Consider the following 259,584-nt stretch of genomic DNA (forward strand, 5'->3'; position numbering starts at 1 on the left):
CCAAGGGCCAGTGCAGTCCCCTTCCCTTGAACCTCACTTTTGCCACTCTTTCATCAGTCCCCCTGCAGCAACAGTGATTAACTCAGGGAGGTGGGGGTACCCCAGGGTCAGTCAGGGAGCTGAGAGGAGGAGGAAAAAGGCAGCACCTCTGCCTGCCATGGAGCCAGAGATGGCTCATCATGGGCAGAGGCTGTGCCTGTGTGCCATGGGACAGTGACAGGCAGAGGCAGGGGGCTGTGTGTCACTGCTGGCACAGCACAGCACTGCTTTGGGACAAGGCACCCACATTGCCCCATGGAGCGGCCAGGATCCCTGCCCAGGGTGAGTCCCCCCAGTGAGACCATTCACCCACAGAAAAACAGACCAAGAAGTTTCTGTGAACACCATCTCCCCATTCCTCCATCAGCTGCATCACAGCTCCTCACAACCCTTAACGATACTGGCTGTAACTACCAAAAGGCTTTTTGGGTTTCCTCTGATAAGGATTTTCCTTTCCCAAGCACAGATGATGGCTCAGCTGCAGCAGAGGCCCCTCGTTCCACTCAGGCTATGGGCAGCTCCTGCCTGGAGCAGGAGCAGCTGTGCCTGTGCTGCAGCAGCCTTCACCAAAAGGAAATTGCCAACCCCAGAAAACTGCTCCCCTAATTACAGTGTTGGATCATGGAGAAAACCACATAAATGATTCACACAGTGCTCCCAAGCTGCAGCCGCGTAAATGAGAGAGATTTCCAAATGCTACTGAGCCACGCTCACTGGTATCAGGATGGAAATGCAGAAACTTTCATCATAAAGAGGCAAGAAGGAAAATTCCTGCCGTTAAACGCATCTCTGCAAACCAAGGAGACCTGGGAGGTCTATCCCCTATAGATCTTTACAGAAGGGTTGTTAAAACTCCTCGGGGAATTCTCATAGGAGGGAGCAGGCAGATAGCAGGGGAACTATAGAAATGCATCTGCTTGTTATTTCAGAGGGACGTGGGGATGGAGCCTCTGCTGGCAAGCAGAGGATGAAAAGGAGAAGGCAAGAGGACTCGGGGCCAGCAGAAAGGGATGGCTGGTGGCAGGGAAGAGAGTTAAAAGTGTCCCATTGTTAGGGAAGTTTGCTCTCCTTCAGACCATCCCGCTCCCAGGGACACCCGCCGCCTTTTGAAGTGCAACCTTAGGCGGTTCCTTGTCACCCATTGGAGCAGGAGCTTTTTTATCACATTAAGTCATTGGGTAGCAAATGAATGGGGGGTTTTGACTATTCACAACTTCACCTTATAAATATCAGGGTTGGAGGTTCCTGCAGCTTTGCTCCATCCCCATAGCTCACCTTGGGAAGGAGTGGAGGGAGGTGGCCCTGCTTGTGCAGAGACCTGCGGTGTGGAGAGCTACGGAGCAGCCAAAGGGATCCAACCCCACTGCTTGTGACAGCCATGAAGAGAAGCACCCTCCTCATCCTCTCCATCACAGGGGTCTACAGTGCCATTCTCCACACAGCAGCATGGTAGGGTCCAACTCGGTGGAAAGGGCATTTTTTAGAGATGCTCTTCAGCCTGTGGTAAGGTGATTTATTTTATTTTCTTTGTTTCAGGTCTGTGAATAACTTTCTGATGACAGGACCTAAGGTAATTAACATATGGACTGTCAGGAATTTAAATGGAGTGATTTTGTATTGCAAATGGGAAATAGTACTTTCCAAGGAACCAGACTTCCCAGAGCATATCGGCTCCAAGTCCTGCCAAGTACCGAGGGAAAGGACTCACAACCTGCTTATGCCTGTTTTCACTGATAAGTGCTAAAACAGGGTGGATTTTAACCCCGCTGTTTCCCGTGCCAGGCTTACCTGACGTACTCCAGCAGCGTGGCGGCCGGGGCACACAGCGGGATGGAGGAGTGCAAGTTCCAGTTCGGGTGGGAGCGCTGGAACTGCCCCGAGAGCGCCCTGCAGCTCTCCACCCACAACCGGCTCCGCAGCGGTGAGTGCACCCTCACCTGCGGCACCGCTCCCTGCCCGGGATGCTCCGGTGCCAGCTGGGATGTGCTCTGGAGAGAGCTGGTGCTGCCGATTAACTGGCTGATGGAAAAGGGCCTTCCTGTCCCAAAAATCACTGTTGTTTTTCCTGTATCTGCATTAACTGGTGTCATAAATAGCACTAACGTTTTCCTAGGGATCCCAGGCTCAGTGTTTCTTGCAGTGCTGCTCCATGGGTCTGCTCCTACCCCTTTGTGTGCAGCATTCCGGGGAGTGCAGTGCCAGAGACACCCGAGCTTCCAGTGGGGAGAAGTGCAGGAGAGGCAAAGGGGGAAACCAGAGATGTGCACTAAGAAACTGCCTTCATAAGAAAGCTGTGAATATATTTCAATATTATCTATTTCAGTGGGCAGAAGCCTCCTTTCACCCAGAGCAGCATCTCTATTTGAATCTCTTCAGAAAGCAAAAAAGGACTACACTAGGAGTGTGAGTGCAGACAGCTGTTAGCACAGGTTCAAAGGATCAATGACCATTTTCTCTAGCAGACAAGATCAAAGCACAACATACCCCCAGGCAGGGAAGGACAGAGATGAACCGACTGCCAGGTGAAAGGAGAAATAACTCACCTTGGCCAGAGCAGGACTATGGAATTTCCTTAAAATCCTACCCCTGGAAAGAAGTTCTGTTCCCTGTATGGACACCTGCATAATATGACAGCAAATTGCTGTACCCTGTGACACTGAAGCCTGAAAAGATCCAGTCCTGAGCATTTTCCATCATTTCTGTAGCACCTTACCTTTTGCACAGAGCGTGTGGGTATTTACTCCTTGCACCTTCGCAGCACAGGAGATCTTCATTCCTGATAATCTGGGACTGATGTCTATATTTGCATGTGGCAGCTTTTTTCCCTCCTCTCCCCCAGCTACCCGGGAAACCTCCTTTGTGCACGCCATCAGCTCGGCCGGGGTCATGTACACCCTCACCAGGAACTGCAGCCTGGGAGACTTCGAGAGCTGCGGCTGCGACGACTCCAGGAACGGCCGCGTCGGTGAGTGACCGTCCCAGGACGGACTGACCCTGTCCCTGTCCCCACACACAGCCCCTCAGACTTCAGGGCAGGATTTGGGGCAGGTCGGTGCTTAATCCTGTGCCTGTCCTGCAGGCGGCCGAGGCTGGGTCTGGGGAGGATGCAGTGACAACGTGGAGTTTGGGGAGAAGGTTTCCAAGCTCTTTGTGGACGCCTTGGAAACAGGACACGATACCCGCGCGCTGATTAACCTGCACAACAATGAAGTTGGGAGACTTGTAAGTAATAATAATAGTAATAATAATTATAATGTCTATATTGAAAACAAGATCTAGGCTGTCCAGGTGCCCATTTTCAGGCCCCTGTGAAAATCCAGGCCCAGCAGTGGTTGCATGGGGGAGAAAAACACAGCCAGAATCTGGCCTTGAACCTCAACACAGGGAATCACAGCAAGAGTTGTTCCCTCTTCCAGCTTCTGCAGCTTTGTAATGCAGTTAACTGCTAGCACACACCACTTACTCAGAAATGCATGGGATTTGTACTCACCTCTAGGCTTGTCTGGTCTGTAAAACAAAGCCAGAACCACCTTCCTTACTTTCTTGCAATATGCATTTCCAAGTTCTTTGGCCAGGAAGCCAGGTGTGAGCTGGCCCTTCTCACAAGCCAGCCAGACTCACCCCCACTCCTGCCTGGGCCATGGAAGCTCTCAGCATCTTGCCAAACCTCCTTGTCTGTAAAAACAAGGATGACAACACTTAACATACCTATCTCATAGGGTGTGTCAAGGCTTAATCTCACATAGATACCAGCGATTGGGACCTTATAAATACCAGAGGAAGATAGGCAGATAATATCTGTGAAGTGCTTGGCCTGGAGGAGATGCAGAGAGGTTGGGTATGATTATTCCGAAGCAGTTTCACACATTTTGAATGAAACCTCTGAAAGGGAGTTGAGTTGATGCTGGTGTGTGGCATGAGAAGGGCATGACCTGACAAAGGCACTTTTTTCCTGGCCTGGATTCTCCTGGAAGGGCTGGGGACAATAGCTTGTGCCCACTTAGCTGAGGAACAGATGTTTTCCTGGAACTAAGAGCGTCAGCTCGTGGAAGGACCTGAAGTCATGCCAAGCACGAGCCACTTTAGATGCAATGTCCCCAAATTGCAAGTGCTGTAGAGCCTGATTTTGAGATTTCCTAATTTCTTCACCTCATCCCACCAAGGCGGTGAAAGACACAATGAAGAGAGCCTGCAAGTGCCACGGGGTGTCGGGCAGCTGCAGCATCCAGACCTGCTGGCTGCAGCTCGCCGAGTTCCGCGAGATCGGCAACTACCTGAAGATCAAATACGACCAAGCCCACAAGCTGGAGATGGACAAGAGGCGCATGAGAGCCGGCAACAGCGCCGACAGCCGCGGGGCCACGGCAGAGACCTTCCACCACATCCACGCCACGGAGCTCGTCTTCCTGGAGGACTCCCCTGACTACTGCACGAGGAACGCCAGCCTGGGCCACCACGGCACCGAGGGCCGCGAGTGCCTGCAGACCGGCAAGAACCTCTCGCAGTGGGAGAAGAGGAGCTGCCGGCGGCTCTGCACCGAGTGCGGCCTGCGCGTGGAGGAGCGGAGGACGGAGGTGGTGGCCAGCTGCAACTGCAAGTTCCACTGGTGCTGCACGGTGCGCTGCGAGCAGTGCCGGATGCTGGTGGCCAAGCACTTCTGCACCCGCCGCGACTCCGCCGCCCCCAACCACATCAGGCAGAGGAACAGGGGCCACAGGAGATAGGGGACGCTTTGGTGTCCTCACGCTGGGGAAGGACGTCCTGAGGTCCGGAGGGTTGAGCGTGCACCGTGTGAGGTGGTGGGGTCTCCCGGCTGGATGCGGTGGGATTAGGAAGCACAAGGCGCGGGCGCTGAGGGACCATGGCCCATCTTGCTTCCATGCTTTTTCCTCAACATTTACCAGTAGCTTCTTTCTTCTCGGGAGTCACTTTATCTGTGTGTTGGACAGAGGGAGGAATTTCATGGCTTATGTGGGCTCAACCCCTTGTGCCCTTGCCAGCGGGTCTGCCAGTGCCAGCAGTGGGGCTCCAGCCCCCAGCCAGAGAGGTGGGAACAGGTGCTGTGGCCAAAAGCGGGTCCAGCCGGGTGATCCCATCCCTGCAGCCTCAGGTCCTGGCCATTGGTGCACAGCAGCTGCCTGGCAGCATTTCTGGAGGAAGACTTATGCACTTTGTGATGTGAGAGGAGGTATGACAGTGTCATGGTGTGTATTACTACAGCTGCAGCCTTCTGAGGGCTTTGAAAAGTTTACAGCCAGTGTTTACATATTTCCCTCCCCACATTTTTTTTCTCCTCCTTTTTGAATTTTGTATTTTGGCACAAGAAGCCTCGCCCCAAAAAGATATTAGCTTCATGTATTTGTACTGGATAAAATTAAGCAGTTTACAGTTCCTTTTTTTTTTTTTTTTTTTTTTTTTTTTAATTAGCAGATAAGAATTCAGAATTCTTTATACCTAATGTTGTTTATTAATAAATTGTATTATTGCTTAGCACAATCTGTTTTCACTATATATTTTGAAGGTATCCTTTAAGAGTTAGATTTTTGGACTGTATTTTGCAATAAACCACAATGAAAACAATTGGCTTTTTCCTTTCTGGCTTCCTAGCAGTATGACCTTAGGTGCAAAATTGTTCCTTTCTGTGTAAAACCCAGCACTTCCACGAATTTCCTCATCATTAATCCAAAAGCCACCGAGGGCAATGAGTTTGTTCTCCTGGATCTCAGTAAGTTGGCTCCAGCCTCCAGTCCCCGGAGGGTTGGCTTTCGTACCTATCGCCGTCATCTCGCCCTTTCCTAGTGCTGAGTATGCAGACACAGCCTGGCTAAAGCCGATTCTGAAGCTCCCCAAGTCTCTTTAATTTGCCTCGACCCGACATCCCCCAGACAATGCGGGGCTGCCCCGCTTTGATGTGGAAAGCGTCACCATCGGCACTCACTGCAAATTTCTTGGAGGCACGAGAGGAACCCTTTGAACTAGAGCAGGAGAGAAAACTTGGGGACAGTTGTGAATGTGTCTGCTGGTTCCCTGCTGCTCCGGGTGCCAACAGCCCCGACCCGGTCGGGGAGGGCAGGAGGGGACAGCGCTGGCTGCTGCTGTGCCAGGGCAGCTCCTGCTCCTTGGAGTCAGAGCTGCCAGGGCTGTGCCATCACCCACGCCCACGACGCAGGGCAAGGATGCTCAACCAAGTTTGCTCTCCAGCCAGGGCAGGAGGAGGAGAGACAAGTGTAAAAATCACCCTACAGCTCTGCCAGCACATTACACCCACGCTACAAATGCTCCAATGCTATTTTATCCAGGTCTCCCTATGGCTCCCTGTGCAAACACAGCCTCGGCACACACGAGAGCCAGATCAGGGAGCTCAGCTTGCAAAACACACATTTGGGAAGCACAGCTGACTTCCATGCATTTATTTTATGCAAAGTGGATTTTATTAAAGCTGGAAGGGTGACACCATCAGTTAGGGGGGCTATGCTGCCTTGAGGATAGCTATTTCTAGTAACTTACCCTACCAAATCAAAATACCCCAAGATTTTTGCACAGTGTTGTCACAAAAGCAGTTGCAACTCCCAAAAATTTAGGCTGAACTGGGAGTGATTAAAACAGACAAGCAAAGCTGCTCGTGCATCTCAAGCACTGGTTGACTTGTCTGCACAAATATTACCCCCAGGCTCTCTTTCTGTATTGGTTTGGACTGTGCTCCAGAACCCCAGCAGCTGCAGGCACGGGGTACCACCAAAATCCCACAAAATGAGATTATTCAGAGCACAGGACAATCCCTATTGATGTGCTCTCAGAGGAGGGAAACTATTTCACCAGGATAACTCCCAAGCACACATAAAAGCCCTCCTGCTGTATACCAGCAGCAGGTTAATAGAGCACACAGGTAAATCCCAGGAGATGAGGGCTCCCAGTGAGCAGGAATGGGCGGGACATGCTGTGTGTCATTTTCTCTGCAGCATCTTTCCAAACTAACATTAACACAGAAAATAAGAAGCAACAGGTTTGTAGGTGGCAACAGCACCAGACCAGATCTCTGTCCCACAAAGGCTCCATCCCAGGGAAATGGGGCTGGAGAGGGAAGCAGAGATACCACTGCAGAAACCAATCCTTCTCCCACTGAGCCCTCCCATTCCCACCGACTCAGCAGTCATACCCACCCCATTGTATTTAAATGCTGGAGATGAACTGTCCTTCCTTAAATTTGTCATCAAAGAATATTTCTGGTTCCTAGACTCTCTAAGGCAACGAGCAAATCACACCCAAAAGCCAGAGATCAAATGCAAACTGAAGCAAACTCAAGGGAAAGTTACACACCATCCCATGACACAGATTTCCTTTCTCTTTTTGTACCTTGCAGAGACAACACCAAGACTGAACAAATACAAAAATCAGCTCTGTGGCTTAGAGTGGCACCTTGCCAGAGATATTACAGTCCTGGAGAAGCTGAAGCTTCCTTATCCTCCCCCTTGTTGCTTGGATACAACAGTCATCAATTCTCACTACATTCACTACAAAACAATAGAAATTCAGGATCATCTTAATCCATCACAGCACTGTCAGGGAGCCCTGTCACCCCTGCCTGCTGCTGTGGTTTCTGCAATAACCCTCACAAATGCCATGGGGCACAGGGTAACAAACTCTGAGGATGCCACAGGACTGAGCTCATCATTTCAGCTGTGATTTCACCTGGGCAGCGTTTTTACCCCTGCAGAGCAGCTTTCAAAGTAAACACGAGCACACACAGCAGAGCCCAGTCCTGTCACTGGCTGCTCTGTAAAGGCTCCTTCTCCCACCAGAGCCAAAGAGCTCTTGCAGGGACTGGTGATGCCTTCAAACCTGCACGTGTTTGCTTATGATCACACAAAGTCAGCTCCAATCTGGGCCACTGATCCCAATCACCTGTAACTCACTGCACACCTGGAGGAAGGGGTGGGCTTGAGGAGGAACTTGGGCTAAAGCCTTGAAGAGGAACCTGAGCACTGTCCCACAGATCCTAAGTACAATGAAAAGCCAAAAATCTTAATTTGGGCCAGGTGCTGCATGAACTCAATGCAAAATCTTGCTGCCTGTCCCTCAAGAGCTGTCAGCACTGCTTCTCCCCTGGAGCAGGGGCACTTTAGGCAGGGCTGTGGAGCCACTTGGATAGTTCTGGAGCAGCATCTTCATGTTTGACCAGGCACTGACATGGATAGAGCATCTTCTGTGATAAGAAATCTGTGGAACAGCTGTGGAATCAGCTCAGAATCACCACTGCCTTTCTGGAGGTTTAACACCAGTGTCCCAGCCGTGTATCTGTGCCTTTATTGTGGGAGAGGGATGGTTTACAATGCATTTTCAGTGAGAAAAGGAAACATACTCCAAGTTATGAAATAATATATGCCAGCTATAGCTTTACCACAGATCAGGGCAGGTTTATGTCAGAGGTGCCTGCTCAACTAACACAGGGTCAGAAGGTCAGTGTTGGGGTGCTCATACCATGATAACAGCCCAGGCTAAGCCCACAAGCTTTCCCAGCCCTTCCCATCTAACCCAGGACTATCCCTGTCCCTGTTTCACCAGCTGCCTCTTGGCCATGCTGTGCTGCTGTCCAGGTGTCCATCCCAGCACCCTCACCAGGGACAGCAACCCCCAGTTTTCTTCTGGTTTCTCCTTCCCAGCAGGTGGAAATGCCTGCACAGCCTCACTCCCCTTCGGGCAGGAGCCTGGACATGACTCAGGTGGCCTTGGCTGGGGTCACCTCCTTCGGTGCACGCAGGAAGGTGAAGTTTGGGGTGCAGGTGCCAGCCTGTACCAATGGGGACAGACAGCACCTCCCCAGGGCTGCCCAGCACACAGAGCCAGCCTGGGGCTGTGCTTGTGCGGGGGCTCAGGATGTCACCTGGTACAGGGGCTGGATCTGTGCTGTTTCCTTTGCTCCCCCTCCCAGAAGAGAGTGCAGGGATGGCTCTGGCAGGGAATTCACACCATCATTGCCACCGTGTGCCCCTGCAGCCCCTCCCAGCAGGCTGGCAGGGACACTTCTGCTCAGAGATTGAGGCACCTGCCCCAGGCTCTCCCCTCAACGGGTCACACTGCTGCACAGTGACCATCAGCAAGCAGAGAATCAAATTTATTAATACACAAAGTGCACGTTCTGCAGATGATTTTGCAAAGCAGTCTGGAGGTGGATGGATTTTGGCCTGGCACTGCTCCCTCCTGCCCTGGTCCCACACCAGCTGGGAGCTGTTCCCTCCCCCAAAGCCCCACCAGCATCCCTCTTTTCCCCCAGCCTGCTTCCCTTCAGCTGTTAAACTCCATGCCTGCTGGATTACCTTTAAATTATGCCCCCAGTGCCCTTTCATGGATTATAATTCTGTATGAGATGTTTGTGCTGTATCCTCCCCCAGTATTAAAGTGTCAGGAGTGTATCCCCAGGCCATCCATCTTCAACACTTCCGCAAGGGCTTGGCAATTCTCTGACATGAATATTATGGCTCTCCATGCAGAGCCTCCATCACTCAAGCTGACAAGTGTTAGAATCTCCTCTCTTGAGCAGGGTAAGTGACCTTTTCATATGCAGCGTAGATTCCCGGTCACGCTGCATCTGGTGCAGGGAAACCAGCGAGTCTTTAAAAAGTCTTGAAAAACAAGTCACAGGTCCTTTTCCACTTGCAAAGCCAACCCTTAGCAGGAAAAAGTTAAAGGGCCTGAATCAGCCCCTGGTTACCTGCTGCTAGTGCCAGTCCCAGAGAGGAGGATGAAAAAGCATCCATTCCATGCCTTCTGTGGGATTTATCAGCAGGAATTTTCAGGGAAAGATGGAGGATTTGGGTGTCTGGCTTGTTGGAGTATACAGGAAAGATTTTTGTGACCAATTAGTGACTTTAGTGACTTGGAAACCTCAACTCTAGCTTTCAACAATATATTTTTAAGTGAGATTCTTGAAGTTAGATCCCTAAACCCCACCAGCATGATTTTCAAAGCTGCTGAACTCCTGGGCTTCCCACAGTTGTGTGCAGGAGCTTCCCTCTAGCTGTGCCTAGGGAGAAGCTGAGGGAGAAAACAACCTTTAAAGCTCTTTTCCAGCTCTGACTTCCCAGCTGTGCTGCCCTGGGGACACTCCAGTCCATGTTACCGACAGAGAGTGAATGCCCTGGAGCTGAACTGTGTGGTGATTCAAGTTAAATCCCTCCTACAAAATTCACACGTTACCCCAAGCCTTTGGCTAAAGGGGTGCCTAATTTTTTTTTCTTCTCCAGAGGGCAAAGGGACTTTCAGAGCACCTTTGCCACCTTTCCCTTACAGAGGGACTGGTGCTGGCTCACTGCCAGCACAGAGCAACGAAAACTTGTTAACACCTTTTCGGCTCCCTCTTAATAAAGTCAAGCCAATTAACAGCTTCACTATTTACAAAACAAATCCTCTTTGCAACACCTGAGAAAAAGAGTTACAAGTGTTTCCCAAACATTTCTCCGCTGGGGAGGACACCGACAATAACTGTCTGCCGGGATGAGCTGCATCTGCTTTCCCTGGCTGGAGAGTCCACGCTTCCCATGGAATGCTGCATATTCAGTAGCAATTCATGCTGCACTTCCAGCCAGGAGTCCTGATCAGGCACAGCTCTACTGGGAAAGGTTCCAAAGGTTCCAAGGAGAAAGAGGTGTACAGGGAGCCAGGGTGTCAATTTCTTGCCCACTTGCTGGTCCATATTTCTGGTATGGCCTCATGGTACAAGAGGTGGGCACAGAGCAGGTTGGTCCCCTCCAAAAATGCCCCCAGGGGTGGCTGGGAGAGAGTTGGTAATGTACAGTGTATTTACACCTCTGCAGGGGGATTCACAAGCTCCCCCACCTCTTTTTCTGGTTCCCTGCTCTCTCCTAGGATACAATCCACTTTGCAAATCACTGCTGGCTTACAGTGCACTAAATTCCCCCTTTTCAAACAAGCCCCAAGGAGCTGAGCCATATAACAGAAGATTGACGGATTAGAGAAAATCAGAAAAATGTAATTTGCAATGTACTTTCAAAATTAATTCCTTTCTTCCTTCCTTCCTTCTCTTTTGCTCTCCTATCCCGTTTCCCTTTTACCAAGCACACAGAGTGGCTCATATTTTATGAACAAGAAGGATGAGGTAGTGCTCCCTAATTAAACGATTATTTATCTGTAGAGATGGCTGCTGGGACAGCTTCACACAAGAGCTCTCCCAGACAAAGTGGAACTGGTCCAAACACTTCTGGAGATTAGAAAAGACCCTTTTAAAGTGTGCATCAGGACCCACACTCATTCCTCCCAGAGGGTCCAAAACACAGAGAGGAAAGGAGAGGGAGTTGGTGGTAACTCTAAGTGAAGTAAGGAGAAGAGACTGATGGCCACAGCTAAGAAATGTTCACCACATGCAGTCAGGATGCAAAGATGGGTTGCAATCATGTGGGACAGAATGAGTCAGAGCCAGAAAATGAAAGAGACTAAGTCTAAATCTGTCATAGAACAGGATAGCAGAGCTGTACAAGCAGCAGGACATGATGGGAAATAGACATGGACATCTCTAATAGTATTTTAGCTATTCTTTTTCTTTCTCTCTCTACTCTTTCTTCAGTGTCCCATGCAATATTAATTGAAGCCCCTTGTGGGCACGGCCAGGAGAGAATGGCTCGTCAGGGGACATGTGAGCACAGAGCCTGGACAGTAAAGGGCCCTTCATTTCCTCCTCTGATGCTTTCAACAGCACATGGGATGCCATAAAAGATGGTAATGACGAGGTCAGTAGAAAGACTGTAAAACAGTGGGGAGAGGCACAAGGGTTACCTCACTTGGGCTCAAACTCAGGCCATGCATGGGCTGAGTTTGCTGGTTGTAAGCTCTGCTTGGGACCGTGGCTGCACTGCCTGTCCCATGCGGCCTGGCTGCCAGCACTCAAACTGGGCTCTGACGAGGTACCTGGTCTGAAGTGTTGGATTGTGATGTCAGTGGGACTCTCTTTATTGACTCAGATCAAGCCTGGACATATTTCTTATTCGTACATTTCTTCTCAATTCCACAGGCTTTTCTAACTCTCAGAGCTGTGGCTCCTGGCCTGACACTTCTAGGGGATCATCCATCAAGAGCAGAGTCAGCAGTTTTAAAGGCAGTAATTTCTGTTTCTCTCCCTTTTGCCCAGTGCCTTGAAGCTAAACCTCTTCTGGCCCAGTTCTTCATTCCCACTCCTGCCAGGCAGACTTCTGCTGGCCAGCTGCCATCAGTTGTGATAGGGACAAGGCACCTCCTCCCTAAGTGGATTTTGAAGCCAATGAGCAGGAGAATAATTAAATTAACTCAGTCCCAAATACCTCCCGAGGTGCCAAGCATTCCCAGCATTACAGCTGCACCACAGGTGTCGGGAGAGCAGGTAATTCCAGTCAGGGGCAGGCTGCAGATGTGGCTGCTGGGGACATCTCTGCTGGCACAGGAGCACCAGCCAGTCCTGGACAGGAGCGCTGGGAAGAGATTCTCAGGATGGCTTTGCTCAAGCCAGCTTGAGTCCAGGAGTAAGACAATATATTTATGCTTTGATGTGCTTAAGTTAATAAGATTTATCCCAGGGCAAACACAGTTGTGCTTCTCAGCCTGGACTACTTCACTCTCCTATTTCTTGCTTGTCCCATGGGCTTTCCCCCACAGGGTGTGAGTGCTGTCATCTCAGGCCTCAGCCTCTGTTTTACCAAGCAACCTGCTGTTTGAATTCCCTGAGAAGCTTCTGTATGCTTTTGACTGCAGCACATTGATTTTTTTCTCTTATCTACTACAAGCCATGAGACTTGAATCTGGAATTCAGGAATGATCAGGTCACAGCCTGCACTCAGCTCCAACCCCAAGGTGTGCATGGGGAGCCTGGCCCAGCTCTGGCCAGGGTGGAGGCAGGGCAGAGGACATCCCCACTGCAGAGCTTTATCTCACCCATCACCAGAGAGCTCACAAATCACTGTCCAGTGCCTTTCAAGCAGTTGGGAGCACTAAATTGTACCTCTTGCATCCAGACACCATCCAATCTCCCAGGACCAGGCCAGGTACATTGATAAGGAGATAGTGTAAATGGTCAAACAGGATGGAGCCAAAATTCACTATTTCCTGTGCTTTAACTTAGCAAGTGCCATATCAACAGGGAAGTCTCTTGGATTATCTCCCATTCCAAAGGGGGCTGTTGTGGCCAAGACCTGCCACTGTACTGCTTCAGTGTAGAGGATTTCTGGTTTCATGTTACACTAAGTGCAGAGTGCTCTGTACATTTTCAGCACGCATTTAATTACAACTATGATCCAATAAATATTTGGGAAGAGTAACAAACAGTGCTACAAAGAGAACAGAGTGGCAGTCAGCTCCTTCCAACTCCTCAGAGTTTTAAAACCCAGATGGTCTCCAGGGCACTTCCACTCTCTCTGTCCTGTGCAGAAGACAAAATTAATTTCCACATCATCCTGATTAGTTCAGTATCATATAAACTATCCTGCCTCCTAACCAAGCTAACCACTAACAAACCCCTGCAACTCATTCCCTTGGCTGTAAGCAGACACTGACCTCACCCCAGGGAACTATTTTCCTGGAGATGACTTTGGGCACTAAATATGCAGCTACATCTTGGTAGGTTATTAAATCCACATGTGAAAATAAACTCAACTATCATCTCATGCATGTGGTTTAGCTTCATTTTAAGAAGATATAAATGTACTAGAGCACCCCATTAAAGCAATTTATATGTCTTGCTTTATTTTCCCAGACAGGACATGTCTTCCTTGGAGATTACTGGCTTTTGGGAAAACATATCAACTAAGGAGTCGTGGAATAACAGATTTGACCTTCAGGTGCTACTCCTTGAACAAACACAACCCTGACCTGCATTTTGAAGGATGGGTGACTTTTTTGCACAGGCCCCTTCAACTTCAAGCCATTTCTTTTCAAAGGCACATGGTGACATCAAGGCCCAGAAGCTGGAAAAATGAAAGCAGAAAGCAGCAAAGCTCTGCTGAGATAAGCTCCATGAGCACTCGAGTGCCAGAGACAGGCAGAGAGCAAGGGGACATTCCCTGCTCACCCACAGCACCAGTGTGCAGCTCCCTCTGTGAGGGACCAAACACAAAGCCTCATTTTCTGAGACCAGGGTAGCCACTTCCCTGCTGCCTGAAAGACATGAACACTCGAGACCGCTAAATAAATGAAACCAGAAAAGATAATTAGGGATAAAACAGCCAAAACCCTTTAAAAAAGGTTTGGATGTGCTAGTCATCCTTCTTAATTCCAGCTGTGCCCCTGTCACCATGGACATATTGGCTTTCACCCTGCTCCTCAAAGGTTTGACTGCTAATCCACCCACCAGTCCTTGAGGAATACACCCCCTGGAGACATCACCTGTGTTAGAATAGTCCTCACTTCCCAACAACAGTGCTTTATGGCCCTGGCTGCCTCTGCTATGGCATGTTTTCCATTGCAAGTCTCACTGTGACAAATTAGAAACTACTTAAAAACACTCCTTCCGCATTAATCATGTAAGAGGAACAAAATACTTTGTGCCAACATTCTGACACTTGCCCTGGAGAGCCCTTTTCTCCTGGAGAGTGGAGCCCATTGGTTTGCCAGAGCAAGATAATCAAAGCACAATCATCACATCAAGCTTGGACATCTCAAGGAGGGATGTATAAGAGAAGGTTGTAAGAAAAGAAGCAAATTTATGCTGCCTGCAGTGATGAAGACAAATGTATTGATTGGACCTGAAGGGATGTAAGAGAAAAGGTTTATTTTCTGTAGAGCAAACCATTAGAACTAAGAAGGTCCCATTTCTTCTCTCATCCCCCAGAGCCTTACTAGCTTAGCTGAATGGGTTAATTGTGACTCATCTTTTTATTTCTTCCAAAGAAAAGATCCAAAAAGTTACTGCATTCCCCTTGGATATCTGCACCTCCTGCTGTGGCCTGAACTTAAGACACTAGAGGAGCTGCAATATTAGCTGCACTGGAATGTTTTGGTTTTCCCTTGCAAAACAGCCCCATCTCTCCAAGTGTGAATGTGCTTCAGTTACCTAAATATACTTGAGAGGGGCAAAAAGAAATGAAATTTCCATTTTTTTAATACTTAACTGAAGAATTCCCATTGTTGTTGAAAGCAAACAGAAAAGGGCATGCCTCAACATGTTCCCCTGGCACTATGGACCAAGGGAAGAAAAAACTTTTAGAAGAAATTATTTTTTCTATAAAAAAAGAAGCAAATTCTCATCAGCAACTTGTCACCTCTAGACCACTGTAGAAACCCTACAGCCTCCATGAGCAGAAACACTGTAATTGTGCACATGTGGGCACTTATAAAACATACTGTATTTTTTGAAAACTCCCCTGGCACCAAATACAGCTATTTCACATCCAGGGGGGGGTTGGCACACACAAATGGTGAAAATTATTCTGCATTTAAACTTTCTCAACCTTAAAAGAAAACCTGTAGCAGAACTGTAAATTAATACTAGGTGACAATGAAACTATTAATTTTCATTGGAACTGGATAGATAGATAAATAAAGATCCAATTTCTTGTCAGTACAAGGGAATGAAAACAAAAGCTGCCAGTTTATACTGTCAGGATGTTACAATCTCAGGTCATACCCAAATTAATATAATCTGTCAGAATTCACCTCAGTAGAATTATACCAGATGATAGGACCCAAGGACATGACCAAACATCATCTTCTGCAGCAAATCTCTAAAAGCACACATAAAATAGTTCAACTTAAAAATATACTTTACCTTACACCTTTTCCCTCATGTCAGCTGATGAAAGTCACATCAACTGTTTGTACCTAGAAAGAAACCCACCAGCTGGAGCAGAATAAAAATAGCTACAAATTTTAGTGGTCTGTCACAGAGCCTTTGCTCTCTGTGCCCAGGCCAATCCTCCTGAGTCCTCTGAGCTAAGAGGAGATCAGTCAGAGTATCTGAAAGGTGGATGTCCTGCTTTAGGGAAACATTTCATTTCTGTGTTGTTGGAGCAGAGGAAGACAGAGCAGAGGATCACACATGTCATCACCTGGCCTTTTCTCTACCTGCTCTGTTGCACAGCTCTAAGCAAATAGAGCTGTGTCAGCAAATACCGTGTGATTTCCCCTTGGATCATCACCTTTGGTGGCTGTAGACAACAATACAGAACAGAAAACAAAAGAAAACAGATGGAGGTACAACGGGGGCAGAGGAGCACAGATCCTCCCAGGCACAGACTCATCTGTGCCCTGGAGAAGAATTACTCCCACCTAGGTGTTGTGCTCAAACCTCTAATTCCATACACAACTTCACAGCTCTGCCAGCTCTGCTTGTTTCCACTCCCAGAGATGAAAGAAAACTGACCACTAATTTTTGATGACTGCTTTATGAAGTCCAGAAGTGATTAACAGACTTGCAACAGCATTACTACAGTTATAGAGCTATGTTCATTAAAACCTCATACCACAGAGAGAAACCCCCTCCACATATTCAGGTAGAAAAGCCTCCAAAGAAATGATTCAACACGCCAGATGCCAAGTGATCCAAGCACCAAACCACTGGCAGACCTTGAGAACACAGGTGTTAAACTCCCCATTCCTACCTCCAAGTAGGCACTTTCACAAAGCACATGCAGTAACCATCTGCTCATGCATTTGCTCCTATTTTCCATGATTCTGTGATTCTAGATGCTCCTGCTGCTCCAAGGGAGGACCCAAGGAGTCTTTTCACATCTCCATTCCTTACCTTTACACCTGTGTACTGTACATCATTGCCCATCCATTGAGGAGAGACATTATAAAGAAACCAGGTATCATTATTAAAACCATGTTTATGGATGACTTCAAATTGTTCATTCCAGGAATCCCAAATAATCTTAAAAAGGAACATTTTGCAGAGAGACAGAACAACTGGTTAAGATATATCATGTCTGCTTTGTGCCGTGATGGGTAATGACTAATTAATACCAATAATAATGCTAAGTTTGGAGAGTGCCTCAGCACTGGGTCAGCACTCTGGTAAGGCAATGTTTTATTGCAGCTCATTAAAGGAGAAAAAAAAAGCAATAAAAGGCTTAAGAACCATCACAGATCCTGATTATATGAAGCTAATAAACAGTATGATAAACTATGATTTACATGAATAAGAAAAGGAATGGACATTTCATTTCCTATGCCTTTGTTGCTCCCATTCAGTTGCACTGATGGGGCTATGTGGGGAAGCCCCACAGAGCCTGTTTACAAGAGAACTTTGCAAAACAAAGACAGTCACGGTCAAAACTTTGCTGGAAAATTCAGTATATTTACATGGAAGAGCTGGGAAGAAAAGAAGTATTCTGAAATAGCCTCGTGGGATAGTTGAGTTGGAAGTGGTAACTAGCAGGGAAGGATCTCATGGCTATCTAGATATGTGGTGGCCACAGAAAAAGCATCTGGTTTTCAAACAGAGGCTTGATCAAACTTTCTTCATCCAGGCAAAAATACCATTGCACAACTCCCTGAGCAAAATGGCAACTGCCGAAGTGTTCTGCATGAAGGGAACAGCATTGTCCAAGTCTGGCTCCTGAGAAATCAGGCTCAAGCTCTTTGCTTTCCATAAATGTGGAAAATGTGCCATGCCAACACTTGAAAATACATTTCAGATGCACATACACCATCTGAGGCAGCTCCTAGAAACAATCCCATTTTTCCTCTTTCTTATAACTAACAGAATGGAATTGCTCTGGATTTACAACGAAGGCACCTAAAAGCACAGTTGAAACCACTGTTTTTAAGAAGACCTTGCTATGCCATAACTTTTCACAGTTCAGTTGCTAAATTACACATTATAAAAATAAGTAAGTGCAATTGAGAGACTGTGTTAATCTCAGAAGTTTAAACACTGCTCTGTAATGACTGCTTTATAGTGGCCCATAGTAAAGTGCTTTATGGGGCGTGCAGGAGATTTGTCCGCACGCGTCCGTTAAACACTCCTGGGAATTTTCTCACACAGAGAGACCAGGCCTGGCACAAAACTAAACATGGACAAAACACTGCCTCATTCACACGGCACCAGGAATGCCACCCAGTAAGAAAACACTTTACAACACCTAAGAGAGATAAGAACCACCAGCCAGCATAGCAATAAGATGTTGCTTTTGAAAAAGCAGAATTTCCTAACCTGACAATCCGTGCAGATTCTGGAAGCATGACAAAAACACAACTGTCCCCTAGCAAGGAGATGAGAACTTTGATTATAAAGAGCATTGATTATAAAGAGATGATAAAGAAGCATGGGTGTTTTGTAGAGTAGTTTACTAAAGCCAGGAGAATTTAGAGTCAAATTAGGTTCTTGTACATAAAAATTCCCTGGAACTTCGGGTGAGTTCACACATGATTACTCGCTCAGGCAGTCTGCAGCTGACAGACTGCACCCAACTGCCTTTTCTCTCTGGCCAAACAGGATCCATCCAGGTTGACTCTGATTCCAAGTGAAAAGACTTTTCAAGAAATTAAACATGATGGTAACAAAGTTGCAGACATGGTACCAGAGGTGTGTTTTGGTTTTATTTTTTTAATAATCATCCTTCAGAATAACACCACGGCTAAGCAAGATGGGGTTCTCAGGGGTTCTCAAGGGACAAAACTTGATGCCACACTAGACAAGTAGAAGTACAACCAGCAAGGCACTGCATGAAGATCTTTGTGAGACAGCATTGCCTCCCTCAGCCCTAAAACACTCACAAGCACTGGAGTGAATTCTCAATCCTTCAGTGTTACCATTATTAGAGTATCATTCACCCACTTGTCTGCAAACTGCCTTCTTCTCCCACCAACTGCTCCGTCTCACAACAATACCTCATTTCTGGCTCAGAAGACCAACAAAAAGCTCTCCCCTGAGCTTTGGCAGTGTCCCCATGATCACTTGGCAGGAGGCAGCATGACAATGATTTGACAGGCATCCCCCCAAGGAGACTGCACACATCAGTCACGCTGCTGACACACTCCACACCCGGAGGAGCTCATCCACACCAGGGGTGGTTTCCAGGTGCAGGCAGCTGCTCTTGATGGACCATCCTAAAGCAGCAGGTTTTCCTGTTTCACTAACAGCAGAACCAGAAGTACCTCTTTGCTGTGATGGTGCTGGTGACACTGCCACACTCGGCTTGAGTAAAGCAAAACAGCTTTGCTTTGAGTAGAGAAGACTGAAGTCCAATGACAAAGCTACTAAAAGGAAATAGCACTGCAAAAACAATTGCAAGTTGTTGCAATGATGATCTTTTCATGATGTGCAAAAAGTCTTTCCAACAAAAAAAAAAAAAATTCTCTTCTGATTTTGTTTTTTTAAAGGAAACTGAAGAACCACAACATTTTCAGAGGATGAGCTGTTGTTGGGTACCACCAAAAATAGCCAACATTTACTATGCAGAACACAAATCATCTTGATCTGAATACTCTGATTGAATGAAAGAACACTGACCCTCATCAACTGTTGTTTAAAGGATGGTCAGGATGAATAGCTTAAATGAAGGAATAAACACAAATCTTCTTTTCCTACATGAGAAAAGCAGAGGTTTGCAAATCTCCATGAAACAATCTTAAATCTCCTGAATGACAGCCACAAGCTCTGGCCAGTGACTCATTTCTGAAGCTTGACACGCTGGAATGCTCTGACAGATACAGGCAATGGGAAACTGCCTTTGATTGAGGCTTCTGCCATCTTTAAAGTATGTCCAAGGTTCCTGGCAGTTTAACTGTTCCTGAAGATAATAAATCCCTTGTGAGACAGGAAGGCTGAACAATCACATACTCAAGACTAGCTCAATCTGTATAGCTCCAAGAACAACTTCCAGTGCAGGTGATAGCAAGCACATGATAAGCCAAGTTCCAGGAGGAACTCTGTTGAAAAAACAGAATTATGGGAAACAGACTGAACTGCTCATTTTATGGACATAGCTCTATTCCAGCACTCAGGCAGTAAAACTGAAATGAACTCCCTCAAAGTTAAAAATGCCCAATAGAACTCAAGAGGCAAGGTAATTATTTTGACTTGACAGAGGGAGAGGACAGGTCAGTTGTTCCCACAGAGAATATCTCACCTTGCTGACATCAAATGGAAACACATCTTTCAGTTAATCTGGGTGTTTTTTCCCAAAGCTACATTTTCTGTGCTACGGATTTATAACCCAGGCCAAGCCTGTACCACTCTGGGCTAAATAAAAAACCTAAAGTTCATAAGAAATGTAGCAGCACATGCCCCCACAGCCTCTCTTGTGGTGTCACAGCTCCCCCATGGGATCAGGCTGCTCAACCACTTCACATTCCCGGGACTGACCCTCTGCCCACATCCCACTTATTAACGCAGGTTCCTCAGGATCTCAGCTGTGACATCTCCTGGATCAATACTTGTCTTATGTGCAGGGAGTCAGGATGGCACCCACAGGATAAAGGCAACTTCTCTCCACCTTTTTCTTAAGAAAATGGAAGCAAACACGAGTCAGCACTTGAAGGTGTTATCTCCAACATTAGAGAATAATTCCATGATAGATGAGCACCAGAATGACACAGTCTATATTGTGTGGGTGATAAAGGTGACATTTGCAACACCGGCTGCCTTTGTCCTTTCTCCCACCCCCTGGGTAAGGACCCACCTATTCTCATCCAACACAAAACAGCTCTGGCACAAAAGCAAAACTGAAAACTCCAGCAGGAACATCAAGGATATATTTATTGTCAAACAGTAGCACATCAAAATAAGCAGGCAAATGTCATAGTAACTAACAAAATACACGGGAATGCTTTGTGAATTCACTGGATTTTAGTTTCAGGCATCTTTAGAAAATGTATTTATTTGGCTGACAGGAAACCACAAAGCACAACTGTCCTGTACACAACCGTCCACAAAGCACAACCCCCACATATGGGGAAATAATTATAGGCAAAATAAACTGGTTTTAAACAGATCTGTTTACTGTATTTCTAACCACCTCATACTTTTGTTCTTCATTATTTGAGGGTTTGAGCTTTCTTTTTTTTCCTTATCTTGGCAGTCCCAAGATTTTTAGGTCTTGGTACTGTAGGGACCAGTTTCTAAATGTTTATTATCTGGGCTGGCAATAGTGGTTTGTTCCACTGAGAGGATAAACAATTCACGTCAACGAAGTTTGGTGTTACAGAAAAATGACTTATGTTTCTCATAATTACTCTAATTGGGGAAGCAAGTTTTTTCATGAAACAAATGATGAAATTGCTTGTTTGTTTAGTATTAGTCAAGCATATTCTTATTTCAGAGTTATGAAAATTACGCTGTTTTCTTCATTACAGCCAGTCAAACCATAAGATACAAAGCTTGAAGTTAACAGCATAAGTACAGCTCTTTGAAGAAAATTAAAATGCCCCACATCCCCAAAAAACAGTTTAGTTACTTCATAAAAGGCAATAGCATGGGATTAACCCATTGCATGTGGAAGAGCACTCCCGTGAAATTCTTCAATAGAACACATGAAAGTTTGAGGAAAACAACAGAAATTTGTGTACCTTTAGGAGCAGGAGAACACAGAAAACACTCTTAAGGTGAGCTGTTCCAATTAAGCACCTTTATTGCAAACAAATTTTGGAAGACAACCTTAGTCCTTGACTAAAATGCATCTTCTTGTTATTTATAGTCCTTGAGCCTTTTGCCACCAAGATGGGAAAGGTGCATTGAATGTACCTTCAAATGAGTCCTTCAAATTACATTCTGACAAAATACATCACACTTAAGTGAACCATCTTCGAGGACAACCTTAGCTGGGTGATGTAATCAGCAATTAAAATTCCAAAGTTGCTAAGATGCCTCCAGTAATTGTTTTCTACATTATATCCAAGTACCTCCCTTCGTAACTGAATTTATGCTAAAAAATTGCTGAAACACAACCCTTGGCTTCGCAAAGCACAGACCAGGTGGATTTCATTTGGGAATCCACACTGCTGTAAATGATTTTGCTCTCCCATGCAGCCAAACTAAGAAAAATGTGGACAACAGCAGTAAGTCACACCCACTGAGAACATTGTCTTTTTCTAATCACCCAATGACATAAAGTTATTGTATAATTCTACATTCACTTTGTCAGTAGAGGAGGTATTAGAACCACTACATCCTGGTTAAGTGAAGGGTTATTTATCCCATGAGGACACAAGCAATTATGACAAATGCATTTACTTTAGATAGTATTGGTTATACAGTGAAAGGACACACCAAAAATGACAATGCACATCTGTAACTTGGAATGTGTGAGATGGTTTCCACCAAGCTCTCACCGTCGACGCTCTTACTGAGAGATGCGATATTGTAGCTTAGGTTTATTAGGATTGTGTTCAATTAGCCAGTCAGCAAGCCAAATCTGTGAACAAAAAAACAAAATCCAAACATTTTCAGCCTTCTGTTACTTTCTATTAAGTTCATAGGAGAATATTATAAAAGCATTATTATATATAAAAGCATTATTTGAAACCTCTGTTACAGATACTCTCCTACTGTGTTGCAAAATTAAGCCCTTTCAGAAAGAAATGGACATGCAGATGACCTGTTTTTTAAAAATGTTCTGTTAAATCTTCACAGCTTATACTGCTTTTGAACAATGCACAATGACCTTTAGAAGACAACTTGTCCTGGCAATGTTTATCTTTGTGAAAGTATAAGACCATTTGAGCCATACTTCAATAATTCAGCCAGTTCTGTTTTGGAATGCTGCTGCACAACATGCATGAAACTGCTTAATGAAATATTACTGCTGACAACACTTAGAGATAGTTCATCCAGCAATCATTCATTAAGAGTGCCAGCCTTCTGCACTGATATCACCCTGCAGTACCTAAAACCTATAACCTAAAACCCCAACATGGTTACTTTTTGAAATTAATATTTTAAGCTTTCCAGCATTTTGTACTTAAATGAGAATGTGGGAGGAGGAATGCCTTAAGTCCGAATTCCATGTGCCAATCTGGGCCTGGCCTTAGGCAAATTAAACTTTTGCCTCGATTTCTCCACTTGTAAAGCAAGTTTTTAACACATCCTTATTTACTTCACAAGGCTGTTGACGACTGGTTTCTGGAATGCCGAGAACAACAAATTTCATACCACACTGTGAAGAGCTGACAGAACAGCAGACAGGGAAGGTAAGCAACACTCTGCTTTTACTACCAAGTATAAAAGGTTTGCAAAGGGAGAGCCAAGCAGAGCACTAGGACAGGTAAAGCAACAAGAGCACAGTAGTAAGAACCCAAGACAGAAATGGAAAACAAACAAACAAAATATCCAAAACACAAAACCTCTTAAGAAAATTACTTTAGAAAAAATCAAATCAAATCATGTGAACCAAATAAATGTATCCTGTATTACTTAAGGAACTGGCTGAGACAACCTCTGTGCTGACAGCAAGTATTTCTGAGACACTTTCTGAAGCCATCTGCAAAAGGAGAGGAAAGAAGAAAAGGACACTGGAAAAAAATCATTCCAACAGTCTCCCTGTAAGCCACCTAGCAGAAAACAAACTGAAAAGCAACATGCAATATCTATTTCTGAAGCAGTATCAAATCAACATTATTTTCCTTCTGACATTATGAACAACAAAGAAGGAGCAAACAATGTTTTTAGCAAAGCTACTGACACTGCTTCATACAGCTCTTACAAGCAAGGAAGGAAAGCATTGTCTTGATGAAGTTACTGATACCTCATAATTGACTAGAAAATTGTGCTAAGAATGCAGATTAACTGGAAGCCAAAACAATGAGTTAGAAAGATGGGACATGCAACAAAAAAAAAAATCAGTATTTAATATAGTAAAGAGAAGACTGAAGGGAAAGAAAATGCAAATATGCAATAGGTTGCTGCAAAAAAAAAAAAAAAAAGACATTGTCTCCAATGTCTTTTGGGATAGTAAAAGGGAAAAAAAAGGTAATGGGGTTTAAATTGGAGCCAGGAGATTTAGGCTATCTTTTAGTGAAAGCTTTTAACAAGTATAATTAAGCACTGAAACAGACTGCCTGGGGAGACTGTAGATTCTCCATCATTTGGAGTGCTAAACCACAGGCCAGACATACATTTGTTAGAAATAGATACAATTGGTTTGGCCTTCGGGCAAAGGAATGGACTTCATCTCTGTTTTCTAGATTTCTATGGTAACAGTGCTAGACATACAGATAAAGTACAGATAAACAAGTTACAAAGCTGGAACAATCAAAGTACATTAAATGTGGCCTCATGTATATCACACAGTTCATAGGAACACCCCAAGTGATTATTAAGGCTTTTTTTTTTTCTGAAAAGTATCCTTTAGAAAAATGCAATGGTGATTATAAATGTAGTAATGATGTAAAATCCACAACTGCCAGCAACTTGCACAGATTAATTATCTGCGTGCTTAAAGAAGTACTGGTGTGAATGACTGGAACTTTAAGAAGATACATTAACCACGTTTTTCCAGGTAAGAAAACTGATTTTGTTTAGGCACTTAAAACACACCCTTGTGTCATCTCTAACAAACAAATCAACTTCTTGAAACCAAATGTTAGAGTAGCTCATCAGCTGACAGCTAAAACAGCACAGCTCTCCACTAACAGAGTAGCTCTGCTATAAACAGGGACTTTACTAACAGCAAGTGACAGCATGCCAGAGCTGCCAGCAGTGCTGGACACTGCACATACCATGGGGTCTGCTGGCTTCTCTTTGCACAGGGCAGTGAGCCCTGCCAGCAGCGTGGGCTTCACATACAGGTTCAGGTAATCCCGAGCTCTTTGTCCAGTGGGAACTGGCTCCAAGATTGCTGCAAGGAGGAACCACAGGTGTTAGAAAGCAGTCTCTAGAGTGATTAAACCCAACATTCTTTCAAAGTTTGTTTATGTGTGAGCTGCTCTTTTCCTTAGTAAGTTAATAATACATCATGGGTTTTATAGCTTCTCCCACAACAAACTGCAAAGAAACTCCCTAAACTTCTTTACTATGTCCCTGAGGTAATTTTACTAATGATAGTCTATTATGAAAAGGGAGGAAGTCAGATCATCTGGGGAAAACCTGAATCCTTGAAGATGCATTTGGGGCAGAAGAGAAACAGTATATTCCATGTTTAGCACTTTCTTCTTCCAGTTAGTTTCTGAAGACCCTAAAATCTCACCTTTAGTCTTGCTCTGTTTGTCAGGGTGAGAAGAGACATGGTTTATACAATGGGCAAGATTTGTAAGGAACTGCAACATCTTTTATTAAACTCACTGATACAGCTGACAAAAAGTATCCGTAGACACCTTTTTCTAGCAGTTTCACTTGCATCTTTCTGTCAAAGAGCAAATCCTGCTACATTACAAACCAGAGATGCTCTTGCAGCCTTTCCAGGTTCTAAGACCCTTTTCTCTGGCACTTAACTTTGGAATTGCACTGTCATGTGAGCATCCAGCTGCTTTTGAATAGTAATTACTCAGCCTGAATCCAAGAAAAGAGTCAGTCTTCTCAAGTCAACCAAGGCTGACTGTGCCAGAAACACTTGCTGGAGAGTAATAGCTTCCTATTTCTTCTCATTTACCAGCTTTGACTGCTCCAGCTCCCAGAGCAGAGTTTGAAAAGTGTAAGCAATCTCTGTAAATACACTGGCTCTTCAGACAGATTTTTGGTAAGCCTTTCATAGCGGAAAATGTCAGCTATAAAGCAAACAAACCCAACCTCTCCTAAATCAGTTGTATCTGGAGTCAGGGCAGGACAGGGAAGAACTCCATTCTCCCCAGGACTGGCAGTGAACCAACTGCTGTGCCATTTTACCTTCTGGAAAGATGAATCGAATTTCCTTCTCTGCTGAGGAGATGCTGAGACTGCCGTGGAGCCCATTCCTCAGCTCATCAGTCCCATAGAGTGCTCTTAAGCTGAAAACAAGGGAAATAACTGCTTGGAGGGCAACTGCAAATCCCTTCCAAGTCTCTGCAGCCTGAGAGCACAGAAAAGCAATAGATATGGACTAATTAACAAGACATTGGCTTGTTTTGTTTTAAACATAAGAAGTAGCTACATAAAACTTTATGTTCATAGACTCAGCATTCCCCATGAAATAGGTGAACTTTGTGTACTAAAAAACAGTGGTGAAAAGCTGTTGCACAAACTGAAGAGGTAAGAAGCGTGTGTCTGTACTGTACAAACAAACAAACAAACAAACAAACAAAATAGGAATTCTGGTCTCAATTTAAAGAATGACAAAGTCCTACTGACTTGCCCGAGGCCAGTTCAGTGAGTTACCTGTGAGGGTGAGTTATCCTAGCTCTTAGGCTGTTGGATGGTCCCAGCAATTCCTTCCAGTATGAGACTGCACAATTTCTAGCAAGAACCATAGCAACTATAGGACCAGAACTCATATAGGCTGTTAAATTAGGAAAAAACACTTTTCCAAATTGTTCTGCGTAGAAGTTGCTACATTGCTCTGGGCTTAACTGGAGCTTCCGTTTCTATAAAGCATAGAAAACAAAAAAAATTAAAATTGCTTGCTGCATTGAAACAGGTTAGAGCATTAAAGGCAGGATAGAGTCCTCTCCTGCAGTCATAACTTCAAGTGCAGAACACAGAGTAACTTTTGAAATTCCTCTGATGCACCCAGATAGGATCCTCTTCTAGATTGAGAGTAACAAAGAGCAAAAGTTATCCAATTAAGGAAACAGCCCATTTGAGTAAGATGTGATTTTAGCCCAGGCAAACTACAGCAATTTCTAACTGCCAGATGACAGAGCACTGTACAGAAAAAGTGAAGAGCACTACAAGGGCAGGATTTTATTACTCAGCTGCTACAGCATAATGTTCTACTTTTAAACAAGTTTCTCTCCAGCCCACACTGTTAATTACGCAATTGTTCTATTTTTCCTTCAGTGCTTTGTGACTCTCGCAATAGCTGCCTAGCCTGCAGGTGGCCAGGATCAGGACAACTTTGGGAAGTTATCAGTAACCACAGTCAAGAAAAAATTTTGAAGTGCATTCTTCGAGCTCAAACTTGTATAACACGAGAGTTCCATATACTCAGAGTCCTAATAACTTTGCTCCCAAAAGTCACTGCAGACATCAGAAGACTCTACTAACATATTGCAATTAAATAAATAAATAATCTATTTTGCCTCATCTTCTGATACGTATTGAATCAACAGAAACATGGAATGGTTCACATTGAAAGGTGTCTTAAAAATCATCATGTTTCTAACCCCCTACCACAGACTGGAACACCTTCCACTAGACTAGGTTGCTCAAACCCCAAACCTGGCCTTGAACACTTCCAGGGATGGGGCTGCCACAGCTGCTCTAGGCAGCCTGCGCCAGGGCCTCACCACCCTCATGGTGAAGACTTTCTTCCCAAAATCCCATCTAAGCCTGCCCTCTGGCAGTAGGAAACCATTCTCCCTTGTCCCGCCACTCCAGGCCTTGTCCAAAGTCCCTCTCCAGTTCTCTGGAGCCCCTTCAGGCACTGGAAGGGGCTCTCGGGTCTCCCTGGTGCCTTTTCTTCCACAGGTGAACAAGTGCAGCTCTCCCAGCCTGCCTCCGGAGCAGGGGGGCTCCAGCCCAGGGAGCATCCTCATGACCGCTTCTGGAGTCGCTCCAAGAGATCCATAAGTAAATTAATACAAATAATAAATACAAATAAATAAAACAACCAGAAAGGTTAGGGAGGAAGTGAACGAAACAAAACAAGACAAGACATTGCAGGGCAGGAGGGGGAGGGGCCTCCGCCGCCCACAGGCGCGAGGGCGCAGCGCCCCCCAGCGGCCGCCCGGCCGAGGATTTTCAATATCCATCCGCTCATTTCAATACTCATCATCTATTTACTGTAAAAACAATGGAAACAAAAAATTAATTAGGCTGCAACTGGCCAGCTATCGAATTCAATTAATTCTGTAATATCCACTTGCACACCGCACAAAATCTTGTGATATCTGAATGACACACTCTTCAAAGAGTTGCCTTGGAAAGTTCACACATCTGCTCCATACATTTGCTAAATCTGAGTTTATTAATAAAATCTGTGTTTTCCTGTGGTCAGGAAATAGTCTGCTCTGTTCCATCCCATGCACCAAAAAGCATCTCCTTACAGAATCTGGCAGCAAAGTTTAATGGCATGAAGAACATGAATCAATTTTTGGACACACAAGCTTTTAGTTACTGGCTTGATTGCTAGAAGTTAAATATTTTCCTGACTGGAAAATATTCTTTTCTACTACTACTAGTAGTACTTTCTCTGGAGCACAGCCTATTACCTGAATGATTTGGAATCCTGATCGGAGAATGAGATCCTCTATTTCTTCTTCTTTACCAATGACATCTGGTTTGATGATAGCCAGAGTTCTTTCCACATAAATCTGAGGTTCAGGCATTAAGACCTCCATCCTGGCTTCTAAACTGGAATTCACTTGCCCCTTTCGAACTGCAATGACACCAGTAGATGACATTTGGAATTTGTCTACTGCACAGTCACCTACGGTGACACTCACCATGTACCCCAGGAACAGAGAGGGTCACACCCACCTCACAAAATCAATGAGATGTTCTTTACACTTGTTTGCACTCTGTAGTTTACATTCCCATTTTCAATGTGGTGGCATTTTGTGGAAAATAAGGCCAAAATTTAATGCTGTTATTCACTAAGTTGGACAATGAATGAGGAGAGAGAGGCATTATCACCCATTCTGATGTGGGCTCCCTGTGCTCCCACACCCTCCATCCACCATGGGCTCCTTCAAACCCCAAATCTGTATCCTCAAACGAGGACTGTGGGTGGGACTAATGACTTGGAGCTGGTCCACCGTAAGTCTCAGGGTAATTTCTCAATGGTTATTTAATTCCTGTATTTATGGGCTCCAGAAAACGTGCCAGTTTCCTGACTGAGCAGATGCACTGGCAAGCTGAGAGAACAGAATTGTGTTGTGAGTGGTGGAACCAGTGAGGGCGTTTCTGACAGACCTGTGTCCATTTGTAACCTTTTCATCACGGAATGGTTTGGGTCGGGAGGGACCCTAAAGACCATGTCCACCCTGCAGTGGCCAGGGCCACCTTCCACTATCCCAGGCTGCTCCAAGCCCCATCCAACCTGGCCTTGAACACTTCCAGGGACGCAGCAGCCACAGCCTCACTGGACAGCTTGTGCCAGGGCCTCACCACCCTCACAGCCAAGAACTGCTTCCCACAGCGTCCCATCTAACCCTGCCCTTTGTCAGTGCGAAGCCATTCCCCTTTTTCCTGCCTCTCCCTGCCCTTGTCTCAAGTCCCTCTCCATCTCTTTTGGAGCCCCTTTAGGCACTGGGAAGGTGTCCATGGAACCTTCTCTTCTCCAGGCTAAACACCCTCAGCTCTCTTAACCTTTCAGAGAGAATTGCGAGCGCAGGATGCTGCGGGGGATCCTGACGGAGCCTCAGAGAACGGCACACGATGGCACCCGCAGCCCTTCCCTCGCCGCTGCACGCCGTGTCCGCACGCTCCCAGCCCTGGCTCTCTCCATCCGCCCTGGACCAGACCCAGACACGCAGACCCTGCCTGGCTGCAAAAACCTGCTCCCTGCTGCAAAGTCTGCTTGTAACCCCCCAAATCCACCTGCCTTGGGGCCGGCCAGGCTTTGCTATGCCGGCCTCCGGGACTCCGCCGGACCCGCCGCCGTTGCCGGGCGATGGCGGGGCCGGCCCCGGGCACAAGATGGCGCCCGCGGGCCTCGGCGGGGCGGGACGAAGATGGCGGCCGGGAGCGGCGCGGTGATGGCGGCGGAGGAGGAGCGGGCCTTGGGGAGCGGGCCTTACGGTCCGGGACCGCCGCGGGCTCCGCGCACACAACGGGGGACCGCGCCTGCCCCGGCATGGGCTCCGAGTGTGGTGCGGGAGTAAAGGGCGGAGTGGCGTCATCTCCGGGGCTCCTCAAGAATCTCATTCCTCCCTGACAATAAAAGCCTTATGTCGGTTTCACCTCACGCTCACAACTGCTGAGGGAGCCACACGCTCACAGCAAACGCTCACGAACCGACGTAGCGCGATTAATAAATTGGCGGGGGAAAAAAAAAAATAAAGGAAAAGACAGCAGGCGTTTCCAGGTCATTTATCAGTGTTTGTGGGGAGGTTTCCTGTGGACGCGCCTGAGCAGCGGCGGCGCGGCGGGAGCTCCCGGCACAGCCGGAGCGCTGCCCCGGAGCACAGCTCTCTAATGGTGCTTCTCAGCACTGCGAGGCGATTACAGCGGCCACCCGTGCCTCTTCACGCTTAGGAACAGGAAACCTTCACCGTGTTGTGCATTAAACCGTCATGAGCTGGGCATTAAGCAGAGCTGGGGAGCCGCATTCTCGGGGGTTTTTCCCCAAATTTTACCCCCGTGCTGCCAATGCGTTTTCTCCCTACACGTCCCCTATTTCTCCGGCTCTCTGGCAGGAATTGGCTGTCCAGCAGCCACTGCCCAGCCAACATGACCCATAGTGGCCGGGCAGCCGAGGCGGGGGTGCCCCGGTGTCACCTCCCGTCCTTGTTTACCGGCGCTCCCGCATGGAGCCGGGCCAGCTGGCCCCGCGCTATCGGGGCGTGGGCCGGTGAACGGCCCCGATAACGCCGGCGCTGGCTCCGCCGCCCTGCTCCCCGCTCTCCTCGCCCTGCTCCCCGCTCTACTCGCCCTGCTCCCCGCTCTCCTCGCCGTGTTCTCATACAGCTCTGGGATCCGAGGTGCTGGAACACCTGCGGCTCGCGGCTGAGTTCAGCCAAAACTGGACATCGCACTAAAAAAACCCTTGAGGTGACACAGACAAAGGGACAGAGAGAAAACACAGGTGTGCAGGCTTTAAATTTTAATGGTATCAGACTGAAAGTAGAGGCAAAGGAAAAAAGACAAAAAATCCCCTAGGATTTGGAGACAGAGGTGCTGACACCTATGTGCCCTGGTTAGGTGAGGAAATAGCAAACTTACAGCAGAAGCTGGTTTTAGTGTAAGAAAAACCCATTTTGCCTTAATCTTTTTCATGAGTAATGTGAATAATATAAATATAGAAACAAGAAATAAAAATATGCAGGTATTTCCTTGCAACCAACTTGAAATATATTTAAAAACCAAAGACTGACATTGTTATTCATAACCTTAAAAAATAAGGGCCCCAAGTGCACAAGACAAATTCAGATACAGGCTTTCCTTCACCAACACGGGTACGTGGCATTTGTTTCTTTAACCTTATCCAATATTTCATTTGAAGGCATTGTAAACACTGCAACTTCACAGAGATAATGGATAAACATGTTTTATTTTTTTAAGAAATGCTGATAGAAAGAGTCCACCAGTTTTTTTAGTTTAGTTCAGAGTTAATTCAGGAAGTCATATATTTTCAAAGTCAATGAGCACAAGTCTGACAGCCCTTGCTTAAATTTAGCAGTTCAAAGGCTTCCTCTGCCTGCATGAACACTTCAGAATTATTATTACATAAGTAATGTTGAATTTAATATCCGTGTTTCAGTGTTAACGTGAATCTCTCGCAGTTTCTTTACTGTGTGCACTTTTTTTCCAGCCACCCAAAGCGCCTTCCAGCGCAGCCCGAGGCTGCAGTTTGGGAGCAGGGCCCTGCACAGCTCCCTGCCCACCAGGGCTCCTCGGGCTGTGTCACAATTCCTCCCGCTCGCTGTTTCCAGAAGCATTTCTGGAGGGCGGAGATGGTCTAATTTTAGTACGGGGAGAATCCTCCTCTCTCCAATGAGCGAGCGGCTGCATCTGGAGCTGCAGCCAATTACCCGGGTTTCCTCCTGCTGCACTTCCCACGATGGTCTAATAATGCAGAAGCACAAATTTAAAGTGGCCCCATACGTTAAGAGAAAATAACATTATGTGCTCCCTAACAAAGCCGTTCAACAGTAGTAGAATCTCAAAGGTTTCTTCTAAAGCCTTGGATTGCATAAACCTGACCTTAAAATAATGTGTTAATATCATCATGTTTATTGTCTTTACAGAGCTTGAAATAATATTTCTGATAACTAAAAGGCTGCTCTGAAGCATCTTCTGTAACTTCTGTAGGCCAGAGATGTGCTTTCAGGAAAAGAAACAAAACAAAAAAGGAAAATTTTAATTACAATGCAATGAACCACTGTGGTTCTGAACACTTCTCAGGGCATAGCCTGGCTGCTGTATCTTATCTGTTAAGCGGTTTAACAAGCCTTAGTTGTCTCACTTATTTTTAGCTGGCATGGAATATACCACCAAAAGATTGTGCCTGCAGGTGCATTTACATCCCAGCAACACCAGATAAGTAACATTTTAAAGAAAAATATTATTTCAGAGCTTTGTCCTCTGATAGCGCAAGAAAGTGCAAAAACGTCTTGCAGACTGTTAAAAAGGAAAGAAAAACAGAATTATGAAAATAAGTGAAGAAAAGCTAAAGAAGTAATAGAAGTAATACCATCTAGTAAAACTGATTAAAAATGAAGCTTGCACATCTTTTAGCTTTGTTTGCATTTTGACGTTAAGTAGAGAAAAATGTGTTTGCTCCAGTAGCAATGTTCTAACTATACACTTACCAGACATAAAACTTTCATCCACCATGGGCTCTCTTTCCTTTTTTTCTTTTCATGATGAACTGTCATACCTACCCACAGCACCAGCTTACCTTCACTGCCTGCTCCACCCATGCATGCTCTTGCAGTGTGCAGAGTGACGGAAATCCTGTGATCAAGGCAACTTCCTCTCCCACATGCCTGCTCTCTCCTCCATTTCTGCCTTCTCAAACTAAACAATTCTCCTTCTGCAGCTCATCTGAATGCTTGTAATCCCAGTGAGGTTTTCATGGCTGCTGCTTAACCCTTGTCAAGCCTTCCTGTCTGTTTTCCTCTACTTGTTATCTCACCATTTTCTGTAAAGATAAAAGTGATAAAATATTCTCTTCATGCTTCCTCTGTCTACAAGTCTCTAAAGTGGCAGTAACAAAAAGCTTATCAACATGTCTTCTGTAACTCCATCACTTGCCCTGATAACTTCACCCCATTTCATTTCCTGATCTTCCCAACACTCACTTCTTCATTTGTTCACAGCTTTAGTCATTCAGTCTGCTCTGATTCCTAGCACCCACAGAGATTTGTTTGTCTCTTTGACCATAAAAAAAAAAAGCGCCTTTGATATAAGTGCCTCTTGTCACCTCACAGATTCTTCCAGTCACATCTCTGTCTCTTGTTGGGATCTACCCTAAATCCCCTTCAAACTTGGTTTTGCTTCCTTTTATCTGAAAATTTCTCTGTCCATCTTAAACCAATCTCTTGTTTTAGTCACACTTAGCATATCTAGCTCATGTCTCAGCTTAGTTTTTGCAGTTTTTCTCATTTTCACTTCTCCAGTCAGTGTTTCATCTTGGCTTGTCAGTCCCTTCTTCCCTTGTGTTTCTTTCACTTTTCTGCAGGAGCATTGGTGAGCACTGTCCTTGACTCTCCTCCCTTCCCTCCAAGCTCAAAGCTCAACATCCCAATGTACCTTTTGTTTCACTCTGTGAAGACATCTCCTGTTTCCTGACAGCCCTGCAACTGAATTCCACAACTGCCCTTGCAGACAAACACCTTCCTGCTTTATCCCACCCGATTGCTCAGGATGAGCTCCTGTTGAACACCTGTAGAGGTTGGGGCTGACAATTTATTTCCTCCTCATCTATATACAGACATTCTATGTAAATACTGCATCTAGATAGCAGGCTTTCACCTAAACTTTAGAGCAGAAACGCTTGCATGTGTTTGCTGCTTCATTGTTCTACACAATGTTTAACGTAATGCTTGCTTGGATTATCCCTGAGGCCACCAAGCTCAGAGATAAGTAGTTGCTGTGATCCTACCACAATGAAGAAATGAATGTATGAATAAACCAATAAAAATCTTTTATCTAACAAATTAAAAGAGGCAATAAGGCTTTTTTAAGATATATTGTCAATGCCTACTTAAAGACATCTTCTATTCATCTTAATTCCATGTAGCATAAAGAATCATTTTTTGCCATACTTATTTTGAGCCATTACATTCAGTCCCATCATTAAAATATATGGGATCAATTGTATAGTTGTTATTATTATTAATAAAATGTATTTACTTATGCTGTGCATAAGGACTAACTCAGACATTTCCTATAATGTAGTATTTGGTATAGAGCAGGCAGTCTGTGACTTGAGATGCTTACAATCAACTTAGACAAGACAGGCATAGAATGTGGAAAATAGAGAAATTACAGCAAGTTTTAAGGCGCTGGATGACGTTGTTTTTCTTTTTTTTTTTTTCTTTTTTAGAAGATACAAAAATCAACAGAAGGGAAATAATAAGGAAATGGAGGATGACCAAGAAAAAGGAGGAGGTAATAAATATCAGTATGGGACACTCAAATGAACAGACAGCAAGGGCAGGGCTTGGCATAAACTGCAAATTTGATAGAACAGCAGAGTTAGACCCAAGATCAGAAGGCCTATATGCAAGTAAAATTCAGTGGAATTTCAGTCAACACCATGAGTAAACATAGCAATTACAAGATTAAAAAATGGCAAGCAATGATAGTTTTTTTTTTCTCAGCAGTAAATGTGTAAATATAGGGAGAATTACCTCCCAAGAAGGTACCTGTGTACTTTTCTTTGATTAACCACAGGCTTTGAGTGGGGAGTGAAAAGCAAGACCAAAACCCAAGTCACAGCCCAGAGGAATTCTTTAAAATTACCTGTGGCATGATGGGGCCTGGTGGGACAAAAAATAATCACAACAACCCATATTCTCAAATTTCTCAGTCCTTGATGTCTAGATGTGTAAAGAATGACTTTGTTAGTTGGGCCAGCCACAGTTCTCAAACCAGGCTGCTTAGACAGTCTACAGCCACATGGTTATCCTGCTCTTGGATATGGGACACAAAAGGTTTAATCAAACAGCCATCAACATGGGGAACTGGGAATCACAGAGAGCCCTGCCAGCTGGGGCCTGCTGCTTGGAATTGCCAGGGTGGGAGATTGAGAGGGACCTGACCAGGAGAAATGGGCAGTTGGAAAGGAGCACAGCTTTAAAGAAAGCACTGTTAGTCAGAAACAGGAAAACACTTGACAAAGTGCCAGTGGTAGGGAAGGATGGGACAGGTTCAGCAAAGCAAAAAATAGAACTGGAGAAATAAAAAGAGAAGAGAAAGGAAAGGGAAATGTATGTACAAGTCCTAATGAGATGACATTCACGTTCTTGGCAAGACTTGATGAAATACAAAGCAGATGTTATGGCCAGTGAGTCTTGCAAGAAAATGAAGCTATAAATATATAGTCCAGAGCATTTAGGTTATGTCCATTCGCTGAGCCTGACAGACCCATGCAAAGTGCTGCAAATTCATTTTACTCTCAGGTTCTGGTCTGTAAACTTGTAACCTCAGCAGAGATGCATTTCTGCAGTCACCTGCCACAGCTGCATGCACAAAAGGCTGCAAAAAGAAGGTGGACAGGGAACCAGGGCAGTGGCATTCACCACTTCAGCCATGCAAGCCTCAGCGTGGCCTTGGCTCCCTGTGACTTAAACAAAGGTGTGGTATTTTCCCACTAGGCAGGCTATCAGCACAGGGTAAGGGAATGCACTTAGCTGACAGACAGATGGCTGTAATCACAAACCACATATTTTCGGTACAGACCAGAGAGGTTTAAAATCTAAGCCAAAGCTGCTTGAAAAATCACAAGAAGCCCCCTTGCTGGATGTGGGGTAAGCTCCTCTGACATGGTATAAATTATGATATATTATAAAAAATTATTTGCTTCTAACATTCTATTAAAAGTTCAATACAAGAAAACAATATAAAAATATATTCTCATAAAGATGAGCATCTCTATCAGCCAACATCTACAAGCTGTCCTGAGGACATTACAACTTTCAAGTGTACTGGCTTTGCTCTCTGTACTATCTTTACTGCCCTGACTTCATAGAACGTTTTTTACAAAGCTCAGCCTAAAGGTGTGGTTGAGAGTTTGTATAGCATACCCTACCCTGTCAGTAGCCTGTGCTGAGACAGGCATCCCTAAAGATGAATTCTGATCTACTGTATTTAGGATAAAAACTGTTCTAAAAGCAGCTCAGCTGAAGGACAGTTCATTATCCAGACCAGATCCCAGACCAGGTCATTTAAAATGTTTCTCCACTGTTTGTACTCACAAATGGCTGTGAGCACTCCTGAGTTTTAACAGCAGATTAAAGTTGAACCACAAGCCATATTTGACAGAGGGTGGAGCATTAACGTGTGCACTCATTACTGCAGTAAGTTAGGTAATAATTGTTCCTTTTTGCCCACAAGCAAAGGACTTAACTTTCAGTTTTATTTAGAGAGGTGTGAGCTTTACCTGTACATCTAGGGGGCAAAATCTGCCCCTTTGGCATGGACAAATAGGACATTAGGAGCTGTATACCGTACACGTCTGGTTCCAGGGAGCAGTTCTCTTCTGGGCTTCCCTCCCACAACTTTGCCAACAAGGCTGACATATCCTTGGGCAAAAGGAATTAAGGCCCGGGCACGTGCTCAGCGCTCCAAGCCCCGAGTTATGTAATATCCAAATCTAAGTTTAAAAACAACAAACTCTGGCCCCTCTCGGTTGCAAAACCAGCAGAGCTGGAAACATTAAGCAAACCTCTCGTCCTGGAGTAACTGACTCAGCGCCCGTAACGCACCTCGAGCTAAACCAGGGCGGCACTCGAAGGAAAACACAGCGCTCCAGCCCAGCCGGACGCTCCCGTGCAGGACCCGCGGGCCCGGCTCCGCCGCGGCCGAACCACGGACCGCGTTGGGAGCGCGGCCCCGATCCCGATCCCGATCCCGATCCCGGCCCCGATCCCGATCCCGATCCCGATCCCGATCCCGGCCCCGATCCCGCCCGGGGCTGCCCGACCCCGCCGGCAGCTCCCGGTCCCGCCTCGCCCGCCTCTCCCCGCGTGGTCCCGCCCACCCCGGCAGGGCAGCCAGCAGCGAGAGCAGACTCCCCTGAGTGACAGGCGGCGACGCCCAACCAGGACGCGCCTTGTTGCGGTGTGGCGCAGGCTCCGGCGGTATAAAGGCGGCCACGCGTCGCGGGCGCGGGCCCGAGTACGTGTCTGAGGGGGAGGCGGCGGTGGCGGCGGTGCGGAGCAGCCGCGGGGAGCGGGATCGGCTCCAGCACCAGTGCCGGGGCAGTTTTAATTAGACTTCGGTCAGCCCGGGTTTTATCGGGAGCGGATTTTAAAAGTGAGTACGAGCGGGATGGCGGCGGGAAGGGGGAGGGGTGTGATCGGACCGGATCAGACCGGCCCGGCCGGGGAGGAGCCGCCGCGCTGACCCGCGCTCGTCTCTCGCAGGCGTCTCTCGTCCCTCTGCCTCTGCGGACGGGGCACCATGTCGGAAGCAGAGCAGCAGCTAGCGGCCGGCGCCACCCAGAACGGGCACGAAGCTGCCGAGAGCGCTGGGGAGCAGCAGGCCGAGACCGGCGGGGCCGCTGCGGCGGCGGGAGCGGCAGGAGCAGCGGGAGCGGCGGCGGCGGCGGGAGCCGGCCCAGCGGCGGGAACAGCGGGCACGGCCGCCAGCCAGAATGGGGCCGAGGGCGACCAGATCAACGCCAGCAAGAACGAGGAGGACGCGGGGTAAGCGCGGACGCCATGTGCGGAGCGCCGGGCCCGGCGCGGCCCTGCGGCGGCAGCGCCCCCGGCCCCGCTCGGGCCGGCAGGGAGGGCGGCGGGAGCGGCCCCGCCGAGCCGGGGCCCTGCAGCACCAGCGCTTCCTTTGTTCTGGCGCTGCCTTTTGTTGGCGCCATGTGGCGGCTGGGGGAGGGGCGCCGAGCGGGGCTGTTGCCCTCTCCCGCTGTAAAATGGAAGGGGATTTACCTCTCCCGCGTTTTCTTCATCCTTTCCCTCTTCAGCGAAAGGGGCGGATGGAAGGAGTTGCTTTCTGATGGGGAGGGGGGCTGGCTGAAACTTTGCGGGGATCGCACGGCCCATCGCCACTGGCGTCGATGTAAATGTGAATGTTTTGTGTAAAGCACATAAAAAATAATCCTGGCCTTGGAAGGCAGCGGGGTTAACCTAAGTATTTTTTTAAGGGAAGTGAAGGGAAAATCAGCACGATTGAGATAATGCGCGGTGTGTTTGAATCGGTAAGAGCTATTTTGGTGTGCTACTTTGCAGCATTGTCAGAAAATGCCTTAAGTTTTGCAAGGGATTTCTGGAGGAGTCAGTGTAGTTTCTCTGTGCTGTGGTAGCGTAATCCTTGTGTATATAAGAGGAATTTCTTTCATATTATTGTTGGTCTGTTCGTAAACACACGTAATTGACACGAAGATTACGTGGTTATTTCTCGGTTATTTTCTTTGTTATTAGAAAATAACAAAGAAACATTTTCTTTGTTATTAGGCTACCCCATGTATTTAATTGGAACTCCCTTTGTTACTGCTGGGCTCTGAACCAGAGGGTCAGATCCCTTAGGTTAAACAGAGGGCTGAAGCCAGTGTAATAGATTTTTGACTATAAAGGAGCGAGTAACACTTGCACAAGCTTCCCACCAGCTGGAGCCGGATGTACTCTTTGCAGACACTAGAAGGATTGTGAACTAGGCCTTTTAGCTCTGTACGAATTTTTCTTTACTGTTTTTAGTATTTTATGCTGAAAAACGGTGATAGTATTTTCCTTTCATGAACAAGCTTCAGACCCAAATCGGTGTGAAATGAAACTTCTTAGAAAAGCACTTATTCAGAGGGATTGACCTATGTGAAGAATGTAGTGCTGTCCAAGGCACTGATTTTACAGTGTTTTATTAGGAGCTAAAATAAGCTTCAATTTAGCTGCACAAATACACTCAAGAGGGAAAATGACTGCCTATTAAGGGTGCAGTTGTCCTGCTTATGTGGCATCTGAGGGAAAAGCCAAATACAGCGATTTTGGTCTTGGCTTCAAAGGTTCAAAAGTTCTAAATATTGTGTTATTTAAATTAGGTATCAGTTTTACCAGTTACAAAACAAAGCACTGTAAATTGCAAAGTGTGCTGTGGTACAAGGTGAGTTTAGCATGTGGCAATGCCATGAAGTGGCCAAAACTGCCTCCAGACAAATTCCTGTCATCCCCCAATCTCTTGATCGTTCTCTAAGTGGTTCTCTAAGTGTGGTCAGCGATGACAGGGTGTGCTGTGGAAAGCCTGTCAGGTTAGAGCAGCCGCAGTCAGCTGTTGGGATGGGAAAGAATCCCCCAAGCCCCTTTCTTTGACCTATTATTGGAAGGCTGGATAAACTTCGATCCTCCAAGGCTCTGCTGTAATGGCTGCAGGAAGCACCCGCTGTATTTGAACCCGGTGCTTCCTGCTGCACTCAGCAAGAGTGCACAGCGTGGTCTGCTGAAAAAACTTGACTTCAGCTGATAGAAGGGTATGATTTCACCCAGTTCAAGAAAAAAAGGGAAAAACCCACATAAGGTTTCCCCTACCCCGTTTCCTCTTGAATGTAAATAGATGCCAATTATTACAAAGTTAGACAAACTCCAAAAGCCAATTTTATTTAAGTATAGTTTAATTTCTGAAGTGCTGCTACCTTCTAGTGCCAATCTAGGTTGCCTCCAAACAAGAGTAATAACTTAAACTGCTTCAGTCTATAGTTAGATAAAAAGGCTCAAATGCTTTTAAAAGCTGAGTTTGTTACCTTGGAAACTATGAAAATAGAAAATGCAGCCATGTTATTAATGTTTTTGTTTGAAGTGAAGCATTTGAAAAATGCCTTCTTGCCTGCTATCACTGTTTTGTTTGTTAGCTTCACTTCTGTACTGTGCCTTGAATTAAGTGCTTTGAGCTAGATATCCTCCTTCAGAGGGTATTTTGTATGGGAAAGTGGGCAGGGAAGAACTGTATCTGCCTACTTGGAATTAAAGACTGAGAATGGAGAGACTCCTGTAGTACTGATGAAGACAGAGCTAGACTCAGTAACTAAGCAGGAAGAAGTGCACAACATAGTAGTTAAGGCAGGTCCAAAGTCCCATCTGTTGTATGTGACTGTTATTGGAGGTCACAGATGCCTGGACTAAAATTTTTACAGCTGTTTAACCAAAACCTAAGAGAGCTCAAATACTTTGCCTTTTGATACCTTATTCTTTGCTGAATGCTTTCAGAGTAGTAGGAATGATCCTAAGTTCTTTGCAAGAACTGAGTTGGCAGTACTTGACAATCAATACTGCTTTCTTGCAAATGATGGAATACTTTTGTTAAGAACATAAGTTACTGGCAAGGACTATTTCAGGCTATTCTTACTTTTTTTTATATCACCTAAACAATGGCAGGGTGCATTGTGGCCTTCCCTCAAAAAGAGAGGGGGAGAAGCCCACCCTTGTGCACTCCCGTAATATCAGCAGCTTTTGATAAGATGCAGGTGTTGCACTTGGAACAGACAGTCCTGTTCTGACAATGCTGCTGAGGTGTGTACCACTGAGCATCTTACTGTGCTTTTCTCTAGTGCTTCCTGAATCTGAATAGCTCTTCTCTCCTTGAAATTTCAGGAAGATGTTTGTTGGTGGCCTCAGTTGGGATACAAGCAAAAAAGACTTGAAAGATTACTTCACCAAATTTGGTGAGGTAACCGACTGTACGATAAAGATGGACCCTAACACAGGAAGATCCAGAGGCTTTGGATTTATTCTCTTCAAAGAACCCGGGAGTGTTGAAAAGGTGAATTTAAGCTAAATATTTTTGATACTTAACTTCTAGGGGAAACTTTTCAGCTTGAGTTAATCATACCAAACTGTCTTTTAGGTTCTGGAACAGAAAGAACACAGACTAGATGGACGACTAATTGATCCCAAGAAGGCCATGGCAATGAAAAAGGATCCAGTGAAGAAAATATTTGTTGGTGGGCTAAACCCAGAAGCTACAGAAGAGAAAATCAGGGAATACTTTGGAGAGTTTGGAGAGGTGTGTAATGGTATCTTAGTAAACTCTGAAAGTATAGTCTCCAGTTGCTGTTCAGTTTATTAATAATTTGCAAGTTTCAAAGTAAGTGAACTTCAGATGTATCAAGCCTTCTGTAACATCCAGAAGTTTCCCAACTTGAGAGCAAAGGTGGCACTTACTGCACTAGGTGCTTCCATTGCTAGTTAGAGACCCTTGTCTTAAACTCAAAGCATTTTAGCTGATGTTAAAACCAGTTTGAAGAGTTGTAAAATGGAAATCTTTGATCTGAAAGCCACTGTTAGCATAGAAAGGCTTGCAACTTTGGTGTTCCATAAAATGCATAAAAAGAAAATTTGCAGTTTTGCTGCCCCAATTTCTGTGCATTTAACTGTTCATCTAAAACATGAATCTGAAAATAGTATTTCACATCTTCAGATTGAAGCAATTGAACTGCCAATGGATCCAAAGACCAACAAAAGGAGGGGATTTGTGTTCATCACTTTCAAGGAAGAGGATCCAGTGAAGAAGGTTTTGGAGAAGAAGTTCCATAACGTCAGCGGAAGCAAGGTAGAAATTCTGACTTGCAACTCTTAGTCCAAGGATAATACCTGTACATCTATAACCTGAAAAGGCTTTTGTAGACCTCTTGTGTCAAAGTACCAACTTTACAATAAGGACAGCTTAAAGTTTACCATAGCGGTCGGTGTTTTGCCCTAAGTTCTGTCACAGGGGCTACCAAAGCTCTTTGACCGTACTTAAGGCTTTCATTGCTCTATTTTAGAGCCTTTTGTATATTAAGTATCTAATTGCATTCATTAAATGCATGTGGAGAAATTGGCTTGTGTATCAGTGTAAGCCATTCCAGCAGGTAAATGCCTATTTTCAGCACTTGAATAAATGAAAGCCTTGCAGATGCTTAACTTTGCAAGCATCTGGCTGAAACTGGCTCTGTCTGCTGGGGGGAAGCTTCTGCTTTCTTCTCTCTGAAGCTCCTTTCTGCAGCCCCCCCTGTTCCCCAAACCTTGCCATGTAAACCCACTACAAGGATCCAGGGAGTGAATGTACACTTAGGGAAGCTCGTGTTTGGTCAGCTAGTTATGGGAGCTACTCGTAAGGGTGGTGTGAGGTGCTCTGACCAGCTGACTGCTCATCTGAGGGAATAGCTAATGGAGACAGGCTCATGGAGCAACAAATGTAGAGAGACTGGAGGCAAATGAGGTGTCCTTGTTCTCTTGCTCTGAGGCCAGTGCTGACCACATAACTTCAGAGCCTTATTACACTGGGTCGTACTGTCTGACACTGACTTGGATTGCATTTCATTTAAGGCTGGTCTTGACACAATCCAGAACAAACTTTGGCAAACCTAATGCAGTGGGAAAGACAGTGGTTAGCAGTGAAGTTTGTTTTCAGGAGAGATGAATGCCTAAATGCCAAGAGAGCTGAGAAACTTCTGTATCATATCTATGACTTGTTTTTGCGTTATAGCCATAGATAATAAAAAGCAGATTACCTTAAAGGTCCTGTGGTAAAGGACTCCAAGCCAGGCTTACTCAGGTGCTGTTGTTCCTTTTGCAGCATAGTGGCTTTAATCTTGGACTGTGCACAGATCCAGGAACCTGGCGAATGGCTGACAGCTTGAACTGCAGCCTGGGAACCTGTCTTGGAAATGTCAGTTCTGGTTGGTTTTACCTGTCAGTATTTGATAAATGGTGATTTCAGGTGTTGCTAGGGGTATGGTACAGTCCATCCACATACACAGTGTGTAGGGTGTACAGTGGCTGCCAGGAAAACTCGTTCTGGTGCATTTCTCAGAATCCTGTTCATTCAGTGCAGGTCAGGTGAAGCAGTCTGATAGCAGCAGCCTTGTCCTGGAGGTTGTGCCAGGTGAGAGGGCAGCCTTGTGTCTCCTACAGGAGAGATGGCCTCGGCACCTCTTTCATGGTGAAACTGATGGTAGGGACTAGGCAGGATAAAATGCCCTGAAAGCAGCGGCCTCTTGGAAAGGCTGACAGTGACTTACCTTTGCCCAGGTGGCATAATAAATCAGATGTCCCTGGATATGCATTAGTGCTGCTCACCTGACCAGGAGCACAGCAAGTACACCTCCTTTGCCTCCAGAGGAACCTCTGGCTTCTCCAGGTGCTCACGTGGGGCAATGCTGCTCTGAGACACTTTACATACTCTTCCTTTTTTTTTTTTTTTTTTTATTTGCAGTGTGAGATTAAGGTAGCACAGCCAAAAGAAGTGTACCAGCAGCAACAGTTCAGTAGTGGTGGAGGAAGAGGTAGCTATGGAGGAAGAGGCAGAGGTGGAAGAGGCGGCGGTAAGTACTACACACACTACTTTAGTATGGACACATTCTAAATAAGTTGTGTGTACTAAAATGGGATTTTGTGGATGGTTTTCCCTTCTATAGCTCAAAGTCAAAATTGGAATCAAGGTTATGGCAATTACTGGAACCAGGGTTATGGGAATCAAGGATACGGCTATCAGCAAGGTTATGGTGGCTATGGAGGCTATGATTATTCAGGATATGGGTATTATGGATATGGACCAGGCTATGATTACAGTAAGTAAAGAGAACTGTATTGGGTATAAGCAAGCATAACTAATTAGCAGTTTAATGCATTTGTTCTCTTGTTCATAGGTCAAGGCAGTGCAAATTATGGGAAGACACCAAGACGTGGTGGTCATCAGAATAACTACAAGCCATATTGATCAAACTTATTCAGGTATGCAGTGGCATGGTCTCTTTTGGAAAATGACTGCATAGGTTTTGTATACAATGCTGTAGATGGATACTTCAGTTCTGTACCAAATTTAACTTTACAATAAATTTCTATGGCCTGTTTAATGTGCATCTTACTTGGAAGAGCTCCCTGGAAATGTTTTACATGTTTAATACTTACCAATAACTAGTTGTCTAGACAGTGTGGTGTGTAATTTTCAGCATTGCTGAAAATATTAATTAATGATTTTATTAATAGGTTAAACTGAAACTGATTTTGAGGGTCTGCTTAAAGCTGCAGCTCTGCATCTAGGGACTGCCTCTTGGAGTTAACTATGGACTCTGCATTACTCCAGTTGTACAGAATGAGATGCATCTTAGGGAACCAGTGTCACTTTCCACCTTTTTATTTTGTATTGTTTTTGTGTCATACATTTCCTGTAATGGAAGTGTTAATTTTAATGTACTTTTTGGTACCTTTTTGGAATCTAATGTATTGTAAGGTATTTTACATGTGTTCTGATTCACCATGACATGGATATGGAAGCTATCCTAGCTTTTGAAATAAAAAAGGCGTAATCTAGTGTCTTGTGCCATTCTTCAGCTCATGTGTTAGTAAAACACCAGTATCCTGTTCCCAGAACTTAGTTCATGGCAGTACTTGATAGATTGAGTTGTGCTTAAATGTTTTTAATCTTAAAACTAGAAGGCCGTGTTGGTAGTTGTGCTCACTTGCAGTTAAGTGGCAGCTAAAACCTGCTGTCATTTCTGCCTGGAGGTTGTGGAGGACAGCTCAGGTGAGAAGCCCCAGCTGTGGTGGGGCTGTGCTGGTGACATTGGTGGCTCTGCTCTAGGCAAGCACAGAGGCTCAGTAACTTGTAGTGGTGTCTGCTTTGGGCTCTGCTAGGAGGAGCCAGAGCTGTAGGGTCCATGTAGGGCTTGGGAGTCTGGACAGCATTGAAGGAGCCAGCCAAGAGGTGTGCAAAAAGCGGCCTGCACTTCCTCCATATTTCACTGTATTGAGTCTGAGACTTGTCTGCAAGTTGTTAATAGACTGTATATACCTGCCTTGAAAGGCAGGTTGGACAGACATTAAATTACCAATGCAAAGTCTGAATTTTTGCAGCCTTTTTGTACAACAGAAAAGGCTAAAAGAACTTCCACTGCACTTGTGGGTGGAAAAAACATCTCTTTGTCTAGAGATGAGTGACCAGCTAGTAATACTCTCCATTTTTGACTTTACTGTTAGTTTACTGCTATTTTAAGGCAGTAACTGTCATGTGATTTGCCTGTCTTGTTGCAGAATATAAGTAACAAGCTCTGCCGTACAAAGTAAACTTTTAATCTTTGTTGCAGTGATCAATTCAGTATCAATCTTCTTTTAAAGCTAAAATCTGGCAATATTTTTTCTTATAACAAATTTTCTTTGAACAAGGAACACCTGGAAGTGGAATCAAACCAAGTAACTTAAGACAAAAAACAAAGACGTGTTACTAGTGACCTTTCCAGTTTTTTTTACCAAGGGATGCAGCTATTTCTGCATGGAATATAATCTGCTGCTCCCTGCTGGTTGTCTTTGAAAAGAAAAACTTGCTTGTAAGTTTAGAAGTCTGTAAAGACTCTTCTGGTGTTAGGTGGAAGTTTTTTTTTTTTTAAAAATCAGGTTTTAAATCTTATATTGACAACTCTACAGCTGGACCATGTAACCTCCAGCCCAACTTGCAAATAAAAAAACAGCAGATCACTGAAACAAATGAATACAGTATTTAGAAGTATTACTGTCTCAAGATTTAAAATTTAAATACTTTATTACATACTTCAAATTTTTTTTTTCTGTGAAATAAGGGGTAGCAGAATATTTTTCTAGCAAGCACTTGGCTCTCCAGTGGGAAAATTGCATGATACCAGGACCATTGTGCTGCAGTCCTTCTGGCTAGTAGTGTCCTAGCAAGAGTTTGTCAGCTGGTGTTATTGTGGTGGTTCTTGTAAGTAGGTGCTCAGGTAATGCTTCCTTAACAGGTGATGTGGCCTTAGGCAGAAACTGAGGATACTGGTACTTAAATGCAGAGCTGGCTTTTTCCCTTTCTTCTTTGCATGAAAAGTTTGTGATACAAAGAACTGCCTGGTGAAAGTAAAGGCTTGTGCACAAGGTTGTTGCTTATGGCTGTAAACTACTCGTAATTTACTAATCCTACTTGGATATTTCTACAGGACAGACTATGTTTGTAAGAAGTGGTTTGGGAGCCATGGCCCTCAGCTGTCTGTCCTTCATGTGTTTGATGTTAGGAATTTGGAACTGAAGTTTTTGACTTAACCTGGTGGCTTGAGAGAGTGTGTGTTGAATATAGTGCTACTTAGGGACCTTGTTCTGACACTGGCTGCTGAAACTCATCAGAGTCCTGGGAAGGACTGGGTGTACTGGCACCTGGAATGGTGTTTGCATAGGTAGCTGAAGACTTGAAAATACCAGAACAGCCACTGGCTCATCCTAATTTGAAAAAGTCATAACCTGAAAGGGCATAAATTTAGAAAATGTATTTTGTAGTGGCCATTAGAAAAATCCTCCTTTATAATCAGTTTTAAATAAAAGCCAATTCCACACTGCCAGAGTTGAGACAAGCTCTTGTAAAATTTATTTCTCCTAGAGCTTTTACTAAAAACAAGATAAATGAAATCAGAAAAATCAAAGGTGACTTATCTGGTCTAAGACATGCTAGGATGAAGATTAAATGTGCATTATTATAGCAGAATAATGTTTCTTAGTAGTAGATCTTGAACATTGTTTGAAACCTATGGAAAGAAAATAATGTTATGGGTTTTTTTGTAATTTCTTTTAATGATACTTTTACTTCATTGCCTCATTTTCGCTTACATTATATGTAAGTGTCTTACTAGTACTGTACTTAGTAAGAGGCTTTTTACTTTCTTGGTTTCCTGTAGAAAATAAAGGCATTTTTCTTGCTTAGTTTAGATCACAGATAAGTACATTAAGTCATTAGGCCTCTAATTTGCACTGGCACTGTTAAGTAATCTTTCTGTTCCTAAGAATAAGTAGTATAAACAGCTGTATGTCTTTCCATTAACTTGCTAAATAAAATATTAACACATTTTTCTTGTGCCTGCTATACTAATATACACTGAACTAAAAACATTTCTCCTTAGCTCAGGGCCATAGCACTGTGAATCTCATGGTGGTTGAGGCCACTAATTACACTGCTCACAATGACCATGTTAGGTGCATTCCTGCCCAGCTATCCAGAGTTCATCTAAACAGCTGGTTGTCTCCTTAGAGTAGTTTGAAGAAGTACTAAGTGTACCAAAGGATGTTGTTACCAAGGTGGTAACTGTAAGTGTACACTGTGCTCATGAGTGTGCAGCAAAACTGAGTTGCAGCTAGATGTTCTCTTGGCAACCTACTGAGGGACCTCAACAGATGAAGAGATAACAAGACTATGAAGACTTAACAAGACCAGTCTTACTCTGATACCCACAAACTTTGTGTCTAGGGGTAAATGGATCCTGAAGCATGAGATGCCAGCTGTGAACCTGAAATGACACTTATGGGGAGATCTGCTGAGAAGTGGTTATGCAGCTGGACCAGCTTCTGGCTGGAGCCTGAAGGCACTGAGCAGCAAGCAGAAAAGCTCTGTGTGGATGTGCAGTCATTTGCATGCTCTAGAGACAGGCATGTCTGGGACATGTTGGCCCTTGCTTACAACAAGTGATGCACACACTGTTGCTGGGAGTGTCAGACTGATGGAAGGCAGTTGTGAATGCTGGATATGTGGTCCATGCTTGGAGATCCCCAGAAATTCCTGCAACCTTTGAGTAAAAGCATCTCTGAGGAAGCTTTATTCTGACAGTGCTTGTGAAATTATGTTTAGCAACCTTGGCTTTTAAATGGTTCTGGGTAACTATAGGGAATACCTGCTCAGGTGGACCAAATAGGTGTTTCCTGTTGGTTCAGACATTCTTTTTCCATATCTGGAGAGAGAATAAACAACAACTTTAAAAAGCCATGACTTAGTGTAAAAAAGTCACAAACTTTCTTAATGCTAAGTGTGTAGAAGTTGTATAAAAAGCTAAGTGGCAAAGTACATAGATTATGGCTTTCAGGAACATGTGGGCCTCTTTTACAAGTTGTGCTTGTTCAGATAAGCTAAACACTCAAACCTCAGCCAGAGAAAAGCTGTTCTAAGAGACATGTGCATCTGTAGAGGAAGTAGCTTTGTTGGGGAACTTCAGCACAGAATAACTGAGAAGGGAAGGCTGTGTGCTCAGCATTTACCATCTTGGCTCCATTTTAGCATTATCTGAAAATCAAGCTCAGCAGGTCAGCATTGTCTTCAAGAAAGTTCAGCAACCACCCACTATTTTTAAGGGTTTTGATAATTTTTTTACCTGTTAGTATTTTGTCAATTGTCTCCACAACAAATTTTGCATCCTCCATATTAAAACACATTGGGGGCTTGAATTTCAGCACATTTTTTCCTGGCCCATCTGTACTCAATAGAATATATTTTTCCTTAAGTCTGGAAAGAGCAAGAACAAAGAATTACATTTACCTCTGCATGTAGCTCAGAAAAACTTCCAACACCAGCCTGCAGGCTGTCACACAGTGCCTTCCTACACCGACTGCTGTCAGTTTTGGCCAGTTGATTGTATTTTAGCTTGCCGCACCCCTCCCATTGAGAAACTCCATGATTGTACCTCTGTATTAAATCCTCTGCTTCTGCTGTGGCTGGAGTCCTTTCTCCTTGGTCTTTGATTAAGTCCACTCCAATGAATAAGCCACAACCTCTGTAACAGAAATAAAAACAGTTAGTCTGTCAGAGTCAGTGTCAGAGGAAGGAACTAAAAGTGAACTAAAAATGAGATTTTTTTTAAGACCAGGCCATCACTGCATGAGAATTACCTGATGTTTGGCTACTGGTAGAAGAAGGTTTTGCTGTTGTGAAAAAATGTAGTAATACAGACTTCTGTCTGCTCACACGGGCATAGCAGGACAGGATGTTAAGCCTGTTTTCCATCTAGCTCATCACTTCTGTACCATGTGCACTTCAGCTTTGAGTTAAAACAGGAAAGTGAACTCCTTTAGCAGCTAATAAATTGATAAAACAGTACTGGCCCAGAGTGGCAAAGTATGTGAGACTGCTGATAAGCTCAAGTTTGTTTTACTTGATTGTACAGGAGGCTCTTTATTTTTGCTGAAAACACAAAATTTAATTAATTTCTCAAAACAACATCTGTTGGATTGCCTGAACCAAAGAGAAAGCAACTAAAAATGTAAATAAGGCACTGATACCTGACATCACCGATGATGGGATGCTTGATTTGCAGCTCCTTGAGTGTCTTCATCAAGAAGTTGCCTACCTCTGTGGCATGAGCCTGAAGGTGTTCCTTTTCAATTACATCTAACACAGCTAATCCAATGGCACATGAAACAGGGTTCCCACCAAACTGAGCCCAGGAAAGGAATACAGAGAACCATGGGAAGAAAGATGAAATCATGTCACTGGAAGTGCAACTTCAGTGATACAAGTAGCATATTATTACTTTTATCAGATGGAGCAAAAAACATAGACTCACAGACTAGAAACACAGATAAAAATAGTATAGTAACACAGTTCCTCTTTAGTTACTATGTGGAAAATACTAATAAAAACACAGCATGAGTATCTAATTTTAATCCTTAGACTCCTTTACAGAAGTGGGCAACTGTTTACTTACTGTATTAAAATACTCTACTCCAGTGGCCGCAAATGCTTCTGCAATTTCTTTTGTTGTTGCTACACAAGCAAGTGGGTGCCCATTTCCTATTGGTTTCCCCATAGTGACAATATCAGGTATAAAATCTTCTCCCTGAAGCTGGAATGCCCAAAAGTGCTTGCCAACCCTGCCAAAGCCAACTTGAATTTCATCAGCAATAAATACACCTCCTGCCTTGTGCACATGCCTGTAACATAACAGATTGGATTGTCTCTTAAAAGGAAAGAGAACATAGAATTTACTGTTCAGGAACATGCAGAAAGTGTTACTTTGCAAACTTTGAGGAAACAAATGAATACAAGCCTATATTGTATACTGTGTATTTATAAGCAGATCTTTGCCATATACAAAGTTCACATTCTAACATGAAGGCGTGGGTAATTTCCTACCTATGAAGCTCTATGCTACAGCAGGCAGAGAATTATCTATTTACCAAATACGTTAAGTTATGACCACTTACTCTGCAACCTTCTGAAAATATCCTGCTGGGGGAATGATTTGACCACCCACACTTGGTAGAGATTCAACAAAAAATGCAGCAATCTGAAACAGAACATAAAATGTTTGAAAACAATACAGAAAGTTGTGGAGCAAGCTCTTTGTCCTTGTTTTACCTTTCTGCCTCTCTCATGTGCATGCTCAATAATATTTTTTACTTCATCAGCATAGGCTGTTACTGAGTCTTCATGGTCTTCTCTATAAAGTCCTCTGTATGTGTCTGGAACAGGAGCCTATGCAAAAGAACAGTATCCTATATTCAATATATCATAAAAACAACTTCACTCAATTGACAAGTAATTGGTAGATATAGGCTGAAGTACATACCACGTGGACCCATTCCTTTTGTCCTTCTAGATTTCTGAATTTATATGGGCTTATGTCAATCAAAGATGTCAGATGTCCATGGTAAGCACTTAAAAAACAATTGGCAGAACTAAACAGTAATTTTCTCAGTATCAAGAGTTTTTTAGTATTAGCATTCCAAATAGTAAAAAGTAGCCAGCTGCTGCTATCACCTGGTAGGAAATTCAGTAACTTAAGCTGAGAACAGCTCTGCAGTTTCTTTTCTATCAATAAGCTCAGTGCTACTTGGATTTTTTTTTTAAATAAGGGATGCAGAGGGACAGGAAATAGCACTGGTTTGCCTGCACCAGTGACTGGAATCACAGCAGGGAACACCTGAGCAGTACAAGATTGCAGAACAATGGGAAGGGCCTATTTCTGAATATCCTCCAACAATGGAGTTTCCAGTGACTGTAGGCATCCTGTTCTAGTATTTGACTCCCTTCATGGCAAAAGACTTTTTTTACTATGTCTCATCAAAATATTCCTCAGGTTTGAACTTATATCTGAGGTATTTTTTCCTGTCACCATGTATCTTCACACCTGGCAGCCATCGTTTTTTGCTCCTTCCCATGAGACAGTGGTAGTTGCAGTGAGATCTATCTGGCTGTCTCTTGCTGCTGAACAAACCCAGCACCTCTCACTGCTATGACTCCTTTCCCATTGTGGCAGGCCACTGCTAGTCTCCTTCCAGTGTGTCAACAGCTGTCAACTACTGGAGAGCCCAACCACAGCTCTCAAGGCTGGGCTGGCAAATACTGAACAAAGGGAAAAAAATACTTCCCTCAGCTTCCTGGTTACAGTCTTTCTACTACAGGAGGATTTCAGAAATGCTCTGACCATGGGCCAAAACTGAGCCTTGTACCCCCAAACTGCCAATGTACTCACTGGTCTAAAACGATAACATCCTCATGTTTTGTGTACTGCCGTGCCAATCTCAGGGCAAGGTCGTTGGCTTCAGATCTACAGTGGAAAAATTCAGTAATTGTTTCATTGTGGATATCCTGAATTTTGAAATCTAACCTCCCTTGCACTGCTCTTTGTGTCTGCAGAGAACAGACAGAACTTGATGCATGTTGTGCACAAATTCTTTAGTAATCAGCACTCACTAGGTAGGACTGTTCACCAGAACAGAATCCATCTTAAAAAGCCACAGTACAGGAACTTCTTCAGAAACAATCTGGCTTTTTTTTTTCTTCCATATGAAGTTTCCTTAAGAATATGTCCCAGTCCCCCCCTCCCCCCCCACCAAGAGAAGCAATGCATTCCTAAATTTAATTTTGAGAATAACTGTCAAATCAGAAGGCAAATCAGACAAGAAAATAATACAGCAAGTATTTACATTACTGGTTTGTGGTCCAAGTTCTTACAAATAGAATAAAACTCTTCTTAAATAAAGAGTTAACTAAACTAAACTAAACTAAACTAGTTTAGTTCCCAGGTAGAGAGCTTGCAGAACCAAACCCATTGTCCTGGTTTTTGTCAGTATCTGGTCATCCACACCAGACTGAAACTGGTTGTTGATAAGAAAGTGTGTACTTGTCTGTATATACCTAGTAAAGCCTCAACATCAATTCTAATGTACCAAACTTACCCAGAATTCAAAAAATAGAAGATGCATAATTTCTCAGGTAGTGTTTTTGAAAGTCTCTCTGCATAATCAACCAAGTTATCATGAAGGTAACGAGAATTTGTATTTAACAACTGATTCTGTTCATGGGCTGCCTTTACTATATCAGGGTGACAGTGTCCAACTGCAAGAGAATGTGGAGAGTGGTTTGAGAGTTCTTCTTATTACCCATGGTGTTCATTCATATGCCAGCTTAACACTAATATTTCTCTAATAGTACACAGATATTATTAGTAGGGCCTTAATAATGGTACATCTTGTAAAAATATTTTTGTGCTCCTCAAAAAGTTTGAAGCTGCCTTCTACTGTATTCAAGGTTTGTAGTTAGTACTGGAAATTGATATGCTAAAACAAATAGTGTCTGATTTGATGCTTGGATTTAGGCATTTACACAGTTCAGGAGTTTGGGAAGGTGCAGGTAAGCTTTACTATCAAAGAATTAGTAGCCCTGGTAGGGGTTAAGTTAGAGAGATTTCAAATCCTGTAAGAAAGCAGCAGTCACTTAATTATACACAATTAAGGCACCACACTGAGCAGTGGTTCTGTGACTGTACACTTAACAGTCACTTTTACAAAAACAACAAAATGTCACTTGTTCATTTTACAGTGAGGTGCTTTATTTGAGTTTCCATGGGAAAAAAATCCGTGTTTTAGACATATTTCTAGGAAGACAGGACAGGAAGCAAGTCTGGAAAGCACATTCACACACCCAAATTCAAAAACACTGTAATTCCCCAAACTACACACTCAAGAAAGTTTCCTTCCACTTTTCCAATTAAACACTCCCTCCCCCAGCACAGTGCAACCACAGTAAAAGTACTGATTGTTCTTTGTTCTGCTTAAAAAAACACAGCATCAGATAACATCCAACACCATTACTTCAGCTTACCGTGAGCAACATTGTTTATGCAGTCAAGGTACTGTCTCCCATTCTCATCATACATATACTGGCCTTTTGCCTTCATGATCTTCACTGGATCATTAGGAAAAAACAGCTTGCAAGAAGAGCTATGACAAGCATCAGAAAGCAAAATAAATCTTAGTGAGTTTAGTTTATCCTACTGGTAAAAGGCATTTCTCCTGTTTGCTGGCACAGTCATCCTGCTTTTGGCCCCTAAACCAAAGGCCTTGTACTCAAATTTTCTTAGATTAACAGAAAAAAAACCTGAAAATCCTACTCTAGGGTCTAGCCACAGCAGTAGGACTCGCCTCTATAGTTTCATCCTGTCTTAACTGCAATTCCTTACTGTCTGTGCTATCTGCCCTTTTTGTTCTTCTGTCTCTTACCTTGTGCTATGTTCTTTCTATTCTTACTATGTTCTTGCTATTCCTGCCAACATCCTGATTTTCCAGATAGTTTGCTGCAGGTGACTGTTAAAGCTTCACTAATCATAGCTGGAACACCGAGTGATTTTATAAGGCTGGGTTTACTTAAGTGCATTTGTTTTGTTTCACTTTTTAAATGAATTGCCAAACAAGTAAAATGGAAGCACATCTGCCTAAGTAGGAGTTGCAGAGATTTGAGACTGAAGGGCAATGCCAAACTTCCCTACTTCATTTAGTAAAAGATGGCTTACACAGAAATAATTTGACAATAAATACAAAACCATTGTCAAAAGGATGACAAAGGACAATGGTGAAGTAAGAAAGTGCTTCATTATCCATACCCAACTGGTATCTTACAGTTGGGGGTTTGTAAGCGTCTCCTAACTGTTCAAAAGATGCTAAGAAAGTGCTTGCAGAGGCTGGGTCTTTGTTGCCAGTGGCAGGGCAAATCAGAAAAAGATTTAATGCCCAGTGTAGTATTTTTCAGGTGTATGTAACTGGCATAATTCTAATTTCAGCATTTACTTTCAGCCCAACTTTTGTATTCATACAACACATAAAAATAGCCTTGGATTTGAATATATATGATATGAAAATATGCCCACAGTTGAATAAAAGAGTTGTGTTGCCATACTTGCTGATGGTCTATAGAATTAAGACTTTCTTTAGGCTGGTTGAAACACCACCGGAAATGGAAAGTTTAGAAATGAGTCTTGTCCCTCATTCTGTCAAAAAGAGCAGACCTTTGTTGTTAATTCCATCACGGTTTTGGTACAATTAGTTTCCTGAAAGATGGTCTGTAATAGAGCGAGAACCTCGCCTGGCCCCAGCCCGGCCTCCAGCCCCAGCCGTGCCTCCGCCGGGCTCGCAGAAAACGCTTTCTAAGCAGTTTAGACTCTAAACAGGCGCACTCGGTATCATACGGGTTTTACAGTGCACTTTCGTAATCCCCCTCGTTAAGACAGGCTAATTCCTGTTAATTACAGCAGCGCACCGGGCTGTGCGGGCGCGGCGCTCCGGCGCTGCCGCTGCTTTCAGCCCGGGCGCGATGGCGCTGCCGCCGGGCGGGGCCCGCGCCTCGGCCCCGGCCCCGGTCCCGTCCGGCCGCAGCGCCCGCCCGCCCGCCTGCCCCGGCCCCGGCCCCGGCCCCGCGCCCGCAGCACTCACCCGACGAGCTGCCGCCGCAGGGCCAGGGTCTGCTGCCGGGAGCGCGGCTGTGCCGCCCGCATGGCCAGCGAGCCGCCCGCGGGGCCGCGCGGGCCGGCGGGGGGAAGGGAGGGAGGGAGGGAGGGAAGGAGCGGCCGCCTCCCGCGGGGCCGGGCCGGAGGAGAGGGGCGGGGAGGGGCGGGGAGGGGCGGCAGCGGCGCAGGGACGCGGGCACTGCCCGGGTCCTGCGTGCGCCGGGAGCGGGCAGGCGCTCACCCGGGGACCCGGCGGCGCGGCGCGGCGCTTCGCTCGCAGGCAGCAGTGGGGACAGGCTGCGGCCCCTGGGGCCCGGCAGGGCTGCTGGCAGCTCACCCTTAAAGCACACGCCCCCAGGGATTTACCCTGCTCGGGTTCACCCAGCCCCGCATCCCACTCACCTCGGAGGGAGGAACAGGCTCTTCAGGAACGTTAGTACAGCTATAACACTCTTCATTTGAAATACACATTGAGGAAGTTTCTTTTACAGTTGAAAATAATTTGAGCAGGTAGCCAGGGTGGTAGAACTGAAATAATTCTTCCACATACTTCATTGTTAAAGCAGAAGTAAGCCCAGCCTTTTACGTGTTCTACCCCTGTGTTTGGTTGGTGGCAGACAGGTAGGCACCTGACTGACTCCTTCAGAGCCAATCCTAAAGCAGGTAATAGTTAAGATTAAAAGAGGAAATGCTGTCAATCAGATTAGAATGATCTTTCTTTCATTCCTGTTTGACTGGAATTACCTAAAGAAAAGTAGGAAAAAGAACCAGACAGGAGATTCTGTGATACTTCGAGTTGTGCTACCACAGGTGTTGTATTCCATAACCAAGTTAATCAGCTTTTCCAACTTGATTCTAGAAAATGACACGTTTTTCCTTCTAAATATATGCTCACATTCTTTTGGTTTAAACTTAACAAACAGCTTTTAAAAACTCTAGAAAAATGGAACAGATAATTTAAAAACTACACTTGGCAGATTTTGCTCACTAGCGATAGCCACCATTAATTATTTCTAGTTGCAATTAATGAACACAGGAGCAGTTTAAATTTTGTGCAATATGGAGAATGCAAAACCAAATTGCTATGTACTTAAAGTTAGATTGAACTTAGTCTAACTACATTGTTTCATAAAGGTCAGGTTTTAAGTAACAAAAGACAGTGGAGAAAAAGTTAATAATGGCTGTTAATCTTTATTTGAACTCTTGTCTGGTTAAGATATTTACTAGCTATTTATAATAACAACCTGAACATTTACAATTTTGAAAGTTTACTCTTGGTTACAAATGCAGAGTTCATTATACATATTCACACAATTGTAAAAGTAATCTGTACAGAGAGACCATTTTTAAAATCTAGTCTTTGCTTTTATTAAAAAAAGCACAAGAAAAAAGTTTTTTTAGGTCTCAAGGTAATGTATTGTCCATTACAGCTTTAAACTAGAAATACATGATGTAGTACTAATTAATACCATTTTAACATGTTAAAACAATGGATAAGAAATACTGTTATTAATGCCTTCATTTTTAAAGTAGTTGTTCCCCAAAGAAGAGTAAATAGAATACTTTTCGTGGCACATACATGATCAAAAGTCACAAAAAGTTTGCAAATGGAGATGTTAAGTACATTTTCTGTAATTTTAATATCTATATATTTCTTTTCAAAGGTCATATACAGAGATTTAGCCAGTTTTGTATAAATTACCATGTAAATACATTCAAAACTCATTTTTGGCAAGCTGCAAACACACAAACAGCCCTTTCTCCTCTGAACAGCCTTTCTGGAGTGGTGCAACCACTCACATAAATAAGGGACACTTGCATAACGTGGTAGAGGATTAAGCTCTATTGACATAATTTCAAAACAAATATGGGCAGATAAGGCACATGTTGGATGTATTTTTCTAAACTGTATACAGATTTGAGATACCAGCAGGTACAGTTTCTCAAATGCTTGTGTACACACTAGTTTTGTGTCATTTCTATGTCCAAAGTCATGTAATGCAGAAAAGCAGGGGGCTTTCAGTTTTGACTGGTATTTGGGCTGAACATTCTTCATATTCAGTATTTTTGATTGTTTTTAAGATAGCAGAAAAAGAAAATCAAACTGAAACTCAAAAAGCTGTTCTGAAATTGTTTATAAAACTGCAGTCTATGAAACAAACCAGCAAACACAACAGGCTCCAGCTCTCATTTGCACTGATGGCAGCTTAGGACCTTTCCTGCTAAATGTACAAATTCTGTGGATATCATGGGTGCTTTTGCTTTGCAAAACCTGATTGTAATTTTTTTAAGTAATTGCAGAAATACAAGTTTGATAAGCACTCACCTACACTTAATAAATTCCTGTAAAATGAACTTTTAAAATACATTGTTTAACAGTATAATAAAAAGCAGTAGATGGTTTCAGTGTCATTTACAGACACTTGGGTCTCCTCCCTTTTAAGTTTCTGTTCATTTATATCTAAGTTATGTAAGGAACCACACAAGTGAGCTGACACAGAAGTGAGGTGACTGTTCCATGAAACTACACTTAAGGCAACTTCTAGCAGAACTTAACAAAATAGGAATGAATTAAACAATGTCCTAAGTCATAGGAAAACCACAAATGTTCCTAATGTGTTTCTTACTCCACTCTCTTGTCAATAATTCAGCTTCTTATGCATGGAAAACTCGTGTTTCCCAGCCTTCCTGTGGTTTCCCCCAGGCTCTCTACAGTAGTATACAATAATATAATCTATTGAGTCCTTCCTCCATTGATATCTAAGTGACAGATTTTCAGCACTTACTTTAGCTGCTGGTTACACAACAGTCACACATCTCCTGTGTTGTGCCATCTAATGGGACACAAGCACATGGCAAAGTTGCAGTAGTTCACCTGGGGATATGAAGGTACTAAAAGCAATTTTTAGCTTACAAATATAAATTATCACCAGGGAAAATAAAGTTTAGGAAGTGTGTTTTACTTACTTCAGTCTAACAGATTCTCCCAAGTGGAGCTCTGGAGTATTTCTAACTGAACTAATTACAACCAGGTCCAGTGCAGTGCCGGGGACACGTTTAAAAGGCAGGTGACTCCAGTAAGTGACACTGAGACTGGACTAACTAGAGTGACCAAATGTTTATCTCTGCCCCTTCCATTTTATTAAAAAAAAAAAATAAAACACTATTGCAAAGGGTTAAGAAATATGCTTACATAAACTCTGTCCTGTAAAGTTGCCAGGTTCAGTGTGTGCCACAGTGATTGCCTTGGCAAGTTAGAGTGTCACAGGCCTTTTGAAATTATCCATATATGTAACTTCTCACTTGAAAATCTCCTGGTTAAACCTCTGCAAGGCTGGCTGTGCTGCTCAGATGTCAGCCTGTCCTGAACAGGTAAAAACCACGAGTTTCAAATTAAACAAAGCAATACTGAGGTTCTTTCCACCTCTGGACACTCCTTCCTCTGCTAAAGCACATTGGAACCAAACTCACTGATTTAACTCAGCCACATACCTGCACTATTTGTATATTAAATTTGTATATCTTAATCATTTGTAGTTATTAATATTTTGCATATCTTAGAGAGAAACCCATTGCCTACAAAGGAAATAATTCAGAGCTTCCATGCTTAAAATTTTAAAAATAGAAATGTGTCAGGAAATCTAATATAGGTAGATTATATGTGCATAACGCTGTAAATTATCTGGGCAACAGAGGGACTGAAAAAACATGAAAATACAATTGTATTTCCCAAGAAAGAAATACCAGACTTGGAAAAAAATTAAAGTTTCTATCCATGCACTCCTGGTTTCACAAGTGTCTATTCAAACTGTAGAGTTACACAAAAGTCATGTGTGCTGTACATTAAGAGACAATATCACAGCACAAAATTTGCATAAAATTTGCTTCTGTTTAAAAAAGTCTCCTCTAGAGGGCAGCATTGAACCAGCATGCGCCTTCCTAATGCACGTATTTTATCGACAGGCATGGGGAGTTACGAGGATGAGAAAGCTGGAAACTTTATGGCATCTTAATAGTTTAATTAATTTTTATTACTTATTTTAATCAGTGCATTTAATTGTGCATTACAAAGTGTGAGTTCTTGCATTCTTGTCCAAGACCTGCTATATTTGGCTGAGTGTAAAACCAAAACTTTACCCAGAGTAGTGGTTACTATAAAAATCTTAAAACCACAGGTGTCATTTTCCATGGATTACTTTGCATCATTGCATGGGATGTCTTAAACTGCTAAAACCTCCCACATGTTTTGCTGGTTTGCTTAAGGATTTCAAATGCTAAATTTATGAAATTACAGAAGACAAAAGCTCATCTAAGTATTTCATGTATTGGTTTCCTAAAAAGAAAACACATCAAAAAGTCTCTAACCATTAAAAGAAACATTCTTATTTTTAAATACACAGGAGAAAAATCCATACAGAAATTAATTCATCACCATTATATATACAGGAAGTGTCAGAAGCAGTGCATACAGAAGAGGCGACTCCCCAGGGGAATAAAACAAAGCACGTGGCAATATCTTGATTATGATGTTTTTAAACTAAAATACTGATGAATTGACACTTGGGAACAGTTCCAGTTTGGGGTCAGATCAGGATTTCTCTGCCACTTGTTTTGTAATCTAAAGAAATATTCCTGAATTCACTGGCCAAGCCATGACTGAGCTGCAAAACTCTAAATTAATCTCATTTGTCACCATCAGAACAGGCCAAATTATTGGGTTCATGCTCTGGCAAGGTTCCTCTCAAGCTGTCATCTGTGGAGTTACACACACGGGGGTTTTTTGCCTTATTCCCTTCTTCCCCAAATCCATCCTCCCCAGAAGCTTTAGGGCGCACTCCCATCCTCACAGTTGGGTGCAGCATCAGCACTCCTGGAGCACCAGCACTGACACAACCACAGCCAGCAGCAGCTCCAGCCTCAGTCACGGAATGCACTTGCTGTGAGTCACGGCAAGGCAGCCCTGCCTGCAGAGCTGCGTGGCTGGAAAACCTTTTAGGGGTCTCAAGAGAGTTCTTGTGCCCTTATGGTTCAGTTTGGGAGCTTTGATTCCAAAACCCACTGGGCTCCAGTGTGTTAAGAGAGAGGATGGTGGTGGTGACTGGAAAGATGGTCATTAGCTACAGTTTGAAATGGAACAAGCCTTACAGAAAACTGTGTGTCCTCTGTGCCTGGGCAGCAGCAGACATGGTTGGCTTAACCTCATGGAAAGCACCGTGCTTTCACAGGCACTTAAATTAGAGCCAGGAATTTTGTTTTGTCAACTAAGAAACAAAAATATATTTGTCTGAGTTTCAGGCTCCCCCAATATCAGTAACCCAGAATGTCTATTGATGAATTTATGAAGTTACACCAAATATTTTAGTGATCAAGAAAAATCAGTGGCTCAGTCTCAGCCTGACCCGCATTTTGTAAGCATTAGCAGCCTCTCTGACAATCATCTTCATTGCTGCTGACATATAGTGGTAACATTCAGCTGCTTTTTGGAATTGCTGCAAAGCAGTCTCAGATTCTTTCAAACCAAAGGGGAAAACAAAAGAAGATATTTCCTGGGGGAAAAAAGCTCCCTAAGCTTTGTGAAAGGCTGAGATCATGACTGAGTTTTGAGCAAGACTGCCAGTACTACCTAGAAGTAAAATTTATCTTCGTGAGCTATTCACAAAGTATTCAGAAAGACTCACATAAACATTTTCATATGGAAGGAGAAAATAATCAACTGATCTGGCATGAATTTGCAGAGCAAAGCACATCTTTTCAACTGACTGCAGTAAGATCATGACTGCTCTGGATTTAACAACTGCTCTTCTAAATATGTTGGTGTGTAAGGCACATGGAAGTTTAAACAGATTTCTTCTTAGACTCTGTGAAATCAGTACAAAACCCAATAGTTTCTCTAATAAAGTCTGTTGATCTGAATGTTATGATTGATAATCACAGAATGGCTGGGCTTGGAACAGTCTTTAAAGGTCATCGAGGTCCAGCTCTGTGCCGTGGGCAGGGACCAGGGACACTGTCAGAGTCTAAAGGCCAAGTGCACCAATCTGAGCTGAGGACTTGAGGTGCCAGTGCCAGCCCTGCTGGGGCATCACTCCCTGCTCTCCACAGAGCTCTGCTCCTTCGGTGACGAGGGGGTGGTAGAGTGGATGTACCACCCCCAAGGAGTGGGGAGAGATCCAGGAGACCTACTGGTTCCTCACAGGAGTTCCTCATAGCCAAACTGGCAACAGTGTGCAGCAGGATCCGTACCTGCCAGCATTCCTGATGGGACTGGCAGCAGCAGGAGTCCAGAGAAGCCACTGCACGTGAGCAGTGAGTCCAATGTCCTGAACATTCCTGACTGGCTGCACGTGCATAGATGATCTTTGTACATGCAGAACCAAGGGCCTTTTCCTGGGAATTTCCCAAGAGGATCACAAAAAGGTTTGGTAGCTGAGCTGTAGCACTGGTGGGGGTGGATACAGCTGCACTCCCGTGCTGGAATGGTAATTCCAGCCTTCCTCCACTACAAATAAATGGCTTTGGGTGCTGTGGCAGCAGAGGCTCTGTGCTGGGAGGGGGACGGTGGCCTTGCAGAGGGGTGAGAGGGTAAAGCACTATTCTGGTATTCTGTATCAATGTTTTGCAGGCCTGGCAGTGGTCACAGTTGATGCCTACAAGCACTGGATATTCCACAAGTTGAAGACGGAATACTGACTTGTTTACCTGAAGATAATAGGACTTCGGGGTATTTCCTCAGAGAAAATATAAATTTTAATATAATTTCATAAGCTTTGGAGGTTAGCTTGTCTTGTAGCTTCAGTGATATCAAACTTCTTCAAGTAGGAGCTAGATAGAAAGCTGTTTAGTTTTTGCCAGCATATGTAAAACAAGACTTTTCTATCTGCATTGTAGATTGTTTGTGGACACTTCCAGATTCTTGTGCTTTCTGCAGTCATTCTGGGGACTGAACTCTCATTGATATTGAAAGAAGTTCCATGAACACAACATGTGCAGGAATTTGAGTGTAGAAACCCACAATGTGGTTTGGAATAGTGAACTGCTTTTAGTTTGGAGATGACTGGGGGAGATGGGAAGAACAACTGTACATTAAGGGAACAAATACAGATCTTCCTGGTGACATCAATGAGAGATTTGCCTTCAACCTTTCACAGAAATTTTTTTAGCTTTAATTTGGGATATTAAAGGGGTTTTTCAAAAGCACTAAAGGCCAATGGAAGCTTGTTAACTGCTCCATATGCCTTTAAAAACCCCTGCACCAAAACTGATAGGCGAGAACATGAAATGGAAGTAAATAAAATGCATTTTCATTGCTGTTTTGAGTTACATAATTGTTGTTTCTTGATTTGTTAGTTGATCTGAATTTAAGATGGATTTAATCTGTATGGTGACCAAGGAAATGGTGAGTAACTGGTAGAGATGCCAAGTACAGCCACAAAGCCAGTGGTGTGTAGGTGTGGCCCCTGAGCAGCCAACCAGGTAACAAATGCACTGCCTACAGCCCTGAGGCTGTGTCACCTCTCCTGAGCTTGGTGGCCATTCCAGTACTGACCAGCGCAGGGCACAGGCTCGCCCTGACTCCTGGGATAACTCAAGGACACCCAGAGCCTGGTCACAGATGAGAACTCACAGACACCAGGCATCACCCTACCTGTGTGGAGCACAGAGCACATTCCCACTGTTGTTCACAATATTGGAGCAAGACCTCCAGCACTAGGTCAGCTTGGACAGGGCAGGGTGCACCTGGACGGTCACATCCCTCTCTCAGGCCCTCTCTGGCAGTAGCTGCAGTGAGAGTGGCAATAAAGCAAGAGTCTTAACAGAGTTTTGGGTCTACTCAGTGCACCTAATCTGCCTCCCTTCTGTATTCTCTAAGACCAAGGCCACAGAGAGCCATAATACCGTGTTTGATACTACAGCCAGGCTCCTGATTTCACTTAAAACTCCTGCACAGAGCCCAGCAACTCGTATTGAGCAGAGTATTTCCTCCAGACATGATCTGTTAAAAGGGCATAAAGGTGATAGCAATTATATCACTGATCTGGTTAGGGTTAACCAGTTCTACCAATAAAAATCCACAGCTTACTGTTTTGAGTTTGTGTGGCTTCAACTTCTACCCATTGGATGCGTATTTGTATATCTTTCTCTGTGCAGTTAAAAAAAAATGTTAATACAAAGTATCTCCTCCCTGTAAAGGAATCTGGTTGCTTCTTGATCTTCATTGTAAGCTGAACAGACTCGGCTGTAAGCCATCTTCTTCCTCTTTGAAATATTTTTTATGGCTCTCTGCTGCACAATTGCTGTTTTTTCAACATCTTAAAAAATGTTGAACTGTGGAATAATTTGCAATTTTAATTGATCCCACAGTGGTATACACAGATATCAAAATAATAATGATTTTATCCATTACCCTGCTCTGCATGGGATGTGCCTGAGAAGAGATAATTTAACAAAAGAGACTGAAAAGGTGAAGAAAAATAAGAGGAGAGTGCAGAGTTACTTTGCAGTTAAAGCCATGTAAACCAAGAAGAAATAAAAAGCAAATGAACCCCACAAACCAAGTCAATTAAGTACTCCAAACTCCCAATTTCTGGGAACCCCAAGAGCAACATTATGAGCTCTGTTTTTTAAGCAAGGACTTGAGGAAAGCCTTCCCTGTCCTGCAGCTCCCGGCACTGAAAGTATTGCCAGGTTTTTCTGTTTTGAAATTCTGCAGCAGAGGCTTCCTGGGGAACTTGTGTTCCACAGTAACAAAGTGCTGGCACATCTTCAGGCTCAGACCCCAGAACAGGACCCAGAGGTGCTTCCTCTTGAGGAAAAAGGTTTCTCTTGATTGTAGAGGAAATGACCACAGGCAGTCACGGTTGTTCAGTTTAGCCCCAAAATTGCTGTTTCCATCACACCCACAGCATGTAGTGATGGATGGAGCTCAGCTTTGTTTCCTCTGCAAGTTGCAAATCCTTCTCCTGTTTGACCAGACAGCAGACAGCAGCTTCTTTCATTTTTAAGGCTGCATCCTTCTTTTCTTTGTTTTCAGCCAGGTTTTTTCTCCCTTTTAATGTGCATGTATAATGTAGATATGAAGTTGAGAGCCAAATTAGGACAGAGGTTTTGCCCTCCTTTCATGCAGTAAGGCACACGAGGCTGGCTCAGTACTGTTAGTTCACACTGCAGCATGAGCAGGGAACACTGTTCATCCTCAGCTACTGTCATCAGTATCTTTAGCAAATCCTGGTGTTACCATGCAATGGTATGGGTTTGGGAGCTTTACATTATTTTCCAAGTCCATAAATGTCAGAATCCAGTATAAAAAAAGGTCAATATATTACTGTCAAAAGTTTTTTTTTTTCCTTTTTTTATACAAAAATTAAAGAGATCAAAATATATCACATTATTTACATATTGTGCTTCATGCTTAGTGATCACTGAAAGAGAACACACAAACAAACATTTTAATCAGAGAAATGCTCACTTCATTACACTTACTAACCTTACTGTTAATACTATAAGGATTGGCATTCCGATTTCTTTTAATATTAATGGTACATCCAAACAAATTACACAGAATTAAAGCCTTTGATATACCAAGGGTGTGCTCACATTCTGACTGAGGGTTTGCAATCAGTTAGTGACATGCTGTTAACTCCAGCTGTGTCCACATACCACATGTTTACAGCTGGGTTTGTAATTCCACTCAGCTTCAGTGTCAAACTCTTGTTGGAGAATCAGGATTCTCTTACAAGTCTGGGTCAAATCCTCATTTTACAGGAGGACATGTCTCTCCTCATTCTCCCAGGCTGCCAGTAGCACTTCCAAGCTCTGGGTGCATGAGATGCTACAAATTACCTGACCACTGCACCCAGGGTGCTGATCAGAGCACGGAGGCAGTGCAGTGGTTGTGAGTTATAATTACAATGGCAGAAGAGTCTTTGTTAGAAAAGAAATGTTTGGAACTCTGCAACAAAGAGACATTGTTAACTTCTCAGCTGGGAGGGTATGGACTGAGTAAGGCACATGAGCACATGGTGCAGCCTTCCCATGGGTGGTTCCTAAGCTTCCTTGGCCAGGATAAAAGCCCGAGCAGGCCTGTAAAAAGGCATTCTGCTGACAGTGTTAACAATGATTTGTCATGCTTAGCAAGTTTTTGGTGTTCCCAGCACCAGACTAGACCTGGAGGGAACAAGACCTGAAGCTGCTGGAATCCTGCTCTCCCAAGGTATCGTTATACCATGTCTGCTGTTGCTTAAAGCAAGTGCAGCAGTGCAAACAATCACCATGCAGGGAGCAAAATTACTCAGGACCTGTTCAGGGATATACAATTATTAATGTTACTGTACCTTATGCCAACATCCTGCTACTGGCAGTCCGTCTGGTCCCTGCAAAATTGAATTTACAGATTCAGTTTCCCTGACAGTGACTTAAGTGTCAGACCCAAAAACCTGAAGCTCATTTGTCACAATGAAAGTTTTAGCAGCACAGTTAATTACAATACAAAACCCATTTACTGTATATGCACAAAAATGAATATGCAGGCAATGAAATCCATATGTCACACACAACACAAAATTAAATACACCTCAGGGTAAACAAAAAAAATGGAAATCTACACTTCTTTTTTCCTTTAAATGAAGAAAACATGTACAAATAGATTAGAAATCACAGTCCATTAACTTCATGATCTGCTTTATAAGGTAGTGTATTTTGCAATCAGGCATATATATATGGAAAGCATGATGTGGGAATGTATTTTTTGTTAAAATGTGCTTTTCTGCTTGGAGAAGGTGATGTAGGTATTTTTTTTTTTCCTAGATGGTATCCTAATTGTGTTAAATTTGATCCAGCCGTACTTAGTTTCTTTAAGAAATCTTGAGTTGCTGAACTCAGAGAATAGAATGAGTTGTGGACTATGCAAAGGGAGTGAAAATATTTGTCTTGTTCCATGGGAGATACAAGAAACATACAAAAATCAGAAAGCCAGAAGAGCTCTCATGCCAGGAGAACACGGGAAAGGAAGGAGCCCCTTAGAAGAGGAACGAGCTGTGTATGACCAACTCTCTCAAGGCACTTCAGAAGAAATAGCTGATTTCAGCGGCCTTTCCTGATGCTGGATTTGTTTAAGACTCTTGGATCTCCAATTACATGAATTTCTGCATGTAGAGCCACAGAGAGCACACAGGCACTGACCCTTCCCTGAGAGCTACCTCCAGACTCACTAGGGCTGGGAAGACGTGGATGCAGCAGAGAGAACTGCTAGTGCAAATACAGGTCAAAATGCAATTTTACATTTTTTACTGTAAATGTTAGTCATCACATTTTTTGTATTCTGTATTGATTTTATATGTAAAATAGCCTATGCCCAATAAAACAGATGCAGTGAAGTAAGGTAACCCTCTCCAGCTACTCATAGTGTAAGAAGTCATACTTTCCTGTAACCTTTATTAGAAAACACATTTTTTTTTCTGCAGACACAGTCAATATTTTGGTCCAAAGCTATTAAAAAAAGGGTAAAACGTACATTTGCCAGAGTTGTCTGGGGGTGGTGGGTACAGGGGACAAGGTGCAGAGTGGTTGTTTGACCTAAAATGTCCTGACCTGCTGTTAAAGTGTACCCTAACACTGATGGTCAGGTGGTTGATTTCTGCCCTGAGCCATTTCTCCTTCTTGTGCACTCAGAATACTTATTTTGGCCATCATAAAACTGCACACCTTTCTACCATGTTTCACTCGAGTGACTCCAAAATGACTCCTCATGGCTGTGTGTGGGGCTCATGCCGATGCTCCTGGACTGAAAGTCTGAACTGAAAGTCCAGCAAGCCTCCACTGCACCCTGGGCTGCAGAACAAAGTCAACATTTCAACCAATGTGCAACTAACCAGGAAGATGCACAAGTGCTTTACTGACTGGTCATGTTGTAGTTAATTGGAGGAATCACCCACTGCAGTTTACAATGCCTTCAACAGAGATGGGTCCTGTGTTTTCTGTATAGTTAAGATGGGAGATGCTTAGGAAATAGAACATCTCTGGGGAGTAAGAAAGAAGTTAGAGCAGGCCTGCTGTTAGGAATTGGTTTCTTGGACACATCTGAAAGTAATTTAACTTTTTGAAAGAGAAACAGCTTACTGCCCTTTTGTTTCTCTGAGGACAACTGCAAATCATCTAATACGCAGCATTTTCTATGGTTAAAAAAATGAAAATAAAACAATGACCTCTCTTAGCTAGTGGTGCAGAGCCCTTTGGGGGAGCAGAGCATGAACCTTCCTGCATAACCACTGGACTCAACCTGAGCTCTGAGCAGAGCTCTGTGCTGACACAGCAAAACATTTATGATGCCCAGAGTGCCAGTGGCCCTGCTCTGCAGGACTGCCTGTTTGTTTGAGGAAAGCTTTTCAAATCCCAGCTGGGAATGGCACTCAGGGCTGCAGCAGCACAGGCATGAAGGGAACCAAACTGGGCCATAGGTACTGAGAGAAACTTTGAGCATCTGTTACCAGAGTTTGAGCATCTAAAAAAAGTTTGAAAGCATCTAACTTTGAGCATCTGTTACCATAAAGGGACTGGCATCCCCTGCATGACCTCCCATGATTTACACTCCTTATCTAAAGTCATTTTAACTGGGAAGAAGGTGGCACAACACATTGGCATCCTTCCCTAAATGCCAGAGTGAAACCTCTCATCCCTGCTCTGCTGCCTTGTGTCTTTCCTTTCCCTGGAGGGGTTTGCTCCTTGGGACAGGGCTTGGCCGCAGCAGGAACACACACAAACCATGCAAGACAGAGCAGATACTGTACCAAAGGGCAGGGCAGGCTCACCCCATCCAGGCCTGGCAAACCTGGGTCCCTTTTGCTGCCTGCAATGCTATGATCTCCCTGTTTGGAAAAATAACTGCTTGTTGAGAATGATAAAGGACACAGGAGTTACACAGACAGACACCCATGTTTCAGCACAGGGGAAGGATGATGGTCTGGAGCTTCACAGCTCCATTTCTGATGACACAGCGAGTCAGCAGAGTGGTTTTATGGTAGGGAATTCACATGACATGCAGAGTCTGTCATCTGGGAAAGATCCTCTGTACACAAATCAGATATTCACATCTGTGAAAGTGCAGCTAAAGAGACAAATGTAAATCACCCAACATGTTGAGAGAGGAAAAAATTAATTGTAGCTCACATTCAATCTCCAGGAAAAATAAAGCATATGGACTAAAGGAGCTTATTGCTGGTGTAGTGGAGCTACACAACAGCCTTGTCTGCCATGGCTGCGCTCAGAGAGGGAAGAAAAGTCACACGTTCAGAGAAGAAATGGGTTTTTGAATGGCACAACTGGCACTCTTAATTAGGTGCCTCCGGACTAAGTTCTAAACAGCTACGTTTAAGCAGTTTTAGTTCCACATTTGATACTTCTCATCCTGCAGCTTCAAAGCACTTCAGGGAAAGGATCTCTCTGGTTTTAGTCATTATATGAGAAACAGTAGTGAAAAGGAGGTAAATTTTACCAGGTCTAATAACTTCTTATAAACCACTCTAGATTTTTTTTTTTTTGTGGGCTCTATCTAATGAATGAGAGGTTCTGGAAGTGGACTTGGGAGCTCCAGCTTCCCCAGGCTCAAACACCCAGGAGGTTTCCTGGAAAGCCCACTGGGCTATGTGCTGCACAGCGGTGGCCTGGGGTGCGTCTGGGAAGGGAAAGCTCTGAGCCACAGGCAGAGAAACCAGGGGAGGTCTCTTCTCCCAGAGGCACTTCTGGGCAGCTCATACATCACTTATGCTTGGCAGAACTGTGATGCTATCAACCCCAACATGCTTTCCCTGGCTCATCCCTCGCTCGGTTTGCAGGAATGAAGGGAAGGGATGGAGCTGGCCCTGTTTTCAGATCACCTCCCATCCCCTGCACCCAGTTACTCCCTGATTTCACACATGCTCAGAAGCCAGGCCGGCAGCTTCACACTATCTCCTGAAGAGCTCTACTGAGGTCCATTGTTCCTGACTACAATAAGAAGGTCTTTACACAAAGATGCTTTATTTTTACTGCTGTGGCTTGTTCCCATCTGGCCAGTGAGGAGCCCTTACAGCGAGCAGTGAACTTCCAGCAGTGCAGATAAACCATTAAGAAAAGTGAGAAAACAATAACCATCTGCTCTGATTTACTGCAAAAGAGAGAACTCCCAAATCCTCCCTGCTTTTCCCTGGCTGCAAAGCTGTGTCTCCTTTTCAGCCCCCAGCCTGTGCTTCGGATGAGTGAAATGAAAGACGTACCACGGGACAAGGCTGATCCAGTCCAGGGGGGCCTGGTTCCCCCTTCTGTCCTTTGGCCCCTTTTCTCCCCGGGATTCCTCGTTCACCCTGTCAGCACAACAGGAAGATATCAGGGGCAAGGGGAAAAAATACCTTTGCTTCATGTCCCACAGCACTTGCAGAGTCCCAGTTCTCACCCAGAGTAAGGACACTTGCAGTAGTGTGACCTCAGCTGAGCAGTGAAATCACTGTGAAAATCTTCAGTAAAGCTGGGTGGAAATATTGTAATAAATACTTTTATAGCAGATTGACTAAATGAGCAGTTTCTGCTGGAACCCAGGTTGGTATCTGACAGCAAGTGGGAGCAGCAGCTTCCAGCTACTGCCCTGTGCTCAGCTGGGCTCCTGGCTCCACCTGGGTACCTCTTAGTTTAAAGGTCCCTGTAGCAAAACCTTTGACTTGGATCCATTGCCAAGGACTATAAACCAAGACCAGTGATTTCTGTGCAACCTGGAGCTGTCAGGCTGCTCCATTTCCCCACAACGGTCAGGCTGGGCTGGGGTGGGGGCAGGCTTGCAAAAGCCCTTCCAAGTGGGTAGGAATTAACTGCCTGTCCTGCCCTGTGCTGGGAATTTGCAAATCCTTGGGCTGCACAGAAGGCCTTTCAGCAGTGGCTCCCAGGGCAAGCAGCACTGCCTGCCAAAAAGAGCAGCCTGTCCTGCCCCACAAGCATCAATACAGCCATTACCCACTCACCTTCTCGCCTCTTTCACTTCTCTCTCCTTTCTCTCCTCTGAGACCAGGGAAACCCTGTCACCACAGTTTTTAGGTAGGAAAAAAGGAAAAAAAAAAAAGAAAAGATTTTGTAAATTTAGTGTGTGAATGGCTCAGTTCAACATGAGCCAACTCCAGCCACCAGCCTGTCCTGCCACAGTGAAGAATGACATTTTCTTCCTGTTGACTTGATATGTCAGCAATTTCTTGGGAAAATGGAGTGCTTCACCACACCCCAGTAACATTACAGCTATTAGAAATTTTCATGTCACTGAACCGAATACAAATATTCTCAGTTGGAAAGGGAAGCCCTGGCAGCACCTTCAGGTGAGCAGTTCCACTGTGCAGCCCAGCAATGGGCCTGAATTCAGCCCTTTCCTAAAGCCATCACTCCATGGCCATTGTGTTTAAGGGGGAGCAGTGTACACAGTGTTAGCTACATATTTTCCCAGCAATCTCAAGTTACGTGTGTGTTACTTGTATTTCTACCACGGATAATTAATGGTTTCCATACTCACATCCAATCCTGGCTCCCCTGGCTTTCCCTGCAGAGGTAAAAATACAAATTAAGATGTGCTGTGTTGAGTTTGGTGTTGCAGACAAACTTAGATCCAGTTGGTTTAACGTGGTAATGAGGGCATGGGCTCATCCAGGAGCCTCTGGGATTGGAGGCTGCTCCTTTGCCACCCACCAGGGTAGTGCTGGTCCAGCTCTGCAGTTCTGGCTGGACTCCCCCCAGCAGGATTTTACAGCTCCTATTTTAGGATTGCACCCCAATGTCCCTGCTCCTCCCCCACAGCTGTGATTACCTTTTCTCCTTTGGTACCAGGTAAACCAATGAGCCCTGGAGCACCTGGGAGACCCTTAAATTAAAAAGAAACAAAGCATTGGGATTGTTTCCTGTGAGACAAGTTTCTGTCAACAGCCAGAAATGAGATATGGGAAAACAACTCACAGCAGGTCCGGTGTCACCTTGGTCCCCCTTCTCACCACTGTCACCTTTCTCTCCCTTTGCACCATCCAAACCCTGAAGAAATGAAGTGGATCAGCCAAGGAGCCCTGGCAGCTCTGCCCAGGGCAGCCCCCCATGCACCCACCACCTCCTACCCCTTCCCTGGGGTGCTCACACCCACACTGCTCTTGATGTTATGCTCTTGACCACACCACATAAGAAAATAGCTGAAAATACAGGTTTTAAGCATTTTGGTTTGGAAACCCTGGCTCTCACCAGCCCTCAGGACTCTCTGCTGGAGGAGGGGTTTGGATTGTAAATGCTTGGAAGGAAAAATGGCTTGTTTTCCAAAATGCCAACTGCTGAACAGCGTAACCAAGGGATGTGTTGTGACAACAGTGACAAAAAACTCAGTCTCCAGAGCTGACAGGCCTTTGTGAGCCTGTAAATAATGCACTAGCAGCTGGGAAACTGGGTGACATTTAATTTATTGACTTACTTTAGGCCCCTGGATTCCTGGAGGACCCTGTGGGAAAGAGAGTGGTGCATTTGAAAAAAATCCCAGAATTTAAAAACATACCCTAAACTTTCCTTCCCAAACCATTTCTTGCTCAAATGACAGGCTGACAATGGTCAAATACTTATTTTCAAGGCAGGTGGCAGTTTATTTTGTTCTCCAATATCAAATCAGGGGGCAGGGGAACTGAAAAGGAGCATTCTGTGTAACACAGGACAATGAAGCTCTGCAACACAAGCTTTGGGGAGTGAGAGCCCTCAGAAGTTTTGCTGAAGAAAGTGACAGGAAGCTCTGGGGGTGGCATTGTGCCAACACAGCCCTCCACACCTGGGCAGGGCTGGGATACCTCCCAGGCTGTGAATACCACCTGAAATGCCACCAGCTTTTGAAGCATGGTCTCTCGAGGTGAATCTTGGACCCAGCAGAGGCATCCCAGCCTTCCCAATGTCCTTGACAGCTCCTTTTGGAGCACTGTAGGCACCAAACCCCTTTGATGTCTCCTTCAAAAATGCTCTGTGTGTTCATCACCACCTGCATCCTCTCCCAGTGCAGCTGATGGCAGAAAACTTCGTGACTTGGGTGAATTTAGGGGAATATAGACACTGTCATGGTGGGGAACAGATTTCCCATCCCACAAGATTTTAACTTTTCGCCCAGGGAACAACTTGGATTTTTGGAAAATGAGCCATAAACTCTGAAATTCTCTCCTAAATTGGGTGTTTTAATTTCTCCAAATACAGATCAGACTTTAGCACTTCCCTGATTTTTTCCCCCAGATTCAAGACAGCCCACAATGATTAAACAGAACAAACCACCCTTGTCCTTTAGCACATACAATAACAAATCTGCAGGAATCACTTCCAGAGTCCTACCATAGGGCCAGGTAATCCAGGGGGTCCAGGCTCAGGTATGATCTGCAGAAGGAATTAAACAGCACATTAACAAGGCTGTCAGGAGTGGAAACCTCACAAAGCCCAGAATCATGATTTCATGCCCAATTAATTACAACAGCAGCATCCAAAATCTCAACCACCAATACAAAATCTAAAGTAACTTCGTAGTGCTAAGTGTGTGAACTGCTCTTCCCTAAGGAATAAACCCCATTTAGACACTTGCAGAAAACAGCTGGGTTTTGCTGATGGACATGGGACTGGTGGGTGTATCCTGCACCCCCAACTTTGCCTGATCCTGTGTCATGAAAGAGCCTTTATGTTGCCAAGATCTTACATGATTATTCTGCAGACATGGTGACCCGGTGTCTCCTTTTTCTCCTTTGTCTCCTTTTGGCCCTTCTGCTCCCTGAAAGATAAAAATGTAACACTGATGTGGTGCATCTTCCAGGAAAGCAAAAATGAGACAAAAATAGGTTTGTCTCCCTCTAAACACCAGCCTTGGCTCAAGCCATGCTCATGGTCATCTCCAAGGGATTTTGAAGAAATATTTTCTCTCTCCTTAATACATTCTAAATAAGCTGATTAGAAATGGAAATTCAAAGCTCCGACATCCACCAGCTTCATAGTAAGGTGGTGTGGAGAGGTCATTGCTTAAATCAGCCAACCCAGCCCCATTCTGAGCATTTGCAGAAATCAGCGTATTAAAGAATCAAGAGCAGAGGGACAGGGACAGACAAAGGGACGTACCGGGGGACCTGCTGAGCCCATTTCTCCTGTTTCTCCTTTCTGCCCCATGGTCCCCATGCTGCCCTGGTCACCCTTTGCTCCTTTGGGACCCTGCAAGTTGAGAGAATACAACATGTTTAGGAGAAATCTTAAAACAACCCCCTACAACAGCCACTTCTGCCTTTCTGCTGTTCCTCTCTGCATCGCGAGCTCATGAGAACATGTTTTAACATTCAACCTCACAGATGCCAATTTTGAGGGTGCAGCAGAATTTGGCTGGGCTGCAGGAGGGACTGCAGCCATTTAGGGTTGGGAAGGTTTACAAAAAGATTTGAGACAGCATCTGATGAACTGCTTGTGAAAGGAGCCCCTTTAGCTCGGCAGACACGGCCATGAGCAGCATGGGCACGCTCAGAGCAGAGCAGGGGCTGCAGGCAGAGGGCCATCAATTCAGGGAGTCACAGCTGCCCCTACACAGCAGAGCTCACTCCTGGCATGCTGGATTTGCTTTTCAGACACACAGGAAACTTCCTTTTCATTTGGCTCCTGGCAAGGCCTCGCTCGATCCAGCCGTGCCTCACTCACCTTTTCACCATCCATTCCAGGTGGACCTGGCAAGCCCAGCTCTCCCTGGAGGGAGACAAAGAAAGGGGAGCCCATGGTAAATTAAATTAAGGATTCATCCTGGGAAAGCATTGTGCAAGGAAATGAGTTATTCACACGCAACTTTTTTGGTTATGGGCTTGCCACTGCCAGGCTTAGGACCAAGGAGGTGTCAGTGACCCACCAGCATCACCAGCTGATGAATATTGGCACGGAGAACTCAAAACACACCAAAATCCTGTTCCATCCTATTATTTCAAGAGATACTTTTCTACAAATTACATTATTCTTTCTAAGAAACAGCTGGGTGCAGGTTACAGATTATTGCTTGTGAAGCAGGAGGACAGCAGGGCCTGGGACACAGTGCTGGGACAGTAAACAGCCCACAGGGAGGGTGGGAATGAGGGTGGCTCAGCACAGCCATGGGACTGCCAGCCCCTCTCACTTCTGCCTCCTGCCACAGACAAATGGGGCAGTCTCAGAGGAGCTGGCATTTTGTCTGTCAGGTGTGGAACTGGGGCTGGACTTGTATCTGGGACAGCATCCTCTGGAAGAAGGCCAGAGACAGGTCAACAAAATTTTGGCTTTTATGTGAAAGCCACCATTTTTTCAGCCAGAGAAAGGGCTAAATAGCAGACACAGCCTCGAACTCCTCTGCAGGCACCTTCAACTGCCTTATTTTGGCTTGGGAGACTCTTCATGGAGAGCTACTAACGACCATGTTGCTTGGCAGAGGTCAGGCTCACCTTGGGACCTGGAGTGCCCTGGGGGCCCGGTGGCCCTGGGGGACCTGGTGGACCCTGAAACAGAGCAAACAAAACAGCCTTGATGACAACTAGCATGGACATGGCACGCTGTCCTCGTGCTGTGGGGATGAGCAGCTCCCAGCCACGATCTGCCAGAGACACTCGGGTGGGTGGGATTGCCTGAGCACCGAGATGAGCTCAGCTGACACAGAGTGCCCGAGGTGCCTCTGCCACGGGGCTGTTCATGCAGAACAGAACACAGTGGGGGCGAGCCAGGTGTACAGCTGCAAAGACATGGGCTAAGAGGCAAAATGCCTTTAGTTGGAGGTGGGACGCCAATCTGATGGGTTTTTTTTGCATCCTGCCTGCTCCAGCCAGCCAGCCTGGGAAGAAGCATCATGCTGAAAACAGTGTCAGCCAGCCAGGGAGGTGCAATAAAAGAGGGGAAAAAAAAGAGTTTGTGTGAGCACTAACAACAGGAAAACCGTGCACACTTAAAAAGTTGTTTTTCCTGGGCGCTGCTGGATGCAAAGACCACAAACCACCTTGAGATGAACAAATATTTTCCAACTTGCAAATTATTTCAAGCAGCAAAATTTGTGGTCTTGCTTAGATGAAAGCCAAACCAGTATCATATCCTGGAGCACCTTTCTCCACGGCTGCACACTCAAATGCTGTTACACTTAGTCACACTGGAAGCCTTTCCAGAGCCTTGTCCGTGAGACAGGTCAGTGCACAAACACTCCAAACAACGAATAAGCAGGAAAACAGCAAAGTTAGCGAGGTTCAGTGATGTGCCCCTCAGCAGTCTCTGCATGCAGAACAAGGGACAGGGTCTGGGTCCAGCAGATGAAGCCTCCAGACATTTGATGGAGCCTCTCCAACCACTGCACTCCACTCCCAAAGCTGCGTGCCATGCGGACATCTGGCAAACGGAAATTACCAGAACTTTGTGTATCCCTGCAGCCTGTTATAAAACAATTAGGATGGTTCTCAAATATGTCTGTAATTAAGTATTTATTCTATTCAGCTTATTTCATCCTAATGAAAAGGTCAGGGCACTGTTCAGTTGGGCAGGTTAAGGCTCGGGTGCCATTCCCCTTCCTCCCACATCCCAACTGCTGCCATCGAGCTCTGCCACCACTTTTGCTGCTACAGGCTAAATATCCTCAGCCCCCAGATGCAATCTGCTCTTTCTTCCCTTCCAACCAGCTCTGTGCCAAGACAGAAACCTCAGGAGGAGACACAGGGCAAGGGTGGACACACTGTCACAATGTCACCGTGGCAGAGCTTGGCAGATTTCAGTGCTTTCCCACGAGCCTTGGTGCAGGGCTTACCTTGAGCGCATCCAGGATTCGGCCGTCGTAGTCGATGACGACGGTGTCTCCCTGCTCCCCTTTCAGCCCAGGGGGACCCTGCAGGCAGGGATGAATCCTATTTAATCCTACAGCATGGAGAGGTGGCTGGTATGAAAGCAAAACCTGACACGCAGCATTTGGGGGTTATCACCTTACAAACACCGTGGATTTAACCAGTCTTTAGTCTGACAGCTGGAACTGTCAAACCTCAAAAGGCCATCAATTTGTGTAATGGAGAAGAGCATAAAAATCCTCACTTGATTGCCCCTATTCCCAGCTTCCCTCTTGCAGAAAAAAGGGTCACAGAATGGTCATGAGTATAAGAAAATTGGACTTGACTGATTTCCCATGCCAGCACTTAGTACCTGTGCTATCATTTGTTTAAATATGCACCATCTCTATTTTCTGACACTGAACAGATCCTGAAGAAATTCATCCACACACTGAGCAGAAAGAGGTGGTGGGGAACAGCTAAGGTTGAGAAAAATACACAGCTCCAAAATGAAATCCTGAATATCCATACCCGGGGTCCAATGGAGCCAATTCCTCCCTTCTCTCCAGGTTCACCCTGAAAATCCAAAATCACATTTTTTTCAATGAGACCAAGGAAAACATAAAATATTTATCTTAAAAATACTGTATCCACACAAGAAGATATGCTTTAGCTTAAGAAAAACTAAGACAACAACAAGGGACTGCTTTTCCTAGCAGAAAATAGATTTGACCTGAGAGCGAATATATTTAGCAAAAAACAATGTTGGTGTAACAACAAGAGAAGTAAGAGGAGGTCTCGTTGCAGGGGGAGTGGAGGGGCCAGCTCGGGGCTGAGCTCCCTGTATGGCCTGTGCTGCCCTCCAGCTCCTCTCCCTGCTCCGAGTGTGCCGAGCTCCATCACTTTGTGCTGGTTCCACATGGCTCCCTTTGCTTCAGGCTGAGTTTTGCATGTGGAAAGTTTCAGCTGAGATGTTTAAAGCATTTTCAAGGGGGAGTTTAAGGAAAAGTTCAGTGCCAAACTGTTCCTTTTTTCTTCCTCTTTTTTATTTTTCCCCCCCTCCCTTTCTTTTCATTTTTTTTTTTTAATTGGAGGGTTTTAAAAAGTCATAGTACCCTTACAGTAATGACCTGAAATTCTGTTCAGGATTCAAAAGATGTCCCATTTGTCACATCCATGTTGATCCCCTTGCTGACCAAATTAAAGCTCTCCAAAAAGTAAAAAATGGTAAAAATGTATAGAGAGAAACCTAAATTCAATCAGCACTGCTCCTATGGTTCTAGAAAAAGTTTACTAAGGTTCACCATAGCCCTCATTCTTCCTCACACACTGTCTTGCCCAATAAAGGATCACGACTCTTTGATACACAAAATATTAGTGCATCCAGATCCTAATGAACACAAAGCAGCTGAGGGGGTAAATAACAGCCCACAGACGCTGTCCAGGTCTCCTCAGCACCACCCAACAAACCCAGGCTGTCTAATTGTATCTCTCAGCAGCTTTGGAGGTCAGGAGGACAGGACAGCTCACAAGTGCTTGCAGCTCTGAAGCAATTCCACAACCATCAATAACATGGGATCAAAATGTGATCAGAATTCTACAGTTTTTGAGGAAAAAGGCAATTCAGTGGAAAATGTGCAAGTAGATGACTTACAAGCTCTTATACTGATCTCTGCTTGAACCCAGCTTTCATCAAATCACCAGGAAAAGTTCAAACACTCTTAATCTCACTCCTTTTGTGTCAGTTTTGGCAGTTTATGAGGCTTTTAGAAGGTAAAGGCCCAAAACACCTCCTCAGCTGGAAGCCTGTGCCTCAGCAGCGCTGTGCCCAGAGTTCCAGCTTTTCCTTACCTTTAGTCCTGGGAAGCCATCCGTGCCGTTGTCTCCCTTGGGACCCACGCTTCCTTTCTCTCCCTGAAAACAAAGCCATTTAGACAAATGCTGCACAGGGAAGATGGAGAAAAGATTTCTTCAGGTTATCATTTTCTTGATTTATCTTCATTTTACATACGCGAGGGAGCAGAGCTCCGCTTTCAGCTGTGAAACACATCACCTTGCCCAGGTGCAAATGGGGAGTTTTTGAGATAAAAGCGAAGCTTTCAGAATCAGCAGTTTGGCTGCGGGTGGTGTGTTCAGCCATGAAGCTGCATAGCCCAAAACCACAGCATAGAATAATAAATTCACAGTGTTTTGTGTTGGAAGGGGTCTTGAAGGTCATCCAGTTCCACCCCCTGTCATGGGCAGGGACGCCTTCCACTGTCCCAGGTTGCTCCAAGCCCTGTCCAGCCTGACCATGGACACTTCCTGGGATGGGGCAGTCACAGCTGCTCTGGGCAGCCTGTGCCAGGGTCTCACCACCCTCACAGTTTTTTGATCTTTTTCCACACCAGAGGAGAAATGTTTCTCATCCTGCCCCAGCTGTGATATAGTGCCAAAACCCAGACAGCAAAAGATGCTGCCCAACACATGCGTTAGATGGACACAGAGCAGAACATACCTTAGGGCCCACAAGTCCTGGTTCCCCGGGGATCCCATCATCACCCTGATGGAACAAAATACAAAAAGTGAAATACACAGACCTTGTACACACTTAGTAGGTTCCAACACATCATTTTACCTCACTGAGTGCTGCACAGACCCAAAACCCACTCAGGTTTGCAGGCAACCAGGGGAGAGCTGCAGCAAGGAGCACAGGAGGCTCCAGCATGGTCCCCTGCTCCCACCCAGCCCTGCCTCTGCCTCCCCTGCTCCTGGGAAGGTGGATGGGCATCTTCCAGAATTTGCTTACAGCAGGCCCTGGCAAAGGTCTTCTCCCACCTTCAAGAGAAACTAAACATTAAATTCTTTAAGGCTTTTGGGGTCCCAAAGACATCCTGTAGCTGCCACCATCCTCATGGACTTCATCACAAGTCACCTACACCCTCTGCCCGGAGGAGGTTTTCTGGTTTCGCTTGTGCTTTGTTGTTCTCCTGGAGTAAAACCACTCCATGGGTGCTGGTGAGGTTAGTTTTACCAGCCAGTTATGAAATGCTTAAGCCAAATTCTGGCCTGAAAAACACCCATGGCCACCCCTGTTTTGGGCTAAATCAGTAGGAGGGGAAGGCTGGGCCCTGTCAGTGCTCTGACTTCACTTAAAGGCAGTGATTTATCCACTTCTTGATGGCACCACGATGTGGAGAGCTTGGAGGTGTGAATCTCTCACAATCTTCAATGCCACACCCAAGCAGCATTCCTGGCCCTCAAGAGGACATTTCCCATGGGACTGCAGTGCTGCTTGGTGATGGCCACCCCAGGAATTCCAAACCATTCCCTGGGCAGAGAACATCCTCCAGGCACCTCTTGGTTCATTGAATTATTGCGGAGAAAGGGCTCGAGACTGCTTTGCTTGGCATTTGCTGTTTTATTCTTTGTCTGTTGGGCAGATGTGGCTGCAGCTTCTGGTTTGCTTGTGGAAATGAAAGCCAGGCTGCAGGCACAGCCATGCCCAGCCCCAGGATCCTGTGGGAGGGAAACTGAGGGAACACAGGGAAGGGTTGGTGTGGATAGCCATGACCACAGCTTCTACACCAGTCTCTGGCAATGGTTTCCCTAGCCAAGCACAGAGCAAAGCAAAGGAAAAAAAATTAAAAAAAAAAAAAATCACCATTTTACCTTTTTCCCCTGGACACCAGGCTCACCCTTCAACAGCAACATCAACAGAAGAGAAAAAAATTTAGGTACATGACAGAAAATAAGGCAAATTATGTGGATAATAAAAAATTAATTGTAAAATTAAAATACTTGGCTTGTGCTGACCATATTTATCTCCCCCAAATGCAAGAAAGCACATTGCCCCAGCACAGCAGATTGCAGCCTCCTGCAGCTCCTGCCAGCCCCATTTCCAGTTTTGAGCATGGGCAGTGGTGTGATATTGAGGAAGCGACACATTCAGACACCCCCAGTCAATGCCTTGGAATTTTATATCTGATATATCTCAATGGGTTCAAGTCCACTGCAAAACGCTTATTTTCATCCCCACCCCTCTTATGCAGCATTATTTCAAGAATTCATGTTATAATTTGACAGATTATTACCCACCTTTGGTCCTGGAGGTCCTCTGGCACCCTGTTGAATATAAGAGTGATCAGTTTAGTTGTTTGAAAACATAGTAAAACAGGATAAAAGCATTTCTAAGAGTATTTTAGTTCCAAGAAAAAAAAATTACATAGATGTCAACTTCTCATCTTCCCTTACAAATAGAGCTGTATTTGTTCTCTGCTCCCAGTAAATAATATCATTTTATGGTTCATGAATTTTATGTATAATAAACACCTTTTTATCCAATGTAAACCGTAGTAATTTGGAGTTACAATGCCAGGTGCCTTCAGAGGAGCAAGAGTCAGGATACTGGAGCACCACATCCCTCCAGAAGAGCCAAAGAGACACAAAAACTGGCCTCTTTTCTCCCCAGGCACAGGTAGCCCTGGACAAACATCCATTTTAGGGCACTTCTAATTCCATGAGGGTTTTTTGTCCTCCCGAAGCAATGACACAAACCCCCTTACTGCAGTGAGCTGAAGGGTGATGTACAGCGGGGGTGAGGGGCACACACACAGGTGCTTCTGGGCAATACTGACCATGACTCCATCCTCTCCTGGCTCGCCTTTGAAACCCTGCAAAAAATAAAAAGACCAACACTGAAACTATTACCCCTCATTCTCCAAAATGATCAGTGATAATTAGAATGTTCCACTGTCTTATGCTTTTGCCTATTTTTTTACTAAATAAACTGCCAGTGGTCTTCAGATTTGCAACAGGTTGTCCAAAAGGTATGAACTGGGGAGGAGATCTCCTGGCTCTGTGAGTTACAACCAGCACCTGCAAATACACGCCCCAGGTCCAGCTCTTTGCTCCAAAATGTGAGATGGAAGGTCCCCTCCTGCTCCCTTGCCCCACACCCCAAGGCTTTGCTCCATGAGCAGCCTCTGGAGCCCAGCTGTGGCTCAGGCTGGGGACTCAGTGGCTGTGGTGGCAGCACTGGGGAAGGGGACACCCTTCACCCTGCTGCCCCTCGTGGGGTGGGAACTGCCTGGTACGTGCTCGCTGCGCATCTCCCGTCCTTACAGGGGAGCCTGGAGGTCCTCTTGGGCCATCCTTTCCCGTGTCACCAGGAGGCCCCCGGGCACCTGGGGGTCCTGGCGGACCAGGGGGGCCCATGGCTCCATCTCGACCTTGATCACCCTGGAAGAAGTTCACACAGACATGGTGAGACGAAGCAGGGGTGGTCTCAGGGTGTCCACAACACATGCACTGCATCCCTGGGCCACAGCACCCTGGCCTCTGCTGTCCCAGGGAAATTTAACTGCACCTTCCAACTGTTTAACTTCCACCTTTCCCAATGGCAGCTGGGAAAGATGAAAGTGAGCTTGCCAATTCATGCCATTTGGGTCTGGTTCCTCAACCAGGATTGTGCTCGACAACGAGATTTAATCTGCTTAAGCCCTGACCCAGTGATTGCCTGCATGGAATCCACCAACCCAACAGCACACAGAGCAGCCCAGGCTCACAACATGCTGGCAGGGAGCATGCACACACTGCCACAGCTCAGTGCACCACGCCAGAAAACCACACCAAAAAGTGGCACTGCTTAAATTCATCCTCTACGGACAGCCACGGTCACACATGAACCTCCCGAGCCACTCGCTCCCTGCGGATTTTGGGTGCAGAGAACTGGCTGTGTCCCTGTGGGTCTGGCGGGTGCCATTCCCAAGGGGAGCATCCTGTGGGGCTCCAGGCTGGGAATCAGCTCCTGGCCCCCCACCAGCCAGCCCAGCCCAGCCCCAGGGCCCGGCCCGGCCCTTCCATGCGGCTGCACAATGGGAAAGGCGGCCTCGTAAATCTTTTAGCAACATCTGGGAGAGTCACCACCAGGCAGTCAGAGGGCTGGGTTTAATATGCGGTCCACCCTCAAATCAGGGACAAGTGTGGGATTTTTCAGAAGTCCTTAAGTGACTTAGCAGCACAAGTCCCATGGCCTTTCAACAAGATCTGGGCTCCTAAATCACTTGCATCCTTTTTTAAAGGCCAATTGCAAATGCTGAACACTGCAACCAATTATGTCAAGTTGAGTCTCCCATTGAATTTTTCATAGTTACAATGTCCCATTTAGAGTTCAAGGATTTAGATTACTCTAGTTTTGATGCATTTTATTTTACAATACCAACACTGTTTAGATCAAATTTACAAGACTTTGCCTCTTGATTCCCAAATCTCAAAAAGAACCAAATGTTAAAATCTATTAGTTTTATGCCCCTTTACTTTGGCAATGTCTACCCCCTAAATTCCAATGGGATTTCAGTTAAAATTCCCAACAAGTATCTCTAAACACAGCCATGGTTGTGGCAATTTAAAATAGCAACAGTCAGCCAGAAAGAGAAAGCAAAAGCAGCTCAATCACAGCAAGCCAGTGGCAGCAGATTTGGTGTCTACCTTGAGCACTCGCCGGCTAAAGACAAGCTGATCATTAGCCAGGAATCCATGATTGAGGTGGGGAAAAACCATCTATATCCAGGGAAAGGGGGAGGCAGAAGAAGAACGAGCAGCAGTTTAAGATGAAAGCACAGCAGAAGAGTGAGTTTTAAAGGCTGCAGCAATATATAACTTTTTTTATTTAATAACTAGTTGATACATTAGAAAGTAATAGTCCAGGTAGCCAAAACTGGGGTTTAAGGTTCTGGGTACACTGGATCTTTGTAAGAGGACACAGACTGAGGGAAACAAGTATTTTTTCACTAGTTTACTGCACAATAGGACATTCAAAGCAGCTGGGGCAAAGATTCCCCTACTGCAGAATAAAGAGTATTATTCCAGTAAACCCCATAGGGGATGATATATCCCAGCATTTCCCTGAGACCAAATACTGTATTTGTTTTCAGAGGCTCAAATGAATACTGATGTATTCCCAGCCTGCAAATTGCAGATAAATCTCCCAGATTTATACGATGCAAAACAATGTATTTAGACTGTATCAGTAGTCATTGCTATTGTGTTTTAGCCTTTCCACTCATCTGTCTAGGGAGAAGCAGGAAGACATTTCCTTTCTCACGACACCACGTGCATCTCCCTTTCCCCCATCCACCCATCCATAGGAGAATCAAGAGTGTGGAGTGAAGCCACAAGAAGCCCTGTGGGAACACACAGCAAAGCCTCCAGGAGGGGTTTTGGAGGTTTCTGGGGAACAAACCTATTTTCCAAATTGCCAAAGAGCTTTTAAACCTTGCACACCAATAACAGATAACCCCAAACCTCAGTTTTGGGGAAATAATGCACTGGCAAGGCCACCTCCTGCCCAGCCTCCCAGTACAGATGTTTTAACACCATCATGTCAAGAAGAGAGGGAAAAAGTAAAGTCAGAAAGAACGAATCAACCCCAGAAAATCAGCCCCTACCAAGAATTTTTTTCAAGATGTAGAGAGGGGCTTTAAGCTCAACATTCAGTTAAACACAGCTACTTTTGGGAAGAACAGCACTGAAATACTGAGAAATTAAAATTAATGAGGACACAGAACCCTTGCACATGGCCAGGTCTTCCAAATACTACAGAAACCACAAAAAGACTCTACTGAGAGCAAAGGGTTTTGTGGTAGACAGAAGGGACACAGTTCTGTGGCACATTATGTGCATAAAGTACAAAAGAACATAAAGTGGGATTTTCATAAAACCCCACAGAGCAAAACAGGAACTGAATTTTTTTCTTGTCGCTCAGACTGGTGAGCATCATCCAAATAAGCACATTCCAAGCCCAGTCCTATCTGTTTTAATGGAAAATAATAATTTGCATTTGCTCCGTGGCCAAATGCACCATATCCCACTAAATCCAGCCATCACCTGTTTAATTTTAAACAGCTCCTGTTATAGATGGGCCCATGAGAGGTGAACAGCCCTGAGGGATATGGAACAGAGAGACACCATCCCTGGTTCAGGAAACATCCAGGCTGTAGAGAGCCAGGCTCCAGGAGAGGTGTTAAGTGTGATGGAGTAACATATTCCTGCTCCACAATTCCCAGAGCATCAGGTTGCAAGCACTGGGCTAACAGGCCATTGGGTCTGATCCCATCAAGCAATGCAATATTGAAGCACAGAAACCTTGAACACTGATAATCTCCAGGTTTAGAGTCCTCAGTGTAGCCATTTCAAACATAACACTCCAAAGTCAGCAAATAATAAAAGTATCCATAGGTGTCTGTTGACTGTCACAGAAAGCTCTGCAGGATGCTTCCTGTGCTGAGTTTTTATCTGCAGTATGAGCTTGGCCAGCAGTTATAATTTTGCAGAAAACAAGGGAGCAAAAGCTCCTTTTGTGTCTGCACTGAGCTGCAGAGCTGGCTCAGCCACGCCAGTGTTTGCCCCCAGCAGCTCCAGATACAGGAGATGCTGGAGCCATCTCCATCAGCACTGGCCACGGGCAGGCATGTGCCACGTGGGCCACTGCAGACAGAGCAGTTCTCTCACCAGCTGAAGCTGATTTTCCCCTCTGGAGAGCAAAGCTGGTGCTGCTGCCACAGGCACTGGCCCAGATGTGCAGGGATTCCTCAGCCCCATCATTTGTCTAAACATTTCATCTGTCAGTACGAACAAGATCACCCGGCTGAGTTCATAAATCCAGAGCAGCTGGCCCAGTGCCAGCTCAGGGAGCAAGTCAGGCTTATAAAACCAGTCTTTTCCAGGGGTGCAGCAATGTATTTGATCGTGAGAGAGAAGCACAGGCACGAATATCAGGGCACAGCTGTCCCAACCTTGGCATCATCCTGCTTCAACTCTCTCTATCCTCCCAAGAGCAGAGGGGACCTGTTATTGATTTCTCCCTGTAAATACACTTCCATGCATTCTGTCAGTACATTTGGGCACATTTACTCCCCACCCTGAGCAGGTGAAGCTGCACAGCATCCTTCCTCATGCTGCTTACAACAAGGAGCATTCAGTGATGAAGACAACCCAAGGTGATCTCCTTCCTCAGCTTTCCAAAATCACCCTCCAGCATCTCCTACCAGGCACACTCCAACATGCAATAATCTCTGGTTTTGTCCATGCTGCTGGCAGGTGATTATTACAGAAAGAGAAGCAGTGCAGACATGGGCAGAGTCAGTAGCTAATCCCTAATTGCCATCACCTCACTCCCACCACAGACAGTCCCTCCAAAGCCACCCCAAGGATTATTCTCTTTCAATCCATCATTGCTAATGACAGTGTTTCAGTGCTCACTGACACACTCTATCCTCATTCCACAGCCCATGGACATGACCATTTACAAGGAAGAGGGCACTGCATACATTTCTAGTTATTTATCTTCCCATTGATGCAGTGAGTTGCATTGACACATCTTTCAAAATCAGCTAAACAAAGCCACCACTGCAACTTGAGGAATAAGATAGATTAAATTCAGAAATAAAAAGTAATCTAGACCAGATGATATTAAGAAGTTTTGCCTCCTATTCACAGCCCTGAGTGTCTGGAGACATAAAGGGAGCTATTTTCAAAGTCAGGCACCTGTTTTTAGGTCTACTTTTGCATGGTTCTGCCGGGCTTTTCTCTCTCTCTTTTCTCCAAAATTTTTGTTTGAGTCTTTTTCTCATTGTTCTGCAACAAGTCATAAATAAATCAAAAACTGAAGCAAAATCTAGACAAATGCAGATCAGGACAAAATATGTCCCCAAAACCCAGCACATTTTTCTTGGTAGATGAAAACAAAGGACAAGTGTTACCTTGAGAACTGGTACCTGCCCTGAAGGTCCAGACAGAGCCTGTCCCAGAGCATCCCCTGCAGCAGGAGGTGAGATCCACAGCACCTGGCAGCACGGAGCCTTTGGAGCCGGAGCAGCACCTCCTCCAGCATTCCCGAGCTGCCAGCCCCAAAGTCACCCACAGCCCTGGCCAAGAAGTGAAAACTCGCGTCCCTGTGCTGCTGAATCACCTCTTAAAGCCTGTTCTGAGAACGTGGGTGGGCACTCGGGCAAAGTGAGGCCTTACGCCGAGCCCCTCCTTCAGCACACAGCCGTAAATCTATCTGAGAAATTTTAGGGGCTCTCTGAGCCCCAGGGTGACATTTCCAAACACACCCAAGGCAGTTGGGAGCTGCTTCAGAATATGATACCAACTTCATAGAGTGATTTTACAACCTCCAGGGGAAAAAAGAAAAATGTCTCTGAAGCATCTCTACTCAACATTAACTGCTGAGGTCCAGGTTATGTTTCCAGCAATGACATCTAACCCAGGTCAGCCAACTCTTGAGTGCCAGCTCCAAATCCAGCCTCCTACAGTGACAGGTACACCAGGATCCCAATACATCCCCACTATGGGGTTTCCAGCAGGTGCCCATAATCCACAGACGACCACACCTCAGAAATACCTCTGCAACAGAGCCCACACCTCGTGGGGAAGCCTCCCATCTCATCCCCAACATGGGCCACATCCCCCTTGTGTCTCGTGGAGACCTATCCTGATTTATCTCAGTAAATCTCAACTGCATGCTGCTCCATGAGAGGAAATTTCATTAAATTCCACTAATTTCTGTATGCTACAGCCAAAAGAGTTTTCCCTCATCATACAGTTACTTTAACCCCTTTATTTTCAAAGGCAGCCTGGATATCACGTGGATGTCCTCCTGCTCCCAGGTGGGGAGCTCAGCAAGGGAGGAGGAATGTTCCATCCTGCACGACTCTGTGCTGGACCTCTCCTTGGGACACCAGATCCTACCCCCACATACTGGTGCTCTAATGCAAACAAATAAAGAGCCCAGCCTCAGGAGAAACTTCAAGAGAAACATGGAGTCTGTCTCTGATACTGGAAGAGGAAATCAAGGATGAGAAGGCTCAGTAGAAGCAAAACCCTCCATGAGGTACCCAAAGATCTTCAATTCCTTTTTCCTCGTGGCCAGTCAGGAAAACCACCACCACAAAGAGCTCCAGAGGCAAAATTAAACATTTCCACAACTGTTACCATACTGCCCCAGCAGGGCTTTGTTTTGTGCAGTGACTAAACCCAACCGGATTTTAGAATAAATCAGTGTGCTGTGTCACTACTTACCCTTGGGCCAATGTCTCCTGCTTCCCCCTGCAAATCAGGAAAAACAGGAAAGGGTCAGAGTTCAAATCTCAACCCTGAAGGGCTGAGCACAGGGTCAGCTGGACACGGGTACAGCACACAAGGGAAGTAGCAAGAGTCCTATTGTTTAATGTATTTAAAATGAGGGAGGAGAAGGTTTTGAGACAACACAATAGGGAAAGATTTTGCCCTGGCAGGCAATGAAGCAGATAATAAATCAGAAATAGTAGTTTGTTTCCAACTCTAAGGCTCTCCTCGCAACTGCTTATGTCCTTCACATGTGAAAATTAACTTCACTTTCAGTAATGACCTTCTTTGGCTCCTCTGACTGCACGGGTGTCATGCAAACAGAGCGATGGAGCCCAGGTCTCTTGGAGGAATGAAGAGTTTTATATTCTCATCACCCTTAGTGGCTTCCCAGAACCCTATAGCAGAGATGTGCTTTAAGACCACACTTGTCCCCCGACCGTTTTTTGCAAATTCTTCCTGCCCTCCCCTTCCTGGAGCTTTTTCAAGAGCAATGTGTGAACCCACTCTAACAGCTGGGTTATTGGGGCAACCTGAACTTGAAAGAATTACAGCAACAGGAGGATATTCAGGAACTGCTTCCCCCAAATCCACATGTTAATGCAGCCTTTACCTTTTCCCCTTTTGGTCCTGGAGGTCCCTGGAAACACATAAGAAGAATCCAAATTAAGGAACAGAAGAATCACCAATGCACATGACATTAAAACCAAGGAAATCACATTCAACAATTTACAAACCTAAGCCACATTCTCTATTATTTTAAGGAATACATGTTACTGTTTAAAGTTGTGCAGTGTTTGACATGAGCAACACTTTACCAAAAAACACCCACGAGGTCCTGCCTGCTCCTGCCAGGACAGAGTATGGAGAAGGACCAGAGCAGGGCAGGCAGTGTGACAGCAGCTTGCCACCACATGACTCTAAGTAGATGTAAAAGATATCTTGAGGTATTAAATCACTTCTAGAAAAAGCACATGCTCACTGTATCATTACAACAATTATACATCTGTTTGAAATAAACAAGGAGGAGGGGCTGCTTTCTTTGGCCTATTGGCTGAAGGCATCGTTCATCTTCCCTCTGAGCAGCTGTCTGTAGGACAGGCAGAAGCACTGCAGCCCCCGAGAGAACCCGAGAGCAGCACTTTGATGTGTCTGCTCTGCATTTGCCTTCCAGCACAGCAAAGTACCAAACCTTGGTGCCAATGCACAGTGTGTGCTGAAGTGGGACCCAGTGGGGGAAGGTCAGCGGAGAGGCCGGCAGCAGCGGCAGCAGCATTCCCATGCAGCCTCCCTCCCACTGTTTTTCTCTGAGCAAGGCTGCTGGCCCCTTACTCTCATGGAAGAGATCATGAGCAGTCTGTTTTGAGTCTGGCTGTGTGATAAGTTTGCTTTGTCACTGAGATTTTCCCTGCCTGTCACTGGGGGTCTCACTCTTGCCCTGCAGTGGCACCCCAGCCTGGGGGTGCAGGGCTGTGCTCTGGGGTCTGACTGCACTCCCAGCATGAGGCTTTGCTAATGAAAGCCAAGCCCTTCCTTCTTTTCTTGTCTAATGCTTTATTTCTAGATTTTATTCACATTTGCTATCCTCAGGGTTGGGATTAAAACCAAACACAGCAATGTATGGCTATAACAACACACTCCCTAACTGGATGGAAATAAGTGTCTGGAGTGGCTTTTCAATTGCAAATACTGAATGACGTTTACCCACTTTGAAATCCCACTTGGTTTAGGACCAGAATTTAAAAAGATTTCATATGGGCCCTCTAGTGAAGGTGGTGGAAGAGAATGGGGTTTGGAGACAAAATATGGAGCTGTGACCTTCTGCAGGAACCATTCGGTGGAAGGAATCAGAGCTGGCTAGGGTTCAATTAGCATAAAAATAAAAAAGTCTGTGTTTCTGTAAAATAAGTAAGAAAAGAATGAAGCACCTGAATATCCAAAGGGCTTCCAAGCAAAAATGAAGTCAAGAAAACAGCTCATAAATTAATCCAGTCTGTTCCAAAAAGTATTTCATGGACACTGGGCACCCTCAAGCAGTTCCCAGCTCAGGTCCTTTGGAGGAAAATGGAACCTGCTTTGGGATCAATTATTTTTATGGTATCAGTCTGTAGTGCCAGAAGCACACAACCAAGATCACTGACTTTGCTCTTCGAATGTGCTACTGGAGCTTATTCCCCAAATTTGGCCTGATGCCCATCTGCAGTCTGTGCTCGCCCAGCTGGCACAGGAGGGGAAGAGGCAGCTGAGATGAGCTGACAGGTGAAGAAAAGTTCACCTCCAGCTCTGCTGGCCAGCCCTGGCTCAGAATTCCAACTTGCATGAAATCATTTTCCCAAGTACAATAGTTCCTCCTAAACAGTTATATATGTAGCACTAAATGAGTAATAGTTGAGATACTGCCTACTTATTGTGGAGCAGCATGAACAGAGACATGTTATATTTGGCACATAGTGCTACTTACTGGTTTGCCATCCAAGCCAAGAGGCCCCTGAAAAAGGAAGGAAAATAGAGTATTATTAAAAAAAATCAAACATAGCATTATCAGGCATGCTCTGAAAAAGACTCTACTTACTTAATCTTTGGCTATGATTCTATGATTCTGTGATTTACCTACTCCTCCATCCATGCAATCCAGCAGGAAAGTTTCACAGAGGTACAGTAAGAGGCATCAAACAATTTGCAGAGTGTGAAGGAGGGTGAAAGGAAGCGACAGGATTAGTGACAGGGGTAAGGTGACACTGTTCTGGCACTTCACCTGGGACTCCCTGAGGTTTTGAAAGTCAAAAACAGCAGCAGTAAAACATGCCTGATTTGGTTAAACTGAGCAGATCCATGAGTGATTCACATCAGCCTTGGATCTGAACCATATTTCCTGAAGCACTCAGTTATCCCAGTTCTTCCTCAGGTCTCCTGTTTCTAGGGTTGCTGCACCATTGTAGAAAATGGTGAATTCCCCAGCATTTCTGGCACTTAAGCCCTCAATTAACACCAAACCACTGAATGTGTTGGGCCAAAGGAAACATTGCTTTTGATAAGGGATGTGGGGAGGGAGGAAGCACGGGTGCCCTAAGGCCAAAGCTACCCCTGTCGGCAGCTGGAGCTGGCACTTTTGGGGACAAAGTGACACACCAGTTACTGTAAATCCACTGCCTGTGGCAAATGCAACAGTTCCACCTGCAAAGCTGCACCTTGGGATCAGCTCCCACTCCCTCCCACGCCTGCCCTGCACAGCCACACGTGTGGAACATACACGTCCTTCTCCAACATGCTGGGATGAAACATCTCCCACCTTACAGCCCATGGAGATCTACCAAAGCTAAAGGGGTTTGGACTGTGATACAGTGCTAAAGCACCAAAGTTCTCTGTATTTCTTAGGGAACTGATTGAGCCATTGATAAAGAATAAATGGTCATTGATAAGGAATAAATCAGTCTGCAATGGCTATGCTGATGGGGCCTGGAATATGAAACTCTGGGGAATATAACTCTATTAGAAAAAAGAGGTAAATCCAGATGACCTGGGCAGATCATCAGTAGCTGGGTTACAAAGGCTGGGGGAACTGTGCAAGAAAAGTTCACTTGAAAATAAACAAGGATGTCTTTACACACATGAGATTTCTGAAGTGATCAAGCACAGATTATATTCCTCATGTGATGTGTACTATTTTCTTATAAGAAACCATCAGTACTCAACAGCTACATAGTGGTCATGAAAAATATACATAAAGCAGTTGTGTCTGCTAATGCAAAGGCTTGCAGGTCACAACCAAACTACCCTGACACCTTCTCCATACTTTAGCTCACCTCAATTCCTTAGATTCTAAAAGCTGGAAATGGCATCAGGTTCATAGAGCTTCTTTCCTGAAGCTATGATTGTTTGAGGTGATTCATCTGAAGCTCCTGATGCAACTCCCTGACTTTCAGAGGATCAGACATGGGATCTGAGCACAGAACTGGCAGCACATTCAACTTCTCAGAGGAGTAGAAGTCCCAGAATTATTATTTTTTCAAATATAAAATGCCAGTTTTTCAGCTTTTAGCTATTCTTGTATCAGTCCACAAAGAGACATCCAGAAGCAAAAACAATGGCCTATTCAGAAGATGTTTGAGGGAAAGCATTTAATGCTTGAGAGAAACAATATCCATCAGGGTTCCACAGGGGTTCTTGGCCAGCCACAGCACTGAATGGACAAGACTAACGCAGACTTTTAAATGTCTTGTTAGTCTGGGCTGGAGATTTAATTGACTCTGCTCTACCTGCCCAGCCAAATGTCTGTGTGAGCAAGGCAGGTTTCCCAAGAGCAGCCAGAGATTTCATGGGTAGAGCAGAGAGAACATCTGAAATCTGGGCTGCCTGACTTGGCTGCCTGCAAATCTCAGGAGTGCCTATGTGTTGAGATTGTTATTGTCTTTTATTTGAATTCTCCTCCATGTCATTTTAATTAAAGATTAAGCAATCTCTAATTTATTTGATAAACAAGGAAAGGGGAAACAACAAGTAACCCTCTATTCCCCCACTTAAAACCAATCTCTATAGAAGTTTTCACTTTGAGAGGACAAAAATTACTTCTGCTTAACCAACCAGGAAAAGTGTATGAAAAAGGAGAGTTTTCTCCTTGGACATCCCAAGCAATAGAAAGCATTGCAGTGGCTTTAGGCTCTGCTTTTTGCCCAGGGAGCAATTTCACTAGTGCCTTCACTCACTCTTGATCACAGGCCTTTGTTCTAAATCACACACAGTGATCACAATTCAGATAATTCATTACTCACTACATCAAGAGGGGACGAACTTTCTGCCTAAGACAAACCCAATGCTTCAAAACAAGGTACAGTGAAAATTCAACCAATTTCCCCCAAAACATAGTTCTGACCAAAACCATCACTGCACTGGCTAAGTGGGACAAAATGCTTCAAGGAAGAGCACACTGTTGGGGTCCCAGACGACCCTGGAGGCCCCTTCCAGCTGGTAACCAACTCACATCTCATTTTCTGATCACACACCAGATGTGTTCAGTGCCTGGTCAAACCAGCTCTGAGGGATACCCTCCCCATTAGAAAAGAAAAATTGTTGCTGTCAGTTTTGCAAAGAAAATACATCTGCAACATCTGTCTGGAGCCTTCAGGTTGCTGGAGCAGGAGGAGCTGGATTAGTGGGGAGAGCTGGTGACATGGAGCAGAGGCGAGTGATAATTGCAATTACACACCTTGGTTTCACCCCTCACAAAGATTAACACAGGCACAGGTGTTCCTGCAGCAATAAGGATCCATGGTGATCCAATGGTGCATCCCCCTTTGCCATCACCCGGGAGAGGACATTATTTATAAATCTAATATATTTTATGGTACGCATTGATGATCTATTATGTAATGATATATAATTATACCTTGATGCTGAGAATGCAGACATGGGTCAGATAAGATGTTGAAGCTTGAGCAGAGCTTGTTACTATATCACATAGTCTCGATGCATGCCTTGGTTTGACACACAACATTTCAACTTCAGAGTAAGGGGCTGCATTCAGATGTGTTTTAAAACAAATTCTGATGTATTTTTTATTTTGTTGCACAGTACAAGCTCACAAGTCTTGAGATACAGCACCAAAATGCCACCTCTCATTGCAAAAATGAGATTCACCCATTGCTGAGGTCAGCTGAAGGCTTGAGAGCAGTTTTGAGCTCACCTAAACTGGGAGATGTGGAGCTTGCAAGGTCTAGTTCACATGCAAAAGCTCTTCCAAGAAATAACAGGCATTTCCCACACACATCACTCACCTCTGGCTCAGAGCAAGCCCAGGTGCCAGCCTGGCTACCTGGCCCTCTGCCATCCCCCTCCAGTGCCCTCACTGCTGCTGGCAGCGATGGGCTTGCTCTGAAAGCGTTACAGGAATTTTAGGGGGGGAAAATACATAGTGAAAGCAAAGCCAGAGATTATTAAAAGGACAATCCTTCTGAGTTGGGAAATCTTCTCTCATGGTTATTTTTAATGTTTCCTGCTCTGCTAAAAATTAGCACAGGGCTCGGAAGGAACCCTGCAGTCAAATTTTGACAAATTCAAAGGGCTGCCTTTCCCATCTCTGGCTCTGTGGTTTCAAAAAAGGGCAGAATCTTATATTTCAAGGAATGAACAAAAGAGCATGACAATATTTTAGTATCCCTGCAAAGGACCCTGGGTCATCTGCAGCACAGGCAGGGAGCAGGGACCATCCCTTCCTATAGGCCATGCTGTAAATCCTCACAGGCAGGACAGTGTCTGCTGGCCATGTGGTTCCTCAGCACATTTTTGTGTGAGAAGAAAGCTCTGGCAAAAGCTGTGGCCAAGCACACCCTGCCAGGCCCGTCACAAGGAAAGTGGAGGAAGGCAGCCAGGTTGCTGTGGCTGCTCCCAGCTTCCCAGCTGAAGGGAACTGGAAGAAAAGGGACTGAGAAACAAAAATGAACTGTGAGTCCTCTAAATAACAGCTGAGAATCGCTGGCACTAACTGTGAATAAACTGAGTCCAAGAGACTTGCTCTGGGATGTCACCTCATCCCCAGTTACTGCTGCTCCTCCTCCCTCCCCAAAGTCCTCAGTGCAGAAGGATCAGAAACTCTTTCAAAATAACAAATTTCTACTCCATACAATACCACTGCTGCTGCACTAATCATTTGTCCTTTCAAATGCATTTAAATTATTGCATTTAAATACAATAATAATAATTTAATGCCTTTAAGTACAAAAATGATAATGATTCAATTTATTATATTTTGTTGTTTATTTTTATCATCATTATTTATAATGCTAAATTAATTTATTACTACATTTAAAAACTTGTGAAGAGTATGAAATTGGTCATACAAGGAATTACCCCAAGCACACACCACTCACTGCTGTGAGTCTGGAGGTGTCCTGGGCAGGGGGTTCCTCCTTCATCAGCCCTGACTTCTGGGTCCCTGGTGTGAGACCCCAAAATCATATCAGTCTGCAGCATGACAAAACATTGGAAACATTCCTACCAGGAGCTGTTCTGTTTAAACATTAAGATAATTTATATCACAACAGTTTCATGTTTAGCTTTATATATAGCATAGAGGGCCTCACTGCAGTGGGATGAGGTTGCTACACATGGGAACAGCACTGCATTTAAAAATAAATATTATTTTTTAAGCAATGAACATGATTATAGAAAACCTTTATTAACAATGTAAACAATTTTCTTTTTCTTTGTTTGAAAAAAGCATATTTCAGTATGGAGCAAACCATGACTACATGCAAACTGGAAACCCATTTTCCATTACTAGATAATAGTTGTTTTGCATCATTAAAAAAAAAAAATCCAAATCCAAACAGATTCTACAGTTTTCTTACAAGCACTAAACAGCAACGTTGACGATTCATTATTTTTTAATCCTTGCAAGACTAATTGTTTCCATTTGGAAACAATTTACACATGCAAGATACATCCTGCATGGCCTCGGAGCCAGGCTGTCCTCGTTCAGATAGAAAACCCCATTTCTTTTTATGAGGAAGGGCATTTAGGGGTTGTCCAAAATCTAATCTCCCTGCATGTAACACCCAATCCCAGTCTTGTGGGAGATCCCACAGGATGGGGCTGCTCTGGGCAGTGGGATGAGCCGAGCCCTCCTCACCCACGGAGCTCCCCAGCTGCAGCATCCCTCACCACTGTCCCTCGTTTCTTCCCAAAAAGACCACCTGAGTACACCCCGGGCATTGCCCACACAGGCTGGCAGGGCACAGCATCACCGAACCCTCAAAGGCTCTGAAATATTTCTTCAGAGGGAGCCCAGGCTGCCAGCAGTAAATCCCCCAACAGAGGTGTCAGGTAAAGGATGCAGAGCAGCCTGGTAAGAGCCAAGCATGCGTTAACAAGGCAACAAAAAACCCCCCATATCTGTGCTCTATTCCAAAAAATCTGTCCACAGACTGCTGGGAGGCCTCTGCCCATTCTTTGATGGAAACGGAGCAGAAAGGAGCAGTAATTTGCTAAAAACTTCACCCATAATGCAAACCAGACGGCTCTGCAAGGGAGCAGCCACCTCGGAGGCCGGGCTGGCCCCGCCGGGCATCCGGCGGCCGCGCAGAGCCAGCCTCTTCAGGGAGAGCCCATCTCCCTTCCATGGGGCACGAACGCTCCCAGCACTTCTGAAAGCCTTGGGAAAGAAACAAACAAACAGACAAAACCAGAAAAAACAAACCCAAGCTCTATCCTCAGAAAGCTTTTGGGGCAGCACTGGGCTCTGCTCACTGCTCAGCCCCTCCTTTGCATCGCTAGCCTGAGCTCACCAGAGTGCTTCAATTCCCAGCTGTGTTCCAGACATGCCAACCACGTTCTGCAGGGTTTCAAATGAGATAAGGACCTTTTTCCCTGCAGGAGCTGCCTCGTCCTCAACCACAAGATGTGCCGCCTTCTGTCTGTGCACAGAGCTTCCTCTTTGTCCTGGATGTCTTCTCTAAAATACTCAAGAAAAAATGCCTGGAATCAAATCTAACACTGACTGGTCCAAAGCGGGGAAACAAACCCTGGGCTGGAGCTGCACAGGGCACTGATAGGGTTTTTGAGGAAGGTCACTTGGAGATGCCAAAATAGAGCCAGTGTGTTCACTTTTCCCAGCACAGACTGCCGTGGCTCCTGGGCAGACATGCCAGGTCACCGTTTCAGAGGGAAGAACTCACTCATCTGTGCATCACATTGCACCAGTTCTCTTCCAAAACAGCAAAGTACTCTTATGGAAGAAAGAGCCCCCCAACTTCCCCCAAATTTCTGAGGCTTAAATGAGTTCCATGTGTTCTGCACAACTGCTTTCTTCTAATATTTGATGTCCAGTTGGGCTTTGGATATATTTTTTTAATATCCACCTATGACAGCAGTGATGGCCTCTGAGCTGGGAATGCAATTTTTAAGTAGGCAAGTAATTTTGGAAGAATGTTGGTGTTACAAGCAAACATTTCAGTGCTTACTGCCTTTATAGTCTTTCCACACCAGTGTCATTGAGAGCTTCTGCTTGGATTACCTCTCTTTGGTGGTTAATGAGAAATCTTCTTGGTTTTCTCAGTTTTTCTCTGCCTAGACACCAAGCCTCTGTACCACAGGGCTGGACCCAAATGCACCGGAAACAGAGATGCAGATCCACCAGCTGCACTCAACACTCAGAGCAGGAAACCAGAGGAAAAGCTGCATGAGAAGCCAGAAACCAAACCTCTGCCCTGCCAGTGCAATTTGGGCTGCACTGCTCTCCTTGCCATTGCTGTCAGCACCTTCACCAGGCCCTGTCCTCTCCCTATCCAGAACCATTGGAATCACAGAGGATAAACAAATGCATCTGCAATTCCTCTGTCGGGTGGGTAGAAGACAAGTTTTTATTATCCCTGTGGAAGAATTACCTTTAAATCAAAAGGAAAATAAACTGCTGCCACAAAGAACTGGTCCTCACAAAATCATTGTTGCTTCCACATCAGAGAGCCAGCAAATGGATGTAGCAGGAAAACATGCTGGATCTGCTTTCCCTGTTTAAAGAGGGTTTTCCCTCTAGGCAAATAATTACGTGAATTGGCCACAAAACTGATATTAAAATAAAATGAAAAAGACTGGAACTACAAAGTTTGCCTTGTAAAATGAATGTTTGTTACTTCTGTCTTTTGGGCTCTTACTGGGAGAGGTATGTGTGCAAATGACTTCACACACAGGAGACACTCCTTGAAGTCTGGATATTTACAAGTCAAAAACATGGGAACAAACACAGGACTGAAACCTAAATTACAGTTGTGACCTTGATTAGCCTAGGTAAAAAAACTAAATACCTCACCAACAGAAGCCTTCATCACACCACAGATTGTTTAAAAGTAACCAAGTCTAGCAATGCACATCCAGCCAAAACACCCATGCAATGTGTTTTGGACACCACAGGCAACTGTGTCCATGCACGAGCCACCACCCAAGGTCTGGAATCAACTGCCTACTGCAAAAAAACAGGAAAATTTGGGGTCCACAGAGCCCATGAGGTCTGGCCACATAGCACAGCCTCCTATACTTCACATGGGATTTCTGGCAGCCCCCCTGAAGAGCTAAAGTGCTGCCTGCTGCTCCAGTTTGCACACAGAGCAACCCCAGAGCTACACTGGGCTCCTCCAGCCACTCTCACAGGCTGCACCTCGAGCACACCCAAGCAGCACGTTGAGATAATTGAATAGGTGGAGGCAACTCATCAAGACATCAGGCAGTCCAATTTTAAGCTACTCCTACAGTTCTCTTGTAAAAGTAGTTTGTTATTAATGCCACATGTGGTTTTCTGGTGCTGCCATTCCAAAATGCCTGCTTAAGTGAATGCCTTGGAGCTTTCTGGTAAGAAAAGGAACCACAATGGCACAAAGGAGCTGCCACCAGGAAGAGGCTAAGGCATGTGTTCCTCATTTCACAGACATCATCCTGTCTGCATTCATATTATATTTATGGGTCACACACGAAAAGCTTGCACAGACTTTCCCTAAGTTGTGTACTAACTAAAATTCTTAATTGCTGAGGGGAGAAAACCCCAGACTCCACTGTTCATGGTCAAGGTCTAGAGCTGTAACCAAAGTCACTGTTCCAGTGCTTCACTTTGCTGGGTTTTTATGACAGGGAACCATCTTCCCTTCTACATGTGCTTCTTCAACCCCTCTCACAGACATCAGCCTAGAAAAACACATTTGGCTTCACTTTATGTCTTGAAAATTAATTAAAACCAGAGTTTTACCATCCTTACCACTTGATTTCTGGCTTATACATTACAGCTGACTTCAGTGGACAGATCTGGATTTACAACACTGCAGCCAAAGGAAGATATTAGCTCACTGTCCAAGGCTCCCAAAATAAAAGTTTCTGAAGATGCTGACCTGCTTAACTCCAATATCTCCTTAGCATGAGTTGGACTGTAAATATGTGAGAATGGCCTGCACAAGAGTATTTAAATTCTGACCGAGCAATTATTCCCCAAAATGAAAAGCCAGCATTGAGCAATGCCTGTGTCATGATTATTTTTTACTTTAAGTCCTTTAATTGATTATATTGGTGCAGTTACCTGTCTATTAGTCACACAGTCATGGAAGGGTTTGGGTGGGAAGGAGCCTTAAAGACTGCCTAGGCCCAGCTCCTCTGCCATGGGCCAGGACACCTTCCACCATCCCAGGTTGCTCCAAGCTCCATCCAACCTCCTTGGACACCTCCAGGGATGGGGCAGCCACAGCTTTTCTAGGCACCCTGTGCCAGGGCCTCAGTGCCCTCACTACAGAGAATTTATTCCCAATACCCCATTTAACCCCACCCTCTGTCAGTGTGAAGCCATTCCCCTTGTCCTGTCACTCCAGGACCTCGTAAAGAGTCCCTCTCCAGCTCTCGTGTAGATCCTTCAGGCACTGCACGGCTGCAATTGGGATGTTCCAAAGCCTTCTCTTTTCCAGGCTGAAAAATCCCAGTTCTCTCAGCCTTTCCTCATAGCAGAGGTTCTCCATTCCTCTATTTATCCCGGTGGCCTCCTCTAGATTCATTCCAACAGATCAATATCCTTCCTGTGCTGGGGACCACAGAGCTGGGTACTCAATGCTGAATCATCTTCAGTAACAAGCTGCATTACTTCTAAGCAGGCAGAGCATGGTGCCTTTTCTCCCTGGCTTCTCAGAAGGTTCCCACTGCTGCAAGAGATGGGCAAGACGATGCCTGTGGTCTTCCAGGCAACACACAAGTGATTTACAAAATTCAGAAGGCAAACATTATACACCGGAGGGACAAAATGGGTAACACACTGCTCAACTAAAAATAAATCCTAGTATTCTAAGGGAAATGTATAAAATAGGACACAACCCTGTTTCATATCATACTTTTCTTCTGCAAAGCCTCTTCCCTGCTCTGCTTTCTATTAATGAAGACATGCACATGAAGTAATTCCCCTCATTAATCAACTTCATTCTTTTGGTTTCTTCCCACTTGAAGTGACAACCCTGCATTTGGGATGTCACGTAGTGGTGTAGCTGAGACTGATTTTAGGGATGAGCAGCAGAGGCAGATGAAACTCTCAAGAAACAGAGACTTTGGCTTCAAAAGGCCTCTCCAGTAAGTGGAGAAGAGAAGAGAATGGGTTCTGGTGAACCACAAAGGCAGCATCTCACTGGGAAAGAGGAGAAATATCATGTAGGAGAACAACTGAGTAGTTTGAAGGCAAGTATAGAAGCATCCCTGCATGAGGCAGAGGAAGAGATGGGGGCAACACTGCTAAGAGCACTGCACAGCCATTGCTTAGAACCACAGAATCATCCAGGCTGGAAATGACCTCTAAGATCATCAAGTCCAACCATTAACCCAGCACTGCCAAGCACACCACTAAATCAAGAGCCACATCTTTTAAATCCTTCCAGGGACAGAAACTCCACCACTTTCCTGGGCAGTCTGGACCCATGCTTCACAACCCTTTTGGTGAAGAAACGTTTCCTAATATCCAGTTAAACAGCTGCATAATGCAGAGATCCTGCTGCTCTCAAAGGTCAGCTCTAAGCCTACTCACAGTTCAGCTCTCCCATCTGCTCCTCATTTTCTCCTTTTCCTCCTGCCCAGATGCAGCTGCCTGCCCTGCTCACGAAAGCAGCACAGCCCCACTGCACCAGCCCTCTCTCCCTCCCAGCTCCCCAGGACAAATGGCCCAACATGCTGACAGCACACCAAGCTGAGGGGAACCCCTCTGCAGCAGGGATGCCCCTTGCCTGGGGAAGCACAGCTTGGGACAGGTCCCAGGGGATCCCAGTCCCAGGGCCTGGTCCTGCCCAACAAGAAACACATTTCCATCATTGTGGTGGCTGCACATCTGCTTTTCCTCTGCTGCCCCCATGCAAACCTGAGCTCAAGGCAGCTCTGTGGCACCTTGGCTCCTGCCTTACCATGGGCATCAGAAAGGCTTTTTCCCTTAACCTGCCCCCAGTATCAAAAGTTAAACTATTCTCTACAAAGTCTTTGTCCTTCTGGCAAATCTGGCTGAAATTGGCCAAGTTCAAATGTTACTGGGGAAAGAGAAGACAGATCCTTACAACCCTTACACTGAAATTCCAGCTGAGGTATGTGCTGTGATGCATGATCAGCGGGATGTCAAAACCAAATCAAACAAGAGCAGAAGAGCAACAAATCCCAGCATCATTCATAGCTGTTATGACAACGTTAGTAGGATATGCCATAGGGTTAAAAATGGAAACCAAAATCCTCTATGGGATTTCAAAAATAACAATAAACCTACAGAACTTCATAAAGAAAAAAACTGTTTCTGCTGTAAAGTTTTATTGTAAGGCCCAAACTGCTTCTCTTAAGATGTTAAGTATAACAATATTGAAATAATCTTATATAAGCTGTTTTCTCTCTCAGTCCCATTTCCAGAGCTCTGGATCACTTCATCCCTTTAAAGCTTCCTTTGCTTGCAGCTCAGTTATAATCTAGCAGCTCAAAGCACTGCTGGCAGAGGGATGCATGTGTCACCACACACCACTTAATATCCACCTTCTACCTCTACATTTTCACCACATCCACCCCCTGAAACAGCTCAGAGTTTATTTGATCACCCTGAAGGGAACTAAATAAGTAAATTCATTTGAATATGCAACTGGATTTAATAAAACCTGTTCATATGCTTCTGCTGAATAACACTCCCAAGCCTGCTTTATGTTTCGTTTCCTCCTTCAGGGATACATCTTGCTTTGGAAATACAATTATCCTCACCTCCTTATTAGATACAGTTAATTAGTGCAGCCATAGCCATGTGGATGTAGTAATTCAGTGTTTGCTGGTTTCAAAGTCAGGATAAGACCAGCCTGGACCAGGACTGCAGGTCCTGGGGGTAAGAGAGGGGAGGAAAAACCTCGTGGTGATGTTAATGCCATTTTCTCAGGGCAGATGTGGCAGCAGAGTTGAGGTCATTCCCAGTCTCTGATACCATCCAGAAGTGCTGGAGCATCACCAAAATCCCTCTCCAGGAGCTGGGTCAGGCAAGGTGCCAGGCTGCCCAGGGGACGGTGGGGATGCTCTCTCCTAGGGAACAGTCCCTGTTTCCTCCCAGAGTTTCTGGTTTTCAGAGTTCTGCCACTAAACCACATGACTGAGACAGGAGAAGGCACAAACCTGCCAAGGGCACTGCTAATCCAGCAGGGTTTGCCACACCCCACAAGGGCAAAAAGCCACCCTAAAAATGACAATCAACATCCCATTAGAGTGAAATTTCACATCTTAACTTCTAATAAATGAAACTCTTAATTTCCAAGAGACCCCTAAGGCATCTGCACAGCCTCCTGGCTCCAGCATCTCCGGGGCTGATGCGGGCAGGTGCCACCTGAGGGAGACAAACCCCTTCCCTGGACACAGAGCCCTGCTGGCCACAGCCTCCCCTCGCAACAAACCGAATCTATCCTCAGCATTTGGTGGAGTCCCGAGTACTTTCGTGCCAGGGATGCAAGGGCAACACAGGCTGGTTCTGCAAAATTAACCCCATCTCCCACCTCTCCATTTCTGGGGAAATGCTGCTGTCCTCCACAGGGAGGATCACAGGGGTCCAGGGGAAGTGAAAACTGCAAATAGCCCTGGAATTCCCTTCCAATCCTCCACTCTTGAGCTCCCTGACACACATAAAACTCAATAAATGTTTCTATGGTTTCTGGGCACTCAAGGGAAACCAGGCCAGGGCATGTGGTGGAGTTTTCCTAACACACTCATTCAGGAAAAAGAAAAAAGAAAAAAGGAAAAAAAAAGGGAAAAAGGAAAAATTTAAAAAAAGAAAAAAAGGGCATCAACCACAGGAAGGAGATGGCTAAGAAAAGCCAATACACCCTTCCAGAGCAACAGGCAGTGCAGAGCTCACCGCATCAATTCAAAAAGCTGGAGCAGAGATGGAAGATCTCTCTCCATGCTATGTACATGGAGAATTTACACAGTGCTTCTTACCAGCCCCGTGCACCAAGTGTGTGCTTGGGAGCGGCTCCCTGATGAGCTGCTGAGCCCTTGGAGCTGGAGCACTGTGGCCATCCAAGGGCATTGATGAGGGAGAGGGGAGCCAGCCAGGAGGCTGAGGTTTGGGATCTGGCCAGAACAAGGACTCCCTCCTCCTGCACATCCAGCAGGTCAGCTCTGCACCCACAGACAAATTTTTGGATATGGGCAAATGAGGATCTATCTCAACACCTGAGGCTCTTTCACCAGTATCCCTTATTAGAGTTCTAAGTGGGACAAACCCCAAAACCTTCACTCACTTTGCAGTCCAGTGAACTCTTAAGCCAGAGCTGAATACTACCATGAAAGGGCTCAAGTGTTTCATCCCTACAAACATTAAGGGAGATTATTGCTCAGACTTTTAAGTTTTAGGGCTGAATCCCTCAAAAGCTATTGCCAATGAAGAAAGAGAGGAGGGAAGAAGTGAAAAAAAGAAGCTTAAAACAGGCAAGGAAAATCAAGTGTCACAGAAAATGCTGGAGAGGACCACAGAGCGCAGATTAGAAAAGAATAAAAATAAAAGGAGCAGTGGAGTTACCGGGTAACCATCGCGTCCTGACTGCCCCTGTGGGGGGGAACAAGGGAGATCAGTCAGTCAATGCACCTGGAGAACTTTGACATCACATAGCAGCAGGCAGGACACGGGGCCATCGGCTCTCCAGCCAGCCCTGGCACTAAACTCTGGAGAAACCTCTGGGGGCAACTTTCCTACCAGAGAGGTCACATCTACAGCGTATTTCCCCTGGATTGTGATCTCCTGCCCCTCTTTGGCTACTTACCACAGGTTTTGCCAACTTGCACCCATCCCTGCTGCCTGTGCCCAGCCCCTGCTGGCCCTGAAACCACAGACATGCATGGCACACTCTGGCTCCTGGCCATAAAGCTGCCCTGGGATGGGGGGGCCAAGAGGAAAGAAAACACCTCAGTGTTGGGGAGAGGTCGTGGAGGCTGAGGCAGGAGCCAGGACAGCAATCACTGAGCTTCAAACTCCTGTTCCAGCACTTGATCTGGTGAAGGTTTACCCCTCTAAGATCCATTAACTTCCTTGCAGGATGCGCTGTCCCAGCTCACATCTAAGCTTTGCTTTGCTTGCAGTGAAGCAGAAAGCACAGCTGATGCTGCAGAGAACCACCCTACTGAAGTTCCTAGCAGCAGCTGCAGGATCAGCAGAACAAAACCCAGCCCATTCAGGGTATTTCAGCCCATTCGGGGTATTTCACCTTTCGTGCTCGCCTCGGGGGGTTCCCAGAGGCGTTCACAGCCCGAGGGGCTGTTAACCATGCCGTGAGCCACAGCAGAGCCTGCTGCAAGCCAGACCCACGGCGGATCCCGGGAAGGAGCTGCTGAGATTCAGCTGGCACACAGATCGGCAGCGAGGCGAGTGTCTGGTGCAGCAATGTCACCTGCTGCCACCAACACAGAGGTGTCAGTGCTGTGGGCGCACAGCTGGAGTCAGGCTTTGCTCGTGGCATGGGACACCTCCGGCAGCCCCTTCACACCGGTTATGGGGCTCGCCCTTCTCCTAAGCATCCCTGCAGCTGCAGCGCCTCCTGCAGCACTCCTGGCTCATCCAGAAACAGCCCTGGCTTCAGCAGCTGCCTATTTAACCAAACACAGCTTGGGATAAAGTGTTCAGGGAGGTTTTATGGAGAGGTATGGCAGTGGAGCACACACAGAGAAATAGGAAGCATTTGGAACGCCCTGCCCTCGCTTGCTGGTGAGCTCCCCAGCCAGCACACTAACATATAATGTGTTCGCTAATATCTGTGACTGTAAATGTTTAATTACAGTCTGTGGTAAGTCTATATTTCAAATTTCCTACCCAGCATGTGATTTTAATACTCTCCAAAACAGAGGTTTTATAGCATATCTAAGCAGAATACCCCTTACTCACAGACAGGACAATCAATCATCCATCAGCCACAAATCCTGTACCACAAATTCTAATAATTTTATATGCATAACTAACTTATGACAGCCAAAAGAATAAAATACCAGAACAACTGCTACTAGGGAACAACAGAATTGGGGATACAGTTAGAGCAGTGTAATGCTGTACATGTAAGAAGTAATCAATTCCTTCTGGCCTAAATCAAGAAACAGAAGAAACTAATAAATGCAGTACTGTTAAAGTAAAATAATATTGTGGTTCTGTGGGTTCTAGGACTCATTTTATATTGTGCTTAAAGAAGTCTCTGGCAAAGGCCATTTATGCTAAAAAGCAGGATTAAAAAAAACCAAAACCAACCAACCAACCAACAAACCCCACCCAACCCAAAAATTAACTAAACCAGGAGTTGTCTTTCAAAGAAGGGCAAGGGGAGAGGAAAGGAAAAAAAGATCTTGTTTGTGTTAAATCTCCCCTGTGCTCCGTTTGCAATTCAATAGTGCCGTGGGAACCAGGAAATGAAACCAACTAGAGACAAAGAAAAATTAATAGTGCACCATATGTTGCCTGTGTTGGATCGCCATAATAAACGTGACCAGACAGCACACGTGAGGCAGCACCACCCTGGCTGCGTGTGGGCTGATAAGAGCCTCTGAGCACGACCAAACAGCTCCACAAACCCATTTCCAGCTAGCCAAAGTTCTTCAATCAACAGGGAGTGTCCCTTAAAGGTGTATATGGGGAGTTTTAAATAGGCAGTATCCCAGTATCCTCTTTATTTGTAATCCCAAACAATTGTTCTGCTCAACTGCCTCTTAAGTATTTACCTTTAAGTTGAAATAGAAGCAAAAATTCAAAGGGCTGAAAACCCTCAACTAAACCCACAGGCAGTGCTGTCAGCCCCAGGAGAACCAAAGCCATGGTGCTGGGACACCCCCCACTTCTTGTCACCAAAACAGAACTGGGAATTTATTAGCCCAGGAATAGTTGCCAAATTTATTTTCCCTAAAATAAGCCCTTTCAACCCAGTGAGGCTCTATAGGAAGAGAGCAACGTGAAGAAATGCCTCTGCTAGAGCAATGACAGACAAGGAAATGTGGCTGCAAACAGCCTGAACCTCTCTTCTTCCTCCTCCTCCTCCTCTGGGGGAAGAAAGGTACAAAACCAGAAGCACTTAATACCCATAATTTATTTTTTAAACCAACCCTCAGCAACTTGGAGGGCACAAATAAAACATAAATTCTCACTCCAAAACCAGCAGAAGAACAACAGATTTGGATGTGGTGGCACAGCCAAAGGCACGTCTGAACATTTGAAAGGAGGAGTTGACACATTTTCAACTATTACCCCTTCAAACAACTATTTCCCCATAAATTTTCTGGTTGCATTGGTAGGAATGCTCATTATTCTACCCAAGACTTCAAAGAAAGAAGCAAGCAAGCTATGGTTTTCCCTCTAGCCCCCCTTGTGAGGCAACCAAACCCATATTAAATGCTGGAAACACAATAGATAAGAAAAGCAAGACAGAGCTTTAGAACCAATAAACCCAGTAACATGTTAAATATTAGTACAGCACTCTTTCTGTTAAACAGAGGCAGACTAAAGAACTCTTTAAAGGGAAAACTCCTTTTTTACTGAATATTTTCTGAGTTTAAAATTAGTGGAAGTCCCTTGGGGCAGCAAGTTAAACATTTTAAAATTCCCCCCCCAATTTGTCTACAATCACCAAAAAAAAAAAAAAAATGCAGCAGCATCTGGTACTGATTTTGTTTCCAGACACACCTCTACCAAAAAAAGGCTGTGCTTTTGCAAGGACACAAAGGCAGGGAAAGGGGAAGCCTTAACTTTGTTGATCCAACAGTAAAATCCACGATACTTACTGCAGGTCCTGGAAAACAAAAGAAAAACAAAGAGAAAAAGAGTCAATTTCAAAAAAAAAAAGTATAATCTGATAAAGCAACACAAAGCAGGAAGCAACACCAGAACGATTTAGGACTCTTCAGTCCAATTCCCATGCAAAGACTTTCCAGATACACTCAGCACCATCCACACTCTCCTGTTACAGCCCCATCTCACCCGTGCTGCTGGCACAGCAGTGCTGACAGGGGTGTACACCCACTCTTTTCCCATCTTTTCAAAGTTTTTTCTGTTTCCTCTCCCCCCACAAGACCCCGGGCATGTCACAGGACAGGGCCCATGTGCAGGGCATCAGGGCCTTGGGCACCACCTGTGGCCAGCAAAAAGGAGACCAAAATGGCCAGAAAAATGTGCAAATTTCTAGGAATAAAACCTATATTTTCACCACGGACCTTATTTATCCGTTGGGTAATGCAGGAGGAGCAGGGTATGAGCTCACAAAAGCCAGAGGAGCAGAGCAGTGTGGTAGGGACCTGACAAGGGCAGTGCTGCTGCTTCCACAGACCCCAAACGCTTCTGTCGGATGTGCCCACCTCTCCCTGACCTCCACACATGTCACACAAGCCCAGAGCCCTGTGTCACCCCCATGTGCCCCTGCTTGTGCTCCCTGGAGTGCTGCACAGTGCCGCAGCTCCAGGGAAATTCCCACCGCGCCCACGGCAGGCTTTGGGGGCCAGGGGCACAGTCTGAGGCTGGCTTTAGCAGTAGGAAAAGAAACATTCCCCAAAGTCCCCCAGCAGGGCAGGGTGTTCACCACCAGCCACACCAATTCCTGCAGTTTTCCCACTGCTTGCCCAAGCTGGTGCTGCACTGAGGTGAGCACGGAGCCCAAATCCAAAGCAATCATGTTGCACACTCCTGTCCATGAGGCAGCCTATAGCTCTGTTTGGGATTTCTTCATGCTCTGATTCTTGCCTGATCAAAACCAGAAACTAGAAACACAATTAGAAAAGGAAAAAAAGTGGGAAAGCTTAAAAGGGAGGCAAAAAAAGAGAAAAAAACCAAAAACCCTTGTTCATCTATGTTATTCAACAATATTATTCAAGACGCATATTTCAAGTCAATGCCTTTTCAAGGATTTTAAAATTAATTTTAAAATTAAAAACATCACTAATTTGAATTAAATAAAAACCAAACAAGCTTAAGAATGAGGGGTGGCAGCAAGTAATGGCTGGCAGTGCACCAAGAACCATCCCACTGACCTGTGTCTGTCACCTGAAGGGGGTCAATGCCACACAACCACACCTGGGGCAGGGACAACCTCCAGGCCAGGAGCACAGAGGCTTAACTTGCTCTCCTTGGTTTAATTTCTTCTGAATACAGAAGCCAGTGGCTCTATGCCAATTTATTAACTGAGAATCATAAACCTGATTTATTAACTCACTTACACCAGGCTACCCACAAGAGCCCTTTTGTGGAAAATCAAGACTTAAGTCTCAAAGAAGTGGGCAGGAAATTATTTTAATATGGGATTTCAATCATGTACCAATTATAATCTCTTTGGAATTTGTTGCCTACTTTCCTTTTCTCAGCTACTGTTTTTTTCTCACCAACACGTGCAGGCAAGTGCTCTTTTAAAGTGCTTCCTCCTCCCAAATCCAGGAATCTGTCAAATGGGAAGGTCTGTAAATGCACCTCTGGATGTTCTCCAGCCCCACCAGTGGAGTTACACCAATCTCTTACTGTGCTGCTGGCCAACTGAGGCTAAATAAATCTTCATTAAGGCATAAAGTTAAACCTATTGAACTGATCTTTTCTCCTCCTAAGAACAACATAACTTTCTGGTTTGCTGAATATGTTTTTCAACAGCCCAGCCACAAAACACTTGTTTCCTATGGAAAAAAAGTAAAATATTTTTGCAATTCAATGATAAATAAAGAAGCTGATCCTGTACCCAGGGGCTGCCCTTCATCCAGTCATCTCATCATTGTGGGCACATTGCACAAGATTTATGCTCTTTTCAAAGAAATTTGCCAGAATTTACTGCTAATAATTTTGACTGGCAATAATCAGTTTGAGAGGCTGCAAGGAAGAATGAAACAACTTGGAAATTCTTCTAACAACAAATAAAAGTTGAAAACAGTCTTTGTGTATTGAAAACTATGTGACAAATTAACTTGGGGGCTGATTCCAGAAGGCAGAGGAAAAAGACAAAAAAAACCCTGCAAATGTACAGATTTTGGTCTATGACTGATTTACCTGAACAGGGAGGATGCTGCTGTGACCAGGAGTGAGCACCTTGTGCTCAAGCATGCAAGAGCACGGAGATATATGGAAACACAAAAAGATTCCTTAAGAACGTGCACAGCTGTGCTAGCAGGAGGTGAAAATCAAAACTCATTAAAAATTAATGACCCAGATTTCCTGATTGACCAACATTATTGTTATTTTGTATATGCAAAGCCTGAGTGGGTCACAGCAGCATCATCCCCAGCAGTACACAAACATATGGGAAATGACAGGTCACAGTCATTTATTTCCAAGTATTTTTTCAGCTTGGAAATTTTGGGATGATATTTCTGTTAAATCTGCAGTTCATTTATCATGCAAGCTCCCCTGCCATGAGAGGAGAGAGCCAGGCAGGGGAAACAAAACCAGCCAGACATTTCCAACAGCTCAGGAAGAGTCAGAGGGGACTTTGCTGCAACTCTAAAGGGCAAATTGCCCATCCCCAAGGTAGCAAACATGCATCTGTGGCCATCCAAAGATGTAAAAAAAAAAAAAAAAATTAAAAAAACTATATTAATACATGGCTATGTGTATTTAAACACAAGCACTATGTATATACATACACATAGAGCTATTAATTCAGGCTGCTGTAAGGGGAGTAACAGCCATGGGTAACAAGAGGTAACAACTGCTACAGCCATAAGAAGCCACAGAATTTGGGAAAAGCTATTTGTCACTGTGTGTTGACCTCTAACTCCTGTCTGTGCCTCAGTGCTGGGGCACACAGGGAATATGCTCTCCTAGCACAGGCTCATTACTGAGAGCACATGTGGGACACATTAGATTTTTCCTGAAGTTCAGCAGAAGTCCTTGGGTATGAGGTTGCCACAGGCAGTTTGTAGTGAGAAATAGGGGGAGCAATAGAAATGCCCAAATAAATACAATTTTCTGTGTGATTTACCCACATGCAGCCCTGTGTGTACTTACTGAATAACAACTGTATATTTACACTTGTCCATTCAATCACATGGCTAATGGGTTTGAAAGCATAAATCTTGATATGTAAAATACAGGATTTTAAGTGTGTATAGGGCTGGGAGAGAAATAAGCCTTCCCTGCATAGAAATCACATTGGTTTTTTTCCTTTTAAAAAAAGCTTTAGACTCCTGCTTTTTCCAAATCAGGATTATTTGCACAAACAGAATAGCTGTAAAAAAAAAAAAACAAAACCTCCCAAACAAACAAAAAACCCCTTTCAATTAAATCTTTGTTAGAAGTTCAACATCTGCAGTATAATGTAAAGAAAAAGAAAAAATCATGGATGGTGGGCAGAAGACTTCTATCCCACAGCAAAATTTCAACATATTTCCCCAAAAACTGCTTTTGAGATGAAAACATTTTGTAAACAAATTTTTTTTTCTGCCAGAAACAGAAATTATCCCAAGTCAGGATTTTCCAATGAAATAACACTTCATCAAAAAAATGCCCTCTCAGGCCCACCTGTAAAGGCAATTTTGAGTTTAAACCAGCCAGCATTTATCCCCCCAGGCTGTAGCTGTGCACAGCTGATGCAAACAGCAGCTACACAACACCCCAGCCATCAGCTGTGGGTGTTTGTGTCCTGGGGCAGCTCTTGCTTCATGTGAGGAGAGCAGAGCCTTACTCAGAGACTTCCCAAGCTGAACATTTCACGTGGATTGTCTCCTGGTTTATCTTGAGAGATTTTGAGCTTCAGATCAGTTTTTGGATCAATTGTCAAGCCAGGGGAAGAAAGCAGAATGATATTCCAAGAGACAGGAACATCATCTTCCACCATCTAGCTGTGCAAAACCTTTGAACCAATACTTCAACTAAGCTCCCAAATCCTGGATCCTATTCATCCATCCTTCAGGAACACCCCAGCATGGCTCAATCTTTAAAACAATAAACACAAATCCCCGTGAGGGCGGTGCATCCGTACCCCATCCCGCTCACGCAGCACCAGCTGGCAGCAAGAGGGCAACCAAAACCTCCCAGGTCCCTGGCAAAAATCCGTGTTATTTCACAAACGCTCACTCCAACAGTTGAACTGTGTCCTCACTGGGACATATCACATTGGAAAAATAAGCTAACATGACATTAAACCTGATTTTGCCTTTGGCAAGGGAAAGGAACTGCATCTGAGATGAGCAGGCTGGCTGTCAGGGCCAATCACGACAGCAAATGCTGCAAAACCTTTGTTACAACCCCACAGTGAGAGAAGGCTGAAAATCCCATATAAAATTGTATTAAAATGTGTTTTTCTTTTTATACACTGCTTCCATGGGTGGGTGCACATGACTCTTTAAGGCTGTGCTTGCTTTCCAGCTGGAAAAGAAACTGCTGATGACCATGGGCAGGAATTAGGGTGCTGGGACCCTTGTGTCTGTCCTGGCAGGGTGGGATGGAGCTCGGGACTTGCTGGACCAGACCAAACAGCCAAAGTGACATCCCCCAGGGAAGCTGCTGGTGTGAATTTTCTGGCCTCGTGGTAGCAATAGTGGGATAAATTGGTTTTTAAAAGTAGCCTCTTTTGCAGTGGTTGTACCCAGCTCCAGGACTGCTCCTCTGCTGCAGCAGTGATTCCCACAGGGCCAGATGATGGAGAGAGTAAATAAAATGGGTTGGATGGAGCCATTTGACTCAATTCCTCCCTGGTTTGTTCAGCTGGGCTGATGGTGGCAGGAACACTCCCCAGGTACTTGATCCTTGTGTCTGAGGTCAGGGAAGGGATGACAGGGGGATGACTGTGCCACCACGGGGAGCTCGAGCTGCCACCAGAGATGTGAAGCCCAAAGGGAGGCCGGGGTTTAGTGCAGCCCCCTCTGCCCTCCAGGGCTCTCCAGGGGGAAACTTGTTGCCTTTATGCTTCTCTACAGCAAAATAAATTATCAGCCCAGAGGCAAGGCCCCAGCAGGACCCCCTGCCTGCCCTTGGCAGGTTCTGGGGCAATGGGGGTTCACCCCGTTAGTTTAACAACTGTTTTTTGAAGCATGTGGAGCCAGGCTTGTCCCACATCCAAACAGTGTAAATAGTTTTTTTGTTTTTTTTTTTTTTTTTGCCAGAAATGGTTTAAAAATTAATCTTTTATGGAATGGTGCATATCTGTGGAAGAGACCAGTTGTCCCAATGCGTTTTCATGATGATGAATTCTTAGTTTAGAGAAACAGAGCTGTAGGATTAATTTATTTAATCTGAATCCATCATGGCAGAAGAAAAAAGCAAAATTCAGCCTTGGTTTAGATCAACAAGAGGGTGTGATTAAAAAGGACAGGAGTATCTCTTAACAGTTTCTCTGCTTGTTTCTTAGAGATATACATTGAAAGTTTCAATATAATCTGAAAAGGTTTTTCAACATGACTATTTCAACAAAGGCCAAAGAAAAACACTTCCCTTGGCAGGGCTGAGCCTTCTGGCTCTTCAACAGCCTTTGTCTGGAGACTGTGAAGCCCTAACCAGGCAGGGTCCCTGGGGATGGACACCAGCATGCTACACAAACAAAGTTTTATTCACATTTATCAGCTGTAGTGAAGGAACAAGGGCCCAGTTTATGTGTGGTCAGGTTCTCAAACAGATATAGAAATATATATTCAAGTTATCTGGAGAAACAAACATCAGTCAGCTCAGCCAAAAGCAACAGACAGCGGGATGCCTGCTCCCTGTGTATCTGCAGCGGGACAGCGCAGGCTCTGCACTGCATTCCTTGGATTTCACTGGGTTGCCCCTCTGAGCCCGAGTGTGTGGCTGTGTGCAGTGGGTGGCAGCTGCACTCTTCTCTATTTTCCTCCACAACTGCAGAAATTTAAAAAAAGCTGTAACTAAGGTTTGAAATTTTTTATCATCAATAATTAATTTCTTTTTTTTTTTTTTTTTTTCTTTTACAATGCTTGTTTTCTTGCTGGTTCTGCATTGATTCCCTGGCAGCTTCCTGCTTCATCAGAGGGATGCTCAAGTGCATTTGCAGATGTGTCACAGCACGAGGGAAATTGCTGCTTTTCAAAAGTTTTGCATGAAGCAGGGAGAAGAGATTTAAGGGCACGTGCGAGCCCAGCGTTACCTCCCAGATTTTTGTATGGACCAGAGACACATCTTGCACAGCGTTTACATAAATGCCTGCATATAAAATCAGACCCATTGGCTGACCTCTCCAGCTGCCCTTGGTAGAATGCTGTGTTCCACTGTGATCCTTAAAGCCCTTAGGTGATATTTAAAAAAAAAAAAAACCAAGAAAATAATCAAAGCTGTCTGGTGACTATTCCTACAGCCCGGTTGCTGGGAAACTGAAACAAATTAACAAAGCTGGCTGGGCTCCACCACCACCCCATCAGCACCTATCCCCTGGCCAGGAGTAAATCCCTGATGCTTCAGGAACAAAAATATCTCAGAAAATCCCTAATACACTCAGGAATACCATCAGTGGAAGGGAAGGGAAATGCCTGCCCGCCTTTCTTGTCCATCAGCCCATGAGTTCACGTGCTGTTCCTGGTGTGCAGCACATATCCACTCAATTTCCTTATCTCAGAGTTTAAAAAATTGTTTAAAATGTTGGTGATCAGAAAGTTATGCTGCCCTTTTTAAAATTCCAGTTGTGAATTTTCAATAGCAAGAGGCAGCAGAGAACAGAATTCAGCCTCCTCACTAAATGAAAATCCACTGGCTCCAGTTCATTCTATCAGTGTTCAAGAATAAGAGCTGGGACATGTAATTTCATGTGCTGCTTTCTGGCACAGTGAGGCAATCCCAAAATCTGCCTGGCTCTCTGGGCACATCCCTATTTTCCTCAGAAAGAGCAACACCAGCTGCATCTCTCCCTTCTCCAGCAGCACTCAGACTCAACAGCAGAATGTAAACAGCGCCTCTACCCAGCTGAAACGGGCAGTCCTTTCCCATTTCAGAGACAGGGACAAAGCCCCAGACCTCACCAGATACACTGAAGTGACAGACACACAGCATTACAGTCAGCTCAAATGAAAATCCCCAGCAAGGCTGCTCCGTGGTTTCAGCCCGGCTGAGGGCACACTGATGCTCAGGGGACATGCCCAAGGCTGGTGGCTGAGGTTTGGGAATTCCTGACTCCCAAATGCAGACATCACCACCCCATGGCTGGCAGGCAACATATGGACATGTCCACATGCAGACACCAAGCCAGTGCACACCTCCCATCCAGCATGGCTGGGGAATTCCCTGTTTCCATGCTATTTCCTATTCACTGTCCCTCTTCAGTGTTGGGTGAGCAGTGATGAGGCTGAATGCTACAAAGAGAAATGGAAGGATGGCTAAAAAATGCAACAGCTGTGGGTGTTTTGAGTGAAATAGTTTTTTGTGGTTTTTTTTTTTTTTTTTTTTTTTGATTGGCTGGTTTCTTCCTTCAATTTCTTTAAAATTTGGTTTGGGTTTTTAGGGTTTTGGGAGTTGGTTTTGGTTTGTTTTTTTTTTAGTTTTTAATAAAACCCTTTTCATGCCCAGCACACAAGGGTGAGGGAAGCCCCTGTTCCCTGTGAGATGGAGGTGGCAGGTGTCATTTCCCAAAGGCTCCTACACCACCCATGACACCCCCATTCCCTCAGTGCCCCTGGGGCAGGTGATGCTTACCGGGTTCTCCGCGCCGCCCGGGCTTCCCTCGCCTCCCCGGGGGCCCTGTGGGAAGCAGAGAGCACAGGGTTAGCGTCGTTGTTGAGGCAGGACAGGAACAGAAGAACTCCAAGATCAAAAGGCAAAAGAGAACTCTACTTTATTTCAAATGCACCGCTCTATTTATAGGGAACATCATGCAGACCAATTTCATTGGTCTTAAAGTAAAAACATCTCCCACCATTGGTGTGCAGTGAATGACACAGAGTGGCAGAACAACAAGAACAACAAGATAAAGAATTATTTATATTCCTTTGAAACACTTTCCCAGGTTAGAAACCTCTCTCTTTCTCTCTGACTGAACTGAGAATACCCATAGGTTAGTGATGACCCTCGGACAGCAAGTTCAGGAGAGCATGTACCACATCTCCTTCCCTTTGGACACATCTCATGTCTTCCCCCCTTTCCCAAGTACCAAAACTATTAGTATGCTGCACAACTTAAATACCACTTTTTTTCCCCCACAATATAATTCCAATGAAAAAACCAAAGCAAGCTGGGAAGCAGGTTTTGAAGTTATCAGTATTGCTTTACACAGTAGAGAACCACGGATCTAACATGATCCAAAATTCTGGAAAAAATCCTTTGCTGAGCAAGCAGCATTGTTGTGCAGCCCCTGTGTGCTTCAGATGCCTGCCACAGGTTTGCAAATCACAATATTTTAAGTATTAAAGCAATGATCATGAACCTCTTGATACTAATCATTATCTGAGTCAGAGCTGCTTCTGTGCAACTGCTGACAGAGCCTAGATCTGGTCATACATTTTTAATTTCAGATATAAAGCTTGCTGTAGTCTTACCCTACTGGGCAGCAATGACTAAGGGATCAATAAAATGCCATAAGTGACAAAATACCCTTAATTAAGGAAAAAAAGCACTCAAACAATAAACTCTGATACAGAATACTGCTCCAGCACACACAGAGCATCCATGTCCCTGGCAAAGCCATAACACCACGCCCTTCATGCCATTGTGTTGCAGCCTCTCTGCTGCAGCCAGCATTCCTTGCCTGGCACCTCGAAGCATCACTTCTCCCACAGCACGTGCAATACCAGGCTGGAAGAAGAATCTCCTTTTTGCAGCCTCCTGCGGCAGGTCAGCCAGCTCTAGTGGAGTATTTGCTGAGTGACAGCAACATTAACAAAAAGCAAGAACTCGCTTTTTATCTGTGAAACAACACTGCTCCCTTTCCTTTCTGCTGGAAAAGGATGATAAATAAAGATCATTAAATATTTCTGCACTCCTACCAGAATTTCCCTGGTTGCATAAACATTTCTGTGCTCAAACACGCAACTGCACCTCCAGAATTTCAGCCACGGCCTGGAGTTCTCCTCTTTGAAGTTTGGATACACTGTCCAGCACTGCCCCTCCCCAGCCCACCACAGAGCTCCAGAGGACCCCCTGCCCTCACAGGGGCTCCAGTGGGAGCCCCAGTTCCCACCTGCTCCCCCGCTATGGGATTGGCAACCTGCAGACAGAAGCCCAGGGTAGTCACAAATGATTGGTAGAAATGTCTACCACTACTCCCTACGTAACTTGCTCACAAGTTTCTATAGGGAAGACAAAAAAACACCCCAACATATTTGCAGCCTCCTTGAAAGCACAATACAGCAGAAGAAAGGTTGACTTCCTCCATCCCCAAGTCCAGCTGCTTTGGAGAGGAACCACAGCTCTGATGAAGCACCTTTTCCACCCTTGAGACCAGTGGTGACTCAGCAATTAAAGCCCCACTACCTGCACCACCCTCTGGGCTAATTCTGGGGCTCTGACCTCCAGGCAGAGCCTGAGCCTCAGCAGCTTCCAGCCTCCCTCGGAGTGCAGGGGGTGCTTTAAACACCAGCCTTGCTTAATCCTTCCCTGCCATGCCAAGGACTCCTCCTGGATCTGTTTAATCTAAACGCAGTAACCATTCTGCTTTCCCTCCTGCTGGCAGCACAGGCTGCTCCTTAGGGAGGAGGAAATGTCCTAATGGAGGTGTAGGAGAGGGAGGCCAAGTATCTAAACAAGTGAGTAATGGGTTGGTATTGATGCTGTTAGGCAGCTTAAAGGAGAGTTGATATTAAAGGGTGGATGCACAGAGCTCCCACATAAAGCTTGGCTTGGAGCCATTCAACCGAGAATGTGAGAAACCTGTAAGAAACCAAAGATTCTGTATAAAATGGGACCTTAATACTAGGTTGGGTTTTTTTCTCAAGTTTGAGGAATTTCTTAATACTTCACACCACATGGGAAAAATTGACTCTTGTCTACACCAACACAGGCTGTCCAGAGAGAAGGTAGATACCCCATCCCTGGAAACATTCAAAGTCAGGTTGGATGGAGCTTTGACTGACCTGACCTAACTGAAGATGTCTCTGATCATTGCAGGGGGATTGAACTAGATGACCTTTAAAGATCCCTTCCAACCCAAACCATTCTGTGATCTTATAATTCTTTCCCTACAGTCTTCCCGGAAATCTACAAGTGGCTGCAGCACATGGAATTACAAATACATTTTAGAGATATTGCTTGTGGCAAGTGAGATAAACCAAAATTGGGAGAGGAAAAAATTTAAAATCCATTCTCATTTGTTTTACTTGCTGTTTTTATCTGAAAACAATTTGGCTAAAAGAAAAAAAAAGTAGTATTTTGGAAACCACATTTAGAATCCTGCTGCTATTCAGTAGCTGGGCTAGGAAATGCTTCTGAGGAGAGAAAAAAAATTTGGTGGGAATTAAAAGGAAAAATATCAAACCCAGTACTTACTTTGGGCAAGAGTTGCAAGTGTCAGTTCTGTGGTGCAGATGGGTGAGCAGGACAGAGACCTCCCAGCTCCCAGAGGAGAGGGCAGCACAGAGGAGCAGCCCAGGAGTCACTAATGCCATCTGCAACCCCAAACTCTGCAGATGTGACAGTGTCCATGCTCGGAACAATTGGAAATTATTATTGTAACAATTTCCAGCTTATTCTGGGGGCTCAGCTTTAGATACTGCTTAATGAACGGAGCATAAAGTGAATCCACATTACACCTCTTGTTTTCAACCCCTTTAAGAAACTACAGAAGAAATTAAGGAGGCCTGGGAATTTGCTTGAAGATGAATGCTCCCTGTAAACTGTTACCTAATGACTCCATCTCCCAAGACCTCGCAGTCTGATGTTTATTCAATATAATTAAGATTCATGTTGCACTAAAGTAAATTGGGCAATAGCCGAGTCTTTTCTTCTTACTGTGCCAGCCCCACTGTATCAGTTCTGGGAGTCCTTTATTTACATTGTTATGAAAGAGAGTTTTGGAGTGGAGAATGAATACAAAGCATAACAGTCTATTTTTAAACAACTTGTCACATTCAAACTAAACAGCCTTAATCCAGGGCATAATATGCAATTTCTGACAATACCATAAGTTTCCCAGTAAGATGATAGATTTAGTAACCCAAAGACAAAGAAAGAGAATGAAATATATTGCTATTTGGAAATATTATGAGGAAGAGATGATAGATGTATCTAAAGAATAGCTCCTCAGAAACAAGGTAAAAAGTTCATAGTAAACACTCACAATTGCTGGCCAAAAGCAGCCATTTATGTCATCTACTGTTGGCAAGTAAATGAAATATTAAAAATTAACATCACTTTATTATTCACATAAAATACTGTCAAAAGCCAAACCCATGTACTTGTCCACAGTACAGTAAATAACCTTTGTTTGAGCTGATTTACCCATTGCAAATTGGGCTGCTCAATGAACACCATAATCTATCAACACCAAGGAGAACAGGCACTATGTGTGTTTAATGTCTTTTTACCCCTTGTAATTAAACCGAATCTAGTCCTTGACCCATGTTCCCATGGCTGCGAGGCTGTATTGCTGCCTCCCAGCCCTTCAGCTGGATGGATACATTTCTGCCTGGGCAAATTACTGTTGGGCATAAGGTAAAATCAATGTTTGTCAAGGACAAAGTGAGTTTAAAGTGTTAGCAAGAAAGGGAGTCCAGCAAAACATCACTGAATACTAATGCTCTGTTAATGTTCTGCCAGTGAAGCACATTTTAGCCAAGAACTTGTGGCACCAGCTCATGCCCTTCCCTTACATTTCTCATACACATCACCCTTTTCCACTGAGAGCACTTACAAAGGTGTTCCACAAAGCTGGGTCCATCTCTTCCTTCAAGCCATGTGCTGCTGAGGCTCTCAGGGATTTTTTTTTCTGTTACTTTGATCCAAAGAAGTAGTTGAGAACAGCATTCAAGTAAAAACCTTGGCCAAGTGAAACGAAGACCTATCTTAGTGGATCTTTAAAACATAGAGTTTTTTCCCTTGCAAGCATTACACAGTGAGCTGATCATGTTGTGAAATCTCAATCATAAATATTAGGTTATTTTAGGACCTTATTTTCTAGAGGAACTTATATCTAACACATTGTGCAGTAACATGGGATTAAGTATTACACCAATTTTACACCACTCATGTGGTTGCACTTAAATTCTTTTTTTTTTTCTTTTATGAGCTTCAAATGGTTTAACTTGTTTCCCCTTCTTCCCTTTTGGCATTTTTTAGGTTGCTTTCAATATATCAGCATTTTTTTCAGTTAAAAATGAATCAACCAGAAGAATAGCTTGAACAAATTGTTTGGTTCAGCCACTCTCAAGAATAGATTTTTTTTTTTTTCATATGGCTTCACTTAGAAGGAAGGAGAACTTTGCAGCAGAGCACCGTGGGGTCTGGTATTGAGCACGAGGAAGCCATGGTCCCGGCCTAGCTGGCTGTTCCTGCACAAAGGCCAATTTACTTTCTTGTTCCCTGAGGAAAAAAGTTTATGGTTCATGGGCAGAAGTCAGATGCTGTGATGCTTGCTCAGCTGATACTCATCAGGTACTCAAGTCAGGCTGCGGCTCCGAGACCGCAGATCTGAGATTAAACAGTTTTGGGTCACAACACTTTGCATGAACCTTCCTGGCTTCGGATTCCAACAGACCCAAAGACTCAAAGCAAATACCAGGTGCAGATTGGAAACACGCAGCACCTACAGTCTGCAGAAGTTTTCCAAATAAAACAAGAAAAAAATATCTAGATTCATTCCAAATTTGGCCCAAGTGCCCCAAAAGCTGTCTGAAATCCTGTGCTACATTATGTGTAAGCAAAAACCACACAGAAAGCAACCTCTAGTAGTTAGCTGGGGAGAGCTCCTTGCCCTTCCATACCTGATCCAGTTGCTTTCAAGGTACAAAAGAAGAAAGAAATTGTTTTCATTCTTAAACCTTCAAAAGCATCTTCCTCATGATGCCCTGGGGAGCTGTGCTTAACCTCAGGGAACAAAACATCCACTCCAGGAACCAAACCGGAATATTGCTGCTACTACTGGGATAACACAGGGCAGTATTCAAAATCTGGTTTGACTAAAGCACCTCAGGACCTCAGCACTAAAGGTTTACAGCCTCAAACTCTTCTTTACCTAGAGCTAAGCTAAAATGGGGGTACCCCCAAAATAAGGGATATCCAGGAGGGGATAGGGTGCAGATTTCAATTGTTTCAACAAGATGCAGCAGAGCAAATCCAAGCCCCAAATCTAACATTCAGCAACACCAATAAAACCTGCACACAAGGTGTAGTAGCTTGAGATGACACAATGTTTCAAGACCAGGGATATATTTGGGGTGTTTAAGTGGTTTTTTAGCTGTAGCCCGAAAAGTCACCTCTTACCCTGGGTGGATGCTTGTTGCAAAAGAAATAAAAATAAAATTCAAGCTCATTCAAAGTGTGAAATGATGCATGCACACTCACTGAAACCAAAGCTCTGATTTTGCTCCATTTAAAACAACCAAGATGGTGCCACTCGCTCCATACTCTGGATTCCCCACCCTCCACCCCTAAATAATTTTTTTCTTTTTTTCCCACACCCAGAGACAGTTTCTTCAAACAGTCAAGTGCATACAGCTCTTTTGTTTAGTCATCAGGGCATGAAGATAAACTGAATTTGAGATATAAATTAAGAAGTGACTGGAATAAAGCCACAATTGCACTTACATCAAACATGGGATTTTTCTTCTCTTGTTATGGCTGGTCTTACTCAGGCCATTCTCAGATAATACACTGGCACAGCTGCAGTGCAGGGCAGGAGCAGATGTTTTCATCATACCCCCCTCTATTTTTAAAGCAAGAGGATGCATATTTTGGCAGCTGTGGGGCCTGCTATATGCAAGGTAAAAAAGTTTTCATGGCAGATTTCAGTTTTCCACATCTGCACCGAGACAGCTGCTTCAGTCCCAGTCCTGGACAGAGATGGGAACTTGGAACATCTTTCAGAAAGTGTCTATGCACAAACATGCACACATATTTGGTTTCATGTTTCTTTATGAGAACAGTGACCAACACTGTTCATCGTCCCCATATACCCCTGCACACTTAAAATGATTTAAAAAAACATTCAGGTCACAATCTCTTCAGAGACTTACTGGTCAGGCAAGTCAGACATAGCTGTATCAACGTGGATCTGGAAAATGAACACAGACTCATTTTTCTTCTATGGATACAAGCTACAAATCCATGTAGTGACAGAGGTGGGGAACAGAAATGATGCCAAAGTCACACTGCATTTGATTGAAATTCACGATCCTTATATTATCTCCAGTACTAGACAACTGAAAGCAGCACTACCCAGAACAAGAGATCAGCAAACAGACACCCTTGTGCTCTTTTTCTTGCTCAAATACTTTCTACCACAAACTCACCTCTGGGAAGAATCAAGAAGTCACCAGCAATAGATTTATTCAGCAGATGAAGATGGTTGCTCTACTCTAATCACTAAATCTGCCTGATGAAACACCAACCTTTTTACCAACACAAGGAGCAGATGCTCATCTCAGGAGCACCTCTACAACATGAGGTAGTTGTGTATTTCTTGCAGGAATAAGACAATTTTTTTTTCTAAGGACTGCAAGATACTTCTGTAAGGTAAGGAAGATAACGAAGCACTTATTTCTTCCTTCAGCTTTCAGTTGCAATCTCACGTTTAAACAAGTTTGACATGTTGGATTACAAAATCTCTTGTGAAACATTCAGATCTGACACAAAGTACTTGGGTTTTGATGAATTGCATCTTCAGAGCACGGAAGTACTCCAAGATAATGCGTCTTATCTACAATCAGAATTAGCCATTCCAGAGCCAAGATCCCACAGAGAAAAAAAACCCCAAAAAACTCTTTCTGATTTTCAATATGTGAAAAATGAGAAACCAGCAAATCAAGGCTTTGCGAGCAGATGAATAACACAGTTATCTAGGGAAGATCCCAGAAACTATAGAGAAGTGTATATATTGGAGACTTTAAGCAAAAAATCACATCCTTTCATTTAAATGTTATTCCCACACTTGCAGACACAGTCTGTGGATAATGCCCCTTCTGGCAGGATTTTCCACCCTCATTGTTTCCCAGTTTCCTGTGAAGGGGAGCCCAAGCTGCCATATGCAAACCATAAAGCATCCAAGGGATGGGGCCAAGCACATCCTAAGAACACGCCCACAACTATCACAGTAATATCACCAAGAGAATTTGCTTCCATGTTACAAATCAAATTCAACATAAAAATCAAAGTTTTCCTGTTTCCAGACTCATCCAACACTGCACTTACATGTGACTATTTCAGCATCTCTAAAAAACCTGTTAAGTTCTTCCTCCTGTGGTCTTCAAAAGAAACATTTTTCTGCTGTGTAACCCTCTCTCCACTCCAAATCTCCTGCATGCAGAAGGCATTTCCTCCACCTTTGTGAGAACTATCTTGTTTTCTGCACCTTATTCCACAAGCATCGTCATCTCTATAAAGAGAGAAGATCAGGAATAGCCTGACAAGAAAATATGAAGTCAGCTTCTGGAGCTGTTTCTACTTCCATTATCTGCATTAACCCTTGACCAGGGCTACATGATGCCATATGCTTCAAAAGACAGGGAAAAAGCACATCCTCGTGAAACAGAACCAAGCAAAATGCAAACAGCCAAATCTCCTCCATGTGGATGAAACCTTGTAAAACAGAAGGAAAAGCTGTACAAAGCAAAACTAAAAAATCACATCATTTTATCCCAATGACAGCAGTGTCACACAAATAAGCAGCTGTAAGTTACAGATACTAACAATGTTGTCTGTTCCAAAATAATTTTACCCAATATAAAACATCCAGTGAAACTCCCACACTGTCTTCAACAGAGTTAAATGATGGAAGTTAGACACGGGTGATCCTCCTCCCAGACACTCAAAATTAAATTGATGTGTGAATTCCTTCTGCCCTCAATTATTCAACAAGAAGTTAATCTAAGAATCAGACTCATCTAGGTTAGAAAAGACATCTAGGATCATTAAATCCAGCCATTAATCCAGCACTGCTAAGTCCCTAAATGCCACAAAAAGAGAGCAGACCATCTGCAAGCAGACTTGGTGACCCAAGGAAAAAGAAAAAAAAGTCTTCTCTCTTTTAAGTAGAAAAAAAAATCAATAACAATGTGAACTTGTACATATGACATATACATGCTTCAAATGTCCTCATTTTTAGTTTCTATTAAATAAGCAAGTTTTAGAACAAACAAGTAAATCTCAGCTTTGCCATAAGAAGAATAAGGCTGGGGTCACCGTGTGATTTCTCTGGGTACAGCTAAGGGTGTCACCATCATGGGAGAGGACATGACATTTCTTGGCCTCTACATTTTTCTTCTCCCTTCTGCTAATATGTTTGCAATAAATCAGACAGGAGCTTAAGCTCTAGCTGTACATTTAGAGCACAACTCAAATTCTTTGGAAATTATAACCTTTTGTGAAAGGGCAAGTGCATAACCATATATTTGAGGAATACAGTCTCTGCCAAACACTGTGGGAAATTGTCTTTTTTATAACTAGAAGAGTCCTCTTCTTTGCAGTATTTCCAGGCAGGGGAATCCTGGAGAGCAGCTGATGAAGAGCACAGCAAAAGTAGGAGAAAAAGATTGAGAATAGATGATCTGAGAAGTGAAATAGTAAAGTAAATCAAGAAAATCAATAGAAAGTCAAGAAAATCAATAGAAAATCAATAGTAAAATAAAGCCAGAAAGAGCCTTCAAGTGTAATAAAAGATCCCTACACATCTTGTTGGACCAGCCTGGCAAGGAGATGCCTTCCTACTTGAGACACCTCCTGAAGGACTGGAGGTGAGAAGTCAACTCTCAGTCTTGTGGAAGCTTCTCATGTCAGGCCTGAAATCATTGTGTAAAAAAATGGCAAATGAAGTGATTCCAGTCCCAGAGCAGCAGAAACAATGTACTTTGTTCTCACAAATTGGGACCAGGTAGGCTGGCACAAGGTCTTTGGCAAAGAAACAATTTAGCCTCAAATTTGAGACCAGAGCAATAGTATTAGATCACTTACTCAGACTTAAGTTGTGAGCAGCTGTCTGGCTTTTATTTCACACAAAAGCTTATACTGTAAAAGGAATTCCTGGCCCACATTCAGATGCTATATTTGCTCATAAGCAGTGTTTCTCATTTGAGTCCTGATAATGTAATGAAATCAGTGATGAAAAATTTTTACAGAAGAGATGCAGAGAAAAAAAAAATCTTTAGAAGTACTTGGATCTTGTTGTTTGCTAAAATTAACTTCTTATTTTAACTGAGAATATAATTAAAAGTACAAGTGTCTTCTCTCCCTGCTGACCTTGGGCAAACACCAGATTGACTGTGTGTAAACAATTTGCTTTCCCACCCATCTGAGTCCCTTCCAACAAAGAAATACATGAACTCTATGAAAAATACAGTTTCCATTCTACAGGCAGAACCAGCACGTGCTACAGCCATGTTCACTCCCCAGAAAGAAGATGGTGTTTCCTGTAGCAAGTGTGAATGATCAAAACAATATAATCCCTTTTACTGCCATGTACCTGACCTACATTGCACAGCTTCCAGCAGAAATAAGCTGAGGCAGTCGCAGTTAAAACGGCCAGATGAGGCCTAAATGGCTCTAATAAATAAAAGTAATTAATGACTAATTTAATGACTAACTTAAGAGCAGCATTTGTATATCCATTTAAAGAATTAGGCTTCCATCCATAATGCTAATCCATGTCAAGTCTGAATTTAATTAACAAGCAGGAGCATGATAGCTAATACAAAGAAACTGATTAGAAAGAAAAGGAAAAAAAAAAACAGAATAAAATCAAAGTGCACTTTCAGGCTGGGTACAGGCAATATTTGCACAAGCCTCTGGGCAACCCCATGAAATATAAAAGTGCTCCAGAATTTAATCACAGCGTCCATGGGAAGGCAAGACAGCTCCAACCTAAGATACTTGGTCACAGAGACATGGAAGCTTCCCTTTGGCCATGCCCAGCCCTATGGGAGCAGGCTGCAGAGATCAGCTCAGGGGGAAGGGTGCTCACTCCGGGCTGGGAGTGTGGATGATAAAGGAAATGGTTAGCAATGGGGCTGAGTACAAAACAGCTGCAGCAAAAGCAGAATATAAAAAAGAGGTGTATTAGCACATATAAAAGCAGAGTTAAGATATCAGAGAGCCTGCTGACACTTCTCTGGCACATGCCATGCCTCAGAGGTGGGGAACAGGTGCAATTAGTGAAATGGGATGAGCCAACACTCTCAAATTTGCAAAGGCAAACTCTGTTTCAGCCCCTTTCTGCCGTGTTCCGGGCCTGCTCTGGCCCAGAATTCAGTGGCAATGGCTGTTTCTATTGAAGTGCAAAGAGGAGATGATTTATTTCCCACACATCTGGGAAATGTTTCAGTAACAAGTCCATTTTAGACCAAAGTCTTCTGGGCCAATGTGGAAGCACCACAAAGTGCTTCCAAGCACACGCCTGAGACGATGCCTTTCTGAGACACAGGCACAGTGTGGAGCTCTGCAAGTGCACATTAAACCCACAGATTACCAAAAGAAACACTATTATTTGCTTAATCAGGTAATTTGCCTACTCAGTGCATCTTATTTGATGACCAGTCTGGTTTATCTGAGCTCACCAGTCTGGCAAACAGCTCAAAAAGCCATAATTAAGTGACTGACTTTGCTCAGCTGCTTATTCCAGATGCTTAGTTCATTACCAATTGCCCAAATGCATCTTTCAGAGGTACTTAGACCATTTTCAGCTCCAGAGTTTCAGTTGTCTGTAAAGCAATAGGTCTATAAATATTTTTACATGGCAGCTAAACCTATTCTTTCCCATTTTAAATTTAAAAAGCAGGATCAATAGGACAGAAAGGCAGCAGTGTGGGAGGTGTACAGCATTTTTCTTTTTTAATAGTGAAAAGCATCTTGAAGATCAAATGGAAAATTTAAATTATTTCTGACAATCCCAAGGTGCAAATTTTTACCTGTGGATACTTGAATTATGTCATTTTAGAGCTCAGCTAAACAAATGCTGGATCACCAATTTAACTTACCAAAGGATATCCAGGAAAGGTTCAAAGGTTTAACAGAGATGAGGTATTGTTGCTCTTTAAACACTGAGATGAGATGAAAAGAAAGAGGCAATTATTCTGAGCAAAGCTATCCAATATGTTACTAAGTTTGGATAAGACCATCAGTTTCCACTTGTATTTTAAAGAGTCCCAGTTTGGGAAAAACAGCGCAAAACATGGTGAGAGAAGGAAACCAAGCCAGAAAAAATATGAAAGGGAAAGACAAGAAGCATCTGACTTTCTTTGGTTTGGAGTTAAGGACAAGGGCAGTGGTGGGATCATATGGACCCAGGAGAGACAGAACGACCTTTTGGCACAGTAAGGGACAAAAGAGAATCAATGTGTGGGATTTCACTTCCCAAATATGTCACTTTGAGACTTGATTGAAGCATTTTATCATTTTATGAGCATTTTTTTTCCATAGACCACTATTTTCTTAGTCATGTGCTCCAGGTACCATACAAAGACTTTTGCCAACCCACTAAGTTTACCTTGTTCTTGAAAGACAATGAAAAATAGCAGGTTTCTCCTCAAAGTGAAGCAGCAGGGTTGGCCTTCATCTTACATTGATTAATATATAACGCCTATTGCTGGATCTTTCCAAGATTTTAACTGAAATCAGACCTGGATTTTAAATGCAACACACTAAGTCAAATCCTGCTTTCAATTTTGCTTTCTGGATTCCAGGATACACTTTTACACTATTGATATCCTGGATGTAATTTCACCTGAGGATCGAAAAGTATTTCTAGAAGAAACCTTGAGAGTCTTGCATGAATATAGATATATTGCCACTGAATTCTGAAATGGAGTTAAATGAAGCCTTTGAAAGGGCAGTTAACCATATATTGAAGTGTAGCAGATGGAAATTAACACTGAAAGCAGGAAAAAAAAAAGGAAAATGCTGGTAGGGGTCACAGGATTACAGTGCTTTCAAAACCATGCTTCAGATGGTGTTTTTTCTCCCAACAGATGAAAGTTTTCTAGGACATCTGGCAGATTCCTCCAAGAATTGTGCTGGTGTAATTTGATTATTCTTCAATATTCATAATCAGCCTTTCAGCATTTACTGCATCCATAGCTGGATAATGCAGAGCCCGTTTGTGTTGCAGGCCAGGACTTTGAGGGATTTAGGGAGTACTGGGCAATGAAGCTCAGTCTGAAGATGAAACCAAATCCCAATGTTTCCTCACCTTGTAGGCTTCAGAAAACACTCCAAATATCTCCACCCTAAGAAGAGAAATACCTATAGATCCAAAAGGGTTTTACAGGAACTAAATATGGTTCTGTAGAACTAAGGTAAGAACTTCCCATTTCCTCCTCCCAAATTGTTCAACAGTCTCAGAATCCATTCTGGGTTTGGATTCTCCAGATAATTAGAAAGACCACAAAGCCAGAGTAAGTTCCCAAAGTACACTTTGCTTTGCAACCACATGTCCACATTGTCTTAGTGCTACTTCCAGTCAGTCCCACCCTCACCAGCAGCCTGTGGAGTAATGCTGCCATGCAGCAAGAACAGGTAATTCACACTACATAGTCCTCAGCCTTTGGAAAAAAAATGACCCTAAATTAATCTGAAGCAGAGCAATGACATCTACTGAACTGCTGAGCAAGAAATCCTGTCCCCAGCAGGGAACTCCTGGGGAGCTCTGTGTCCTCAGGAAGCATCTCGTTTCATAAAGGAACCTTGTGGGACTCTTAGGTCGTGTTGCACATCACTGCCATATACATGTGAGTGGTTGCACAGACCCATAACCAGGAATCCCACTGAAATCATGGCTAAAACTTGTCCTAAACCAGGTTTTTTCTGGGAGGGAGATGTTCCCTCACCCCGAGGCAGAGGTGCAATAACCCAAGTTTCCCGGGTGAAAGCAAGCTCTGAAGAATGACATCTGGTTTCTGCACAGCTTGGCTGTCAAACCTCTCTTGCTGATGTTTCTGTTTCTTATCTTCTCACTTGTGTTTGGAGCTCAAACAAGCTGCAGCTGAGTGAAGGAACTGGCTGCTGCAGGGGTCAGCCCCCACGGCCCCTCTGCCCCTGGGTTCCGGGCAGGGAGCTCACCAGGACACCTTCCCCATGGCCACTCCAGTGCTGGGCACCATCCAAGGTGGCACATCTCCCCTAAGCCCTGGCATTGCTTTATCTCTATTTTCCTCAAAAGTGACCCACAGTCTTCCTCTTGGAGATAAAAAAACCCAGCTTATTCTCAGTCACAACCCTGCCACTTCTCTTCTTTTCCCAGCTCTCTCTAAACCCCTCCTGCTGCTGGCAATGATTATTTCCCATCTTCATTTCTTCTAGCACTGTTGAATTATATGTGTTTATATTTGCTGCAGTACCATAGAGCAGAGTAAATTTTACAAACACTCTGCCTGAATCCATATAATAATAAATCAGATCCTCTAAGAAACTACATGGCACTTGTATAAAATAGGAATGTTTAAATGCCCTGCCCCCACCCCCCCCAATTATCACAGCTGCTTCTCCCCTCCCTCCAGCAACTCCTCAGCCACCTCTGAAAGCTGTTATTGCTCTGACTGACAGGGGGACATCAACAACCCAACACAAGCTGACTGATTGACAAGCCCCTTTCCTTTTAAAACTGATTTTGCTTGGTAAACCATTTAAAACATGTCAAACAGTTCAACAGTTCCCTGTGAAACTACTGCCAACTCCATTCCCTCTGGAGAAGGTAATTATCTTATTCATAGAGGCTGGGGAACAAATGCTGAATTTCTTTTCCATAATAATTTATTAATTGTTCTCATATTGAAAAATTTACTTTGGTAAAATAAATAAGATCCAGCCCTTCCTCATATTGCTGCAAGAAAAATTAATTTTGCAGAAGTAGGGCAGCTGAGGGCAGGAGCCAGCTCTCACTTGTCCACAAGCTGAATGGGAAACTGTAGAAAGCAGTTAGGAAAGAGTACCTTTACAACGAGGGAAACAAAAAAAGAAAAAAGAAAAATATAGTCCCAGATTGCAGATATTCAGCACAGTTCACTCTAAGCATTTATTGTGCTATTACTGTTACAGCAACCAGGAGATTTTTATCAGTTTTGCAGAGGGCAGGCATACAAGGCTCCTGTTTTAAAGACACTGCTATTGGATATACCCACATGACAGCAAAAATGAGTTTCAATAGGAAATGGGCAGTAAGAACAAAAGGATAAACAACAACTCGAGTAAGACCATAAATTTCCCATGGTCACTTAACTCTGGCCTTAGTGACTCACTCAGATTTTACTGAACCATTTTACAACCATGAAGGAGAATTCACTCAATCGTGTAGATGCCACCTCTTTTTTCAGTTCTCAAATTATGAAAAGGTGCCTTTGAAATTTCAGGGGTCTGGGTTTTGCCTGAAAAAGCAGAGTTTGATGCTTATGGGAAGGGTAATTTTATGCTTTTATAAAAAAGTATTTTAAGCTACAGCAGGAAATTGCAAGCGACTAATGTAAACTGGACACTTGACAATCACTAGAAAATATTTACACTAATATAACTATAACTGCCCAAAGGAAACAAACAAATGCCAGAAACACAACTTAAGTTGATGGAACGAGAAATAAACACAAGAATAATGGATGGGTTCAGCCCAAAACCTTCATGCACATATGTGGAGCAGTCCCTTCTCCTCCAGTGCTGCTCCTGCATCCCCATCTCCCTGGTCCTACCCAACAGACTCCACTACAGATGTGCTCTGGGATGCGTGAGTGCCTTCATTTAAGCCATTTTAAACCTCAAAGTTTGGTCCCAAGTTGCCCCACGGGAAGTTTAGATTATATAGTGAGAAAAACTTGTTCATTGAAAGGGTAGTCAGGCATTGAAACAGCTGCCCAGGGAAAGAGTGGAATTGCCATTCCTAGAAGTGTTGAAAAGGTGTGTGGATGCGGCACCTGGGAACATGGTTTAGTGGGGTTAATGGTTGGACTCAGTCTCAGAGGTCTTTTCTAACCATAACAATTCTGTGATTCCATGATTCTAAAGCATTTTCTCATTTGAAGAGGTGATGATGAAGTCCAAGAGAGAGAAGGATCTCACGGGGACACTGTGGGAGCTTGGCTCCCCTGAACACTGTGGAAATTATAAGCATTTTTAAGTCCATAAAATTCTCCCTTTGAAGCGACTGAAAACCCAGTGCTGCTTTGTTGTTTCCACATGGCTGCAGTGATGGTGCTGGAGAATCACAGAATGGGTCAGGTCAGAAGGGACCTCAGTAGGTCATCTGATCCAAACCCCTGCCCAAGCAGGGTCATCCCAGAGCACATGGCACAGGATTATGTTTGGACAGTTCTTTAACATCCACAGTGAGGGAGACTCCACACTCTCTCTGGACAATCTGTCCCAGTGCTCATCACTGCCCACTGAAGAAGTTGATCCTTGTGTTCAGGTGGGCCTTCCTGTGCATCATTTTCTGTCCATGGCCTCATTCTTGATAGCACCATGAAGAGCCTGGCTCCATCCTCCTGACACTCTCCTTTCAGATACTTACATATATTTATGCTTATATGCACTGAAATCACACAATGTATGGGGCCACAAAGACCCACAGCTCATACTATCCCTGAATCAACTGTACAAATCCTGAGGGCTTCACTTGCACCCCAAAAACAAAACTCAGCCTCTCTTAATGGGTGTTTAACCAGAATCACTGTGACAACCTGAGAAATGGCTGAGAGGCACTTTATTCCTGAAGTGCTGCTGCACCGTGCAGAGGAGATGATAAACACTCATGCTGAGTGCGGCAGGACCAGCATTGTCTCTGGTTTTAGCTCTTGTTGACAGTGGATCAACTCCAGATTTGGAGCTGTGCACCCAGAAATTGCAGTTTACATTTGGAGCCAGGCTGATTACCCTGCTGGTGGAATGTATGGCAGCCTGGCAACGGGGACACGAGCACTGAGCCCCCACGCTGGACTCATCCCACATCCCAGCCGCGAGCCTCCGGCACAGTCCGGCCGGCAATCCAGAAATACCCAAGCACGAGGCCAAGGCTGGCTTTGTTTTGCTTGTGGGAGCTTCATACCATAAACTGCTTAATTTTACTCTGTGTTTTTGGTCTGCTATCCTGCTCTGGAAGCTTTGCAGAAGCTGTTGTCTCAGATATGCACTTTGCAAAACAGAGGAATTTCCACCTTGTCCAGTGAAAGGCAGAGCCCTCTCAGCAAGTCCCTCGGACATCGTGGCATGTGCACAGAGCAAGAGCCAGCAGAAGAAATTAATTCAGCGCATAAGGAACAAAGGATATCAGGACTGCCAAGAGAAATATTAATTTTTCTCATATGTAAGTGTGTTTGACATTGGTTTAACCATATTAATTTGCATACAATACATGTCTTGCACAAAATTGGGTGAACTAATGACAAAGTTCACAAAGCAAACAATGTCAGGGCACAAAAGTCAGATTTTCATTATAATACTTCAGCTATTTGAGTACCCACAAAGCAAACAAAACAGGATCAAACAAGCCTAGAGCACCATCACTTCCCAGCTAATCCCTGGTAGAAACCCCTGCTGAGCACAGGTAGCAGCTCTGTCATCCTTCCCTCCCCTCTCAACTGGCTCAAAATTCCTGCAGATACCACAGCCCATTTGAAAATGCCCAGTATGAAAGATGCTTGACATATTTTCATCTGCATCCTCATTTAGAGCAGCCCCAGACTCGCAGTCGTGCTGCACTAATCCCCAGTTCAGCCATCCCCAACCTCTGCCTTCACCGATTACCCCAACCCTGACCCGCCGAGCAGTGAGATTTAATCCTCCCCTGAAATGCTTCCAAGCCAGATTCAAACTGCCAAGAAAAGGTCCACATTCCTCAATTTCTATCACCCTTGGCTATGTGCTTTGTTGGCTGAATTATCTTAATAGAAATATGCAAGTACTCGAATGTGAGTGCATGTTTATCCCCACCTCTAGAGAGAAACCTGCCTTGCCATACAGACATCACACCCTAGGGAGCCCCTTTTCCTTACAGTGCTCTGGAGATTTGCAGATTAATCTCACCAAACCAGCTCTTTTGAACTCAGCAGCACAGACCATTCTAAACAGCTTTTCTGCATAAAAACAAAGACCTGTTTCTAGACATTATCCACCACTTCCATAGGGATCACTTGAAGCTTGCCCTACATTTTTCTAGAAAGGAGGGAAGATTTTTTCCCTGCCCCTTCGGACACACTGAATATCCCAGCACATGCCCAGAAAAGCTTTTAGCAGTCCAAGAACAAATGGGTCCTCACTTTGACCAAATATTGGTAACACTCCTCTGTCTCTCTCTCCTCCTTCAAATTCCTTGGACAAAGATGCTGAAGGAAAAGAGCCCAACTCTTTTTGCCAAGGGATGCACAGAATCTCTCCATGCATCTTAACGCAGATGGTTTCCAAGAGAAAGTCACGTACAAACAACATCTGCAAAACTGCTATAAGACTTAGACCTCCACAGCATCCTAAACAGCTGTCTGCCACAAAATAAACAAATATTTTTCTTGTTTTATGTCTAGCAGCACATTTTATCCAAGAGATCTACAGTGGCGACTTCTGGGAGGGAGAAGTCATGTTGGGGGAGATGGGGAGAGAGCTGGAACAATGTCCTATTGAGAAAAGCAGTAGCTCCTATGTATCTCAAATTGTGCTTTTGACTCTGAATAAACTTAACTTTTTAAAGGTGGAGAATACTAGTTATTAATTAAAAAACAAACTCTGATGATCATCACACAGATTTAAAATACCAGGGGCCACTGGGGCTGCCTAGTAAAGAAAGAAGTACTTTCCAAATCCTGTCTTTAAAATGTCATTCCCTCCACAATAAAATGACTGGATTTTAATTCAAACTTTAATAAAATTCAAATTTTAATCCCAACCCTCCATATAAAGATCTCATCTTCACTAACTTGAGGGGTACAGGTCACTGTAGCTGTGGAGTGCTCATCACAACAGGAATTCCTTCATGTCCTGGACAAAGGGTCCACACCAGAAGAACTGGCAGCATCTCCATTAAAATGAAATATTCTCTTTCCCTTTTTTGTGCCACACGCAAGATCCCCCATTAAGTTTCAAATTGGTTTTTAATCTAGTTATTAAATTAAGTGTCTTTTTATCTTAGAAAAAAGTTTTATTTGTTTATGTGTTTATGATTTCTTTTAGAGCCAATGTAAGAGGTCAAATAAATTCCAGATGGCACCCAGACTCTTCTGTATTTTAATTTTTTTTTTGTCTTTTCTTTTGAAATTCATGCAAAGGAACACATAAAGATCATAGTAAAATGCAATTATCTTTAAATCCCTGGATTTTCATTTTCTGCTGGCAACAGCAGCACTCTTATGGCAGGATCTGTGCTACGTAATACCAACTTCTGTTATACAAGATTTAATTACCTTTATTTTTCAACATGGCTTGCAATACTCACTAGTTCTTCCTATGCCACAGGTTGAAAATCATATGGTAATAGAAATGGTATCGATATATATCAATATAGCAAAGGTTTTTCCACTTTAGCAGTTGTGGCCATGAAGTTAAGAATGAGAACATGGAGAAGCTACAACACACCAATGACAATCCCAACAAGCACATATTATACTGAATATAGTCTTAATGCTCACAATTCCTAATTTTTGACCTGTAAGTCGGTCCATGGAAATGCTGCACATGTTTTAACCAAGACTTGATTTCCTGACAATAACCACAGTTCAAATAAACCAGCACAACTCCTGGAAGAGACAACACATTGCATTTTAAAGCCAGTCAAGACTTAATCCATGACTTAACCTAAGTCGTTTGGCAGTACAGGAGCATGGAGGACACTCTCCCTGACAGGTCTCCTTGACCAGGAAGGTCTTTGCCCCTTGGCAAACTGACTTGTAAGATTGCACCACGCATTTTAATGCAACACGACTGAAGCTCAGGATCAAATGCTGGAGGCATGGAAATAAAATATTAATTAAAAAAAAATATTTTCCTACTCTGTTGCTCTGCCTGTGAAAAAACTACAAAGGTTCTTCCTTGCTCTGAACTGCTGGTTTCCCAGCATTTACAAATTCTGGCCTCAGCTGTAGCTACTTCAAAGGCAATAGATATAGCTCAGAGTGAAAACAAAATTGGAAAGAAAAGCAATGTTGGCATTTCAGCAAAATACTGGTCACTTAGTGAGAAATCCTTGGGATCTCAGGATTAATTTTGGATTGCTTGAAATTTATCTCCCCGCATCTTTTTGATGCATCCCATTTTCTGCTGAGAATTTCTCCACATGACAGCTCTGTCTCCACAATCCCTGAAAATTAAAAAAACAAATCAAACCGCCTTTCACAGTAATGCAAAGTATAAGCCAAGTAACTTGAATTCCAAGCTTTCATTTTAAGCAAACAGCTGTCACAAAATAATCACTAGCTCAAGCCATGTATCAGTTCCAGGACTCCTTCCAAGGCAAGGACACAGGTAGATATTGGGCATACTGCAATGAGAGTCCCAGGGAGGCTTTGGCAGAGCAGCACCTCTAAATCCTGTAGGGCTACATACAAGGCTCAGCTCCACCTTCCCTGTGCAAATGGGGGTTTAATTTACAGGGGGCTTGGGTACAGAGCTGGTTTGGTGCCAGCCTTACTGCACTCTTTGTTGAAGAAAATTTGAACTGAGTTTCTGTCCCAATTCCTTCTCAATTTGTTTTTTCATCTCTTAAGAGCAACAATCGCAACAGCACACCACAATCAACACAGGAGCTTCGGATCCATCTTTTTGTAAAGCATTCATATGAGCAGGCAAGTAAAAGCACACATTTTGGATAATTTCCAATTTTTCTCTTTGCTCTGATGAAGTTTGAACCTAATTACATCCGCGCCCATGTCTTAAACCAGGGACATAACCAAGGAGCTAAGCTGGTACCTTCCAAGTCTTTCTTATGTTTAATAGCCCCAAGTGAACAAAGTCAACAGTAGGAGATTGAAGATGAGTCTTCAGATCACACAGTCATGTATTTGCTGTCTCCTCAAGGGATGAGTCTCAGCAACCTCAGATATTCCCTCCTGGGTTGTACAAAGGACAGCCAAACCTCTCCTGTGGGTGTTGGGTGTTCTGGTTCCACCCAGCTGGGTGGGAGAGCAGAGGGTGCCTCAGGGTACGGTCCAGGAAAAGGAAGGGAGGAACACTGGCAGCTATCATGAACACAGTTTGAGGATGTAGGCCTTAAAGTTTGCCAGATTCCTCCACAATTGCATGCAGCAGGTACAGCTGATGGAGTCAAATAACTGCAAAGATTAATTTCCTGCTCTGTGGTAGAGAAGGTGCTGACTGGCCAGGTCTAGGGAAACAATGAGCACGTCAGCTAGACCGTAAATTGGTTTAAATGCTAGAAAAATTATCTGTTGGCTGGCAGGGCTTAATGCACAACAAGCTGTCTGGTGTGGACACAAATTAATCACACTCCAAAATGGACAGCTCAAAGCCTTGCAGAGTGTCTGCATACACACAGGCATAACGAAAAATTGAGATTTCATCAAACTGGATGAATAGCCTGGAGCACAAGGCATCATTCCTGAGTATTTCCCCGCTGAGCATTTTTAATAGGTAAATGGTATTTTCATTGCTGTTATGATGAAAGCCATTAACTTCAGCTTGCAGTTCCTAAAGAGGAGATTGATGGCAGGGAATCAAGGAGCACATGAGTTCAAATGAGACAAGATGAGGTGCCAAAGCCTGAATTGCAGTATCCTTCCTGACTTAACATTTTATGATGGTTAAAACAGCAATAACCAATCAATTCTTTGTTTGACTTGGAGAATTACCATTCCAATTCCTTTCTCATGCTGGGACAGCTCTCTCTCCCAGTGCTATGCAGTCACAGCCACAAGTCCTGCCTCAGAATTACTCCAGAACGGTCACTAAGACCAAATTATTGCATTATTCCTTGGATCATGGCATTTTTAATCTGCATCTGAACATACTGTAGGAATGCAGAGATTAAATTTGTGTTTAATCACTGCTGCTTATAGAACATGTTTTATCCTTAGCCACTCATATTTGACCACAGAAGAAAGCATTAACTGTGCCAAGTGAATATTTTACTTAAAAAAAAAAAAAAGACACTTATAAATAACTTAGGCTCAATTTGCAAAGGTTAAATCTAGCATTTAATATAAAATTCTTGGAATTTCCATAGAGCTTTTCATGGGAAGAGATCAAAGAACATTTATACAATATTGTTATTCATATTTTACATATAGGGAATGCAACTCCTAAACATGTGAGATGTTTACCCAATATTAACAGTTATGGTCAGGAATAATGTCAAGTTTTTTGATTTTCACTTCAAAAGACAGCTCTCTTATCCTAGGGAGCAGCTGGAATGCTTGCATTGCTCTGTTCACCCATTTACATGTTCTATTGCTGTGTACCTAATATATTCCCTACTAACAAAATTCTAGACACAAAAACCTTGAAAGCAAGCAAATTACTTATTTGCAGTCAATCTTCTGCAACTACCTTTTTTTATATACTCTGATCTGATTGCTGAAAACTAAGGGCAAAGAGTTATTAAAAACCACCAAAACTACACAGTATTTTTTTTTAATCCTGTATGTGAAATAGCTCTGTATCATTCTGCTGATTTGTCAGTGTCATGACCTTCACTGCTTCTGACACCTTCAAAGCATCCATAAAAGGCCAACATTGTTTTAGGTGGCACTTCTGTCACAGGAAACTGAGACCACAACCATTGCCCTGTCCAAAGCACAGAGGCCCAGGTACCAGACAGAAAGTAGGGTTATTTAACAGAAAAATTTTTGATATAAAAATAAAATAGTCAAGAATTCAACACCAGCATTTGCATTTTCCAATCAAAAACAGCATGGAAGTGTTCTCAATTTTGTGGAAGATGTTTTCCCTTTTTTTTTTTTTTTAATAAAAATTGTCCAAGGCAAACAACATATTTATGAAGACATCATGCTCTTCACTATGTGGATGTGCAAGATCTCAGTAAATGTCAACAATATTCCAGGAGAGAGATGAGTCACAAGTGACCATGTTTCCACATCCTACCAGCAGAGATCCAGCCAAGACTTTCTGCCGGATGATTTAGATTAGGTTTAGATTTGCTAGAGGAGGAAAGACCAGGGAAGATGTGATGCATATCACATTTACCCATCACTATGGGTCCTCCCTCCTCCTGCAAATCTAAGATACTTTTACTGAGCTCTTTCCCAGATCCACTGAACACCCCTAGAAAAAGCAGTCTCTAGAGAGAAAACTGAATTTTCTCTCCCATCTTACAGTTCTGATTCTGAAGGAAATGTATCCATTTTGATGAAAAAATCCAAGCAGCACATGGGCTGTTTAGAGCATTTTCATAAGATGACCACATTGATTTGATTTCTGGCATTAAGGCCCTGAAAGCTTGAGCAGCAGCATGCTTCCACATTCCTTCCTCCCTAGTAACGAAGATGGACAGTGACAAACATCCATTCTGCATGAGGTACACATTAAAAAAAAAGAATTTATCTGGACTTAATCGAAACTTGTCTTCATACCAACATGAAGCGATGCCTTGAGAACAGGGCTCTTTACTAGGAACATTTTTCTTTTTACCTTCAACTGATTATGGTTTCCTTGCTTTTCAAACACTAGCTTCAAGCCATATGTGTCTCCACATCAGTTTATCTGCTGCTTTCAACTTCTATCGGCCCCTGTTTTTACTCAAACAGGAAAGAATACAGAATGTTCTAGTTAAAGTCTATTTTTGACTATAATAAAGCCATGCAAGCCCATTTCCATTTTCTGGTGTCTCCAACAAACAGAGTACCCAAGTTCATTAGGACGACAGTTTCTTGGCAATCAAGTCATTTTTCATTGTGTCTATAAGAGCTTATTTCATTAATCCTTTGGCTCACTCACAAAACCCCATGCTCAGCACCAAACAAAAGGATCCACATTCTGTCATCAAGTCCACACCTTGGACATTTTTTTTCCTCAAGTGTTGTGGGGGATGAAGGGATGAGGGAAGAAGTCAAGCAAGGAAAGACCTAAAAGTCAACCTAAGTGGTCTTCAGCCTCTCCTTCCTTTGTGCTCTGCCTCATTAATAACCTAATGAGGGATGGGATTTTATTTATTTGGTTTAGAGTTTTTATGGGAGCATTTTTGGCTTGTTTTTTGAGTGGGTTTAAGGGTTTGGGGTTGGTGGGGGAGGGCAAGGGAGTAAAACATATGCTTTTAAATTCACCCTATTCTTTAACTATCCCTCTCAGAATCTATTTCAGAAAACAAAGCTGCAATCTGTTACTAAAAGATAAGGAAACATTTCTGGAACCCTCTCAAACAGTTTATTCCATGATCTGCACTCCATAATTGCAGAACTGCACGTTTCCATACTATCAGCAGCCCTGCCTCTGCTATGGGTTTATTTGGGGTATTTTGGGAAGGGCTCAATGAAGGGCACCCATGATGGCAGCGTGGATGGGCTCCTTGGCAGCTCCTTCTGCTGAGTCAGGGGCAAAACAGGGCACAGCTCGTGGCTGAAGCTCAGAAGCATGAGAGTAATGCAAATGACAACTGCTTAATAGTAAATAGTGATAAATATGCTCATAATACCTGCAGTAAGAATCATTAACGTGGACATGTGCTCACCACACAACCAAGCCTTACAAAAGGGAGCACTCCCTCTCCTAGTGTCCACACTGGGCAGGAGCTGGAGCATTGGCTCCTGGCTGGGCACTGAGAAGGCTCTGAGGCTCACCCCACCTCAGGTATCCTCGTCTGGGGATTTTCCACTCAACTGGATTTTGTAAACAGCAACCCTCTGCTGTTCTGGAAGCTTTATGTTTAAGTTAACTTAAAACTCGCAAATCAAACCAAGTGGACCGTTCATCCTTGGGGAACACCCCCTGTCCTTGTCTTTCTCTCCTGGACAGCAGCACAGCTGTCCCTCCCTGTTAAATTCACCAGCCCAGTCCATCCTGACCATCTTGCTGGAGACCTGCATGGTGGAGTCACCTCTTTATTATTGCTTTAAGATAATTAATTCATTTCCAGCCACAAGGAGAAAAAAATTCAATAAATGTATTTAACTTCTGCTTTCTTTTGGTACCTCTCAAGCTGCAAGGACAGATCTGAAGAGCTGGGCTGCAGGCTGGGCAGCTCCAAAGCTGTTTTGCTGTGGCTCACGGCTCAACCCTCTTATTTCTCACCAGCAAGTAAGTATTAAACCAGAAAGATGTGTTGCCTTTGGAAGAAAATTTAAGCAGAACATCCAGCTTTAGCATAGGATTGAAAAAAGTTCTCAACCTAACCTCAAGGGTACAAGCTCTCCTCAGATCCATGGGAACTCCTCCTTTCAGAAGAAAGGACAAAAATAGTGGATAAACCACAGAAAACTGATCTTGCTTTCACCTCAGTGCCCATTCCCATCAAACAAGGAATGCTGCACACAAGAAAACCTGGTCTTAATGTCAGCCATCAACCACCACTCTGACACACAAAGTCAGGAATAAACTAATCCAACACAGAAGGACAGCAACAAAACAAGGTCCTGCTACAAGTTTGCTCAACAGAACATAAGCCAGGAGGGACTTCAAAGCAAAACCCTCCTTGCACAACACCCACAGAGCCCAACCAACATTGTGATGACTCAGAAAATCCCCAGTGACACCATCCCAGTGCTCTGAGGCTGCCCAGGCAGAGAGCAGGGAGGCTGGAAACAAGGCTGGCAGCACCACAGGGTGACAAGGAAAACCAAAAAAGAGGATTTTGTGCATATCCTCATGATCAATAGGAAGCAGAGAAGCTCAGTCCTTTTTTTTAATTATTTTTTCATCTGCTGGTACAAATTAATCTCTCATTTATAATTTCAGAAGTCAGAGGATCACTAGGAAAAAACTATTCTTAAGCAGCTGTGTAGGATAAATACATTACCTGTTGCTGCTTCCTGCTAGAACTCATATCAGCACAGAGCCAGGCAGCACAAATCTCTTAAGATTTCTTGGAAAAAAGCCTTTATATTCACAAGAATCATCTCACATTGACCAAAATGGACCCATAAAACTGGCCTTTGCAAACAATATCTGCTGAGACATGTATGTCCTACCCTTTGCAGAATCACCTGGCATGGGCAATGAACTCTTTTCAGATGAGGTCTGAGCACATCAGTTTTAGTCCCCTTGCCATGAGGCAACTGAAAGGGGATTAAATTTTCTTCCCTCAAGCTGGGAGGGAAACATCCCTTTCAAAACGTTATTGAAATAATAAAACATTTCAATAACCATACAGCTGTGGAGCAGCAGTGCTACGAGTACACACCACGTTAAAGACCCTGCTAGAATTTTACGAGTCTGCTAAAGAACAGAACCCAAAATCCTCTGCAATTCCACAACATGCAGACACGCACGCAGGGCCCCCCCAGCAGCAGCTGGCTTCTAAAAAAAGGAAAATAACAGTGGTGGAAAACCTCCAGTCAATACCACCAGCACAGCCACACGCCCCTTTGTGCTGACGTGCAACTGATGTGTGGCAACAGTGAACAGGGATGTCCACAGCCACCTCCAATGTCAGAAAGAGGCACAAAAGGACAACAACTCTCAGTTTCACACTCAGAATGATGTCCCTTTTCTGGTTTTTTTTTTTTTTTTTTTTTTTGGTATTTGTATCCTAAGAGCAACAGCCACGCCTCTGAGCATTGGGACAAGTGGTGCTGCAGGAACCCAGAAGCAAAACTCAGTCTTCACCCACGAAGTCCTACAGCTCCTTGTTTCACAGATCCATGCAAAAAGAGAGGAAAACAGCCCTTCCTTTTCTGTTTTAAAACACATTCAAACCCAAATTCTCATTGGAACCAAGTGAGAGATGACTGTTATGCAGTGCCTGGGGACTCCCATCATGGGGAAGAGCTTTTCCAGCAACTGCACTGTGATTTCTGATGTACTTATTGCCACAGGTCCTGACTTCTTGTGTGACTCCCCAGGGGAGCATGGCCAGGGAGTCAGGAGCTGAAGATGCCACTGCATTCATCTCCCAGCTCGAATATTTTAAACAAAAGAGAAAGGGTGGTCTCATCCTCGGGATTAACTGCAGCAGGGAGGTCCCTCTTCCAAGAGAACAGATAACATAACTGGATTGCCGTGATTTCTCACATCTTTACAGCCAAGTACTTGCAAAATCAGAGCTCAGCCACCCTGGGGTGGAGCAGAAAAGCAACCAGGACAAAGCACTTCGTTTTTGCACAGTCCCCATGCAGAGAAATCCCTCCCCAGCCACTCAGCAGCCAAACTGCCTGGAACTTCATCCTGTTAGGGAGCAGGGAGAAAGTGAACAGAATGGACAAGAGGGTCAAGACCAGGAGCTGATTAAGTTGTTTTCATTACTTCCAGCCTCAAGATTTCTTCTTCTTGCAAGTTGAGCGGAGATGCCCCAAAAGAAAAGTATGAAGAAAGGGAACTGCTGGTACCTCCTGAGCAAGGACACCCACCCTCTGTTTGATCTGGAAACCCTCTGGCTTTGCAGTTGCCAAATGTATTTTAGAAAAGCAACGGGAACCCGTGTCTCCAGTTGCATTACAATTATGTTCATCAGTGGTGATTTCATAGAAAAAAGTCTGATCCTTCCCCCACAGTCTCCTGTATGGATCCAGCACAGCTGAGGTGCAGGCAGAAGTGCTGCAGAGACCTGGCGTGCTGGGGAGGAAATGAAAGAAAAGCAAAAAAAAACAGATTGTGCTTTTATTTAGGTGAAACAAAAAAAGGAAAAACGGAAAAGAGAAGTTGCAGATACAAACACTCCACACACATGCACAGCCTTTGTTACAAGAAGTTGTGCTTTATTCCAGGCCGAGTTTGTGGCTAGATTAGTTTAATCTGCAGGACAAAGACATCCTTATCACCATTTTAAATAGGATTTTCAATCTATTAGGCACACAGAAATTACTGTGGAGGCACAGATGATGAGCAGAAACTCATCACACACTAAAATCCTCATAGGTTTGGGCAGTGCAGATCTGTTGCCCAAGCATCTGCACACAAAAGAGGGGCTTGCTCACCTGCATACACAGAGCCTTACACACCACACCTGGAAAAATAATGTCTAGACTAAGCAGATATGCCAGTCTGTGCCTTTTTTTGTGCTCATCCATGTCATAACACCCTCTGAGAAATAAATGACCCCAGTACTGCCTTTAGGCAGAACAGGAAAGCACAGAGTGATGTGAGGCCTGGAGGTAGAAATGATGCTCAGGACAGCAGCACACATTTGAACTTGGAGTCCAAGCTCTAGAAAAACTCCAGAGATAAAACAGAACCACAGCAAATTCATTTCCTGCCACAATTTTGAGGGAAAAAAATAGCATTTCCTTTCCAGTTTTATTGAAAAGTAAGTCCAAATTCAATAGTAACAAATAAACTAAAACCATTCATGGCTCTGGAGCAACCTGCATCCCCTCTGCCTTTACTAGCCCTGAAGCTGTTTGTCTGCTCTGCAAGTGATACATATTTATAAAAACAAAAAGAAGAAACACAATGAAACTATGATTTATGATCCCATAAAGGTTACAATTTTAAAAAAATCTGTAAAAGTTTTGCAGAAATATTAAAAAGACAAGTGAAGCAGGAAAAGTTTTCTAATGTCCCATTTTCCTCTTAGCTAAGCAAACATTTTGACTGGAAGAATTTACTGAAACACTGGATGTCCTCTTGGCAAAAATATACAAATTACCCAAAAGTCCATAATTTTTAAGGGTTTGTGTCTCCCCTATTCAGCTGTTGGGTCCTGAAAACATCAACAAATCACTGTGAATTGAAAAGCCTGGGACAGCCGTTGCTTTCAGTTCCTGTATCTCATATGAAGCAGAGAACAGAATGGCAAAACAGACTTTCCACCAAATTTTGTGGCAGATTGCCTCATCTTCACAAAGAAATCATTAATATCTCCACAATCCAGACCTCTCTGGTGCAGACTGTATTCTGTATCATACAAAATAAACCTAAAGTGCCTCTCTGAAGCTGCAGAAAGTCTCCTCAATTAGTTTCAACTTATCAAAACACCAGCACACTCCCTGGATTTCAGTATCTGCAGCACTTCAGAGAACACTTAAAACATTTGAAAAATTTTGAGATGAATCCTGCTAGAAAATGAGGTACCTTATTTTATATCCCATTTATGAGTCAATTTATCTTTCCTGAAATTCTTTCAAGTTCCTGTTCTTTCTCCATTATTAAAAACCCAGTAATGATTCAACGTTTATGAGAAATTATTGTTTCAGGTGCTTTTCTTAGCAATCCATTAAACAAAATTAAATGCAATTTTAGAATTAGCTCTTTTTGAAGTCAACATTATTTTCTTTTTCATCCCAATCTTCTCCCATTTTGCATGTCAATCATCTATGCATAATTCCTTTCAGATGGAATATGAAAAGTTCATCTATTTTAGTGTAATGAGTGTGAGCAAACAGAGCACAGTTGCTTCCTATTAGCCAACATAATATATAATAGAGGGATAGAGTTCACCCCCCTGCAAACACATACAAATGACTGTCTGGATTAAAAGAGGTGCCACATTTTACACTGTGCAGGATAGTGAACAAGCAGAGCCACAGGCTCTTTTGTCACCCATAGGTACCTCCACTTTTAAGGTTTTGACAAAAGGTTTCAAAGAATTTTGAGCCTGGACCAACATCAAACATCTGTGTCCATATTATCCACAGCCCTAACTAAAAAAATCCCAAACAAACCCCAAACAAAACAAAACCCCAACAACCACCCACCAACACACAGGAGCTGCCATTTTTAAGTCTTGATCTGGCTCTTGGGCCATGCCCCAGGAGTATTTCACTGCAGGTGAGCTTGGTCAACCCTGCACCGCTCATTAACGTTTCCAGAAGGGTTGGGGAAGCCATCAGTGGAAGAAAAGCTCACAGACACTAAAGTACCAAAATAACTCACTAATTTATTAGTGGCAAGGAATAACTTTAAGGGGGTTTTGTTTTCTTTTTTTCCTTTTTCCTTTTAAACTCTTTTATTCATCACTGGCTACCTTCAGGTGAAGGTATTTCTAGCTTCTTCCATGTCAGAAGATATTATTTCTGATTTCCTACATTAACCTTCATGCCAGCAGCTTTGAAAATATAAAACACAGACCCTGTGTATAAATATAGCATGCAGTGAATAACATCTTGGACAAAGATATACAACAATAACAAGTCTCCCTTTTTATAGTCTTTGAAGATGTTTAGGCACTAAAAACAATCCAGCTGCCAAGAAGAAAAGTATTTCTTATCTGGAAGAGATGATGCTTTGCCCAGGAAACCACTCATGTGGTATCCAACTCACTTTGCAGAACCTTGCAGAGAAAGAGAGTAAAGCATTAAAAAAAACCCTGGAAAACTTTATTTTTAAGCTTCAAAAGGAGCTTATCACAAGAAAAATTCACATTGTACTTCAGCTGCAGGATTCTCCACTGCAATGACCATCTTTTATTCCCACAGCAACCTCTGCAGCAGATGGAGGGAGCAGTCCTTCCCACAGGGGCAGGAGATGCAGCCCTGGCACAGAACCCTCTCACCTGAGCACCCTGGCTTCAGAACAGTCCCGTGTCACTGCCACCCCCTGCTCTGCCCCTGCAGACAGGAAAAGCCTTTAAAGCAGAGACATCACCTTGCAGGAGAGAGGGCAAGGAGCAAAGCCACAGCTTGGGATGGAATCCTGCACTGCTGCCTTGGCCAGTGGCTTTCAAAGCAAATTCTGTGCTTTTTATTGGAACATTCCAGTGGGGAAGGAGCCTGCTGCAAGCTGGGGCTGGCTCCCTGCCAGCCACATCAGCTGTAATCAGATTATACAGTAGTGGCTTCAGAAAGCAGAAGCATGTTTATTATCAAGCCACTAACCAGACTGACATTAATTTGGTCAAAGCTAAGCTAAAACAGTCTCTCAGAATAATTTTCTGATTCAGATCACATTTACTTAGTTGATGTAAGTATTTTTTGCAAATTATGCTTTGGGAATGATAGTGGTTACAGGCTATTATTTCATTTGTGATTGTAAAAGTCAATGCCTTTCTGAAAAAAAATTTCACTTAATTAAATTCTACTAATTAAAAAAAAAAATAAATAGAAATCAGAGGGCAGATTGTCCTTCAGTGGCGGACAGAGCATACAGAGTGTCAATTTAAATACAGGTTTGACATCTATCTCCAAAATAGAGTCGTTTTCGGTTTTTTTGGCTTTTTTTTTGGCAAGAGTTAATGTGTCCACTCCTTACTTGTAGGTAGAACCTGAACAACATGTGAATATTTTTGTCTCCCATCTCCTTCAGATACTCCTATTGAGGAAAAGCTTCTAAGATGTCTAATGATCACTAAAATAGATAAGAAAAAGGTCCAAGTGCAATAATGCAGAAGTGGTGTGCCAGATCACTACTGATGGGAGAGAATCAGCCTAATCCCAAAAAATATCGTTTTGTTTGGCTGTAGATGCAGCACCCGCAGCAATTAGTGCCAGGAAGGCACAGAGGGTAACTTGGATCCTGCAAAGCTGCAGGCATGAGGAGCTCAGCACGGGCCAGGCCACTCAGCTCCTCTGCTAGAAGGAGGAAAAACACATCCTGAGCCTCCTCCAGACCAGTGCTTACACAAATCCTGCCTCGGGACACAAGCCTGGAGGTTTACTTCCCTCCTTCACTTCCCTTCTGACTTCAGGATGGTTATGAAAAGTTAGTGAAAGGGAAGGAAGAAGCCAAATTTAAAACAGGGGGAGCCCAACCCCTTCACTAGGATCCTTCCAAGTGATCACAACCTGCCCCCATTCAGCTCTGCTCTTCTCCAGCCTTCAGCAAGCCATACCACAGGGCTCAGTCCCATTTTCCTGCCATAGTAATTTGATTTTCTTACTTTCTAAGAAGTTTTTTAGTGGCTATCTTGAGCAGAATAATGAATGTGCAAGCGAGACACGGGATGATGAATCTTCTGCAAGTGGCAGATGGGAAAACTCACATGTGTGGTTGGGAAGAGCTGTGCTAGATTCTGGCCAAAGGAATTTCCTCCAGCCCATTTAAAGAGTCCCCTGCAACCTCAGCTGGACACCTTTTAAGCATTTATTTTCTATTCTAAGTCAACACAGACTTAAATAGTCCCAAGTTGCATTTCAGTAGCAACCCAATGAGTTCCATGCTGCTCACTCAGCCTGCACAGCATGTTAGGGTGAGAGCAGTGCTGCAGGGAGCACATCAGAGGCTGACCCCACAGACCCCCTTTCTCAAATTCCTACATCAACTGAGGTTTAAAACCAGCACATGTTGAACTAGAACATCTACAACTCACATTAAACCCACTCTAACTCCTCACACCCCTGTGTTTTCTAAGCAGTAGCTGCCCTGTTTGCACAAAAAAAAAAAAAAAAAAAAAAAGCCCTGAGCCAGATGCACATGGATTTGCCCAGCCTGGAATCAGGGTAGGCCAACCAAAGATTCTGCTTTTAAGATCTTGCATGTAAACTGAGTGGCTGATGCTTGCAGACAGTTGTGAATATAATGCTTTGGTCCACCTTCTACAAGAATTTCTGTGTTTAATTTCAGAGCATTAACCTATACATCAGAGAGACTATGCATTCCTTAGGGCACTGCACAGGAAGGTGCTGTTTGGGTAGGTATTATCCATTTAGGATATAGTTATATGAATCCACACTGTTATAAAGCTATCAGTGCCCAGCTCCTGCAGGCTTTGTAATTCAAAATTTAATAGAAATTGAGAGCAAACCACATAGTCCACAGGGCTTATTATTAACACAGCACTGATGGCATCCCTTAATAGAAAATGGAATACAAAATTGCAAAGGAAAACTACAAAAGCCACAAAACCAAAGCTTATTAGCATGTATCAGGTATCAAATAAGGACAAATCTGAGCTGGATTTATAAGGATGTCCCACAGCCAGTGAGGAAGGAGGGCTGCTCCTACCACTTCTTCAAACTCTGAAGTTTACACATGGATTTAAGTCCAGACTGGTCCATATTAAAAAAACAACAAAAGCAAAAACTAACCAACAAACCAAGCAACAAAAACCAAAAAACCCACCAAAGGATGTAAGTAAATCACCTGCTAGGGGCAAGACTTGCCTCCAGAACAATTCCTCAGGAGCATCAGTCACAGGCCACAGCTGGAGCAATCAACCAAGATTATTTGGTTCATTCTGGAAGAGCAGCTCCAGTTTTGGAGAACACTTTTAGATGGACACTTTTTCTGGGCCCATTAAGGTGGTAACTGAAGTGCAATAAATCTTTACTGACAAGGGTTTATTAGAAGCTTAGAAACACCCACTGGATCCCTCAAGCTGCAGAATGAAAGCCCTTAGAAAACAGGAAAGCAAAATCTTCCTGCTTATCTTGGTCTAGAGAAAGTCACACTGATTTCCTGCAAATTATTCCAGCAGATTGAAAAATAGATTACAGTATAGCTAATAACAAAATAGGAACTAAACCAAACAACCAGGTTCAGACAGCTCCATCTGCAAGGTCTACAGTACAATTCCCAGGTTCATTATGGAAAATGGGAATGGCACCCCAGAGATTTGGGTGGTCAGGTGCTGGGCTTGCCTGCCATGCCCTGGTCACTGCATGAGACATCTGGTCATCTGGTAAGGAAATACCAAGGATCATAATTTAGTTTTAATTCTGGCCAATGTGACAGCAAGGGTTCAACTCTGCTGCAAAGGAGAGTGAAGGTCCCCTGTGGAGTTTGATGCCGGGAAACTTCAAACTGCAAAGATCTTTTTCCGAAGGAAAAGTGAATAATCTGGAATGGCAAAGGGGGCTGGGGGTAGGGGAAGAATAACAAATCAGGAGGGAAAAATGTACCGAAGTATTTACACAGCTGGTTTTTCAAGACAGTGCTCTTAAGATGGGCTGTTTTTCAGCCATGTAGCTAAAAAAGTAGTCTTAATCCATAGGAAGCATTTCAACTGCTGTGACAGAAATCAGCTCAGTAAAACCTCTGCATGGGCCATATGTGACTTTGCTAGCCCTGTTTCAAACCCAGGTGTCTTCAGGAAAACATCTTAAGGTTTGCAGGTATTTTCTGGAAAGAATATGTCTACAAGTTGCTTCAAATTATTTTTGCACATTCTCCTCAAGAAATCAACCAAATTAAAAAAAATCCTTTAAAAAAAACTATCAGTATGATTAGGTAACTGTGAAGGTATTAAAATAATTCAGAATTACTGAAATGTGAGTCAACACTGAAAACACAAAGAGCTGAAGAAATAAACTCTCATCTGACTTTGCTTTTGTTCTCTACAAATTAACATCAGTGCAATCTCTGCCTGAGGGGCATGGAAACACCACGGCATCTTCACCAGTGCCTGGACACAGCACACGGAGACCAGCTTCATTTCCAGGATCCTTTGGATCCACAACTGCTTTCTCACATGTGCCTTTTTAAATTTTTATCAGGAAACAATAAAACTAAGCCAATTAAGGTCCAGAGAGAAGTCTGGCCTGGTGTTGCCTTCTGAAGGTGGCTTTCAAGTGAAACTTATATTCCTAGTTTTATTCCTTAGCCAGTGGGAGCCAGAGAGGAGAAGGACACTGGAGGTTCAAGCCTAGGCCAAGGGACCAGAAGAGGCTTAGCCTCAACAAACCAAGACAGATGGGACAGATTGCCATCTACAAACACAGCATAAGGGAGGTACGCCCAGTTTTGTTCCCAAAAACTTGTTTAAAATATAGAGCAGTGCTGGCATGAGAATATTAAACTGACCAAGAGTAAGATGATGTTAAAAATTAGGAGTTTTGCAAGCAACAGAAGATCTGGAGTAGTTTTTGGACAGCTGAGTTCAGACTGAAGAAAAAAAAAAGTGGTTTTAAAACAGAGCTTCACTGATTTAAACCAAGGATTAGACAAATGTGATTGCTGGGAAGTGTTCTCAGGAGTTCAATCACCCCTGTGCTGTTCCCACCTTCCTAGAGCATCTCTGAATGACACAGAGGGAGTTAAATCACCAAGTTCCATGCAGGGAATCTCTTGGGACAAAGTTGATAATGCACAGTCACCAGCTGTGAGCTGTATCAGAGCCCCTGCTCCCATGGTAGCTTCCCTTCACACTTGTTCCTGTTTCAGCACAGAAACTGGCTGGCTTTTGCTGGATATCTTATTAAAGTGTCAGCTGACATCAGCTATTCGAGTGGGCTCCAAACCTGCTCCCATCAGACCACTGAAGGCAACCAGACCACATCAGCACACAGCTACTGCAGCAGGAGGATCAGACAGCAAATCCACACAGCCCCGGTGGAGCAGGAGCTCTGTGGGACAGACACCACCCAAAGTGTATTTCCCACCACACAGAGATCTCTATAGGAGCTTCTTCTTCTCTCGCTTACAAACCAAGCCAAAAGGGTTTTTTGTACCTAAAGCCCTTTCCATTCTGTGCATGTGCCCATGAAGAGTTTCTTAAAGGTCAGTGCTCTTTCTGCACTGCAGTTTAATGTCAGAGATGCCTGAGATGCCTGTCAAACAGAGGATTTGCCTCCATTGGAAGGATGTGCTTACAACAACACACGGCTGATTTTGCCAAGAGATTACAACTGCATGTGTCGAAAACAAACCACAAGGGGAAGCAAATGAGGTGCAATACAGAAGGATTACTCAGGCATCACATGTTCTAGGTCTCATCACTAAATTGATTTGTCATTTTATAAAAGATTGTCTTTTAAGTAAACTTGTTAAAGATAAAACCAGCAAACTGTTCCAATTTCTTTATGATATTCCATTATTTCGCTGGTTTGGGGTAGGAGTATACAAAATACTCTGATTCTAAAGCAACTTTACTTTTCTCTCCCCAGGCCTCTTAGCATACTTTCATGCTTGAATCACAAACACAATATAAATCACTTAAAAAAAAGTCAGAGACATTTTAAAATAACATGAAACAGTAATGTATTTGTTTTTTTTAAGCACGTGTTATCATTTGGAGCTGAAGTACATGACAGTAGCAATTTAAACAAAGTAAAAGGAACAGATATTTTTATTTTATGCATGTCCACTAAGTCATTAGTATAAGATGAATAGATTTTTAACGTACGGTGTAATGGGATCGTTTGTTAGTTTTTTGAACCCTGTTGAAAAGTTTATCGAAGCAGCTATGGAAAGTTCAAGTTCTTGTAAATGGAAGGAACTGTACTCAAAAGTTTAAGATAATGTATCAGTGCTTTAATAAGCCTTCCCCTGAAAATGCTGATTAGAGCAGACGATTATTTCTTTCACAGTTTAAAACTTTTACATTGCTACATAAATGTTGATACAGTGCCAAGAATAGAATGTAATTTTTGCTTTACCCATTTCAAAATAGTGATTTTTAGCTTCCACAAAAAGTTTTCAACAGAATTCTAAGTTATCCTAATTTCAGCTTAAAATCAGTACACTACCTAAGAGACAAGGAAAACTCTGGCTTTAAGTTCAGGTTACATTTGCCTGTATTTTCTTGTCATACAGAAGGGAAAAGTCACCAACATCGCCCTCTCAGAGCCATAGGCTTCACTCCAGCAAACATTTTATTAAGCCAGCAAGGGCAGACATATACTGGGGGAACAGGACTTAACTGAAAAAAATTGCAGAACTGGATTTATCTCTAGTTGGAAGGTTTTGGTGTGGAAAGACAGCATTTGTAGGCAAGGATTACTGATTAAGTAACTTCATGGCCTTGGAAAGACCATTAGAGTTAAGTACAGAATGAAATATTTGTCTTCTGGACACACACAATTTTAAACACACTAAATACACAGCTGAAAGTAAAGAAACTGTCCTCAGGCAGAGTTCAGTGGTAAAGCCAACTCCTACAGAGGAGTCTGTATCACTATACAGACTTCAATTCTGCCCCAAGCTGTGGACAGAGGATAAGAACTTTCAGATATTCTTTTGTTGTTTCCACAACGCTAAATAAGCATCAGGGATTTTGTTGCTTCTAAAACAGATAAAGCCCATTTTAACCAAACCTGAGCAACATCTTCATGTGCTGCTCAGCTGAGGGCTGGAGAGAAGAGGAGCTGTTGGTCCAGCCACACCACATCCACCCACAACCCCTCTCTACAACACACATGGCCAAAAAACAGTGGACTTGGCCATCTTGTAGAAGTCAGAGCTCTGCTGATTAACACCAGCACAGGATCTGGACTAATCATCACAACCTATCCATGCTTATTTTTACATCATGCAAAATTAAGATGAAAGGATGGAAAACAAAATCTCCTAAGGACAAAATGCAGCTGAAAGAAGATGCATGATACCCAGGCCAATACATGGAAACATCTGGACAAACTGGGAAGGAGTGCGACATTTTCTCCCGCCACATTAGCAGGAACACATTGAAACCTGACAATGGCTCTGTCCTGTGGAAATACCACGGCTCTCGTCATCCAGCAGTCAGGCTTGAAATCCTGACATCAGCATGTTGGGGGGGGGGGTGGGGGGAAATGACTCCACTCTTTCTGCTTTCCATTGAAATAAAACTGTTTGCAACAAAAGGCAAGCGCATGCAGTGTTTCCCTCAGTGTGTTTCCAATCACAGCAGTGTGTTTAAGTAGTCAGGCTGCATCCAAACCTTAAAGCTCAACAGTGCAGAGAGGGCAGATGACATCCTGATGGCAAACATGGCTGTGTAAATCATCTCCAAATGACAGTGTCATACACGGAGAGCTGCTTAATTTGGAATGTGCCAAACGGTGCTTTTCCTCATCTGGCATCATCTATACATCAGCCAACAATTCCTTCAGGGATTGTAATTCTTGCCATAGACAAATGCACAACAGATGTTAAAAAATAATAAAAAAAGTCTCCATCGAGGTAGCACAGCAGCCACTCCTGAAGTCAGCAGCAAACTTGCAAACAGCCACAAGCCCCTCTTAAGCATCTGGCTCCCAACCTTCAACATTGCCTGGCAGTCCCTGTGTAAGGGGGTGAGGAGGGACAAGAAAACAACTGAAAATTCAGACCCTGTGCACCTCAAAGCTCCTGATTCTGATTGAGGGTTTCCAGGGTGACACATTTTAGAAGTGTACAAATGCTAGTCAATTTTGTTGCTATTTTTTTCCCCGAAATGACACAGGACCACTTTCTTCCCTTGCTCTCTTAGGAGGTGCTTTGCCAAGTTTAAAGTTACAGGCAGCATTACCAACAGGGTTAAATAAAGTATGCTTTATGCTGCTGTGTTATTAATATGTTTTTAAAGAAGGGTAAACCAGATTCCTTATTTTGAGTGAGCAACATCTATCCCAAAGCATCTATGTGATTTCAGCATGAACAGACTCAGTACTTCAGCATCTGAGCTCAGTTTGTGCATTTTGTCAGAGCCCTGTGTTTTGCAGCCTCTGCACCTTGTAATAAGGAAATCAGCACTGTGAAACCAGTCTGATTATTTCCCTATTTACACACATCCATGTGCCCAGTCCTTTGAGGACATGCATACCTTCATTTAAAACATCTCAATATCCCATATATGTGGAGGAGACAGTCCCCACATGCAAAAAAACAACACCAGAGGGAGCAGTAATTTTGAAGGATGGTGGTTCCATATTGACACTTTTTCTGGGTTTCTTCAGAAAAAATATGCAATAATTTTGTCAACCATTAAGAGATTTTTCCTGTCTCTTACATATACAATTTACTGTATTGGACAGAGAAGTGAGAAGCTGAGCAAGGTGCACACAATACAAGGGAAAACAGTGCCCAGAGCCACCAGCCCCACACAGCAGTCACAGTCCAGGGTCAAGTGTGTGCCTTACCCAGGCACAGCTGTGCTGACAGAGGGAGTGTGATGGCAGAAGGCTGCGCAGGAAGAAGGGACACTGGTACAGTCCCTGAATCCTGCACAAAACATTCAGCCTGGGAAACTGCAGGTGCCAGACTGAACTTCTGATCCCAAAGGAGCCAGAAGGGCTCAGTGACAGCCAGTGACCTCAGGGACCTCAGTTGACCACCTCAAGGGCAAGATGCATCTCAAGCAGGTATCTTTTAATGGTATTTAAGGTAGAAACTGGTGTCAACAGACCTGTGAATCAGAAGAATTATCTAATCCAGTATGCTCTGTGTCAACAGACCTGTGTGAGAAGCTGTAAAAGCCTTGCAGGTAGATGACACAGACTCCCAAGGCACACTCAGGAGTCAGCCACCTGTGGAATTTCAGAGGGAACTTCTCCACAGCTCTTTCTGTGAGAGTGCCCTACAGAATGTCTTGCTCCTCAACCACAACATACCACATGCTTTGGGTCTTCCAAAAAGCCAAGACTTTCTGTTACAGTTGATTTCTTTCACCACTTTAAAGCTTGGACTGAGATTTGGTGGCCTCTCAGAAGCCTGATATCTTTGGTATCTCCAAAAACTGGGGAAACATCAGAGTTTGGCTATTTTTGCCATTGGCTTTCCAATCTAACATTAACAGCCAGGGTCCACAAACTATATCCTGCAGCTCTTACTCAATCCCATGGAAAGCTTGCTGGAAGAAGGGATGAGTAAAGGTTACAACATAGTTGTCTTATTAATATTAAGGACACACAACAGCTGTACATCCAGACTTGGTGTTATTACAAGCCAAAGAGCAATCATGCTTTTCTAAACCTTGGCATGTCTTTAGCTCGCTGTGCAAAAGTTCCAGGGGGCATGAGTCATCTTACAAACCCATAAAAATCTAATTATGGCTAATGATCATCCTTTTGTTTATGCTGTATGTAAAATGCTAACTGCTTCTGATACTCCCTGCAGGGGCAAGATTTACCATCAATCGTGAAATTATTTCTGTCACACCAATAGACTTAAAATGGCCCATTTAAGATAGAACAGAATCCACACCACACACAAAAGGTTTTGACTTATTTGCCAAAAAGTTGATTTCTCACTCATGAAGCTACTGAAACATTGTGGACTCTAAAGCTGCTCTTAAATTTAGAAAGAGGGTCAGAAAACCACATAATTCAACTAAGTTCTAGTTTAAAGAAAGCAACATAGGGCAGATCTCCCAGGCTGCATGCCACCAGCTTCAGGCAGGGAACTGGTTTTCTCTCTGACACAGACCTGAGCAGGGCTGAAAGAGTATCTGGATAGACTCAGCTGGAGGACAGAGAGCAAACATTTCAGTGATCAGGGTTACAGCCATCCCACCACCCTTTGAAGGAAAAGGCTGGAGACCTGATCCCATGGGACCACTGCTGATGGGCCCTGTGATGCAGGGCACGCGGACCCACTGCACTGGGGAAAGGAGAAGGGCAAATCTTCCCCTCACAGGAACCCCTTGCAGTTCTTTGATGTGCTTCAGGGGCTGCACCCTGGTGAGCTGCAACACACTTAACCAAAATCACATCAGGAAATGTTTGCCCTATAAAGAAAGCATTTGCTGGTCCAGATTGGACCACAGGGAAGTGCAAAACACCAAATAAGGAGGCTTCTGGCAAAGGGGTTTATATTTCTCCCTTTTCCAGGGACAGGTGGATTTCTTTAACTTTTTTAAAAAAAATTAAACTCATTTCAAATCTGCTTGCACAGCTCTTGTAGGAAATAACATCCTCCTGCAAGCTTGGTCTAGCTTAAATCTGAAAAACTCTCAGAGAATCTGCCAAGATGACAGTTCTTGGAAAGCTGCACAAGTGCAGATAAATGTGAGATTTCTCAAAAGAATTCCATCAGATTTACGTACTGCTCATAAAACAAGCTCAGTAGCTGGCAAATGCAGCAAACTTTCAAGGTTAGAATGAGATGGGAGGCATTGGGCTTTCTCCTCAGTGACAGTTTATTTTCAAATTGCTTTTTCACACTCCAGAATTACAGGTACCATGGGTACAGCAGGTGTGGTGCTTTCCACAGAGTTGCCCAAATCAGTGCAAGATAAGCTCATACACTTGCTCGTGCTCACAAGCCATGCTGTGGCATCCCAGCTATTGAAATCACATTATCAGCAAGCATCTAAGTGGGGGCAGAAGGGACCAAGAAATTTATCCCCACAAAAATGTTAGTCTAAAATAAGCACCCTCAACAAGTGATCCTTGTTGTCTGCAGTCATAAATGCCAGTTGGGCTAAGCCAAGCCCTTAAACAACAGGCCTGGTTTTATTGCTCCCAACTCCCACTTATTGAGAAATAAGAACTGGTTCTGTTCTCTTCACTGCTAGGCTGGGAATTCAAATAGCTGCTGCTGTTCAAATGATAATAAAACAGGGAATATCTTCCACAGTGACACTGGACTGTCCCCGACACAGAAAGCACAAGGCAAAGTTGGTGGAAAATCTGGTCTTTGACACAAATATCTGTGATATTGGTACATCCAAGGCAAGGCTCCTCCCAGATCCCTTCCCCTGCTCCCTCCAGGACCATGGCAGAGGCCAATAGAGAAAATTACCCACTCTCTGCCCTTCCTTCCCTCCTCCCACTCTGCTGTTCCCAACACACCTATGCACAGATACCAGGGTAAGCAATGAGCTAAGAAACAAATGCAAGATTTAATTACAAATCAGGAATAAAACATTCCAATGAGATGTGATTATAAAATAAACAAATCTACCACTATCTCTGCATGAAAGAATAAAGACTTGCAAGGTTTTACCAGGGGTTGCAAAAACTCAAGTAAAAACAAGATCCTGAAAAGCAGTATTTCTCTCCCCAAAATATTTTTATAAGGAACAAAAAAAAAAAAAAAAAAAAAAAAAACACCAAACCAAACAACAAAGATGACCCTATGAGCATTAAACTTCTGGCACCGTACCATGAATTTCTCCAAAGAGTTTCTTAGTGCATCTTAGCAATTCATAGAGGAAGTGACCCTCTGGCACAAACACCCAGTTGTCTGGACTTTGAAGTTGTGGAGGCTTCTTAAGAATGTCTGTATGACACTTGCACTGATGCCCTGCCTCTGAACACCAGATTTTGACCTTTCATCCCTAGAAAGACTTTCCAACTCCCAACACTGTCTTACAAGGCACTATCTTCTGTGCTGTCATTGCAATATTCCAGCCTTACATATCGTGGTTGATACCCTGTTGTCTCCAAAATAAAAATAGAGTGCACAGGTCAGACATGAAATATCTCAGTGCCTTGATGGGAATAATCACTGTAGAATTATGATTTCTTTGGGTTTTCAACTATCAGTTTTGAAGAGTCTTTTGGTCTCTTGCAAGTCTCAAATGACATCATAAAACCAAATTTTTTTCACAACACATTGTACTTCCCATAGGTACTAACCATGTACTGGGACCAGTGAAATCTAACAGATTCCATTGTTTCTACACAAAAATAAATGAGGAATTTGATCCTGTAACTACACTAACATTCAGTTACAACCCAAGGAACCCAACACATTATTATCCAAGGTAACAGCCCTAATGAGAGCAGTCTCATAAGCAAACTGGTGCTGCTTGTGAAATACCAGGAGTCACACAGGAAAAAATGTTCCCATAATTTTGGTAGTATTTGAACCTCTGCTAAGCACCCAGTGAAGAAACATAGCAGCTTCCCTTCCAAGAAGTGACTAAAGTAGTAGATGATTCAGTAAGTAGAATGGTAGGTTGTGTAATGCAAGATTTAACACGCTCACCCTTTTTTGCCAAACTGCCATGATTGCTTGAAGGCCCATTTCCAGCAGAGGTTCTTGTGCCCGGGGTTAGGATTAAGAACAGACTGTGAATGATGCCTGCCTTAGCATATTCTGGTTTAGGCTTTATGGCACAGGCTGCTCAAAAGCAGAGAAAGGTCACTTGCAGCATTAGTAGGCAATTGTGACTCCAGGTGAGCGATGAATTTAAGCACTAATTACCACTTGTAACACTAATGAGGATCTTCACATGCCCTTGTGGAAGTGCAGCTCTCACAATGTAGTATTTATGTGATTTGGCTGGTTTTTTTTACCCTCAGACAGCAATGGATTCACAGAGATATTACAACCTACACTCTCTGCCTGATCACACAGTGAGACATGAACCCAGCTCTTCAAACCCCCAGCTCCATGTCCCAGCCATGGGACCTTGGCATTGCCCCAGCCCCCAAATCCACTTCCAAAGGAATGGGAAGTTTTCTATTTGCTGTTCACAGGAAATACAGAAAATTTCCCCATTGGTCATGTCAATGACAGACATCATGCCTGAAAAGCGTGGCAGAATGCACTCGTGTGGGAATGACCTGCCTGGTTTCCCAGCCAGACCAGAAATGAACTCCTGTCCCAAGCCAAAGGAGTTCGGAAGCAGCAAGTTACTGGCAGCAAATCCTTATTATCAGGGGATCCACCATAGTCCTTTTTTCTCAGAAATCCCTATTGCTTCCTACTGCTGAGTTTAAAGAAGAAAAACTTTCCAAGCCCAAGGAGGTTGCACATTAGAGTGAAGAATCCTATAAAGGAACAATAATTTGGAGTTTGTAACTGCTCAGTTTAAAAGAGCACTGCAGTGATTGAAAGAGTCAGCTAGAAAGTAATCTGAAGAGATAATTTTATCTGCTGTCAACACAGAACTTCCCGTCTGCATAGCATTTATCTCAATGTAGAAGTTGCTCCCTTTCTCATAGAGACTAACACTTTAAAAATCAATATGAGCATCTCTTGAGTATTTTCCCTTCAGAGGCTGTTTTGGTGTTTAGTAGTGAGCCAAGAGGCTGCCCAGCCCCCTCAGCCTCAGTGTGACACTGTTGGGGGTCCAGTTTCACCCATCTGATTTTTCAAGTCTCCAGATGCTGCTCAGAGCTGGGGTCCCATTTCACAGGCTGCGCCGCTCAGCTGCCTGCACACATCGGCCATCGCACCCCCCATAACTCGGGGCTAGCCTGTGTGTAACTCAGTAGCCCTGATGATTTGCACCATCAGGAACTGTTTGGAAAGATCAAAGTTTCACCCTTTTCTTTTTAACCAGTAACACCTTCCTTTTTCCCCTGTAGCACAAGCTTTGGTCGTTCTTCATGTAGTATTGTCTTCCTCTTCAGTATTTAACACTAAATAATTTGTGTGCATGGGTTTAAACCTCATTACAAAGCAGAAATCATTCCTCATTTCTGCCTGAGACACCATTAAAGCTTTTAAGTGGGACTAGACACACCATGGTGGAGCACGCAGATATTTGAAACACGGGAAAGAAGAAAACACAACAGCCCATGGGTTTGTGCTGAGACCTAAATATGGAACTTATTACTGTGTTTGTGCAGCAGATGCAATACCCCAGTGTCATTTTCAAAGGAGGCAGATTTTTGTTCTTGTAAAGGGTATGTTAAGAGCAGTATAAAAAAAAAAATATCAAATAAGCTATTTTTTCATTTGAGAGTTCAAGCCATAGCTGAGGAGAACTGCTAAGCTTTATTTCACTCACTAGCAAAGCCAGTGGCTCAAAACAGAGTGAAAATCCTCCCTGCAGTACTCATAAGTAGCAGGGCTATGGATTTACTGCTTCAGAGAGCTAATTCCTACAGCTGCTTCCCAATGCTGCAGCTCCTCATTTCCGCTACACCAAAAACACCTGGCTGGGAAAGGACAGCCCTGGGAGACCTGCTTGTAGATGTCAGTCTGGATTTACTCTGCTCAGCCCTCCCTCTGCTCAGGAGGAAGGAGCTCAGCACATGAGATGTATAAGAGATGTACAGCTGAAGATCTGATTTTTGCTATGACCAAAACCCAAACCAAAATTTTTCAATTTAATCTCCAGTTGGGGAAAATAATCTCTAGTTTTTCTTTTTGGCACATGCCCACAAAATCCTTGTATCTAGCCAAGAATTGGTGTTAAAACCCACACAAAAGGTCTGACCAGGCCAACACAAAAAGCCACTAACTCCCTTGGGTGCACCCAACACAAGCAGCTGCAGCAGGGAGCATGTTGCTCACATCAAACCCTTTCCTTTCTCATCCTTTCCAAAACAGCACTTATAGATCTGGGACAGGGCTTCTATGCTTTGAACAGCAAACTTTTTACACTACCATCCCCAACAGTGGAGCAAACACCCCAAGCTCACAAAAAGCAAGAAACATTCCCAGCCTGGAGTCCCCATGCTGTCACACCCCATCCCTCCCCCAGCACCACCTTCTCTCACGGGATAAACCACTCTGTTTGTATTAGGCAAGATTAATTTATGTAGATTTAGCTGTGCAGCTGCCATAAATCAAAATGAAAGAAAAATATCTAAAGCATAATCCCTGTTTATTTAACAGTTTCTGCCCATGTTTCTCATTTCTTCTTCACTCCACGCTGGAGCCCTTGTAGGGTTTCCTATCAGCCGTGGCCCCATCCCACTACACTGCCCACAGAGGGAATATCACAACCCACCAGTGACTTTATTGGAGGGCTCTGAGTGAGCACACTTGTCATCAGATCCTCGGGCATCTGAAGAGTCGCTGCAGCTGCCTTTCATTGCCCATCAGCGTTTCTGTGCACCGGCCCGGCTGTGCCAGGCGATAGCACACAATGGCTCTTGTATGTGCTTTATCAAACTACCCGGCCTAATCCTCATGAAAACATTGGCTGATGAAGTGTATTGGCGTCTACAAGCTTTGTGTGGGCTGTTCAGCTGCGTTGTTCTGCATGGTTGTGCTTCCCCTCGCACGCGAGCGGTGCCAGTGCCGGCTCTCCCTGGCGGCGTGGGCAGACAGAGCTGTTGTTATGTGCTTTGCAAGGGCTCCTGTCCAGCCTTGGAGCTCACAGTGTGCTGGAGGGAGCCACACAATGTGAAAACAGGATGGAGAGGTGCTTCCCCGTCTTCTGAAAGTATGCCACAACGATCTTTAATTTAGCTGGAAAAAACATGGGCTTAATGTTTTATCCTAATGTTGCAAGTCTCATGGTGAGACTCTCCCAACAGTTTGGTGCCAACCACAAACCTAGAACCAGTAATAAACCCCTTACTAAAGCCCATTGTAAAAGATCCCTATAAATCCCACAAATATCTGCTGTGGCTCATGTTCTCACAAGTACAACAGTGAATCTCAGATACATATGGGTTACTTGCACCTCCAAACAATTTTAGCACTATCTGGAATAGAGTTTCTGGACAACAAATTCCCTGAAAGTGAATATTACACTGCTGTAATATTTTTCACAGCCATGATTGTATTCTTATGTCAGCTGCTCTAAGTAAAAGTTTTTTCAGAGGGGAAAAATACTCAGATCCTGCTCATTCCCTCATCCCAGTTATTTACAGCCCATTTTGACTCTTCAGTGTCAGAACATCTTGGATTCAAAGGTAGATAAAAGCCCTACCAAGCTGTCTAGTCCATCACAGACCTGTTCTGCATCTCCTGAGTCACAAAACTGTCATCCAGAAGTTCATGAGAGAAAAGAAATTACTCTTTTTCAAACAGAGAATTTACTTTAGGTGATTTCTGGTAAGCTGTGCCAAGCAATCCCACAGCTGGGACATTTTCCACACACATCTATCTTTTTTGCCTTTGAGGAGGCAATGTGCTGTCACAACTTGGCCAGTGCTTTCAGGCTGAACCCAAGCCAATCTAAAGCTGTTATTGTTGGGCTTCTGAGCCTGGAGGGAACACTAACAAATGACAGTTTCCAACTTGCTCAAGGTAAAACGTTTCTCTGCCTTGGCTTTGCTGCTTATGTAGAACCAGCAGGGCTGAGGGTGAAGCAACTTTTTCTATGAAGACACTTCATCCAAAGGTCCTTCCCCTGCTTTTGTACCAGAGTGAGACCACAGCCATGAACTATCACCACACATTTCAGTAATTACCCTGAGGCTGCCAAAGCATTTCTGCACTTTATAGATAGGAGACAAAGAGACAACAATTTGTCAAGCTTCGTTCACGCTGGGCGTGGGATAGAAACCAAACACAAGTGCTCTCAACTCTAGTCCACAGCTGGATTCTTCACTGAAGGAGGAAGAAGTTCACTGTCTCTTTTCCCATCCCAAGCTGCATGAACCCAGCTTGATGAAAATTACATCCAACCTGCAGGCTCCTATTCCAAGGTAATAGGTGAATAATTGCCAATTAACTATGCTTTGAAATCTTTGTTTTTCAGCAAAGGAGTCTGTTTTTCCATGCTGTGTACACACAATAAGAACCAGACCCATCCTGGGTGGTATGGAGACAGTAAACTCATCAGGAACAGTGTACTCTGCCATATGAGACATCGTTTTATTTGATGCCAAAGAGGAAGAGCGGGTGGGAGGAAGGAGGATATGTAGTGCATTTTCTCCCTCCTCTCTCTGCCCAGGCACAATCAATTTTTGTAAACTCACAGTGGAGCCTGTTTCCACCCAAAGGGCACTCATGCAGTTCTTGGACATATGTTCTATGTCTCAACAAAACATCATCAGAAACAACAGACAACAAACAAAACAGTCTGTTCTCCTGAAATTTCTATGAGGAACATTACTGAAAGGGTTAAAAGTGATCAGTAAAGATCCTATAAGATGCTCTACAGCACTTAAAAAGAAAAGAAAATCTCTAAAAATATGTACAAACCCAATATTATGAAGTTATGCTCACAATGAAGAGCTAAATCACCAGAGCCAAAAAGTAGTGAGCAATTTTGTTCTCAGCGCACTTCTATTATAACGTTTTACAACCGCTTGACTGACGTCAAATTCAATAACACATCATTAATAGGGTTTTTGTTCAGCTTACACTCAGATGTTTTTCCTGTTTTAAATCTCTCCTTATAAATCTCAAATTAGATTTTATACAAGAAGATTTATCAAGGTTTAAAAGAAAATATGAACATAGCTGATGCTTGAATTGATACACAATAAAAGCGCAGCAGGATGAGTTTTTATCACAGACAGGATGCAAGATAACACATCACAGCCCTGTGCTATGGTTATTGCCAGGTAGGACCAGCACCATCACTCCCAGCAACTTCTTCAAAGGGAGAAGGAAATCAGAGAAGCAATAACTCCACAAGGAAAATGTGAATAAAAACTTCTATATAATAGACAAAGGTTGCAATGTAACAAGGCTACAAATGATGAAAGCTCTCTCATTTTGGTATGCTCCCACCAGAAACCAGTGTGGCAACAGGTCACTCCTCAGTTCTTCTGCAACCATAGTATCTTCATACAGAAAAAAAAAAAAAGATTAAGAGGCAGCTAAATGAAACCTTCAAAGAGGACAGCCATGTTCCAATGCACGCTGCTACCTGAGCCCTAGGAAAATGGAAAAGATAAAAGTTCAGCCTGGCAGCCAGGAGAAACATCCCATCAGGACGATATATGAGATCACCATGTAAGCTCCCATGGGGAAAAACAGTAAAGCAGTTTCTTACTACTTTTAAAATCACCCAAAGAGTTTTGTGGCAGGGCATAATCCTACACAGGAGAAACCAGAATTGAGGCAAGATTAGGGTGATCAAGTAGATTTATAATTATGCACCACCAGCAGCTTTCCTTAGGCCACGGCAGGACCAAGCCCCAACATTCTCTCAAGCAGAGATATCACCCCAGCAGGAAACATGGGCAGAGTGCCCTGTGCCCCCCCTGTGCAGCCAGAATAGCCCTGGGATTCTGGGTGGAGCCCATCCTCACACAGAGATTGTGAGAGGAATGGTGGGGGAAGAACAGAATTAAAGAACAGCAATAGGCACCATGCATTTTACCTCCAGGTGATTGGTAGGGGGCCAGAACACGCTGGAAACAACTATATTTTTTACTGTTCAATAGAGACTGAAGTACTTTTTAATGAGTGCCTGGCCCCGAGCCTGCTGCCGGGGAGATGTCAATCAGTCTGGCCAACATGCCCAGCAGTAGGAGAGATGTAGAAGCCAGGCTCTGGGGAAAAGCCAGATTTATAATTGCAGAGAAAACTTTGTGAGAAGGTTAAAAAAATGCCAAAACATTGGTTTTGAGTCAGGATCTAGGTTTGTGGCATGGTGGCAGGAAAGGGTGCCTGTGAGTGGGAAGCCCATCAAAGCCAGGGCTGCAGCTCAAGCTGGAACGCCCAGCAACTACCCTGGCACACGCCAAACCATGGCTGTCTCACCCAAGAGCAGCAGCATTCCCACGTCAGTCCCAGGAGACAGGAGAGCCTGTGATTGCTGCGTGCCAGCAGGACAGCGATGACAGACATGCCATGGACTAAAGAGCAGAAATACCCACCAAAACACACCAGCACCAGGAAGGCAATGGGGGATGGCAGCTGGGTCACATCTGACTTGTTCTAATTTTTTTGGAGCCTGTCCCACCAGTCACTCCAGCATGAAGCAATGAGCAGCAGGAGAAGACCAGCAACCCCAGCACCAAGGAACTCGCAAATGTTGCTGAGGGTGGCTTGACCATAACTCATCTCTGCCATGTAAACACCACAAGAGAGAAGAGCCAGTGGAGAAAGATGCTAATAATACATCAAAACCCTAGTGTTACATTAGTGTGTGACTGCAGAAGGACTATGGTGACAATGAGGGAGAAAAGGCAGCAACGCCTCAGCCCCACAACTCATCTTTGCAGTCCCCTCCCCTCAGCAATCATCCCCCAACTCAAAGTCATCCTATCTGCAAACAAATGAAAACCAAACTTGGACTCTCAAATGACTAATTTTAGTTCTGGATTTGTTCCTCTGTTTTTTCCCCTTCCCTAAAAAAAAAAAGGGAATAAGGCTGTAAGGTATAATGAAAGCAGCATGTGAAAGCAATAAACCAACTGCAGAGCAACCTAAACACCCATGTGTGGCTGATCTGAATTCTGTGAGTTGGGGGAGATGCACAGCATGGCTCAGCTCTGGCTTGCCCACACAGCAGCACCCACAGCCTGCATCAGAGACAGGCACATCCCTGCACCCAGACCCCAAACTTCCATGTGCTGCAGAATGCCATAACACACTATTTCTCGGGTAGATTCTCCCCCTGGTACTGCTCACTCCATTTCTGGACATGACTTGAGATGTGTTTCCCCATCCCCAGTGACACCCTTTGGTCAGCTGAGAGCCCCAGTCCAGCTGGAGGGTGGATACACAACTTGCCTTGGCAAAACTCCTTTTCCCTGCAAGATCTGACAGAGCCCAGACACCTCTGCTTGCCATGTCACACTAAAGCAAAGTGTGGAGCTCTGCATCCAGAGCTGGGGCCACCAACACAAAAAGGACACGGACCTGTTGGAGGGACTGGAGCAGGGCACGAAGATGCTCAGAGGGCTGGAGCAGCTCTGCTATGGGAAAGGCTGAGAGACCTGGGGCTGTTTAGCCTGGAGAAGAGAACACTGCAGGAAGACTTTAGAGCCCCTTCCAGTGCCTAAAGGGACTCCAAGAGAGATGGAGAGGGACTCTGGACAGGGACCAGGGCAGGAAAAGAGGACAGGACAAGAGGAAAGGGCTTCAAACAGAGAGGGCAGGGTTAGGTGGGGTACGAGAAAGAAATTCTTCCCTGTGAGGGTGGTGAGACCCTGGTAAAGGTTGCCCAGAGAAGCTGTGGCTCTCCCACCCCTGCAAAAGTTCAAGGTCAGGTTGGATGGGGCTTCTGGTCTAGCAGAAGGTGTCCCTGCCCATGGTAGGGACAGATAAAACTGGATGATCTTTATGGTCCCTTCCAATTCAAACCATTCTGGCATTCCATTTGTATATCTGGGGTCTTCAGATCCTTTTCCTAGAGCTGCAGCACCATGGCACATCCTCCTGATCCATGAGCTTGAAAGGCCCAAAGCACAGACAGCAGCATGTCTGTGCTTTCTGTCAACATGGGAACATTTCCAAAAGGAAAACCACAAAAAGCGTGCCTCTTAACACAGGAGACCCCAGCACCAACAATAAGCTTTTATCAATTAAAAAAACCCAACAAAATAGCTCCCGAATCCCCCATGCAAGAGTCAGCTCTGCATTCAGATGGTATTTCTGAGATAAAGTTGCCTTGGGTACAACAGGTAAGGAAAAGGTCACTGGGTTTCACAGTCCAAGCTATATTTCACATACTACATGAAATATGAACACATTATGCTTTACAGAGATCAAACTGAGTAATTATAAATGTGATACTCCAACAACATTGAAATTCAGCTGGATTCTTCTCTCTGCATTTCCAAACAATGTGGGAAGTATTGACTTACTAAGATGAAGGACATCTGTGTATTTCAACAAAGCTAATACAGCTCTATCAATGACTACTAAACTAGAAGGGCCTGTGATCACAAAAACAAGCCATTTATTCACCACATGGCTCAGGGCACACTGTGGTGAGCTTCCCTGTGCCTTTGTGAGCTTGAAAACCCAAGTAAAGTTCAGCTGAAAACCAGATGCTACTGCTACTGAACTGACCTCTCCTGGATAAATCAAGTGCAAGAACCTCAGTCCCATTGGCACAGCTGAGTCTCAGCCCAGCACCAAACACTTGCATCTGTGAGCAGAACTGGACCAAGAGCCCACCCCAGCAAGCCCTCTGTGTTGCAAAACTTATGCCCTTGCCCTTTTTTCTCAGCAGCAGGCTTGAGGTTCTGGCTTTTGTCTAGAAAACAAACAGTTGGCCACATACAGCCTTGGTTACTCGATGTGGTAAAAGGGCTGCTGCAATTACTGCAGTGTGCAAGACAAGAAGCATTTCCTTGGGTGACAGCGCCAGTGGTACCCGACCAGGACCTGGCCCAGGCTCAGAAGAGCCATTTCCATGTGCTATTTTCAGTAACCAAGTCAGTTCCCAGCCCATTTCACCACACAGAGCTGCAGACGCTACTTGTGCTGGTATTGCTGCTGTGTTGAGACGCTTTGGTTGGATGACAGCTTGAAATAACTCCCTGCTCCAGCAGGGTAACCAAGAGCAGACCTTGGCTCCTGCGTCTTGCCGCTCCTTTGTAGTGCTGGATCCCAAAATAGAGCTAGGGATATGTTTCGAAGTTCTGAGGTTTTTGTTGCTGTTGCCTTTCAAACCCCGGTCTCCAAGCCCACTTGGAAAACCACAGACCAAACACAAGTCATGATATTTTGTGGCAAGATTAAAAAAAAAGCCTGGAAGGACCTCTTGGTAAACTACGCACATAGCATTTCAAAGCCACGTACAACTTCGTGTGTAGTAAATCAAAATGACTTCAGCATTCAAGCAGCACAGTATTCCATGGAAGAGGCTGTTGCACTGCAGAATTTACAGTTGTCCCAAACGTGAAACGTGGGCTGGGATCACGCAAGAGGATCTGCAGCCCCAGGACGTGCACAGAGCATCCCCAGCTGCAGGCAGGGTCACGAGGACAGCGGAGCTTCCTCGCATGACAGAGCACGTGGAGCTGGGGCTGTGGCCAGCACTCCCCTACACGTACCTGCACCTTGCCTTTCTCACTAAATAAGCAGCAAAAAAGCAGGAAAATAATGGTTTTAGTCCCTGGAAAGGTGTTCATATTTTTAACACAAGGAAGCACTCATCTGCACACACATACACAGGTAAATTGCATCCACTCTATATATTAAAAAAGTCACACAGGCATGTGCAAGAGAAATATTTTGCAATATAATGCAGATCTATTCAGAGTGGAGGATGGTAGTGAATTGAATACATGGTAACTTAATTCTTCAGCCATGAATTCAAAGCTACAACCTGCATTATTCCTTCCTTCCCCTTTATGGAAAGTGGTGGGGGAAAATGACCTCCACAAACCCTCAGTGATGGAGAACTTGAAGCTTGTGTGATTTCCCAGGAGAAGCTCTTCCTCACGAGCCCCAAAAGCCCTCTCCAGGGTTCCTTCCCTTCCACAGCTTCCTGCTCTCTGCTCGTCATTGGCATTTGCAGGATTAGACCCTGGGCAAACAGAGGGGGAAAAAGGAAGGTGCCCAATCTCCAGGAACATATCACTGTCCCACAGGATGCCCTGCTGCTGCTGAGCAGCCAAAGCTGCTGGTCCAACTCCCCTTCTCTTGCTGGACAGTTGGAAACAGAGCATTTCTGGAGTGGGTTTGTGCCCTTGAGTTGCATGGCCAAAGAAGAAATAAACACTGTTTACACCAACCAATATTTCCTGTTGATTAATTCATCAACCAGACCCTTTCTTCTGGAAATCAGGTTATTACATCCAAGACATTCAAGTCACAAAAAAAAAAATTAATGTTCCCCAACAATCTTTTAACAATACTGCACAAACTATCACTTTTTCCTTAAAAGTAGTTGTGCCAAGGACTTCTGCTGTATCCTTTTCCACCAGCCCACACAAGCACTATCTTGCTCACACAGGTGCCTGGGCACAGCCAGCACAGCTCCACACAAAGTAAGATTAAAATGCTAAAACAGGCATCATTTCAGATACAAAATGTCCTTTCAATCCTGCCTTACTGGGTTGTTTCAACCCTGACCTTGGTCTGCTGGACTTCTTAGAAACAGGGCCTTCAAACCTAATTCAGGATTATTCCCTGGTGAGCTGCCAAAGACAACACCACCACCAAGGTCCATTTTTTGGCACAGTTCCTAGAAAGACCCTTGTAATTCCCCAAACTGTACATTCTCTGTGGATGAAAAGGAAAACAAATAGTACCACCAGGCTTTTTTTCCTGAAAATGTCCTTGTTGGAAAACTCTTGTGCTTGGAGCTATGCCACTCAAATTCATCAGAGGGGAGAATCTGTTTATTTGCACATCAAGTACATTTTATTGTTTCTGGACATCAGTATGTAAATTGTCAAGTATAAATTTATTTTTCCACTAGCTTAAGTTTTTCTCTGCTCTATAATTGCCATAATCCAAGAAACAGCCTATGTTTCAAAGAACTCCATTTTAGTGTGCTACAATCTCATATGATCAGAAAATCTGATTAGAAAAATCTCCTACTGGTATTTAGGATCTTATTTTTCAGCTGACTCAGAACAAACCTCTCCTTGGCTCCAGGAGATATTTGACATGTCTTAAAATAAAGTCTTTATTGAAAAAAAAACAAAGACTAATGACTATTTTTTTCTGTGCTGATGAAAACAGACATGCATACATATTCTTCTGTCAATGGCATCATTCCAGTGCTCAGATTAATCAATTCCTGCACAGTCAGAAATGTTTCAACACAGCACAGTTACCAGTTTAAAGCAACACACATGAAGAGAAAGTCAGTGAAATCAGAACTCCAAAGAGACAGAAGAAAAGAAAGCCATTGGGAGGGGTCTGAAACAAAGAGCAGTCACTTGACAGAGTTCAAGAAGCTTGTGGACAACAATGGCAAACACGTGGCAGGATTTTTGGTGGTGGTATGATGCTGGTATGATTTGGCTCATCCTGTGGTGAGCCAGGAGTTGGACTTGATGATCCTTATGGGTCCTTTCCAAGTCAGGATATTCTAAGGTTCTATGAGCCTAATCCATGGGGCAGAAGACCTGACCATGTCTCAGGAGGTTTGGGTTTACCCACTGCTGCCCTTCAGTAGCAACTTGCTCAAGGTTACAGTGCTGTAGCCTTCAGCAAGACATTTCTTCTTGTGCCTACACTTCTTAGAAGTGTTTTTAAATTGGTAAATACTAATTTGTTTAGGACAAGGCATATCTTCCTGCAGTTTATGTTACTATCAGGCTCTGCAGTTCTTAATTAAATGCTGCTGCTACTAATGAAAGGATGTAGGCATAAGGAAAGGAATTAATTTACTCCTCAGTTGCCCAATAGCTGCTTTTAGTAATTGCAGACAATTCAAGGCTATACATGTAACTGAGAAAGACCCAGCTATCCTTGGACAGGACACAAGTTTCTTTCAAGCTACAAAACCAGCAAATAATTAATTTTGAAAATAATCACAACAAATGACTTTATGTCCTTCCAATACTCCAAAGGTGTGCATCTTGTTTAGTCACAGATAGAAAACTAGAGAGTTCTGAGAATAACAGATTTTGATACAGAAAATAGATAAAATTGGTAAAAGCACACAGCTGGGTTTGAGAGCTGTTTATCCTTCATATTCCACGCAGTATTCTGCTTTCCTGTCCATAAGAGCCAAATACTACAGCAGGCCTTGAAATGGACACTTCAGTGTGATTCTGATGGGATTTCCACTGGCCTCTATGGGACAGGACAAGGGAGTATCTATTTTGGAATTAAAGCCTGCTTTGAAACAACAAAAGCTCCACATTAATGCTGTGACATTTCATTGATGGCTTTAGACTTGTATACAGCAGTGGTCTATCAGATCAAAATGCACAGTGCTTTCTTGTGATCTCCATAACTATGATGCTTTGTGGAGGATTTCCCTCACACTTACATCCAAAACTCAGGTTTCTGCGTACAAAAATATTTTCAGATAATCCCCTTTTGGTAACAAGGAACAACGCTTCCATTTCACAAGATAGACATGAAAATACATTTAGAAAAGAATTTTCTTTCTGCATATAAGTTTAAAACTGAGTGACAAATCATTGCCTGTTTTGGAATAACCAGTATCCCTGAGGCTCAGGAACATCAGCACTTGCAGGCTGAAGTGGTTTTTTTATGAGCAAAGTACTTATACCAAGTCAATTTTGTGTATTATAAAGTTGTTATGAAGTGTAACTAATATGCAACATAAGCAAGACCTAAACCTATAAGAAGAAAAGGGGGTGGGTTTTTTAATCAAAACCAAGGTGCAGATTTCTTTTTCAGAGTTTTTCCACATATAGTCCCAGTGACCGTAGACAATAGGCTGAACACATAACTAAAGCTGATTTCAGACCCAAGTTTAAAAAGCTTTCACTTTAAGAGTAATTTTGTCACCATCTGAAGCAAAAGGAGGACAATTGCGTGACTACTTTTGTCTGCTCTCTGAAAACACTGCTGCAGAGGTAGAATTTCCCATAAAACCCTAAGCCTGAGTGCAAGGACTCAGACTACATGTATAAGTTTGTGATGTTCTCTGGAACTTATGTCATACATTAGGGTTTGGCAGTAGCCTTACTTCCTTCTCATTTTCTGTTCTTCATTAAAACATGTTGGGAACAGGACTTAGGTTGTTCATGTCTCTATTGCGTAATTCTTTGCTTTAAATACTTCTCAGAAGGTGGAAAGTCAAAGGGAATTAAAACAAAGGGAAACTCCAGTGATTAGAACAAAACTGTGTTTGGGAATAACCAGCCCATAAGGAATATGCCAGCAGATGGGTCAGGTGTGCTGGAGACAGAAGGACAGACTGCTCCTTTTGGCCCCAGGTCTGCTCCTTAGGGGAATAGAGGCACAATAAAGAGGCAAAGTAGCAGATCTGGTGCCAATTCTTAGGGAGTTTCTGTCGACAACATCTGTGCTCATGTCAAGCACTTAGATGATATCAAGATAAACTGGGCTTTCCCACAAACAGCAGTTTGTAAAATCTAGAAAGGAAATCTGGAACAGGGCTGAGAATTAGCATTAGAGCTTCTTTAATCATCTGAGCTCCAGAGCACCTCCTGCTCTATTTTCACCCATTCCTGTGCTACCATGGTATGACAGCTCAGCACCAGCATGGAGATGGAGCTGTGTTTTATTCCTGTCCTCAGCTTCCCAGTGATGACAGCTCCTCACTGACTGATGTGGTACTTGTCTCTTCCTCAAAACCAACATGCCATGATTATTGCTTGATTCTTTTTTACAACCCCTCAAGGCTGCAACCACCTCTCCAGCCCCTGCAATGCTCATCTCCAAGCCTTTTCCACGAGGCCAATGTGTCAAGGCAGTTCTCAGGCACAATTGCATTCAACAGGATCATATCACCCCCAGCCAGCCCAACAGCACCATTCCCATGTAGAACAGTTAGGTAAGAATGCAGCTCTGTTTATTTACAGACTTTGTACCAATGTGGTATGAATCACAGCAAGGGGAAGGGGCGCACATCCGTAATTGCTCTGGGAATAGACTGGTTTGCTTACTCCAAAGGAAAGCAGAGAATTTATTTAATGCAATAGGTCAGTTGTGCAGTACTACATCCCTGGGGAAAAATTCTTCTCTATCAACCAGCAACAAAAATAAATAGACCATTCTGCCCAACAGTCACTTAAAAGTGCTGCAGCCCATCTGTACATAAAAGTAGATTTTAGGAGAGTTACCCATAATAAATTAAACTCCAGCTCCTCATTTAGTAAGTTATAGTCCCTCTACCAAAACAAGATAATGGGAAATGAGACTATAAGGATGCACTATAAACCTAGAGGGACTTTCATCAAACCCTAAAATTATAAGGAATATCTGCAAACTGCATCTCACTAGTTCATTAAAGTAAGCATTTGATACTTTAATCTCTTCCTATGAAAGCATGCCATCCATCAAAACTATGTTTCTGCTTAGGAAATGCAAGGAGTATCAATTTGATTCTCTAAATTAGAGGTACTAAAAAAATATCCACACTGAACTAAAAAATAGCCCCAAACTACTTATTCAAAATGCTTGTTACATTTTACAGTGCTGGACAGAGATTGAAATTTTCAAGCCAACCCTGAGCAACAAAGAGCCTACTTAAAATTTATGGATAGATTTCAACTTGCTCAGAAGAGAATGCATTATTTAATGTCACTAGAAAAATATTATTAGAATATGTTTCTTTTATTGATGAAATATGAGTAGAAACACACTAAGGGAATTGATACATAAACACACAAAGACCTACATTGTTCCTTCTGGAAGTAACTTCTGAAAGCATAAATGAAAACTCTTCACTGCTCTGAGCTTCAGAAGTAACCCACATATAAAAAATATCCTGATGATTGTATCTTTCCCATCAAAACCCAAATACAGCTCCTGCGCTTTGCCATCAATGCCTCACAGCTTTCAAAAGCTGGCTGGATTTTAGGGAAAGCAGATGAAGCCCAAGAGACAGGGCTCGGGAGCACACAAACAAGCTCCTGATAATCCACAGGAAAGGAGATAAGTGGGTTCAACCTGGACCCCTTGAGAAGAAAACAAGAGGAAAGCCTCCTTCAACACCACTGCCTGAATCACACGCTGCTCCGTTTACCATCATGGTGGCCTGCAACAAGGGGCTTCAGCAAAACAAAAAACATCTGAAATGCAGCAGCTTTGAGGGCAGTTTCTTCCTGGAGCTGGAGAAGGAAGAAGGGGAGAAGCAGACAAGCCATGTTGGAAAGAGCATCTCCCAGACCCTGGAGATCTCATGCCTGGAGTCCCAGCGTGGGTTGGACCCTGGGGACTTTGCACCATGGAGAGCTTTACCTGAACCAGATTAAAAGAGCAGAGAACTGTCCCTTGACTTTTCATCACCACTGGCTGGAGGAATTACAAGCACAATGAGAAGCCTGGTGGGCTCAGACACTGACAAACTTCTCTGCTTAGTGGGAAGTAGGGAAAAGAGTTCCTATTTCCACTTAACTTCATCTTGACTTAAAAACAACAAAACAAAACAAACCCAGGCCTCTCATCATGCCTTTTTTATTTTAACTCTCTCCAAGCCTCACCTAGTAAAGTACTCTAAGACAGCTCTTTCCCAAGGCTGGCACATCCCCATACCTGAAACTGTCACTGCTCAGGACGTCATGAGCAACCTCTTCAGCTATATTTCACAGGTGAAGAAAGAACATTTTTCTTCAGAAAACATCTCTCGAAAGAGGCTTGTATTTGGTACAGAAGGGTTGGTGGTTTTCCATTCCTGCAAGGAACCCTCAGTGAAGAGGAGATGCTCCTGGGAGGTAGCCAGGGTCAGCACTTCAGACCTCAATTAGTCATACTAGAAATCAGCAAATTTTAAAACCAAGGTGCCAGTACCAGCATTTAAAACCAGGGTAATTCACAAAGCTGAAGAACAGGATTTTTGTTCCTCTGATGGCATTCAAACAGTGCCTGTGCTTTTGGACTCATTCATTTTTACGTGCTCTTATTGAAATTATGCCTCCTGCTCCCAGAGCTATAGGTGCCCAGAGCAACCTATGGCTCAGGGAAACAAATTCAGACAGAAGGCAAAATAGTTACTTCATGGGGAATAACTCCTCATGGAGATCCCAAACCTTGTGGGCATCTCCCTAAATCTCCACCCTGATGGTAACAGCTGCTTATCAATCAACACCACTTTCAGTAGGAGTCAGACAAGCCTGTGAAGTGACACGGGGTGGAAGGCTAACAGGAACAATGGTTATATAATTTTTTAGTTTCTTGACATGAAGGCTGGGGATGACACTGCATCCTACTGGGAAAACTAAGGCACAGAGATTTATCCAGCTAAAGCATAAACTCATAAATCCATGGGCAGGAACCCAGGAATTCTCAGTGATGTTTATTATTCTCTGAATACTTTCTAATAAATTCCCTCTTTAGTACAAAGCCTGCCTGATCCAACTGTACATATTTACTTAGTATTCTCTCAAGTGGCTTACAGACTGGCTCAAAAAAAAAATTCCATAGTGCTTTTTCAAGAAAAGCTAGATACACTGGTTGGATGCAACGGCAGATTTCTTTTCATTGCACTCCAGATGGTCCTGATCCTGAAACCAACATCCACCAGACTCAGAGATTTGCAAAGGGTCCATCCACCCAGCCAAACCACAACCCAACTGAGCACTGAAAATCCTGGTACCTTGGGCAGACATTGCCAAACAGAAGAAAATAATACATCTTTGCACAGTGTCAAAAGGAAGAGGCAGCAGCAGAACATGTCCCCTCAGACCTCTCACTTCTAGAGCATCTTGTTTCGTATGAATACCTTTTTGGGGTTTTTTTTCTCTAGATAACACACTCCAGCAAGGATGCCAAGAGTGATTAAAATCAATTGTCTCCTCCTTGAGAACTTCAGAAAGGGTCAGCCACTCACCCCACAGAACTGCTGACAGATGCCTAAAAAAAAACCTACCAACCCAAACCAAAAACCCCAACATTTCAGTTCAACAAGTCTCCTGGAAAAGCCAGACCATGTGTTCTTCACCTCAGGGTGAAGAAGAGAGGAAGCCTCAGCTATTTAACAGACTCAAAAATTTGGATGACAATCCTCAGTGCCACATGTGGCAGCAAGGGTTACTTCATTCAAGCTAAAACAACATGTTAGGAGCTTTTTTTTTTCTTCCCACTGCAACATTACTTAATGGATGAATCAAGGAGAGCAACCCTGAAGGGCAAACTTCTCTTAACTGTGGAAAAGGCATGTTAAATAAGTAGTACAACACTTCTGGGATGCATTCAGCATGTCCTGGCTGCAGGCCCAGGAACATAAATCCATTCCTTACACTGGATTGAGTTTGCTTCAGTCTTTCCACTGGATGCATTCCAAAGCCTTGTCCATCCCAACAGCAGCATCTCCACATCCCTCCATCCACATCCTCATGTTTTTCAAGAGCCCAGTTGACTAAAACTTCTTGATTGCCTCAGAGTAAGTCCAGGCCTCAGAGCTTGTCATGCCCAGTTAGTAACTCCTGAGGCATTGCCAACATCAATCCAGGGAACCTGGGCTGCTCCCACATATGGGGACTGTTCAGAACATTCTTAGCAAGGAGGAAACCTCTTCAGCCCATGACACCATCAATTACACTCAACAGCAGTGGCAGAGGGGGAAAAAAAAGATTTCTCAGGGGAAGAGGAGTCTGAACTCACGTTCGTGCAGACAGACTCATCAACCCCTTCTCTTGGGTTTCTTATTATAAGAGAAAAATATAAGCAAGATCCCAGACGATCAAAAGACCAAGTGTCAGTGTCAGATGATTCATGACCGCCCAGTTCCTCTTCATTTCAAGAGTGACAAAGTAAAATAAATTAAACCCAGCTGACTAAAACAAGCCATCCTAATTCATGGATGAACCAGGAGAATCAAAAGCGTATGACAGTGTTAGCAGGAAGGCCTCCTTTAACATGCAAACAGCCCTCACTGTGTAAATGGCCAATTAATTTATGGGAGCCAGATGTCCCTGTTTAGGGCTGTTGTTTACCTTACTGCTCTGCCCTTTGATGGATTGATAGATGTCACCATTTTTCAGCAGCGAGTGAGCAGCAGGGCCACTGCCTCCCAAGCAGAAAGCCCTTACTATCCCAAACCTGATAATTTCCCTTCTCCACAAACTACATTCTTCTATTTCCAGATGTGGTTTGTAGTGAAACATGCTTCCCTCAGTAGATGAGATGAAACACAATCCTCCTGCTTTTAACAAATTATTGTATGGAAACCAAAGCCAGACTCTCCCCATATCAAAATGGGCAGAGGTGCTGGCTCCAGACCTGCACCACAGAGTGTCAGCACTGCCGAGGCAAAAAATCAACACAGAAAGAAAGCTTCCCCCAAACATATCAATATTTGGTAGCAACAAAAATAGTAAAAAAAAAAAAGAAGATAACAAAGAGACAAGACATATAGCTGAATCACAGCATCAAGATAAGCAGAGCAAATTTTTCTTTAAAGAAGATACACCAAAATTGTCCAGAATCAGAACTAAGTTTTATATTAGCACTAGGCTATAAAGAAAAATCTAAGTCTAAGGACAACTGGAAAAGTATAGGAGGTTTGCAGACATCAAACTCTTCTAACCTCCTTGGTTCACCATTTAAATCCATAGATAAACATAATCCATATGATAAACAAAAGGAAGAATAAAAGCAGCTAGAAGTAGAAACTACTTAAGAGATATATTGTACAATGAGAAAGTCCATATCCTGTGCTAACCATTTTTAGCAGCTGCTAAGCAATTTAATGTGCAAACTGAACTTGAAAAAAGAAAACTGAGTTTCCATAAAATATCAAAGTCCTTGTGCTCGATCATGGTTAAAGATCAATGCACACAGCCAGCTGCTCTGTTCATGCTCTCACACAGCAATGCAGAAAACAAGAGTTCAAGATGGGCAGAACTTATTATCTGGCGTGTCCCATCAATGGTGGTGTACATTTGTCCCCTGAACACTCACCTGCAGTAGATTTCCAAATCAATATGTTGCTCCAGCCTACCCTACAATCACAGTGCTCCCAGCAGTGCCCTTGGGGACAGGCAGCAGCCAGCTGTGCCAGCTCCATCCCTTTTGGTTACCCTGCCTCCCTGATAAGGAGCAAGCTGGAATCCCACGGTCCTGAACCAGGGAACTACAGGAAGTTCTCCCTCCAAGTGGTTTTCTACCTTTCCCTCCTCATTGCCTCATTTCAGTTTGGTTGTTTCCTGTTGTTTTTTTTTGTTTGGTGGTTTTTTTTTTTTTTTGGTTTTTTTTTTTTTGGTTTTTTTTTAGAACAAAGAGAAAGAAGGGAGCCTGTAATATTGAACTCCACACATTCTCTAGTTTTAGGGTTTTTTTAGTTTGGTTTGATTCATCTTCTGTTTAGTTTTGTTGTTTTTATTTGGGAGTTTTATTTTTTAGTGTTGTTTTTCTGTTTGCTTACTAACATTATCTATAGCTGTGCTTCAACAGATTTTGATCTCAGATTCCTTTGCAATTGTCAAAACACCCACTTTGAAACAGGCAGCAAGGGAGGCTGTTTGGCACCTTCACATCATGCTTGGAATCTTAACAAATACCTCAGGACACTGAAGCCCTGGATCTGAAGCCAGCCCACATCCGCAAAGCACTACAGAGCAATTTACCACAACACATCTCACTGAATAGCAAAGGTAATCTCTCTTCAAAAGTCCAAATTTTTAAGTCTCCATGCAATTTATTTCCTTGATTAGTTCATTTTTTTCCCAGTGGTCCGTGTAACAAAACAGTATAATTCATGGCTGAATCTTGAGGCTTTCAGGTCAGATAAAGCCTCTATTGCTTCTATTCTGTTTGTAGTAAGAGCTGATAAATTGAGCAGAAATAAGAATTGAGCCTAACACTAATAAAGGAGCACTTGATAACACAAGGTCCATCAATCTGAGCAATGTTTCCACTTACGATGATGCAGCTGAGATAGGAGAGAGACCTAAGCCTCAGTATAATTTTATATACTTGCTCACCTAAGTGGCATTCAAGGCATAAACAGCCTAATTTCTTTCTATGACCAGAGTATTATATGATACAGACCAATTTTCCCATTTTTTCCTCTTGCTACTGCTGTACATGGATTTCTGCAACTGCCCAGTCAGTGCAAAGCACCAACTGCTAAGAGAAGGAAAGCTGTGCTCATTATTTCCCATAGACTTCCACGTTTAAAGATAAATTTTATATTTTCCTCTACGGATTTTCATCTGTTCTGTCTTCAGTTTGAAATGTTCTCAGCAGTGAACATCTGTTAGAAAATCTCTTACAAAACCCCACTTAGTCTATGGCCCTTTAATCAAAGAAGGGTGAGGGTATTAAGAATTTAAAATAATATATCCAAGTTTAAAAACAAATACATGTGTTTTCTATTTGAGAATGTGTGTTATTACTTTCACATTCTGACCTGTTAAGTACACATGCTCTACCACAAGTCTCTCTGGAATTTTGGCAAGAACCAGCATTTATTTAATAAAAGGCCTTATTAATCGTAGGACTCTATCGTTGATACTTTGCATTTACACAGCACATTACATTTTCAAAGCACTCCAACATTAAATAATTCCAGCAGCCTGTTTATTTGCATAGATGGATGCACACAATTGTAGAGGAAATTATGAAATGTGTTCACATGTTTCTGTCTGAAAGGAGTTATAAAAACGAAATTCTTGAGCAAATTGAAGATAGTTCTCTATTTTTGGCACCGCATTATGAGAGAAAGTCTCAAAGCACAGTAAAATTATTCCAGCATGTTTGATAAGGATTTGAGAGTGGGATTTCTCTCACCTGCCTTTACTTGCCTTCGAAGGAGAGTTTTCCATTAGAGTTGTCATCCCAACCCCTTTATAGTCCAAAGGAAGGGCTGATGACAACCTCTAGAGAGGTCCCCTGTAGGAGAGCTGCTTCTCCCCAGGGACTTCTAACCAGCTCTATCCTGTGGACTCAGACCCAGGGAAGAGGTACATTTAAGGCAGATGAATTCAGCTCAGTGTCTGCCCATCTCTGGCCCATTTAATTGGACAACATGAACTAGAAAAATGAATGTAGCACATAAAAGGACCAAAGGCATTTTGTTGTTACTGAACAGCACAGTAAAACACGCATTGCAAATTATTCTGAGCCAATCATTGACACAGATTACTTACAAACAAGGGGTTCTTTGATCCCAAGATACAAACGAGATTTTAGAAGGCCAGAAACCTTAAGTGTCTTATATGTGTCCAGGTATCTTACATCATAGTTCTAACATTTGGAAATTCTTTTCTTATTTTGATATGAAAAGACTTCCCTTCACAAGCAGACAAGCAAGACCAGATCCTTGGTCAACATAAGAGACAACCTTTAGAGCTGCTACGTTATTTTTGATTAAGACCAGGAAATCTCACCTGCAGCTGACTGAATTTGAGATGCTATCTTTTTATTCTATAGGAGAAAACCAAGATTTTAAAAAATCACCCAACCAAAAAAGCCCTCATGTAACTTTAGACCCCAACACAGTTCCAGTGAAATAAATTGGAAAACTATAATATACTTACTTGGTTTGGGCAGCACAGCCACAAAAAAAAAATAGCTTAAACAAAACTCAGCTTATACACTTATATCAGAGAAAGTTAAAAAAAAAGCAAGCTTAATTCTAATGAGAAAATCACTACTGGATTATTTTAGTGACAATGAAATCCAGAGAATACCCAAAACAATCACCTCAAAATTTGCTGACAGAGGTTTTGCTAGAGGACAGCTACTATTTGAGTGCTGCCTACCCGCCTGGGCTACCTGGTGGGAGCAAGGTGCTGCTTGAAGCTGTTGCCCAGCTGTGCAATGATTTGCCTGGGCAAATGCTCAAATGCCATCACAGCAGATGGGCTGCCAAACCCACAAATCCAGCTTTCTCCACGGTGGTTAATATCACATGTCATGGCTATGAGCAGGATTCTGTGCTGCACGAGGGAGTGCAGGGCTGGGGGAAGAGGGTGTTACACAGCTCTGCTGTTGGCAGTTCTGCTGACGCACATGACAGCATTAGCAAGAAGTTGAAACATGAACGTGTGGAATGACTCTCCTCTTTATTATTAACCCGTGTCCAACAGTGAGGAATAGGGAGAATGCTTTTCCCAGGTTGAGAAGATCATCTCTTGAGCACTTGCACCAGCTCTTGTGCTTGATTACCCTGGGGGCAGAAAACAACTCTAGGAACTGTGCTGGGGGAGCTGCATTTGCACTCTTTCCTGGCTAAAAACCCAAATCATGCCAACCAAAATAGCTAGGGGATTCTTCCTGCTCTTGGGCAGGTACTTGAAAACATGAAAGAACTGTCTATTCAATGGTTCTTTGCTGTCCCTTAAATTTCATCAGCCCGTTTCATTGTCCTCTGCACACTTCAAAGGTCCTCTGTCTCCTTTTGGAGAAAGAAGGAGACACACATACTGTCTCAAGATGTAGGTGAGCCCGAGATGTCTCTCGTCTTTCCTAACCATTACTCACCAATCTCCCACACACAGGACTATTTTATTTATCTGCATCACATTTTGTCTGTCATTTTATCACCTGGCACTCAGCAGCTGTTGGGTAATTACAACACAGACACACCACATGGATCTTGTCATTAGGAAACAACCCCCAAAAACCCCACATAGTGGAGTGAAACCCCAACCCAACCACACCCAAGCTCTTCACAACACATGTTCAGCTTCAACTTCAACGAAAGCTCCCTGGAGAGCTCTGAACAGATGTGTCCTGCAGGCTTGTCCTGGTTTTATAGAAACTGCTTAGTCAAACATCCCACCACACCTTTCAAGTTACTTTGACAGCTGTATCTTAAGGAGTTGGAGGAAGGCTGGTTAGGAAGAGACACAGGAAGGGCCAAGATTGACCAGGCCTATGCATTTCAGAGAGGTACTTTACAAAAACCACATGGGATTATTATTTGGGATGTTAAAAGTTGTCTACACAGAAGTTAACTCCTGGATGCACAATCATCATGAGAATTCAGCGAGTTGATAGAACATCTCACTTTCTTCAAAGTCCACAACAGGATTATGTTCAACCAATTCATTCACCAAGAAGTTTGAGTCTCTTTCCCTTTCTTATTTCCAAGAAAAGCACACTCATTTTTCACTCATACCACACCACTTCTCCCCTTCACACTGCAGGATTACAGTGGTTTATAGCATAGAGAGTTTTCTAACTTCCATTTTTCAGTTTATCATCACAAGATCTAAAACCATTTTGCTTTCTATGTAAGTCCCCAGGCCACTTCATTTCTCAATGTGAACATGAAAGTGCACTTCAGAGCAACAACATTCCTGCTCCAAAACCTGGCACAGGAATATTTGCAGAAGAGTTAAAACCACACAGTTGGATCATGTTCTCAATAGGAAAGAGAGTCCTGAGTAAATAAACACACATCTCAAAGTGTTTCTACTTTTTTCTTTAAAAAACCCCAAATCTAAGCATGCCCCCCAAAACCCCCACAAAACAATTTTCCAGACTCTCAAATCTTGAAATAATTAACACTACCCTGATGCCCTGGTGATATTCATCATGAAGAGAAGTCTGAGAGCTTCCCCACTCCCAGGGTGCTACTGCAGTGCTGCCATGAAAAGCGCAGCACCAAGGGAAGCTCTGTCAGATGAAGATTTACAATTATTTGACCCCAAGTCAAATCATCATCGTTTTCTCTTTTATGGAGACATGATAGGATGTTCTATATACCAAAACCTCCCTAATTACCGTGGTTTCCTTTTGGATAATAATCAGGAAAATATACGAGTCCATGAAATCTAAATGGTAAACAACATGCAAAAGGGGAAAAAAATGAAAATGGGAAAAGCATTCATATTCTTGCTCTTATTTGTGTATGTAAGAGCCTCCTCCTGGGACTAGAGCTTAGTAAAATTCCATGTTTACTCTGCTTATGAAATTCAAGGACAGAGAGAACATATGATTGGACAGATTCCTTTAAAGTTTTTATTACTTCGAGTCCAGGTCTGGTAGAATTATGAAGATCTTCCCAAGCAGAATCAATAAAGGCTTTACAGCATCCTGAACAGTTGGAAAGTTTGTTTTTATCTTCTTCCTAGCTTTGTTCTGCTTCTCCCCCTTTGAAGTTCGCTGCAGAATAGAAACATTTTGGTGTTTGATGGTACTAGTCAAAAAGTTTCTGCTGCACACTGGTAATCCACTAAAAAGGACTGTACATAAACTAAGGATAACTGTTAGAGCAGTCATTGATCCCTCTGTCTTGTCTGCAGGGGAAAATCGCTGCTACTGACAAGCTGCAAGAGGTAAAATTGGTTTGGACTACGGAGAGGAAAACTGCCAGTACAGCTGCAGAAGCACAATCCTTGTGCCTTCACAGCACTAGACACTTCTCCTGTGCAAACCAGCAGGGCCATCAAAGGCAGCCAGCAGCTGAACATTAAGCTTCACCCTACACAAAACATAGAGCACAGGAGATGTGGAGCCCCCAAATAATACGTGACCACCTGTTCCTCGGGCAGACTCATCGCGCGTCCCGCTCATACCAGCGCGCTCACAGGGGGATATTGTTTCACTGCCATATGTACCAGCCATAAATCACAGCCAGAGCCCTTTAGTTAGTGTTGTTAGCACTGCATTTACATCTGCAAACCACAGAAACTGTTGTGGTGCTAGCAGCACACAGTTCCCTCACACGCTTCCAGAAAAAAAAAGTGGGTTTAAACAAGTAACATAACCTAATGGGCAGAGTCGAGCCCAGAGCCTGAATTCCTCCTCTTGCTTTTGATCCTCTGCTTGTATTTAAAGACCTCCCAGGTTATGAAGTTGTCCCCATGAAGAGGCTGGAGAATGACAGCTGCAAACCTCATGCTGCCCATCAAACCCAGCACAGAGTTCAAGAGCCCATGAGAAGAACTTTGCTTATTTTTATTGCAACACACAATATTTTTCTCCTGTGTTTATTCTCCCAACTCCTCCTCTCCGTGCATGTGTAATTGACTCTTTGCTACTCTGGAAAACTGCTGCTAAGACCACGAACCAAGGATTATATTACAAACACTTAAAATATCTTCTAAAGCAAAGAACAGTCATGACCGCTCGTTTCATTCTTAAAAACTCATTCTGATGTTCAGCACCAGGAGATGCATTAAGGAAAAGGAAGTATCACTGGACTCATAGAAGACAAATTGTTTCCTCTCCAACCCTTGAGGAATGACAGCTCACTCCTCAGCTATGAGTGTCCTCAGGAGAGAGTAGCTTCAGCAGCAGGGGGGTCTGCAAGGTCTGCTGTGGCATCACAGGGCAGCAACAGCAGCCACAGCAGCTGTGCCAATGGCTTTCTCTCCAGCTCAAACCCTGGCTCCATGTTAGGCATCCTCAAAACCCAGCAACAAGTAGGGAAGAGAGAAGTGCTGGTCTCCTTTAGTGGTTTTTCCAGAACAAAACAATGTTTTCAGAGAAGAAAAGAAATCCAACAGCTTTGGGAAATGAGCACACCAGTACCATCAATAAGGGAAATCCATTACTCTCTTTGGAAAGCTGGGAGCTTATAGCCCTGACAGGCAAATTCTATCCTTATTACAAGCATTTGTGTTTTTCAGAACTCCAGTGTTACCTTGCTCCAGTCACACACAAAAACTATGGCAAGCACTGCACAAACACAGTGCCAAAGGTAACCCCTTGCCCCAAAAGCTCTCAATTCATAAAGCAACAGCCCAACCAAACCAAGACAGAAGTATAAAATCTCCTAATGATCAATGTAGTAAACGTGTCCTACCAGCCAAACCTTTTCCTTTATTTTTTAAAAACCTTTAGAGATTTACAAGTGGGACTCAGGATGGGAATGATGAGATGGTTTTGCAGATGCCTACATGCAGCTGCTCCCAAGCATGAAGGTGCTTGTTTGAAATAAATGTGAGAATTGAGCAATAGAAGCACTGGCACCAGCTCTGTGTTATTTTTGATGAAGATAATTTGTTTTCCTATGCAGTTGCAATACAAACTGAGGTAATGCTAAATGTATGTTTGCTCTATGAGACGATTTTAGAACTCTACATCTGAAAATTTAACATAAATTTCTCTCTACAAACAAGTAGAAATAAGCTTTTACAAATGCTGACAATCAGTTGAAACCTTATGTGGGATTCTGTGTTAAGAAACCAACAGAACAAAAAAACCCTTTAAGACTGCAGAGTACTTTACACACAATCTTCTTTAAAAAGCATTCAGTACAAGGCCACAAGAGATCTCACCTTCAGGGATACTGGAGGAATACCAGTGATTACTAACCACTTCTATGGAACATCATAATTAAATAATAAAAATCCCTTACAATTATAATTGTATCTACACAAACACAGAAGGTCAAGAAGGTGCATCCCATTAAGAGGATGCTGCGTTAGGCAGAAATGCATCTTACTCCTCCAAAAAAGTCAATGGCAGTTTGGCAGCTGATCTGCTTATGACTTGGAAAGTCTTATACTAAGATAAAGCAAATGTCTAATATGACAGAATTGCCAAAACTGTTCTTATCTGTTCTTACTAATTCTTAAGCTAATAGTTTACAAATGTCTGCTCATTAGCAGAGCCCAAAAAAGCACACTACATGCAGCTTTCTTTTTTTTTAAGTCATACAATACAAAAGTCATAACAGAAGGGAAAATAAATGAAAAATCTTCTTGTAAAATAAAGAAGCATGAGATATTTCAGGCAAAAAAAATATGTGGAACTAAGTTAAGTAATTCAGGAGAGAAACATGCATAGCAGATATTGAATTTATTATGCATAAAGGAGAACTAACCAAAATTCTAATTGAAAAGCCCAGTTCTCTATTATTTCAAACCATGACAAGGCAATGCAAAAAAAATGGAAATATTAATTTTCAAATTTTTTCCTGGTAGTTCACTGGAGTTCTCACAAGATCACTAAGTATACAGCAAAAAATCTTCATTAGCACTTGGGAAAACATCCTTGTAAGGTAAAACTGTCCAAGCTTCAATGTGTCATCACCCACAGGGTGGGTGCACCCACCACAGCTTGGGAGCAGGGGTGCTAAATAAACAAACAGTTACTATATGCAAATACTTACACTAAAAACAACAAAAAAGCAAAAGCCTTGAGGACCATCCTTCAGAGCATCTTGTTAAACTTGCATACCCACAAGATGGGGATGACTGGGCAGCCTCAGCTCCTTCCTGGGGCAAAACAGCTGCAGCTCATCAGCAAGGCCACCTCTGGCCACGCCAGGAGCTCATCACTTCTCAGTCCACCCCTAAACTGAACATGCACAGGTGTCAAATAGCCAAATAACAGCCAGTCTTGTAAGGAGGCAGAGGTGTTTAACCTGGGAAGGCTCTCTCACCAGCCCAGAAGGGGTTGGACATGCATGGAGAGGACAAACACCTGGAAGTCACAGCTGCAAATCCTTTGTGCAGAAGAGGAGGATGCAAATGGGCTCTTGGATGGGGCCAGCCAGGAGCAGGGTGCTATAAAAAACTGCCTTTCCTGTTTTCCAGTCCTCTCTTCCCAGCCATGCACCCTGGTCCCTGGCACTGCACACCCTTCACCTTTGCCTTGTCCACCACCTCATTTAGCTGGTTTTAGCTTGGACAGGATATCACACTGGCACATCACAGTGTCTGAATAAGTTTTAGTTTAAACCAAGGCTCAAACTGAGTAAGGCCTCTTCCATTTCCAGTCATGCCCTGAAAACCAGGAATCCTTTGAGAATCTGCTCAGAAGCCCTCTCTACTGATGCTGTGATCTCTGTTGCCCAACTCCTGAGTATTTATACAGAGAATGTTTAAAATTATCCTCTCATATGCTGAATATCACCAGGAAACTACAAGAGGACACTTGTAGTTTGAGATTCAAGTTCTCAACAGTATCTTGCAGTTTTTGATGACAGCTGATAGGCAAATTAAAGGACACCACTCCAAAGGTAATCCCTACAGACCTTGAATGGCATCACACAGAATTTTCTGTAGCAGCCACACTGCTCCTACCCAAAGCACAGCCCTGCACTACAAATACAGCACCCAGCTCAACACAAAGTTATATTCCCCTTTTGTAAGGGTTACACATTATTTTTTTTTGGCTTGGCTATTAATGAATCAAGCTAGAAATGCTTCTAAGTACATGCAGCCTCCTGCTTTTTTGTCCAAGCCTGGAGAGTCACCGCAGGCTTTCGGCAGGCAGGTCCTTAGCACTCCCCAGGCACCCCTGACCTCTCAGCCCTTTCATTTCCTGCCCTGACTTCAGAGATAGCTGGCTTGAGAAAGCAGCAGGACAGGGGAAAAATAAATAAAATAAGATTCCCAAAGCTGGGCCTCCCTCTTCATGCTCCCTGGGAACCCCCAGCACATGGCTTAGGCTCCCTGGGAAGCAGTTTCATAGAGGAAAAAAAAACCAAATAAAAACCTGAGGACCTTTGAGCTGGTGTCTGTCAATTCTTGTGCAGAACTGAACAGGGAAATGACAGAACTCCCAGAGGCAGCACCAGCCATGCACTAACAAAGGATGTGTAGCGATGTGTAAAACCCTTGTCCCACTCCCTCTCTCCATCCAAGAGTATGGGATGGCTGTGCACATTTTTCCCCTTCTCCTGTTCATCAGCAGACCAGGCAAAGACTCTCCCTTCCAGCTGACATGTGCCACTGTAAGTGAAAGCCCCATAAGCAGACGAGGCAGCTCTTCAGGGCTTCCACTCCTGCTGTCCTGGAAAGGCACAAGCACTTTACAGTTAAGAAAGGCAAACACACATCCCCATTATCTCTGGTATTTGTAGTGCTACAAAGCACCCCAGCCCCAGTTCTTTAAACACTGTAAAAGTAAGCTGTAAAAGGGTTTTATGGTTTTTTCCATGAGCACAAAGCATGGGGAAAGTCATCCCTTGTGCTTGTCCCATCTGGTGCCACACCACCACCACTGATGTCTCAGCACTTGCAGCACCAGGGGACCAACTCAAAGGCGTCACCACTAACAAGAAGCTGTGCGGTCCCAGTCAAACACCAACAGTGTTTTAGTTTTATCAATGTTAGCAATCACTGTTGCTTTTCAAAATCCTGTTCTAGAACAGACATTTTCCTTGCAGACAGCAGTTCCTGGAAGTAGGGCATTGCATAGAAATCTTACTTTCCACCAGAGAAGATTCCCATCCTCATGGCCAAGGCTGGGAAAAGGAGGACCTGAATGCAACAGGGGCTGAACAACTTGAAAACACTTGAAGGATACACTTGAACTATGGTGAAAGCCCAGGAACTTAAGATTCTGTGATTACCAATTCCATGGCTGAAAATCAAGGTCCTTCTTTGACAAGTTAATATTCAAATAAAAGTACACATTTAATACTTAATAAATGTGAATTCTGTCCTGCAACCCTTGTGCATCATGTCTCTGTGTGGTGGGTTGACCCTGGCTGGTCTTTGGGTGCCCACCAAAGCTGCTCCATTACTCCCCTCCTCAGCTGGACAAGATACAGCTAAAGGCTCTGGGTTGAGGTAAGGACAGGGACAGATCACCCACCAATTACTCTCATGAGAAGCCCAGACTGAGCTTGGGAAATCAGTCACAGCCATGACTCTCACTCTCCAGGCACTGGTGCAAGGAGGTATGGTTTGGGAGCATATAGGAATACCAGGGGAAATGAGGGAAAGTGTCACAGGACGGCAGAAAAGACAGTCCTGATCAATGTTCTCCAGTTAGATAGGAGGCACTAGGAACATACCATCCATTCCATCATTTCCTTACCTTCTATTCAGTAGAAAAAATAGATTTTTCTCCCCACTCCTTTAAACATTATCTCCAAGAAAAGGATATAAAGCACATTTCCTTAGCACGGGAGCACCACGAAATGCAAGACATGATCAGAACATCACTTGATCCAGAGCTTTTACTGAACTATGGAATAGAGCTGGTGGGGCAACATCATTAAGTTTGACAATTCCCTTTGAGAGATGGAGCCTGAACATCCAATTTCATATATGTGCCTTAAACTAACAGCCTCCTCTATATGAGGAAGGGCAGTCAACACAAAGGGCTATAAAGAGCTTTCTTTGCAGCAGAACACTCACACCCCCAGCACAGATCAGACCATTTTTCTTTAGGTCATATCAAAACCATAACAGTTCCCATCCTTTAGCCCAAAACACAGGCAAAGACAGGAAATGCCACACAACCACCAAACTCACTCTAGCTGAAGAAGAGACAGGAATCTTTACTTGAAGGCAAAAGGAAAGAATTTTCCCATCCTTGGGATGGAGATAAACACTAGGACAAGAACTGCTTGTTGCTGTTTCTCTGCCCTGCAGCACCCGACCTGCCCAAATTCCCCACATGGAATGCTGCAATGTCCCGTGCTGGTGAGCCCTCATAGCAAGGCTGAGCCCAAGGCAGAAAAGGGCTGGTGACCACAGGGCTGCACCCTGGGGGCAGAGAGGGCTGGGGAGCAGAGGGGCGGCTTCCTCCAGCACTACAGAACAGAGATGTGACATGGAAAGGGACCATGATGGAGAAGGACAGCTAAGAGTCCCAAGGAACAACTGCATGGTGCTACGAGCATGGACAGTGCCATCCCTGGGGACAGAACCTCTTCCAGCAGCAGAGACAGAGCCCTGACTACTCCCAACCCACTGCAGACACAGATGCATTGAGCACCGTACGAATTTCCTGGTCATAGAGTTATCCTAGACAAGACATTTCTTTCATTTGAAGCTTATAACTCATCCTCACCACAGATTGGAGTTGCAGAATTTCAGAAGAAAATGCCAATAGGTCATATTCAGTATGCAAAACAAAGGTAAAGCTCCAACCTGATTAAGTTTTATCATGTAAGCCTTACAAAAAACCTAAAAGAGAGAAAATCCTTCAAATGTCTGCCATTATGGTTTAGGATTTTGTTTGTTTGTTTATTTTGCAATAAAATGTTAATTATTTGAACTGCTAGAAAGAATTCTGGGGTGTCATGCAAGCCCCAGGCTGCCAACCAGCCACTGCCTAGGCTGTAGTCAGCTTAATAACCAGCAACAGGCCAAGAAACAGTGCCTGGCTGGTGCTGCTGACACAAAATGAGGCACTTCCAGTTCTGACACCCTGTGGGACTTTGATGAGAATCTTGTCTCATCCTTTCCAAGTTAACTGCTTGTTTTCACTCTGCAATTGATTTTGTGATTAGCCCTTAAGAGATCAGGGTCAGCCAGGACAAGCCTGTCAATCCACCAGAGCTGATAACACTGAGTGAGATCTTTACCTTGTGTGTGGCTTCTCCAGGTTTGACTGAGTTTGCTGCCACTCCGCCAGTGACAGGACCAGAGAAACACATGCCATCCACATTGATTTTTTAAGAAAGCCCTCAGCTGTGCAGAATCCTTACTTGCTGTGTTTTGGGAACAGCACATCTTCCCTCTCTGTGTAACCCCAAGCCCAGGCTATGCACAAGCTCAGATCATCAGGACTGAACCAAACACTCCTTGTTTCTCCCCAAGTTCCTTCTCACACCAGAGCTGAGTAGTGATGGAGAGGAAACAACTGTGGCTGGCACTCCTGCTCCAGGAATGTCTGTGGGCAGCCAACACAACCCTTCCCAAGTGCATCTGAAAGCAAACACAGCAATGAGTCCATCCCCAGCCAGGCCCTGCAATCTGTGAGGCTCAGGCAGGGCCCCAGAGGCCACCAGCATGAGGCTCTTTCACAATGAACTGTCCAGGCTCATGCCACCACTGCGCCATCTGAGCTGACCTCTCCAAAGCCCAGCACTGACCTGCATCTCAGGACATCCTTTCTGGAGCCAACACTCCCTTTATTCCCAGGATGGCAAGGGAATGGAGCAGCCACTCATGACTTGAATGCTTCTCTTGCCACAAGACTAGATAGTGAGGATTTCAGCATTTTTGAAAATTTGACCAATTTCCGTGCCAGCATGCCAATGCCTGGAACAAAGTAAGCAGAAACCTAAACAAGAGAATGAGACACTGGTCTGCTGTCAGCCAGCGAGACCAGAAAAGGCTCTAAAGACCACTGCAGCCAAGATTTATTTGAAACAAAAGCAAAGCCAAAAAAAAAGAAGAAATCATTAGTAGTCACAAAAGGTTCAGAGAACTTTATACAAAAGGGAAACTCAACCCAAAGTCAGCTCCTAATGACAGAAATTCCTATGAAGAAAAGTTCTTTGTGCAAAGAGCAGAGAAGAAGGATTCCTGTGTCACTAAACCTCTTTCTGCAGCTTTTCACCAGTTAGAAAGCACTTCATTAACAGTTAATGTCTACATAATCATTGTATTTTACCAGCACCTGATTTTTCTAATCTTGCCCAGCCTTGTCAGTAGACATTGTAACTTCCATCACTGCACTGACTATATAACCTGTCTGTCAATATTCCCACCTTTCAAATACAGCTCCAGATCATCTAAGCCCTCCTTGTCCTCAAATGACAACCACTCATATCCCACTTAAGTCTGAAGTTCATAAAATACCTAATATTTAAGAAATAGCAGACAGCACAGATGAAGTTTATCTGTCCATGAGCAATGCAGCCTTTCCCCTTTGAAGTGCTCTATTTCTCCATGGGTAAATTGAACTTTCAATGAAAAACATTAAGTCAAGCTTGTTGAATTTATGCTCTCTTTTCTCATTTTAGATCTCTTTCCCTCCCTTACCAAACTACTCTCCCATAGGCACCGTGAAATTCTCTGGTGGTGACAGGTTGTTCTGCCACTGCAGCTTCTCACTTCTCACTCAGGAAATTCAAAAGCAGCTGCTGACACGAGCTGGGACACTTGTACACTCACTCAGTTTAGTACAAACTGCTTCTTCATCACAACTCCTCAATAGTAATAAATGGATTAATGGAAAAAGTGGGAAAATTAAAACCTACATGCCTCTGGCATAGATTAATTCAAAAAAAAAAAAAAAGGACAAAGAGATGCTTCCAAGCACATTTTGTTCCTGGTCATGCTTTCAGCATTATTTGGGATGTGTACATGGAGGAGTGATGGATCAAACAGAGCTTTACATGCAGTGTAAAACATCAGCACCTGCACTCAATCTTTCCCAAAATCCAGGTATATTGCTCTATTCTGTACTCAAATACACAGAGAAAATGACAAAGCAGCTTCTGTGCAGCCATGCAAGGAGGAAGGCTGTTCACTTCAGCTCCCACACTGAAGCCACAGGCTCCAGAGGTCTGGGTTTGCCAGATAAGCTCTGAGCAAGAATGTGAAGCCTGGGTGCTGCTCCAAACCCAAATCTGAAGTCCTTGCTGCTGGCCCATGACTGCTTGACTATTTCAGTCTGTGATGGATGACTTGCCACTGCTTGGAGTCTTACAGAGGAGATTAGATACCTCTCTGAAATGAGAGGTTTTAATCTGCTTTCTGGAAGAAATACTGCACTGGGAGGTATCAAACACAGATTTAACAACCCTAATAATTCTTTCTGGCCTTAAAAAATAAATCTAATCTGTAATCTGGGAGTGTTCAACATCTGCTATCCAGAGCTGAGATTACAACCATGCTGCTCCTTCACAGTCACATAAACCTACATAAAAATCTCACAAAGGAAAAGAGGTGATAAATATGAAATGCTTAATAACTACTGGCTAGCTGGTCAGCAGATGGCCACTCCAAACTACAGTGCATCTGGAGCTCTTTTTTTCCAGAAATCCAGACAAACCTTGACTAAGCAGCCACCAGACATCTGCATCACATGCCCAGTGCCTCAGGTGGCCCCACAGCTCCACCCCTGAGCACCCACTGGTGCTCACTTGCAACTCTTCCTCTACACAGTCTGGGGCAATGCACACTCCAACCCAACATCCCAAGGGCACAGTGACCTTCATTTGAAGATGACACCACTTTTTCAGAGATCAGATATTCCCTATTGCCTTCCCCAAAAAGAGGAGCTGTGCAAGCCTGCAGCTCACAGGAGCTTTATCTAGTGAGAAATTACTAGCACCAGCTAAAGGCAAATTTTAAAAATCAAGAGTGCATATGACTGCCTGGACTTGGATTTCCCTAAAGTCAGCTTTGCACCAACATAATGGAACAAGAGAGCTGGAGAGAGACTTTTGACAAGAGCATGGAGTGTCAGGACAAGGGGGAATGATTTCCCACTGACAGAGGGCAGGGTTAGATTAGACATGAGAAAGAAATTCTTTACTCTGAGGGTGGTGAAGCCCTGGCACAGGTTGCCCAGAAAAGCTGTGGCTGCCCCATCCCTTGTGGCCACTTCAAGACCAGATTGGATGGGGCTTGGAGCAACCTGGGATAGTGGAAGGTGTTCCTGACCATGGAGGGGGTGGAACAAGATGATCTTTGAAGTTCCACCCAACCCCAAACTATTCTGTGTTTCTACAAACTGGATCAAAAGGTTCCTCTTGGGGCCAGCCAAACTCAGTAAAGCCTGCACGACAATGCAGAACCTCGTCTCTTATCTGGTTAGAGATCTTCCAATGTGTGAGCTGAATCTGATCATCCAACCGTGGGATGACATTAGGTGTCTCAGTATCAACAAACACAAAATCCCATTTCTTTCCTCCAACCGTTTTGTTCACACAATTGCACCCATTGCCAGCCCAGGTCCAACAGCTTTAATCCACCACCAGAAATATAATTTTGCACTGCAGGGAGGCTCTGGGCAGCAGATGAGCCACATCATGCCTTCCCTGACCCCTGTTGAACAGGGAGAAGGCTCAGAGATGCCGAAGCTTACTTATTTCCCAGCTCTGGTTTTGAGCTAACAAAGTGTAGCCCTCTTACTGAAGGTTTAATTATGTTAGTGCTTTTACAGCCACAGATAGTGCATTTATCCATCTAGATTTAAAAGGCTTAACATTACATGGAGGAGGAAGAAAGGCAGAAGACCACATCAAAGGGACTGCAAGGGCTTTGTTTCACATTAATTAGCAGGAGGGCTGATGGCAAACGTGCAAACAACACCGTAGAAATTCACTGTGGAGATAGAGAGCCACACAAGGTGTTACAGCACAAACACTGAGAACATTTCCCTCCTTTGGGGTGAAATCCCTCTTTCACAGCAGGCAATGGGAGCTTTGGGGCTCAGCAATGTAACCAGAGGAGACAAATCTGCTGGGAGCACCCAGCAGGGCAGGAGACAGACACAAGCAACCGCATCCCTCTATTCACCAAGGGTTGAAGCAGCTTCAAAACACTTCTCATGGCTTCCTACTTAGCTCAATAATCATGGATAAGTGTGGCTTCCAAATGTGCTAAAAGCCTGAAAACCCCATTGAGTTCAGCCAAGCTCTGAGGTTCAGCACCTTTGGGATGAGGAAAAAAGCCACCAAAACATGATGTCTTTTAAAGCAGGCCTTACACGTGTCATTTTGTTCAGACCAAACCCTGTCCTCCAACGTGCACAATCATCTCCTCTAGAGAACACGAGCAGTTTAAACTTATAAACAGTCTTAAAGATGGGCCTTTGATCTGGTTCCCAGTTATTTATTGAGATTCACCCCAGAGAGCAGTAAAATGCAAGAACTAGTGGGAGAAGGCAGATTTTACATTTTACCAAGTTTAACAGAGCAGAGAGAGCCATATGCATTTTAAACATCCTTTATGCCAGTTCTGTTAAAATACAATCATACGTTTTAGATCAGAAAAGGTCCAAAGTACTTCTAGACAGTTGGGATATCTGCATTTTTCAGAGCCCCTCTGCTCTCCACCATTCACCTCCAACCCTCAGCAATAGAGAATGCCTAAGGAAAGCAGAAAGATGTATTATGCATAAGCCCAGGCTGCTTAGCAAAATCTGCTTCACTAACAAAATTACACACACACTGCTTTTGCAAGACCAGAGACACAAAAAGGGTATTAGCTCTTCATTTACATTCAGCCCTAATCTAACATGTCATGCAAATGGCACAGGAGGGAAAATGAAACCAAAAAACCTTCCAGCCCCTCTCTTACCCCTGAACTACCAGACCATCTGTAGTTTCAAAGAAATTCTAGCAAGCACAGCTCAACATCTGCACCTCATTAAGACCTAATTTGAAACAATTGCTATTCCCTATCTCTCTTGTTTTTTTCTGGGTAAAATAGCTTTGATGTCTTCCAGTTGACAAAAATACATACAAAATAGGCATTAAAGAATATCAGCTAGAAGGTAGGAATTCATTCACATGAACAACAGGTATCAGTGTTTAGCAAAAAGAAACCAGAGCTCAGCGCTCTCATGCCTCCCCCAGCCACAACTACTGTACAGGGCAGGCAGATGCTGCCTCACTTCTTCATAACTCTCCTGTTAGGAGCAATCACCACTCACTCAAAGGGCACAGCCCCATCCAGGCCAGGATTGGCAAGCGTGGATTCCCTCTTAACCCTGGGACAACACTGTCATAACTTGTTTTGCAAATATTCGTGACAATTCCAAGTTTGATTTGATATAAGCAAGAAATGGCAAAACAAAGTGTGAACCCAAGTGATTCATCTCTTGCAGATATAAACTTCATCTTTTCTTTTTTCTCATACCTCTAGTATGATTTTGGATGTCTTGAGAAGACAGACACGTTTTTCTCATGATATGTTAAAGGCAAGACAATTTAATCAAAATTAATTAGTTTCAAGTTCAATACAGAAGATGCCTGCTATTTTAATCAATGGGGTAATGGCTTTCCACTTTTTACCTACAAAAGCATATGAGTGCGTTATGAAAAATCATCCATCAGCTTCCAAATAATCCACGTAGCTGAAAAGCTGACATTCTCCCCATGTGTTTAATCCTATGTGACTCATATCCTTATTCTGACAATGAAATTATTATTACTGGAAAACTTCACTTTGCTAAGTCAGTCTCTGTAGGTGCCACACATGAGTTGAGAGCTTATGAAGTCAAAGGAGGCCTTTGGTTTTCAAGCTGAGTCAGCTGGTGACCAAATGGCACACATAGCCTTTAAATGCAGATTTCATAAAACAAAGCAGTTGCTTGCCTCTGCAAAACTTTGCCCAAGCACAGGCTTCCTTAGTTAAGCCAGGTGGCTGAAAGTGTATTTAGCATATGAGAATTTTCTGGTTTGTTTTCATCAGAATATGAATAAGAAAGATCGATCCTTGTATAAGTGTGGAAGAAAAATCCAGAACTAAACAGAAAAGCCTCAAGGCTCAGATGATCTAGAACAGAGCTGCAAGGAAGGACAAGCTCCCCCCCAGCCAGAAACATGGGGTGGCAGCACAGCAGCACCACAAGATGCAGCCCAATTTGTGTTTGGCTCTAATGTTATCCACACCAAAGTGCTGCCTGCCCACCAGCACAGCGACCACTCTGCATTTCACACTGGAAAACCACACCTGATGAGGGCTGGATGGGGAGGCACCAACACACCTCTGGGCACACCAACGCTGCTGCTCTCCATGGGCTGCAGGAGGACCCCTCTCCCCTGTGCCAGCACCAGGAAGAGGGAACAAGGTCCGCAAAGCCACAGCCCAGAGCTCAGCCAAGAGCTCAGATTTGTCAGAACTTGGGGGAACACCCATTTAATCCCTGCTGTTCCCCACTCCAAGAGCCCCTGTTCTACCCTGACTCTCGCAGCCTCAAACAAGGAAATGACCCTCTTGCTTTGCAGGCAAATCAATAAGGACAGGAGAAGGCTCTTCCCTCACAAAATAGAAGGGGGGAAGAGGGGGCACCCAGCACAGGGTCCTCCAGAAAGGGTTGAGGTCTCTGACTCTGCAGCTTCTGTAACCTCAACCCGCACATCATCCTTCAGAGGCAAAGGAGATGGGGGAAGTGGGATGTGTCCTGTGCTTGCCCTAGCTGGGTTTGGCAGAGAACCAAAAATTTAAAGACCAGAGGAAAAGCAACTTAAGGAGATAAGATTTACAAGTAATTGGAAGATCTTCCACCAATTTGACAGGCAGGGGACCAGGTCAAAACCAGATGTGAGTCGCCAGTAAATTTCTATCAGCGTCTCACCCTCATCTTGCCGAGAGGCTTTTCCCAGAATTTCACACTAATGTACACAAACTTGAAGAGAAAAAGCCCCAGTAACAGAGCTTTGGATTAAACCCATCCTAATCAGTTTAATGCAGTTTTAAATTGCACATTGTGCCAGAAAACATGAGTTCCCAAGTTGTAGGTTGTAAATATTTAGAATTTCTGCAGTAACAAAATGTGAACAAAAAAACTGTATTCAGTTCATCAGGAATGATGTTTAATGCCAGGCACAAGTCCTTGGACATGCGGTAGTTTCAGCTTCTTCCCCCGTGGATGTTTCAATACATTATTTAACCTACTGCCAGCATGGTGAGAGGAGTTTGAACCAGCACTGTCCTTGGAAGTGGCTCTGCTGCTCGCTCCCAGCTCCAGCCCCATCCAACCCTGTGTTGGCCCATTGCCGGCGTGACTGCAGGGTGAGCCAGAATAGAGCCACGAGAGAAACTGTGGACAGATTGAGAGAATAAAGTGAGGCTGAATCCCTAATAGTTCATGCCAACAAAAGGGAAGGGATGGTAGAGAGACAAGACCCAGCACAGGGTCAAAAACACCTTGTTTGCAAATTTGAGTAGATCTGGTTCATGTTGCCTGGGGAAACATGTTACCAAGAGGTTTCATGTGGTGTCTAAATAGATCTAGGAGCAGGATTTCTCCAAGAATAGCCCTTTTTCCTTGTCATGGGACCTGGGCAGAGATCAATGCAGAGACCCCCAACACCAAGTACACCACCATAGACAGAGGGACTTTTGGTAGCAGCTTATTGTTCATCAATTTGCTGCAGTGTGAACCCAGCCTGGAGGCTCTCCTGTGCACTCAGGGCTGAGGTGCCTTCATGCATGAACCCATACATCTGTACACATGCATTTGCATGTGTAAACACATCTGCAGAAAAATAAACAGATAAAACTTGGATCTGGCGGAAGCCTCCAAGATGGTCTCCTTGGAAGGCTTCTTACACACCAAATCTGGGCAGCATGCTCCTCCTTGTCTTTCCTCCCCATAAACACACAAGGCTCTAAGAGACCAGGTGTGCTTTAAAATAGAGTATTTTTTACCTGTAGCCAAGATCAGAACACAGACCCCACAACCCAACCACCACCACGCGCCTGGAAAGAGCCGGGGCTGTGTCTGCCCAAAGCTGGGGAGCAGCACTTGCTGAGGCTTCTGGTTTGTCCCCAGCTTGAACAAGCACTAAGTGAAGACTGACACCAGAGGCTCTCACTACTTCAATGTCTCATACAAAATTTATCAATGAGAACTGCAGACTTCCAGGAAAGCCACAGCATTTCATGAGAGCAAGGACATCTTCAGTTTACATAACTGGATGGACTTCTGAAATCCCCTGTAAACTAAATGAGGCAACTCAGCTTAGAAGTATCCCCTAATTAAAAGCACTAGTAAACCAAGTCTCACGCATGGATATAAAACAGCCTGAAGAACCAGCAGCTGCTGAAGGAAATACAATAAACACCAAACACCCACACACCCCCTAATCCTCCTTGCTTGCTGCTCAGCATCTGCTCTCATCTTTTTTCCACTCCTTTTAGGAAAGGGTAAGAATGGATCATTTTAGGACTCCTGTTACTTGGAGGTATTTTTCCAATCACTCTAAGTGCACAAGGGAAGCTTTTTCTGACCATGTTTTGTCTTCCAATGACATGAACAGAAAACATCCCCCCCATGTCTCCATACTGCTCAGGGCACCAAGCTCTCCAAAGGCCAAGAGCACCTGCAAAAGGGTCTGAAAATGTCTTGGGCTGACCCAGCTATGCACCACGGCCAGGCATAAAGAAAAAGGGGAGTCTGTACCCTCCTTGTGAGCTGCACTCAGTCATCACATTACAAACAGTGATATTTACTCTTTTATTAAAATACCTCTTTGGTTATTTAATAACACATCTCATTCTCCTGTAGAAAGTGGAAAAGGGACCCTGGGAATCACTTCCCCATAAGACTGGTAGCCTCACACTTGTCCCAGCCCACTGACAGTGAATTTGGAAATGAGACACCTCAATGGCTCCAATTGTCATATTTTAAACAACAGCAAAGCCACCATGAAGGATGCTATCATTAGGAATCTATCAAATACAAGAGGAGCTTCCATAAAGATACCAGGCAGCACAAAGCCAGGTTTTTACCAGGAACGTATTTCCATGGTCCTGGAAATCCAGAGGTTTTCCTGATTTTTATGAGCCCTCCATATTCCAAGACAGCTCTTATAGTCCAAGAGTAAGAGCTACTCTTTTCAGAAATGTTTTAAGTTTGAGAACACTCTGTGCCATTGGATTTACCTTTAAAATTTTTGGATGGTTTACCCTAAATCACAAAGTCTGCTGGTAGCTGTCCTGAGCCATGCAGCTGGTCTCCCAGGAAGCAGAGTGCCATGAGGGGCAGAGATACCAGGGACACCAATTGCCTCCTGTCACCCACCTACACGGAGTTAAAAATAATAATAATAAAAGTCCAAATATCTCATCAGCCCTCTGACTTGTCTTCAGGCTTGAAGAGGTATGCCAACAACAAGCATCATCCTCTGAGGAAAGCTGATCTTTCAGATTGAGAGCTCAGATGTGAGCTGTAAACAACTGCCATTAATTCTCCCCCCGAAGAGATTTGCTCTCCTCTCTCCATCTCACTCTGCAGAGCTCAGCCACTCTCCTGGCATTAAAGCCCACCTTGTACGTGCCAATCCCTTTGCTTGAAATTACATCCCCTATTGCAAGCAAAAAGCTTTGTCATAGCTCAAAACATTGTACTGCCCAGAGAATGTAACATCCATGAAATCCGCTTTTTTTTTGTTTTGCTTTATCTTCTTTAAAAACACAAACCCACAAAATTTTGTGGAATCGCCCCTTCTCAACAGCTTCCTTCTCTTCAAGAATTTTCTTGTTATCTCCCCACATCACCTGGGAAATTTGCTCATCCTGATACTATTTTCAGCAATTCCATGATGTTCCAGAGGAATTTCCTGCAGCAAAAAAGCATCAGCTCTACCAGCTTGCCAGTTATTTGCTAACCTGAATCCAAATGCACTCCAGCCTTTCGTTCAGCATTACAGCTGGCAGAGCTGCATTTCTCACACCTTCTTTCCATGCTTTACAGGATGTGTTACTGCACTGCTCTGACAGAACAGAAACAGCACTTTATGGCCACCCAGAGCACCGATCATTCAACATCACATCAACTGCTCTACACCAAAAACATTGGGGCTGCAAAGAAAAACCACTTTGGACTCAGGATATCCAGCCATTTGAGCGAAGAGCTGGTGGTACAAGCAGCAGCATGGCTACAGCAGTGACTGACTGGGGAGGGGAGGTCTCTGCAGGATGGGAAGTTCATGTTCAAAAGCAGGTCTGCCTTTCATAAGCACCCCTACTGAAGCAATGGAAAGATAATTAATTGCTTGTGCCCTGCAAACACGTCACTGGTGTACCATGAGCATCACCTGTGTCTTGTGAGTCACACAGAGACCACATTTGTCCCCATGACCACAGGACAAAAAATTGTCCACTCAACAGCGCCCGTGAAAGCACAGTGCTAGTTACCTCTGTGGAAGTCTTTTGTTATCAAAATCCTTGATAAGTGCTGCCAAGGCACGAGCTGGAGATGGAATCACAGAATGCTTTGGGTTGGAAGGCACCATTAAAGGTCATCCAGTCCAACCCCCTGCCATGGGCAGGGACACCTTCCATTAGATCAAGTTGTTCAGAGTCCAGTCCAAGCTGGCCTTGAGTATCTCCAGCGATGGGCCATTCACTGCCTCAAATGTGCTCTCTCACACAGACCTGCAGGGTTTTTAGTCACTTGGTTTTATCCTTTCTGGCCAAGCCACTTTGGTGAGGGAGCCACGCTCAGTTCAGCAGCTCAGGCTGGGTTTGGCATCTGCTGTTTCTTTCAGCAGACTTTGGCTGTCACCAATGCAGTAATTAGGCTGTCCTGGCAATGACAAGCACAAAATGCAGTGTATTTAAGCTGACTGAATTGGCCAGGAAGAACCCCCTCAGGGACCTTCTTGGGAACTTGAGCTCTTCTGGTTGCCCAAAATGATTTTACAACACCCAATGTGATTAAAGAGATGTAAATGCAGCCTGACACCACTGCTTGTGGCTCCCAAGCAGCCCAGAATCTCTGTGACTGATGGCACCAATGCCACTGCCCACATATCAGAATTCAGCATATTTTACACCAAAATGTTTTTAATGGCAAGCATCCAGCTAAGTGAGTAAGGGAAGTGTTTCATGGTCCTGATTACAGCCCAAATCTTTGCCACCAGCAATGAGCTGGACATTCGCCCCCCTTTGAAGTTCTGCCAGATGCCAGGGTTTCAGCCTGCCATGACAATCTAATTCAGTCCCAGTCACCACCAGGCAGAGAGACTGAGGTGTAATGCCATTTTTGACTGGTTTGGATAGTGCTTACAACTGAATAAAAACCTCTCTTTCTTAACATTAAAATAACTACTGCAGAGACAACCAACAACAACAGCTGAGTACCTATGTCAAACCACACACCACAATTGTGATCAACAGAATGAGTGGTACAAGTCTCAGCTTTTCTTTATTTTTTTTACCAGTTAGGTTGATTAGAAACAGAAGCATGCAATGACTAATTCCCAAAATAGAAAAAAAGGTTGGGTCAAAGTGACTTTGGCAGAAAAAAAAGCTGTTGGGGGACACAAAGACTTCAGCTCTGCAGCACTTGTGCTCATTAAGCTGTAAACTATCATGCCAGATTGGGACAAAACCACAACTGTCAAGTTCAAAAATTTTTTCTTGCTCAAACTATTAAATTTTAAGCTCCTCAGCAAGAGAAAGGAAATCACAGCAGCAATATCACCATCTGAACCCATATACTTTAAAATCACCTTTTAAATCAACAGGGCAAGAGACATGAATCCTAACAGATCTTAAGGTAGTAAACCCAATCCTGTACTTATTCATGAACTACAACAAAAAAAAGCTTTTTTATATTTCTTATTTTCAAGTTGTAAATATGGCTCCTTTCCTTCTCAGTATGTAAAATGAGAGCCCAGCCACAGGTTTTTATTGCAACCCTCCCTCTGACTCAGAAGACATCATAACAACCTCATTGATGGTGCCAGTTCAGAGAACAGTGTCCACTCTTCCATGTTCACTCTGAGCTATCAATAGTGCAATTGTGGTCTTTTTACTGACCAAAACAAAGCCAAAAAAAGAGCTATAGCACTGAGAGAACCAGCTTTTCACATGACTTTGTCCTCAATCTTCAACTACTCTTGTGTAAGAAGAGAATTTTTTTCTATTCCCCTGCTTGTTTACAGAAAACTCTTACAACTCTGGATTAAATTAAAAGACCATTTACAAAGTCCAGTGTGGGCAGTCCATTTAGAGTGCAAGTACCTTAAATGCCATAATTTTATATCTTTACTGATCATGGTAATTGTGCAAGACTCTTCACTATTTTCACTAAAAGAGTTTTCTTGATCATTTCCCTATGTTTAGTTACATATGTCACTCCCAGCTTCCATGTCAAAAAATGAACATATACTGGTCAGTCAAACACACATCTTGAGGCCAGACATGAGGGACTTTGTACTTAATCAAGTATTAATACATTTTCTGTGTTAACACAAAGTACTGGTGCAATCAGTTCCTCCTTCCTGCTGCCTCCATTTCCAACAGAGCACAGAAATAGCAACTTCTTAAAATATGTGAGTCCAAGCAATGCATGTGAATGTAATTGCTGGGGCATTTTATGTGCTGCAAGGCTGTATTGCAAGATGATTGATTTCTTATGGCTGAAACTGTCATGTTCAGGCAACATTAAGCTCTGAGTTATGGTATTTAATCTGCAATGTGTCACAAGATCTAGATTAAAGAGGACAACTGCATATTCATTTCCAATCCTCCAAAAATTCAACAAAAATACACCAAAGGCAACAAATTAGGGAATCTGTGTGTCTCCTTCCCTTTCCTGGCTACAAAATACCACTAAACATGTAACTCACTCTGTTTGAGGCATCAGAGGAGATGAAATACATAAGTCACTATGGGAATTTATTACTCAAAAGCAGCAAGGGGAGGGATAACATTTTCCTCTCAGACCCCCACAGAAGTCTGGGGCTGTGATACAGCTCTGGCTCCATGTGCCAAACTCCCAGGGAGAGTGAAATAACAACCAAATTCAGCTGAACAGGTTTGAAATACCAAACTATCTTCTTAGCCATCAGATAATTTCCCCAGTGAAAGCACTGTCCAGTACACCACAGGAAACCAGTTTCCACCCCATCCTAAACCAGGGATTAGAGCCACCAGAGCTGTGTTTTATGGTCTGTTTCCAAGGCCAGCTTTGGTTCACAGTACTTGGTAACATAATATGAGGGTTTTCTTTAGGGAACAGCTACTTTCCTCAGACTTCTAGGCTGCATATGAACCCAAAAGACCAGAGTAACATATCAAGTAGTTTGTACAAACCAAAAACACTGAAAAGTTCACTGAAACAAAAACCAGAAACAGGCTCGAATCTGGGGATACACTACCAGCATCAACACTGGGCTGATGAGGTGGGCAAAGCAAAGATGTGCATAATTGGCTTTACCAATGGCTGGCTGTGCTCTGCATCTCCGTCAGTCCCCATCCCAGCCCAAGAAATAGCTTAATTAAAATGCTCTGATTTCACTTAAATGAAGTATACACCAGCTTTCTTCTCAGGTTACCAATTTAAAGCATGAAGCTAAAAGGCCTCATAAAAACACTGAAAAGTCCAGTAGTGCCAAAAGCTGTAAGGAATGAGGGAAAGCAATTACCCATCGTTTATTTAAACTTGTTCCCTGAAAATATTTAAGCAGGAATTTCACACAGAGATAAGCAACTCAGTAAGGCAGGAGGTTATGATAAAGATACGAGGGATTACATGTGTGCAGGCATAGGTGACAGCAGAGAGCATTAGGACTAGATGGCATTTCCAATTTAATCCCCTTTTCCAGTTGCAAATAGCTTTATTAAACTAATTTTGCAAAGGGCTAAAGTTTTCCATGCACTGTCAAAGCCCAAAGGCAGTTTTCCTTGTAAAACTTTAAGCAACGTTAAATCAGAGTTATGAGCACTAGAAAATAAGAAAACACAAACCAGGTTTTAGAGATTGAAGGAGGGGAAACAAACTAATGGCAAAATTTATTCACAATTATTTTAACTTAAAAAGCAGAATACTTCTGAACATATGGGCATCTGCAATTCTGACTGGGTGGAGGGAAACCTCTGGGCTGGATAGTCCACACATAATGAAATACAATCCCTTCCTCAAAGGCCTGACAATCAGGGCTAAATCCAGAGAGCCAGGCAGGCCAGAAAAAAATCAAAATAATTCACTCCCAGCCAAGATTTTGAAATATGGAGAAAGGACAGAAAATATTAAGATAATTAACACATTACATTAACTAAGACAAAGTTAAAGATCCTTATTAAAGAAAGGCATTATCACAGCAATGTCATCAAAGCATTTAGGAAAGAAACTAATGTCTCAAAATAACAATTCTTAATTCCCCCTCAAAGTTTATCTTTGTAATTAATATTTTGCAATTTCCTTCGAAAACAGCAAGCAGGAACCTGCCATTCCCCACAGCTCCCCTTCCCTCCCTCATTTTTCTTCTTTTGGGAGAAAAATGTGGTGGGAAAAAACTGTTTCTAAGGAAAGCAGAGCAGTGCTTTCACATGCATTTCTCTCCAGTTATTCCTCTTCTCCCAACATTACAATGTAATTTCCTCTCCAAGGTATTCTTTATCACTGCAGATTAAAGGCACATTTTGTGGCTGTTTGATTTGGCCTCTGCTCAGATAAACAAGTAAACTTCAGGAACGCAGAAGTCGACAATCAAGATCAGTTGAGTTGACAGCAACCAGATAAAAAGAAGCAGGTCAGGGTCTGGTTTGCCTCATTTTCTTGCACATCCTCTTATCCTGCTACAGACAGGTCTCTGGGAGGAATTATTGCTCACTTACACAAAGCTACCATTTTTTAAAAAAATAAAATAATTACCTTCTGGAAGAAATTTACAGCTGAAGTCAGCATTCAACGACACCCATTTTATAGCTTACTTTTTGCTGGGAATTAAAAAAAAAAAAAAGAAAGAAAGAGAAACTCTTCTACCAAGAAGTTTGTACCACAGGTAGTAATGATCTTCCTGTCCCCTTCTGCCTTCCTCACATGCTCTAAAAAAAAGACAAAATAGTGCATGTGCTGCCTTCCCGGCTCTGAAATGACAGAAGGTGCAGAGGGAAAGATTTTAGAGAGCCAGCACGCTGCACTGAGCTAAACCTTGATGCCTTATCCCAGCCCTCAGCTCCCCAAACCAGCTCTGTAGGAGCTCAGCCTGCACAGGGCAGGGTTTGGGGAAAACAACCAAACCCATCCACCCTCCCCTTGCCAGACCTCAAGCCCCTCACACAAGGGCTGATCCTGATGCAGGGTGCACCTGTGTCCTGTGTCCTCAACTTTTCTGTCACTTCCAGAGTCACCAGCTCAACCTCCACTGCCTGCTGTAACAGACTAAACCAGACACTCCTACATGACACAAGTCAGAATTTCAAGAAACAACTGTAAAACCACCCTGGAGCAACCCTACAACACAGCTGGGGCAGCCAAGATCAGCAGCATTCATTCTGTGTTGGATAAATCTGCTTCTTTTTTGCCCAAAAAGGGCCAAGGAGACACACAGTTTGTTTCAACCCAGTTATTTACCACAAAAAAACCCCGAGCTGCTAAAAGCTCAAAGTTCTGCAAATTTGATCAGCTCCAGAGGATTAAACTTCCTGCATCTCCAAAGACAAGTATGGCAAGATGCCCACTCAGGAAGTTTGCCAAAAGGTATTTTAGGGCCATTTCCTAAATTTGCTCATTCATAGTTTTGTTATTTCTTTTGGCTTTTGGAGTTGTTTTGTTTTGGTTTTTTAATTAACCATTCAAGAAACATGGCTAGCAAAAAAACTTAATTTTAAGCTAAAAAAACTCCCAAACAATAACTGAAGTTCCTATAGTTCAAGAAGTTCAAAAGAGGCATTCATTGTATTCTGCACTGGGAGTTTTATTGATGGTTAAAGATGATGTTCAGTTCAGCAGAGCTGAGGAAACAATATTCATAAAAGAAAACAGATTCAAGCTAAGAAAACAAAGCCCATGAATTTACACCTACTGTCATAAATAGTTTAACTGAGGTAGTTTAAGCATAGAAAGGAGAAGTTTTTTAAAAGGAAACAAGAAATCTTGATTCCTAGTGGATTTACAGAGTCTCTTGTCTGGTTGGACCATACTGGAAGGGTAAGATGAGAAATTCAGAAAAGCAGAAAGAAACAGAGCTCTAAGAAATAAAGATCTTGTTTTTAGTCTGGGATTATTTCTCTGAAAGAGTGGGCCAAGAGTAATAGAAGAGCAGTTTAGAAGCAAGTCCAGAAGGAACTTTAGTTTTCCCTGCTGGACCATGAAAGATTTATGTGAAATGTAGGGTTGAGCTTTCAGCTGGTGGCAGATCTTAGCAACTCCAAAGGGAGGTTTTGCAGGAAGCTGTCCACCAGCCTTTTAGAGACCCAGCACACAGGGCAGCTCCTGCTCTCTGCAGATGTGCTGCTGGTAGATTCAGCAAACTGGGGGTTTTGATGTTAAAGAACACTCAAGAACAATGTGACTCCTTCAGCCTGACCACAAAAATTCATGCCCAGTAATTGTACTTTCAAGGCACTTCAAGCACAACTGTGCTGCCCATATTGGTGCAGGATGCCATAATAAACTCCAATCCCACAGGTCTTCCCACTATCCACCCACAAGAGTGTGTTAGGAGGAAACACAAGGGACCAAAATAAACCCCCGTGGTCTGAGTCCCCAGGGCATCTGCCCTGCTGCAGCTCACCTCGGGGAGTGAGAGAAAGGTGGATGGGCCATGACAAGTCAGGGGAGAACCAAAGAGCTTCCCTAATTCATGCAGCTGTTGCTGGGGTTACAGGTTGAGAAAGAAACTGTCTGCTTGAAGGAACAGAATCCAGCCAGAAAGAAAAGATAATTATAGAACCATTTGGATGGATCTTAACTGACTCTTTAAAATAGCTTCCACGGATGGTACCTTGAACTGAAGTCAGGGAAGGATCAGTCATTGTGTTTTAATACCTCCATTAGCCTATCCAAATGGGTGTACTGGAAACCCAGAGCTGAGTTTTGCTCTTCAGTAAATTTGACCATGCATTAGTTTGGCAAAAGAGCACATTTCTTTTCACTTCACAAGTTAAAAAAAAAAAAAAAAACTTCTTTTGAAACCAGAAAATAATAAAGTGAACGAGAAATACACAAGCAGCATGATGCTCATTTATTCTTTTATTTAGCCCAGAAGGAATGTAATTTGAAATGTGAACTTTGGCAATTCATCACAAAGTCTTTCAGACCAAAGAATTTTCAAAGAAGAAACTAAAATGAGTAAGACATTTAACATTGAGAAGTGCCTATCACAAGCACGAGAACTATCAAACATCAGAAAATTTGCCTTAAATGCACCAAGCTCAACTCATCTCTGGCACAACTCTCCCAGCTTTGAGACAGGCAAATCTGGCCTGCTGCTCTGAACACATCCATGGAAAAGTATTTATATCATCATGTCCTAAAATCAACAGATTTATACACAGGAAGATTTTTGATGAAAATACTTAAAGACTGCAGGTGACAGAGCAATTTAAACTTGTTGGATAGGTCACCCAAGGCTACCCAAAACTTGCTCAAGAGTTAATGTGACTGCTGTATTCAACACTCCTCTGTTGAATAACACTGAAGTTTTATAGTAAATATCTACACGTGGGACCTATTTCTGAGCCTGTTTTTGCTTACACAGCAATTTGTTGTCTAGAAATAGAGGTTTCAGATCAGTGATTTTCACCTGGGACAATTGGGGGTCATCCTGGACAAGTGTCCCCTGGACCAGGAGAGCACCAGGAGCACCCCAAGACAGAGCTCTTCCAGACAGGATAAAACCAGACAGGATGAACCATTGCATAAATCTGTTTTATGCTACCACTGGTGGAGGAACAGAGGTTTTTCCATAGGATACACTGAAGTAACCAGCAAGCCCATTCACTGCTTCCACTTAAAATTAATAGGCAACCTTGCCCTCCCTTATCTAGGCAGCAATTATTTCCTAATACGGGCAGGGAAGTCATGCCAATTTTGCCCTCAGGGCCTCACAAAGCACACAGCCTAATTCACATTATCCAGGAGCAGCCAAGCCAAAAATTTTTTAGAGCCAGAGATATTCTTATATCTGCTCTCATTAAGCAATTTCCTGTGGTATTTACTGAGTGGCTAGAGTCTGCCAGCATGCCTGGCAGCCAGACCCCTCCCAGCCCCAAGTTTTTAAAGGTGTATTATTATTTTTTATTATTATTATTATTATTAATGGTGCTTTAGTGACTAACAGTGATGCCCAAACAGCTGAGAAGTCTGGACAAGAAAGCACAACCTGACTGTTGCCAGACTTATTCCTGCTGCTGGCTCTGCAGAAGTCTGATGGAATGCTATGCTCATCTGCCCCACTAGGAGAAAAAAAAAAGTAAACAAAAAAAAAATTAGAAATCCCCAATAAAAGTAATCTGCTAGAAAACAATGAGAATGAGTGTCAGACTTAAGTCAAGCAAACAAGCTTGACTTGTTACTTGCCTGTGTACCAATCCCAACTAAGCTTTCTGGACTCCTGCAATCACCAACCCAGCTTATTTCACACCTTATCCATAATTTCTCTGCAAATTTTGGATACAGCCATATCCTTGCTTGTTAGCTGGGGTGGTAATTTTTGACTCCAGTATCACCCTCTGGAAAAATAAGAAAAAAAAAAGGCAGAAGTTACTTGAAACTTTCATATTTTACACATTTCTGACATTTTAGGTTCTTATTGCTGTTAAAAATCAGGGTGTTTTTGCTACTGTAAGGTGTATATATGGACATCTAGTGAGGACTAAATTTCTCCTGCAATTAAACAAAGCAACTGAGATGGTTAATTAAACATTACAGCACCCAAACTGCCAAGCATGCATTGATTGTAAGGGAAGAAACAAACAGATATCTCAAGATAAGCACAAGTTGGATTGAATTAAATTTAAGTCAGGCTGGACTTACTTGGTGACAGGCTCTGCAAGGGGACTGAATTCATAAATGCCTCATGAAAATGGGAAAATTTGAGCCGAGCTTGCAAGATAGCTACAGTGGACTGGTTTTCACCACTACAAATTATCATAATTTTCTCCAATTTCTCTACAAAACATCTATTTTCTTTGTCTTTTACAGACTAGTATCATCACTGTAGCCAGTGTGGTTATACACCCAAGTTTGCTGCCAGAAGTGGTACAGAGGACACCCTTCAGATAAGGGCTTATTTTTTTATATCCTAACAGAAAAAAGCAAAAGCATTTTCTCCACATTAAGTGGTCTTAAAGATGGGATTTGAGCTGCTCTGGAAGCATTTATATAATTGAATTATAATTTGCTTCATTTAGGCTTGTGGTCTCTTGTGTGCTGTGTCCAGTGCACAAATCAGGCATTTTGTACAATTCAATTACAGATATACTCAGGAACCTTTTAATCTCATATTAGGTTTCATAATTGATTCCTGCTGTCAGCATTCAGTCTCTGGATTTGGTGAGTCCCCTCAAATTGTATTCAAAGTCTAATGGTGAGTTATTTTAGATGTTTATAAGTTTAAATACATATATATAATTAAGTGTAATGTACAGATTAAGGCAGATTCTAAGCACCAGATCATAATTACAAAACTGGGCATAGTCTCTCCATATGTGCAGAGTGGGAATATTCAACAGAGCAGCAGCAATTTGTACTTGTGCTTCTTTCATTGATATTTTGGCTCTGAGTTTTCCTTGGAAAAAGAATGTATACACACTAATGAGCTACAAGGCAAAATAGTAGAGTGTGATTGGTCCTCTCCTACTAGAAAACAGAATATTTGTATTTTTAGAAACTGGAAAGAGCCCACGGTAGTACATCTGCTAAAAAAACATGTTAAAACTCTTGCCTAAAGTAATGGAAAATGTAATGCTCTGCTGATAGAGCAGCACAGGCAACGAACTCCTTTAAAAACTAAAACCAGGTGTTACCACTCTGGATTTTAGGAAGACTAAGCCCTTCCCATATTAGTTTACAGGCTCTGAGTGAATCATAAGAGTATTTTTCCAGAGAATCCCCATTTCCCCTGTTCTTTGGTCTGCTCAGGCAGCACGGAAGAGCTCACTTCCCACAGAAGCTTGCTGCTTTCCAAAACCATCTGAAAATCAGAGATTGTGTTAATCAAAATGTTTTTATACAATTAGAATAGCTTCAACAAACAAAAGCAAGGCCAGGATTTTGAATTACCCACCAATTCTTCCATGGACTTCGATGATGTGTAGGTTTTTTGCAATAATCTTACCTTCCTATAGAAAAACCTTCTTATAAAAAAGACTATTTTTAAGTGATTAAAATATCCTAAATGCATACCAAAACATGTGACTAGCTTTGCAGTACCAAAGCTTCCCAGGACTATTCTCCTAGTCTTCAGGTTAAAGATCCAGCAGAGCAGATCCAACTTTGCTCAGATTTGTACCTAAAATCATTATTATTGAGGTTGGAAAAGTCCTCTAAGATCACAGAGCCCAACCAGTGCTGCCAGATCCACCACTAAACCATGTCTCACATCTATGTCTTTTGAACACCTCCCTGGGTATGACAGCCCTTTCTGTGAAGAAATGTTTCCTAGTATCCAGCCTGAACCTCCCCTGGAACAGCTTGAAGCCATTTCCTCCCATCTCCCTCCAGCACCTCGATGTGTTTTTTGCAGCAAGGGGCCCAAAAATGAACACAGGATTTAAGGTGCATCCTAATCTGCAAAAACTTCACAGGTCTTGAAGGAGTCATATTAGGTTTATGCTTCTGTAAATCACAGCCTTGTTGCATTAGACCAAACCCCAGCAGCCTCCAGGATCAATGTCCTGTCCCACCTCGGTGGATACAAGTCCACTGGTATCAGCTGCCATCTTTCCACAAGCTGAACACCTTGGAGACATTTATCCCTCTCTGCTTATTCCCTCATCCTAATCTCCTGCAAAAATGCAAACTTCTGAATAATGAAGTTCATCATTTGTAGCAAGTGGCAATCATTGCACACTGCCCTACCCCAGTGACACAAGGCATTATTAACCTTCTCTGCAAACAGACCAGGAAACCAAGATGGGGCTGTGGGGAAAACAGGCAGAGACACAGAACGTGGGGTTTGACAAAAGCAGAGACTTCTGTACAGCAAGTATCCACTTCAAAGCCCACATGTAGTACAATGGCTGGTACTCCTTTTCCCATTTGTTTTGTTGTAATGGTTCATGCATGCAGTTTCATGAAGCAGCATCCAGTTTTTCCCTGAAGGCTCTTTTAAAAACAAGCCAGCGAGAAGGAAACCTCTGAACAGCCACCTAAAATGAACCACCAGAGTCATCACAAGCACCAGTCTAAGTTTTTCCCCTGTATACTGGGGTGGGACCACAGAAGACAAAAGCTTTCCACCTTCCACATCATGTGTTGTGTGTTTAAAAGAAAAAAAAGTAGTCTATATTTCCAACACATGAAATTCATAATCAGACCACATGAAACAATTATAAATACTCCTTCAGCCTAAACACACTTAAACAATGCTTTTCACAAGAGAATTAAACTGCTGTGGCTTATCACAACATAAAACCCAGTAGCTCTGGTGGGGGTCCACAGACCTGCAACAGTTTGTGATATGCAAAAAAAGGGGGAAAAGCCCCTCCAGCACGGGGGGCTGAACAGCTGGACATGTGCAAGCACAACTGTGAACCTAATGGCTGACCTTGTGTTCTCTCACAGGCATTTGAGGATGTCCAAACACAAATGATGGATTTTACAAGGCAGACTGCTAAATGTCACATCCTTGGACAGCCAGGCTTAGCCTGACAAACCAATATCCCGATCCAGAGAGGCACAGGGTGGGGCTGGCTGGAGGGGCCACATCCACTGTGGATTTATGGGTTTGCATTGCTCAATAGCACACAGAGGGTAGTGGATTGAAGGCAGCACTATGTCCCCTCTGCCGAGGCTGCAGATGGGGGCTGGACCCAGCTTTGGGCCCCCAGATCAAAGGGGATGTTGATCAAGTCCTTCGGCACAGGAGCCTGGACAAGAGCCCTTCAGCAGCCCCTTCCTACCAATGCCACCACAATCCAACGTTGTCTTCGGCAGAAACGACAGCAGGGCAAAAAGTAAACCAAGATTTTTCCTGGGCTGACAAACCATTCTGCACTTTTCTCACCAGCCTCATTTCAGGCTCTTCCAAGGCGCCTGCCCTGCAGCCAGCGGGCAGCCTGTGCCCTTGAAGAGGGGTGGGTCTGCTCCGAGATTTTATTGCCATAAAGTGATTGTTCACTTTTGAAGTGTTTTTTGTCACTCTAATTACAACTACCAGGGCTTTAACCAAACCAATAAAAGAACATTTTACAGCACTTTGGGGATGCTCATCACTCTGCCCAAGCGTGACAATCTGGATGGTGCAGCTGTTACCACAGCAGCTCACACTGCTGCAATCTCATTCAGGATGGCCTCGTGTGGCTCATTTGGGAGAAATTCTTCTAAATATTGACTTTGCCAAGCCAGAATGGGTTTATTTCTACCCCTGTATGTCTTGATTATGAAAAACCTACTGAGTTGTTCATATCAGCAAGGCTTTAGAAGTGCATGAAGAGGAGATACTTGAAGCTTATCTGGGGGTTTTGACTCAATTTCAGAGTTATAGATATCAAGAAGAAAAAGTAGTTCAGGTCCCAGTCCCCCAAGATCGCCTCAAGATTGAGAAGCCAAGTTAGGTCCTTGCTACAGGATGGGAAAACCCTGCTTAATGGTACATGAGCCCAAGAAAAAAAAAAATTTAAAACCCATCTTCCACTTAATTCACCTATTCTTAAAAAATTCAAATTACTCAAATACACCCACTTTCACTTTAAATTATGTGAAGTAGGTCTTACATCACAGGGCAGGGCTCAGCAAGTACATGTGAAAGTCATATTGCTATGTTTTCTCAAAGAAAAATCTGAGACAAAAAATATTTTCCAAAAGATAAATAAAATAGTATATAAAAGTGTAAGAAACAGAGTCAAAAGCATGTATTTTGTGTATCTCATTGATTTCTATGTCTTGCAATCACAACACCACAACTTCCTCCATGGTTCACAGCTTCTCACAACTAGAGCAGAGAGGGACTGAGACTGAAACAACACCAGAATTCACTGTGCTTTAAAAATCCATTTTTCACTTAGTCCCACTTTTAGCACCATTATTTCTTCCTAGACATTAGGCTAAAACTGAGCTTTTGGAAATGGATTTTAACATTACAAATTTGATCTACATAGTGACAAACAGCGGAGAAGGCAGCCAGGAGAGAGGCCAGGGCAGCAGGAGGTGCCCAGCAGGCTCTGCTGGAGGAGGCAGCCCAGCACTGCAGCACACACCTTCCAAATGAGACCCAGAGGGATTTCCTTCCCTGCCCTCCACCCAGGCCGAGAGGAAGGGCCAGACTGTCAGAGAACAAGTACAGTTAAACACCTTGTTCTTCCACACAATGAGACTGTGAACGAAAATGTGCATGCTCAGGACAGACAGGAGCGAAACACCCACACGTGCATCTGACAGATCTCATCATCCTCTTCCACCATTTCTGGCAGAAATGGATTTGTCAAGTGCTTTCTGTATTGCTATGTCACACAACCAAAAATGTCAGGAACTATTACTCACACTTTTTTATTTTACCTGCCTCAGTAACAGCCAGGTGAGTTACAAGCCCTCAGGGCACTTCATTTCCAGGCTGTGGATAATAATGGTACTTAATTGAGGTTTCTGGGTGCTATATACATATCACTAGATGTGCAAGAACTGCTAGCAAATAAATAACAATACATACCTTGCCTCTCCCAAAACACACACCCACACTCTACAGGAAAATGCCAGAGCTCCAAAATGATTCGCTTCAATTACTGGTCTCACTGAAAGCTTCAGCAACAGTTCAAATTACTTGATTGTCTTTTTCTTCAGGTTCAGAAACATCCCCGGTGAGCTCTGAGTGCTTCTGCATTTCTACATTCAGACTCAGCAGCCCAGCCCAGCCCATCAAACCAAGGCCAGGAAGTTTGCAGAGAAATCATTCTATGTGACTTATTTGTATTTTCCCTTTATTCCTTCCCACTACCCCTCCACAGCTGATATTTAAGTACCTCATGAGCAATCCTGAGATATCCCCCTAACCTCAAATACCATGGACAGGTTTTGCTGAGTACTCCAATGTATCACACAGCCAAGGAAAAAATGTGTCTGGAAAATTTCTCACTGGAAGTGAACCAGGCAGAGGCATGGAGGTACTCTGCAAATGGGAGCCAGTTGGTACCATACTGCAAATATGTCCTGTGCTCATCATAAAAGAGGGCCATTCCAGAGGAAATGGACCTGTGATTTCATCCATGTTTTACAGCTGACCTGGATATTTTCCTACTAAGAAAAAGGTACTGGTCAGGAATCATCTTTCCCTGCTAAAGATTATAAATGTTTTTTGTTCAACAACATTAGAGAGAGGAGGAAAAAAAGCCATAAACAAAGCTACAATCAAAATTTTTATATTACTCAAAAGAAGATATTAATAGTTACCTGAAACTGGAAGTAAATCTTGCAATCAAGTAAAAACAAAGCCTAACAACTGATTCAGAAAAATCATTCTCAATTTGAAAATGCGATTTCTTCTCTGGTTTGAGACAGAACTCCAGGGAGGGGATGGAGGTGGGACACACACAGATAAAAGTCACTGCAGCCTGCCAGAAACTCAGGTAACTGCTGGTTGAGTGCAGCATACCGAGAGGTCTCACCCCTAAATGAAGATTTCAGTGTGGTATCTGCTGCTTGCAAGCAAAACAAAGACTCCCAAAGTGCTTTGTCTTACCCCAGTCCCCAACGCAGGAGGTATTCCCACACCGAGTGGGAGAATTTCGAGATGCATATTCACTATTATCCACGATCAAACATGTATTTGCAAGGCAGGTTAACCCAACTCAAGCATCACATTTCTGGTGTAGATGATGATGACAGAGGGTTTCAGAGCAGCCACATCGGCATCACTTATCAAGGCCATCAAAAAAACCTTGAAGAATAACCACACAAATCAAAGTCAAATACTTTTGACTAGGAACAGATTTTTAGATGTTAATCTATATAGAGATCTGATCTTTCCATTCACACAGATGCCTGCTAATTGCACTGCTAAAAAAGCTATAAACCTGTTAATGAGCAGCCAGCTACACATATTAGAAAAAAAGTCTTCCTACTCTCTAAATGTATAGCTTCTAAAATGAACCACAGAGATAACTGCATCAAAAAATACCTGGCCAGAAGCTTTAACAAAAAAAAAAAAAAAAAAAAAAAAGCTGATTTTTTTATCATTGGTTTTTCCATGTATAACTTAATTACCATGGAAACCTGTAAGAAAACCACATCCTGATGTTTGTTGGCTGCAAGAGCATAAAATCACTTATGCAGATTCCAAGGTGCTCTGGCCCGCAAAGTTGTCTGTCATTTATTTCCTAAGTGCATGGCATTCTGGCACAGCATAGGTTAGGGGTTTTTAAGACATCTGATTTACTTCAAGGGTACCTTGAAGAGTCAACTTAGCATGAAAACACATCCACATTTCATAAAGGTCATTCTAAAGTAACATCTGCTATTGATTCAGTCTGAAAACTCACAACTAATCACCATAAACAGTTACTTAAACAATCTGCTCTTCAGTAAAAATTATTCAAAAGGAGTAGTCCCTTTTCATGCATAAAATAATTGTGTTATTCATCTCTTAATTACAGAACTATAGGGAGATAAAGGAATCTGGTTGGAGAATTATGCTGATGCCAACAATAAAATCAGGGCAAAGTCCCTCCAGCAGAGCCATCACTTCACACTTGGAAAATTTCAGTTCAGGTGGGCAAGTTCAAGGCATATGTGTGATGGTGAGACTTCCCCAGCCCCTTTTCCAACCCACCCAGGGAGGGGGAAAAGGAGAGTTTTGAAGTCTAGATAAGTCACTTGCTTTCAAATTTGCAGTAAATGACCACTGCAGGACGGGAGGAACATTCACCTCAGGGAAACCTTCGTGGTGATCAAAGGCACTTTGGTGCATTTAAAACATCTCCACCTGCTTCGCAGCTGAATGTGTGAAACCTCCTAAAGGGGCTCCGGGAGCGAGGTGTTAACCTCCTGACAGGAGCTCTGCTGTGCTGGTTTCCAGTCCCACCCTGGAGTCCCCAGCAGCACCGTGCTGCTCACACCTGTGCTGCTGGGACACAGAGATGCTCATCTGACCTTGGGGTAAAACCCCACACCGTCATCTCTTCCATCAAGAAATTCAGGGCTGTGTTTTGTCCCAATAGGTAAAGAGCCTGCATGGTCACCCATTTGATTTCTGAAGTCCCTCTCTAGTTCTGCACTTCCTAAGGAAAAGGAGAAGCAGGCTGGGGAAAGAGCTGTGATAATGTGAACCGGGATGTTTCCAGGCTGAAACTATTCAGGCCATTTAGAGCTTTCCGAACAACCCCAAACCTTTTTCAACCTGATTTTCCTCATGGCTAAGCAACAGACACACACATTAATTAAAGCACTCATTTAACTCAGGTCAGAATTAGTTGAAGGCCTTCTGGTGCTCAGAGGAAATAGAAAACTGGAAACCATCCTAAGCAGAGTCACTGGATTTCTCACTACCTGTTGCTTCCTGGGGATAACTGCTCATAAACAGTCTGAGGCTTACACATCTTGGCTGAGTTCTGCAGTCCCCATAACAGGCCAGGTCACTGGTTTTTCCTTCGGCCTCAGTGCTTCAGGAGATTGCCACATGTCCAGAGATCCTAACTCAGCAAACTCCTCCTGCCCAGAGACCTTGCAGTACCCTCCCAAAGCCCAGCATGCACACAGCTCACCCAGGGCTTGGGACTTGATTATGCAGATATTGAAGACCATTTGGTCTCTTCCACCCCACAAATGCCAACATATACCAGTTCCTAAAACAGTCCAGTCTGAAATATTTGGGACTATTTCATAGTAAGACACAGCACACCTGGATGTCTACCCATTGCATTTCCAGGGTATTACATGAAAGAGAAAACAGGGCAGTATAGAAGCAGGACCTACCTACTTGCTGAGTTTATTTCACTATTGAAATACACTTCCTATGCACCTACCCAAGTGTGGATTCTCTCCCATTTTTGAAATAGCCTGACCCAAGCAGCATGCTCTCGAGAGGGAAAAGCACATATTTCTTACTTTTTTAATGTGACTACACACACATATATGTTCACACGTGTGCATTACACATTATACACACCCCATTCAAAGGCAATTCTTTGCAAGGAGTCATGAGAGGAAGTAACTGCATTTTAAAGGCAGAGAAATCAGGCTAAAAAGCACTGTAACAGAGGAGGTATTTACAGCAGAAATGCTCATGGTGTCTACAAACATCAGTGTTAAAACTCAGACTGGCACAATTGTTTATATTCACGTGAACAATAAACAATCGGTTTTACAAATTTTAGGTATGTGAAAACACATTAATATGTCTGCCAGAAAGATCCCAGGGACAGCCATAAACACTGTTGGCATGATAAACTCAATCAGTTCAGTAAACAAGTCACTGATATGTTCACTTAGAAAACCTTCTGTGGCACGTTATCAGGTTTTGAGTCACATATCCTACATTAACAAACAAAGATCTTTTTGCATGTAAAGATTCACACCCTCCTCTTTAGCCCCACAGCTACCCGGAATTCCTCTGCAGCAAATCCCATGCTCTTGGGACAGCTTAATAATTAAGCCTGCAGAGCAGAGCCAGCCCAGTAAGCCGAACTTCACAGCAACATTCATTTAAATCGTTATTTCCAATCCCTGCTCCCAGCAGGAATCCTGCCTTTGGCTCTCCATGGCAGGCTGCCCCTGGGCTGCAGGGGCTCCTGGCTGTGGGTGAGCAGCCACTGCTGCTGTGCCACAGCCCCACCAGCCAGGGCTTTACTCAACTCCACTGAACTTGCTGAAGTGGGGACAGACCCCATCGTGCCCAGCTCTACTCTCTGGTCTGGCTTTTTCCAAGAGTTACACTCCAGGCACTGCTGCCACATGGAAGATGCACCACAGTTTGCTAATTGCTGCTTTCAATAATCAAAATAAAACTGTAGGAGCATAAAACTTAGATAAATACACCCTAATTCTGTCAAGTTTTCATTTACTTCAGTGATTTTTTTTTCTTTTAAGTTTTAAATATCAATACTGCTGATGAATTTGTCAGCAGAGCATCCTCTCTGGAGACCAGAGCAAGAGGCTTTGAGAGGTTTCGTGTGCTGGTGGTGTAGGAGGTTGGGCATCCCTGCTCCAGTGAAACAGAACCCACATGATCAGAGCCCAAGTACACACTCCCCAAGCCAGTGCCAATACAAGAATCTGTTCTTTTTTTGTAAAAAACAGAACGGAATTTTATTAGGCCTGAACTACCTGTGTGAAATCCAGCCATCAGGAAGCAGAATTTAATCCTCTCCTCCCAGCAAGTGTAATAGTTGATGTTTTCCTTGGCAAGTCAGGTCTATTTCAGAAACACATTAGGAAAACCACAGCAGGATAGAGGTGAAAAAGTGCATTTTCAGTGCAGATCCTCTGCAGTAAGGATGAAGTTTGTTTTATTAAAACATAAAAACTTGTGCCATCTTCCACTTTTCAAGAAATTTAAAGCTTGATACAACAACAATTTTAGATTTAGTCATTATATTTAATCATTATGTTCATTCAAAAGTAGCCCTGGAAATTCAGACCTGGGAAGGCAAATGTTCTCCTGCTGCCAAAACACAGGAGAGCAGGAAAAAAACAGGTTCCTCATGCAGGAACCACCACACACTGACACTCAGAGCATCTCAGATTCCCAAATGCTGATTTACCAGAGGATGACTCACCAAGTAAATTTATTCTAAATAAAACGAGCATGTGTCAACATTAAATCCAACTCAAAGTGTCCCAGCACATCCCCACTCAAGCTGGTGCTTTCTGAGAATATTTGTGCCCCTTCCCACAGCCCAGGGAAAAAGGGAAATTGTGTCCTCTGAGGAAAATGTATCCAAACAGGTAAAAAAATCACCCCTTCCCTGAGAAGATAAACCCACACAATCCAGCACAGGCAGACATGAAGCCGTAAGTGTTTCACAGCAAGGAGATGGGTTTGTGCACACACAGCCAGGGCCCAATGCCACCCAGGGCAGTTTCAGAGCTGCCTTTTTTTTTTTTTTTTTTTTTTTTGGCCTTTCTCAAGGCATTCAATGAATATAAAAACAATTAAAAAAAAAAAAAGAACTGAAATATTTTTACTCCCTGGTTTAGACACTGGCTGCTAAAATGCATGCTTGTCTCAGTTCAGGGCATGGAAAGTTTGATTTTAACAGGAATTAATCTGTTTACCACAGACTGTATTAATTAGAGTTTATTGCAGAACTGTATTCTGTGCTAGAAAAACACCACCACACATTTATCAAATTTTAACCATGATTATTGTGTTTTATTGTTTCATAAACTTTCAAAATGTCATGTCATGATCTATTTCATCTCAGACTTTCCTTTCCATCTAGAAACCATTACATATGCTCCAAGGAGAAGCCAACCCAGCTGCACATGTATGTGCTGCAGGATCTTGTTTGCAATGAAAATTATCTGCAATTGATTCTCATGAAGACTAATCTTCACAGGCATTCTGTGAAGCCAGAGCTAAATAACAAGCAGTGTTTGTAAAAACCATACGTTTTCCTGCAGGCAAAAAGAAAAAAAATAAAGGGTGGGGGGAAATGCAATTAGTGCACCAACAGCAATTCCAAGCTAATGAAATTTGGAGACATCAGCAAAGCTCCAGAGATGCCTTGCTGTAAGATCAAATGTTGGACCTTTGTGGAAGAGCCCAGCAGCCACAAAAAAACCCACCAAATTTTAGAAAAATACTTTACTGGCATCAAAGGCAAACCACATGGTATAGAGCAGAGACAGACAAGCCAAAGGGCACTGCTGGTGCTCGTGCCTCCATAAATAGTGCTGCTGGCCCAAGGGACATGATGAGCTCCAGTGTGCCGGAATGACAGTGGAGAGCCATCATGAGTGTGCTGGCCATGCCCCTGGAGATCTGACAACTCAAACTTACCCCTGTTCTTTCTTCCCTGCTACAGCAGCCCTGAAATCCCCGCAATGTTTCTTTGCTCCAGAAAATGAGCCCTCACAAGCTCCAGACCCCCTCACCTACAGCAGTGGCCATGTGTGCACCAATCCTCCCTGCCAGCTCTATTCCAGCATTCACATTCCCACATGGGAATTTAATTTACAGCCCCTCTGTGCTCACCCACCCCTCTTCTGCAGACTCAATTAATTCATCGGTTCAGGCTCTGTGTGATAAGGGGAAGACGTCTGGGTGAGGCCTGGATCCTCTTTGAGCCCAGTTGCAAGGGTTCCATGTTCCCTGTCTCTCTGTAATGGTTTCCACTGGGACAGGGGAGATACTTGGGCAACAGAGGCTCAGCCTGTGGACGCCTACGATTCCCCCAGGAGCTGCTGAGCTATCTGGCCCAGCCCTTAAAAGCCATCATGCTCCAGGCAAAGCCTTGCTTGGCTCAGCCCAAGACAAGCTCCCCCTGGAGAGACAGGGCAGGCCATCCCCACACTCCTGTAATCACAGCTGAGCTGGTATTAATGAGCACCTGGGGATGGAGGCAGGCTCTGGAGCAGGGGCTGCTCTTACCCCAGCACCCAGGGGCGGCTGCAAGAGCTGCAGAGGGACGGGGCTGTGCCTGACCCCCCAGGAGCAGAGGAAGGCTGGGAGATGCAGGTTATGGATGCTGGGCTGACAGAGCCTCCTGCTGCAGCACCACGGCCGTGCCCTGCCCACCAAGTGACTGACCACCGAGCCCAAAGGTGTCACAGATCAGCCGCTGCTCGGCTGTCAGATGTGAACCTCTGCCTCTCCGTCCCACCAGGGACAGCAGCCACTGCCTCAAATTCTTCAACGCCTAAAGGATCCAGCACAGAAACTGGAAAATCAATCCATGAATTGCATTCAAACTCCATTTTCATCTCCCAAAGCAGAGGCCTCTGGCAAGGGAAGGTCTCACCATGCACACACAGGGTCAGGACACTGCCTTAAGGGAAGAAGTAGCTGCAGGAGCTCCCTCCACCTCCCCAGACATGCTCCAGACACAAGAAGGAGAGCTCTGGGGCTATACTGGTCTCTGTCTCAAGAGCTTGTTCATTACAGCAGACAGACTCAAAAGAATCCCCAAACCCTACATAATTGATTTTATGCATATTCTGTAGATTTTATGCATATTTCCTATCTTTCCTGGCAGCAGAGTGGATACAAAAGCAATCAGGTCCAAGATTACTTGCTAAACAGATGGGAAAAGTCTGTCCCCTGCAAGAAAGTACCACTGAATAAAATTCAAAGCAGCAGTGCTAAACCCATAACAACTAGGCCAGTATTGAGCACCTACGACTGGATCTCTGCCTCCCTCTGATCTTACAAAAACCAAACAAACGTCAAAAGCTTCCCAGCTCCTCAGCACCAAATACACTACTCACAAAGTGTGAGTACTCACTGCTCACAAAGTGCCTCCATCACATCTCCTTCACACCATCACTTGCAATATTTTTATCCTGATTTTTATAAAGCCTGGAGAGGTCAATATTACCTCATAAATTCTGAAACAATAGGGTTTACAAGTGCAAGAAACAATTTTTCCCCCTTTTTAACTTTTCTGGTTGAAGAAGTTTGCTGGGATTTCTGCCAGGACCTGGTGGAAAGTTTTCACATCTGTGCTGTACAATTAAAATGTCAAAGCTGGAGATAATTTAGGGTATTAAGAGTAAATCTAAAGAAAAGCCACACATTTTTAAGAGTCATTTTTTTTGCTGAGTTATGCCAAGACTATCTCCTCATTCAGTGTGAGCAGATATTTCATGTACTGTTACAACTATTACCAGGACTAGACAGTTTTTAAACTCTTTTAGCTACTTTGCCCCCTTCCCACCCCACATTTCTTCCTCTACCATCCCCCAGCACGACAATGCCACCCAACCTGTCACCAGCACACACCTTTGGCTTTGCTGGTGAGAAATTTGGATTCAGGAGGGGAATACCTGCAGGAAGTCTGGTGTCTAGGGTCTGACATCAGCTGGAGAAGTGCTCTGTCACTCTTGTGCTCACTCACCCTTGGATCACATTTGGATCACAGGACTCTGTTTCTTGAACTCTCAGGAGCAATTTTAGATAAGAGCTATTGCCACACAAAAGAAACAAGTTCAGCTGTTCAGTGCAGCAGGTTCCCACCCTCATTTTGCAGCTCTGCACTGCAGCCTGCAGACTTGCAGCAGGATGCTGACAGCACCAGGATAACGCATTCAGAGCCAAAGAAAGTGAATGCTCAAGGGTGGGACTGGGGGAGAGGGTTGTTTTGTGGGTTGTATATTTGGTTTTTTAAAATCAATCAATCAGTCACAGGGACACCTTAGATCCCAGCAGGATCATGGTTTCCACAGGCTCTTCTATGAGCTCCAGAGGATGTGCAATGCTGGTCACAGCAGCAGCACCTCTGCTCCAGTGCTGGGACTCAGTGACCTGCAAGGCCAGAAGAGTCCAGAGCACAGGAGCAGGCTGGGTTCCTGCAGGACCACTTATTCATTTTGGCTGTGTTTGTACGAAGCAAGAGTAGGGGAGTGATGAACTCAAGCCCAAGAAATTTTGCTTATGTCAATGTTTGAAATAAAACTTCTACATTTTCAAGTAGAATTTTTATCCAGTAACTCTAGGGGGGGAAACCCAAAAGAAACATCTATTTCCCACACCTCAATTTCTACCAAATTAAATCAATCTATTTCCTCCTGAAAAGCAAATCATTGCTGTCCTCACACTGGACAGGGACACAGCAGATGCCTTCCAGCCCCCCAAAAGGACAACCAGTGACAGCCAGCACCACTGCAGCTCCTTGAAGAGGGTTCACAGGCTGCCTTGTCTTTGTCTCTGTGGGCACCACATACCAAGCTCTCAAGCACACATTGCTGTAGTTCAAATAAAATCAAAATAATTAAAAAAATACACTAATTTCTTACTGATGGGACTTGTTCAATCCAACCCTGTATCTCATTTTCCCGGTACTTTGCCTCGGGCTGAGTAAATAATCACGAGTTCCACTCAGCCTTAGTGAAGGCCAGATTTGGACAGCAGCATCCTTACCAAGAACTAGAACTAATGGCTTTGCAATTTGATAATGGGAACCAGAGTAAGGAGGAAGTAATTTTGGCAGAATTGAGCAGAACTGAAACTGAAAGGTCAATCTATTTCAGGAGTGGTACCACAACACTACAGAATCTACAGTTAAACCACCTGCAGGAAATATGATCATCTTCTGGATGATCTGTTTGGAACATTGGGCAAATCAATGCATATGTGAGCCTAATAAAAATCTCTATGTCCTAATAAAAACCTTTCAATCATAATAAAGAGAAAAGAAATCTGTTAACATTAACCAAAATAATACTGACCAACAAAAACTAGAATTGGGACTGACTGCAGCACAAGGACTTTGACTAACATTCGTTTTAAGAACTACCTTAAAATTACAACAGTCTCGTTGCATACAGCAGAGAGTCCAGGGGTTCACTCAGCAGTGTCGGGTAAAGGCTCAGCAGGCAGGGACTGCACTGAAGGCTGTGGGAGGAGGATGGGCTTGATGACTAAATTAATGTCCTCAAGTAGGCTGCTGCAAAAATACGTATTCCTGTCTAATTTAATCATCATGGCTCCCTCCTGCTCTTTAAGAGAGGATTCAACAAAGGGCAGCAGAGCACTGAGCAAGAGAGAATGAGATGGAAGCAAGGCAGGAGCTGAGAGGAGCAGGCTCCCTTTCCTGCACAGGTATGTTGTTTGTGATGTTTCAATTACAGGCTACAGCAGTCATCTTTCCCCAAAATTGTGTCTAACCCAATGTGAAAGACATTTATGATAGGGATTTGCCTCCTTTTGTTTTTAATTATTCATATGCAAATCATTTTGGGAGGGGGGGAAGACCATGAAGGAAATGACATGTCAAGATACATAAACTGGTAAGGAAGACAAGTAAACCAAGGAGGGCTCCTCCAAGAATATCTGCAAACAAATAAAGTCAGTTTGCTATTCCGAATTTCCAATGAATTATTCACAGATGAGAGCTGAAGAGTTGCATGTGAACAGAAATTAGAGACTTAAATGATAACATATTAGTGATGTTGATATTCTAGGCTGGTCCCTAAGAAAGATGCAGACAGGATGTGAATCACTGATGTGTTTTTACCTGGCTGAGCTGAGAGGAGCAAGTTGTGGCTGCGGCTCTCCAGCTGATCAGAGCTGTGTGTGATGCTTGGCTTCAGCTCAGCCCTGTTTTATACCACTTAGACTCTAAACAGCAATTCGGTGTTGCTTAAAAAAAACTTTTTAAGAAAGAAAACAAAGCCAAACCAAACAACAACAACAACAACCTCCTCAAACATCAAGTAAAGGTTAGCTCTTAAAACTGCCAGGCAGGACCCCTCCCCTGCTACAGTCCCACAGAGGTGTTCCAAACACAGACCTCCCATTTCCCCTCTCTGGAAATGACAGCCTCGATTAGGACTTGGCTGCACAAACCCGATGAAGTGAAACAAAAACATTTCACAGCCCACAGCATTCCTGGCTCCCCATCAAAATGCTGGCAGTTGGGAGAGGGAAATCAGACCCTCTGGTCCTGGACTAAGCCTCTGTCCCTTCATCTTCCTCCTTCCAGCTTTTGCACTTCAGGCTATCAGATAAGGACAAATTGCCTGTAACAGGCATTATTATTCAGCATCCCAGGTGCTATCAGGGAGTCCTAAGAGAGAAAACAGCCTCAGTCAGTGGCCTTGATGAGAGGGATTCTTCTCCACCCCCCAGCTGAAGGCTGTATCACAGCTGCCCCCTCTCCTCAGGCTGTTGGTGGCTCCTTGGCAAGGGCACAGCCCCAAGCAGCAGAGATGAATGCCTCAAATCCAGGGCCCCATTTCACATTAAGCCAGGCTATTGCTAAATTCTACCAAGCACTGAGATCTAAAAGCAGAATTTGGCACCAACCCCACAAAAGCTGGGGCCCATCAGCAGCGACCTCAGCATCCCCCAGCTCCACCAAGAGCCACCAGCTCGTGCTTCTCAGTGTGGCTGAGCAGCAGAGCCATCAGCAGTCACTGCCCAGAGCAGAGTGAGATGCCTCTTCAAATCAGGGCTTGCTTGGAGGAATTTTGGGGTTCCTCTCATTTTGCATTATGTACCACCTACCCAAGAAAATGTTTCCTTCATCCATAAAGGTCTGCCTCTACCCTCCTCCAACAGAGGCATTCCATAGAAATAAAAAAAAAATAAAAAAAAAAAACCAAAAAAACCAAAAAAAACCAAGCAAACACCACAGGAAAAAAGCACTAAAGACAATAGTGCAGTCACAGAACTGAGCTGCAAAGACTCCTACAGACAGAAGCCAATTAGTGTCATTATTAACCTTGCCCCCACTGCCTGATGAATCTTTTCATCTCTAGGAGTCACCTTTTTGGGATTACATCCCAGTATGTCACCTGCCATTCTCACACAACCCCATGCTGGTGTCTCACCAGGGCCAGCACCCCGGCTCAGCCCCTGCTCCCCACCACGCCTCAATTGCACTGGGGTAGCTGCACAGTCTGTTTGTAAAAGCAGCACTTTATGCAAGGAAAGCACTAAAAATAACAGCTGGAAAGGTGAGGACCTGTGGTCAAAGCATCCTGTGGTTTAACATCTTGAAGCTGGGCCACTTCACCCTTCTGCACAGGATTTCTCCTTAAGGTGCACGTTTCTCACGTTCACCAGTCACAGCACAGTCAAGCAGACACCCAGTTCCAGGGCAGATGAGTTAAAACCAACTTTAAAATTACACACTTGTGCCCCTGGTCAGATCAAAAGCCCCCCTGGAGCATTCTATCACCTCCTGCAACAAAGACTGCACAGAGAGTTCTGCTACAGCCCCACATCTCCAACAGCAAAATCATAAAGGACTTCTGGAGAGGGCACCCAGGCTGCCTCAGCAGCCACTCCCAGGCAGACCTGACACAACATGTGCATAAATGCACACACACCTCTGCTTGTCTGCTTCACCCCAGTACACCTTAATCCCTGCCCAGCAGCTCAAAAGGCAAGGGGATTCTGATGATTTCAAGTCACCTGCACATAGCTCTCATCACCAGGCTGACCAGCAATCCCAGCTCACAGCAGAGTAAACATCCTTCCAAATTGTTCCTTTGCTGCACCTTGCAGAGAACTGAGAAAGAGTGAAGGACACCAGACTCACCTCAGCCACAGAGAGCTCTGAGCTGCATCCCCCAGGCTGGAGCCCCATGCACTCTGCCAGGCACCCCACAAGGCTCAGGGAACAGGCTCAGAGCAGCCCCCGAGGCAGGCTGCAGGGAAGGGGAGCAGCCCCCACAGACACAGCTGTGCTGGGTGGTGCACCAGGAGCAGCAGCTGTGCCCAGTTACCTGCGAGGGCACCTGGCAGCTCTGATTCTTGCCAGGCTGTGTCTGTACAGACAGAGAGCCTGACCCTCGGCAAAATCAGGGGAACAGCCCTGCTGCCTTTTCTGTTCCCATCCCTAAGATATTCAGAACAGGGAGAGATGTTCCTGATATCCTTCCTGGCTCCTCAGCAGCGAGGCAGAGGCCAGTTTTTGGGGTCATGCCTGGGGGCACAGGGGATGTGACTGAGGGTAGAATCTGCCACTACAGGTTCATTGTTAGAGTTTCAGCCTCTCGAAGCTGCAGTGCCAGGAACAACCTCCCTGAGGGAACCCAGCAAAGAAGAGATTTTGTAGAATCACAGAACAGTTTGGGTTGGAAGAGAGCCTAAAACTCATCTTGCGCCAAACCTCAGCTGTGGGCAGGGACACCTTCCACTATCCCAGGTTGCTCCAAGCCCTGTCCAACCTGGCTTTGGACACTTCCAGGGATGGGGCAGCCACAGCTCTGGGCAGCCTGTGCCAGGGCCTCTCAGATGAGCTGTCACATCTCAAGTGACACAACTTCAATGTGTGTGTTCCTTCTGCCTTCACTGCACAGTTTTATACCCAGTAAAAAAGAAACATTTTCAGCATTTGGTGGCAAAGGCCAATCTCCTCAGGGCATCAGAGCAGGGTTTGACATCACCAGTTCATTAGGGTGGCTCTGCACAGGGGAATTCCTGCCAGCAGTGAATTCACTCTATAGAGGGGCTGGAATTCAGGGCAGTAATGGAACATAGACACACAGCAGTGCAACAGCTGTAAGGAACCCCCAACTACAGCAAGAAAAACTTCCAAAATGAGGTATTAAATACATTTAAAAGCAAAACAGTTCAACAAATGGTTGGGTTCAAGCAACACATAATTGCCATTTTAAACCAAACCAGGATGAACCCACCTAATTTCACCCATTCCCACCAGTGGAATCCCCTGGGGATGAGCTCTCAGCACTGAGCTGGCAGTCAGGGCCAGTCTGGAGCAAAGAGGAGATAAAATCTGCAATCAGCAAAGCCCAGAATAAACCCCAGTAAGAGAGGGTGGGCATTTAGTTACCTAGGAGAAGGAATGTGTTTGTCACTTGTTGGTTTTCACTGCATTTTGCTTTGCCACTTAACAAGCATTAAATATAAATATTCATGGGATTCTATATGGGAAGGGATATATATGGCGGGGGGGGGGGGGGGGGGAGAGAGATGTATTTCTATAAAACTCCTTCTTCCTTATAAATACCACCGTAGGGCTGAAGAGGAAGAAATGTTCCCAGGGAGGGGTCTGGAAATGTCCACTGACCTGACAGGGTGGGAGAGATGGAGAAGGGTGCTTCCAACTTCAGACTCCCTTGTTAATTCAGAAAGAAGTGGAGGTTCGGGTTTTCTTTTGTTGCTAAATCCCAAGCCCCACTTTAATAAAACCCAGCCCCCTCTCCTCTGCTGTTTTTCGGTTTTGTTTTGTTTGTGTTTGTAAAAGCAGCCAAGCCTGGCTTTTATCAAAGGGCCTGAATGTGTCTTTGTGCCACCACAACCAAAGGGAACCAGAGCAGGGGGGGTGGCTGTGCTGCTGCTGCTCCACACAGAGCAGAGCTCGTGTGTCTGATCATCTCCAGCACAGCCCCCCTGTCCCGGCACCGGGGATGCTGCGAGGCACCGATGCACTCTGACCTCACGTCTGTGTGAAGAAATGGTTTAAAGACTGGGAACCTTGTCACTCTGAAAATGAAGCAGAGCTCCTTGAAGTCTGGCTTAATTGACATTAAAGCAACCCTCGAGGAGCTCAAATACACTGCTTTTATCCTTAAAGTCAACTGGTCTGCATAAGCTCCCAAGTGGAGTTGAACAGAGCTTCTTGGGGAATTTAACCATATCTTTGGAATTTAAAAAACCCACTTTTATACAGTCCTGATCTACAAAGTCGATAGGTTCAAAAAATAAAACAAAAAAATAGAAAATGCAGAAGAAAAGAAAAGCATGTGCAACTTCTGGCCAGGTTCAGGGCATCACTGCCTTTCCCCAGCACGCCTTGCCAGGATGAGGGATGGGGCAGACCCACGTGCAGTGATCACCCCAGTAATGAGGTGGACAAGCTGTGGTTTAGTATGCAAAGTTTAGGCGAAAAATTGAAAGAAGCAAATGAACACAAGAAGTCCCTGCACCCGTGGCACAGATGAGCAGCATTGCCCCCACCAACAGCACCCCATCCTGCAGCAACAGCGTGCTTCCCATCTAATCCACCTCCCATAAATAACCAGCAGCCTTCAGGCAAGCCACCAGCAGCTGCCAGTAGCCAAAAAGCCAGGATTTCTTTTAAGAAATGGGAACATATATTCCAAATTCCCTATCAAGGCCCATTTTTGCCATCAGCCATGCCCTCGAGTCCCTCTGGGACGGCATGTTAGTCTCTTGACAGGGCTTCTGCGCAACACGGTTGAACATATTTAAATGTTTGCACAATAGGGCCCCAGAAGCATCATTATTTGGTAGTAGTTACTGCCAAGACTTCCCAAAATATGAAGCAGATCATATCAATACCAACTGTTCTCATCCTCCAGACAGATCTGCTGGGGGAAAAGAAAAAAAAAAAAAAAAAAAAAGAAAAAGAAAAATCTGTTTGACATCTCCTCCAAGTTCTTCAATGTCTCTGAGCAGTGAAGCAGCACAAACCTGCTCAATCCTCCTGCACCGAGTGGGCTGGAATAGCACAAATGGGGACAGCCCAGAGACAGCACAAAATGGGGAGAAAACCCAGACAAACTCAAGCCAGAAAGAAACATTTCCAGATGTACTGCATTGACAGATCTCATCTCTACCAGTATTTTTTAGAAGTCTGACAACGAACACACAGATGGTCAGGAACATCATCAAACTCATTTAATTTTTCTTTGTGAATACTTCTCTTTCCAGCATGTCACCCTTGCTGGGAAGCCACCCAAGAGCCTAGGACATGAAGGGTAAAATTTTCATGTGGTGCACAGGATTTAATAGGTCCACCCAGGGGCACATGGCCTCTCTCTGCTGCTTGTACAGCCAACATCCACAGCTGTGCCACTGAGAGCCAGAAACAAAGGGAGAAACATGGAATTTCTTGCAATGTACAGGAAACATCACACATGGGCTGGAGCCAAATCCATCACCGGAGCTTTCTTGACATAAATGTCCCAGGAAACTTGCACTGAAGGGAACCTCCAGGTGAACAAAGTCCCCAGGTCAGTGGCTCTTTGCCATAGGGTTGCTCAAGTGGGTTAAAAAGTAATCTGTGTCACACAACCAGCCTCAGGTAAAGACTGGCTTTTCTTGGCCTTCATGTCTTGCCATGATTGCAACCATTGTGAAAAAATAAACCATCAAGGGCAGCCCCCATTCAGCAGAAGCCAAGTTCTTTTAATGCCTTCAATATGTAGTTACATAAATGGACCCAATTCAAAAGTGAGCCAGAAACATGAACAACAGCTTCAACTGCAACCAACACAACCCCACATCCCTACCCCAACCAAGATTCTGTATGGAGTACAAGATAAATGAGAGGTCTTTCACAAACACATCCCCAGCTCAAATTTGTAGGAAAAAAGTGAATTCCTGCCACCAAATCAGCATTCAAGGCAGTGGGGTGGGCTCTCCATAACCGTCTTCTGTCAGTCCTCTGGCTACACTCAATTCCTCCAGCACATGCAGCTTTTTCTCCTTCTTGCCCCACATGGTCACATTTTAAAAAACAAACAAGCACATGCTGAGGGCAGGGGTACAGTGGAGAATCTGTCATTCCTGCATTTCCAGCACTCTGTGCCTCACTCCCACACAAGGCCACGAGCTCGTTCCATCTGCCGCAGGGATGAAACCCAAGAAGCACATTGTGCTGCACAGGCTGCCAAAGCCATGTGTTCAGGGCATCCTGGCACCAGTACCTCTTCTGCCACATGATAAAACAGGCTGATGGTGACAACAAAGAACAGGTGGAGGCTTAATTAGGTCATTAACCACATGAGTGTGTCCTGTAAAGCTGCATTAACCCAAGTGCTCATAGCCACCAGTCCATGCTGGGTGGGAAGGCACAGCCTGCTGAGACCCTTGCTCCCCCCAGGCTGGATGCTGGGTGGGATTACCCTGGGCTCATGCTGGGAAGTGACAAGAGTTGCTGCCTCCTGGGTCCCATTTAGAAAAGCAGAAAGAAATCCAGCCTTTTCACAGTCTACTTTGTCATGGTAGGACAGGTGCAATGCAAAAAAGATCAGCAACTAGATCTGTCTCCTCAAGCTGCTTCTCCTTGCAGTGCATCACCAAGAGGACCTGTCACTCACTTGGGTGTACCTTGAGTTTACTCCATGGGTCCTGAACATCCAGCACCAACTCCAGCCAGGTACAGCCACCACGTGCATCCCTGCCACCCCACCCAGCACCAAGGGACCTAGGGACACCACTGCAGCATTGCTGTTTCCAGGCTTCTCACAACCATGGATGGACAAACCTGTGGCCAAATTCTTCACTCTGGCTGCTTTTAAAATAGTTATTCAGTAATTTTCTACAGCCAGCTTGGCTTCATGAAAAACAAGGTGCGGGAGTATCCCATCACACAGTGTCAGAACTGCCTCTCCCCTAGCACATGTGGGGACAAACCTGCTGGGGTCACAGCACCCTCCCCTGGAGCAAGGTCCGGGTGCTCTGTGTATCAGACTCGATAAGTAATTTCACTGCTGATCTAGACAGACAGCTACTGCAATAAAGGAAACAGACAAAAGTTTCTTGATCTCTCTCTGTTTTCTGTCTGAAATAACACCTGGAGTCTTAAGTATGATCACAGCTGGTATGACAAGTGCTTGGCTTGTGTTGGTTTGGGTGGTAGTGGAAGGGTAAGTGATCCACGCTTGTGGCTGGTATTTGGATTCACACCCTGGCCTCTGTAATCCAGGCAAGCCACACTTCTCAGTGAGCAACTGTTGCAACATAATTACTTGCTTAAAATCCTGTTAGGACTCTCAGCTACAGCCAACTACGGGAGTCACTCTCCAGTTCACCTTCCTCCCTCCCATACAATGTGGTGGTCAAAGCATGAGCACATTTGTGATGCGAAGACAGCATTGTTCAGGGGCTGGAGCTCAGAACACTCCTTCAAGAAAACTATTTGAGAAGTGCTGAAAGGGACTGTCTAACCCAGAAGTCCGTAAAATAACCAAAAAAAGCTACTGATAGATTTGCTCATGTTTTGACCCCAGCTGGCAGCTAAGTACCACTCAGCCCTTCGCTGCTGCAGCCTTTATTGAGTGTCAGGAGTGATGGAGTTATATTTGGATCCTTTAAAGGGCACTGCACCTACTGCCCCTGCAGCCTCCAAAGTCAAACAAATGACCATGTCTTGGAGCAACAAAGCAGGAACAAACAAACAGCACCGGGGAAGAGAAGTGTTTCTGGTCATGGATATCAGGAGACACCAGTTTTATAGATAGTCTAGGATTTCTCAAGAGGGAAGCCAAGGGAAGAAGCTGGTGAGGCAGATGGGGCTATTTGTCCAGCCTTTGGGCTGGCCAGAAGGAAGGTTGATTAATGGTACCTGTTGCTGAATGATGTGGCACCCACCCAGTGCAGTGAGAGCAGATTAAAAACTTTTATACAGCCCTTCTGCTCGAGTTTGGTTTTGATTGCTGTCACCTACATGCCCCCAGCCACAGGCACAGGTGATAGTGGTTCCTGTGCAGAGAGTATTTGGCCAATGCAAGTCATGAAATGTCAGTCTGGAGCTTCTTGTACCAGAGAAATAAGGTGGCTCTTGCTTCAGGAGTACATCAGTGATAGCTCACTGTCCCAAAATAATTTCTGTGCTAAAACCTGCTTCTATCAACACTGCATGACTGAAAAACTCAACCTAAGGCCCACTGGGGTGAGAAACATTCCCACCCTGTTACACCCCGGGTGGACAGGAGGTGACAGCACTACTGACTTGATGAGGAGGGATGGAGGTACAGCAGGTACCATGCCAGCACTGTCTATTTTCAATAATCAGCTCTGCACAGCCAAGTCATTGCTCGCTTGTGTGACATTGATCCAGCATTTGAACAAGAAAGAGGAGGAAAACAACTGGAAACTAACGGGTACTTCCCAGGTGAGTCAGTCCATGAACAATGAACCAACCTGCTCCAGAGTCTCTCTCTGGAAGGCAGCACTGAAGGGGTTGGCAGCAAAAAAATATCTGTGCCTGGCTAAATGACTTCATATGTCGAGACAAAGATAAAGTTACACAGAGCCTCTTGCGGAGGACATGGTCATCAGGTTTATTTTTGTAGTTTTCATTACACTCAAAATAACTTTGGCAGACTTAGAAAAAATAAATTTTCAAAGCCTTCTCCTACTGATGTCACCAGTTTTAATTATTTTTTGCTGAAGTGGTCTAAAGGCAAATGTTGCTGGAGGGCTGCTCCAGGCCTTGGTGTTAAAATGCTGGGGCTGCACCAAGCACCACCAGGATAAATCCTGCCTCAGCCTCCCTGGAAGATGCCTCCGGCCCATTTCCCTGCGACAGTGGTTTTGAGGCCAGACTGCCTTTTAGCTCATGCTCTGCCTCTGTGTCAGAGGCGCCGTCAGCTCTGGGAATAACACTGATACTGTGCTATTTCCTGCCTCAGAAAGCCCTGACCACATCCAGCATTTAAAGTCACCTCGGTAGGACGTTAAATGTCACTGCTGGCTGACACAGCAGCTGATCCGGGCCGGTGCTGTTTGGTTGGGTGTGGAACAGAGGACGTGCCATCCCTCACACGCCAGCACACGGGGGGAACTCACTTTGAGAGCGGTCCCCAAATTTCCAGACTCAAGCCTCCCCTCTGCTGCACACCTGGCTGTCACCTCCTGGTCCCCCCAGCACCACCACCACGAGCTCCTCAGCAGGGCGTGGAACAGTGCCAAAATCGTGAGCAGAGCCCCCCTGACACTTCCATGACACACCTGGCTGCTGCCACCACTCCAGCAACCCCCTCAGAGCACACAGCCACCCACAGGACCACCAGAAAGTCATTCCTCTTGCCAGGATTTTTGGCTCCTTTCCCTGTTTCTGGCTGGCACCCACATGGATGGGAGGAGATGCCAAACCAAGCAAGACTCCCTCTCCTCCATTTATTTCCATCTATTGCAACCATTCAAGAAAACAACCCCTGACCTAAAGGTTTCCATCAGCAAAGAATCCTGAAGCCAAAGCTTTGAGGCCCCAAGGATGAGGTGGGGACCCATCACTCTGTGGCAGCTGCTTTCCAGCAGTTAGGTGATGGAGGGTGTCAGTGCCCATCCCAGGTAGCTCCCGGGAGAAGGAACTGGCAGCTCCTGCACATGTGGCATGCAGACACAGCTCCAGATGTCCTTGGGGCCTTCCACAAATATCCAAAAGGGACTGGGGAATGGTCGCCAGGAAGGAGCTGATGGAAGCTAGCCAGCAGTCATTTCTATGCTCAAAGAGCATTATTCCAAAAGTTGCTAAGGTCTGCAGATTGGACTTTTGAAGGAGTAAGATTTGAAAACATGTGAAACAGAAAGTGCCTGCATTTAAATGGCACCATTTGCCAGAAGTCCTTCCCAGCCGGTTGTTCTTTGTTATTTAGATGCTTTAACACTTGGCTTGTGGCTCATTTTTTAAAATCCTGGCACAGCCTTTTCTGTGCAGGGGAGAATTCTGATTGCATTTGTACGTTTAGTACCAAAAAAAATCCTGTTTACACTAATCCATAATTCCAATGTCCCAGCTTCCCACGGGCAAAGGCAGATGGAGAAAGCAAACCCTGCTGAAGTGAAGCGACTGGCAGGGTACAGAAAACTGAGCCAAAGGGGGATTCAGAACTCATCTTAAAACTTGAATATTTTGTAAAGCTCTTTGTCTCACTCTATATCATAGAAATTACAGAAAAATACTGAGTTTTCATGGCTTCAGTAAGCAGAAAAGGGTATCTTGAGGTAAGTGTAAGGAATACCTCAGAGGTTTAAGGTCATTACAAGCAAAGCAACTCAGAAGAGCAGAGATCGCTGCTAATTTAAGAAGGAAAAAACTGATACTTGCTTATATGGGATATTTTTCAGTATCTATTGAAATACCCTGAAGGACTCAGAAATGTGGCACTACAGGCCCAGATCCTGAAGATGCAATAACAGAGCTGCTATCGTGGAGAGAACAAAACAAAGAGCCAGAATTAGCAGAGCTGGGTGCATCCCATTTGGCCTCCTGGAAAACATCTGCCATTTGTCAGGACTACAAAGCCAGAAGAGCCCTCTCCCCCTTGATCTCCAGCAATTAGGGAAATTCTGTTGTGCTAATTACCTGGGGAGACAACACGGGGAGAAGGTAGATAGTAAGTGATGCTTGAAGGCAACATTTACACCACCAAAAATCAGGCAGATATTTCAAGTCAGTGGAAATCACAAAAAGTGCCACACCAGCCTCCCAGGACACACTGGAGAACGCTGATCCCTGGGTATAAAGTTAGGGTAAATATTCAAAAAGTAATAATAAAACATTTTTAAATTTTATAAATAATCTAACCAAGAGACCCTCTGGAGCTGCTGAGTCTGCAGAGGTGGAGAGGGTTTGAAATGCTCATTTTCCCCCAGTACACATGGTTTGAATTGCAGGGAAATGGAGCAATCCGCTGTCCTGCCGGCTGCAGCACCACTGCACTCCTGCTGCTGCCAAGCCATTATTGGGAAATATTTGTCACATATTAGCTGGAACATCAGATTACTACACTGAACATTTAACGCTGTTTTGTAATATATCCATACGTTCAAAAGCATATGACACCGTCTCAGCGTGAATTCAAGATGAAACAGGGATATTCATCATCCAACGGCCAGGAAATTTGGAGTTAAGGCTCCAGAGGTACTGTTAAATAAAAAGGCACATGGAAACACAATGCATATGTAGAAATATGCAGTGCAAAACAGCCAGCAGAGCTGGAGCTCTTCACACCCTCAGTCCACAATTCAGCAAGGACTGGCTGCCGGGCAAGGCATGCTCTGAGGATTGGGGCTGGTTTAAGCTTTTTTTTTTACTGGATTTAAGGAAACATTTGCTCTCAGGCTCTAGCACAGTGCATCCAGCACCTTGAGCTCTCGAGGGACCTATTCTCACAGAGCTTGAAGACTTTTGGCACTGCAAATACCACCTTTAACGAGAGCCTTTTGCACCTGAGGTTTTCAAAGACTGTTAAAAGTACAAGGTGGGAAAATTAAAAAATAATCCTATAATCCTTAAAAGCATAGATGTGAGAAGGCAGCCAAAGCCCACACAACTGGTAAACAAATTGTTTACCAGTGTGAAGTTTTAGTCTTGCCTTCAACCCACCTCCCAGTGCTCATCAGCAGGCTGTCCCAAATGCCATATATGCCAGTGCTCCTGCACCTGCTGCGTTTCATCCTGCAGCAAAGGCTTTGTGAGGATCCCACCAGAGAAACAGGCTGAACACAGGGGGACCAGGGGCCTCTCTTCAAAGTATTACAGGCATGGCTTAGGGAATGACAATAACACAAGTATTAAGCTGCTGTTTCCCTGCAAGACAACATATGGGGACAGCCTGTCCTGGCCCTGCCCAGCGCCCGCAGCATCCAACCGCTGCCGCCCCGTCCCAAATAGCTGAGGGGACTCAAAGGCCATGTTTGGCCCCAGAGTGGGGTCACCAGCCTGTCACAGCGTTCCCGAGCCCGACCCACACTCAGTCCAGCTGCCTCAACCCCCCCAAGGATGCTCTCCTCTCCCTCAGCCACAAAAATGTCCAAACCACAAAGGACTCAAAGTGACACAAAGTTGTTGTCATCCTCCCCCGCATCGCCTTGGTTGAATGAATAAAGCAAAACAAGTCAACTCAAAGCAGTACACAGATGCTGAGAGCAACTGCAGAGGCAACTTTTTGCAGCACGCTTAGCATTAGAGACAGAAATGTTATTTTTTTAAGCTTTTAAAAATATATTCTCTTAATTATCTTTTTTTTTTTTTTCCAAATTGTTATTACTTCCAAGGTCAGGTTGGATAGGGCTCCGAGAAAGCTGATCTAGCTGGAGATGTCCCTGCTTACTGCAGGGCAGCTGGACTAGATGATTTTAAAAGAATCCTTCCATGATTTCTTTTGACGATCGCGATCTCTCCGTGGCCCTGGCGAAACGGCCGGGCCCCCTCTGCCGGCCAGCGGCCCCTGCCGGCCCCGCAGCCGCCAAAAGCCCCGAGGGTCCCATCCTAGAAGCCAACCAGCTGTGCCCTATAGCCAAATAGGTGACTTCCTATGGAGCACAAAGCACAGAATGGGTCCGTTTGGGTTGGAGGTTTTTCTGAGAGGGAAGGGTGTTTGTCTTTTGTCTTTGTTTTACAAGCAGTGATTTAGGATTTCACTGTAGTTAGAATAACTTGACCCTCATTTAACTTTTAAGTGGATCGTTGTCATCTTGTTCCAAACTGCTTTGAATGTGTAGCAAGTCAATTGTATCAAAACAGTGCCCTAAAAACAACCCCCACCCCCTCAAATCCAAACAAACCCCAAATTGGTTCATTTCTAGGAAAAATCAGGGCTTGCTTAAAACAAGCCCAGCTGGCACGGCCAGCTCTGAGCCTGTGCTCGCTCCTGCCGCTGCCCACGGGTGGCTCGGTGGGGCAGCAGGTCCCGTGTTTCCAAAGGAGCACCGAGGGAGGGAGCACGCCTGCATGGCAAGGCAGAGAGCATCCCCATCTGCCGCTCTCTCTCTCGCTAGCTGGCTTTAAATCCAGTCGTAATGAGGAATTCTTAAGCTTAGCAGGGTTATTGGCAGAGGAAAGCCGCCCAGCCCAGGTGTTCAGGATACCCACCAGCTGCCCATGGGAAGCAGGAGTAGGGCTGGCAGCATCTCCCCATCCCCTCCACAAGGAAATTTTCCTTTCACCGGGGGCTGCTTTTTCAGTGCAGAGGCAAATTGAAGCTTAGCTGTTGGTTTGCAACCCAGTGCAGCTCAGCAGCGAATGCCAGTGAGGGCCACAACCTCTCAGATATTTCCAGACCAAGCTCTTCAACTACAGAGCAGAAGGCAATTCAGCCTTCTTCAGGTGAAAGAGAAAAAGAATGAAACACAGCTGAAGATGTCTTTGATTTGCTCAAAAACAGCCAAAAGGCTTCAGGACAGTCCAGCAGCACATCCCCAAGTCAGCTCCCTGCAGTGGTGGCCAGGAGCAGCCACCGATGGGACATTTCCTACCCACCAGGAGATCACTTCTCCTTCCCTCAGCTCACAAATTACTTTGTTTGTTACTAATGACTGTAACGAGCATTTCAGCAGCACGTGGGAAAACCTTCCCCTTCCTCTCTTCCCCCATCTCCCAAACACAGCAACCAGCAACCCAGTGACCCGGAACAGAATTGGGACTTTCCTGGACAAAAGAAGCCTCTTCAATCCCAATCGCTTTCCGCAGAGCAAAGGAAAAGCCTCTTGACCACTTAAGCACACCAGCAGTGCCCTGTTTGCCCAGACCAGAGAAAGACACAGCCACAGAGTCCCATGGGGTTGGTGGACTTGTTGGGTCTGTGCATCATAAGAGAGAAATCTGATTTGACCAACTTTGCAAAGAGGTGAAAATAAGCAGGATTTGTTTCTCAGCTGGTGGGTTTTGTTACCAGGCAGTGAGGCACACAGGGAGCCTTCCACCAGAAAAGCAGTGAGTACATTTATGACCATCATTAGTGAAATGTTTCTGAGATTAAACATAATTTCACAGGGGAAAAAAGCTTTTTTTTTTTTTTTTTTTTGTCCTGTGAGTATGGACTAACACTGTGTGTTTTGGTAGGATTCGTATCCAGGGTGGCAGGGAAAATTGACCCTGCTGCGTTGCCTACTCCGCCATCCCCATGTAGCATTTACTGTTTGTTTATTTTCTTTAAAACTAGAATGGAACTCTCTGATGCCTGGAAGCCCTTGTAACGCACCTGTGAATTCTCCTGCATCAAAGCACTGCACATCTTTCACCCATCTTTCACTACTTTTGTGAAAAGAAAAAAGAAAATAAAGGCTGGAAGTTCCCCAGCTCAAAGCTACTCGCACCCTTCAGTGTGACAGCAGAGCACTTCACAGAACATTTCTATAAATGAGGTTCCTTTACAAACTAATCTGTTTATTGTTTCCAAGGAGCATGCACTTCCACAGCAGAACAGGAAGTTTTGACAGTTTTAGAAGTTCATTAAACTCTGGGAGGAAATTTAAACAATCGGTGACAGCTTTCCTACAGCAACAGAAATCCTGCTCTCCGAAAAGACAGAGAGGCTGCAGCTTTTAATTATCACACTTGCATTAAGCCCCAGTGATTTTGTTACTACTTCTAAATTGTTTTGGCCCAACACCCAGGGCTCACAACCCAGTCAAGTTCTTCGCTCTTTTATTCTTATAGCCAAACGTCGCTTTTGTCCAAACCTCAAACTCCTTGATCTGTAAACAGGCCAAAGAAAGGCACTGGGAGACACTGGAGTGCTTCGGCTCGGGAAAAACACTTCTAAACACATTTTCCTCCTTGGAGAGGATCATGTAAAACAGGAGAGGAGGAGCTCAGTGGCTGGTGCAGAGGGTGGGTGGCCCCGGGCTGTGCTGGTACCTGGCACCTACCTGGGGGGCACACGCAGTCTGGGGGGGCCTCTCGTGCCGTCCGCAGCTTCGCGAGTCCTTCGCCGAGTTTCTGTTTGGAGAGGGAATGAAAACAGCTCTTTAGAGAGTACATTATACCTAAACACGGACTGTGCACACATGCCAACATCCAAACCATCCAGCTTCCTTCCAGGGAGGGGTAATGGTTTCATCCTGTGGCATTCAGCCTCCTTGGATAATGCCCCATGCTACAGTAGCACATAAATATTAAATGTTTCTGAGCAAGTGGTGGCCTACAGCCATCAAGGGAGAAGGCAGACTCTCCTCCTGCACATCCCAAAGTCCCTTGTACAAAGCTCCATTGGCAAGATTCATCCTGAGCTCCTTTACAAGTCCCATGTTCAAACTTGACTTGATTTGGTTGATTTTGTACTTAAAATTCATGTTCTGTGATGTATTAGAGGTTTCTTTAGCAAAGGGATGAGGTAAAGGGCAGTCAAGACTGGAGTGCTCACCAGCCTTCAGGCCTACCCAAAGCCCAGTGTTTCCATCCCCAAAGTGAAAACTCATCAATGGGATAACTAGAACACATAAAAATTCACAAAACTAGAGGAGTGTCTACGTGGCATATTGCAGGCAGATGTGTGCACACTCTGGCTGCTCCCTAAGCCAAGAAGACTGTTCGTGCCTGCATTTAGCCCACTGCCAAGCCCAAGTTAATGAGCCTGATGACAGGTACATTACATTAGCTCAGCATACTCCCTGCCTGGGACAGCCCAGCAAGGGTAGGAACAGCTCATCTTCACCCACAATCTTCACTCTCTCAGTCCTCCAGGAATGCCCTGTCCTACCTAAAGTACTTGCCAAAAGACAAACCAATAATCTGATAACTGGAGTCCCTACATTTCAAAGACAAAAAATTCGAAGTACTTATTCAGGTTAGGGTGTTAAGACTTGATATTGTACAACTGATGACCCAGTCCTTTTTCAAATATTTGAACACTGTGGACTATTCAGGAATTAGGCTACCTGCAAATTAGGTTGTTTTCTTTTTATTCTGAGGATTAAATAGTTTTATCTGTCATTGAACTCCTATGCTTCCTCTGTCTGCTTGGATGTGACACTAAGAGGTCCTGAAAATATCAAGATGGTTTCATAGCACCTGACAGAGAAGCTGTCCTAAGGGTAGTATAAATACCAGAACGATCCAGCTGCCTTCTGCAAAACATACACTTTCCTTGAGAAAATGTGGCAAGAAAAAAAATCTAAGGAGATTTTTCTGACAGCCACCTGCAGTCTAAATGTTACAGAATTGCTCAAGTTCTATCTGTTTACTTTTAAAGTAATTTGGATGATGAAGATGCTCGAGGAAATGAAAACAAGCTCTCCCGCATTTTTAGTTCAGTAGGCATCACTGGGAACAGCAGAGGAGATCTGAATCCTGGACCGAGTCCTCTGTTCTCCCATTGAATTGTTCTTGTCATGAAACTGATTAATCTGGACACTGCGGACAATAAATCCTTTGTGAACAAAATGGTCCAGCTCTGTTTACAACAACTGGATGTTTCTATAATCCTCCTGTTAATATTTTCCCTCCAGTGTGAAAACGACACACTTGGAGTTGGGGCTTTTGACACAGAGCAAGTGGAGATGCTGCCACGTCTGGACCGTGCTGTTGGCAATGTTTCAGAGGGCATCAAAGCAGGAGCCTGCAGCACGTCCCACTAATGGGACAAGCCAAGGGAAGGGCAAGGTCCTGCCACAGTCAAATCAGCAATTTCTCCAGAGTTACACAGATGCCTGTCACAGAGCCAGAAACTAAATCCTTGTTGTCCAAATTGGCTTTCATTACCTTAACTACACACTTACCCTTCCTTTATTATTTCCTATCCTCTTTTACTTGGCAAACATTTAAACAGCACTAAAAGGAACAGAGTCAGTGTGTTGGTGTTGTATTTGCTGCTCTCTATACACAGCTCTGCCATAAATTATGCCAGCAAACCCCTCCATTGGTACATGGAGTAAAGCTTTTTGGGTCGTGGCAGAGAACAAAGGATGCTGGGTCATGCACAGAGAGCGTATGGAGCTTTGGTTTCACTTCTGAAATACTGTGGTAAACTTCAAAGGAGGGCCAACACAGAATTTAACAGAAAAACTGACCCCAGGCATGATGTTCATGATGATGGAAATACTCTCTCGCTCTCCAGAAACTCTCAAGCACAGAAAGGGCAGCAGTTTTTTGACAAGCGAGCAGTCTTATGTAACAGAGTTTGGGCAAGAAACACTTTCTTAAACTTTACCATAAATTCAGAGGTTTGTTTAAAATGACCATTAATAGATAGTGCAATTACTACTATGCATTCCTCGAATTTGTTTCTTGATTCAAAATTTGCTTTAGCATTGACAAAAGTTCGGTCGTACTAAATGTTTCAACAAGCTCACTCTTCCATTAGAAACCCAATTATGTGGTTTTGCTTTCTTTTCCCCTGCACAAACTCCATCTGAGCATTCCCAGTACAAAACAAGCTTTCCACACTTAACTAAATCTCAGCAAGAGGTTGCACATGATCTTAGGCAGTGCCACAGAAACCATTCCCATTGCTAAGCACATTTATTGGGGTAATTGGAACAGAACCACTGCCACAACCGGCAGGCTAATTCCTGCCTGGAGAACAGACATTTACTAGAGGCTATGACTACGCCTCACAGGCACCCCTCTGGTCTGGTATTCAGGGCTTTCACAAAAATATTTTAACATTTCACTTTTATCGAGGCACTTCAATGCAACCAAGTTTCCAGGCAAAAGGACATGCAGTGGTGGTGCCAGCAATACCCTCACCCTAACTCCAACAGCAACACTCAGCATGAGGAATTGTCTCCCCATGGCCCCAGCACTGCCTCCATCCCTGCTCACAGCCCCAGAGCTTTCACAGAGCTCCACATACAAACACATTTTTGCATGATTTAGGTTTCGTGGCTGTCATGATTTTAATGCATGTTTTGCACCGCAGTCAGGCCATTAATAAAATCCCAGTGTAAAACCTTCCCCAGATGTCAGAACTGATCACTCAGGGGTGCCCTCCAGCAGCCCCACAAGCCGTGTTGAATCTTGCTGAACTTCATGAACTACTGTTTATACAAATCCAGCAAACCAACACTGGGATCTTCAAGCATTTCCTATGAGTGATGGAGCCCTTCACATCCCCCTTTCCTGTAAAAAGCCCCAAACCTAAACACCAGAATCGGGAAAAAGATAACCCTGGGGTAAAGTGTAACTTCTCCCAGAGATTTGGTTCAGTTAGGCACTGAGAAGGGCATCAGTGTGGATAATAGCTCTCCAAGTAGGCGGAATTGTTCAGCACAGAAATATTTATTGAATAATTTCAGAAAACCCCAGGACTGAAAGTGAAGTAACAAGTGGCGGGTCTCCTCTGCCTGCCGTAAATCAGTTCTGCACGGCCAGACCACAATACTCTGTGACAGAGAGCCCAGATAGAGGGAATCATATTCATAATTTCTAACAAGGAAATTATGGTCCATTAAATCCCAAGACAAATAGTTAAAGTACTCGGGTTACCTGCGTCAGTGAATAGAATAAGGGGGAAAGTCGCATGTCCTCTAACCTTCGACTGCCGGCCCTTCACCTGGGGCGTTTTCTCTTCTAATCAAGGTGGGCTCTGCCACGCCTCGCCTTACGCCTGATTCATGGGAACGGCAGCAAAAAGGGCAAAGTTTGGTAGAAGGGAGTAAGTTTTTTCACAGAGGATGAGAAGCCGGTGACACATGGAGCGAACCCCGCGGCGGAGCGGGGCCGGAGCGCCTTCCCCATCCTGTCGCCGCGCTGCGGAGCGGCCGGTCCAGCGCGCCCGCCCGCGGGGCCGCGGAGCCGCCCGCGCCGCCTCGCACTCACCTCGCGGAACAGCTGCTCCACGCGGGGCTGCAGCGCGTCCAGCAGCGGCCCGTGGCCGGCGGCGCCCCGCTCCTCCAGCGCGGCCAGCCGGCCCTGCAGCTCCGCCGTCTTGGCGCCCAGCAGCAGGCACACGGCCACGGCGGTGAGCGAGAGCAGCAGGCACAGCGCGGAGGTGGCGGTGCCCGCCGCGCCGGCGGCGCCGCTGCCGCTGCCCGCGCTCATCGCGCCGCGCTCCGCGCCGCTGCGCGGGGTCCCGCTCGGCTGCCGCCCGCCTCCCGCCGCCGGCGCATCCAGCGCCGCCCCGTGCGCGCCGCGGGCGTGGGGCCGGAGCTGCGGAGCGGCCGCTCTCCTGCGCTCGCCCCGCCAGCCCGGGTCTTAAACGGAGGAAGCGGGGGGTGGCGGCTCCCCCGCCGCCTCCCCCCGCGCTGGGGAAGGGGGGATGCTCCGAGCGCGGCCCGCCGCCCCCCATGGGGGATTACGCGGAGCAGATCCCACCCCCGATGCCCGGCCCCCCGCGGGGACCGCTCCCCCCGGCCCCATCCCCGCCCGCGGACCCCGCGCCCCTCGGGGTCCCGGCCGTGCTGCACAGGCGGGGCGCTGCGAGAGCCACTCCGGAGCGCAGGGTGCTGGCGGGGCGGCCCCGCTCCGGTGCCGGTGCCGGTAGCGGCGCTGCCCGCGGCGGGGGCGGCGGGCGCGGGCCGGGCGCCCTCCAGCGGGCTCCCCCCGCCGGGAGAGCGGGCGGGCGGCGGCTGCGCCCGGCCCCGGCTCCCCTGGAGCGTGCGACCTGCGAGAGGTTGTCACCCGCCCGGGAGCTTTGTACCTTCTGCCCTGCAGCCCGTCTGCACCGCGATCTGCTTTAGAGAAGAACCCCACCATGCACTGTAACTCACTGTTATCTCAGTGGAGTGCTCCATCCACTTTCGGGAGCTTTTGAACAAGAGAAAACTGCTCACAGATAAGCACCGAGCATCCACAGATTCTATCGTGCCTTCTCCTTGCTGTTACACAGAGCATCACAACTCTTAACTTACCTATAAAAACATCCTCCTGAAACTTAATGCTTGTCTAGAGTCAAAGCAATAGTATACAAATTCCAGTGTACCCTTTGCACCCTGGACACAGACACCTGCCCTTTGAGGAGTAATTCCTAATTCTAGAATAGATGATTGAAGCCTAGGACAGAGTTAGGAAATGCTACAATGTCAGTAACATTACCAATGACAGATTCTAATTAAGTTTGTTAATAACACACACATGCACAGACTTCTTGTAGCTATTTCCAAAGCAGTTAAAGCAGGTAAATCCATAGCATTTGCTGACAACCAGTTTCCATATCCTGAAGATAAAAAAAGACTCCAGGTTTCTGTGAGACCCTCTTTCTTACCTCCTTTCCCCCCTCCTTCTTTGTATGAGTATGCCAAGACTTTCCTTACAAGCTCCATGAGAGCAGTAGAACTCACAGTGACAGTAGCATCGTTTTGGGGGAGATGCTTTGGTGCAAAGCATCTTGTCCTGTGTGACCTGAGCCCTCCAGGCAGCCTGATATCCAGACACCGAAGGAACAGGCAGGACTGATCCCTTCTGCAGCAGATGAGTTCCTGCCCCAGAAATCCAAACTCCTTTCCCATGCAGTTTAGCCCCAAGCTCAACTCTTCCCTCAGCTGCTGGAGCCCTAGATCTCACACTCTTTACACTTCAGTGATGAAGCCTGGGCTGCCCACTTAAAAGACAGCCTTATTCTGTCTTGTCCTCCACATTCAGTAAAAAGTGTGACTGGTGCACTATGGAAATGCACGCTGTTAGTCTGGTCTGCCTGGCTGACCCAGTCAGACAGTATTTTGAAGGTACAATAGCTGGAAACCTGAAGTGCAGAAATAGATGGGAATGCTCTAGTTCTAATTATTTAACAGCTATAGCTTGATCCAAATATGCAATCACAAACTTCAAGTATGAAGATGACAATGGGGGGTGGTGTGTGCACATAAAAATCCATCCCTTACTCAACACAAGCACGGAGGGCAGCCCTGCAGCATCAGACCGGGCGCTGCCCAGAGCCCCACGCAGCTTCCCTGGGGAGCCCAGGGGCCTTGGGCTCGTGTGCCAGCAAACCAACACTGGTGTAGATGCTGCAAGGCCTGAAGAAGCACTTGGCACCTTGCTGCAGGTGCCACATTAATCCTGATAGTGCTTTGAATTTACTGGAACAAGGAAAGTCAATTTAAAGACGGCTTTATAATAGGGCTAAGCTGTATCTCCTTTACCCAGCACTACAAATTTCAGTACCCACATCAACAGCTAGAAGCACTTGTAAGCAAGAGCACACCATCTTTCCCTAATTTCGATAGAACTGTTTTATGGTTACAGTTTTATTGTTATAGCAGCATATAAATTTTCTCCCCCCATCTGCCTTTGATTTGCATTGCTCAGCTGATACACTCAGCCAAGTCCTTGCTTTGCCTCTGAAGCTGTGGGATGGAAAGTACTGTGGGGAGAAGAGAAGGAATTTACTCTTGTCCTGCTCAGCCCAACTGAGCTGACCTGCATGGCACAGACTGTTACATTTTCTGTCACGCCAAGCAGAAACAATGTCATCAACACCAACATCCAAGGAAAGGAGGTGGCTATGATGAGCTGTAATCAAGCCCAGGAGGTGGCACTAGTAACAGAAGATAAGCTTTCAAAGCCTGGCCCAGCTCTATTCTACCCCCAGCTCAGAGATACGCACGTCTGGAGCCTCTTGCAAATGAAGCCTCCTCGACATCAGTTTAAAATCTTACTGTGTATTAGGGTTAACTCAGCAAACACAAAACCTGAAGTCAGGCTCCTGTGGAGCCAAAACAATTTAGTTTCCTTCCTTTGAAGAAAGGCTTGAGCAGTAAAATCAAGATTTAAAAAAATAGCCAAAACTTGCTTATTACAGTCAGAATGAACTTTTCCATGGAAGGCTCCCTTCCTACTGTTCAGCAAGCCACCCAGAGAGAGTCAGATGGATTAAGGGAGTTGGAGTAAAAACCATCAACTTATAGACATGGAAACCCCAAAAGTACCAAAGCACATTAATGGGTCTTGGAAAGTTGCACCATTTTCTTCTCAACCTAGTACCAGAATTCAGGAACCACAGTTGAGAACCTGGCCACCTCCATCCCACACACTCTCAATGCCAGCATTTCTCAGTTCCCAAGGCCACTTCATTTACCAGTAATTACAAATAAAGCTCCACAGAAACACACATTGAAGATTTCAGAATGATCTCACTACTGCAAGAGCTTATCCCATCCAGGCAGAGCCAAAGCTGTGGCTCTGGTACTTGCCAGTGTGAGGCCTTTGAAGGCCCTTCAATAAATATCCTTTCATTCCCCTTAACTCTGTCTAGCCCTTGTTCCAGCTGTTTAAGGCATCAAATACACCACAATTCTGTGGCATGCCATATTTCTCTGCATCAGTGCAGTCTTTCTAAAGATTTACCACAGAAATGTTCACCTTTCATGACTAGAAACAATATTGAAAATAGGAAATATTACTTTAGCTATGAATCCTTGAAACTGAAAGCATCAGACAAGTTTCCAAGACTTAATTAGCTGGCTGGGGAGCAATGCATGCTATGTACCAGAAAATCTGGGAAAAAGGTGACCCACAAAAGCCACCTACTTAGGATATACAGTTTCCAAGCACGTTTCAAAATGCCATCAAACTGTTACATAGAGCATTAACTAGGTGGGTCTTTTCTTCAAGACTAACAAAAGGAAGTTTTAGGGAATGCTTCTAGAACCCCTTCAGCTAGCCCAGACTCCTCACCTACAGTCAGAGGGTCCACTAGCATCATCTGTAAAAAGAGAGTGGAACAGGCTTTCAAAAATGAAAATTACTTTTATTTTCCACTTTGATACCCATAAGACTACAACTGCTCAACAAGGTAAACATAACAGTTATACAAAACATATGTAATTATTTACAGACTTAACTGTACAAAATAATTTAAAGCTTACAAAAGTTTCATGCAACCTCTGCCGACTGACTGACACAGTCTAGGAAATCTCCTTGAAGAAGCATAGAAGATCTTTGAATTTATTTATTTAATGGATCAAAAAAAGGATGCTGCAAGGCTTCATCAAGAGTAATTCTTTTGGCTGGGTCATATTCCAGCATTCTGCGAACAAGGTCAAACAGACTTTGATGATCTGTGTCTTGGCAATGCATGAATTCCTGAAAAAAAAAAAAAAAAAAAAAAAAGCAGGAGATATCTTAGAGAGAGCTTTTACAACTGCAGTCTAGCAGAGCAATAAAAATGCTCTCTCCTACCTTCAGAGGCTTACAGCGTCTCCTGACGTAGCGGCCTGCAGAGCTGTGCTCATCCCAGTCCAACTGGTCATGGTGGAAATAATGTTTTCTGCAGGACAAGGGAAATAACAGTAAGTTGGTGTCAGTGCACACAGCAAGCAGATGCTTTTCCAAGAAGTTTTAAAGCACCATTAAGTGTTCCTGCATGTATCTCTGCACTTGGGAGCTAACATTTCTTTTAGTGTGTATTTATTCACAGAGATCTGCTTCTTTTTTATTATTGCTGCCACAATAATTAGAATACAGTAGCTTTTTTTTTCAGTGGTACTTGAATCTATTGCAATTGCTGCTTTGCAAGCTTTTTCCTGTTTTTCAAAATGCACTATAATCAACTGGACAACTGTAACAAGCAATATACATTGCCCAACCCAGAACTATTTGAATTCTACTCTAACATAAATTACAGAATTCTCTACATGACCTAGGAAGAGGACAGCTTATGTAAGAAAGAAAACAGACCAGCAAATCCCTGGACCTCTAAATTCTGGACATAGAAGGGTCAGGGGAGAACCCTGTGCTGGCTACTTCTCCTTGCCATGGAAGTGAGAAACTCCTGCTGCATGGAGTTATCTTTGAGGAAGAGAGAAAGATCACTGAAGCACATGTCTGAGGGATATGGAGTGGCAGTACAAGAGGATGACAGCTGTATTAGCAAGCAAGGACCCTCTTCTTCCTCACAATAATTATTGTGATGACAACATGTTCTTTATTCTGAGAGTTAAAAGAAAAAATTATGTCTAATACTGTTCCAGTGACCATACCAAACTCAGCTTTAAAGACTTAGAAATATTCATATTTAAGTTACAGTTCAAGAGGCTGACAATTCATACTAAAATCAGCAAAGAGGACTACTGTCAACTACTTAAGGTTGCCTATGAATCTCTGATCTGCAGCAACTCATAGCTTACAATGGCAACTTTGCAATTTCTCTTGTAAGAGAAGATACTAGGCAACTTACCACTTCTACAATGAACATACCTGGATTTCTTGATCATGTGAGTGGGCAGAGGCCCCAGTATTCTTTCCATCATTGCCAGGTGTTCTTTACTATCATGAGTCTGTGTGGAAAAAGTAATGAAAGCACTTAGCACGTTTTCTCCTCTGAGCCACTTAGTAACAACAATCAAACTGCAATCAAGTTTTTGCCAGAGCACTGTCACGACATCTTTAAACTCTGCCACTTTCAATTATTAAAAACAGATTATGCAATGTAGATTATATAACACTTTCCACAGTGAGGATGACCCTTGAACAACAGTTCATAAACCAAGTATTGTATAAGCGTTTACTCTTAATTCCAGCAGTAACATGACAGTCTTCACTCAAAATGCCAGAAAAGATCATCTTAGATATTCTGAAGGAGATATCCAAGATGTAACATTTTCCTGTATGGATGCTGGTTTTCCAGTCTCATCTATATAATCCTTAAAAGCCCATGGGGTTCTGCCTTTTACGTAGTTACATGCATGTAAAAGATTAAAATCAGCAGTCTGTAAGAAACACATTTAAGCTTACATACACACCTGAAACACGGTAAATCCCAGGTAATACTCAATCAGAATACAACCAATACTCCACACATCACACGGCTGAGACCATCCCAATGCTGTAAAATAGGCAAAGTTTGTTTTACTTTTTAGTATAGTTTCAAAATGTGTAACCCACAAAGAACATGCCCATTTCCACACATTTACTGATGCCCAACTTACACCCCATGCCCTCCTCAAACTCTGTTTGTTCCTGGTTTTAGAGTATTTATTTTACTGTTTACTCTCAATAATTTTACCCCCACCACCTGAGAGATGACTGATTACCAGAACCATGAAAAACTACTGCAGTTTATGAAGTAAAGACATCTAAATGAACTTTCAGAAGGTTTAGGAGTCTTTACTGACCTAAAATCACCTCAGGAGCTCTGTAATGTCTTGTAGACACTAATGTGCTATGATGCTCATCATCAAAAGTCGCACTTCCAAAATCAACAACTTTGATGTCCGTGTTTTTTAAAGTGCGTTCATCTCGTTTCTGCAAGAAACCAAAATGCTGTTAATACTTTTAAAAAGCATGCTTAGGCAAAAGGCAGTATCGCATTATCTTCAAAGTACCAGCTAGGATAAAATGTGTAACAAACACTTCCTCCAAATACTTTAATTCCTGTGTAGCTCAATGCTCCAAGAAAGAAGAGCAGGTAACAAAGTGATTTAATCTTAATACCCAGAAGAGCTGAGTAAAGACCATTTGCAGTAACAAAAGCTCTTTTCCTCTTTTGTTAACCTTCAGTTGTTATCTCTTTTTAAGTTTCAATGAAGACAGAAATAGTGCAACTCAAGTTGGGAGAAACAAAGGACAAACTTACCATTTTGGCATTGTACTTCACTATGTAATCAGACTCCACAAACAAGATATTTTCAGGCTTTAAATCTGTGTGAGTTAGTTTGTTATGGTGTAGAACTACAAGGAAAAAGAGAAAAGTATTCCATAATTTACACATTAAATTCCTAAAGGAGAAACCAAAACACACTCATATATTTGAAAGTAGTATTGAAATTTACTTACAGTTTATAGACTGGCAAATTTGATAGGCCATGTTTCTAATGTCATTAATATGAAATGGCAGAAAGCTGTTTTCCTTAATGAAGTCATAAGTACTGAGCCCCAGTAGCTCAAAAACAATACAGACGTGGCCATGGTGATCAAACCACTCCAGCATCTGGACACAGCGGCTGAAAAGAGAAAATAAAAAAAAGAAAACAAATGAAAATCTATTGAATAAATCACGTTCCTCAAATCCTTGGTATGCTGACCACTCAATTTCATACTTACAAATTGCTGCTTGGATCCATGTTGTTCAAGTGTTCCAACACCTGTATTTCTGAACGGGCTGCCTCCCGGTATCGACCAACATTTTTCACTATTTTAACTGCTACATGCATTCCTCTCCTAGAAAAGAAAGTAAAGCACAGCAAACGGAATCAATTATTGTTAAATACCCACAACCCCAAAGCAGCTTGATTTTAATAAAAGAAACACAGGAAGATTAAAGGTCATGGAGCATTATGGAGTTGGATTAGGGGAATTTGATTTAAGCATGCTGCACTCAACCAGAACAGTTTTTATATAAAAAAGTAATCCTGATCTTTCCTTTCTCAAATACTTATAGTATATGATTTATTAATTACTTCAGTGTTATTATCTCATCTGAAATTGAATAAATATTGGGACTGTGCCAGCAGAATGATTAAAAAAATTAACCAAGTTCTCATTTGAACAAAAATACTACAAAAATTTGATAGGTTTTTTCTCTGCAACTTGCACAACTTGTACTGGCTCTTTTCCAGTGCTTATGGAATCAGGGGAATTGAGTAATTTCTGAAGTTTGGATTATGAGCAGGTTATACCAGTGAAAACCGCGCTGCACTGAATGCCTGCGTGCATTCAGACTGTAAGGCTGTTAACGTAAATGGAACACAGACACAGCTCCTTCTGTCCCATTTGCTCTTAAGACAATTTTTGTCTCTGTAGAGCTCTTTCAATTCTAACAACTTCAGAACACTCTCTGCCCTCACAACATGACCTCAAACTCCACAACAGACTTCACTTATGAAATGACAGAACGAACAAACCAAAGGCAGAGCAAAAAGTACTAAATCCATGTCATAGAATTGCTGATATAAAACATACAGTTAAAATAGTCTGAGTTCTAACAACTGTTAGAATAATACAGAATTAATGGAAATACAGTTTCTTCTTCACCAGACATGCCACCCACATGGAAGCAATAATTCCATTTAAAAAGTACTGGATACTAGGTTACTGTTGATTCAAAAAAACCTTTAAAGAATAATTTTATTATGAAAACCAAGGATAGCAATTTACAGCTCAACCAATTCCAAGCAACTGCTTCCAATTTCCAGAAACTGCTTCCACTAAGAACCAAAACTACTTTCTCAGTATACTGTACCACCTTTAAAAGTCTCCCAAACTAGTTCTGCACCCTGCAGTTGCTCTCAGTTACAGCAGCAGTACTTAATAGAAACAGAAGAATGAAACAAAACAGAGTTCTCAATCATTAAAAAGGGCATTTGGGCTGCAACTTTCTCTTAAAATATCCTCGAGCTTTAATTTCTGATCCAAGTATCTTTTATCACGAGATCCACTGATATAGATAACCCAACACTTACATATCGTGATCTATGCACTCCACTACTTTTCCAAAAGCTCCTTCTCCTAAAGTCGCAACAATTTCATCTAAAAAGAACAAAGATAAGTTAGAATTATACAACTACTTAAAGGAGAATGAACATATTAATGTAGATTTTAAAATGTGCCATTACAAAAGCATAATTACTTTAAATTTCAGCATCAGAATGCATTATTTTATTGGACAGGAGTCATGAAAACAGTTAGCCAAAAAACTATCTCTTGTTCTAATCTCAAGTTCATTTACTAATTGGAACTTTTTGAACACAGTATTTAAATTCTACAGAAAAGAAGATATGCAAAAAAACAAAAAAGCACAAAAAAAAACAGAACAAAAAGAGCAATGAGATTTCTTTAGCCCCCCTCCTCTGACATACTATTCTAAACAGATTTTTTTCTGAAAAGTTTTTTTAAAAGTGTTGAAAAATGTTCTATACATCTTGCTCTTAGAACGTCTCCACTTTCACAGATCAGGTGACCCTCCTCATCATCCTCTACACTCCTGGATCTTTTCCTTCGGTGACTCTTCTGGAAACGGCACCAAGATCGTCCAGCCAATCAATATATCAGAGTGAATTCAGGGCAGAATACGCAATTCATTCAGCGGGGAGATATTCAGGCATTCAGTTACACACCAGGCCACGAACAGTTGGCAGGAGCAATTTCAAATTCAGTCCCCAGAAATTCACAGGGCACAGTTTATGTTACAGAAGAAAAACATGGCAAGGAACAGATTTTCAGATAAATACTTAAAGTGATACAAGCAACAGAAAAAAAAACAACACAATTTTGTCTCTCAAACAGTGGCTTAATTGAAGACAGATTAAGACTGCAACACTGCTATTTCTAATTATTTGCTAGCAAATAGCAAAAACCAGTATTTATGTACATACCTAAGCTCTCAGTCAGGTGAAATGTTTCTATTCTTAAAACATCCACTCATATAAACAATTTTATTTCCCCATGTTTAGAGAGGGGAGGAAAAATTACTCTGAAGTCCTTAATTTGCATTATATGGTCTAATACACCTTGCTGTTCTACTGCAGAAAAGGGTATAAAGCACCTGGAACTGTAGATGCATCAGAGGGCATCATAACAATCATGAGAAATTCAGAGAGCACACCTTCAAAGAAGGCAAGCAGCAAACTTATCCCCTCTCATAAGATATTAGGTGCCATTAGCTGGGCACAGGGCTTATCAAAGCTTTCTGCAACTAGGTGTAAAACTGTTCACATCCCTTTACCAGACATGCACATTCATACTTTCAATTCATGTTAAAAAGGCATGTCATCTCAATTACTATTAGCAATAGGGTGGACAGCATCTCACAATCTACCTGAAAAAACAGAGTTCACTATGCTGCAAAGCTAAGTGACAACTGCACTTCAAAAGAGGACAGCTGTCTGTCTTCAATTTCAAGATAACATTTTTCAGCTCAATCCCAGTGATTTGGACTACCAACCACCTACATTCCCAGTGTACAACTAGCACTGATGATCCCACCCCCCACCCAGCAATGATCCAAGAATCTCAACTAACAACATATTCACATGCTCCACAAACAGACTCAAATAAATACAAATCCTTTTTTAATTATGTATTTCTTAAAGTACCGTGGATCAGGAATTGCAGCTCTAGCACTCATTTAAGAAGTCTATTACCACTAATTCATTAATAATAAAGTTAAAAATTACTCATACCGAATGCGATTGGTGACTGGAGCAATGATGTCTCTTATGCTTCCTTTTATGACTACTTTTCCTGCTCCGACCAGAGGATTTGCTATAGTGATGATGGTGACTCTTTTCATAGTCTCTGTGATAATGCCTGTGGTCATACACTTCACAGAAGTCATTTCTGTATTCCTCAACATATCTCCGGTCATGATGGTCTCTTTCATTTATGGCTCTATCGTCCAAATAATGACTGAAAATATATTTTAAGTGAATGTTCTCCACTTCAAAAACTTGAGGTTCCAACAAGATAAGTGACCTGAGCTGAGTTACACAGTATCTGTCTTTACAGCACAAATGTTTTTTAATTGACTCCCTCCCCAAAAATAGTGGAGCTTTTGATGTTACTTTATTAGGAATTTAACAACATTGTCAGTCTCAAATACACGGCAGCCATCTACATGAACAATGTATGATCTGACCACAGTTTGCATAGTAAGGAACTCAGACTTAAAAAGGAGAAACACTTTCTAAAATATACTGAGCAAATTCATTACAAGCTTAATTCACATGACAAACCATCTACAATACAGAGATCATCCCTTCTATGCTTTCAAAGCTCCAGGTGTTAAATAAAACCTAGAGACTGAGAGAAGTAGCATCGTTCTAAGTGCTCTGCAACCAGCATTAAAACCTCAGAGTATCTGGAACAAGGATCATTTGCACAGAAAACAGACCATTAAGAAAGCTGCTGAGGCACAGAGTTCCCTGACTGATGTACGCCTACTCCTTCCAGCATTTTAATAAGCATGGGTATGAGCTTTTGAAAGAATTCCATTGGATCTTTTCAAGGGAAAAAAAAAAAAAAAAAAACAAGACAAAACAGAAAAATACATCTTTCCAGTGAAAGCAGTGTGGGAGAAAACACAAATCACTTCCAAATTAGTAAGAAAAATTCATACTTACCACTGTATTATTAAACAAACCTTCTCCTCCTTTTGTTCACATTAAATTAAAAGGCATCCTTTTCACTTGAAATTTAATATTGATTGTATGCAATACCAATATTTAACTGACACAAACTAGTAACATTTACTTGCTTTTATTCAACAATTTCTATTTAATGGTTCAGGTGCTGTGTTAACAACTATCTATCAGGCTTGTCTTAAGTGAGCCAAACCATACGGAACTGACAACTCTGGGCACTCAAAAACTCCTACCCTGAAAACACATTTACTTTAAACATGGTAAGAAACATTTGCACTACTCAGTTCAGAGTCTTATACCTTTCTGAAATGCGACTGGGTTTATAGTGCTTGCTCTCTTGGCCACTGCTGTGGGACCTCTTTCTGCGCTTGCGGCTGCTACTGTGCTTCCTCTGATCCCAGCTCCTCCTGTCATCCCAATCAGGACAATGAGATTGCTTTGAATGCCTCATCTCCCACTGGAAAACACAGTAATAATAATAACAAATTAAAAAATCAACAAACACACATGTAGGTGCAAGTCAACAATGGTAGTTTGATCAAGTATGACAGAACTGAAGAGACCCATTTTTCCTCAGTTCCCTCCCCCCATTATTTCGGTTTGGCGAGCAGACACAGCTCCCTCATCCCAACACCAGTGCTGTTATGAAACACAAATCAAGATTAAATAGGCCAACTCATCTTCATTTAATAGCTTCAAACATGTCATTAAAGACTGTTTTAAATAAACTCTCAAGTGACTAAGCACAATAGTATCCTTAAAGAGCCTCCTATTGGAAGAACCTTCCTCTCCAAGCATCCTCTAACAAGAAAACCTGGATTTATGTCTTCCTACTGTATTTAAAAGTTACTACATGAAAATCAAGAATGCACAATCAGTCTAAAAACTTCTCTCACTAAACTATTTACAGAACACCAGGAAACAGTCACTTTTAGCAACAACCACTGTGAACTCTGATGGATTAACACAACTTTGGAGAGCCTGGAGCCAAGTCCCAACTTTTGCACCTATTAGCATGCAGGACTGTGGGTGTTCTACAGTTCAGTTGATTCGACAAAGACAAAACCCACCAGCTTCTCTTGCTGGATGTTAGGTGCAGGAATTCTTTGTTCAAACAGGTACATGCACAACTGTAAAAAGAAAAAAAAAAAAGGGCAAAGTAAAACACAGCAGTAGAATTAAAGAATGCAACAAAACCAACTGTTATTTGTTTACTTATCTGCAGCAGGAGGTTTTTGAAAATAAGCATAATCTTCTATATCTATTCCGGTATATTCCAAAGAATGAATTTATACAAGGTAATAAAAAGTTTCTGCAGTAAGCAGTGACAGTGAGAACAGTAGTTTAAAGACAATGACAGCAAAAGACTAGAAAAATCATGACTGTAAATCATGTGTAAATTGTGCAAATCCGTGTAAATTTACAGAGAACAATGCCTCTATACAAAGAGAAGGCATTAAGTTGGAAACCCCTAGAACATGCAAATGGCAGGCCTATTCTGAAAAAAAAGGGTTTTTTGATACTTTCAGAAGATCCGTGAGAGGCTGGTAATTAAAAAAAAAAGGACAGACATTTGCAACAATGTTTTTAAAATCAAAAATATATTTACAAACTGCAAAATAAGTGCCTTGTACAAATTTTGGGTGAGGCATGATTCACAAAAATCTCACTCGTGAGATTCTAATAAAAACCAAAAATACTAGCGTAGCAAACGACAAACAAAACCACCTGAAAAATTAAAACCAATTTGGTGTTTCATTCACGTGCTTTAATTTCCTCTCTTCTTACACATCTCCAAAGCCGTTTTCCTCTATTTTCCCCTTACATAACTCAGGTTCTGAAGCACACTCGAGTTTTGGTTACTCTTGAGGTGCTGAGCTCCACATACACTGGAACTGGAAATTCTACTTATGCTTGCTTGGGATTTTTTTTCCTTTCCCTACTTGGCAGAAAGCTCCGTAATGAACAACTAGCTAAATAAAATCACCATTAAACGGTCCTGAAGAGCAGGGCTTGGGGGCAAGAAGGATGGATATTTGACAAAGAAAACAGGAGAAAATGCTTTGTTGAAGATTAACTGCTGCTTAAGTACAATCAAATGCACATAGCATTAGTGAAATTAAGATAAAAATTACAAATTCTGTCCCTAAAGGAGCCAAGTAAATTTAAATGAGGAGAAAATGTCCAGAATCGGTCTGAGTCCATATTACGCTAGAAGCTACCTTAAATTTTTTTAACTACGGTGCTCTATCTGATTTTATGCGCCGAAAAACTTCACTTATGTAATACTGACAGCTGCCACGAACATATGCATTCCTGTAGCATGTGGAACTAATCCATATCACAGGCAGTTTTCACTCCCACATTTTGCCATAAGGTTCCTCAGGCAGGAGCCATTCCCCCCTTGAACAGACCCATACACATAAGGGCCACGAAAGCCGCGCCGTAAGCTGCCTACACAGCAATTTCTAAATGCCTCTCCTCAAAATCTTGGCAGGCGGAGGAGGTCAAAGGCTTATTCCTTTGGGATGGCCAAAGTCCGACACCACAGATCGTGGAGGGGACACCCGCCACCCCAAGCCAGGGGCACCGAGCCCGTTTCCAAGCCACGTTCCCCCGGGAGGCCTCTGGGGCCGGCGGGGGAGGAAGGGCCGGTCCCCGCGGCCACCTGGGCGGGCGCCAGGCTCGGCCAGGCCGGGTGAGCCCAGCTCCGCCCGCCCCAGCCCTCCGCACCTCCGCAGAGACCCCGACAGAGCTCCTGTACCGAGAATCCTCCTCCCTCCCCCCTCAACACCTCCTGAAGCAGCGCCTGATGCGCCCCGCGCCGCGGAGACAACACAACCAGCTCTCCCACCCCACCCCCCACCCCTCCTCCCCTCCGTTTCCCCGCTGCTTCGTCTCCCCTGGAAACGGAAAGGAGAGAGAAAAAAAGCAAAGGTGAAAGGAGAATGAGGAAGGGCCGCCCCCACCACTTACAAGTGGAATAGAAAGGAGCGAGCTCCGTGTCCGCCCTGCGCGCACAGACAAAATGGCGGCTGAGAGCGCAGAGAAGCTGCTTCCTCCTTCTCCCTCGTTCTCGCGGCGTCTGTGCGCTGTGACGTCAGACGCACAGCGTAGACGCCGGCAGGGCGGGAGCCCCCAGGAGAGGCCCCGCCCCTGGGGCGGTGTCGCCGCCATGGCGGCCGCTGTGAGGGGAGCGGTGTTCGTGCTGTCCTGTGCCACCCCACCCCACCGCACATCACATCACATGCGGGGCATCCACTTTACCCAAATATTCACGGCTTTGTCAGCCAGCTTCATGGAGGAGTTCAAGCATGGAGGGCGAGCTCAGAGGCAGCCCCAGATCTGCGGGCCTGCTCTCCTCTGTTGCCTCATCAAACGCGTGTAGTAGTGCAGAAATCACCAATTAGTCCCAACCCCCAATTAATCCCTTCTAATGAACTCGCCCAACGCAGCATCTAAGCGGTTTGGTGATTCCACAGTTAGGCCTGGCTTGAGGCTCGCAGTTCCTGTGCAAAAACGGTAAAAACCCAATAAAATATTTTATCTGCTGGAGCCTGCAGCTCGGAGGTTCTCCACGCGCAGTTGCAGGCATTGCTGGGCAGCTCCTGCCCCCCGGAGCGCGTGTGGGACGGCGGAGCTCCGGCCCGGCCCGGCCCGGCCCGGCCCGGCTCACTGCGGGGCTGGTGCTGGGCTGCGCCGGGGAAACCGGATCGCCACCTCCTCCGGACACAGCTTAATGAGCACAGAGAGATTGTTACCGAGTAAAGAAAAGCAAGCCTCAAAACAGGGAAAAGCTGAACGGAAACGCAAGCTTCAGATTTAGTTTTATCTGGGGAAAATCACAGTCTCTGAAGGTTAATGGGTAAATTGAAAAATTCCCGAACTTAGTGACTCTTTCCCAGAATATTTTCAGTAAGTGCTGCCTCTAATGCAGCAAGGTTTTGCAGCTGAAGCAAAATCCATAATAGGTAAGGTATAACATACTTATAATTTAATGAGTGCTGCTGTGTTTTTAATGTCAATCCCCAATAACATTAGTAAATTCTTCTAAATATACCTTTGCATTTGTGGTTTTGAATTTTTCCATTAAAATTCATTTGCCAACTAGAGTAAGATAACCATTTAAACCTGGTTTGCACTAGAGTGGCAATCCTGTTCCTCTTCTTGGGTCTTTTTCTTGTGTTTTTTTGGTTGTTGTTGTTTGTTTGTGGGGGTGGGGTTTTTTTTCTTCTTTTTTTTCTTTTTTTAAGAAGAGAAGCTAACATTGACACCTGTTTGTTGCCCCTTGTAATTTTGAAAATTTTTTAACCTCATAATCCATGTTGCATACCAGATCTATTAATGCCAAATATGGCTTTGGTCCCATTGCTTCCTTGTTTCGCATTTAGCACCTAAATTATTAGCTATTATTTATAAAAAAACAGTAATATCTGCCAAGCATTAAGAGTTTTCCCAACATCCACTGATGCTGTCTGAGGAATTCTCTCAGACTGCAAGAAGCAGAAAAAAGAAGCATAAAATTAAATTTACAGAGAGTGAACATGCACCTGTGAAGAGGCAGAAAATATCCATGTACCTGATATTAGCCAACTGTACCACATAATTACAAATTTTCTCTAATTTCTTAGTCCAAGAGGTGTGTCTAGGAAGACCATGTGTATTTTATGGAAAGTTTCTTGCTGGAAGGCTGATGACAAACCAGTGGCTGGTATTCCTGGCAGGGCGTGTGACAGGATCACGCTGTCTGCCTCACTTGCCTTGCTGCCTCTTCTAAGTTGTTACTGGGTTGTACCTTTGCTAATTTCCTCTCCCCTTATAAGTGGATGACAGGGCCTCTCACAGGTTCAGGGACAATTCTGGGAAATCACATTTAATGGGAAAAAAGGAAATGAATGCAGAAGAGACCCTCAGAACTGACTACCTTTGGAAGAAGGAAAATTTTGGTTCTAGGATATTTTGGTTCTCTCCTGTTAGGAATAAGGATCTTCAGCCTGGAATAGAAAAGGTAGAAATAACTATTGTGCATTGTGAAAACAGAATGAATGGGAGCTGTAAAAATTTACTGGTTTCAGTCAGAGGCTTTCAGCTGACAGTTGAAAGAGGAATAAACCTATCAGAAGTTAATAATTGGACCTTTTTGAAGAAGAAAAGCAGTGTATAAACGCTGAACCACCTTCATATCAAACACACATAATTTCCCTCCGAAGTAAAAGCCCTACAATGGATTTTACAGAACGTAGCCTCTCTAGACAGATTGCAAAGCAGTGTCACCTCCTGCTCTGTGTGCTGAACAAAGCGCTTTCAAAACCATCTCTGCAGACATTCAAAAGAAAGCAGAATTGGAAGTTAATTTTCCTTCCTGTTCAGGAGGTGGCAGTGGAGACACAGCAGTGGAGGAATGTCAGCTGGAATTTAGGTGGTGTCTCACAGAAGGGTAAAGTCAGCAGCAATTTGCTGCCCCTGACCAGGCTGTGTAGCACAAAGTGACAGCCCCTCTAGAAATGGCCATTTTAAAGTCAGGAATGAGGCAAAGAACAGTGAAGAATCAAACTAGAGAAATCCAGTCTTTACAAAACTCAGGAAATTCATTTGAGTGCAGTTACAGCCACTTCTGCTGTCAGCCCTTATGGTATTTACTTTTGTTTATGTGAGAGATATCCTTCTTTAATTAGACTTGCAATGCCAAATGTATGCACAGCTTGTGGAGTGAGCAACACACAATGCAACTATGTTTTAGATTGCTCTGTACAGCAGAGTGCATTACAATTCAGTGTTACTGTGCTGCTGGGACACATTTATGAGTGTATGAAAAGATATATTAAAACCATTTGCTTCAAAATGCAATTTTGTAAGGTCCCTCTTTCAAATGTCTTTCCACAGGAGGTGATCCATCCTCACAGCAGCTCTTCAGGAGATACAGATCTTACCGAGTTTTCTCACTGTTTGGATACAAAATTTAAAGCAAGGGTTGTCTGCCTTGCCCAAAACCTTAGAAAAACTCAGAGGCAGAGCCAAAAATTCCTGACTTTCAATACTTCCAGTGCTGTGCTTGCTTTCTTTTAATTACAGATGTATTGGTTTTGTTTTTCCTCCCTCTGGTGTCAGAGGGTGGCTGATTAGCACTTGTGCTTTACCTTTAGTTGTTTATGGATTTCTACAGTTCCATGGTTTGATTTTTATACTGACAGAGAGATTTTCTCAGGTTCCCCCGACTGTGTGAGAGCAGCTGTATGTTTGCTTGGGAGGTCAGGGACAGAGTAATGACAATACTGTCTCTTTATAAGAGAATGAACTGAATGGGGATGGAAAAACCACCACGAGAATTTCTAAGATATATCAGGCAAAATATATTATTCATTTCACAAATCACTGTAACTACTGATCAAGGGAGCCAGTGTTCCAGATCGTTGTGGCGTATGTAAATTCAAAGAGATAATAGGAGCTTGGATGTGTGGATCAGCAGAAAGGCAAAGTGAGAACCTACTGACAGTTGCATTTCCATTCCACGAGAGTTTATTTTTATAAAGGAGAATTTTAAAATAGATTTTTTTTTTTAGATTATGCAGTAGAATAGAAAAAATGCAAATATACTCAGCCAGGTGAAAAAGAACAAGGTATGGTTATGGCTTAGGGACACATTTTTTTTAAGAGTTATTAGAATTTTTCTTAGAAAAGCAGTGACCCAGAAACTTTGTGTGAGTGTGGGCACTTGTGCTCATTCCCATGTGCACTGGGGAGGAGTTGTGGCCAGGTGATAGCTGAGCTGCGGCCAGTGGCAGACTGGAAGAGCCTGCACTGCCCTCAGCACATCCCACTGTGCTGAGGGTGATGGGGACACCGTGCCCTGGCAGCTCACCCGGAGCAGGGAGCGTTCCCTCCAGTGGGCAGGCTGGGTCTCACTTTGGTGATCCACGGGCCAGCTGGGGTCACCTTGGGCTGATCCACCCCCTTGAACTGAAAAGCTCACAGCGATGGTTGAAACTGGGACTTCTCTCACTCTCTGTGGCACAGCTGGGCCTCCTGAGGATTGAAATATTTTAGCCTAATAGAGAACTGGGGGCTTCACATGGGGAAGCCTGGATAAGCCACAGTTTACAGGAAATTCAGATGATTCAACAGTTCCTTTTGGCAAGAGGAGCTCTGGCACTGTAAGAACACTGCTGAGAAAGGAGGCTGCACATCCACTTCTGCAGGCTTTGGAGACAGTGACGCCACTCACATCGAGCTGTTCTCCCTTGGTGACAACAGGCAGGACCAGCTGTGCTGAACAGCAGTTACACACTCACATCATGGGTGCAGGTGCCAAATGTTACATCAAGGGAACTCCACCACTTCCGTCTACACAAGTTTCCTCTCTGAGCCTCTCTCTTCTTTATTTAAAAGAATTTAAAGCTGCTTGAACCAACGATGTCTCTTGCTGTACTTTGTTACTGAAATGGGGCCCTCATCTCAGTAGCATCTCTCAGTTTATTATTTGTATTGCTGTCAGCAACACAAATATCAAAAGAACACATTTAAACATCAGTTGTACCACAGTTTTATAGAAACAAACTAAAAATACTCAGACCCAGTCTCAGCTTTTTCCTCCTATTATGAAGTTTCCATTCTACAACTCATATTTGGGGAAATACGTTATTATGGGAACTGTGAATCTGTCTCCTTTCCTTGCAGTGCACATGCTTGAACTGCCTGTGTGAGGATGAAGAGAGAAGCAGTAAAATGGAAATGAGAAAGAGCAGAAACCACAGGTTTCTTCCTACACACATATTCATTAATTGTTGTGCAGAGTCAGGGACATCTCTTTATATTTTTGGTGTTTCAAAGCAATGTGAGTTTCTTCACAGCCTATCCTGTAGAAATCTTTACTATACATAAAACCAAAGGAAAAAAAAATCCATACAGACAAGCCTTTTTTTTTTTAATTATTATTCTTATTTGACACTCACATTACAAAATTTAGAAACCATAGACAGTTCAGGCAAACTGTTAAAACACAGTATAAATTAGGGGGGTTTAATATATAAATTCTATACATAGGTAAGTTAGCTGGAACATGACTGACAAAAGGATTTCATAACAATCTTACCACAACTGTATAAAAAGGCATGGGAGTAGGATGGGCACTATCATCATGAATGCAGGTTAAGACATTTTCCACAACAGCTATAAAGCGTAACAATGACCATGCTATTCTCGCAGTGTTTATGTGGGCTACAGGATGCATATTACCAATAACATTTTGCAAGATCTATGTACAGTCACAAAATCAGAACAGCCACTTTCAAGTAACTTTACTGTTTCCTGCCTGTGCAATTAATAAAGTGTTGGTATTTGTTCTGGGAATTTCTAACAAAGCTACATGGTTTGAGTTTTATGGATGGGTTAAAAGTTGGACTCGATGATCTTGAAGGTCCTTTCAACCTAAATGATTCTACAATTTTGTGATTCTATGGTAGAGAGATTTCAATTTGACCTGAAAATGCTAATCACAACATGAATTTTTAATTTAATGAAAAAGATACAGGAAAAGCTCATTTCCTCATTCCTATCACTCACATGATTAATACATACCACTCTTTTAAGCCATATTTATTTTTTAGCTTGATTATTTTTAAAACCTAACGTGATAATTTAGTTCCCATTTATCTAAGCACAGCTGTAAAAAGGACTAACACCAGAAGAAATGTAAAACTAAAATTTGGATATCTTTTTGGGTAATTTTTTGAAAGGACATTCTTCCCAGGTAGCCCTGGGCCTGTCTCGCAACCTTTGAATTTCTCAGTCTGAAATTAAAGATAGTTCTGCTTACCCATTTTTACTCTGTGGTTTTAGGTCTGTGACTAAATAGTATCATTCTAATAGTTTTAGAATACTATGTTCTTGGACTTTAGTTAAGATAGTCACTGTTGCTAAAAGTGAAAAAAACTCTTAAAATCCGATTTTCACCTTTATAAGCTGATGAAGGCTCGCTAAGAGTTCTAGAACCCAGAGGATAATTTGTTTTCCATCTGTGTTGTGTACTAGTAATGGTGTTTTTACAGACAGACCCCTAAGGGAAGTACTTGTACATTTGTAAGAATCAGACTTTGAAATGCTTGAATTTAATAGCTCTGCATGTGCATCTTTCAGTAAGTTTTAATAATTTGGACAATTCTATTGGAACAATTCCTTCTGGTTCAAGGCAAGGACAGACAGTAAGTGATAACCCAGCTTGGGCTGCTAAAGAAACAGAGATGATGTCAACAGCCTAAACTACAGCCCCTATTTTCTCTATTCTGTTTGCCCACAGACCAATCATCAAAAAACCATCACATATTCATTTCAAAAAGACTGGAATTTTGAAGCATAATTCAATAATGAAAGCAGTGATATAGTACTGACCAGTAATAGTTCACTGAGGAAGTTATGTTGCTCTGAAAGGTAGCTGGAATATGTAATTTTCTGTTCAAAATTCCATCAGATAGGGCTTTGCACCTTTTAGAAAGAAGATTTTACAAACATTTA

The 259,584-nt window shown here is 43.9% G+C and overlaps 6 protein-coding genes across 17 annotated transcripts; 2 read left to right on the forward strand and 4 right to left on the reverse strand.

The window, feature by feature from the left end:
* Nucleotides 1-362: 362 nt before the first annotated feature.
* Nucleotides 363-5,619, forward strand: WNT8A (Wnt family member 8A). Of its 5 annotated transcripts, none has more exons than XM_068205834.1 (7): nucleotides 363-881; nucleotides 1,310-1,488; nucleotides 1,576-1,609; nucleotides 1,822-1,960; nucleotides 2,879-3,004; nucleotides 3,119-3,261; nucleotides 4,203-5,619. In XM_068205834.1, the coding sequence occupies exons 2-7, from the start codon at nucleotides 1,418-1,420 to the stop codon at nucleotides 4,761-4,763; spliced, it is 1,074 nt and encodes a 357-aa protein (XP_068061935.1). In that variant the 5' UTR covers nucleotides 363-881; nucleotides 1,310-1,417; the 3' UTR covers nucleotides 4,764-5,619. The 5 variants fall into 5 exon arrangements, with proteins under 5 accessions (XP_068061935.1, XP_068061931.1, XP_068061934.1 ...); XM_068205830.1 differs by having other exon boundaries at nucleotides 363-852; XM_068205833.1 differs by having other exon boundaries at nucleotides 370-881; nucleotides 1,273-1,488.
* Nucleotides 5,620-20,698: 15,079 nt separating this feature from the next.
* NME5 (NME/NM23 family member 5) lies at nucleotides 20,699-28,970 on the reverse strand. 2 transcript variants are annotated; one of them, XM_068205847.1, is made up of 5 exons: nucleotides 28,237-28,485; nucleotides 26,243-26,448; nucleotides 25,775-25,875; nucleotides 24,673-24,791; nucleotides 20,699-22,370 (listed from the first exon to the last, which is right to left on the reverse strand). In XM_068205847.1, exons 1-5 carry the CDS (start codon nucleotides 28,471-28,473, stop codon nucleotides 22,299-22,301), a joined length of 735 nt encoding a protein of 244 aa, XP_068061948.1. In that variant the 5' UTR covers nucleotides 28,474-28,485; the 3' UTR covers nucleotides 20,699-22,298. The 2 variants fall into 2 exon arrangements, with proteins under 2 accessions (XP_068061948.1, XP_068061949.1); XM_068205848.1 differs by lacking the exon at nucleotides 26,243-26,448 and having other exon boundaries at nucleotides 25,775-25,937; nucleotides 28,237-28,970.
* An 8,042-nt stretch (nucleotides 28,971-37,012) lies between these two features.
* On the forward strand, nucleotides 37,013-64,907 carry HNRNPAB (heterogeneous nuclear ribonucleoprotein A/B). Of its 5 annotated transcripts, none has more exons than XM_068205842.1 (9): nucleotides 37,013-37,171; nucleotides 37,282-37,563; nucleotides 40,450-40,618; nucleotides 40,703-40,861; nucleotides 41,276-41,407; nucleotides 43,055-43,163; nucleotides 43,257-43,409; nucleotides 43,488-43,572; nucleotides 60,940-64,907. In XM_068205842.1, exons 2-8 carry the CDS (start codon nucleotides 37,319-37,321, stop codon nucleotides 43,556-43,558), a joined length of 1,038 nt encoding a protein of 345 aa, XP_068061943.1. In that variant the 5' UTR covers nucleotides 37,013-37,171; nucleotides 37,282-37,318; the 3' UTR covers nucleotides 43,559-43,572; nucleotides 60,940-64,907. The 5 variants fall into 5 exon arrangements, with proteins under 5 accessions (XP_068061943.1, XP_068061944.1, XP_068061945.1 ...); XM_068205843.1 differs by lacking the exon at nucleotides 60,940-64,907 and adding an exon at nucleotides 43,828-44,152; XM_068205844.1 differs by lacking the exon at nucleotides 43,257-43,409.
* Nucleotides 44,799-54,446, reverse strand: PHYKPL (5-phosphohydroxy-L-lysine phospho-lyase). Of its 3 annotated transcripts, XM_068205840.1 has the most exons (13): nucleotides 54,304-54,446; nucleotides 52,700-52,818; nucleotides 51,775-51,934; nucleotides 51,069-51,143; nucleotides 50,163-50,250; nucleotides 49,952-50,068; nucleotides 49,798-49,880; nucleotides 49,299-49,524; nucleotides 48,874-49,028; nucleotides 48,279-48,368; nucleotides 47,970-48,100; nucleotides 47,496-47,552; nucleotides 44,799-47,390 (listed from the first exon to the last, which is right to left on the reverse strand). In XM_068205840.1, exons 1-12 carry the CDS (start codon nucleotides 54,363-54,365, stop codon nucleotides 47,500-47,502), a joined length of 1,359 nt encoding a protein of 452 aa, XP_068061941.1. In that variant the 5' UTR covers nucleotides 54,366-54,446; the 3' UTR covers nucleotides 44,799-47,390; nucleotides 47,496-47,499. The 3 variants fall into 3 exon arrangements, 2 of the variants coding, with proteins under 2 accessions (XP_068061941.1, XP_068061940.1); XM_068205839.1 differs by lacking the exon at nucleotides 54,304-54,446 and having other exon boundaries at nucleotides 44,799-46,358; nucleotides 52,700-52,855; XR_011004331.1 differs by lacking the exons at nucleotides 44,799-47,390; nucleotides 47,496-47,552; nucleotides 47,970-48,100 and having other exon boundaries at nucleotides 48,291-48,368; nucleotides 48,484-49,028.
* COL23A1 (collagen type XXIII alpha 1 chain) lies at nucleotides 61,174-239,384 on the reverse strand. Its single transcript, XM_068205849.1, has 29 exons — nucleotides 238,880-239,384; nucleotides 234,991-235,060; nucleotides 112,776-112,820; nucleotides 104,960-104,967; nucleotides 101,730-101,756; nucleotides 88,671-88,697; nucleotides 86,823-86,849; nucleotides 86,165-86,191; nucleotides 81,572-81,643; nucleotides 80,207-80,323; nucleotides 79,720-79,755; nucleotides 79,181-79,207; nucleotides 78,755-78,781; nucleotides 77,601-77,645; nucleotides 76,955-77,017; nucleotides 75,635-75,679; nucleotides 75,091-75,168; nucleotides 73,754-73,807; nucleotides 72,990-73,034; nucleotides 72,426-72,515; nucleotides 72,013-72,084; nucleotides 71,658-71,699; nucleotides 70,768-70,794; nucleotides 70,272-70,343; nucleotides 70,126-70,179; nucleotides 69,835-69,861; nucleotides 69,299-69,352; nucleotides 68,564-68,650; nucleotides 61,174-64,687 (listed from the first exon to the last, which is right to left on the reverse strand). The coding sequence occupies exons 1-29, from the start codon at nucleotides 239,099-239,101 to the stop codon at nucleotides 64,640-64,642; spliced, it is 1,635 nt and encodes a 544-aa protein (XP_068061950.1). The 5' UTR covers nucleotides 239,102-239,384; the 3' UTR covers nucleotides 61,174-64,639.
* Nucleotides 239,385-242,726: 3,342 nt separating this feature from the next.
* Nucleotides 242,727-253,169, reverse strand: CLK4 (CDC like kinase 4). Its single transcript, XM_068205835.1, has 14 exons — nucleotides 253,054-253,169; nucleotides 251,148-251,207; nucleotides 250,377-250,534; nucleotides 249,118-249,343; nucleotides 247,855-247,945; nucleotides 247,399-247,465; nucleotides 246,041-246,157; nucleotides 245,774-245,940; nucleotides 245,574-245,668; nucleotides 245,113-245,242; nucleotides 244,741-244,823; nucleotides 244,196-244,275; nucleotides 243,179-243,266; nucleotides 242,727-243,082 (listed from the first exon to the last, which is right to left on the reverse strand). Exons 2-14 carry the CDS (start codon nucleotides 251,199-251,201, stop codon nucleotides 242,945-242,947), a joined length of 1,494 nt encoding a protein of 497 aa, XP_068061936.1. The 5' UTR covers nucleotides 251,202-251,207; nucleotides 253,054-253,169; the 3' UTR covers nucleotides 242,727-242,944.
* Nucleotides 253,170-259,584: the final 6,415 nt, after the last annotated feature.

Source organism: Anomalospiza imberbis, chromosome 15 (genome assembly GCF_031753505.1).
Source record: "Anomalospiza imberbis isolate Cuckoo-Finch-1a 21T00152 chromosome 15, ASM3175350v1, whole genome shotgun sequence".
NCBI classification, from domain to species: Eukaryota; Metazoa; Chordata; class Aves; order Passeriformes; family Viduidae; genus Anomalospiza; species Anomalospiza imberbis.

Coding starts and splice junctions, on each gene's coding strand:
- WNT8A (XM_068205830.1), top strand. CDS start 679: ATGATTCACACAGTGCTCCCAAGCTGCAGCCGCGTAAATGAGAGAGAT. Junction 1,489..1,575: donor ATTCTCCACACAGCAGCATG/GTAGGGTCCAAC, acceptor TCTTTGTTTCAG/GTCTGTGAATAACTTTCTGA. Junction 1,961..2,878: donor CCACAACCGGCTCCGCAGCG/GTGAGTGCACCC, acceptor CCTCTCCCCCAG/CTACCCGGGAAACCTCCTTT.
- NME5 (XM_068205847.1), bottom strand. CDS start 28,473: ATGGTGAGTGTCACCGTAGGTGACTGTGCAGTAGACAAATTCCAAATG. Junction 25,876..26,242: donor AGGATAACTCACCCTCACAG/GTAACTCACTGA, acceptor CCTTGTTTTCAG/CTTAAGAGCACTCTATGGGA. Junction 22,371..24,672: donor AGAAGCCAGCAGACCCCATG/GTATGTGCAGTG, acceptor TTTTGTTCACAG/ATTTGGCTTGCTGACTGGCT.
- HNRNPAB (XM_068205842.1), top strand. CDS start 37,319: ATGTCGGAAGCAGAGCAGCAGCTAGCGGCCGGCGCCACCCAGAACGGG. Junction 41,408..43,054: donor ATAACGTCAGCGGAAGCAAG/GTAGAAATTCTG, acceptor TTTTATTTGCAG/TGTGAGATTAAGGTAGCACA. Junction 43,410..43,487: donor TGGACCAGGCTATGATTACA/GTAAGTAAAGAG, acceptor TCTTGTTCATAG/GTCAAGGCAGTGCAAATTAT.
- PHYKPL (XM_068205840.1), bottom strand. CDS start 54,365: ATGCGGGCGGCACAGCCGCGCTCCCGGCAGCAGACCCTGGCCCTGCGG. Junction 52,819..54,303: donor CTGCGGCGGCAGCTCGTCGG/GTGAGTGCTGCG, acceptor TGCTTGTCATAG/CTCTTCTTGCAAGCTGTTTT. Junction 49,881..49,951: donor CACATGAGAGAGGCAGAAAG/GTAAAACAAGGA, acceptor GTTCTGTTTCAG/ATTGCTGCATTTTTTGTTGA.
- COL23A1 (XM_068205849.1), bottom strand. CDS start 239,101: ATGAGCGCGGGCAGCGGCAGCGGCGCCGCCGGCGCGGCGGGCACCGCC. Junction 86,192..86,822: donor CAGGACCAAAAGGGGAAAAG/GTAAAGGCTGCA, acceptor CCTGATTTGCAG/GGGGAAGCAGGAGACATTGG. Junction 77,018..77,600: donor CAGGACTTGTGGGCCCTAAG/GTATGTTCTGCT, acceptor CTTTGTTTTCAG/GGAGAGAAAGGAAGCGTGGG.
- CLK4 (XM_068205835.1), bottom strand. CDS start 251,201: ATGTACCTGTTTGAACAAAGAATTCCTGCACCTAACATCCAGCAAGAG. Junction 247,946..249,117: donor CCAGTCACCAATCGCATTCG/GTATGAGTAATT, acceptor TGCCGTTTCCAG/AAGAGTCACCGAAGGAAAAG. Junction 243,267..244,195: donor CACATGATCAAGAAATCCAG/GTATGTTCATTG, acceptor CTTGTCCTGCAG/AAAACATTATTTCCACCATG.